The sequence below is a fragment of the Podarcis filfolensis genome, assembly GCF_964270895.1.
Source record: "Podarcis filfolensis genome assembly, chromosome: 6".
Taxonomy (NCBI): Eukaryota; Metazoa; Chordata; class Lepidosauria; order Squamata; family Lacertidae; genus Podarcis; species Podarcis filfolensis.
In genome coordinates this window covers 30,958,118-31,244,569 of record NC_139609.1, presented here as the reverse complement: position 1 = coordinate 31,244,569, position 286,452 = coordinate 30,958,118, and the positions used below count along the sequence as shown (strand labels likewise).

The 286,452-nt window shown below is 42.6% G+C and overlaps 11 protein-coding genes and 5 long non-coding RNA genes across 36 annotated transcripts in view; 8 read left to right on the top strand and 8 right to left on the bottom strand.

The window, feature by feature from the left end:
• Positions 1-22,788, top strand: part of PRKACB (protein kinase cAMP-activated catalytic subunit beta) — a 57,802-nt gene extending 35,014 nt beyond the window's left edge. For 2 of the 3 annotated variants that reach the window (XM_083620821.1, XM_083620820.1), the window contains exons 2-10: positions 6,376-6,437; positions 7,903-8,031; positions 11,719-11,817; positions 12,398-12,480; positions 13,086-13,212; positions 13,704-13,799; positions 14,735-14,857; positions 17,114-17,278; positions 19,750-22,788. In XM_083620821.1, the coding sequence (XP_083476947.1) occupies positions 6,376-6,437; positions 7,903-8,031; positions 11,719-11,817; positions 12,398-12,480; positions 13,086-13,212; positions 13,704-13,799; positions 14,735-14,857; positions 17,114-17,278; positions 19,750-19,875 (1,010 nt within the window). In that variant the 3' untranslated portion in view covers positions 19,876-22,788. Of the gene's footprint in view, positions 1-6,375; positions 6,438-7,902; positions 8,032-11,718; positions 11,818-12,397; positions 12,481-13,085; positions 13,213-13,703; positions 13,800-14,734; positions 14,858-17,113; positions 19,369-19,538 lie in introns of all 3 variants that reach the window. The other variant, XR_014549691.1, reaches the window with a different exon arrangement.
• An 8,863-nt stretch (positions 22,789-31,651) lies between these two features.
• SAMD13 (sterile alpha motif domain containing 13) lies at positions 31,652-61,782 on the top strand. Of its 10 annotated transcripts, XM_083620835.1 has the most exons (5): positions 31,652-31,808; positions 37,090-37,177; positions 43,600-43,684; positions 52,832-52,943; positions 61,579-61,782. In XM_083620835.1, exons 2-5 carry the CDS (start codon positions 37,159-37,161, stop codon positions 61,720-61,722), a joined length of 360 nt encoding a protein of 119 aa, XP_083476961.1. In that variant the 5' UTR covers positions 31,652-31,808; positions 37,090-37,158; the 3' UTR covers positions 61,723-61,782. The 10 variants fall into 10 exon arrangements, with proteins under 10 accessions (XP_083476961.1, XP_083476962.1, XP_083476963.1 ...); XM_083620836.1 differs by lacking the exon at positions 37,090-37,177 and having other exon boundaries at positions 31,655-31,808; XM_083620837.1 differs by lacking the exons at positions 31,652-31,808; positions 37,090-37,177 and adding an exon at positions 32,534-32,649.
• Positions 61,783-61,811: 29 nt separating this feature from the next.
• Positions 61,812-67,390, bottom strand: LOC310765645. Its single transcript, XR_014549700.1, has 2 exons — positions 66,538-67,390; positions 61,812-65,108 (listed from the first exon to the last, which is right to left on the bottom strand). It is a non-coding gene; the product is annotated as an uncharacterized lncRNA (long non-coding RNA).
• A 2,050-nt stretch (positions 67,391-69,440) lies between these two features.
• Positions 69,441-107,327, bottom strand: LOC310765636 (uricase-like). Its single transcript, XM_083620832.1, has 8 exons — positions 106,847-107,327; positions 77,713-77,931; positions 76,595-76,711; positions 76,262-76,340; positions 75,710-75,899; positions 74,347-74,470; positions 72,827-72,910; positions 69,441-71,147 (listed from the first exon to the last, which is right to left on the bottom strand). The coding sequence occupies exons 1-8, from the start codon at positions 106,892-106,894 to the stop codon at positions 71,001-71,003; spliced, it is 1,008 nt and encodes a 335-aa protein (XP_083476958.1). The 5' UTR covers positions 106,895-107,327; the 3' UTR covers positions 69,441-71,000.
• Positions 85,473-101,962, top strand: DNASE2B (deoxyribonuclease 2 beta). The gene is made up of 6 exons (XM_083620831.1): positions 85,473-85,615; positions 89,231-89,408; positions 94,487-94,568; positions 95,804-95,965; positions 98,474-98,674; positions 99,390-101,962. Exons 1-6 carry the CDS (start codon positions 85,506-85,508, stop codon positions 99,767-99,769), a joined length of 1,113 nt encoding a protein of 370 aa, XP_083476957.1. The 5' UTR covers positions 85,473-85,505; the 3' UTR covers positions 99,770-101,962.
• Positions 107,328-149,011: 41,684 nt separating the features above from the next.
• On the top strand, positions 149,012-156,811 carry RPF1 (ribosome production factor 1 homolog). Its single transcript, XM_083620829.1, has 9 exons — positions 149,012-149,666; positions 150,287-150,343; positions 152,279-152,359; positions 153,064-153,159; positions 153,772-153,925; positions 154,275-154,357; positions 154,436-154,617; positions 154,699-154,825; positions 155,989-156,811. Exons 1-9 carry the CDS (start codon positions 149,346-149,348, stop codon positions 156,028-156,030), a joined length of 1,143 nt encoding a protein of 380 aa, XP_083476955.1. The 5' UTR covers positions 149,012-149,345; the 3' UTR covers positions 156,031-156,811.
• Positions 156,812-157,378: 567 nt separating this feature from the next.
• GNG5 (G protein subunit gamma 5) lies at positions 157,379-161,640 on the bottom strand. The gene is made up of 3 exons (XM_083620843.1): positions 161,035-161,640; positions 158,615-158,770; positions 157,379-157,605 (listed from the first exon to the last, which is right to left on the bottom strand). Exons 1-2 carry the CDS (start codon positions 161,113-161,115, stop codon positions 158,645-158,647), a joined length of 207 nt encoding a protein of 68 aa, XP_083476969.1. The 5' UTR covers positions 161,116-161,640; the 3' UTR covers positions 157,379-157,605; positions 158,615-158,644.
• A 217-nt stretch (positions 161,641-161,857) lies between these two features.
• Positions 161,858-164,251, bottom strand: LOC310765642. Its single transcript, XR_014549696.1, has 2 exons — positions 164,188-164,251; positions 161,858-162,450 (listed from the first exon to the last, which is right to left on the bottom strand). It is a non-coding gene; the product is annotated as an uncharacterized lncRNA (long non-coding RNA).
• Positions 164,252-164,254: 3 nt separating this feature from the next.
• Positions 164,255-190,110, top strand: SPATA1 (spermatogenesis associated 1). Of its 4 annotated transcripts, none has more exons than XM_083620819.1 (15): positions 164,255-164,414; positions 165,605-165,740; positions 167,530-167,760; positions 170,431-170,537; positions 172,374-172,491; positions 177,002-177,055; positions 177,151-177,493; positions 178,484-178,699; positions 180,061-180,205; positions 180,707-180,767; positions 181,845-181,968; positions 184,455-184,580; positions 185,484-185,662; positions 188,164-188,262; positions 189,810-190,110. In XM_083620819.1, the coding sequence occupies exons 3-15, from the start codon at positions 167,725-167,727 to the stop codon at positions 189,912-189,914; spliced, it is 1,713 nt and encodes a 570-aa protein (XP_083476945.1). In that variant the 5' UTR covers positions 164,255-164,414; positions 165,605-165,740; positions 167,530-167,724; the 3' UTR covers positions 189,915-190,110. The 4 variants fall into 4 exon arrangements, with proteins under 4 accessions (XP_083476945.1, XP_083476943.1, XP_083476942.1 ...); XM_083620817.1 differs by having other exon boundaries at positions 164,256-164,414; positions 178,424-178,699; XM_083620816.1 differs by having other exon boundaries at positions 164,256-164,430; positions 178,424-178,699.
• A 1,270-nt stretch (positions 190,111-191,380) lies between these two features.
• On the top strand, positions 191,381-193,756 carry LOC310765641. The gene is made up of 2 exons (XR_014549695.1): positions 191,381-193,031; positions 193,513-193,756. It is a non-coding gene; the product is annotated as an uncharacterized lncRNA (long non-coding RNA).
• Positions 193,757-194,543: 787 nt separating this feature from the next.
• Positions 194,544-204,930, bottom strand: LOC310765632 (di-N-acetylchitobiase-like). 7 transcript variants are annotated; one of them, XM_083620827.1, is made up of 7 exons: positions 204,821-204,930; positions 201,824-201,962; positions 200,007-200,215; positions 197,936-198,107; positions 197,341-197,438; positions 196,830-196,994; positions 194,544-195,023 (listed from the first exon to the last, which is right to left on the bottom strand). In XM_083620827.1, exons 2-7 carry the CDS (start codon positions 201,864-201,866, stop codon positions 194,835-194,837), a joined length of 876 nt encoding a protein of 291 aa, XP_083476953.1. In that variant the 5' UTR covers positions 201,867-201,962; positions 204,821-204,930; the 3' UTR covers positions 194,544-194,834. The 7 variants fall into 7 exon arrangements, with proteins under 7 accessions (XP_083476953.1, XP_083476954.1, XP_083476951.1 ...); XM_083620828.1 differs by lacking the exon at positions 204,821-204,930 and adding an exon at positions 204,525-204,544; XM_083620825.1 differs by lacking the exon at positions 204,821-204,930 and adding an exon at positions 203,297-203,493 and having other exon boundaries at positions 197,936-197,996.
• On the top strand, positions 195,558-196,105 carry LOC310765643. Its single transcript, XR_014549697.1, has 2 exons — positions 195,558-195,625; positions 195,684-196,105. It is a non-coding gene; the product is annotated as an uncharacterized lncRNA (long non-coding RNA).
• Positions 204,931-208,377: 3,447 nt separating the features above from the next.
• Positions 208,378-215,932, bottom strand: LOC310765634 (di-N-acetylchitobiase-like). The gene is made up of 7 exons (XM_083620830.1): positions 215,681-215,932; positions 213,928-214,066; positions 212,128-212,336; positions 211,250-211,421; positions 210,918-211,015; positions 210,322-210,483; positions 208,378-208,760 (listed from the first exon to the last, which is right to left on the bottom strand). The coding sequence occupies exons 1-7, from the start codon at positions 215,825-215,827 to the stop codon at positions 208,572-208,574; spliced, it is 1,116 nt and encodes a 371-aa protein (XP_083476956.1). The 5' UTR covers positions 215,828-215,932; the 3' UTR covers positions 208,378-208,571.
• LOC310765640 lies at positions 215,704-217,893 on the top strand. Its single transcript, XR_014549694.1, has 2 exons — positions 215,704-215,840; positions 217,489-217,893. It is a non-coding gene; the product is annotated as an uncharacterized lncRNA (long non-coding RNA).
• LOC310765628 (vitellogenin-2-like) lies at positions 217,053-247,067 on the bottom strand. Its single transcript, XM_083620810.1, has 30 exons — positions 246,981-247,067; positions 246,189-246,340; positions 244,570-244,821; positions 242,758-242,919; positions 242,490-242,638; positions 241,340-241,490; positions 241,077-241,234; positions 240,561-240,726; positions 239,132-239,257; positions 238,558-238,776; positions 237,360-237,577; positions 235,878-235,975; positions 234,233-234,354; positions 232,929-233,030; positions 231,164-231,283; positions 230,900-231,071; positions 230,194-230,287; positions 229,375-229,560; positions 228,653-228,785; positions 228,038-228,266; positions 226,967-227,175; positions 226,143-226,355; positions 225,198-225,340; positions 224,790-224,928; positions 223,092-223,227; positions 222,636-222,822; positions 220,243-220,340; positions 219,339-219,433; positions 219,085-219,244; positions 217,053-217,590 (listed from the first exon to the last, which is right to left on the bottom strand). The coding sequence occupies exons 3-30, from the start codon at positions 244,786-244,788 to the stop codon at positions 217,550-217,552; spliced, it is 4,245 nt and encodes a 1,414-aa protein (XP_083476936.1). The 5' UTR covers positions 244,789-244,821; positions 246,189-246,340; positions 246,981-247,067; the 3' UTR covers positions 217,053-217,549.
• Positions 247,068-260,625: 13,558 nt separating this feature from the next.
• LOC310765263 (vitellogenin-2-like) lies at positions 260,626-285,801 on the bottom strand (the record flags this gene model as incomplete). Its single annotated transcript, XM_083620038.1, has 36 exons — positions 260,626-260,938; positions 261,725-261,886; positions 262,484-262,634; positions 263,189-263,283; positions 263,632-263,723; positions 264,586-264,772; positions 265,465-265,576; positions 266,205-266,343; positions 267,493-267,635; positions 267,733-267,909; positions 269,003-269,086; positions 270,120-270,170; positions 270,802-271,548; positions 271,917-272,008; positions 272,101-272,266; positions 273,015-273,135; positions 273,644-273,832; positions 273,939-274,008; positions 274,663-274,849; positions 274,939-275,052; positions 275,408-275,509; positions 275,664-275,788; positions 276,230-276,315; positions 276,699-276,916; positions 277,237-277,440; positions 277,979-278,104; positions 278,265-278,442; positions 278,695-278,849; positions 278,973-279,111; positions 280,089-280,243; positions 280,335-280,496; positions 281,816-282,067; positions 283,366-283,514; positions 284,312-284,332; positions 284,986-285,006; positions 285,705-285,801. 36 exons carry the CDS (start codon positions 285,799-285,801, stop codon positions 260,826-260,828), a joined length of 5,382 nt encoding a protein of 1,793 aa, XP_083476164.1. The 3' UTR covers positions 260,626-260,825.
• Between the last annotated feature and the right edge of the window lie 651 nt (positions 285,802-286,452).

Sequence of the window (286,452 nt, the reverse complement as noted above, 5' to 3'; positions counted from 1 at the left end):
ATGGTGATAAACAAGAGTGGGGGGCACCATTTCCCTGGAAAAGGGAAGACTATAATATTTTATTGCAGTCTCTCTACATAATAAATCCTTTTGATGTTTCTTAATACCTGATACATGGCAACCGAATTAATCACTTGACTTTCTATCCCCTGGATCTATACTGACAGTCATATTTGCACACTGTGGGTCTTTATTTATTCGGAAATGACTACATTGGATCTTTGATTCCAACCTGATACCCTTCAGCTGTTTTGTTCTGCAACTCCTGCCATTCCCGTTATGGTCGAAAACAGCTGGGCAGTAGCAGGTTGGTGAAGACTGTCCTATGCAGTTTACTGTGGAACTTCCCTCTAGACAGGTGTTTTCAGCTCTTAAAGGAATAGCAGAGCAGTCTAAAACATCCAGGTACTGTGTTTCAAAGAGAGTTGCTTCAAAAATACAATTATTTTGGGTTTCTACAGGGTATGTAGAACTAGCACAAACCAAATAGTTTTTTTCATATACTTTTACTATAGAATTCCCTCCTAAGGGGTTATAAACCCTACCAAGGCATATTTGAATGTGATATGCAATCCTTGGGATTGAGGGGATAATTTGTCTCTCCTCTGCCCCGTCACTTTTCACCCTGCTCTCTTGCCTTTAACCCAGAGGCACCCAGAGCCAAGGTAACGCACCAGCAGCACTCAATCACTATGTGGGCTGGTGAACACAAGGACCAATTTCCTGTCACTGCTGTTTTCCTCATTCCTGTTTCATAGAAACCAGCCGTGTGATTACCAGTTCCTGTGCATTCTGCAACACACTCTGGTGGTGAGGAGGTGGGTGGGGGGAGTGGTAATCTCCGCAGCTGCCTCAAAAACACAACAGAATATCATGGGCAGCTCTGTCTCTGCTTAGGTCCACTCACTGAGTAGTGGGCCCCACCGGTCATGGTTGCTGGAAGGAATTGCTGTTCACCACCACAGAGAATCTAAACTGTAAGGCTAGCTTCAGATTGAGAGCAGGAACAAGGTGCAACAAAGGGGAAATTACGGTAGTTTGCCTGCCCAGAGCTGTATGTAGATGGAATCTTAAAGCGTTTTCATTAAACTCTTCCAGAGTGTGAACAAATTGTTAGGAGGCTGATAACTTTGAGGTATTTCATAAGGCGGTTTTAAAGCACGCTTCTGACATACAGAAACTGAAAACATGTCTGCCGGGTTTTAACCTGAAGCTGCCCGCTTCCTCCACCCCTCATCTCGAGTCTGACTCATTTATTTCCATGGTAGTAAAGTTTGTACATTGTAAATATACTCTAATGTTCACATAAGATGCTTTTGTCTACAATATCCCTCTTGAAAAGAAGTTCCAGAATTGGCACGCTGGAGAAATGTGCTCATGAGCAAGTATTCTGGCCATATTGTTAATCTGACCTGTAAACTGCTAGCTTCTCAGTTATACTCAACTGTATCATTTGTTATGATGATCCCAAATTTCCTTTTAATCTCTTGAGCCCTGTTGACTGCATTCTAGCTGTGAAATATATGTGCTGTAAATGAAAGGTGGGGTGGGGGGAGGTTGCTGTTAAATGAAGGCTTACTATAAAAAGACGCACAGCCCTAGTTAGAAGCAAATAGCAAGATCCAAAATGTGTTATGGAAACGTAGCTCTAGGTGTGGACACTGCCACACCTTTAGTAAAATTTTGATGGCTGTATTGTGTTTGTGTATAAATAAACTGAAGTAGACAGGGTGTCCTCTGTTCAGAAATGACCTCTGTTTAGGTAGGATTGCTATCTGTTTTGTGCCCAGGCTTGTTTCAATGACTTCCTGATTGTTATCCCTTTTACAGTAATGTGGTTACTGTGGAAACGCTTGCTTTGGAAAAATAGAATATTTGTGATAACATAAAAGGTTGGTTTCTCGCTCTCCCCCCCCCCCAAATAATAATGTGTGAGGGTTGTAAAAGCTGCTGGAGAATAAGCATTTCTCATGGATGTTTGACAGTAGCTGTTAATCCTGCAGCTGCAATGTGTTAAGCCCATAGGTCTTTATTGCTCTCGATTCTACTTGCTGCTAACCAGTCTGACCAGGCCAGATACTGTTGGGCTTTCCTGTCCTGCAGCAGTCCTGTAGGGCTTGGGGTCTGTTGCCCATGAGGTCACTGGAATTTTTGGAGTCTCAAGTCTCAAAATAACTTCTGAGCCTAAATAGCATCCGAGCCAAAGACAGAATGAAGGCACGTTCACAAACTGCAAGATGTCTGCCCTTTACTTCTGTGACTTTTGGGGGATTATTCTCATACACCACAGTGCATGTTTTGCTAGCACACATTAGGGTCATGCGTAAGGTGGAAAGCAAAGTCCATTGCTCCAGAACACATGTTCTCTCTTGTGTTCTCACACATGCAGCAGCCTGCAATTGTTGAAGTAGCTTTATTCCCAGGGGGAAGGAAGGGGGGAAGGGAAAGGGATCCTTTTGTATTACAATATGTTTTCAGACCCATGAAGGTTTCGTATTGCTGGTTTGCCACAGGAGAAGCTGGGAGAGGACAGTTTCATTAAGCTCACATACTTAGTTATCTTAGACTTTGAAAATGCAAGGGCAGGTGTGTGTGTGTGTGTGTGTGTGTGTGTGTGTGTGTGTGTAAAACAAGTAAGAAAACAAGAAGCAAGGTTTCTGTCCTCACCATCTGCCCAGGTAGCATGAGTGAGGGAAGTCAGCAACATAAATACCTAAAACAATATAGGTGCTTTCATTGCTATTAAATTTGAGTCCAGCTGTGTTTTTCATGTCGTCTGTGTTGGGTATTCAGCTTCTAGTGGAGACAGAGGTGCCCACCATGTGTGGACTCCAGGAGCTGGCATGCTGATATGGTCCTTAAGGACTTTTGCATAAAACTCTGAATTCTGTGTGTACATGAGAACCAAAAGGAGGAAGAGTCCTGGTAATTACTTCATGGCTCTTACCTCGGGCTTGTGCAAATATGGGTGTGTCTTTTTCTCATGCATTTTTTTTACTTCTCTATTGCCTTATTGGGGCTGACTCTTCAGTATGAAATTATTTTCACAGTAACAAGGGAGTATGTCAAACCACTGCCAGTATATGATTAGCTGGTGCATGTTTCTATATTTAAAATTACAGAAATCTAAATTATTGTCATATACTTTCAGAATTTAGAAAATATGTCCCAGATATGTCTAAACTTAGTTGTTGTTTTTAAAGTAAAATGCTCTTCCAAGTTTTACATATTTGTATAGCTAAAGGTTTTATTTCCATTATGATCAAATTATTCACTCATTTGAGTTGGGCTAAATTCACCATACATAATAAGCATAAAGAGGGCAGTTGTGGAATGATTTTACCTATAACTTGAAAGGAAACATTAAGAAGCTCTTTCCATAAATCTTTAAGACATATCTACTATCTAGGAATTACATCCACGTTATGAGTTCACATGTCAAATATTCACCAGTGCAGTACTTGCCGAATTCTTTAAAATTCTAATTGAAATAAGTTAACTGTACAGATTTTTCTTAAAAAGCTTTTCACAGGAGAATTATTTAGAACCCTGCTAAAAAACTTGTTTTCATTATTTATTTGAATATTGCACATTTCCCATGTACTTACTTTCTTATGCCACTTGGACTTGCAATCTGCTCTTAGACTTTGCAACTGGAGGATAGAAACTATATTAAATTAGCCCTTTCCCACATATACAGTTATCTGATATGATTAATAAACAACAAACAATACGATTACAATGAGAGTTCCCAAATATATATATAGGAACTAGCTTCTTTTTTATCCCAAATTTTTACATGGGGGAAAAAGTGTGATTCATAGAGGATGAAGGAGATATGCACCCAAAAATATTTGTTCCTATCTTGTGATTTTTTTTTTTACAAAACGGTGCTATCTCATAATTGAGTAATGTGGCAAAGCAAATTATATCTTCCATCCTATCCCACTATGATCCTGTTCAGACCATCATATTATTTGGATTACTGTATAGCAAACAAGCTGTAGCAAGCATCCTCTTCCTTCCCATGCAAAAGGAGGAGTGTGAATACTTCTACTTTCACTTTTGACTGAAACACTTTCCACTTTCACATGAACTGAAGGAGCTATAGTTACTAGACAGTTATCAAACCAGGATATCGAATTGTGGTTTAGGTAGTCATCTGAATCAAGACCAAAAACAATGGGTTCATTATATTTTGGCTGCGGGTGTTGTATTCTAAATTTATTGAGTTGAATGTTTTGAAGTGTGTTATGGACTGTGGACAAATAGAAGTGTTGGAAAAGGAAGTAGCTACTTTGAAATCATCCAAGAAGACTGTATTACAGTTTCAGACACTCCAGAAAACTGCAATTGGAATTGGAATCTTGAGCAGCTAGTGTTATTTTCCATTATCATTCTGTGTAAAGATGTCTCTGATTTTTGGATAGGTTTAACATTTGTGGGTGTGCTAACCAAGTGATGGAATGTGGGTGTGAAGTTCAAGGCCATGATGTAGTCTGGTTATAAGTGTGTGTGGGGGGGGGGCCGGCGGACACAACTGCACATATAGCTTTTTTGTGTATTTCCTCTTCCGGCACTTAAGTTGCTGAACAAGCAAGTTGCTTTTCTGTTCAGAATATGGCATGACAGCTCAAAAGTGTGCTTGGTTGCTGTGGAGATGTCAAATCTTGGGCTGCACATGCAAGTCCCCCCCCCACACGTTACATATATCTTTGTTGGTTTGCAGCCGATGAAATTTCATCTTAATATGCATGACTAAATATGCAGTTTGGGGGGCAAGTGGTAAGTCTTTTCAATCAGCACAACTGCTATATAAATGGCATACTTGGTTTCTTCTAAGATTTTAGCATATAATATATTTATATATATATTGGTATCCCTGGGCACCTGTTGCTTTAAATTATTACTGAAGTCCTCTTCCCAAGATAACTTATGTACCCTTTTTTTTCAGTGTACAGTACAATACTTTACAATTCTTACCTGTTGGTTCTTTAAGTGAAATTGTGTGTGTTCATTTGGTTGCTTTTTATACAGTAAAAATTGTGGTGTAGTCTGCTTTGACAACATGGGAGGTATGATGTATACTGACGCCCATTTCCTAGGGAAGAGAAGGGTGGGAAGGGAGCTGGGGTGGAATGAATTTGATTTCATGTGCCTCATATGGAAAATACGTAAACCCTTTTTCTCTTTCTTTCTTTCTTTCTTTCTTTCTTTCTTTTCATCACATCTATGCGGGTGAATGTTCCTACAAATCCTTGGTGAAACCTTTAGAAACCTTTGGTATGCTCATTCTTTCATTAGAGCCCAAAGTCATTGACTGTACTATAAAATTAGGAAAAGGAGGACAATCCAATTATAAACTAAGATATTGCTAAAATGTGCACTTGGGGTGGACGGCTAGTGGTAGGTCATCTTCACATTTGAAAAGTCTTCATGTATTTTACACAATTTTCTTCTTTTCACACACACAAACTCATTTAGATCCCTAATACTATGCCACATTTAACTTCAAAGGAAGCAATTTCCTTAAATTGTGATGTAGGCCAGGATCTAATGAATTGCACAACTAGTTCATTAATCTCCTTTCCCCACCAGTGCCACACTACAATGTGTCCACTGCAGATGGATCTAACCAGGCAATAATTTTCCAAAACATAGGATGAGGTTACTCCTGTTCTGGCCACCTCAGACCAGGATTCCCTAACTGTTCTGCCCTGAGATAAGTAACCCTCACTTAGGAATACAGAATTTTTACAGAATAGCCTGCTGTGGTTTGGCTAATAATAATGTTCAAATGCTTAAAATGTAGAAGTAATTGACTTTTTATTTTTGTGCACATTTTACATGGGGTGTACAGAATATCACCTGAAATGCAAAATTAGTACTTTAAGATAGTCTCTGACTGTGGGCATCTCTAATGTGCAATTTTGTAACCCTATGTTTTGCCTTTGCTTGCAGTAATGCTGTGCACTTGATTCTTCAGCTTGCAAACAGCCTTTAAGCAAAAGTGATGCATTCTATTAAGGAGAACAGTTTGCTCTCCAAATACCAACAGGGCACTTTTGTTAACTTTACAATCTGCCGCCAGTTCATCTAAGAGGGATCTGCATCACCTTAAAGCCTGCTCGCGTGTCCAGTGGTGTGGCCTGTTAGATTTTAAACTAGTTAAGCAAACTTGTGCTGAAATTGTAATTCATAAGCTTTAGAGAGCTGTTAGATCTACTGTAGAAACCTTGCTTCTTATTTAGTGTGTGAGTTGAAGAGTTATGAGTTTTCATTGGCACTTCGTAAAGCAGCCTTAAAATAATTTCAGATCGCTTTCGATACTTTAGTGAATTGTTCTAAGCATCACATTTTCGTTTTTGCTTACAGTGAAAGAGTTCCTAGCCAAAGCCAAAGAAGACTTTTTAAGAAAATGGGAAAGCCCCCCTCAGGTAACAAAACCCAATTTAACTACCATTTTCTTGCAATTTAGTCTTTCATGTTTGGGAATAAAGGAAGGCACTCTTATATGTGATACAGTTGTGATAATTCCTGGAAAATGTGCAGGAAACTTTTAATGATGTCTTCATCCCATGCACCTGTTTTTGTGTGTACTTAAAAGTGGCAAACAGTTGTTCAGTAGTGAATGTGGAGAGTGACTGTTTAACCAAATAAATGGTCTTCATTGGTTACTTAGTTTCCTCACAGAGACCTTACTAGCTATGTTTTCATGTGACAATAAGCTGGGCTTTCTGATTCATCACAATTTATGCTAAACACTGGTTGGTTATTTCCTAACAACAACGAAACATGGCTTATGACGTCAGAACATGGCCACAGGTAACCTAGTGCTGATATTTGAGCTTTCTTGCGGAGCTCTGTTTGTTGCATTGTCATAGATGGAACAGGAGGCCTGTTCAGATTGGGGCCTAATACTAATAAACCCTCTATCACCATAGCTCATAACTTCTGTTCAACTGTATTGCTTGGACTTCAATCCCACACGACTCTTGTCTACCACTTGTTATAGGCTGCATGAGAGTTTTTGTGTCTCCTAGATCCATCAGCTCTTTGAGAAAAGTTTAATATATTAAAACTCTGTTAACCGTGATTGGGGAAGTGTCAAGATGTCTTTCAACTGTAACAGGCTCCAGATTCTAGCCCCTTAAATGTCTTAAGTCAGTGGGAGGTATTTAATTCTGTGCGAGAAGAAAACGTATCAGGTCAGAACTGAGGTGGAGGGAAGCCAGCTCATCTCTGTACACTCCATTCCTCCCCAGTCATACTGGAACTGTAGTGTGTACTTGTCCCTAACAGGAAATAAGGGTGCTTGCCTTCAGAAACATGGTTGTGACCGAGAAAAAGGCCAAGTTGGTGCATTTTTTAAAAATAGTTAAATACTTACTTGTGTGCAACCAGCCTCTGCTGCTGCCTAGTAAGAATTAATATTCCTATTTTGTAAAGGGTATTTTATACTTTACAAAATACATTGTATTTTTTCCCCTCTAGTACTAATACTGTTAACAAATATATGGTGAATTACATGAAATCCAGCCAGTAGCTATTTCACATTTTTCATTTATGATTACAACAGAAGATGGTTGACATCCTTCTTGATGAATTAACACACTTTGTGTCCAGAGGGTGTATGAGCAGAAGGTGGCTTCCACAATGATCTTTATTTTCTCCTCCTGTAGCCTCCTTCCACTGGGGGTGGGTGGGGGGGGGGCTACAGGGCTTCCTGACTTTTTGGATAATATTTCTCAAGAAGGGAGAAAGGAGATAATAGGAGAGAGATGGAGAACAGAAAGATCATATGACCTTTTATGGCTGCTGTTATATTTATAATTGAAGTTACAAAAACGTTTATCTTTTTATACTTGGAATATCTCAGTATCTTGTTTTGTGTTCATGTAGAATACTGCTGGTTTAGATGACTTTGAGAGGCTAAAAACACTTGGAACCGGATCATTTGGCAGAGTCATGCTGGTGAAACACAAATCCACAGAGCAGTATTATGCCATGAAGATACTGGATAAACAAAAAGTTGGTATATTTTTTATTATAATAATCTACTGTGTTTGTTGAACACTAATATTTGTTTTCTGTTTCATTAGGGTGGAGCAACATCTATTTTTCCTGAAGTTTGCCTTACGGAAGTGGAAGCCAATTTGGGCACTTTACCTTTTGTTTTGTTTTGAAATACTTAATGGATATCATAGCTGCAAACTGCCTGTGAAGTTTTTTATTGGCAATTATTTTTAAAGAACACTATTTCTAACTTAAGATTTTTGCACTCAAAGTGGATACTAAAAGTGATACAAAAATAGAACGCAGTATTTTAGTGTCCTTAATCTTAGCATGCATATCCTGTTATGCATATGATTTTTTTGCTCATGCAGATTACTCAATTTCAACTGGATATATTCTACTATCTTTTGTACTCTCACAGTAAATAGCTTGATCCTTCATTCTCTCCCAGGAATAAAGATTATGCAAATGTATATATATTCTACCTTTCTGTAATATTGGGCAGTGAAGTCGTCTTCCTACTTACTAAATATGAAGGGGGGATATATATATATATATATATATATATATATATATATATATATATATATATATATTCATTCTTGCTTTTTGCTGCTTAATATTTGCATGGGCCTACCTAAAATCTTTTAAAAGAAGTAAGCAATTCTCTTAAATGAGCATTGGAAAATAGCTGGCTGATACAGCGTGATCCCCTTTTTAAGCTAGCCATTGCTACTCATTTGACCACATTGATAGCTTACGTTCTATTCACAAGCATCTTGCATTTCTCCAGTTATCTTGTATCAGGGAGCAGTACTAGATAAGAAGGGAGTATTTTTAGTTTGGTGTTTTAATATAGTCTAGCAGCTGCAAATTTGGAAGGGAGTTGGCATGTGGCAAATCAACACCCCACAGGCTAGTTTCAATAATATAGACAGACATTAATACACAAATTATGAATACCAGCATGAAATCTCAAGCAATGTACATGTTTTCCGTACCAGATTGTTATTTTTATTGTACTTTTATGATTCAAAAATAGACCCATCTGTTTTGAGTTTCATTTTGCCCAAAGTTAAGAACTGGGTTCTCAAAATTAAAAACCTCAGCTAACATTCACATTTCCATATGTAGTGGAATAATTATTCATCAGAGCTATACTTTTGTAATCCATGTTGGAGGCAGCTTGCCCAGCCTTTGGGGAGATCCAGGTCCTTTCAGACATTTTGGGTGCCCGTTTGGGCTTACAGTAGTGGTTTTCAACCAGTATGCCATGGCACCCTGGGGTGTCTTGAATGATGGTCAAGGGTGCCGTAGGCAACAATGGCCCCTGTCCCTCTTTCCTTCCCTCCCTCCTCTGATGTCCTTTTGGGTCTCTGCCTCCCAAAGGCTTGCACAGCTGTTTGTTGCAGCAGCCCTGACTACAAGCTCCCCAGGTGAATGGTGCCTCAGGAGCTGGCAAGGGGGTGCTTCCCAGGCCCCCATGGGGCAATGTAAGGAGACACCTCTCTTTGGGGATGTGGGGGTGGGGCAGCTCAGAGACCAGGGGCGGAAGCTGCAGCTGCCCAGAGGACTCCCGAGGAGGCTGAAGGGGTGACATAACTGGGTTCCTGAGCCCCCCAGGGGGTGCTGCAGAAAGAATGTAGTTGGTCAAGGGAGCCGTGGACTCAAAAAGCACGAAAACCTCTGGCTTACAGTGATTTCAGATCAATGCCCAAACCTCTGCACTTCTAACAGTGGCATGTGTAAAGTGAATGCACAACTGTGTGTGTCCCATGTTCTTCTGCTAAGGCGCCTGATAACAGTAGACCCTTGCTGGTATCTCCTGTGCTATGCTTGCCTCTCCTCCTTTCCCCCATGGCCCCTCCTCTTTTCCATTGCTGCCTGCTTGCCATGGATCAAGTTAATCTTTAATTGGAAAGCGATTTTATGTGCAAGCAAGTCATGTCCTTACTTTTTCAGGCACAGTTCTCTTGAGCCCCTTGCCGGTGGTTAATATTAGTGCTGAGTAACACACAGTGTTTACGGTCTGCGCTAAGCTCCATCGCCGCCACCCGTCACTTTTCCTTTTGCCCCCAAGGAGCTGCAAAATGCTCCTTGTGAAGCAGGGAAACTGCTGCTCTTGTGGAAGCTGCCTGGGCATTTTAGAATCCTGGTTTCCTATGGAAGATTGGCCTCTAGCTTGCAGATGGCATTCCGAATGGTGACAAGAGGCTGTTATCCCACACCTACTCCTTGCATATTGACATTGATTTTGAGCAGCTGGAGAAGGAAGGCTACGTAAGGGGAGGAATGAGGCAGCCTGTGGGCCCTTTCTCCACACAGTTGTGATACTTCTCACTACGTCCTTGCTGCCCGTCCTTTGCTGCAGTTTACAGATCTGTCATGAAAATTACTATGTGCCAGTTTGCCACAAGTTTGAATTTCTATCAGTTATCTTATGCACACGTAAGACTTTGCTCCAGGACCATCATTTGTAGCCATGCATGTGCAAGAAAATGTTTCCCAAAATTTATAGACGTTGGACATTATTCAGTAATGTGCAGAGAGATGACATCTGAGTATATAAAAGCTTGCATTAGGCTGTTTGTGTTAGGGCTTGGCTTGGATGTTCTCCGAGCCTGTGGCAGCTGCTTATCCATGAGGAGATCTTGTACATCTGCGAGGAAAAAAGGCATTCCTTCGGAAAGACACAGATCAGGCGCTAGCCACTTAGCCATTTCAACCAGCTGCATGGGAACTGCTCGCTCAGCTGGAAAACATCTAAAGGGTGCTGTGGCTTCTGAAGTTTTTAAGCAGTTGTATTCTTCGTCAGTTGGTTATTCTGCTACCCATAGTAACGAAAAGAGAGTGAGTCTCCTTTTCCTGGTTCCTGGGGAAATGTTTGAACTTCCTGACATCTCACCAGTTGCCAGTTTGCTGCTTTCACTCTCTCCTTCTGTAGCTCTCAAAATGCAGTCAGAATAGGGAAGTAAGGAAATTATGGTGGTCTGTGGCTGTTCAGAACAGGTGGAATATTGGGTATTAGCAGACTTCTGACAGGCTCTGTTGAGCACAAGCATTATTATTATTTAAAAAAAACTAGCTTACTATGCAAACAGACAAAAGTAGGAGAGCTACTTTTTTTGTTTTGCCATGATTAAGCAGTTTTCACAGAAGGAAATCATGCCTAGTCAGGAAGGAAGCTACAGAGTATATGAGAACGCTTCTAAGCAGCAAACGTTTTTAATAGGCTATATGAAAGTAAAAAAAATGGACCCCCAGATATCTGTGTGTAGATAAGCTTTATGCCCTGAAAACCCCACTTTGTGTGCCAAGTGAACTGAGCTTCTAGACTCTTGTAGTATTTGAACTGCATGTGCACACAGACCATATTTGTTAGAATTCCTCTTAATACTCCTTTGACAGTGTCAGCAGAAAGGCCAGAGTTGAAAAGGGTATAGTGTGCCATGCCATTCTTCTTCAGATGTAGCATCTTCTAAAAGGTAAAAAAGGATAACTGCCTTCCTACCTAAATTTGCTGTATTAACGTGGGTGTAGCAATCCGTGCTTTGAGAGCTATATGTAGCACTCGCCACCATCTTTTAGATGCGCTGTTCTTAAGTTGTTATTTTTTCCTCTTTCCACTAAGAAGACCTTGACTTGTTTGAATTCTCTTAATGTTTAGACTCAAGCGTTTAATAAAAAATGCTTTGTTCCTAGGTGGTTAAGCTGAAGCAAATAGAACACACACTTAATGAAAAGAGAATATTACAAGCAGTGAACTTCCCTTTCCTTGTAAGACTGGAGTATTCTTTTAAGGTAAATACCAAGCGAGAAGGTAAACTGTTATTACATTTTTCTTGCACAGCTTTCTGTCTTTTTAGAGTCTAGTGATTCCTGACCCACAGGTCAAAACAAAGGTGATTTTAGACTCTCCAACTGTAAAATTTTTTTTAAAAAATGAAGCTAAATGCTTGGCCGTCATCCTGATCACAGTCTGATCAAAAGGAGATATGCATGCAGCTCCATGATAAGCTTTAAGGACTTGAATGATTGATCCTAACAAAGCAAAAAGCCCAAAGGAAAAATTTCAAATTGCCTCATCACCCTGGGTTTGTTTAAGTTGCCAAGTCCCCCCCCCCCCCCCGCAGCAACTTGCTGTACTGACTTTAAGGGAGCCTCTTAAACACTGAGAAAAATTGAAAAGTATTGTCAGTTTGAATTCATGGGCCACTTGAATGTTTCCTGTCTTATTTTATGTTCAGTCTTCAATAATAAAAGTACTTAAAATGTATTATTAGTATTATTTTATGTTTGCTTGTCAGAAAAAAAATGCAATTTACTTGGGTTGTCCTAAGTACCCCAGGTTTACAACTGAACATACTTCACTTTCCCCTAGGACAATTCTAATTTATACATGGTTATGGAATATGTTCCTGGGGGTGAAATGTTCTCACATCTAAGAAGAATTGGAAGATTCAGGTAAGATAATAAATGAATTACAATTTATGAAAAATGATGTGAGGAAGGGAATGAGAAAGAGGTGATAGCTCTTAGCTTTCAGATGTTTAGGAAATATCTGCAAGGGGATCCTTACTTTATTCTTATCCATTATGAACATTAAGGCTTTCAGAAGTGCCTTTGAAAAACAGTTTCTCCTTCAAATAGCCAGTAGAGAATGATAGATAAGAACATAGCAATAATATTAGGTTGTGCAGTCCCTTTATAAGATAAAAATAGATATTTCATTATTTAAAATTAAATTATTTTTAAAAAACTATTCTGCTTGTACAACAGGACATCCTTTTCTTCTCCTTTCCCTTCGTACACCCAAGATTTGCTCCAAAGGGTCCCCCAACCCTGTGGAGCAACTTTTAAAGGCACGCAGGGGGCTGGAGATGAGAGCAGAGTTCCATTGGGCAAGTGGGAGTCTCTTGCTTAAGTGGAACAGCAGTGTTGGATACAACCCATTTGTAGTTCTCTTTATTTCCTTAGAGTTCAAACATTTTTGTTATCAAATATGAGTATGCTATGTCTGCAAATGTTGACTGTGGTTTAATAGCCTGATTATTTTCATTTGTTTACAGTGAACCACATGCACGATTTTATGCAGCTCAGATAGTGCTAACATTTGAGTACCTCCATTCACTAGACCTCATCTACAGAGATCTGAAACCCGAAAATCTTTTAATTGACCAGCAAGGATATATCCAGGTATGATGAAGACAAACGTTTTCAAGCTCAGCTTCATTCCATAGCAAGAAATACAGAACGCTTAAATGTTTGCATTGTAAGGAAACGGGTGGTGATAAATTAAATACCTTGATTGGTTGGTTTTGCAGGTTATCAACCAAAGGGAATTCTGAAACTTGATCCAAGATGTATCATATCTGCAAGTGATACTAACGAAATGTTTAATGTTAATTGAGAAAAACTTTTAATGAATATTGCCTAATGTTACATATAGCATGTCTAAAGCTTGTGCTTCCTGGTAATTCTTCTTTTGGCATTTTGTATAGCTTCGAATCAAAAGCAAAACATATGTCATGTCTTGATTTGAAAATATCTGAATTTTGAATCAACCATAGGACATGGAACCACTTCTGTGGTTGAATGCTTTTGAAAGCTATATGTAACATTCAGGTTATTACTAAGAAAAAACTAAAGCTTGGATAATGTGGTAACTCTTTTTTCTGTGCTACTAGGTCACAGATTTTGGGTTTGCAAAAAGAGTAAAAGGCAGAACCTGGACGTTATGTGGGACTCCAGAATACTTGGCGCCAGAAATAATTCTCAGCAAGGTATTTCATAATGCTTCACGGTGTTAACTAGTTAAAAGAGGAAGATGACAGTCTTAAACAGGCACATTTGGAAGAAGTTTTAACTGAATTTGAATGGAGCTTAACTTCCAAGTCAGTATGGCGATAGGATTTGTCAGAGATATTGAGTCTTGTGGAATCTGTCTTAGTAAGTTGAGTAGGCTGTTAAAGGCTATTATTTACTAAGATTAACACATTGAATTTGACCCTATTAACAAATTGGCAGCCTGTGCAGGTCTCTCTGCACAAGTTTAATATATTGGCAGGGCCTTATCTCTGTGAGCAATTGTGCTGCAGCGTTCTGCACAAACTAGTTTTTAGACCCAAAAGCAAAGTAAGCCCCATTTCATACAGGTAAAGGGACCCCTGACCATTAGGTCCAGTCGTGGCCGACTCTGGGGTTGCGGCGCTCATCTCGCTTTATTGGCCGAGGGAGCCAGCGTACAGCTTCCGGGTCATATGGCCAGCATGACTAAGCCGCTTCTGGCGAACCAGAGCAGCGCATGGAAACGCCGTTTACCTTCCCGCCGGAGCGGTACCTATTTATCTACTTGCACTTTGACATGCTTTTGAACTGCTAGGTTGGCAGGAGCAGGGACCGAGCAATGGGAGCTCACCCCGTCACGGGGATTCGAACCGCCGACCTTCTGATCGGCAAGCCCTAGGCTCTGTGGTTTAACCCACAGCACCACCCGCGTCCCTAAAAGCACCACATCATACATTGCAGTAATCCAACCCTGAAGATATTAGTGCCTGGATTACTGTGATCAAGCTGTCCTGGTCCAGGAATCACTGCAGCTGTTGGATGAGCTGAAGCTGGTAAAAGTTTTAGAATACCACCTAAAACTTAAGTGCGTTTATATTAGTATATTATATTTGGTTGGATATCACTAACTACTATAATTTTGTTTTCCCAGGGCTACAACAAAGCAGTGGATTGGTGGGCCTTAGGAGTTTTAATTTATGAAATGGCAGCTGGATATCCTCCGTTCTTTGCAGATCAACCAATCCAGATTTATGAAAAAATTGTTTCTGGAAAGGTTAGTGAGGGCTGCTGGGATCCTGCAAATGATCTGTGTTATGTCCATTAACTTTTCTGTTACTTGTGTGTTCTTATTTTAATTTTCATGAACAGGATTGCTCATGTTACAGATAGGTAGCCGTGTTGGTCTGCCATAGTCAAAACAAAAAAATTTTTTCCCTTCCAGTAGCACCTTAGTTGGTCTTGGTTGGTCTTAAGACTTAGTTGGTCTTTAAGGTGCTACTGGAAGGAAAATTTTTTTTTGTTTTGAGGATTGCTCATGTTTCTGTTTACAAGGCGTTTTTCCTGCTTCTAGGAGCTTTTGTTTTGTTTTGATTACTTCAATATTTGTTTTGTAACAAAGAGATAGGGAGGAGAGGAGAGCAGTCAATGAAGAAACACTGGACACTGTGTGAATAACCTATCTTTATTTTTTTCCTTAGTCATTTTGCATTTTTGTGTGCATGTGAATTGAATTGGGAAGCAAAGTGGTGGATGGCTTGCAACAAACTATTAACTGCGCTCACTTATTAAAATCTGCAGCAGCTACTGGGTGGAGCAGGGCATGTTGGTCTAAGCCACAGGCAATTCCAGAATATTTCCAGAAAAAAATGTCTGGATCCACCAAAGTTCTAAGTTCAGAATACTTTGAATGCAGAAAAGAAGAAAATGTTTTTTGCTCTTATTGCAGTCTTTCTTTTTTTTGTGAGTATGTGAGTGAATTTCTAAAATGAAAAGTTTGGGCTCTTTGCCTAGCTGGATATGACTCCCCATCCTTCCCTAAACCTGGAAGATCTCATCCCTAGTCTCAGACATAAGAGACTGATCATAGTCACTCTGGTGTGATGTACTCTGCACATGAGCAGAAACTATTACTTCACATTTTCAGGATGGAGTCATGCACTGCAAATATGTACTGCTGTGCTCTGATGTGCCCTGGATCAAATTCAGTATTATTATTATTATTATTATTATTATTTAGTGGTTGGAATATTTTGTTCTTTTAATTTGAAGAAAAAGGAGTTTTGGATAATGAAAAGTTAGATCGTTTATATATGGTTTGCACCAGGTGCATTTGTGGTTAGTTAACAGCACTACTGGTTTGTAATCTACAGCTGGGATGCCCCGTTATTCAACCCCACAATTGAATTACCCTCTCCACAACTACTGGCGTCTGTATTCCTTGTGAACCCACCCAAAATGAAGTCAAAAACAGAAATGTTGTCTTAGACACTTTCAGGTGCTCCCTGCCAAGCCCCCCTGACTAGCCAACATAAGGCAAAATAGCAGAATGAGCTTCAGAAACAAGGGAATGAGAGAAGGAAATGAGTTTTAGCTAAAGTTAAAGCAGGAGAGAGAGCAGCCCGCAGGAGCGGATTTGTCGTTGTGCAAGCGGTGTGCATGCACTGGGCGCTGAGTGAAGGAGGCACCCAGTAAGCAAGGTTCTGGGCTTTGGGAAGGAGGCGTTAAGGGCACTGACAAGGTCCCAGAGCCTTCCCACCTCCTTTCCAAAGCCTAGGGAGTGCGCTTCCAGCTTTGGGAAGGAGGTAGGGCAGCTCTAGGACCCTGCCAGAGCCCTCGCGCCTTCTTCCCATAGGTGAGTGCCTCCTTACCTGCCTTTGGGAAGGCAGTGTGAGGGCAGGGTGTCATTGGTCTTGCACATGGTACCCAAGTCCACCACTGCAGCCAGTTCTTGTAACTTTTCACAGCCATAGAATGGGAAGAGTAGTGGCAACAAGTATTGTCTGTGGTTTCTCGTGATTCTTTATTTTGAGTAAAAACAGGATTTGTGATGTTCAATTATTTTCTTATACTTTATATGTAATAATAATAATAATGGTGACTTATACATGATGCAGGAGCTGGCTGTTGCAGCACATGGCTGGCTGCTGTTGAAGACAGCAATCCCACATCTCTCTCATCCTATAAATCATATGATGGGATCATGTTTAAACTTTTCCCATCCCACCCCCCTTCTGCTCATTGGCTGCCACTCGTTTTGCAAGTTTCTCATCCCTACAATTAACATTACACCAGTTGTTCTGTATGTTAGTTGCTGCTGCAGAAGAGAGGAGAATGAGGCATGATCTGGTGCTTCAAGCAACAGCCAGGCATATATATTAATGTATAGCTCCAATGCAATTTTGTATTTAGGTTTGGTCTTCTTTATACTACCAAAATATTAATTCATAACCTTGTTCCTCGTTTCTTTCCAGAAGAAGGGAAAAAGGTGTCTATATAGCAATATTAAATATATATCTGGTGTGTTTTGCAGGTACGATTCCCATCACACTTCAGTTCAGACCTTAAGGATCTACTAAGGAATTTACTCCAGGTAGATTTGACCAAACGATACGGAAATCTCAAGAATGGGGTGAATGATATTAAAAACCACAAATGGTTTGCCACTACAGATTGGATTGCCATTTATCAAAGAAAGGTAATCATTCTTTCTCTTAGGATAAATTCTGTATTAGTGCACGCACACAAAAAGTTCCTGATCTTTTCCCATTCTTTGAGGCTAGCACATGGGGTGGCATTACATTTTTTAAATGAAAGACTTTTTGGATGTACAGTCTTGGGGGTAATGGAAAGTATTCCTCAAAGAAAAACATTTTCTTGAAACCTTACTGTCCTGTGTGCTGGTTTCTGAATTGTTTCCCTTTTTTGTCTTCAGATTGTCTCCTTTGCCTTTTCTTTCCCTTCCTGTCTAAACATTTGAACTCTCTAGCTGCCTATTCTTGGTAGACAACTTGATTTTCAGCACAGATGTATTTAACTATTCTCTCTCTCGCTTGGTGATCACTCGTGGCCGAGTAAGATTTGTTTTCCATGTCTTAGGGGCGTGTCCATAAATGACTGTGCAGGCCAATTCTGGATCCGCACATCCTTCCACAGTGGGTACATAGATTTCTAAGCAGGAGTTGATCACAATGAGGATTTGCCAGACATGCCTTCCTTTTTACTCATTTCTCCCTTTTGTCATGAATTGGCGCTTCTTCAAAATCCATGATGCCAGAGGCTATTCTCCAATTGGAGCGCTCACAAGCCAGGGTTTCCCAATTGTTGGTGCTTATAATACATTTGTTTTTAGATTTGCTTTGGGAGTATCTTTTAACCTCTTTTGTTGTCCGTCAGTATTGCGCTTTCCATTCTTAAGTTGAGAATAGAGTATCTGCTTTGGAAAATGATAATCAGACATCTGAACAATGTGGCCAGTCCAATTTGACTGGACTTAACCATCCAGGGGTGCTTTACCTTACCTTTAACTATTATAATTATTATCATCACCATTGCTGAGATACAGTTCCAAGTAAGTGACCACGGTGTAATTTTCCGTGCACAAAGAGCAACCAAGCAAGAAATGTGTATAGGCATGTTCCTAAACTGTTGCTAACTCCCACTGGAGCCCTTGTGAGAGACCCATCTGTATTTTCTGTGATTAATGATGCCTAAAAATTATGATCCCTAACTTCTTCAACTTTTACCATGACACTTAAGTGTAATTGCCTCAAAGATTTGAACATTTGTATTTTAATAGGTTTCTGCTTGGGACTCAGTCAGTCCTTTGTGGTACTATGATGTGTTCTCTTTATTTAAAAAAGTCTGTTTTGGAGTAACGGAGGCATATTCCCATACAAAAACATTTTAAAAAGCCAGATCTGAAACCCAGCAATAGTTTATAAAAAGAAACTAGCTGTTTAGCTACACGATGTGACAGTACAGTAGTAGTTAATAATCAGTAAAGTATTAATTATCACAAGACAGGACGTGATTAACACCTCAGCATAGTCTTTTATTTTGAAGCAAGACCTCTTCAGCAAATGTTCGCCGCAGAATGGTAATCTTCTCATCTGCACTCTAAAATATACCATTTAGCATGCAGTTTGTGTGAAGTGAGATTTTCTGCCTTTTTGTAATTCTTCACTTCTAAATAAATATTTCAGTTTTTATTGGAGGTGTTCTAATTCTTCACTATTCTGCTCTAGGCTCTTATTTAAAATTTCTTGGAGTGATGATAATGAATAAGAGCTTATTTTCTTCAAGATCAGTTGGATTTTATGTATGTTGGTACAGTATTTGGGGAGAACTAATAGGGCCCACCTTTTTACAGCAGCCCACAAAGCAGAGGCTACTGGGTTTTGCCACCTTTCTGATTTTTAGGATACAGGAAGCGTTTGAACCACAATGTGGCTGCGTTCAGACATAATACTAAAGCACAAATTAGCATTATGAGGTTGCCCTTTCTCCTTTCCTCTTCCAGAGGAGATAGGAGGTTCCCACACCACAGATTAGGTCGAAAGCCTAAACCGTGGTTTCAACAAACCATAGTTAAAATTAACTTCAGCTTGTGCAGGTTTGGCTGTCCTGACAAGCTGGAATTAATCTAAAAGGGAAGAAAAAGCTTCTGAACTCCTTGTGCCGGCATACATGAGCCAAAGGCTCACTGACGCTTGTGCTTACAACACTAGACCATCATTAGCATTACATGTGGTCTATGTGCAGCAACACTTATGTGGTCAGCCTCTTGTGCTTAGGGATTGTTTGTTTTGTAAAATCTCCTTCTCAGGAATTGCATTTTATGTAGATCTGAGTTTGCCTTTAAAATGGCACTATAAGTCTTCTTGTGTTGAGGCAGTGCCACAGGTGAGGTTGTATTTGTTATAGCTAACTTAAAGGGATACTTCACCAAAAAATAGCAATATCATATCTCTCCTGAATGCATCCATTCCATAATGGAGAATAGTTAACCTTTTTAGATCATGCTTGGAATATATAAGTGAATTATTATTGTTGTTATTAATATCAGCATTATCATTGTTATTCTCTGTCTTTTGTTGTCTTATTTTTACTGGTTAATTCTTACAGATTGGCAAATGCAATAATCTGTGCTTTTACTTCCCCACGCAGGTAGAAGCTCCATTCATACCAAAATGTAGAGGCCCTGGAGATACCAGCAACTTTGATGACTATGAAGAAGAAGATATCCGTGTGTCTCTAACAGAGAAATGTGCAAAGGAATTTGCTGATTTTTAGTACTTGCTGGATGATCAGAGGACATCAGGGCTTACATTGGGATCTTTGCACTCTGTTAACTCATGAGGGTGGAGCGGAGACCATCATATGTCAAAACAATTACCTAGTTACTTCATTCCACAAAGTTGACTGAGGTCTTTATTGCCATCTTCCATGTGTGCAGTTTGCACCAACCCATATAACTAGGCACAATTAAGCAAAGCACTGTTTGTGCTGTAACACAGAATATAGACCACTTTTTCCTAATTACCTTTTTGGTTTCTGTCGTTTTCCTTTGGTTTCTGTGTATTGTTCATTTCCCCCTTCCTCTTTCTCTTTCTCCCTCTTCCCCTCCCCTTTTAAAATGAAGTAGCCTTTTACCCAACAACGCTCCGTTTTATTTTGAATAATGCATTTGTGCGAATGAAACTGAAGGTGTTTCTGGCTAGTGTGACTTAGACCGAAGTGAAAGATAAGTGTTGCTTCTAGTCTGTGCCAGCCAATCCTTCCGTATCTGTCTTTGTGTCTGAGGCTACAGTTCATAGGTTTGTATTCCCCCCCTCCCAAGTAGCTCAGACTAAATCTAGCCAACACCACTAGCATTTTTGAAGATAGTATTTATCGCCATACGAGTGTATGCTAATTGACTTAAAACACATCTTCCTGGAGACTGACCAAATTGAGTATCAAAATTGGACAGTTTGTGTAGGGTTCAGTAGCTAGACCCCGTGCCTTGGTTTTCTACATGCTGGCAGTCCTTCTCCCTGCCTCATTCCCCCCCCCCCCTTTCCTAGGCAGTAGGTAAATATGCCATAAGCATCCTGTGCCATGAGAAGCACAGTCTCAATAAGCAGGAACAATTCCATCCAGCCTGGGCTTTGGACCATATTTAACCATGCTTAAGTAGCTATTTAAATGGGGTTTTGTTTTAACACCTTAAAACCCAAAACATTTAAAAGATTTGGTCAGTATTGTCAGAGACTTAAGACTGATTTTTTTTTTAAAGTAATGTCAAGGTTGGGGCTCCTGAAGTATTTCACATTTCAACCCTTTTTTATCAAAGGGGGGAAAGCATCTTTTTTTTTTAAGAAAAAGAAAAAAAAACCTTTAGATTATGAGAATGAATGGTTTAGCAAATTGAAAAATTAGTGTTACAATATTGATGCGTTGCTAGATAAACCTGGTATTTCTGTTAGCTGTGAAGAATAAAAGAAGTAAATGCCAAGTTTTTATTCTGGTATACTATATTAGTAAATCACGGGTGGAGTGCTGCTCCAATCATGGTTCCTACCAGCGGCTCTTCATTCGCATGGAAAAGAGGCAAAAAAGTTTTCAAAGTGCCACCATCTGTGATGTGGTGTCTTCATTTCTAACATCCTTTTTTTCTTTCAGTGAAATGGAATGTACGGTCACACGGAGAATTGTTTGAGTTGCGTTAAGTTTTTATAATCTCACCAACTGACTTAAAAAAGGGTATCGCCGCCATGTGCTAGCTCCCAGCACTTTTACACGCACTTGTTTCAGTGTTTGTTAACAATCAGTGGCTCAGCACAACCTTCTTTGTGCTTTTAAATTTGTCCATATACAACTTTTTAAGTCAGGCGCTCAATGTCTCAGTGGCCTGTCTGAAGATGATGATGGCACATCAGTTATGTTTAAAATAAACTTAGGCTCATGTTTTATGATCAATTTACATGCATACGAGGATGAAGTGTTTTTATTAAACTGATCTAGATCGCTTACGTAGTCACGGTGTTCTGTAGAATGCCAGGGCAGATGAGACCATTGGCATTGCTTCCTTTTAATCTTTATGACACTCCTTTAAGAAAATAAAAGTCTCCGTAGACATTTTTGCGAAATAAAATGTACCATGCAACGTTATGTACGTCTCTTTAAGTTGTCAAGCAGTTTTGCACATATTCATCGTTAGGAGTCTGTTTGCCATCTTTGTCCACCCCCCACCCAACCCCCCCGTCTATGTATGTGCAAGACAAGGATACGATACTTTGCGGTAGCAAATTTTATGTAATAACTATATTGTCACATTAATAAATTAAAAGAAATTATTTGTATGAAAAAACAATCTTTTGTATTTCATCTAGGCTGAGGACATGCTGTTGTATGCTAGCTGTATGCGATAAATTCTACAGTGACTTTGTTGTTTATGGACTTTGAAAATTTTAATAAATGCTGGAGATCACCTTTTCAATTCTGTTGTGAATTTTAGCCAGTAGCATAATCGGATAACACACGAGACACGTGTCTTCTCTAACGTAGGTAGCGAGACTTCACTCTGGCTGTCTCTTAAGGAATGCAAGGGACCGATTCCAGCATGTCCAAAAAATCAACTCTAGGTGGACATATTTTTGAAGTACCCTCTTAATTTCTTTGATTTAAGCTTATTTAACTATCTAACATGTGTCAGAAACAAACAGTAAAAATAAATCCTAAAGCAGAATAATAGACTGGAAATAAAAGGGGTTAGGACAAAAGATAAGGAGGAGGTCCTTTACAAAGAGTACAAACTTGGCAATATGTTACATGGCCCTGTCATTTTAAAAAACACAAAATGAGAGCCACAAGATCATGATGCCTGTATTTAATTTCAAAAATCCTTTCCATCACTCAAATGCTGTATATTTGACAGTAGAGATTTGTTAATTTTACACAATTTGAGGAATTTAAGTGTTGGACTGTATGGTATCTTTTAACTGTACTCTAGTTGTATGTAACTCTCATTTTCAACATAAAGGATTGTATCTCATTAAGTAAATTGCTTCTTTTATTTTCTTGTCAGCTGCATTAAAACCCTTATTTTTAAATCCTGTAAGTATTTTATTGATTTCTTTGCAAATAGTTTGCTACAATAGTGTGCAATACAGTAAAAGTTTATATACAAAACTGCAAATTAAATTATGTACAACACTGCATAAAGACTGTGCTGCTTTTTTCTGACCCAGGAGGTTCCCATGCAATTCTGCTTTGACACAGGACCCAGATACATGCTCGATGTAGACGGAAGGTTTTGAAGAGCGACCCGTACAAGCCCTATAATAGGCTGGTTTAGGCCTGATTCCTCATTATATCACTAGTGATGGTAAACTGAAAATCCAGTGGTGTGGTGTGTTTGGTGTTTAAGTAACTTTCCAATTCAGTCAGTGCAATCACCACTCTAAAACAAAAGCTTGTACTGGAATGAAAAAATGCACCCCAAATTGTGCAAGATGCTTCCTGTGAACTCTGAAATTCTCCACAGTCACAATTCTGTTTTGTTACAGAACCTCTACACTAACAAAACACAATAAAATTTGCATCGCACTTAAAGCTTGGAGTGCCATGTGCATTTTTGGAAGGGAGGGCATTTGACATGGAGAGAGACCACTAGTAAGCAACAACTGTGGTCCCAAAGACTATATAGCAAAGTAATTTTGTGCAATGGGCCATTTCAGGCTGTAAATTAGGCTAGATTGTGCCCATCTTCCTGACTATAAAGTTTCTATTTGCATCTTTAAAAATGCAACCTCAAGTGATAATAGTACAGACCGAGGTTTACCACTTCTGATATTTGTGAGAATTGGGTCTTTGTAGACATAGAGTGGGTGGGTGTGTAGTTATGTAAAAGAAACTGGCACCTTCCAAAAGATTAGCCTTGATATATATAAAGTTGGTCACTTTAGGCTACAATCCTAACCACTGTGGGATTAAGCCCCATTGAATTCAACAGATTTTTTATTTATTTAAGTAGACATGTTTAGGACTGCATTTTTAGTTTCTCCCTAAGTGGAAGATACAGCTAGCAGGGGGGTGGGGTAAGTCCCTCCTCTGAGGCTGGGAAAGCAGTTTGCTGATACTATTTGCAGATGGTGAAGGGCCCTTTCTTGTCTTTATTGCGGGCACCAGCAGAGCTCCTGTAGGCAAGAGAGAGCAAGCAAAGACCTTTCTCAAGAGGGAGAGTAGAGAAGAGGTATTTCTCCCTCATCCTCTCAATCACTTCTCCCTGGCACTAGGGGACAGTGAAGCTCACATCACCATATCGCAGAGCATGTGGCCACCCAGCCATTCCAGAAACGTGATGATACAAAGGGTGCAATAAGCATTCTTCCTTTAGAAAGGGAGTAGAAGCAGGTGTACCAGATACTGCAAAGGGGGACAGTCTTCACCTTGGATTTTGCCAGGTGGGTTAAACTACCTTTGATCACAAGCTGAATCATTGTCACCACATGTTTTTGCCACGAAGAAAGTAGGATTCCTAATGAGATTTACTGCCACAGGACAGAAGCAGGTTTTCCTCCTGTAGCTATTCCTATGGATCAGCATAGCTCTAGGAGAGAGCTGTTGAGCTACCTTCCTTCTCCTGCTCCACTACGGCCATAGAAAGCCAGACAATAATGCCCCTCAGGCCATTGTAGCTTGCGAGCTCCTAGGTACACATCATTTCAACGTTTCTCCAGTGAAAATAAGGACGTCCTAAGGAAAAGTGGGACATTCCAGGATCAAATCGGAAACCGGGATGGCTTCTGTAAATCTTGGACTCTCCCTGGAAAATAGGGGCACTTGGAGGGTTTGAACTTGGAAGGTTATAACCACCTTCAAAGGAATAGGTTCCATTGAACACAGAGGTATTTACATCTAAGTAAGTATGCACAAGACTGGAGTGTGACAGTGCTTCAATTTTAAGTTAGAAGTATCAGTGGGTTCATGATCCTGGCCTTGTCCCTCAATCCTATGCAAATTTGCTTGGCAAGGAACTTACACTGAGGTCACTAGGGCTTTGTTGTTTAGTCGTGTCTGACCCCATGTGACCAGAGCACGCCAGGCACTCCTGTCTTCCACTGCCTCCTGCAGTTTGGTCAGACTCATGTTGGTAGCTTCGAGAACACTGTCCAACCATCTCGTCCTCTGTCATCCCCTTCTCCTTGTACCCTCCATCTTTCCCAACATCAGGGTCTTTTCCAGGGAGTCTTCTCATGAGGTGGCCAAAGTATTGGAGCTTCAGCTTCAGGATCTGTCCTTCCAGTGAGCTCTCAGGGCTGATTTCCTTAAGAATGGATAGGTTTGATCTTGCAGTCCATGGGACTCTCAAGTGTCTCCTCCAGCACCATAATTCAAAAGCATCAATTCTTCGACAATCAGCCTTCTTTATGGTCCAGCTCTCACTTCCATACATCACTACTGGGAAAACCATAGCTTTAACTATACAGGCCTTTGTTGGCAAGGTGATGTGTCTGTTATTTAAGATGCTGTCTAGGTTTATCATCACTTTTCTCCCAAGAAGCAGGCGTCTTTTAATTTCGTGACTGCTGTCACCATCTGCAGTGATCATGGAGCCCAAGAAAGTAAAATCTCTCTCACTGCCTCCATTTCTTCCCCTTCTTTTTGCCAGGAGGTGATGGGACCAGTGGCCATGATCTTAGTTTATTTGATGTTGAGCTTCAGACCATATTTTGCGCTCTCCTCTTTCACCCTCATTAAAAGGTTATTTAATTCCTCCTCACTTTCTGCCATCAAGGTTGTGTCATCTGCATATCTGAGGTTTACTAGGGCTTACTCCCTAGTAAAACTGAGTAGAACTGCAGCCGTAACCCATGATTCCAAGCCAAAATATTTATTGCTCCACTAACTTTTTTTTTTGAGATTCAGAATGGAATTCTGTTTTGTTTTTGCTTTATGCTTGAACCTTGCCCTTAAGCTTCTCTGCCTTTAAACTCTTACCTTTGTCTGCCATGCTGTTGTTCAACATTATTTGTAATTATGGTCTGAACATCTGATGTATGGAAGGAACCCAGGCTTGTAGTTCCACCTTGTGGCTGTTGTACAGCATTAAGCAAAAACATCAAGGACGCTTCTGTCTTCCTCTGGTGCTTTGATCCGAAGCTGTTTTTCAGAAGCACTTTAGACGCTGGTTGTTATATTAAAACTACACACTGCAATGAAAGTCCTTCTAATGTGCTGATTGAGGAGGTAGGGGAGGTTTTCCCGCAATTATATGAGAGGTTACTCCAGCACATTCCCTGACTTCCATGTCAGTTTGTCAGGTACAATAGCCTGGAAGTGGATGGAAGGGAGAGAGGAAGCTCATGCTTCGACCAGGCACACAGAACTTCTGTGCATAGCGCATCTCTTTGTCATAAGAAGATTCTACTGAAGCTTTTCCATAAAATGATACAATAAAAAAAACTAATCCAGAGGAAAACAATAACAAAGGAAAGGAAAAAAGAAAATGCAAAGTCCTCTCTCAAAGGTAGATCTTAAACCCTTTGTCTCACACAGAAAGGAATGGCGCCATCATCACCTTCATGTCTGTATAATCCCAACAGTGATCCAGAGTAAAGGAGACACACACATAAGCAAAGAAAGATAAAAATAATAAGAGAATTAAAGAAGAGATAAAAAAAGAGCGAGAGAAATAAAAGGGACTTCTGATTCTCCATCAGTTACACTTAAAAAAAGATTGTTCAAAGTATTCACTCCAAATTTTCCTCCTCCTGCTAAGCAATATTTTCCCCAAACTTCAGACCCAAATGTCTCCAAATTCATTCATTTTCCCTTCCACACAAAAAGTCCAAAAGGGGTTCTCCAATTATCATTATCAAGAAATGTCTGCAATAATCTTCCTCCAGTCCAACATAACAACTTTACCTCCAATAACTTCAACAACCATTCCTCCATGTTGAAGAATATTAAATCCTTTAATCTTTGTTCAGACAAGAGTCTCTCTACTGCAGTCATATATTATAAAACAATATTCTGTAGTTATTTGCTTATTATGTAGTCCTTCATTCACAATCCAGTTCCGTATCTTCCGGTTCCATTTCCTGTTGGCTGTGATTTCCCATTTCTTTAGATTCTGCCTAGGGTTAAGGCATTGCATTGGATAACAATTACCTACTATCATTAGGAATATGAAAGACGTAGGATCGTCACCAATACTTTTGCTTAGGGTGGAATTTTCAAAGGGTAAGGAGCTTGCATAGAAAACCACTGGTTGCTTCTCCCAACCCATGAACAGTACAGTGGTACCTCCGGTTAAGTACTTAATTCGTTCCGGAGGTCCGTTCTTAATCTGAAACTGTTCTTAACCTGAAGCACCACTTTCGCTAATGGGGCCTCCTGCTGCCACTGCGCTGCTGGAGCACAATTTCTATTCTCATCCTGAAGCAAAGTTCTTAACCTGAAGCACTATTTCTGGGTTAGCGGAGTCTGTAACCTGAAGCGTATGTAACCTGAAGCATATGTAACTTGAGGTACCACTGTATACTATTAGCACTTTCTAACCATGGACGGCAACAGGGCTGGGGGGCCTTTTCTGGCATGGCAGTCCAGATCTAACATTGAAATGATGTTGTGTCCCACTCCCCTGTCAAAGTTGACCTGTGGGGGTACAGCAAGTGGGGATTGAACTCTCCAACCATCAGCTGATGAGCAGAGAATTCAATCCTGCTCTCTGGAGAGGCCTGAGCAGGACCATGCGCATCAGCTGAAAAGTGGGAGTTAAACCGCATCGCTTTGGCAGCATGCACCAGTTCCCTGCAGAATCGAACCCCATGCCCATCAGCTGATGAAACCCAACAGAGCGATACCAGCAGATTGACAGGTAGTTGTGGTTTGGGGGGAAATGGTCTCATAAGCCAAACTGAACCCCCTTGGACAACACAGAAAGAACAAGTGGAGGTTTCTCATTTATTACATGAACACGATGCTATTAGTAGTGGGCCCTGGGTCTGAATCTGATTGGCCATCTATTTGGGTTTTGGAAAGAATCCTTACTGAAGTCAGTAGCGCCTGGGGTTCCATAGCAGCCTTTTCTCACTTCCGTGAGACATTTGGAACTAATCTGCAGAGACTCTGGCTGAATACCAATGACCAATTTTATCACTGGGGAAGTGTTAGGAAGCCTTACTATTTGATAAGACTCCTGTTTTTGCCACGACACATTAGAATCTGTGGCAGGGAGAAAGAAATAATGCCATGACTGCAATAATGAAGACCACCAAGGAACCACAGGATAGGAAACCTTGACATGGGGCAAGATTTCTTGCCTGTACTCACTCTTTGAAATACAAACAGCTTTCCAATTATGACACTCATTCTGATCTAGACTGCATAGGTGTATGCATAGGTGCATAAGTGTATCTTTTTTAAAAAACTGATTTAATTAAAGATTTTCTTTGGTTACAAACATACATACAGTACACTTTGTTTTCAGATAATAAAGTCCTTTCAACAGGTCAGTTACATTCAACATGAGACATTAATGCTGTAGACAGACAGTATAAGCTTGGGGGAGAAGGGAGCTGGGGAGAGAGATATCTGTGGGCATTGCAGTCCTTCCTTTGGGCAAAGAAAACCTCTGTGATACAGTTGATAGCAGGGTGTCTAGTGCTCATTGGGACTGGTAGGGCAGAAAGCAGGGAGGCCAACAGTAAGTGGCGCCACAACCAATGACGGTCTAATTCTAGTTTTGCCGCTTCCATAGGAGCCAACTCCTAGGGGCCAAGGGGTCTTCTCCCCCCCCCACTAAAATATTTGAGGGGGGGCAAAGTTGATGGGCATTGCCATTCAAATGGGGTGTGTGCACCGCATCATGTAATTGATTACACAGGGCAGGGCTTACCTGGGCACCCTAGGCTAGGGTTACCATATTTCAAAAAGTAAAAACCAGGACACCCCAAAATTGTTGTTGAATTTTTTGTTTTTGCTTTTTTTAAAAAAAGCAAAAAAAAAAAGCCACAATTTTTTTATTGACTTGCCTAAGATCCAGGACAAAGCACCGCCTTTCGAAATTCCCTCCAGACGTCAATTCTGCCTTTGAAATCCCAAAGAAAAATCTGGATGTATGGCAGCCCTACTCTAGGGCCCTTCCTTGATGAGTTCTACAAAGGCAACGCTGAGACTTAAGCTATGTACAGTTTTGTGGAAAGCTCTCCCCAGGGAGGTGCCAAAACTTTTTTCAAAGAGGGCCAGATTTGATGAACATGCATGAGGGCCAACCGAAGTGGTTGAGCTTTTTTCAGGTTTGGAGTTGCTGAGTTGCTAAGCATTTTTAGGATTTTACCCAAAGACATATATAGTCATACCTCAGGTTGAAGTAGCTTCGGGTTGAGCGTTTTCGGGTTGCACTCCACGGCGATCCAGAAGTAACGGAATGCGTTACTTCCAGGTTTCGCCGCTCACGCATGCACAGATGCTCAAAATGACATCACACGCATGCGCGGAAACAGCAAATCACGACCCGTGCACGCGCAGACGCGGGTTGCGTTCACTTCAGGATGTGAACGGGGCTCCGGAACAGATCCCGTTTGCATCCAGCGGTACTTCTGTACTGCCGCGGGGGCTGAATTAAATCGATCAGCAGGCAAAATTATGCCCCCATAACGGACTTTGTACATGCCTGGGCTAGTGCCTTCATTATGCACCTTTAGGCACCAGACAAAAACATTCTTCTTTAGCTAGGCCTTTGGCTGATTGACAGCTGATGCCCTTTTAAAATGTGTTGGGGGATTATTGGGTGGTTCTTGTTTTTATTTTTGTTATGTATCTTGTGATTTTATCTTGTGAACTGCCCTGAGACCTGCCGGTCTAGGGCAGTATACAGTGTTAAATAGTAGCAGCAGCAGCAGCAACAACAACAACAACAGTTAGCAGTATAGGGCTGCCATACATCCAGATCCCATTACTCGGATTTCAAAGGCAGAATTGAAATATAGCAACCCTAACTAACACATGAGGTTCCTCCTGCTGTGTTTCAAGTCACATTTTTACGTTTCCGGTGTACACAGTAGAAGAAATAGGGATGTCTTTACTCAGTGCACATTACCCGATTCTCTGCCCCCACCTATGCTGCTCCCTTGAACTACAATCCAATGAAGTTGTCATCTGCACATGTGCAATGGCTGTCTCATATGTACACACCTCAGCTTGGCAGCGGCTTACATTTTCAAATGGGATGGAAGCTGGTTTGAGAGAAAACGCCCCAAACAGCAGTATTTCTCAAGAAACTGCAGGATGCAGATGAATTGTGGCAAGCCAGTGGTGGAAGCGCACTGAAACTGGAGTAAGAAGAAACTAAGGAGGAGAACTCTGACAGCCCCGGGGAATGGTTCTAAATAAAAAGGCAACTGGGTCAGGGGAGGCTGAGGCTGGTGAGGCAGTGTCCCATTTGCCCTAATGGAGCAGTCTCCTTTGGATAATAGTGTTATGATTCAGCTAAAGATACCTGGACCAAATCCCCATTTAGAAATACAATGGTACCTCGGTTTTCAAACACTTTAGTTCCCGAACAGCTTGGAACTTGAACGCTGCAAACCCAGAAGTCAGTGTTCCGGTTTGCAAACTTTGCTTCGAAAGCAGAACATGCTCCATTTTGAGTCCTGAGCTTCCATTTTTTAGTGTTGTGCTGCTAACCTGTGTCCCCACATTGTAATTCAAGCCTTCCATTTCTGATTGCAGTGCTCTGAGATGATATTTGGAGCTTATATTTGGTGCTTTTGTTTTTGCTATTTATTTTGTGTTTTTTGTTTTTGAGGCTTTTTTGCTTAATTTGTTTTTGTGACTGTGTGGAACCTAGTTCAGCTACTGAGTGAGTGAGTGAGTGAGTGAGTGAGTGACTGTGGAAATGGATAAATGCCCCCCTATCCAAACAATGACTATCATAAGTGCAGGTTAAGAAAAAATAATAATTTTAATTTTTATAATCTACAATACTGTTTTATTTATTTTATAGTACAGTATATTTATTATTGCTTTCATTTTATGGATCAATGGTCTCGTTATAGTAAAATCCATGTTAGATTGCTGTTTTAGGGGTTGTTTTTAAAAATCTGGAACGGATTAATCCATTTTGTATTACTTTCTATGGAAAAGCACACCTTGGTTTTGGAATGCACTTCTGGAACGGATTAAGTTTGAGAACCAAGTTACCATTGTAAAGATAACTTTATTGTTTGAATCCATGAGTTGGATGTTTGCCGGGTTAGTTGCACTTCGTTCCTATTGAAGTCAATAGGTCTAAAGTTCATCACTACAAACATTCTGAACTTATTTCAGTGCGATTCAAGTACAAATTCATATGGACCCAATGCACTAGCTCAGCATTTTAGGCCTAGAGATTCTATAAAACAGCAATAAACACTGATATATAATGGTAGCATACCTTGGGGGGGCAGGGGGGGTAGGCAGACTCATGCAGACTTGTGCCAGCTCAGTAACCTACCATAAATTATTAGAATTGGTTGATACCACCCTTCAAGTCATGTGTTAACCTGGAGTTGGAAAATTCCTGCCCCAATTTGCAAAAGAACAAAGCTGGATATTTACATCTGATTAAAAAAAAACACAAAAGGTGCTCTTGTGGCTCAAAAAATCATTTCAAACCAAGAGGAAATATGTGACTCTTCTCTGATGGGTGGTGGACATAATAAAGGTTTGTAAGATTATTAACGGTGGAGCCAAATGAGTTTTTCTTTCTCTGATAATATGAGAAACCCAGCTCACCCAGTTAAATTGATTGGCTCAAGGCAAATCAGTTTAATCAAGGTATATAAAATACAGATTTTACTAACACACCTTTTCAAAATGGCCAAATTAGGTAGGGAAGTTAGTGTTTTTTTCAGTCAGGGTAGCCCAACAGACCATCCTAATAAAATATCGTAGTGGGGGCTGCACCCAGTGGGCAAGATCTGTAATTTCTACTTTTTGGCTCCCAGACATGAGGCAATTAATTGGCTGGCGACTGTTGTGGCACAATGCTAGGCGAGACACAGCCATCAGGCATCTCCTTCGATTCTTATGACCCCTCTTGGCCACTCTAGGAAGAGCAGCTCTGATTTTGGGGCAGAAGGACAGCGGCCTACCTGGTTTGAGAGAGGCAGGTGGCTGATTGTAATTCCGGGCGACGAAATTCCTTGTGTCTTGAGCTGCTTTAAACTGAAGCTTCGTGTAATCCATGGAGCCAGGTAAGGAGCAGGCTTGTGCCGGCCTTAGGAGGCAGATGGACAAGGAGAAAACGCCTTCTCCAGTTTGGGTTTGGTTTGTCAGGACTTCTCCCGGGTTTCCCTGGGATTTGCCTTCCATGGAGACATTAGAGGTAAAGGGCGAGTACTTTATTTCTCACTCCTCTTTCAATGAGCTTTGAGCGCCCCCACCCCATTGCAGCAAAAGCAAAGCCTCTTTTTAAGACATTTGCAATGTTTTGTCCTCCAATTCAGTAGGTCATTAAAATCATGTTTTCAGACGTCCTAATAAGCAGGCTGGCAATGTTAAGAGTAGGAAAAGTTGTTTCAGGATAAATACTTTTTAAGTTCCTTGCTCAGGCCCAAACTTGCTTTCATTCAGCGCCCCCACCCCACCCATTTCACTTTTTCCACCCACCCGCCCTCATTCCAGCGTTTAGCGCATTTATAAATGCGTGGTTTGTATATGTTGGATCACAAGCAATGGGTTTGCAGACTTTTTCTTTTCTTTTTAACGTCCTCGCTCTCAGCACGTTTATTTGGAAGCCGCTTCCACTGATTTCAGTGGAGCTTACTCCCGAGGAAGCGTGCTCAGCAGCTCCAAGGGCTCCCTCTCCTTATATAGCTCAAGAACCTTCGCATCGGGTCTATAAATACGATTCATTCCCCCAAAGCGGCAGGTTTCTGGAGTTCTGAACTACGGTTCCCAGCATGCCTCCCTCCATGACAGCTTCTTTCTGATTGGTTGCCCCGTATTCTAGTTGGAACTCTGCATGTGGCTGCCGCTGTGCTGGGAGGAAGGCAGCCTTTTGCTGGCTATGTATGCATGTATAAATGAAAAAAGGTAAGTGAGCTCTGCTGTGTGCTCCGTTTGCAATGGGGTGTTGTTGTTGTTGTTTGGCCCACTCCTTTTAATTATTGCCTCCCCCTCTATCCCCAGTTCTTTGTTCCTGACCCAGTTAATGGTGAGCGCTTCCCTAAAAGCAGCTGCTTTTCAAAAAGGCATGTTTGATATTGGAATGTGTGTTTAGGAAGATTTAGCCAATCGAAAACTGGAAAAGCAAGACTTGGGGATGCACCGAGTATGATCCCGAAGGGATAAAGAAAATATGTTCAGGGAGGATTACTACAGACTCGAGAGCTGTGAAAACACAAGTACTGTAGTGATTTCTACCCTCTCCCGTTTTATGGAAACACCAGCTATTTCTGTGCCTCCTTGAGAAGCTTTGATGTAGTCGAGCAGAAAAGTGGAGGAGCCCTGATGTGCGATATATATATATATATAATTTTACTTACAATCTTTCATTAAATGTTTCCTTTCAGGCAACTGATCCCCTCCAAAATCATTGCAGAGAGAAAGAAAGAAAATGTTAGCATTTGGTTTATTCCAAATCCCTTTTGAATTCTAGTTGCATTGCTGCATTATTTTTAAAGTTTGTTTTGCATGGTGTGTGGGAAGCTTCTTTTTCTTCCTCTCATCATAACATGGTGTTGGCACTTTGAAGGATGTTAAAAGCTTTGTAGCTTCTTGGTTAAAAGCTGTTTAGGGATTTAGGACTACACATGTGAAATATACTCAGAGTCGCAAAGTGATTTCATGCTCTTTATTCAGCTCATAGTGGTGAGGAGGAATGAATGAAAGTCCCCTCTAAGTATCTGCTTTATATACATTATTTACACAATGGGCTGCACATGATTGGCTAATTCCGGAATTCTACTGTAAGCCAATCAGGTTGTGGATTCACTTTTATCTGGAGCATGATTGGGTGGTTCCTGCCAACCAATCATACTGCTGCATTGTTCTAGGACCAATCAGACTGCTGCATTCTGAATCCTATTGTTCTAGGACCAATCAGACTGCTGCCTTTTGGATCCTATTGTTCTAGGACCAATCAGACTGCTGCAGTTTGGATCCTATTCAACTCAGTACATAACACCCCTCCCCTCTAAGTTCCAGTCCTGCCCGGGAGGTCGCATTCATAGTCCTCAAGGTACACCAGCGGCCTACGTGTGCGTTGCGGCCTGGGGTGTTCCCAGGTCCGGGGTTCAGGTTCTGGCTCGTGTTCCAAGGATGCTGGCTGTGATGGGGCTGCTTGGTCTGGTGCAACCGGCTCGCTCAGTCGTGGTTCTGGTTCCGGTGTCCTTTTGGCCTCACGGGTCCTCTCTGTATTTACTGATTCTGCCTCTCCTGCTTGCCCCTGCTGCTCTATGGGCCTCACTGCCCCACTGTTCCCTTGGGACTCCTCTGACCTGTCCTCCTCCTCCTGGTTTTCTCCCGGGAATCGTCGCCGTATCTGGTTGCAGTGGCGGCGCCAGCATTGCCCCCCATCTGTTAGCACCTCGTACGACACGGGGCCAGTGACCCTGGTGACTGTGGCGGGTACCCATGCAGGGCCTGCCCCAAAATTCTTTGCGTACACTGGGTCCTGGGCCTCGAAGGTCCACACCCAAGGGGCCCGCTTGTCCAGGAGTCTGTGTAGGGGCTCCGCTACCGCCGCCTTGTGGGGAAGGAAGGAATGGTAAAAGTTCAATAGTCCCAAGAAGGCCTGAAGTTCAGTCTTGTTCTTGGGCGCTGGGGCATCACAAATGGCCCGTACCTTGTCCCCAGTCGGGTGGACCCCTTCTGCGTCCACCATAAATCCCAGAAAGTCCACCTGAGGCACTCCTAGTAGACATTTTTCCCGCTTCACCTTGAGACCCGCCGTCTGGAAACGGTGCAGAACGGTGCGGAGGCGGTCCTCAAACTCCTCGGGTGTGGGCCCGGCAATCAACACATCATCGAAGAAGGGGGTCACACCAGGAATCCCTTTAAGGAGAGAGTCCATTAGATTCTGGAATATGCCTGGTGCCACGCTGACACCGAATTGCAGCCGCTTTACCCTGAACGCTCCTCTGTGCGTCACAATCGTCTGTGACTCTGCTGTGGCCTCATCTACTGGCAGCTGTTGATATGCTTGGGCCAGGTCCAGCTTGCCAAAAATTTTCGACCCAGCCAGGGTAGCAAGGACATGGCTGACCACTGGCACTGGGTATGCATGGGCCGTGAGGGCCTTGTTTATGGTACAGTTGTAGTCTGCGCAGATGCGGACCGAACCATTAGGCTTGATGGGTGTGACGATTGGGGTTTCCCAGGGGGCATTAGGCACTGGCTCCAGCACTCCTTGCTCCACGAGTCGGTCCAATTCCTCGTCTATACGGGGTTTCAGGGCGAACGGGACCTGGCGGGCCTTGAGCCTGACTGGTCGTACTGCGGGGTCAAGCTGTAGAGCAATGGGGGGGCCCGTATACTGTCCCAATTTCCCATCGAAAACCCCTGGAAATTCCTTGCATATGGCATCCACGTCCACTTGTAAGGTAGTGTGGTTCACCCCGGTGACGGCTAGCCCCAGTGGTCCAAACCATGCCAATCCCAGTAAGCTAATGTAGGGGCCCTTGACCACAAGCAAGTCCAGTTGCCGCGTCCGCCCTCGGTACTGCACCCTGAAGGTCCCCACCCCCATTGTGGGGACCTTACGTTTCTGGAAGTCCCGGAGGGTAAATGGGGCCGGCCTGAGTTTGGGACCCCCAGTAGGACACAGTTTCCTTAAGGTCCTTGCCGAGATTATGGATAGAGTTGAACCCGTGTCAAGCTCCATGCGGCATGGGGCCCCCTCTATCTGTACCTCTACATAAATTTTCTCTACGTTGGGGTGGGGCAACTGGTATACCTGGAAGTCCGTGAGCTCCGTCGAGTTGCCTTGGTGTGTTGGGCCCCGGGACCTGGGGCTCTTGGATTGGTCATCTGATGCCTGGCGTCGGGTGGGCCGAGCCCGACACACCCGGACGATGTGTCCCAATTTTCTGCACTGCCTGCACTCTGCGTTGCGGAAATGGCAGGTCCTCCTCTTGTGACTTTCTCCACAGCTTGCGCAGTTCCCTCCTTCTCGTCGAGGCAGCTGTGGTATGTGGGCTGCTTGAGTGCGCTGCTGTACCCGGTGCACCTCCTCCCTGTTGGATCCTGAGTCGTCGGTGAGGTCTTCGTGGTGGACCCTCGGTTGGGACGGCTGGCTCGGCCATGCCTCTTGCGTCGACCTCTCGGCAGCTTCCGTTGCCAGGGCCTCCTCCAGAGCGACCTGGAACGTTAGGTTCTTCTTAGCGTAGAGGCGTCGTTGCAGCTTCTCATCCTTCAGGCCACCGACGAGGCGGTCACGAAGCATGTTCTCCTGCTCTGAGAAGTTGCAGAACCGGGCAGCTTGGCGGAGAGAGGTCACAAACCCAGTTATGGTTTCCCCAGGGGCTTGCCGCTTTGCGTAGAAGGCATTTCGACGAGCCACCACTGAGGGCTGTGGCGAAAAGTGCCCCTTCAGCTGTTCCATTATTGTTTTGTATGGAACAGTAGCAACGTCTTCAGGCGCAAGGAGAGCCCGGGCGATTTCAAACGTCTCCTCTCCGCAGACGCTGAAGAATATTGCCCTCTTCTTGGCGTCTTCTTCATCGGTGACCCCTTTGGCTTCTAGGAGGAAGGTGAAACGGGAGGCGTACGCTTCCCAGTCTCCAGATGCTGGGTTGAACGGCGAGAAGCTGCTGTCGGTTGCCATTCTGAGTTCCTTGTGTCCCGGAGCTGAAGCCTGGATACACGGTGCAAGGCAGCGGTGCGGCAGGTGGTGGTGCTGCGGTGCTGTGTGTGGCAGTCAGCTCAGCGGGATCCCATCCTCGTCGCCAGTGAAATATACTCAGAGTCGCAAAGTGATTTCATGCTCTTTATTCAGCTCATAGTGGTGAGGAGGAATGAATGAAAGTCCCCTCAAAGTATCTGCTTTATATACATTATTTACACAATGGGCTGCACATGATTGGCTAATTCCGGAATTCTACTGTAAGCCAATCAGGTTGTGGATTCACTTTTATCTGGAGCATGATTGGGTGGTTCCTGCCAACCAATCATACTGCTGCCTTGTTCTAGGACCAATCAGACTGCTGCATTCTGAATCCTATTGTTCTAGGACCAATCAGACTGCTGCAGTTTGGATCCTATTCAACTCAGTACATAACAACATGAATGACTTCTTAGCAGGCTGGCTTCTCTATCTGTGTGGGGTGTTTGTTTTTTTAAAGAATAAAATAAAAACATTGTTTTGCTTGATTTCACTTCCAATTCTCACAACATTTCTGAGGATAGACTAGAGACAGAAAGCTTTTTGCACAATATAAAACAAGGAAATTGACACTGAATTCTCCCTGTGCCTACTACATACATTCATATTGCTGCTTTTAAGCAGGTGGTGGTGTTGTTGTTGCTTTAAAGGTAGAACACCCAGGCAGTCAGGGAACTTACTGGAAGGAAATTCACGGAGGATAATTGAGCAGCTTCAGAATGGAAAGAATGAGGGGGTGTGAGTAAAAAAGATGAGTTCTCTTTCTATCCAAAACAAACACATTAGATGCACCTAATATGGAAAACGTCTGAGATCCTGTTTTAAAACTCTGAACTCTTCTGTGTGGCAGTTGAGAATGAGGATTGTGTTAAGCTTGCTTGAGGTTATGACCACTTTGGAACGCGGGTCATGGTATTTCAGTGTTCTTTCTATACTAAAAAAAGTTTATTTTTTAAAAAAATACTGTTTAGGAAGTGTCCTGTGAATTCCAGTAAAGTGTAGTTAGGTTAAGAGCTTGAAGCCAATAGTTGTGTTCACTGACCATTATCTTACTGTAGGTATCTTCTGTTGCTCTTAAGTAAATATGTGTTTCTTTAGCTACCTGTTTAGAAGGGTTATAGCCCACTATTTGATTCAATGAACCTCAAGGTGGCTTACAACATATTGTAATAACATGCACACAGGCACACACCCCCCAACCAACCAACCCTGGGACTCCAGAGCTGAAAGCCTTTGACCAGGACACCAAGATTTCACTTAATGCCTCTCAGGAAGAATGCCATGGCAAGGGGGAAACCATCCTATCCAGTGCTTTTTTCCCTAGAAAAATAGGTGCTCACTATGAAGTTGTTACTATAAGTGCCACACCTTTTAACATCAACAAAAGAGGTGCTGGTACTGCGTATCCTTGAATACCTCTTGGGGGGGAAGCACTGATCCACCAGCTAGAGAAGGAGCAGCTGCACACAGTTTGCTCCCCACTCAGTGATGTAGGGCAAAAAGTTTTCCAGTGCTAATTTATTATTTGTGTGGAAAATGTTATGTTTAAGAAGAATGAATGGGTGCCAATTGCAAATACAGTATCAGGAAAACTTGGCAGTTTCAAGATTTTTAAGATACCGTAAGTGTGCTAAATCAGATTGTTCTCTGGGGCACCACAGTTCCCCCTCTCCCCATCACTCTGGCCAGCAAGACTCTGGACTGCAGGGAAGCGCAAACTGGCCCCATCCATTGACCAGGGGACTTAAGGCTGCTGGGCTGTCTGGTTTTTAGGTGTATGCATGGGATCACACCCAAAGACAAGAGCCAGAATGGTGTAGTGGTTAGAATCTCAGACCAGGACTTGGGAGAACAAAGGTTCAAATCCCTACTCAGTCACAAACTCTAGGTGACCTTAGGCATGTCACCATCTGTCAATCCTAACATAACAGCCAGGGTTGTTGTGAAGATGAGATGGAGGTGTTTGTGTGGAGAACCACATGTGCCTCCTTGGAACTCCTCGGAGGAACGCTGTGATATCTTGCCAGTTCCCTTGAGGATATAAAACCTATTAGTATATAAAGCCCTTAAGAAGTCAGGATCAGTTTACCTACATGATCACAGCATTGGAAGGGGACCATAAGAGTCATCTAGTCCAGCCCTCTACAGTGCAGGAATCTTTTGCCTAACCACCTTGCCCCACATGTGTCCACTTGACTGTGGCAATTGACGGAATTGGCGCTGCTTACAGGTGCTGCATTATACCCATTCCACATTTGTGAGAATTTGATCATTTTATTTTGGTAGCACTTACACTTAGGAACCCCCTTCCTATTGAGATCGAGCAGGTGCATTCGCCGCACTCTTTTTGGCACCTTCTTAAACGCTAATGTTTAGACAAGCCTGCCCAGATGCCGAGAAAGCCGAGGTAATTTTAATCTGTTTTAATATTTTCACTTTTGTATGTTTTAAAGTACTGTTGTAATTTTGGTTTTCTTGTTTTATCATTTCGTAAACTGCCTTGAAGGTTGTTTTTCCCCTCATTCAAGTGGTGTATACATTTTATGAAATAAAAATAAATCTGTGCTTCAAGATGCTGGCAAAATGAATTTCTCAGACAGAAGTAGACTTGGGGTCTTCTCCCATTTCATCATAATATGCATGTGTTCCTTGTCTCCCATTTTCTAAATGCATAGTCCTTTCCGTTCCTCAGCCTTTTGAACCCTCTTTTCCATATTACTCTGTTAAAAAGAAACCTGAAAAACCCAGTGCTTACCTCTCTAAATTTAACATAGTACAGCCAGAATTGACCCTGGGATTGCTCTCAAGAACAAATCACAACTGTTGGTGCATGGGAGCAAGGGGAAATGTGGTGTGTGTGTGTGTGTGTGTGTGTGTGTGTGTGGAGGTGAGCAGTTTGGGCAAATGCAGTGTTACCTACCTGCTTATTTATAAAGCTGAAGTTGAGAGATTTCTCAGGATGGCTCCTGCTAATCAAAACAAATAACAAGAAGCAGACACTGAAAAAATACAGGCATACCTCAGGTTACGAATGCTGTGGGTTGGGCATTTTCAGGCTGTGGTCCGTGCCAAACCCGGAAGTCCCAGAACGGGTTACTTCCGGGTTTCAGCGCATGTGCAGAAGCGCAAAATGACGTCACGTGCGTGCACAGACACAGCGCTTCAGGCTGCGAATGCTGCGGGTTGCGAACGTGCCTCCCACACGGATCACGTTCGTAATCTGAGGTACAACTGCACATTGATAACCAGCAGGAAAGCAGTTTAAAAAAGAAAAGACCCCTTAGAAAACTCCAAGCAGCATCAAATTTACTAAGGCAAAAAGGCTTGGGCAAATTAAAAACCATTTTTAACCCTGCACCTTAAACCAGTGTTAAATTTGGTGCCCAGTGGGGAGCTCTGGGCAGAACATTCCAGAGTTTGGGTGTTACCATGGCGAAGATCTGGTTACCTCTAATGGTGAGATTACCTGCAAGAAGGACCTCTGATGAATGATCCTAACAAATCGACAGTCCCCTGCAGGAGCAGACAGCACTTTCAAAGCTTTGGAATCGCCACCAAGAAACCTCTGCTTTTCAATTCACACACCCGCCATAACAGGCTGCGCTTCAATAAAGTCGCAAGTGGCATTTAAACAGGTGTCGGTCATGCTAAGCCATGTTTTGAACAAGCTAAAAATGTTACCTTTCCCTAGGCTACAGCTACATAAATCTGCAAAACTATAAAAAAGGGCTGGCCAGGATTCTTGCTAATTTGGGGCCCTATGTCCAGTAATGTGTTTGAGCATACAGAGAGCTGGGTAAAACCTCATATAGAGTCTCATGCATCCTGTAAATACAAACATATCCTGACCAGCTGTGGTGAGTTGGGTGGGTGGCAAATAACATCTCATAAGTACCCAAAGCACTGTCTGACCTGGTTGTTTAGGCATGCTTATGTTACAGAGTGTGACCTGGGTCGGTCAGTAGTGACCTGCTTCCCTGGCCGGACACCTCACTACTTCTTAGCTCGGGGCTCATTCTTAACATGTAATTTTGGTGCAATAAATGAATAAGAGAAAAGAAACATTTGATGTTAAACCATATGAGGAATGTGTATACAGTCATGGCTAACGGTCCATAGGGATGCCTGGACATGACTGGATTTCAAATCTTTTGGCAGGGATGCAGATCTGTACCAAGGGACAATTACCGCGTACCTCTATATAAACTAACAATTCATAATTGCCTTTTTTATTATTTTGCATCTGGCCATGGCTGGATGGATGGGAGTACTAATGGAATTCTGCACTGCCTTCATGAGGGAAAAGTAATCATTTGGTTTTATTTCATGCCCACAACAGCAAACATTTGGCTATATCCTTAAATGAGAGATCTATCCAAATAAGCTGGTTTGGGATTAGACGTCTCTCCTGAGTTGCATAAAGATATGCAAATCTTAAATACCTGGGGCTCCGTGCCTACTTTGAAAATACAGATGTAGAGAACCATGAAAAATGGTACCTTGAGTTTTCTCACTTCTATGAAAACCTTTTATTCTGTTCACAAGGGTGGTAGTAGTAGTAGTAGTAGTAGTAATATGGTCACAGCAAATATTTTTAAATGTTGTTTTCAAGATAAATCCGTCGCCACCTCTCTCTCCAAAGAGACTTAAAGGCATTCAAGAAACAACAAATAATCCTTAAGAAAAACCCAACATACACTCACATTAATAAGTTAACAATATCCCTAACTAATATTTCTGCCTTTGTCATAAAATCAGCGACTCAAAACAAACTCGCAGGTTTGAATTTCTCTCTCTGCTTTTTCAGTCAGGTTAACGATGGATAGCATTACTTGACCTCCCCACTTGCCAGGAAAAAGTTTCCTTTTGCCTGTTTTTTTTTTTTTTTTTTTTTACATCACAGGAGTGGAGTAGCTATTTCTTCTTTCCTCAGCTGCCTTGTCTTGCCTTTTTGCTGACCTTCCACCTAGAAAGGCTAGAAACCCAGCTGCAAAACTTGCAAATCAGCCTTGCTTTGCTACAGCTCTGAGCAAGCTAGAAGGTCCCCCTTACCCTGACTTTTCCAGGCTTGCTAAAATGGCGGGAAAAGTGTCTTGTTTCTGCAGAGCCGCCAAGAAGCAGTCCATGTATACGCTTCTCCCTCACCCTTAGAACTAATTGCCCCGATACCATCATGAGGACAAATCATCATGAAAGCTCAATGAAAAAAGACGTTTGAAGGAGCCCTGAGTGAATAAAGGATAGCAATTTCTGGCAAGGCAGCCAGTGTTGAAGGAATTGATTCCCTGATGAAATTGCCACAGCTTCACTTCCCCCTCAGATGAGCCCCTCACTACTGCTGCCTTGAGGCAAAGAAGTCAGCTGTGAATCTCCATTTTTGTGTCTGTTTCAACTTAATGTCCTTCCCTACCAGCCGTTTCCTCCTCTGGCATGGCCACAAAGAGGAACTGGAAGTGATTGCTTATATTTTTCATTAACCACAGCTTACTGTTCTGTCTGAACCCAAGAAACTGTGGATAACCTTAAGTATTGTTAATGTAAACATACCAAATTCAAACCACATTTTTTAAAAAAAGTAAAAGGCAGTTATACCAGAGGCCATAAATGAAGTCAGTTCTTAAGTCCACCCCCTGCTTTTTTAAAATTTAGCAAGGATGGCGTTCAGTGACACAAAAGGTCTTCTAGCTTGCAATCATTGCTACCAAAATCATTTTGGCAGGAATGGGCAGAGAACATCTTTAAAAAGTCAGCTATAGCCCTGAAGACAGTTGCTGCAGCTTGTATGTGTATTTCTTTTCCACAAATGTTGACATGGATAGAAATATACACATGGATAAATTAAAATTACCTCACTAACTGGAGCCCAAGAGAAATAACTTAATTGATATTCTATTCATTGCTGATTTTTAAAAAAATTGCCCTAGAACTCCGGGAGATCCCAAAGAGTGTTTATGGAAAAGGTATTGGTCCCGGTTCAGTTGTACGTAATAACATCACTGTGTGGAGGTGAAATGAATATTCTCATGCAAACCCAGCCCATTTCGTGGGGCCCGGATGAGTATCGCCATACTGTGAGAAACCTACTGTATTTTTCCGTGTATAAGACTAGGTTTCCCCCCTAAAAAATAATGTCATAAATTAGGGGGCGTTTTATACACGGATATATCTCCCCCCCATTTCCTTAAATCTGAGTCCCCAAAAATAGGGGGCGTCTTATACATGGGGGCGTTTTAGAGACGGAAAAATGTGGTACTTTTCTCACAAGAGTTACCCAGCTGGGTTGAGGCAATTGAAATTGGACTCAGTACACTATATTGATGCTTCACTTGTTGCATAAAGAACTCTATGATGTTTGGGAGTCAGGTTATTTGTGCTTCACCTGTGGAATGAGAAAAATACAGAGGATACTGATGTTACACTTTTTTTTAATGTGAGGGTGGCAAGTAACTTGACTGGTGTTGGGGAGAAGAAATAGTGTAGCTGAGTATCATTTTTACTCTAGCAATTTGGTAGATTGTATCACACATTTCATTCTTCTCTGCACAACAATGATATTGTTTGTATTTCCACATTATTTATTACTGCATTTATATCCCACCTTCCCCCCACCCCCAGGAGCTCAAGGTGGTGTACGTGATTCTCCCCCTCATTTAATCCCAACGACCCTATGAGGTACATTAGGCTGAGAGGCATCAACTGGCCCAAGATCACCCAATGAGCCAAATGGGAATTTGAACTCTGGTCTCCCAGGTCCTATTCCGATGCTCTAACCACTATACCGTACTGAGTCTTTGTAGATGGGGAACTGTGTCTGAGGGGAAACATCTTACTCCTAGGCTGCCAAGTGCCCTTCTGAGCAAGGGGACCTACACTGAAAAGTCTTAGTGCACAGTCCATGGCCAGAGGAACACACTTCATGCCGATTGACAATATGGCTATCTCATTTGTTGAAGCTCCAAACAGAATTTACCAAGTTTTCTTTTGGAGGTAATGTAATTTGAAGACTCATGGGTGGGTGGTGCTTCCCCACCACTTTTATCTGATTTTATCCGATTTTTTTCAAGGGAAAAATCAAGGTTTGATCTCCTCTGTTGAGGTACTCTTTAGCTATAGCTTCCAAGTCAGTGTAGCTTTCTTCTTTCTCATCTTTATTAATCTAGCTCCTGACATAAAAGACACTCCCGGCCTCCCCATGCTGTCCATTGACATGGAGAACAAGGAAAATGGATCTCTCGACACAGAAAAGTAAGTGGTTCCCTTGGAACAGTCATTTTGAGAACAGTCAGTGCCATTTTTTTCAAGAAAAGAGGTGCCGGAATTCACCACAAACACCTCCTTCGTTCTCTTATAGTGGCAATGGTGCCTACCTGAGAGGTGCCAGAACCTACCTGAAAGGTGCCCTGGTTAGAAAAAACAGCTACCAATATAGCATCCCTGTTTTGTCGGGATTGAGGTCAGTGTATTGGCCCCTCATCTAGTCTGTCAGTAATCTCCAGGCACTTGATTCAGTATTTCTACCCACCACATAGCTGTCAAGCGTCCCTTATTTGGAGGGACAGTTCCTTATCCCAGTGCCGTGTCCCGCTGCTGTCCCTTATTGATGGATGTCCCTTAAATTTCCTGGGTTTCAAAGGAAGCAGCTCCTCTCCCTCCCTGCCGGCCAGGGAGGAGGGAGGCTCCAACTGTGTTGCTTGGCTGCCTGGCCCGCCCCCCTTTGACCTCCTCTCACCAGCCTCGGCCCCCGGGAACCCCTCCCCGCCGGGACTGGTAGGAGCCTCGGGCCCTTCTGCCACCATCCTCCTCGCAGCCGCCAAACTGAGCGTCTCTGCCTGGGGCCTCCCCTCTGCCCGTCACCGCCGCTCCCGCTAGGCCGTACTGCGGCTGTGCCGCCGAAGGACCCAGATGAGATGGGCAGCCTGGCATCGTCTATGAATTGATGAGGAGCCTTGAGAGGAGAGCGAGGGCAACCATAGAGAAAGCAGTTCAGAGAGAGGAGGAAGAGGAGGAGGCAGAGGCGCAGGCAGGTGTTCCAAGGGCTACAAGGGAAGGACCGCAAGCATTTCTCCCATAGATTTGTAGTGGTAGACTAGCATAGATGGTCTGATCTGCGGGTTTACTTCGGGCACTATTTCCCCCCCCCTTCCACCCACCTGATGGAATTGAGAGCTGCAGATGGAGCACGAGAGAAAAGATACAGAACTGCAGCAGCATCTTCGTAGCTTGGACTTCGTTTTGCGCGAAAAGTGGTTGCTGCTTGTAGTTATTTAATTGCAGCGTTTCGTCAGCTGGTGTCTTGAGCAGCAACCTCTGGAAACGAAGGGCTAAAAACTGGTGCTGCTCTACAAAATTATCAGGTCCCTTTTAACTGGTTGACTAAAATCCCTTATTTTGGCTGTTGGTCCCTTATTTTCAAGGCTGCTGGTCCCTTATTTTCAAATCTGTAAGTTGACAGCTATGACCCACCACCAGCTGAACTGGATGAAAATAAGAAGTATAGTTTGGTGTAATCTGTGCAACTGACGGCATCTCACGCCAAATTACCTGGATGACCACATTAAGTGGCTTCATGTAGATGTTTAGATAGCATGGGGTAGGAAATATGACCCCTGCAGAAATGCATAGCCCACCAGCTGTGGGACTGCAGGAATCAACTCTCCTGGCAGGAGCAGAGCCACCTCAATCAGGTGTCTGAAAGGACACCATGTTTGTGATTATTGAAAGTCACAGAGGAGAATTAATAGGGACACACACACGGTTTCTCAGTTCATGAACCTGGTCCAAAATTGCGCCTAGCAACCCAGTTGGCATTAAAATGCCAGTATTTGTCCTCTGTGGTTTGTGTGTTGTGTCGTTTATCCATATCTTACTAGCAAAGCACAGTAAGCATTTCCTTTGATGTCTTAAATGCTTCAATGCAATAGTCTTGTTGTTATTTTAAGGCATTCTGTGGTGCAGATCAACAGTAATTCATAGTGTTAACTGTGGAAGACACGGAATATATCAAGAGGATTGTGGGAATTCATTTATTCCTCTTCTCTTCGCCATCTTCCTTGGTTTCAGAAGCCATTGGAGGATGAAATTTCGAATAAGAAATTGGCTCCTTTGAGTGCATTTGGAACTGCCTGCCAGTAGGTGGCACTATAACAACAGTCTCAGGGTAGAAGTCCCATCTGCAGCTGCATGTTCCTGAAAGGGACATCGGATTGCATTTTGTAATCCTTGTTGGTAGTTTATCCGGATGCCACTTCTGTTGATAAATGAGAAGTTTCTTTTGCACCGTGGACCTAGAACCAATAGGTTCATACTGGACAAAGACAAAATATTTTTGTCCTATAGTAAACACTTGAGAGTTCGTCAACAAGGATACAGTAGATGGTATTCCTTTGCTGACTCCCACAGCCTTCTGATATTAAGACCACTGAGCTGTAGTCCTGATATTAAGACCACTGAGCTGTAGTTCTGATATTAAGACCACTGAGCTGTAGTTCATTGGTGGAGTCCATATCTTGAAATAATCCAATCGGTTGCACTTGCTGCTAAAGGGTTGATATATAATATTTCCTAAGTGTTCTAATGTTCTTTGAAAGTGGCAGCTGAAGCTTTTCACAATCTCTGGCATAGCCAGGAGGAGGAGTTTGCAAGCTACTTACTGGGTAGCCATGCTGCACACACACTCCCAGCAGAATTACACTGGCTACTAATTAGCTGTCAAACCAGGTTTTTTGGATCTGACCTATAAAACCCTGAAAAGCTTAGGAGCAGGTTACTTGAAAGAGCACCTCTCCTTTACTGCTCTGCTCACCCATTGCAATTAGCTGAGGAGGCTGTCCTAGTGGTGTTGCATTTTGGGGCAACCAGAAAAAAAGAGCCTTCTCTGTGGTGGCACCCTCTCAGTCAAAACATCTCCACCTTGAGCTCAGATAGGTGCCAACATTATTAGTATTTCAGCACCTGTTGAAGACATACTTACATACCGAGACTTTGGCCAGTGCTTAGTTCCAGAATTCGACGTCAGTGTTTTGCATTGTCTTGATCATTGCTGCCTTATGTCCTCTATTGTTGTAGAGGCTATTGATATTTTAACGTTTTTTTTTTCTTTTGTATTTTGCACTGCCTTTTGCTGCCATATGAAAGGTGGTGTGAAAATGCTTAATTCAATTAAACACTGTTTGAGGTTGCATCCAAAATTAATCTTAACTATGGTTTGTTGAAAGAAGCTGGCTCCCTAAACCGCAACTTGCAAAGTTGCTTTGTATCAAACCAACTATAGTTACGATTAACAGTTTGTGAGGTCCAGGTGCCTGAATAAGCTGTGGTTAATAAAAAACAGAAGGCAAACTTCCAAACTCTTTACAGCCACATCGGAGAAACAAGGGGGGGGGCATGACACTTTGGGGGAGCTGGTCTTATTCTTATCTGAACACACCTCGCATTTGCACATCAACATGATTTCTATTTGCCAGACTAATTATTTTAGATATTAGTTTATAATACGATAGCATAGGTGGAAATTACATGTTGCATAATTTATGCATCCATCAACCTTGGGGAAGGGGAACCTGTGGCAATCCATATGTTCTTGGACTACAACTCCCATAATCCTTGACCACTGGCCTGGGGCTGAATGGAATTGTAGTTCAACAGCTCAGCTGGTTAGAGCATAGTGCTGAAATAATGCCAAGGTTGCAGGTTCGATCCCCGCATGGGACAGCTGCATATTCCTGCATTGCAGCGGGTTGGACAAGATGATCCTCAGGGTCCCTTCTAACTCTACAATCCTATGATTCTAAGTTTGGGACCCACCCCTGAAGGTTGATAAATGCATAACAATGTATGGGTATAACCCTTGTTGGCTGTGATCCTGATGCTTAGGTTGCCAGTTTAGATGCACATATTTTTCTGTCTCACCTCTCTAGGCATTATGTTGATGAAGCTATGTTGTAATACCTAAGTACATAACTTATCTACATAGACTTCATGTAGTTACCACAAGATGGTGAAAGAGCATGTTCTCATTCCACCACGTTGTTTCGTAGGCTCCAGTCTTGGCAAGCATCTTCCATTAATTTTTAACTCCTGCTTGGAGATAACCAATGCAATCTGCTAATATGTAACAAATATCCATGTATTACAATTCTAAGCACCCTCTTGTAAATCCCTTTCAATTAGTAGCCTTGTATCAGGTTCCCAGCAGAGGAAATCAAAACCAGACCAGCTTAGATTAAATCCTTTGCCCTTCGGCTCTTACGATTAGGAGTTGGATGCTAATGGAGTCATTCCTTTATTTTTATTTTTAAAAAAGAAACTATGGGGAAGCATAATTGTGCAGAAACTGAGTTTTAGATGCCTACATGTGATGTATGTCTTCCTCTATTAAGTATTTGTCAGTTTGCGGCAGTGATTACAAGTAGGATTTTAAACTGTTGTCAGTCCATGGTGGGGCGGATTGGGCTGGGAATGAACTCTGCATTCACATCACAGCTTATTCTATTTCTCTCCCCGCCCCCTTTGTTAAGCTCTGCATTATATTTGAGCTTTCACGTGGCATAGAAGCCACTTCTGGAACTAGAGTGCCAAGTTCAGTTCTCATCTATGTGTTATTTGCTTCTGTGGGGGGCGGAGAATCCATGTGGAATCGACTGCTAAACTTGTGCTATACAGTGGTACCTCGGGTTACATACACTTCAGGTTACATATGCTTCAGGTTACAGACTCCGCTAACCCAGAAATAGTACCTCGGGTTAAGAACTTTGCTTCAGGTTGAGAACAGAAATCGTGCTCCGGTGGCAGCGGGAGGCCCCATGAGCTAAAGCGGTGCTTCAGGTTAAGAACAGTTTCAGGTTAAGTACAGACTTCTGGAACGAATTAAGTACTTAACCCGAGGTACCACTGTATTCCACTGTAGTTCCGGAAGTGGCTTTTTACATCCCGTGAAAGCTCAAATATAATGTGAAACTTGAATAAACTGTCATGTGAATGCAGCCTAAGCAAGACTGTTTACTACTGCAACATGATGGCAATAGAAGAGATGGAAGGAGAAGAAACTAGCAGGGTTCCCCCCGCCTAATGATTGCAGTTCTAACCAGCATAACAGCAGCATTGCATAAAGTTAATGTACTTGAACCGCCCCTTGCCAGGGTTTTGCTGAGGTGGCTGCTGCTGCTTCTGAAGCAACGAATCCCACCAGTGATTGCAAACCTATTCAAAAGAACAGGCATAAAGCCCTGAGGAGAAGTCAGCAGTTCAGGGTTCCCTTCTCAGTCCCGTGGCTGGTGCTCAGAGTGCCTTTTGGAAAGATTGGGCTGTGGCTTTCAACTGTGCTAGAACAGAGGTTTTCAACGGCTCCCATGACCAACTACATTCTTTCTGCGGCACCCCTGTGGGGCTCAGGAGCCCAGTTATGCCACCCCTTGCTTGCAGAGCTGGCAGCTTCTCACCCTTTTTCGAACACCCTCCTTTGTGGGGTGTTCCCTCAGCCTCCTCTCCTCTCCCCTCGGGAGTCCTGCAGGCAGCCGCTGCTGCCACCCCTGGTCTCTGACCTGCCCCAAAGAGAAGTGCCTCCTCACACTGCCCCACAGGGGCCTGGAAAGAGGATGCCCCCAGTCTGAATGGCCAAATGGAGACTGGCCAAAGGTGAAGGTGAGGCTAGCACCTTACTCATCTTGGGTGGCAGCAGCGGGCGCTGCAGGGCCTGCATGGATAGGCTCCCCTTCCGCACTGGGCCCTCGGCTCCCCAGCAGACATTGCACAACTAGAACAAAAAAGGCCAGTGCAGTGCCTGCCTGCCTGGCCTCCCATTTGTCTGTCCATTCCCAACAGCAAGGGTTGGTAGACTGGCCTGCTGTGCTCCCTTGCCCGCTTGCTTGCTTGCTTACTCCAAGGCTGCCTCAGCTCCTGGCATTCAGCACCCCTGGCCAGCCCAGAGGCACCATTCACTTGCAGAGCTTGTACCAGGGCTGCTGCAAGAAACAGCTGTGCAAGCCTTTGTGAGGCAGAGACGTGAGAGGGCATCAGAGGGAATGGAGGGAAGGAAAGAGGGACAGAGGCCAATGTTGGCCCGCGGCATCCCTGACCATCATTCAAGGCACCCCAGGGTGCCACAGCACATTGGTTGAAAACCACTGAGCTGGAACAAAGTCCCTCTCTTGGGCGTAATGGTTGTGGGCTGCTGCTACTGTTTTCCCAGGCAGTTTTGACTGGGTAGTTTGATCTCTCTCTGGGCTGATTCTCGGCTTTGTGAGCGCTCTCACAGCTACCACAAGTATAGCCTATACTGGGGGTGTGAACAACGTGTGTGTCTGTCCCCAAGTGTCCAATTTGCTGCATGTGTGAAAAGTTTCCAGTTTCCCTCAAGCTTCGCCTTCTTTGGTTTGTTTTATTTTATTTAAATGCCTCTGCAAACCATTTAATGGTTTAGAAATCCCCCTAAGTGCTGCACAACATAAAAACAACAATTCCATTAAAACAAAAAAAATGCAATATAAAACCAGTAAAACGGTCGTATAAAAGCAGGATATTTTATGAAAAAGCCTTTATAAACTGCCCTGCATCCACATAAGCATGAATGTGTGGGCCAGTTTAGCACATCAGGAAATTGATATTTAGCTCGCCCGTTCCATCTGCAGGGACCAGTACAGTATTGATAGTCTACTGTATTTAATATGCAACCATGGAGCATGGAATGGTGCAGCCACCAACCCCATGATTATGCTAGGCTGGCATCTATTTAGGATTGCAGTCGCTCCATGGGATTGACACATTCCTGCTTTCATGGGTGCGCTTTTGAGCTCTTCCCCCCAGGTCCCTGCAGCAGGAAAAGAAGATACTGTACAGCTTGCCAGTTTATGAGGAGAATGGTTCGGGTTCTGTTTGTTTCCTTTTGCATGCCATTCCCAGTGCAAAATGACAAGGCTGAGGATGGGTAACTCAGCAGACCAGCCTTATTGCATTCCTGTAGCAGCTGGCTCATGTACATAAAGGACTGCATTTCAGATATAAGCATATACACAATAGCGGAGTCAACGGGTTTGTGTAGTAATCTTTGTTACGCTTTTCCAAATTGCACTGAACATGCTACACTTGCGTAGCCAGAACGTCCAGAACTCTGTCATGCCCTTCTGTTCATCTAGGTCAAGGGAGCAGGCCGGTAATATTGCCTTTCCTTAACAGTGCCTGCGACTGAGGTCATGTACGCCAAGTGTTTTTAATACTGAAAAGTGCTATAGAAATTCTAATGTACTAATACTTCACGGAGTGCCAGTGTGGCGTAGTCATTAAACTAAGGCCCGGGGGCCGGATCCGGCTCAATCGCCTTCTAAATCCGGCCCACAGATGGTCCAGGAATCAGCGTATTTTTACATGAGTAGAATGTGCCCTTTTATTTAAAATGCATCTCTGGGTTATTTGTGGGGCATAGGAATTCGTTCATTATTTTTTTTCAAAATATAGTCTGGCCCCCCACAAGGTCTGAGCGACAGTGGACCGGCCCCCTGCTGAAAAAGTTTGCTGACCCCTGGATTAGAGTCTTGCCTTAAAAGAAACAAATGGGTTTCTAGTCCTTATGACTGTGACAATACTTGAAAGGGTGTGGTGAATCTCGGAGGCCAAAGGAATGATGGATTAAAATTTCCAAGGGGCAGGAGCTCATTGATCCACACATCTCCTTAGTGAAGCAGATTAAATTATGCAGAATAATAAACATTGTACAACAAAGCATGCAAATTAACTCACACACAAATATTTGGTTGGGTATATAATTCAGCTTTTTGAGGTGCACAGTGTGGGTTAGCTTGGCATAAAACATCCATCTTAAAAAAAGAAACAAAAAATACCACTGTAAGCGACACTGTTTCTGCGATTGCAAGAGCCGTGCACAGAAAATGGTTATTTTCTTCATGAAGTTATGCAGGAAATGCCTTAGTTAAGCCCCTGGAGCCGCTTACTTGGGAAAAACACTAAGAAGCCCCATATTTTGCCCAGCTGATATTCTCCCTAGAACCTCAGGATGGCTCCTGGATAATGTAAACAAGCCCAAGGTTGATGCATGTTCAGGGACAGCTGCCCCAAGATAAGATCCCGCGTACACAAGCTTGTTTATTGTTTATTTAAACAATTATATAATTCATTATACAGCTTTAGGCGCCAGGCACAAACGTCATTTTTAACTAGGCCTTTGGTTGATTTGATTGACATCCTATGCCCTTTTAAAATGTGGGTTCTTGGGGGAGGGGGTTATTGGGTTGTTGTTTTTATTTTGGTTACGTATTTTGTGGTTTTATATTTTGATTTTATTCTGTGAACCGCCCTGAGATCTCCAGGTATAGGGCGGTATATAAATTCAATAAATAAGAAATAATAATAATAATTTATATACCACTTCACTACAATGAGTCTAAGTGGTTTAACAAAGATACTGTGTGTGTGTGTGTGTGTGTGTGTGTGTGTGTGTGTGTGTCATTTAAAACTATAACATCAGGCATCAATTGAAATAGCTGCTGGATTATTATTTTTTTAAAGTCTTCATTAGGGGCTGGAAGTTCAACAGGATGAAAGTGTCTGTCTGACCTTAACTGGAATAGAGTTCCACAAATTCCACAAGCTTTTAACTGTTATTGTAAGCCGTTCTTGAAAGAAGACCAAGGCGCCATGCCTGCATTCTGCAAGGTGGCTGCAGGGACAGCTACGTAGCGAGAACGAATCTTCACAGGAAATTTGACCACATGTCTCCCATACTACTTCTGAATGCAGTTTACACATGCTGGGTGTGGCAGCTCTGTAGTGGGAAACCTGCGGCCCATGTGGTCCTGGGCCTAATTTCATGCAGCCCAAATTTCATGTGGCTTGCAGAGATGGGTTGGCATAGCAGGCATGGCCAAACTTGGCCCTCCAGCTGTTTTGGGACAACAACCCCCATCATCCCTAGCTAACAGGACCAGTGGTCAGGGATGATGGGAATGGTGGTCCCAAAACAGCTGGAGGGCCAAATTTGCCTATGCCTGGTCAACAGTGTGTTTGCTTTTGTTTGTGGAGGGGCAAGCAGTTGATTTTTTCACATGGATCTCCTTCTCAAAGAGAAATACTCTCTACCCAACTTATAAAGTAAGCCCAGCTGACTTTGGGTCTTTGGTGGAAAATCCCCTGACTTTGGGCCTTGGAAGCACAAGAAAGAAATCAGTTTGTTGGTTTAACCCAAGAAGAGCTCAGGCTTAAAATCAGACTGGGTCTCTTGACTCAGCAAGGCAGTTGTGAGGGTTAGAACTCAGGTGAGCTTGCCTTTCCTTCCTTAAGGTGAGTTTCCCTTCTCTCTTAGGGAGCAATAAGTTACTCAGCACCTGGTACATGTGTGCGATGCACAAATATTAACATTTGCTTGCATTTTTTAAAATTTCGTAGCTTGGTAGAGAATGGAAGACCACCTGATCCTGCTGACTGGGCGGTTACAGATGTGGTGAATTATTTCAGAACAGTGGGCTTTGAAGAACAGGCTCATGCTTTTCAAGAGCAGGTAAATCTGTTTGGACAATCCACCTTGTATCTGTTTGCCTATGCGCTTGGGGACACTCCTAAGAAGCAGTGTAGGCAATTGTCACAGAAGGATTAATTAGTTGAATTCTTTGCTTCTGTTCTAGAAGACCAATATGGCATAGTTGGAGGGGAGGGGTGTGTTTGTTTGATTACGCCTGTAAGGCTATGCACACTGTTTCTAAGAGTAAGCCCCAGTAAACTTAGCTGGACTTAACTTCTGAGCAGGCATGTCTAGGATTGCTTATTGGCAAAACTGCCTGGCTCTACCACATTTGTGAACTTGGGCATAGCGCTTAAGGCTGCAATTCCGCCCAATTTAACAGTCTCAAACTTGTTGGCAGATCAAAACACAGTTCCCAATCTGATTACTCACTTTGCAATGCAGTTTAGGTGCACAAAAGTATTGGGTGCAGAAAAATATGTGTTTTACCGTCTGGATGCTCATAAAATGCACGGAAAAGCAAGGGGGGAATGTGTATTTTGAGGGAAATGCATACAATATAAATGCAAACATTTTGGGCGTTCTTTTTTTAGAAGAAAAAATTACACCAAATGGGATGGAACAGAGTGCCAACAAAAATGAAATGGATGCATTTACAGTATAATCCATACCCAAGATCCACCCGCATGGATATTACTAAGCAAGTTAGTAATAGGTGGGTCGTGAGCTGTCCCAGCTGAGCTGGTCTAGTTCCCTCCTTCTGGTTCAGCCAGGGATTTGCTAGCATAAGTCTTTCATCCTGGCTGAGGTGAGGCTATGCTGGCCAGGGCTCAGGTATGATGATGATGATAGGGCTCAGGTATGATGATGATGATGATGATGATGATAATAATAATTATTATTTATACCCCACCCATCTGGCTGGGTTTCCCCAGCCACTCTTGGTGGCTTCCAACAAAACACTAAAATACAATAACCTATTAAACATTAAAAACTTCCCTAAACAGGGCTGCCTTCAGATGTCTTCTAAAAGTTTAGTTATTTTTCTCTTTGACGTCTGGTGGGAGGGCGTTCAACAGGGCGGGTGCCACTACCAAGAAGGCCCTCTGCCTGGTTCCCTGTAACTTGGCTTCTCGCAGCAAGGGAACCGCTAGAAGGCCCTCGGCGCTGGACCTCAGTGATCGGGCAGAACGATGGAGGTGAAGACGCTCCTTCAGGTATACTGGACCAAGGTAGCAAATCTTTCACTGGTATAACTCCCCAAGGATGACTGTGTTTCAGTTCGTGTACTGTTTTGTCAAGCAAGCACAAATTACGTAGGCTTACCTTTAAATGTGAGCTGAATCACATTATTATTATTATTATTACTATTACTATTACTATTACTATTATTATTACTACTACTACTATTTATTTTGTGCAATCTTTGCATTTGCCAAATCCAACCCATGTGTGACTTCTGGTTTGTGGAAGAAACCCAGCAAGCTTCTTTTGCTGCACTGCCGCTCTGTTCAACCTCTGCACATCCTTTTCATCTTCACTCTCAGTTGTAGTATGGATTTGGAGTTGTTCATGTGTTTGTTTCTGTGTGGAAGAAAACGATGGGCGGCTGGATTTCTCCAGCACCCAGTTGTGGGTAGGCGAGAGTGCTGAGGCTTTTACCTGAAATGGAGATTTGGAAAGGAATGAAGATCTTCTTGTAGACTGGAGACCAGCCTTTCCCAACAAAGTGACCCCCAGCCAAGCTGGCGGGGCTGATGTGAATTGTGGTTGTTCGAAAACAAGTGGAGGATACCTGGTTAGGGGAAGCTGCATCAGAACAACCATTCTCCTCCCTCCTGTGCTCTGGCCCAAAAGGAGATTGCTTCAAGCTGTAGCTGGGGACATCAGAAAGCCTGGCTGCCTGGGATGGGGTGTTGATTTGAAATCACATCCTCCAACCCCTGATGCTGGATGGATGAGGATGTTGTTACCTGAAATGTGTTCTGCCCACACTCAGCAGTGCACTTGGAATCTCCTGGGGCTTAAGTCCTGGTACCCAAAAATTGTTTGGGGCTGTCCTAAACCCTGCTGCCAGCATGACGGCTGGTGTCAATCCACAGACCTGCTTTCAGACTGACTCTGTGATGCAGCTAACATTAAGAAATAACTTGGGGCGGGCGCTGCCAATAGGTTTTGCATAACCGCAGTACTACAGTTGTAAGTTGGTTAATTGCCATGTTTGGATTAGCTGCCGTGGCCAGGTGATGAAAACCCTGCTTACCCAGCAGGGTTTATTTACTCATCCGGACCTCTTATGTAAGGCATCCTCCAGGTTCTTCGGCCAAGGAAGCCTGGCTGGGAAGGCACAGCAGGACCAGCAATTAGACTGGCATCAACTGCTAGCCTCGAAATCGCAGAGACCCTGGAGGGAGCTAGTGCTTGATTGGTGGTGTGTGCAGTTCCTTGAGAGAGCACTGCCTTGGCATGGGAGGATGTTCTGGCAGCAGCGATGATGAAGGTGACCTGAGGATGCCACAGTGACGAGGCCAGAGAGAGCGTTGGGGCCCATCCCTGTTTAGATCCATGTCCTCTGCCCTGAAGCCCATTAACTTCCTCTGCGCCAAATGTGCACAGCTACCTAGAGGGAGAGGGGGCAAGCAATGGGAAAGGCAGTGCTTTGCCTCCTTGCTGCTTGCATGTTCCAAGAGGACAGGGGGAACGGGCAATTGGAGCACAGCAAGGAGCAGGAGCCCAAGAGGCGAGGGGGTTGGGGGGGGAGGGCCCTAGCAGAATTTTGAGCTTTGGCAAGGTGCCCAGAAAGTCCTCCCTCTGGTGCATAGGTGGGGAAAATATGGCATCTTCAGAAATTGCTGGTAGGAAGGCAGCTTTTAGCAATCCAGAACTCCCAGTTAAGGTTGCCAGCCTGTAACAGCAGCCTTACAAAGACAAAACGTAACCCGCACCATTCTAGCCACACACCCTTTGCTGACTCTCTCAGGGCATACCTGTACTCCTGCCTTTTCCTTCAGGGGCCCTTCATTCATTACTGCAACCGTGTAGGAGTCGCTTTTCTACAACTTCATCTTACTTTGCTGCAGTAATATCTTTACAAGACTGGCACAAACATGGCTGGGTTGACTGTGTTGGCTCATTCCGCCCAGTTGCTTCCCTCCCTTTCCGGCTGGGCACTAATTAGATGGGAAGGTCTGTTCTTTTATTAAATTTATTTGCTGACCTTTTGTTTACCAATCGCTTTGCCTTATTGCCATCACTGCAACCTAGCAACCCTGGTGAGTCAGTCAATGAACTTTCTGGATCCTCGTGACCTCGCTGGCAAGGAGGTCAAACATAGGGAAATCAGCTGCAAGACTATACATGAGAGCAATTTACCATGATCCTTAGCTTTAGCCAAACTTACCCTTGCTTCACTCCTGAAAATGAAATGGAGGTGAAAACCTCGCAACCAGGGGTTTGAACCTGGGTCTCCCTACTCTTAGTCCTACAAAACTTAGTCCTACAAAACTTTGCAGCTGTTTAATTAGCCAGTCACTTTAATGGTTACTTGCATTTTCACTTGTCTTCACCCCACCGCCCTGATATTTTTATGATACAGCTGTACAAAAATATTCTTAATAAGTAAACAAAACTGAAACAACACAGCACAGTTTAATAGTGAATTAATTTCAAAACGGCAAAATATCAACAAGGTGGTTTTTTTTTTTAAAGGCTAGAGGTGATATATACAACACCAAGAGCAAAAGCAACGAGCCCAGCTATCAAGGAACACTTGGTGATACATAATGATTTTTAACATCTGTCTGAAGGAGTAAACAGAAATCGGCTACTCCCACAATGCTCGTGGGGTGTGGAGTCTTCTCCCTATATATGGCTGGTTTGCGAGCAGTGTATAGTCACCGCGGCCGTAGAAAAACCGTGGGTGGAAGATTGCACCTTCCACTAGTAGTTGGTGAACATATTCGGTGGGAGTGGAATCCATGTTGCTAAAGGGAGGTCCTGTAGGGAGGAGAATAAAGAGGAACGCAATTCAGGATGCTTGTTTATTGTGGATTAGTAGAAGCACTTCTAACCCTGAGTTGTCTGCTAAATCTCAAGATGCTGTTGGGATTCTGAATATGCAGGCGAGAAAAGTTCCCTGTTAATAACCAAAGTGAAAATCAGCAAACCAGAAGATGTCAAAACTTTACTAAACAGGAGCAGAAGCCAGCCAGATACAAATGCAGGAGCCATTCATACTTGAAACATTCCTTTCAGATACCATCTGCTCTGCATGCTTCTAAAAACACCCCGACAACCTCAAAGGAAATTATACAGTTTTAATTTTCATTATCTGAAGATAGTTCTTTCATTAAAATTATCCCAACAAGTTGCTAGCATGCTGTGTCTACAGCTTTGCTATTATGTCTGCCTATGAAAAACATATATCTTGGCAATGCAGCTGGCTACGTGGGTATATGAATAAATGCAGATCTTTTCATATCTTGTACTTTAGCAGAAAGTATAATCCCCCTGGCCACTTTCCAAAATCAAAGTGCCTTACATCTGTGCTCATCCTTATACTTCTGTTATTCTCTGATTTCATCGAATTCTGAAGGGCGAGCATCCCACCCTCATAGCCAATGAAATTGCCGTATGCAAATGAAAATGGCTGAAACCTAGCAGTTGGCTGATGTCATAGCGATGTCACAATTTCTCCCTGACAGCGGACTGTTTGAACCATTTGAAATCAGTCGTTGGATGTTGAAACAGCTTTCCCCCCGCCCCCAACCTGTTTGTCAGTGCCCCAGGTATCGCTGTTAAAACCCTAAGCAACGGTGGTGCACACAAAGACATGTAGCGCTTCATGTTATTTCAGGCCTGCCTTTTGGAAAATGTACTAATAACCTTTCAACTGTGAGACTGACCAGGTGCCAGGACGTAATCGGGATATTGTTCAGATATTTGCCAGGAACAGAGGAAGCAGATATTTATGCTTAAGACCGTTGGAAGAAGATGGTGAATTATTACGAGGTTCTGGGAGTGCAAAAAACCGCGTCTGCGGATAACATTAAGAAAGCCTACCGGCAGTTGGCCTTAAAAGTGCACCCAGATAAAAACCCAGGGAACAGGGAAGCAGCAGAAAAGAAATTCATAGAGCTCTCTAAAGCGTACGAGGTCTTGTCTGACACTAAAAAGAGGGATGCCTATGACCGATCCCGCAAAGGAGATGGACGTGAGAGAGGGTGGCATGAAAGAGGCAGAGGTACATGCAGACATGGTGGGTCTGGAGACAAGGAGAGAGACAAAGGGCATCTCGATGCTGAACCGAGTTTCCACAGATCCCCCCTGGATGTGCGCAAGGGGGTGGACACCTTTTCCCTGAATATCCTTGACGACCTGCTTGACGACATTTCCAGTGACCAGCGAGGCCACCACGGAAGAAGAAGAACCAGAAGCGACAGCAGCTTTTCCGTCTCTATCAGTGGGGTGTCCCCCATTGCAGGAACCGGCTTCACTTCCTTTGGCTCCGAGATCACCGGCAGCTGTTCCTGCACCGCTCTCCACAGTGGCAGGAAAGGAAGGTTCAAGTCCATCATTACCACCAGCAAAGTTGTGGATGGCAAAAAGGTTGTAACCAAGAGAATTGTGGTGGACGGCAAGGAACGCGTTGAAGTTGAGGAGCAGCCCATCTGTTACTGAAGGGCTCCCGGCTGTAAATTGGTAAGGGGCAGCTGGTACTGAGCCTATTAGGAACTTGTACTGTGTTTCGCATTGTGTGATGGGCTGGTAGAAATGCTTTGTGGTGCTTGGCGGTTCGGGCAAACCTTTGGGCGGGCAATAGCTTATTAGAAAAGCTTCCCCCAGTCTCATCATGAGCTTTATTTAGGCATGCGTGAGGAGACTTCAGCCGACAAGTCACACTTGGCCTGCAAAGCTCTTTTTCTCTAGCCATGCCCATTGGCCCCGCTCATGACATCATATGAACCCCTACAGTTGCAGAAGTACCAAAAATAAAATTCAGGGTTGGGGGATCCCTACTACGCAATGAGAACTGAGCGTTTTCAGTGGCAATAGAATGCTGACTGACTGTTGGGGAGGGAACTGAAAACTGGAGAGGGAGGAGGAAGTGGAACGGAGTTGGCTGGAATCCTGAACGGTACTACATTTTGTTGTAGCCTCACAACAATGCATGTCTACAGCCCCTTTTTGTTGAATGCAATCTGAGGCCTGAGAATCTCACCCAATGAAAGCTCAGGTTTCCAAGTGGAGAGGTGAAGGTGTCTATAGAGTGCAATGGTGCCCACCTGAGAGGTGCTGGAACTGCGCTCTGACACACTCTGGCAGAGGGGAAAAAAACAAAGCACTGAGGATTAGTAACGATGTCTCCTGGTGAATACACCACCCGGTTCCCTAAGTCTGCATCCTTTCACTTTTGTGACATCAAACACAGGCACCTGCATTTGATCAGGCTTATGATGTTGACACAGCATCATAAAATGGCACATCACTCTGTTGTGTCGCTTCTGCCCAAACCAAAAGGGTATGTATGAGGATTAGCTTATGCTAAAAGTTGAAAGTTGTGTGCTGCTTGTGGACTAGCCAGCAGGGTCAAAAGCGAGAGACACATTGCGGGTGTCTGTCCACTAAGCGCTGGGAAGTTGAAGTGCTGCTTCCCAGCTCAGAAGTGGTACCTCATATTATGTTCAGTCAGCATTTTCCCCTGAATAAGTATTTGGGCAGCAGCTTCTGTGGCAGTAAGTTGTTAAAGGACCTGCATTCTCCGCAGAAACAAATTGTGAATACCTATTCTTCCTAGAATGTTTTTGCATCTCCAGTCAACAAGCATTGATTGAATGGACCAGAGATTTTTCATTCTCATTGGGTGGCAGCGTTTGTGACCTCTACAGCTAAAAGCCATACATATTTATAATTGAAAAGGGTTCTGCATATGGAATTTTTGTGGGTTATTGTAATTACAAATGTGGACATGCTTGTGGCTTTACTAATACTGGTTACATCTTCATGTATTTTGTTTGTAATGGCCTGAGAGCTTGAACAATAAATTTTATTCAGTCGCAAGAATCTGACCACAGCAGAACAGGCAGGGGCGGGGTCCTAATTGGCATGTTAGACTCATAAAATACTGAATTCACAGATGCAAGTTTAGCTTGTCAACATCATTTTTGCCATGTGTGATTTATGCAAAGCATAGTCTATTAAAGTTAATTGAAAATATAGTCAGGTATGTTTCATTAGTTACATTTTGAATGCTAAACTCTTATCAAGATTAAGTTTTATTTTAATATTAGCTGATGCCACACTTTCAGTTGCAGGGGTTGGGGATTGGGAACAAATAACAGCACGGCCTTTTAATTAGCAGGCCAATATAAGATGTAAATCACAAGTATAAGAAATCTGATTGGTACAAATTGGCCAGTCAGTATACTGCAACTCCACACAGATTTCCGTGGTGTGCCTTCCTCAAGCAAGCTATACACACCTTTTTGGTGTGACAGCACTCACTGGTATCCAGTACCCTCACTGGTTTTTGACTGCCCACGGCAGCCATTTTGTGCTTGCACAGAGACCACACTTTCACCAAGATATGAGTACTGCAACCTCATAAAAAAAAGCACTTATATATGATTCTTGCTCATGACAGTGCCACTATACTTATACACGATCACCAGGGGTAAGTGTTGTAAGTAAAGACACCGTAGCAGTTTGAGGTTTGAGGCAGCTAAGAAAACTATACCCGAGCCAATAACTGCCCTTAACGGTCACGTGTTTTGCTGCTTTCTGACAGCTGCTGTACCATAAGAGTAAATTTGGGTCAATCCAGGTTTCCTGTATGTGGCATCACCTGCTCCCAGTTCACTAGAGCTGCTTCTACACCAACTGGAGGTGCACAAGAGACAAGATTTTTTTTTATTAGAAAAGATACCAGAAAGGAGCATTCAAGAAAGGGGCATATAAGAATGGGGGTGGCGAGGACTTTGGGGGAGTTGTGTGGAATGTGAGGGAGGATGGTGGTTGGAGACCAGTGGAAGGTTCTGTGTTTTCTTGGCATTCCCATCCACTAAGGCAGACTATACCAAAAAAAAAAAAAAAGAAGCTGGCAGGTGAAAGACCAGAAACTACTGTAAAACATGAGTTGCCCACTCACAGGAAGCTCTTCCTTTATTTGATTTCTCCCTTACTTTACACTTTCTGGTCCTCTCTGAGAACCACCAGACCCATGATGGTTCCTCAGTGTGATGTAAGCCCAGGAAGTGGAACTGTTTCTCAGGGACCACTCATTCTCACATAATTCCTCTGGCTGGCATGGAACCTTAGTCTTGGTTTAGACCTAGCCCAGGCTTCCTCAAACTCGGCCCTCCAGGTGTTTTTGGCCTACAACTCCCATGATCCCTAGCTAGCAGGACCAGTGGTCAGGGATGATGGGAACTGTAGTCTCAAAACATCTAGAGGGCCGAGTTTGAGGAAGCCTGACCTAGCCTGTTCAGAGGAAGGGGAAGTAGCATTTTCTGGATCTGAAGACCATGCTGGCCCCTTTGGCCACAGTACAGACCTGGGCACCTGGTGATGGCTCTGCAAGCTGTTTCCACTCCCTGGGTTCATTACTTTCTTGAGGTTTTTGACACCCTCTTGCTTTCATAAATTGTCTGACCTATTTATTGATTTCCACCCTTAGGAAATTGATGGGAAATCTTTACTGTTGATGACGAGGAATGATGTGCTGACTGGACTTTCATTAAAACTGGGACCTGCACTGAAGATCTATGAATATCACGTAAAGCCTCTACAGACACAGCATCTCAAGAACACTTCCCTATAGTGGACTGTCAGATGGGGACAATGTTGTGTCTCTGGTATTCAGAATAAATAAGCAACTTTGGTTTCTTGTTGATGGAACTTTGTAAAAAAAAAGAGAGAGAGAGACTGTATGTGTACATAAAGAGTTTAAACCAAAATGGCACTGATATAAATATATATAAATATATATTTATAGATATATCCTATTGGATAGCTTTAGCAATATGCTGTATGGTGGTTATTGAACTGATGGGAGGGATGAGTTTCTCACTGTTCCATCAAGTATATGACCAGCTCAATAGTTTTTCTTCAGTGAGATAAAAGGTAAGTAAAAACGGAAAGCTAGACAAAAAACACTGATTCTTAGAATTACTGTTTGAGAGGTAAGGATGCTATTCACCATAAATATCTCTTGCACATGACTCATTGGGCATAGCTTAGAGGGATGGAGCAATCCTAGGTGAACCTCGAGCTTCTACGCTTCCTTCTTCTCTAGTGCACCCACAAGAAGAAGCTGGGAATCTTCTACCTTTGCTTTAACCACGGCCTGTTCTGTTTTCCCAGCTGACAAACTTTGGTTAATGTTGACTGTGGTTTGTGCCAGCTTGATCCAACCATAGTTAAGATTAACCACAGTTTCTCAGGAGTATGCAATAGGCTGCTGTGAAAAAAATGGAAGAAGAAGCTTTCCAACGCCTTGTGGCTGCACCAGAACAGGAGAGGGTTGGAGAAAGTTTGCTGCTTGGGCTCCTGTTAAGCTCTAGTTTGCTGTGGCATCAAAACATAGCCACTGAACCTCAGTAGTGCTGTTGCACAATTCCCTCTTGCTTGAGTGGTGCTTGCACAAAATTATTTCACAATGGATTGTGCTCGGATTTGAAAGTGGATCGGGAGGGTGTGGATCAGCGGAAGTTGACATTTCTTTTTAGAGTCACAGCTCCTTTGTAACACTAGCAAGAGGTTCCAAATTTGCCAAAATCACCCTTTTTTTGCAGAGGGGTCCTATTTCTGACCTTATTAAGGTTTGTTCATAGCATATTGTAATGTTTAACGCTGTGCATACCAGTAGCCTAGCACCTTTTGAGAGCAGAAGCAGCTGCACAGAGGTGAAACTGGGTTGTAAAATTTCCTCTGTTGTTTCTCGTTTGTGCTAATGTTCTTTGAATTTTAAAAGATGTTTTGTGAAAAGCAGGGGGTTTTTTTCAAAAGAAATAACAACAGTTTGTGTTGCTCTGTAAGACATATTTTGTTTTGTTCTTGTTCTAATTTATAACTTATTAACAGTTCTGCTGGGAAAGTGTTAAAAGCGACATCTCTTTCATATTTTTAAATATTGTATTCTGATGGTGCTGTAAAAAAATAATAATTTGGCAACATGACTGGATTTACGAGCTGAACACCTCTATTTCCAAAAAGCAAAAGGATGCTGTCTTATTATTGTGAATTTCTGTTGAAGGACAACACTGTAGTTCAATCTGTTTTGATCAGTTCCTTATTTTAACTGCAGACTTGTTAAGTCAACAAAGATGTTGCTTGTGTTTTGATTCAGTTTGGTGTTGAGCTTTCTTTTATTTCAAAGTGTTTATCTCTCATTGTGAACCACCACAATCCCTGGCTCCATATTGAAAGAAACCTTAATACTGCAACTTTCAGAACTGCAACCAACCTCACTTCAGCAAATGAAGATTTTCTATCTGCTGTTCTTCTATGTTGGAAGAAACTTCCGCTTCTGTGAAATCCATATTGAGATTTCTTCTACTTAGCATAGGAACTCCCGATAACAACAAAAAAGTGGAAGTGCTGCATCTTGATCCATCATGCAGATTTCCCAAAAAGTTTGATCAATGAATCATTGAGGACCTTCAGAGTATTACCTGAAGCCCCAACTGCTTACAGTTGCCAGCATTCAAATTGCGCAGAGCTATGAACTGTGGGTGGCACTGTGGGTTAAACCACAGAGCCTAGGGCTTGCTGATCAGAAGGTTGGCAGTTCGAATCCCCGCGATGGGGTGAGCTCCTGTTGCTCGGTCCCTGCTCCTGCCAACCTAGCAGTTCGAAAACACGTCAAAGTGCAAGTAGCTAAATAGGTACCGCTCCGGCGGGAAGGTAAACGGTGTTTCCGTGCACTGCTCTGGTTCGCCAGAAGTGGCTTAGTCATGCTGGCCACATGACCCGGAAGCTGTATGCCGGCTCTCTCAGCCAGTAAAGCAAGATGAGCGCCGCAACCCCAGAGTCGGCCATGACTGGACCTAATGGTCAGGGGTCCCTTTACCTTTTTTTATGAACTGAGGAGGGCAATGGATTTCTGGTTTTGTTTTTGTGTAGTGGGGGGCGGAATCTATCCATTGGTTCTAGTCTAGTACTGCCTATGAGACAATGGCTCTCAAACAACTCTGCTGCTTGAGGTAACTGAAGGGATTCACCCAACCTGCCCCACCAGCAGAAGCCCTATAGATGAATTTCTCCTTGCCCAACAGGGCCTTCCTCCTTCCTTCCATGCCTGCCCTGGAAATTGGCAGGGTGTGTGTGTCAAAAAAACTCCCAGAACAGTGTGTAGGGGAGGGGAAGGGGGTATCATTCTGTCTAGCAAGCTGAAATGCACAGATGCAATGATTGGAAGATCAGATTCCACTCAGCCTAAGACTTTGTAATCAGCTGAGCAAAATTGCATCATTCCGAAATGTATTCAAATTCATTCACAAGGGAGGTGAATAGATTTCTAATTGCAGCACCATATCAGTAATTTATCTATTCCTGTTTCTTCAGGAGTGTCCATACAACATAAAGGAAGGAGGGCGGTTGACATTTGGATGTCTACCGTACTTTGATGAATTGCAGAAACGTGCCTGGCTGAGATGGAGCAATTCAGATATGACATGTTCCTCGCTGATTGATTAAGGGTGTTGCTGCATCTTTTATAAATTAATTAATCGGTTGCCACATGCTACATAGCAGCACTGCATCACATTTCCAGAATTTAAAAGGTTCCCTTTGGAACGAGCAAACCACATTTCAAGAATGGGATTGAATTTCCTTAATAGAGAGATACTGATTTAACTACGCTTGTTGTGATGTTTAAATGGGCAATTAACCAGCTTCTAAGTAACACAGTAGTTACCCAAAGGCAGCAGCCTTTATGGGCTGCAGATCCATTTTGGGGTTGCACATTTCCGGCCCTGTCAATCTAGGATTGTCCACCAAAGCTGAGGGTGTCTGTGTGGAGGAGCCATGTTGCAGAGGAATATGCTGCAAGACCATCTTCCTGAAAAGCTGGATGTTTGGCAACCAAATGGTTTGGCATGTTATTTCTTAAAGGGACCCAGTCTCTGCACAGAGCCTAAATTTTATTGATGTTCAGCTCCAGCCCTGTGCCCCATCCAGCTGCGCTCATTCCGTTGCAGGAGGGGGCTGTGGATTTCAAGGAGGAAGACAGAAAATGCGGAAGTTTTTTTCTCCCCCAAACTGCAGCAGGGTTTTATGAGTAACCTCCACCCCTGGCGGAGGAGACCCACCGGCTTTCCCATCGCAGGACCCTGACACCGCAAAGCAGTCGCTGCCAAGCACATCTGGATGGTGACTGCCCAACTCAGACAGCATTTTAGGCATCCGATTTCCATACATGTCCAGAATTTTCCGTACATATGGCAAGCCTACTCCATTATAGATTTGTGTTTGCATAACACCAGTACAGAGAGAGCAAGTACCATGTGCCTGGAGTTTCCCCTTAGATAGCAGCAGGTTCTCGTGTTGATATATTCCACAGATACCTTCATTGTACAGTTTTTGATGCCTACTCCAGGCAAACCTGCCCAGACATGTGATTTTATTATGTACCACCTTCTGTTTTTTCCTGTTGATTTTTGTCCATATGCTTACTGTTTTAAAGTTGGTTTTCATTGCTATTTTTAAAACGAATTTACCATTTTGTGTAAACCGCATAGAGATTTATTTATTTTTGATTAACCGGAATATAAGCTAAGGGTTAGGATACATAAGTGGGACTGCAACAAAATGCCGCAGCGTGGAGCACGGTCGATGAAACAAGGGAATGAAAAAGAGGGTATTGAGATGGTATGATGTGTGGGTTTTTTTTGAATTGTTTTGGCTTTCGTTTTGTTTAATGTGTTAATGTTGTGTTGTGTATTGTTTATATATTGTACTGTATTGTTTTTTCTGTCTTTTGCTTTTGCTTTTTTTCTTCTCTTTTCTCCTTTTTGTAAGGTTTAAAAGTAATAAATATTTTTTTTTAAAAAAAAGGATACATAAGTGGGACTGCAACAAAATGCCGCAGCGTGGAGCACGGGCCTGTTCCAGGATGCTGGTAACCCTAACCTGGTTTTTCTCCCCATCTGCAATTATCAGGCAGCGTTTTGTACCCACTGAGCCTATTTGGTCCTCATTGGGATGTTTGGGGAGGAAGTTCCCTTTATGGCTCTTAATTTTGGGTCGTTCTGCAAACCTTGGGGTTTCCCTAAACCTGCTAATGCCTTCCTCTTGTGTGCAAAGTCCGCTTACCCCCTTTTAGGGGTGCGGTGGCTTTGCAAGACAGCCAGCGCCTCCCCTCCTGCCAACGATGCAGGGCTGGGTGTCAGGGTCTGATCCTTGCCAGAGCACGAGCTTCAGCTTGAAATCCTGCTCTGTGTCAGCCTGCCAAATTGGCCAATGGCAGGCTGGCACGGAGAGCTGGGCTTGAGGGAACAATCAGGCTTCCCTCAAGTCAGCCCAGAAATAAATGGTTCCCCAATGCCTACGCCAAACCACTTCATCTGTAGCCAATAAAGTTGTGGCCTGATTCGATCCCATTCAACTGTGTTGGTCTCCTTTATTGGTAGCTCACCTGAGCCTGGCCCTGCAACCGTACTGCTTTGAGTACATAAGGACGCACGCTTGGATAACGACTTTGCTATTAGCATAGAGAGTAAGGGTGATAGGAGCACCAGGGCTGTGTCTTGGCTGCCACAGATTCAGTTCAACGGGAAGTGTTCTTAGGTGCACACGGACTTCAAAAACCACATGTGCAGTTCTTGGGTCAGCATACAATGTTGGGGGCCTTGGACTGGTTCAAGCTCTTGGTGACCCCAGAGACTGAAGTGAGATGTTGTAGGCTTTTGCCCCTCATAGACGTGTAACCCAGACTGCAGCTCAGTTCACTCAAGGCCACACGATTTAATGGGTGTCACTGAGAACCAAGCCTGTGCCTATCTTGGATTCCATTTGCTGGTCACGTAAGAGTCGGATGACAAATTTGGAATCGGAATGCTATTATGACTCGTAAAATGCACAACACGATGATAGGAGCTGATGCAGCACAGGGCCTAAGATCAGAGAGCCCCTGGCTTGATTCTCACCTCAGCCCTGGCCTTAAGCAAGCTACTTTCTATCAGCCTCAGCACCTGCCCACCTACTGACATCTGTAAAATGGGGGATAATTATACTGACTTACAGGGTTGTTGCAAGGATTGCAATAATACAGGGCATGTGAACTTCTTTGATCATTTAAGAACACTACACAGTGATTAAGTAATGCCCTCATTATTATTAATAGTATCTGTGTGTGAGAGTATGTGCGTAGAGGGCTTTCATTTGAGGCTGGAGTTGGGGTGTGTGCCTCTCAAAAGGGCAGAGTTCAAAGGAATGAATGGCACCAGCTTAACTTGTATTAAGTTGAATCCCATCGCCTCACTTTGTCATCGGTAAATATAATGCCTACCACCCTGTATTCCATTAAGTGCACTTCCTTCCGTTGAAGTAAATGGTCTCAAACTCATATTATTGGATTGATGTCGTGACTTGTACTAATAACACCGTCTTGCCCTTCAGAGTTAGTGGGACGCGGGTGGTGCTGTGGTCTAAACCACAGAGCCTAGGGCTTGCTGATCAGAAGGTTGGCGGTTCGAATCCCTGTGACGGTGAGCTCCCGTTGCTTGGTCCCTGCTCCAGCCAACCCAGCAGTTCAAAAACACGTCAAAGTGCAAGTAGATAAATAGGTACCGCTCCAGTGGGAAGGTAAACTGCATTTCCGTGCGTTGCTCTGGTTCGCCAGAAGCAGCTTAGCCATGCTGGCCACATGACCCGGAAGCTGTATGCCGGCTCCCTCGGCCAGTAAAGCGAGATGAACGCTGCAACCCAAGAGTCATCTGCAACTGGACCTAACGGTCAGGGTCCCTTTACCCTTTACCCTTCAGAGTTATATTTACATACAGCACCAGCATAAGGAAAGGGTGTGGCAAAACCATCGCCAGCTGCAGTCAGTCAGGGGTGGGGAACCACTGGCGTTCCAGTTATTATAGAAATATGGAATTGTAGAGTTGGAAGGGACCGCAGGGGTCACCTAATCCAATCCCCTGCAATGTAGGAATCTTTCATCCAAAGCGGGGCTCGAACTCATGACCATGAAATTAAGAGTCTCAGGCTCTACCAACTGAGCTAACCACCTTTCCTGACATTGGTCATGATTGGCTTGGGCTGGTGGGAGTTGGACATCCACCAGCACTTGCAGGACCACAGGCTAGTCACCTCTGAAGTAAACTCCCTAAGTAGAAGGGACTGGTCCAAAGATACTGGGGCCAGGCTAGACTGTAGTACCTCTAGGACTAGAGACATGGGTGATGCTGTGGTCTAACCACTGAGCCTCTTGGGCTTGCCAATCAGAAGGTTGGCGGTTCGAATCCCTGCGATGGGATGAGTTACCGTTGCTCTGTCCCAGCTCCTGCCAACCTAGCAGTTCAAAAGCACACCAGTGTGAGTAAATAGGTACTGCTGCGGCGGGAAGGTAAATGGCATTTCCGCGTGCTCTGGTTTCCATCATGGTGTTCTGTTGTGCCAGAAGCGGTTTAGTCATGCTGGCCACACGACCCAGAAAGCTGTCTGTGGACAAATGCCAGCTCTCTCGGCCTTTCACTGGACTTAACCGTCCAGATGACCTTTACCTTTTACCTCTCTAGACCACAGCTGGAACTTCAGTACAGGCCCAGATGTCCCACTGCTTCCCTCCAAATGTGCACTACAACTCCCATAATCCCTGACAATTGACCATGCTGGTGTAGCTGAAGGGAGTTGCAGTCCACAACGTCTAGAAGTGTCCCAGCATGGCCCCTTTCCCTGGGTACTTCATGCCTTCTCTCATTTGTCCCTCCCTACTTTTTGACTTTTTGGGACACGGGTGGTGCTGTGAGTTAAACCACAGAGCCTAGGGCTTGCTGATCAGAAGGTCGGCGGTTTGAATCCCTGTGACAGGGAGAGCTCCTGTTGCTCAGTCCCTGCTCCTGCCAATCTAGCAGTTCGAAAGCACGTCAAAGTGCAAGTAGATAAATAGGTACCACTCCGGCGGGAAGGTAAACGGCCTTTCCGTGCGCTGCTCTGGTGCACCAGAAGTGGCTTAGTCATGCTGGCCACATGACCTGGAAGCTGTACGACGGCTCCCTCGGCCAATAAAGCGAGATGAGCGCCGCAACCCCAGAGTCGGTCACGACTGGACCTAATGGTCAGGGGTCCCTTTACCTTTACTACTTTTTGACTGAGGATCCCTCAAACCTTTGAGCTGACATTAAATGCTTGCAGCTCAGATGAATTGGGCACTACCAATTCAGTGCATCAGCTCAACCCCCGTTGGTTGTTGTTTTCACCTTTACAACACACGTAATGAAATACACAGGTCCAAAGTGGGGTATAATAATATAAGTTTTTATATTTTGACACCAACAAGGTTTCATGTTTCGTTCAATAAACAGATTCAAACTGTTTTGTCGTTGCTCTTTATTCACCCATAATACAGATACATATCGAAACCTTGCAACCCATGAAGGCATAATAATTAAAGAAACAGGAAATCTACAACTCCCTCAAGTGTTAGCAAGCAGCTTTCTGCATGGAAGACAGGATGGGACAAAGAATAAAAAAATGCTGAAGTCCAAATTACTTAGTCAACTTTTGACTAACATAAAGGTAAGTAACACCAGGTGATGTGAAGAAATCCATCTCTAGGTATAGTATTTCCAAGGCAGGGCAAGCGTAGAGTCCCACTATACTTTTTTGCGGGTGGGAGCCAAGGCTGTTTTCAAACTTTTTGCACCAGTATGTCAAATTTCCCCGCACATCGGAAATGTCCAAGGCTGCAGAGCAACCATCAAGTTTTTCATAAAGCTTGACTTGTAGCAAAATCAGGAGACACGTGCCTCCCTGAAGGACCACAACGATGGCTGCTGAGGTAGTAACATCAGGGCAGCACCAGATTTAGGGTGGTGCATCCGGTCCCCCCCCCCACAGGGTGCCAAGCCAAGAGGGCACAAAATAATAATAATAATAATAATAATAATAATAATAATAATAATAATGTTTTAAAAGCAATTTTTATAAGGGCAAATACATGGGTAAACTGAACCAGAAGGAATTATTGTGAAATAATAAATATGGGGGGGGGGGAGCAAATTTGGTCCTCTCTTAGGGTACCACATTGCCAAAGTCTGCCCCTGATCAAGGTAAGCATTCTTCAATTCCTCCTTTCCCCATGCGTGCAATCTGCTTGCCCAGAAATCAAAGCACTATTAGGAGAAGAAACCCAAAGATTGAGGATTATTAAAGATCTACATAACTCTATAAAGGTAGCTCAAGCATGTCTTACGATTATATAAATAGACATAGTTATTTTCCTACTCACACATGTCCCAGGCTTTGTGTATCAGAGGAGCAAAATAAAGCGGTAGGGGACTCAGCATGTTACTTGACTATCAATTATTCAATACTGACATTGATACTTCTATGGCCAAACTAAACAATATATGTCAGATGCAGCTTTTTTGCTTTATTTGCCGCGTTTATGGGCTAAATTTATATGGCAAATGCAAACTTTGCTAAGCTGGGGGAAAGAGGTCCAAATCTTTGGTTAGTGCAGCTTAGTGTCGTGTGGCACCATTGGAAGTCAAGGGATCTGGCATGTAAGCTTGCACTTGTCTTGTTAATATAAAGAAAAAAAGAATATCTTAATAGTTACTGCTTTGAAGTATCTACCGGCAGGCTTCCCACCTGTGAAATAAGCCCAGATTGTCTAATTCATATGGGAGGCCTGAAAATTCCTTGAACTCTAGGGGGCTGCTTTGAAAATTTTTGTTTTGATTTGATTTGATTTTCAAAAGAAGCAAAAAAGAAAATCATGGTGGTGTCAGCATTCAGTTTCCTTTAGGCCACCTTGAAAATGTCGATCGCGTGTACACACACAAAGCTATGGAAAGTGTGGAGTAAATTAAGCAAGCTGATAGGAGATCAATTTTGCCAGATGTGATGATCTAGGAAGCCGCTGGCTGCTTAGTTCATCCCAATGCAGGACTTAAATCCAACGGAGTAACGAGGTTTACATGCGACGGGGCGTTGCTGGTATGTCCCTGGGCAGTCCTTCTTCCTGCGCAGCGTAGATGCACAAGCCCCAAAGGGTGTATCCTGAGGTGTCAAGATCTGTACATGGAAGACACATGTGTTAATGGGTTTACCTCCAGCAGGAGTACCTACTACTCGCTTGAGAGTCTATACACCGCATGTTCATAGGAGTTTTCAGCAAAGAAATTACTTCTACAGTGGTACCTCGGGTTAAGAACTTAATTCGTTCCGGAGGTCTGTTCTTAACCTGAAACTGTTCTTAACCTGAAGCACCACTTTAGCTAATTGGGCCTCCTGCTGCCGCTGCCGCGCCGCTGCCTGATTTCTGTTCTCATCCTGAAGCAAACTTCTTAACCTGAGGTAATATTTCTGGGTTAGTGGAGTCTGTAACCTGAAGCGTATGTAACCCAAGGTACCACTGTACTAATAACAACCATTAGTGGTTGGTGGGGTGGTGTCAGGGACTGGACTGAAGAGGAGGAGGGGTAAAGATTGCCTCCCCTTCTCCTGTAGCTTCCAGAGAAGGGGGACACAGTATTGAATTACAGCCGAACTTGGAAGGAGATAGCAGATCAGAGACAGGTGAACAGATGAGTTATGAGGTGTTTGAAGAGGAACGAGGGGAGGCAGAGCAGCCAGCTGAAACGTCACTGGACAGCATAGGTGAACCACCACCATCCCTAAAATTCGGCATTCGTTAAGAGTGCAAGAGCAATGGGAAGAAGAAGAAGAAGAAGAGTTTGGATTTGATATCCCGCTTTATCACTACCCAAAGGAGTCTCAAAGCGGCTAACAATCTCCTTTCCCTTCCTCCCCCACAACAAACACTCTGTGAGGTGAGTGGGGCTGAGAGACTTCAAAGAAGTGTGACTAGCCCAAGGTCACCCAGCAGCTGCATGTGGAGGAGCAGAGACGCGAACCCGGTTCCCCAGATTATGAGTCTACTGCTCTTAACCACTACACCACACTGGCTCTCAACGCAGGGACGCAGAGGCATTTGTTCATGGGGGACCACCATAGAGTCGGATGCTGTTGCTAAGAGAGGGGAGGGGGAGGAGCCCAAAGCGAGCAACTCCATCCTTGAGGGATGTCTGGATTCTTTGTCTCTCACCGTGAGGACTAAATAAAAGCATAAGCAAAACCTTTCATGTTTCCTCCCTGCTCCTTGAAACCATCAAGGGAGGGAGAGAATTCCTCAAGCCTGACAGGTGGAGGTGCTCACCTGACCAGCTACTGGTGTTGCTTTTGCTGACTAGGAGGAAGAGGGGGTGGGGATGGGGAGCTTGGTGTGGTGCAAACACAAGCAGGACCACTGCTGGAGATACGTTTGTACACCACCTTGCCCCTTCCTCTTCCAGTAAGTCACAGCTATCATGCCATAGCTCAGGGGTAGAGCATCTGCCTTATGTACAGAGGGTCCCAGGTTCAATTCTCAGCATCTCCAGGTAGGATGGGGAATGTTCCCCTTCTGAAAACCCAGGAGAGCAGCTGCCAATCACTGAGGACAATACTAAGCTAGTTGGACCAATGATCTGACTTCTTATAAGGCAACTTTCTAAGTTTCTAAGAATCCTCTGTTGGAGAGCCGCAAGCCCAGCCTTTCCTCTCTGTGGAGAGGGAATGTCTTTGTAAATGGCTTCAATCTCCAGGGCGGATATGCTCAAAGACTCTGTCAAATTATCCTTCCTTGCCCCACCTCACTCCCATTCAGCTCCACAGCAATTTATCCTGAAAAGAAGAAAAACACATTTCCTCACCTCCTTGTCGTTGCACAGTCCCAGTTTTTCTAGATCCGCCACAGAATAGTGGATGTTGGACATGATCACTTCCACTTCCTCAATCTGAAAGCATAAAAACATACGCATATTAGACCACAGGATGACCCTGTGCACTACAACTGCATTCACTCAAGTCTCCTTCCCCTGTTCTTGGCAGTGAGAGCAGAAGTCCGAGGTAAGGGAGCCAGGTATGTCATGGCCAGCCTGCCAATACTGTGAGAGGGGCTGAAGTCATTGGTAGACGGAGCCAGAGCTTTCTTCCTGACACGCCCTTCTCTCTCCTCCTGTCTCACTCACCCTTTTCCTCCCTGCCCAGCTGGCTGCAAGAGGAACAAATTGCTTTTGCCGGAAATCTGAACAGATTGATTACACAAACGGGATTTGAATTGAGGTGGTTGGCCACAGGCATTCCTGGTCTTGTAAACAATGCCTAACAGCTACGTCTCCCTGTCTAAACTATGCATCTGCATGGGACACGGGTAGCACTGTGGTTTAAACCACTGAGCCTCTGTGGCCTGCTGATCAGAAGTTCAGCAGTTTGAATCCCCGTGACAGGATGAGCTCCCATTGCTCTGTCCCAGCTCCTGCCAACCTAGCAATTTGAAAGCATGCCAGTGCAAGTAGATAAATAGGTACCGCTGCAGCGGGAAAGTAAACGGTGTTTCTGTGCACTCTGGTTTCCATCACGGTGTTCCATTGCACCAGAAGCGGTTTAGTCATGCTGGCCACATGACCTGGAAACCGCCTGTGGACAAACGCCGGCTCCCTCGGCCTGAAAGCGAGATGAGCGCCGAAACCCCATAGTCGCCTTTGACTGGACTTAACTGTCCAGGGGTCCTTTACTATGCATCATGGCCCTTGGCTACAAGAACAGAGCAAGGCACTGCATGGACATGTCACATCATGTGTTGGGTTTACAAGTACCAAAAAAAGGTACTGTTTTCACATGGAGAACCATACATTTGTTTCGTCCTTCCCTAACAGCGGAAATATGGAGAAGGGCTATTGCTGAGCGGTAGAAAGCCCTGTGCATTCCATATAGAAGACAAACACACACACACACACACACACACACACACACACAGTTTACATCTAGGGCAGTTCCAGTCATACAGGATCTGAAGTAGCAGGGCTAGAAAACACATCTCCCTGAAGCCAGAATTCCCAGATTCCATCCTTGGCAACTGCAGGTAAAGCCAAGAGAAAATGCTATCTGAAATCCTAGACGGCTACCCTGCCTTGTAGACAATACTGGCTTGGTGTAAGGCAACTTCCTATGCTTTTAATTTCTTCATCTATCCACCCTCTATTTATAATAGCCCGAGAGAAAGCAAAATATAAGGTTACATGATGATCCGTACACTGCCCCTCAAGTCTGAGTCACGGGAGTCCGAATTGGATTGGATTTGTGTTTTTGATGTAAACCTCAGTTTTGTAAGACTACGGTTATTTGAAGCATATCGCATGTCGTGAGGACAAAGAGATACGATGAGACTGACCTGGGGGAGTCTATCCAGGATGTAGGTCTGGATGCAGTTGACCGTCTTCTGGTAAGATGGCGAGTAGTGGCCTGTGTCAGGTGGCCCGGCAAAGGCATCAAGGGTACACTCGTGGGCAGTTCTCCTTCAAAGCAACGTGTAGCCATTAGAATCAAATCTGTACTCTCTCTATAATTCAGCTCATGTGTGAACTTGCAAGGCCAATGTCCTGTGTTCAGCTTGCTTAGCTCTGTCCCTTGTTAGGGGTCAGGTCATGAATTTTAACAGCGCAGTCAGGAAAAGAAGAGAGAGAGAGAGAGAGTTCCAATGTGGGGCATGTGTCTAGGAATGAAGGGCTTTCCATGTGGTCGCATTAAGCCTGGCACAGATGATGCCCAGAGAATGGTCTGGGACTGTGTGATGCTGCGACACTGCTAAAGGGACACATGGGTGCATCTGATCAATTCCTTGGATCAGTGGAATAAGAGTGAGACAGAAGCAAAATAAATATCCCCCCCCAATTAATAATAATAATACCCCATCCATCTGGCTGCACTTACCCAGCCACTGTAGGTGGCTTCAAGCATATACAGAAACATAATAAAACTTCGAACATTAAAAACTTCCCTATACAGTCAAAAGAGAAGATAGACAGGGACTGGAAGGTGTTTAAAGGATACTTGTAAAACCATATTAAAAAATCAGAACTCCTATTAGAATAAACAAGTTCCATTTTAAATACTGAAATACTAAATAAGATGGATAACAATGTGTAATAGAAAAAGAAGCATGAAATTAGGTTAAGGTGTGTGAAAGAAAGTAATAGAAATGGAAAGAAATTGCAATTGAGTAGATTAGAAGTCTAACACAAAGGGTGAGGGGTGGTGGATGGTGATGGGAAAAGGAATTATCTGTGGGGTTGAGTGTAGGTATGTTTGAACATTTTTAAGGATTGTATAAAATGTATGTTTGTATGCTTGTATATTTGCAATATGTGTGTATTAATGCTGAATTATTTTAACAATAAAAACTTAAAAAAAACAAAAACTTCCCTATACAGGGCTGCCTTCCGGTGTCTTCTAAAGGTTATATAGTTCCTTATCTCCTTGACATCTGGTGGGAGGGCATCACTACTGAGAAGGCCCTCTACCTGGTTCCCTGTAACTTCACTTCTCACTGTGAGGAAACAGGAGCTTGTTTCCACTGTAAAATGACAATGCACACACCCTTCCCCAATTCGGATATTTCCGATTGAAATATTTCCTTTTTTTCATCCATCACAGGGCTGTAATCATACTCAATATCAGCCATCTCTTCTACTGTGGACAAATTTCATGTGCCGTTAGACAAAAATGGGGTTGGTTTGGTTTGTTTTTTACAGTACCATATGCAGTCGTAGTCAAGACAGTCTGCGCCTTCTCCATAACACCACTTGATGAGTGTTTCTATTGACAGTACTCGATCTCTTCTTTCTGGAAGTGTGGTGTATTTATCCTTGAAGAAGCCTTGAAATCCAGACTGGGTTGTTTTCATAAGCTTCAGATCCTTAATGCCAGAAAAAACAATCGGACTACCTGCAAGAGAGAGAGAGAGAGAGAGAGAGAGAGAGAGAGAGAGAGAGAGAGAGATGGAATGGAAGAGAGAAAAAGTCAGTTCTTTTTACAATGAAATAATTTAAAATGAGAAAATTGATATATGCGGATAAATTAAAAAGCGCTTTTTAACAGGGCAATTGAGTGGGGGCTCGGTATGAATACTGTATTTCTCTTGCCTTCCAGGGCAAGGTAAACAGAAACACAAGAAATCCCACCTCTCTTTCTAACACCCACAAACGCTTCAATGGCCTTGACTGCTCCTACTTCTCTCCAACAGAGAATAATAAAAGGTGTTACGTTTCTAAGGATTTCTGTCAAAAGAATGAAATTTCGTGTCTTACCTTCCAGAGTCCGTTCCACTTCACAAAACCGAACCCCTTCTGAGCTATAGAGAAAAGCATGGACGTGGGGGACACCATCCTAGAGATTGAAGAATATGGAAAATGTGCAAATAAGTGTAGGTGATTTTAAAACAATTGGGGAAGTAATAGAGCTGGTTTTGGGGGGCAGCGGCGAAGTCTTATAAATGTTAAGGTGATTCAGTGCCCTATGAACCCCACCCACATTTGGTCCCCCCTCCCTCCCTCCTTCTGACAACCCCACTTTTCAGTTGTTCCCACCTGTGTGCAGGGAGCAACCTAGTCAGATGGGTGGGGTGTATAAGCCCAGTATACCTTTTCTAGGCGTTGCCATGGTACTTCTTGGATGAAGGCATTGCAGTATATCACGTGGCAAAACGATGTAAGGAAGTGTTCACAGATGTCAAGGCCAAACTCCTCTATTGTTCTGATCTAGTAAGACAAACAGGGTCGTCAAACACCATCAGGTTCTGCCCTTAGATAAATACCGAGACATGACACTGTATTTTATTTTATTTTATTGCAATACGTTCATGTCATTGCAAACCTCTTGATTAAATGGGTGAAGCAGTCAAGCAAGCATTATGAAATGTATAGTTTATAAAATAAATGCCTTTATTGAGCCAATTGCCCATAATACTCTGGAATAAGGAGACCTGTGATTCTTCCAACTGCTAGCAAAAATTAAAGACAAAGCAAATCCCTGGGTTAGCTCATGACATTTGGCAGAATATTCCTGCATTGATGACCTTCATGTTCCCTTCCATCTCTACAATTCTGAGAGTCTATGATTCTGTGAAATAGATCTCTTCTGGTTTGTGCAAGATGCTTCCACTCAGTGGAATCTGTTGGACTACAGTTCCCATCATCCCTGACCATGGACCATGCTGGCTGCGGCTGATGGGATTTGGAGCCAACAAATCTGGACGGCCAGAGCTTCGCTATCCCTGCTGTACATGAATAATTACTGTGCTAAGCTTCATCGACTGAAAGGCTTGTAAGACTGCACACTTCCCACAATTATACTAGCAATCTTATGTTTCCTCTTTGGAGAAAGCTTTTCTTACGAATTTTGTTGTTGTTTTCCTTTGGAAAGGTGTTTACATTTACCTTTGCATCCAGATAAATCTGCCAGTCGTTTTTGGCTGACACTCCTAGCTCTCTGTAAGAGTTATAATACCAAAAAGGAAAGGAAAGAGAAAGAGATTTGGCCACAGATGGGTCTGTATCACATGATACAATCCATCTGTGGCCAAATCTCTCTCTCTCTGTTCCTTGCTCTTTGAATTGTCACAGACTCTCATTATTATTTCTGCCCGAGGACTGATTTTGCAATAGGAATGCAATTCATAAAAATGCAATTCATTAAGACAATATCTAGCTACACAAAGATTAAATAAAAAAAGGGTGGAAGAGTGCTTTGCAAAACATACCCCTCGGCATTTGGCCAAAGCTTGGATTGTATTCTTTATGGTGTCTGTGGGGATCACTTGACTGTTGTCAGAATTCAAGAATTCGTTGACGGTGTTCAGCCTTATATGCACAGAGACTTCCAGTTCTTTGATGCAGTGAGTCGTGCCCTCTCGTCTAATGTACAGCAGTCTCACTGCGTTCTTCCCATACTCAGAATTCACATATTCCACATCCTTATTCTGTAACGGGAGGAGAAAAGCAATTTTGCACAGAATAAGTCAGGGCTAGAAGACTGAGGATGTGTTGGTTGGTACAAATGCCTTCGTGTGTATCCAAACCTGGTTAGAATTATCATATTGCTTTAACATGAATGTTTGCATGGGATGCGGGTGGCGCTGTGGGTTAAACCACAGAGCCTAGGACTCGCCGATCAGAAGGTCGGGGGTTCAAATCCCCACAACAGGGTGAGCTCCCGTTGCTCGGTCCCTGCTCCTGCCAACCTAGCAGTTCGAAAGCACGTCAAAAGTGCAAGTAGATAAATAGATACCACTCTGGCGGGAAGGTAAACGGCGTTTCCGTGCGCTGCTCTGGTTCACCAGAAGTGGCTTAGTCATGCTGGCCACATGAGCCAGAAGCTGTACACCAGCTCCCTCGGCCAGTAAAGCGAGATGAGCGCCGCAACCCCAGAGTCCATCACGACTGGACCTAATGGTCAGGGGTCCCTTTACCTTTACCTTGCATGCAAAATGCACCAGATCTATAGACATCTATCGCATAGTGTTCTGTATGTCATCACCTTGAGTGCACTTTACCTACACATTCAGAATTTACGCTCATCTGTCTCACACCTTGAGTTAGGCATATGGCACTGCAGGAAAACTACTCAATGCATACAGGTTTCCTGAATATTCTTAGTAGGTCAGCTCCCTGGGAAACAGTGGCTCACAGTGTTTATAGCACCTCACTGAACTTGTTTCTTGGTGAGACAACCTACCCCCCCAAAAAAACCACACGAAAGCTACATCCAGATGGAACTGATATAGTAACTTTTACTAAATCAAATGCCCAGGAAGGAGTGGAACATCTATCAGTGATAAGAATCAAATTTCCATAAGTCATTTTTCCACTGTCCGTCATCGCTATTAATGCTTTTCTTTCAGTTGTTAATTGTTTTTCAGCTGCAGTGCTCAAAGAGATAAGCATCAGACACAACAACAACACAGTTAATGCATTAATGATCTATGCACAAAGGTAGCTTGCCTCCTAATACATTTTTGCGCAATTGGATGTTGCCTGGCCTCCAGGCAGAATCATAGTTTTTTTAAAAAAACAACCCGAAGCATCAAATGTTGAGGAGTGACATGAAGCTTCAACCTCATGCAGAAACGGAGCCCTTTCTTCCTTTTCAACAACTCTTTAAAATGTCAGATCTTGTTTGACAGGAACATTTCAAAGGGAGATTTTCATTACTCATCGTTTTTGCATCTATTGACAAAGAGAATGCTTGGAAAGTTCAATGGGGATTTTGGGGGATCTTTTTTTTTTCCTTGATGAGAAATTCCTGAGGTAAATTTATTTTTCCACAAACCTCCATAATATAAAATTTCTTTTGAAGCCTTGAATGAATTTACCTTCACCCAGAGGAAATATTTGATTTAGTTTGTTTGTAGTCCAAGCAAACAACTAAAGTGTACCGATTAGAGATTACCCTGAGTCTCTAGGGTAGGATTAAAAATCAAATGAATGGATCAAATTAAATAACCCAAGAAGTTTAGATGAAATATATTGTTATTATCTTCTGATTACCAAGAATAAACAATGGACCACTTGGAGATTCTTTACTGATGTGAATTTAGGCTTGTTTTGAAAAACACTTCTGCTTTATTAGAACAATTATTTTTTTTGTCACTTGAGAAGTTACTTCATCCTCATGAGCACTGGAGTTATCTTACTCTAGTGAATGGCTTTAGAGGCAAATTAATGGACGACAAGGCCATCAATGGCTACTTGCCAATATAGCTATATTCTACCTCCACTGTTCGAGGAATTCGGACAGGAGAGGATGGGTGGATGGCATCAGAACTACAACTGGAGACCCCTTGAATAGTTGGTAGCAAAGCTGCCAGGAAATCTTTTGTCAGGGAGATTTCTGGCTGGACCTCCCTTAAGTCTTCTGAAGGGCACAAACCTCCTCTCCGCCCCTCAGCTAAGGACAATGCACTCTATGGCTACCTGCAAAAGGAAATGAATGACCAGATAGGCCACTATTTTTGAGTGGGAAGCAGAAGAAGAGGTAGAGATTTGTGTTTGGGCTCTGTAAACATTGTTGGGAGGGAACTGTAGTTTACACCCTCACAGAACTACAATTCCCAGAACCCTTAAAGTACAGTTCCCAGGGTGCTTGAGGGGAAGCCATGTACGGGTTGTGACCTTTGCCTCCAGTGATCTCCTTCCAAAAGAAAGATGGATCTCCCCTCTGCTGAGAGAAACAGGGTGTAATTTGTGCCTATTTATAACCTGAAATATAAAGCGATGCTATTACTAAGATAACCAGCTAGGGAAAAATAAAATAAAAGTCTGCTTTATGTTTTACAGATGCCTTCCTTTCCCGTTGTGTATACACACCAATAAAATCAGAAACCCTGCGCATCATTATTGAACACTTCTGCCCAACTTAATTTAATTACCCATCTTAGTGAAGTTTTACACAATACAGTGGATGCTTGGGTTGCGAACATGATCCGTGCAGGAGGCACGTTCACAACCCACAGTGTTCGCAACCTGCAGCGCCGCATCTGCGCACGTGTGGGTCGCGATTTGGCGCTTCTGCGCATGCACAAAGTGTGATTTAGTGTATTTGTGCATGCGCAAGCGCCAAAACCCAGAAGTAACCCGTTCCGGTACTTTCGGGTTCGGCGCGGTGCGCAATCCAAAAACGCACAACCTGAAGCATCTGTAACCCGACGTATGACTCTACAGTGGTACCTCTGGATGCGAACGGGATCCATTCCGGAGCCCCGTTCGTATCCTGAGCAGAACGCAACCTGTGTCTCCGTGTGCGCGGGTCGCGATTCGCCGCTTCTGCGCATGCGTGTGACATCATTTTGAGCATCTGCACATGCGCAAGCGGCAAAATCCAGAAGTAACCCATTCCGTTACTTCTGGGTTGCCACGGAGCTCAACCTGAAAACGCTCAACCTGAAGCATATTTAACCTGAGGTATGACTGTATGTGTAAATGTGTGTTTTGTTTACATGAGCAGCTGCATTTGTCAGTGGCACACTCTGAAGGGGTTATACGAGAGCTCCTTTTAGCTTTGTCGTTAAGTCCTATATATGTCAGCTCAGTTTCTTATAAAGGGCTGACGATGCGCATAAAGGTCTCCAGGCAAGAATCATCATCTCTTGTACTACAGGTTTCTCTTTGAAAATTACATCGCGCCTCACCTGCCGGTTTAGCAGCTTCCCAAAGGCGACTTACCTCCTGAGGAGCCTGGACAGGGCTGACACCTCACCTTCAAGTAAGCTGGATTTCTTGGGATGCAGCCTCTGACGTGACATTAAATTTTACAAATCTCTTGTGACAGCAGCCAAATTCTCATGGAGGTTGTAATTCAGGGATGAGGAACCTTTTTCATCCTGGGGGCCAACATTCCTTTCTGGGTAAGTTTCCAGGGCCACATGCCAGTGGCAGGCAAAGTAGGCACAGCGACTAAGGTGAATGTTATTTTTGTACAGTAATCTAGTTTCCACACACTCGTCCATCCCTCTCTATCCCGCATCCAGGCCAGCAAGAAACACAATTGGTATACAAAATATATGCCACACTTTCCAGTTCATCATCTGGGTTCAAGGACATGTTCCAGCAGAACAAAAACAGTCTAGGAGGGTGCAAAGCATGGCCGTTTGAAGGGTGTGATGGAAGGGGGTGTGGCCTGCGGAAGACTCCTGAGGGCCAGTTGCAGGAACCTGGAGAGTCACCTGGAGAGTCTGGGTCTGAGGTTCCCCGTTCTTGTTGTAAATCTATGATTGGGCTGTACCACTTAAAACTGAAGGAGGTGGGGTTCATGGAAGTCAACTGGGGAAATTCTACTTGTAGCACCACACCCTACAGAATGTCAAAGGGCACTCAGCCAACAATGGTCTCTTGCCCGTTTACTATGGAATGCCCTTCTCTCTGCCTTTGCGAAGCTGCAACCATCAATTGCTTCAGACATCTTGTAAAGACATATCCCTGGCCCATATTTTCTCCAGTCCCCGCTTTATGTATTTGAATCCCCCTAATTCCTGTTTTAATCAATTTTTATATGTGCCTATACTTTACCGCCTTTATATTGTGTTTTCATTTTTTTATTTGTTTTTAGTGAAAGATTTACATGGACAACAAGGGCACCTACAACATCTCTGCTTTCAGTTCATAGAGCCTTTTCTACAGGTCAGCAACATTTGGTATGATGATATTGTCTTTTTATGTTGTGCACCGCTTACAGATTATGCAGTTTATAAATGCTTTTATATAAGGAAGGAAGGAAGAGGAAGGAAAGCATATCCTGTATTTATAACAACCAACAAAAATGGTGGTTTGATTCCTTGCTAGCCTTCACTAAGCTCAAAATCATATTTGGATTAATTATCCTTTAGCATGAAATACCATATTTACCATCAGGGTGTATGTAAAGTGTGGGTGAAGAGCCTTTTCCACAGTTGGGTCTACCTATAAAACTCACTGGGAATAGAAATCCATTGGGCTGCTTCTCAGCCTTCTTCTGAGCACCTGAGATGCTTCATTCATTCATTCACTTATTTCTCAAAGCTTCTCAGAGCTATTTTCAGAACTAGCACACGATAGCCTTATGCAGAATAGGATCTTCCCATAATAGCAGGTGCAAAACCTGCCGACACATCACCTCCATAATAACTATTAAAATGCACATATAGCAACCATTTGAAATGCATGAAACTGAGACGTGGCCATCATACCATATAATCAAGCCTGCCAAATGCATTACAACAAAGACTAAAAAGCAGGTGTGAAGAAAAATTAGCCTGAAACAGAATGACCTCTCACTTCTCTCCAGATGAATCGCCTACCATTTGTCTGTTGGTAGATCAGCAGGTCCTACAAGGGACTTAGTACAATACCATTACAATATGTGGTTGAGATCTCGAATATAAAACCATATAAAACTTTTTCACTGCAAAAGTAGGGGTTGAAACAGAGCCCACATTCGCATATGGTGGTCAGCCAAAAATCCTGGCTGCGGCTCCATTGTAGCCACTTTGCTTCTCGATTTGTCTGAGCAGCTGAACAAGCCAGGATTCAGCACATAGCTTCTCATTACATGCAGACTGGAAAGTCTTCTTCTTCAGAGATCACTCATAGCCTAGTAAGATTGTCTTACATGAATATGGTCTTAACAGTGAGTCCGTAAATGACTGTGGAGGCCAATTCTGGATCCACACATCCTTCCACAGTGGGAACACACCGGTAGGTTTCTGGGCAGGAGTTGATCACGGGACGGTTTGCCAAACATCCCTTTCTCTTAGCTCGTTTCTCCCTTTCGTTCTGAGTTTGTGCTGGTAGTACAATAGCTTTGTAAACAAGCATTTTGGTTTCCCTGCAAATGTCCCAGTCCTCAAACACTCTACACTTCAATTGGGAGAAAGCTGCACTCAACTGGAAAGTATGGTCAATGTCTTCCAACCAAGCCAGGACATTAAGCAGCCTCTAAACCATATGGCTTTGTATCCTGGCTTTTTGGAAGACAGGAACCATAGTTTCTGGCTTTGCATGTAGTGGGAAGCTAAGGTTACGGGCTTCATCCTGGTTCTCCCAAAAAGGGAAGAATGAAGTGTCTGCAAAAGGGGTTGCATACCTTATGCATCCAGGCTTCTTCATCCAAGATCTTTGGCTCAGTGTTGCTTGCAATCATGGCTGAAAACTCTAGGCTGATTCACGCACCCAAATCCATCACTCAACGCTAAGTGGTAGCAAGCACTTGTGATCCAACGCAGAAGTCACATATTACCTCACCCCCCCAAAAATACAGTGCCTTCTGGTAGAATGAGTTTGCACATTCAAATACGAGTCATTGAGCATTGAATATCGAAATAATGAGATATCAAAGGGTGGACTGGGCTCTCCAGGAACACCATGAGGTCCTGTCACCCATGCTATGTGCGCTATTGTCAGCAGTGATGCCTTGATATGCTAATGTTTGTTTTTCTTTCCAGGAGTCTCAGACTGAAGAGATTGCCTACTTCCTAGCACAGTCAGTCACGCTTTGTTCTGTATGCAAGCATAGAATTAACTCTACTGGAAGGTGAGCTCTAGGAATTTCAAAAGCAAACATGCTTTTTAAAAATAAAATAAAATAAGGTGGTCTAATAAAAAGTGTCACATTGCCTACTTTGTGAGCACAAAAAGGGTAAAAAGGTAAAGGACCCCTGGACAGTTAGGTCCAGTTGAATCTGACTATGGGGTGTGATGCTCATCCCTGCTTTCAGGCCAAGGGAGCCAGCGTTTGTCTTCAGACAGCTTTCCAGGTCATCTGGCCAGCATGACTAAACAGCTTCTGGAGCAACCGGACACTGTGACGAAAGCCAGAGTGCACAGAAATGCTGTTTACCTTCCCGCCGCAGCAGTACCTATTTATCTACTCATGCTGGTATGCTTTTGAACTGCTAGGTTAGCAGGAGCTGGGACAAAGCAACGGGAGCTCACTCCGTCACAGGGATTCAAACTTCTGACCTTATGATCAGCAAGCTCAGGAGGCTCAGTGGTTTAGACCACAGCGCCACCCGCATCCCTCTGTCAGCTACAAAGCTTTTTGAGTGACCTTGGAGGGTAGTCACTATCTCTCAGCCAAGCCTTCCTCACAGGGCTTTTGCAAGGATAAACAGATGTGGCTAAGATTTCCAGCTCCTAGGGTGAAAGTCAGGTTATTAATGGAAATAAATAAAATAATTTTCAATGCATTTTTGCTTTTCCCTTTCTGCTTCTATGCTCTAAATCAGGGATAAGGAAACGGGTTTGCCCAGTTGATCTCAGAATGACTTGCGGTGGATCAACAAGACTACCTCTCTTCCAACTCTTTAACATTAGTTACAACTCAGATAATTGGTTAACCAGCTATAAGTGGCATTGGCTTGTTTATTTAAAGTACTGTATTCAGTTTGACCTGCTTGGCCAATGTTGAATGTTAAATTTGTCACAGGTCTCACTATATTATATTATTATTATTATTATTATTATTATTATTATTATTATTATTATTATTACTATTATTATTAAACAGTTCCTGGGATTACGTGGGGGACATCATGTACTGTAAACATGTGTTGGGTATGCATTAAATGGATGGTTTGAGTGTGCCCTACATCTCTCTCTTTTTTTTCCAGAAGAAAACTCGGGGATTGGAAAACGGGGATTAGAGTTTTGTGTGAAAAGGCTGAGAGCACTCATTTCTGGTAATGGGGGGCGGGGAAATCCTGGACGAAGCATGACCCTTTTTTAATTCTAAGTGTATATCTCTATACTGTATAAAAACACTTGGTCCCATTGGGTGGATCTTAGTGATCTAGGTAAAAAACAAACGAAAAGGTAGATCATTCTCACAAGCCTGCCGCCTGCCCGCTCATACTGTATACTATACCGTGAGTGACAGCGTGCCAATTTTTGCTGTGGTAGTTTCACTGCTCTGACGGCTGACTGTAAAACGAAACTGAATTGAATGGAAGGAGACCAGCGAGCTTCAGATAAGCTTAAATCGTCTTGCCAGCTTCCCCTTTTGCGATCTGCTGATGGAGCCAAGATGACTGTCAGAATTTTATGGAGCATATCTTTGCTGTTCTTTGGTACTGCCCTGCCCCTGTGGGCATCTCAAATTTCCTGCATAAATGATGACGGCAAGCCAGTGGACTGGTAGGTAAAACAGCTGGGTTTGAAGGAAGCCGAGGCAAGTCTATATATATATATATATATATATATATATATATATATATATATGGGACAACATGAAGCTCCAACACTCAACTCTAAGAGAAAATAATTAGCAAATTAATATCAGAGGCTGTTAAAGTTGCCTTTGAACTATACCTCCAGAAAATGAAATGTAAGCTACTGAAATCTGATTAGTTTTCTGCGCAATTTATGCACATCATCGCATTATGACTAATTGCAAAACAGCCATTGATTCACAGAGGGCTTGTTTCTTTTGATCAAGAGAGAAAATGATTATGCATTACAATTCCAAGCCTCAGGGAAACAAGAGCAGTAAAAATAGCACGTATGCCAAACTTGCATCTCATCGTGGAAGTGTTTCCCTTCCTTCTCCCTCCCTCTCTTATCCGGCAGTACAGGGCTGACTAGGGAGGAGGCAGCAGGCAGCTATTTCATAATGTCTCCATTTCAATCTTGTTCTTCAGAAATATCTCTCGCATACCTATCTTGGGGAGTGAGCTGTCTCCTCGTATGACAGCCTTAGCACAGTGACACAATCTGGATCCCTGAAGCACATCATCTGCTTTGTTAATCAAGGCTCATTTTGCAGCTAGGCATATCAGTATGTGAAAGCTGACAGATAGGAGAAACGAGTTGCTTGTTCTACACCTGTGGAGACACTACTGTCAACTGTTGCAGAAAGTCTTTCGGCAGTGATTGCATGTGCTATTGAAATTCAGTCTCCAACCTTCATTTAAATCTGCTGACTCTAGGTCCACATTTGCAGCTCCTTTTTTTTTTTATAAAAAAAGACATCATGTTGTTACCCATACAGAGCCCAACTGGCAATGGGGGGATTTTCCTAACACAGTGGTACCTTGGTTCTCAAACTCCTTGGTACTCAAACAACTTGGAACCCAAACACTGCAAACCCGGAAGTAAGTGTTTGCAAACTTTTTTTGGAAGCCGAACATGCTCCATTTTGAGTGTTACACTTGCAATTGAAGTGCCACACTTCTGTTTTGAGTGTTACGCTGAGGTCTGTTCTGTTTTTGCTATTTATTTTGCGTTTTTGCTTTTGCTGCTCTTTTTGTTTTGTTTTTGTGACTGTGTGGAACCCAGTTCAGCTACTTATTGATTGATTGTGTGACTGCAGTACATTGCTTATTGCTTTCATTTTATGGATCAATGGTCTCGTTAGATAGTAAAATTCATGTTAAATGGCTGTTTTATGGGTTGTTTTTAAAAGTCTGGAACGGATTAATCCATTTTGCATTACTTTCTATGGGAAAGCGTGCCTTGGTTTTGGAACACTTTGGTTTTGGAACTGACTTCCGGAACCGATTAATTTTGAGAACCAAGGTACCACTGCACTAATTGAAATATGCAGGGGGTGGGAGTACCAGGTCTGCTGCTGGGGAGGGAAGGCTTAACACTATGCTCCCTGCACACCGCAGTGCCCCCCCCAGCCTAATATTTAATATTTTAGAGCTCACAGTCTCATTGCTAACCAGGCACTGTAGTTAGGTTTTCAGCTAAGCTCCATTGACTTTGTGTACATCTATGCAAAGTAGGAGGAAGAAACGGCCAAATTTTCTTTCAGTGTGACATTTAAGTTTTGTAAAAACAAGAACAACCCACCACCACCATCTTGCAAAACAAAACGCAATTAAAAATCCCAAGCCAGCTGTTTTAAACTGACAGTATTTATGGCTTCCACATTTGTGTGGTTTGAAGTAACGAGGGGCAGAGCAGAAGTGAAACTGTTGCATGAAAAACTACTGCTCCTTGCAGAAAAGCAAAGGGTGCATTCATTTCTAATGACAACTCTTAGCAGAAAGGTGAAATAAGTTTCAGCAGGTGCATTTCATAACTGCACTAATTATTCATCTGCTTGCACCCTCATTTAAAGCACGAACTATTGTGATGGGGCATTGTTGTGATCTGGTAGGGTAGATTAAAAAAGAATGCTTCTCTGAGACCCATGAAAATTCCAAGGTGAATTGACATGAACTCATTTTTATATACTGTATAGGAAATGGGTTCTTTAAAAATCTCAGAAATATTTAATGCACAATGTGATGTTGGTGGGTTTTAGTTTGCATTCACGAAACAGCCTTGCAAATAAGTATACTATATACTAGCCCACACAAAAGTTTAACTCTCCTAACATGCCTAAATGCCCGTGGTATACAATTTTTTTAAAAAACAGCTACTGTAAAGAGTTTCTCTCTGGTCAACTTGGAGATGACACTTACTTTCCACAGAACAAAGAAGCTGCTATATATAGGCCAGTTCTGGCCTAGAAAAGGTTTGTTCATACGCATCTGCATTAGGTATTTCTGATGTAGCCTTTAAAAGAAGGTATCTCTGCTTTACAAAAGCAACCTGGTAGCTTGGATGAATTTCTCATTTTCCATAGGTGACCAGTCTAGTGAATATTATGAAGGAGCTGACATAGCTTACTTGTACTCATAGGAGCCAACTCCTAGGGGCTCAGGTCTCTTCAGCCCCCCCAATATTTAAGGGGACCAGGCTCCCACAAAGTTGATGGGCATTGCCATTCAAATGGTGTGTGCCATGTCTTGTGATGGATTATGTTGGGTGGGGCTTACCTGCCCCACCCCAATATTTTATTAAAGTTGGCTTGTACTTCATATTATATAGAAACAAAGACAACTTTTATTTAGTCAAGTATTAAGTTTGGAAAGATGGGGTGCTTGCTGCCAGTCCTCTCCACTGCTCCCCACTCCCCCCATACGTAGCTGGAGAGACAGCAGCACATGGTGCGGAGATGTTTAACAAAGACCACACCTTTTCAGCACCAAGCGTTCCCTGATTCTTCTAAGAATGTTCAGGTGTTTGGGTTGTATTCAGCTAATGCAATTTATTTGTCATGGCTGAATTAGTCATGTTGGTTCATTTCAAAGGGTCTACTTTGAGTAGAATTTGCATCGAATTCCACCCACAGGGTAATGTTATTCCCAGTGGATCCCAGGTCATTTAATTAAGCAGAGGGGCATTTGGAACTGCATTTCCCTTGCTTTCTGGTGGCAGCCGGCACTTCTGACCTTTCTTGGAGTAATTCAGGAGTGTCTGAGACTTCTGCCACAGTTAAAGCATCCCACACAAGCCCTCTGTGGTCCCTTCAAGGTCATAATTGGAATCAACTATATATAATAGCATGTAATGAAGGCACAACATAGCTATAATGGCCAGAGCACAATGCAATTTTAATGTAACAGCATGCAAACCAGGATGTCAAAATATAAGTCCAAACTTCCAGGGAAAATATAATTAATCGAAAAATAGGAAATATTGTAAGAACTGGCTGTACAACAGGCATTCATACCATTAACTTGTCATCTGAATTTTAGCCATTCCCTTTCAAATGCAGTGATATACCTGAAGTTCAAGCGAGGTGTATCTGAAAAACTCATTTCAAGGTGGCGCGTTTACATAATTAGCTACTGACAATTTCCAAAGCTGACCATGTTTGCATCATTAGCTACAATTTGTTTTTAAGGTATAATTTTGATGCATAACAAACCTTTTCTTAAAGCACTCCCAATTTAACCCTACACATTTTTTCCCTAGGTATGTTCTTTACAAATTCCCTAAGCACATGAGTCACGATGTGGCTGGAACTGGGCTGGAATACATGTTTATGGATTCTTTGGCTCCGATTTGGAAACCAAGCAAATATTTCGTCAACATGACAGAAAGTGCTCTGGGGCAAACGTTGCAGCAGCTCTACCAAACGTACAAGTCCGAGGCAAGTGATAACTACAAAAGCAAATGAAGCAGACAGAAAGGCCCTTAAAAAAAGTACTGAGGGAAATCTCAGTAAGAGTATTTAGGGCAGGGGTGTGGACCACAAGCAATATACCGTATTTTTCGCTCTATAAGACGCACCAGACCACAAGACGCACCTAGTTTTTGGAGGAGGAAAACAAGAAAAAAAATCTTCTGAATCTCAGAAGCCAGAACAGCAAGAGGGATCGCTGCGCAGCAAAAGCAGCGATCCCTCTTGCTGTTCTGGCTTCTGGGATAGCTGTGCAGCCTGCATTCGCTCCATAAGACACACACACATTTCCCCTTACTTTTTAGGAGGGAAAAAGTGAGTCTTAAAGAGCAAAAAATATGGTATTTACTATAACCATTCTACAACCAACGAGAACTGAGCAAATAAGTTACAAAACAGGAAACACGCATAAAAAATATCCATAATACATACTGCAACATTAAAATACACCAGTTAAAATTAACTTGAATCTTCATAATCCGCATAGATTCTAGATAAACAGCCAGTAACTTTATTAGCACTTCCTTTTATATGAATTATGTCAAAATCAAAATCCTGAAGAGTGAGACTCCACCTTAAAAGCTCTTGGTTAGAATTTTTTACTCTGTCGAACCAATATAACGGGGAATGATCTGTTTCGATCGTAAACCATTGACCCCAGAGGTAAGAGCATAATTTATCAAGGGCCCATACTACAGCCAAACACTCCTTCTCAACCGCAGCGTAATTGCGTTCTCTGGGCAATAACTTCTTACTGGTAAATACAACAGGACGTAGTTCACCTTCAACATCTTGTTGAAGCAGGATGGCACCAAGACCAACTTCTGAAGTGTCAGTCTGAACTACGAAAGGCTTCTTTTGATCAGGTGCCGTTAACAACTGAGACTGCAGCAAAGCTTGTTTTAAGGCATTAAAAGCATTTTGACAGCTATCGTTCCATACAATTGTCAGGTTGATATTTTTAACACAAATCAGCAAGTGGTATTGCAAAGTCAGGAATGACTCACCTATAAAACCCAATTAAGCCTAGGAAAGACAGTATTTGACGTTTGGCCTTAGGTACTGGCCAGTCCTGAATACTTTGAGCTTTAGCCTCTAAAGGCTTGATATGACCTCTCCCCACGAGGTGTCCAAGATATCCCACCTCTCCTCAGGCAGATTGGCACTTCGAAACATTCGAAATTAGACTGGCATGTTGAATCTTGACCAAAACACTCTGTGCATGCTTCAAATGATCATCCCAGGAGTTACTAAAGACTGCAATATCATCTAAATAGGCACAAGCAAAGTTAGACATGCCATTGAGCAGAGAATTAATCAAGTCCCAGGAGCATTCCATAATCCAAAAGGCATGTTAATGAACTCATAGAAGCCCATATGTGTAATAAATGCTGATTCAATAGGTGTATCTTGATCCATATTAATTTGCCAATATCCTTGCTGTAGTCTGTGGCACTATCGACTGTCTTCTTGGCTCACACTCTGGGGCAGATTTCTTTGGAAAGAATTGTCTACAAAGCAACTCTTTCTCCCGCACTTCTACATACTTCCAAAGTTGGGTCCTTTCTTAAAGTCACGATCATGAAGGGGTGAAGGAGAAGGAGAACTCATGGTATTCTCACCAGACTTTGCCAAAGAAATTTCTGTTGACTCACAACCTTCATCAAACTGATTTGCATTTCCAGTGACAGTCTCCTCAACACATTGGCTAGCCAGCCTTTCTCAACCTGTGGGTCTCCAGACGTTGTTGAACTACAACTCCCATCAGCCCTAGCTAGCAACAACATCAGGTTGAGAACCACAGGTTGAGAACCACTGGGCTAGACGATTCACTAGCCTGCTGAGCTAAATGCTGTCTAAAATGAGATTGTTGTCTATAAGGCAAGGTGTAAACATACCATTTTCATGTACTAAAACTGGTAAGGACACTTCAAAATCTTTGTATTCACAATCCACCTGGGCTAGACTGGTTTTTACTGCTTGGCCCCCATAGGGAGTTACAATCAACTCTTTACCTCTTTACCTGAAGGAGCAGGAGCACAGCTTGGGAGTCATTTTGGACTCACAGCTCTCCATGGAGGCACAGATCAATTCTATGTCCAGGGCAGCTGTCCACCAGCTCCATCTGGTACGCAGGCTGAGACCCTATCTGCCCGCGGACTGTCTCGCCAGAGTGGTGCATGCTCTAGTTATCTCCTGCTTGGATTACTGCAATGCGCTCTACGTGGGGCTACCTTCGAAGGTGACCTGGAAACCACAACTAATCCAGAATGGCCTTGGCCCAGTATACCTGAAGGAGCGTCTCCACCCCCATTGTTCAACCCGGACACTGAGATCCAGCACCAAGGGCCTTCTGGGGGTTCCCTCACTGCGAGAAGTGAAGTTACAGGGAACCAAGCAGAGGGCCTTCTCAGTAGTGGCGCCCGGCCTGTGGAACACCCTCCCATCAAATGCCAAGGAAATAAACAACTATCTGACTTTTAGAAGACATCTGAAGGCAGTCCTGTTTAGGGAAGTTTTTAATGACTGATGTTTTAATGTATTTTTAATCTTTTGTTAGAAGTCACCCAGAGTGGCTGGGGAATCCCAGCCAGATGGGTGCGGTATAAATATATTATTATTATTATTATTATTATTATTATTATTATTAACCTTCTAAAATTTGGCCAGGTTGTAATAGCTTCTTGGATACTGAGGTAATATCAGCACCTGTGTCCCATAACCCAACTAATAAGAGGTTATTAATTTTAATTTCCTCACTGAATTGCACCTTAGCCCATCTAGATTCACACAGGTCAATTAATGCCATTCTCACAGTCTGTTGAGCCCCATTCGACGCCTCTTCTTATGAACCTTTTTCTGTTGAAGCACCTCTCCCCCAAAATGGAAATGTGACACACCCACACACGGTCAAAAGAGGACATATTTTTGCATAAGATGTTCACATGCTAAGTTACAGGTTATAGGTGCTAATTTAGAAATGATTGTAAAATAGAAATAGAAACGCAATATCTCACTGTAGTAGAGAAGAGTGTCCTTAAGTGACCTATGTGCCTGCTCAGTCCACTCCATCCTTGAAGTTCATTGCTGGACAACCAGACGGTCATTCAGTAGATGATGACCAAACAGAGGGTTGTCCTCTGAAAGTGGGGCATATGGCTACCCTAGGTAAAAGGGTGACTTGAGCGGCCATAGAAAAGAAACACCACACAGGTGAGTCCTCATTAAGGATTGGCAAATTTGTCCATTTTAGTTTCTCATCTTAAATCCTTCATTCATCATGTTTTTCAGTTCTCGGGATTTCTGCAGCAATTTGCACACATGGAGGGAGAGGAATTAAACCCTCGTGAAAATTTGTCAAATTTTTTTGGTACAGATTTCTCCTAATAAACTTATTTTTGTATGCCGTTTTGACAAATATGCACATTTTTTGCAAACAGTTCCCCCAAATATTTTTTTGTATGTATGCATCTAATGAACATTCTCCCATGATATGTATGCATTGTTTGGTTGGAGAACTGCACTGGAAAAATTGTAGAAGTGCGAATTTTGAAGAATAACTCTGTTTTGGTTTGTGCATTGGTTCGAGAAGTGCAAATTAGTTAGTGTTACATTAAAACACAAGCAAAACTGAATCCCCCCCATTAGTCTTCATATTTTTTAGATTCTTTAGGAGACCTTTTGCTATGAAAGAGCACTGAGAAGGCTAGGTTTGTGGTTGTCCTCCCAGAGACCTGTGTCTACAGGCATTTAGCTATACTATACCAGGTTTCTTTTTAATAATTAACAGGAAGGATTAGCATCACACCTAATTTCCACATTGTTTGGTCCCAAATCTGTGGGTGCTACTAAACCATGAAACACACAGATGCACACGCAAATATCCATGTGTCAAAAAGAAGCTTTTCCCCTGATGTATTGGGTGTGAGACAGAGAATTCGCTCATCTTGGGGAGAATGTTGTCTGAAATGTTTAATGCAAGTATGCTTGTTTCTCTAGCCTGGTAACTTTCTCAAAGAGCCAGGTGCAAGCTCTCTTTTGATTATCATAGGCAAGGGTTCTGCAAAATGTAAAGTCGGACAGACTACTAACTTGGTCTTTTGATGGGCACCTTGTTGAATGAGTTAATTTTCTTATCTGTTCTGATTTCGAGAACCGAATCTATGATTTTTTTTAAAGTGACCAACAAGCTATTCAATTTGCATTCTCTTAGGAGCTGTTTTCCAAATAGTGTGTATATTTAAACACATAGTTAATGATTGATTGTTAGTATTCATTACAAATAACATTTTTTACTAGGAGTTATTAATTATGTTGAAATAAGTAGGCATTAATATATATTTTAAAAAGTTGGCCAGACTGCCAAGATTGTATTAACTTCTTGCCATCTTTCCAGCAGCTACATTTAAATACAATTAAGTTTTTTTAAAACTAGAGCTATGCATCCACTTATAACACACAGGAGAAAATGCAATGCGAAAAGTTCACTCTGTACAAAGGGTAATTTTGTAGGAGGGTAATTTTAATAGCATAGGCTATGGGCCAATGTGACTGCTCGCTAGGGATGTAAGAATTTCTGCTTCAATTTCTGTTTTCTTTGATATTTCCCAGCATTGAGAGCCAGTGTGGTGCAGTGGTTAAGAGCGGTGGACTCGTAATCTGGTGAACCAGGTTCGTGTCTCCGCTCCTCCACATGCAGCTGCTGGGTGACCTTGGGCTAGTCACACTTCTCTGAAGTCTCTCAGCCTCACTCACCTCACAGAGTGTTTGTTGTGGGGGAGGAAGGGAAAGGAGAATGTTAGCCGCTTTGAGACTCCTTAGGGTAGTGATAAAGTGTGATATCAAAGCCAAACTCTTCTTCTTCTTCATCCCTACTTTTTACAGCACTAGAGGTGATTTAAAGCTGTGTATCTAGAGTATGCCTTTGGTTTCAGACCAGTGGTGAAGGACCCTCTTGTGTCAATGATAAGGAGAGTGTTGCTTTTTAGAATCATGTTTCCTTAAATAACATATTTAATAGACTGCTGTCTGTCTGTCTGTCTGTTTAGGAAAACAGCACGGCCTATGTGATATATAATGATGGACCACCTAACAAAATGAATTACAGCTGGACACATGGACATTCTAAAGGTATTATCAAGTGGCTTTTGGCCTGTTTCCACCTGCTACAGATGAGTATGGGTCCAGAAAACTACACAATGCCCTGCACAACCTTCCTTGCTATGTGAAGGAGTTGAAGTGGGAAATCAGTGCAATGGCCATTCTGAATGGGAAAGCACTTTCGAGGATGAAAACCTTCATCTCTGCCACCCAAAAAATTATAAAAGGAAAGAAATGTATTCAACCTCCTGAACAAAATAGAAGTATATAAGCAAATGATTTGGTCATACTAAATGGATAGGTGATCGATATCGCCCGAATATGAAATATGAATTCCTGGGCAGAGAGTGACTTCTGCACCCTCCTATCTGGGTGACGCCAGAGCAGAACTTGCCACCCATATGCCATTCTGGTGCTGAACTCTTTTGGGAATCTGTTTGGCGGTAGCAGAAAGTTAAGTGTGCAGAATTTGGCAATCTGAACCTACACTGAAGAAATGGCTATTTCCCCACAGATTTAGTCTTGATGGCTCCACGTCTAATTGCTCTATATCTAGCAATCCACATTTCTCCACATTTAAAAGGTCATGCAATTCCTCCCCTTAAGGCACATGCTGAAATACTTTCTGCAGTGAGGAAAGAAGATTTTTAAAAAACTATTCTAGAGAGGGATAATCAACTTCTGCAAAGTCATACGCTGGATCTTGGCACCTGAAGGCCAAACTAGTCATAAAATGTGGAGAAATCCATGATTACAATGGCCAGTAGGCTGTTGCGGGTAGATTTTGAACTAATTAGTAGCTTCAACTATCAGGAAAGTGGCCCTTGGGAAGAAGGTGTTTAATGCATTTCTCTTTGAAGTTTTCTTGCTATTAGCTTTGCCCAGAAGTACAGGAGGAAAGGGTTAAGCACCCCTTTCCCCATTGGCCACTTCCCCAGTTAGGGAACTTTCACATCATGTCTAGTTTGACCCCAGAACTTTCAGGATCCGCTGAGAAAATGAGTGAGTTGCTGGTCGTGTCCCAATTTTCTAGGCAGGCACTGTCACCGTTGACTGTGTGGAAGACATGTGTGAGACTGTGCTGGGTGAATAGAAGGATCCCGTGCTGGGAAAAGTGATTCCAAGCCACATTCCTGTGTATTAGTCAGATCATTAAATTATTTAACTGGGATAATGCAAATGGAGAGAGGCTTTTGACTTTTATGTTCACTGAAATTCCCACGATGACACAATTCCTTGCATTTTTCTTCCTTTATTAATGACAGGGTTTTTGCTCTTGGACCAGTCCCAAGGTTTCTGGGTTATACACAGTATTCCCGAATTCCCTCCATTTCCCGAGGACGGCTATGGATATCCACGCACGGGAAAGTACAATGGACAGATAGCAATCTGCATAACATTCCGATATGAGCAGTTTGCGGAAATAGGTAATGATAGCTTACTGTCTAGAAAGTGAGCGGAAACATGTCTAGATGAGTTTCTGGCTGCCAGTGTTTGTTACCTTAGATGTGCCTTATGTATGGCTTGTTTTGAAACTTACAGGACGGTCATCTTAAATCGTAATTGGTAGCACTTCAAGTTTTGAATCAAGAATGTGAAAGTTGCTAAGTGCCAAGGCTCATGTGCCGACACACATTGACCGCAGGCCTCAACGAATTTGGCATACCATTTAGATGCATGTGGCAAATTATAATCGTTAGCTGGGCATGCTGACTTGGAAGTAAGTCCCATTATATCAAATGGGCCTTGTCTCCTAGGAAGAGCTTTTGGAATGGCAGTCTTAATCTCAGCTTCAATGAAAAGAGTTACAAAATGGTTGTTCTAGGGCTAATCGCTGAAGAATTGATGCTTTTGAATTATGGCGCTGGAGGAGATTCTTGAGAGTCCCATGGACTGCAAGAAGATCAAACCTATCCATTCTGAAGGAAATCAGCCTTGAGTGCTCACTGGAAGGACAGATCGTGAAGCTGAGGCTCCAATACTTTGGCCACCTCATGAGAAGAGAAGACTCCCTGGAAAAGCCCCTGATGTTGGGAAAGATGGAGGGCACAAGGAGAAGGGGATGACAGAGGGTGAGATGGTTGGACAGTGTTCTGGAAGCTACCAACATGAGTTTGACCAAGCTGCAGGAGGCAGTGCAAGACAGGAGTGCCTGGCGTGTTCTGGTCCATGGGGTCATGAAGAGTCGGACATGACTAAACGACTAAACAACAACAAGAGCTGGAAAAAGTTTACAAAGGCTTAACGCTAAGAGCAGTAAGTGCTATATGTCCAGAAACACAGATCTATTCAATGGTTGTGATTCATAGAATTGTACAGCTGGAAGGTGAGCATCATCTAGTCCAATCCGCTGCAAAACAAGAATACGCAGTTGTCCCATACGGGGGATCGAACCTGCAACCTTGGCATTATCAGCACCACGTTCTAACCAACTGAGCTATCCAGGCATAAGAACAAAGGGACACCCGGATATAAGGATGTAAGTCGAAGCACACATATTAAGTGTCCCAAAAATGGAATGTTTTGCAACTGAATGTGTTTAGAGTTCAGAGATAAGCCATTACCTTGATTTTTGAAGGACTAATGTGACTAATACACATCTGAACTGTAAGTGTGAGATTAAGGCTGCAATCCTAAAAGTTCAAGTATTGCCTTTTCTCTCAACTCGAAAACATATTCCGCTACAAAGAAACAGATTTCAGCAACGTAGCAACACTTAATATATTTGCTCAGGATTACAACCTTTATCACAAACATTGAAATCATATGGGTTTCTGTTACATTGTTTTTGGTTTTAGTGACATAGACTTATTGCTCTTAGGGTTTTCAAACTAGCCTTGGCAGCCATGAAAGCTAGAACCTTTTTCAAGTCCCAGAGCAGCCATTGCAACACCTTTTTCTTATTTCCAGCATGCATGCATGTGTGCAATTACTTTAAAAGGTGACTTTTTGAAAAAAAGGAAACTTTTTCAGTGTTTTATATTTGCTGCTTCTCAATTCCACATGGAATAAGCTGCATTTCAAATCTAAGGTGTCTGTCTCAAACTGTTAACAGTTTCCCACTCAGATTCCAAAGTATGGAGATGCTATGTTGTTGTTGTTGTTGTTGTTATCATATAGATACCTACTGAGAAGTGAATTAAATGAGACTTACTCCCAGGTCAGTGTGTATGGAATTGCAGCTCAAAATTTGGTCTACATCTTGTCCAAGTTTATTCTGAATGAACATGCCTATAATTGGGTAACATAATCACCTGATCCTGGGTGAAGCACAGACCAGAAGCAGGATCTATGGCTAAAGATGAACCATATCTGCTCAAAAACTCTCAAGAGCATCAACTTTCACACAAGCACTAAGCAGGGGATGAGGAGAAATTTCCTTGATGTACCTGGGACAGTGTCAGGGGAGAGGTCCTTGTTGACATTTCTGCTAGGAGAGGTATAAGACTATGCTAGCTGTATGGGTTGCATGAACACACGAATCTGCTGTGCGCAGGAACAAGGAATCAGTGGGCTGAAACTAGTGTTCACCCATGGAATATGATAGGTATTGGCTGTTGTTTCTATAAGTCTGTAAAGAACACATGATTGATTATACCCTTCTCTCAATTTGCACCATGTTTTCGGTGCATTGAAGTGTATAGAGTGGAATAAAGTAATGACAAGGGAACAACAAGACAAATAACACAGTTTTTGGCAGAGGACGAACTGCAGCAGTGTGGAAACAGCGCTGCATGCAAAAGTGTAAAGCAGAAAACAATTCCTTCTAGAAACTCAGGAATCAGATGGGTGTGTAATAGATCCTGCCTACCTCCTCTCACAAAAATTGCTTGTACCAATGCTGCTTACATACATTCTTCAAAACTAGGACAGCATTTAGCACTTTCCCTGGTTTTTTCTTTTAAACATAGCTTCTGTTTTTCCATTTTCTTCAGATAAGCAATTGTTATTCTACAACCCAAATGTCTACAACTGTTCCATCCCAAAGCCCTTTCAAGCAGAGCTCCTCAACCTGCAAACAATGTGTGCAGGAGCACAGCTGCCTTCAGTTCCTTCAAATCAAAGCCTTATCAAGCTTCAGTCAGCCCAGGGAGAAATTCTTTTCAACTTTGCTAAAACACGGTATGATCACGAAGGTAAGAATATCTATCATGAAGTTATTACTTTTGTGGAAACGGGGGAAGAGGAGGCTTTGAGGGGATTCGTGATAGGAAACCTGATGCATCAACTACTGGAGGTCTTAGAAACATTTAGAGGTATATCTATATATTTGCATATCCGTAATAACAAAGGGATGGATAATAATTCACCTCCCGCTGAGGGCAGAAAAATTGTGATAATGGCAGTGAGGATGCAACCCAAACTCTGAACACTGAAACACCTTAATCAAAACTGAACACCCGGGGCCTTAATCATTACAAACATCTAGGGGTCCTTCAAAAAATGTAAGTCCCTCTAACAGGAAACTCCAGGGTCCCCTTGTGGACAAGACTGGAGCCACTGAGAATGAAACGAAATAAATCAAAATGAAATTGAAACCAAAGTGGGGTGGGGGTGACCTTCCTTCAAACTAGCCTAATGACTACTGAGCATGCCCAGTTCTCACAGAAAGCCATAAGATACTGAATGTCAGCTGAATAAGAAAAAGAGACAGAGAAGCAGGGAGAGTTTATTTGCCACTTAAAAACTTCAAAGCCATGCTGGATCAGACCAAGGGCCTGCCTAGTCCAGCATTCTCTTCCCTCAGTGGCAAACTGAAATGAATTATACAAACATTAGCCCTAATGGAGTCAATTTAAGAAGCAAAGCCAGTGATAATTTCTCATTTGCCCCCAACCCCTGATTTGCCAGATATCTACATAGCCTGGATGGCTCAGAAACTGCAAACAAACTTCCTGGTGGAATCCTGGCAGCGCAAGGGACACCGACTGTTCTCCAATTGCTCCCTTCCTTACCACGTCTACAATGTAAACCTTGTTGGCACACCATGGAACTCCTCATTCTCATCCTATTACGACCATTCTAAGTGGTGCGTTTCTTCGCGCCTTGAAGACCAATGGACATGCGTCGGAGACCTAAATTATTCCCCTCAACAGGCTAAGAGAAGTGGTGGCTTCGTTTGCACCCAGAATCAGCATATTTACATGGCTTTCAGGGCATTGGTTCTCCATTATTATGATTGCCGTGAGTTTCAGGAATTTACACATGCAGCACAGACCTCTGGCCTCTAGGTCCTTCCTGAAAAGTGCAATTTTTCCTTCTTTCTTAAAAAAGAAATGTTTCTGGTCCTCATGGCTTTGGAGAAACAAAAAGAGGCTTGGGCATGATTTCAGGAAACAAGATGGTTCATCGTGCCTGTCCTGGAAGATCATATCTATTTTATTTTATTTTTACTCCTACATTCTCTAGTCTTTTCTAAGGACTTTGTATTCTGTAAAATACCCTAATATCAGAATTGGATATTATGTAACTGCAAGCAGGCCTGCATGATTTAGATAATTGCTTCTCAGAGCAAAATTGGAGAGATAATGTTAGTGAAGCATGTGGTCTTCCTTGGTATATAATTTGGGTTTGTTTTTAAGCTTGAAGTGACTAAAAACACAGGTTGGGTTTATGAACCTAGCATGCCTACCAGTTATGTAAAAGAAGGAGGACAGCGTTGTTTTAAGTGCAGTTTCAGAACTGCTTCTCACAAATACTCCTGAAAGAGAAAACCTGCTGAATTGGAAAGGGGGATAAAATTTGATTCAGTTTGCATTTAAAGGACAAACTACCACATCCACACTTCCTGAAACAATACGAAAACTGAAACACAGCCATCTTTTGCAATTAGTAAGCGCCTGGATTTTACAACACAGTTTCCCAGCCATATACTAGTGGGGGTGGGACGTACATGAATGCTTTATATTTGGCAAAATTACTTTGCAAAAATGTATGTATTTGGAGAAATCTACACTGAAGTGCTGATGAATTTTCAGGGTTTATATATATACGTATATCACAAACCGATGTGGAGATGTAGAAAACTGAATTTATATTGGAAAAATAAGAAACAGAGAGTGCTCAGAATTAACAGATTCTCCCACCCCTAAAGTGTATTTTAAAGGGGAATGTGGCCTAACCCCTATACTTAATAGTTCTTTTGTACCTGGGTCTTAGTACCCATCTTCTCAAGATGACTGAGGGGACCAAACGCAATGTCTTGAGGTAACATGCGTAACGTCGCGTGGAGCCAGGGGAGCGGGGCCAAACACCTTCTGAACACTGAGGGGGCCCAGACCCCTAAAGAACCAGGGGTGTGAAAGTACCTCAGCCCCTAAGAGCTGGTGTATGGTACCCCATATGATTTAGCAAAATGTTTTATCAGTCAGGATGTTTGTCACCAATCAGAAGCAGGGCTTTTTCAGTGGTTTCCCCCGCAAATGATGGAATTCTCTCCTCCTACAGGTCAAATTGGCACATTCTGGCCCTCTTCTGCTTTCTCTTCTGCTGTTTCCCCTTCTGCTTTCTCTTGTTGTGTAATGTTAGTTGTAGCTTTCGAAGTAATTGTTGTTTTGACTGATATTACAAGTGCTTTGTTATGATTATTGCGAGACACCTTATGAGCCACAAGGGTTGAAAAGCGATTTTTAAAAATCCAAACCAATAACGAAGACTGTAAGCCTATCTATACCTACTTAGCTGGGAGTAAGACTCATTAAACTTCTGATCAGGTGTGTAAAGGATTGCACTGAAAGAATCAGCACTGAGAAGATCTAGGTTCAACCAAGTCAACAGTTTGGGCCTCTGCTTCTAATATTGCAAATCACAAAATATTAAGATGCCTGTAAATTTAGGTTAGCATATCCTCTGCAGCTGTGTCATGGATAAACTTGGGTTCCAATAGTTGCGCTTTACAGTATGTGCATGAATTCATTTCCTCTTGACAATGTCTCTACGTGGCGGGGGCAGGGGTGATGTCAGGGTGGGAGAGAGGGAATTACAACAAAGTTGCACTCAGCGACTGCAAGGATTGAGCAAAGGTTTCCTCTTTCACTTTCAGAAATATTAAAGCAAGAGTAGAAAAGCATATAAGGAAGTTTTTGAGCTGAAGGTCTTCTTTGCATTGAGAAGTGGGATATCAGGGCTTATAACCACGTCCCTGCATAATGTCCATATCCCTATATAATGGGAAAGTATGGGTGGTTACCCTTGCTTCCCGATTAGTGATGAGGAAGATGATTCAATTCAGTTTGCATTGAAAGGCGATCCTGTCATTATTACACTTTCAGAAACATCCACTCTTTCTGAAATGCGAGAACTTAAAGCAGCCTGATCTTTGCACTGGAAGTTGGTTTTGATAAACCGCTCAGAAGCTTTCTTATAATCAAGTGGCATATATACGTTTTGTTGAATAAATTTTAAAAAAGATTGATCCTTTGGCATTTTGGTTGCATTTGTGTCTTACTGGTTTCAAACTTGTGAACTGCTAAGAGGACAAGCTTCAGTATGTGACGGTGATTGCTCTTTGCTTGGAGAAGCTGGTGGATGACTAATTGCAACCATGATTAAGGTCCAGATCGTAGCTCCAAATTGGCTTCCGCAAAGAACAAAGCTTGGAGAGACAAGGTGAAAGGGATGAAAGATTTGTTCCTAGAGTCAAGCAGCACATACAAACAGCTAACTTGAAGATTCGGTCAAAAACTTGGATGGAAATAAGCACTTTAGATAGGTTACGTTGACTCAAGCTAAGGTCACCAGGAGGCAACCCAGAGAATATTTGCCCTGTTGCAGGGAGGGCAGACAAGAACACAGGGGGAAGAACAGCAGCCTCACCTTCTGTTTGATCTGCATCTTTAAAGGTGGCTTCACGTTTTCCAATTGCAACGTGGCAGCCCCCACCCCAACTGAATCAGAGCAATGAACAAAGTAGACCATTGCAATAAAACGAAGGCTAGTAATTAGTAAAGATCTGAAGGCAGCGCTCTTGTTTGTTGCACAATGTGTTTCAGAATAAATGCATCCTTGCCATAACTGTAAGTGGCAGGGAAGGAGGAATCTGGCAGAATTCCTGCTTCCTCATTCACGCCAGACTAATCTTGGCAAATTTTGAATAGGACGTGTAGCAAAAAGGCACAACTGAAGAGAACTTCTTGCCACTGCAAGCAGGCAGGTTATTTTGACCACCTGTTTGGTTCCCTCTCCGGCAGTAGGCATTTAAGCAGTGTCTTTCAGGAAAACAAAAAAGCAGCATCTGCACCCCTAATCCAACACACCAGCAGATGTTGGGCTTTTTGCTGTCTGTGATATATCCTCCTCTACAAACCAAAGAACATCTGCTTAAGGGTCTAGTGCTGCCACACTGGGTTAAGTGTAGAATATTGCAAAACAATGTCAACCATTCTCAAAATGACGACCACAAACAAGCATACGAAGCTAGATTTCCAAGGAAAAACTAATACCATATGCACAGCATGCACAGTTTAAGAAGCTGGATCCTCCTAACAGAGGCTCCGTGTTGTGCTCGGCCCTGAAACTCTTCCCTAACTGGCTTGTGGACGGGGCTTGCCAATGGTCTTCAGCCAATCAGCAGCGTGGCAAGGTTGGGGGTTGGGGGTATCTATTTGGCAGCGTGAAGTAGGGACCTCCTTTTGCTTCACGCTGCCGAACACCTGCCCACCCAGCCGTTAATTAGGTTGTGTTTGGCCTTGCTTTGGACTTTGGTTGGTCGCCTGTTTTAGAATGGAGGCCAGGTAGGAATTTTTTCCAGTGTGGCAGATTGGCTGTGGCCACTTGGTTTTTGCCTACCTCTTAGCAATCGTCACAACTTTGTAAGGTTTGGCGGTTAGGCATTCGTTTAGGGGAATGTGGGGAGGGGAGGTGCGGCCATCACCTGCCCCTCCAATGAATAGGGTATTCCGTTAAAAGAATCCGGGGGTCTGGATCTTGTCCGAAGCCCAGAGAGGGGCTAGGGCCATGCCAGGACCCCCAGGAACCCCAGGGGTGAGCACCAGTCAATATACACTGATGGAGATCCCCCTGCTGGTTGTTTACCCTTCCAGGCATCCTGCAGGGTGGGGCAGGAGTCAGATATAGTTTGATACTAATGCCTAAGCCAATACCAGTCACATTTGTGTATTTTAATAAAGTTGTGGCCAAAATTTGCCCATTAACATTTAAACTAACTTCTGTCTCCACTGTGTCTTTATTTCCATTCGGGATGGGTTTTGGGACTCGAAGCAAAACTAGATTTCTGGTTAAGGTTGCAATTTTCAGGAAATGTTCCTTGCAGTAGATCCCCCTGGCATGAGGACTAGGCTGTTAGGAGCTATAAATGACAATTGTGTGGTGTAATAAATTATTAGATTTACTTCTGGGATAATCCCTTTCCTGCCTCTCTTGACAATCCCTGCTTCAGCCATAAACTCAGTGCATGATCTTGGACTATAGTCACTTACTGAGTCTGGACATCGTGATAAACAATGGTTTATCATGATGGAAATGAATCTAGTCTCTCTAGGACTCAGACACCCTCCTCCTCTGATGAGGCCGTACAGAATTTAGGAGCATTTGTTTCCATTTTTTATTAGCCACAGTTTGTCATATTGTTCAGCCTTGACAAACTGTGTTGTTGTTGTTTTCTTATCTTGAAACAAGTCAGCTTCAAACCATCGTTTATGCAGCTGGGTTTAAATTAACCACAGTATAGGGTTTGGAAGTGGCAGCGCACAAAACAGCTGTTCTAATTTACTCGGTCAATCTGTCTATCTTTTAAAATAAAAGTTGTAATACATGTTTCTTACAACTGATAACTTACCACTTTTACTGAACTGCAGCTTATACCTCCACTTTTAAAACCAACATGCAGGTGAAAGTTCTATCAACATTTTATGCTGTAAAATTTGGAAGGCTTACTGGAATTTCAAACAGCAAAAGGGGTGAGGAATTGGGCTTCAGCAAAGATTCCCCACATTTGGAAACTGTATTTACACAGAGGCCTTTCTCTCGCAGAGACCAGGTGAGACCAATGACTGAATATGGTTCTACAAGTTTAGAAAATTACTAGATATTTCACAGGCACGCCCTACATTCCAAAATCCATTTCATTTGAGGGCAACTCTTTTCCGTGCATCCTTACCATCTTCCATAACAACGAATCTTGAGTCATATGTTAAACACCAGTTCCATTTTACACAGCTAAAATGTGATAGCTTATAGTCTCGTAGCACATCTGACTTGGAGATTTGGAAATAAAACAGGGAATGGAGGATCAACACACATTGATACACAAAGCCTTCAACAAAATCTTGAAAAAAAGAGGGAGATTCTTGAACAGAAGCAGACAAAGATGTCTAAGAGGCAATGCCACATGTTTTTTGCTGTGTATTCAATGGAAAAGCACACATTTTTTTATCTCTTCCAATCTCTGGGAAATGTCCGTGACATTCGCCTTTACTTATGCTTACCACTTGAGATCAACAGGACAATTACTGCTGAGTAAATGTGCTGAGGACGGCAGCCTTAGAGAGTGAAGAAATAACTCGGATAGCATATGATGATTGGAATTTTTTCCTGGTAGACTTGCATAACAGGAGTTGTACCGGATCAGATAATCTTACTACAGAAAGTTCCCCCAGTTGCTGCCCAGGTTCTCCCAAGAAGCCTTTACAAGCTTTCCCATTGTATGCACCCATCCTCTGATTTTCAGAATTACACCGCCTCTGCTTTTGTACATAATAGTCATGGACAGACTTCTCCTCTGTGAAATAATTTAACCTGTTTTAAAGTCAATCTAGTGTGGTGGCCAGCACCAAAAGTTAATTATACACTGAATGATACAGTACCCCTATTTGTCCTTTCTGAATCTACTCCCAATCCACTTCATTGGGTGACCCTGAGTTCTAGTACTAAGAGAAAGGGAGAAAAATATATCTGGCCACTCAATCCATTGAATGCATAATTCTATTAACCATGTTGTCTTTTCCTCCCGAACATCATACACTGATAAAAATTTCACCATAGCTCAAACACTTAAATCTGTTCCAGAGAGCATTAGAGATAAAACACCCTGAAACTCATCCACCACAGTCCCTATTGCTCTTCTGACATTTATTATGTCTACAAAACACATCCTCCTTGCTGTGGATTACAATATAAAGTGAAAATTTCCCTCTGTCATGCACATCAGAATGATGAGGTAGTTGCCTAGTTCTCCGAACACAATTTTACTCCAAAAACGGAAATCAAAATATGCTCCCTGTCTGACTCCAAGCTTTCTCTTTTGACTGCATTTGATAATAAAAAGAAGGATCTCTTATATCAAGTGCGTACTAATTCATAACCGCTTGCAATTAACTAGACCACCAGCGGAAATTACCAGAATCAGTGCAGTCTTAGCACCTAACAATTAATGTTGTTAGAAAAGAGAACACGGCAAATGTTCCTATCCTATAGATCTGGTCAGAGCAGAGTCCTCTCTGTCACATTTCACAGGGCAGTAAAGATTCTTTCCATACACATATTATCTAGCTAGTATGTTCAATATGCTTCAAACAAGTCTTAAAAACTCCTGCTGTGATTCTAACTCACTATCTTTCATCGAGATCTTTCAGTTGGTTACAGTTTTGTTTACACCATCTTTGTAAACATGCTAAAAACGTTCAATAGAAACATTTTTAAGAAATATATCCGAAACTCCAGTGCGTAGAAGCCAAACATTATGAACACAGAACATGAAACTGAAACTGATTTCATTAATTATCATGGTGTAAAAATACACTAGGTAAGAGATTGACAGGCTAGATAATCCATTAAAACCTCTGTAGTGTGAATTTAATTTCACAGGCATCTGCGGAACTTGAATGGAGAGTGTTCCAGTATAAGCAGTTTGGCATGATTAAAAAAGTACTACTCAAAACACTCTGCCTATGAAAGGCTCGGTCACTTGAAGACTAGGAAATAGAATTTTAGATGTCAAGGGAAAAGGATTGTGTGTGTTTGGTGCCATATCCTTTTTTCAAGCTGATGGCTACATTCACACATCTTTCATTTAGAACTTTCCTCAGTGCCATAAACAGAATTTCCCTTTTATTTAGAACTCCCCATTATCCCCAGTGCTTTCCCCAAAGACGTTTACATCCACACACACACACACACACACATCCACAAACACCACACCACACACCACACACCACACACACCCTGTGATTCAAACACTGACTGCAAAATCTGCCTACAATGGCATGTTCATCTATGTTCATCTGAGATGCCTGTCCTTAGCAATGTGCTAAGGCACAAAGCTTTATTTTTAAGAACGAGATCCGACTTACAGTAAGGTGGCACGAAGCAGGTCTCTGACACACTGTAGGTCTCTGCATTTTCGACTCTTGGAGATGGCTCAGGAAAGTAATAGCAACTCAAATTATGTTCTGGCTGCGGCAGCTGCTGCCGGTGCTTTATAAAAAGTGTCATCTTCATAATATGTAAGGTGGAGCGATGATTGAGGGGTTGGCTTGACAGATGTAAATATTGCAGCACTTATTCACTAGCGCTGCATTTCTTTTTTTTTCTGCCTCGGGCAGGAATTTTAATGAAGGAATCTATCCGTGACAACAAAGGGAGCAGAGAGGCAAAGGGTTGGATCCTGCCGCTCGTAGTTAAAACAATGGGAGTTTACCTTCAAACTTAGTGGTAACAGGACTTCAAAGACTGAGCAATTCCGGATTGAAATAAATAAATAAATCCGAGGGCAAAATGCTAATTTAAAATCAATTGGCACTATACAACATAGCTAAAAGAAGGCCAATTTCCATATTATCGAGTCTAGGGTTGCCATGTTTTCTCAACAGTGGGTTTGCTACAGAAATTACATTTAAAAAAAGTTGGTGCCAAGTAGCAGTGAGGGGTATATGGGTATGGAGCACAAGCAGTCTAACCATCATTATTCATCAGTGTGTATGCAGACCCTTCAAGTGTCCCTATTTTCCAGGGACAGTCCCAGATCTACAGAAGCTGTCCTGGTTTCTGATTTGATCACAGAATGTCCCTATTTTCATCAGATAAATGTTGGAGGGTATGGAGTTATGTGTGACACACACACACGCACACACACACACAAGCCAAGGAGATAAGTAACTACGCAACCTTTAGAAGACACCTGAAGGCAACCCTGTTTAGGGAAGTTTTTAAATGTTTAATGTTTTATTATGTTTTTATTTATGTTGGAAACTGCCAGTCAGATGGGTGGGGTATAAAAAAAAAGTTATTATTATTATGGAACAGAACGTCCCTATTTTCACCAGAGAAATGTTGGGGGGTATGGCTTGACACTTTACAAAATACTAGAGGAGAAGTCTGTGCTCTGAGATGCAGTATGACAGGATTAAGGCAGGATAAAAACCATCCTATATACTAATTCTTTCTTTCGGTAATGTGGCTTTAATTCATTTTCATATTTAAACTGTTTAACATAGTTGCATTGAGATATATCTTTGTTTACATTATAGCATATGGCATGCAAAAATTACATAAAAATTAAACAACAATAAACACTCAGATAAATGTCTCTGAATATATTCACAAAGTTGTGTCAAATTATATATACCCAAATGATTAGAGTCATTACAGATAGGAAATGATGTAAGTTGCATGTGTATTGCTCAGATTGGTGATCATAAGTAAAATGTATTTTGTGTTAATAACAATTAGAACATACAGGAATTTATAGGATGTGGGGAAGGAGGGGGGAGGAAAAAAATTATCACCTGTACTTCATGCACACCAGATTGTGCTGTAAACTATGAGTTCTGTTCTACTATATGACTCAATATTTGTGTAATCACTAAAGTCACACCAGTCTGCACAAAAAGTGTCGTGTTTCTTTTGACCTCTTGCAACTTTTAATTTATGTGTCAGTTTTTACAATTACGCTGTTTGCCATTACATCATTATGCCATTGCTCCATAGTTAATAAATGCAGTGATTTCCATGCCCTGTAATAGTTGCACTTGCAGCTGTTAATAGATGTGATATGATGCAAATTAGAAACAAAGAACTCATAACACGACTATACAAGTTAAGTAGAGACAGTGCTGGGGGTCATGGGCACTGTCTGCCTTGTAATCAAAGATATATTTTTTGTAAATACATTTCCCCAGAACCTTTCTATTTTTGGACACTCCCACCACAGATGCTGATATTTCCCTATATACGAATTCTGAGTGTGGTTCCTTGTACAGTCAAAACAACAGCCCAAACACAAGAGGGAGGTATCAGTAGGCTTGAGGGAACCCAAAGTTTCGTCCACCTCCCGAACAAAATATTGGGAAGGGGACTAAGGGAATTTGGGGGCGGGGAGCCCAATGCAGAAATGAGATTCCGACTAAACATTAGGAAGAACTTACTGACAGTAAGAGCTGTCTCTGTTATCAGAGCTTTTTAAACAGAGGGTGGATGGCCATCTGTCAGGGATTCTTTAGTTGTGATTCCTGTATTGCAGGGGATTGAATTATATGATCTTTAATGTCTCTTCCACCTGTCCAATTCTATGATTCTACAATCATGCACCTCAGTGTAGGAGGAAATGTGGGCTAAGCGAGTGATTAACGGGAAGTCATGTAAACAGCCCACAATATCAGGATGAATGCTCATCACCTTGTAAGTAAATTAGAATGCATGTTCAGTAAAGACCAGACATAGCCCAACCATGGCGTAAGCTTTGTGTATGCAGATCAGGATGAATGCTGAATAAACAGCTCACCTGGAGGAACCCATATACTAATATCGCCCACACACAAGAGGAGCGTATCAGCAGACTCAGGGAAATCTTGAGGGTGGGTTTTTTTAGATAGTTCTGAGGTTTGCAGAAGTACAGTGGTACCTCAGGTTAAGTACTTAATTCGTTCCGGAGGTCCGTTCTTAACCTGAAACTGTTCTTAACCTGAAGCACCACTTTAGCTAATAGGGCCTCCCGCTGCCGCTGCACTGCCGGAGCACGATTTCTGTTCTCATCCTGAAGCAAAGTTCTTAACCCGAGGTAATATTTCTGGGTTAGCGAAGTCTGTAGCCTGAGGCGTATGTAACCTGAAGCGTATGTAACCCGAGGTACCACTGTACTCAAAAAATGCAACTTTCCCACAGGGCATTTGCAGAATGAGAGATCCAATTGCTGCTGCTATTAGTAACTGTTATTTAGTGATTTGCTGTTCTGTGTTTTAATGCAGTGTTTCCCAGCCTTGTGTCTTCAGCTGTTTTTGCACTACAGATCCCACCACCCCTAGCTAGCAAGACTAGTGGTCAGGAATGATAGGAGTTGTAGTTCCAAAAACAGCTGGAGACCCGAGGTTGGGAAACACTATTTTAATGGATTGTGCTTTTAATGGATTTAATGGATTCTTATTTGCATGTTTTAATCATACACCGCCCAATGGTTTGTGTAAAGGGCAGTACAGAAATCATCAAGATAATAGATAAATAGAAAACAGCTAAAAGTAGCCAAGTGAGGACTACCAGCCTCAATGCGGACATGGAATGCTTCCAGACTGTTCAGGAATATACAATGGAAAACTGAGTGAAAAGAGGAATTAGAGGAGTCACTCCTGGACGAAGGCATGGCTCTGATTCAGTATAAAGCAGTATCCTCTGTCCCAAGCATTTTGTTGCAAGTTCCACTTGTGGATTAGTTATGTTTGTGAAGCTGTTTTCTAGATTTCCTTTGTCCATAGTAAACAATGATAAAATGGCAGCGCGCTCTACTTTTTCAGGAGGGCAGTGATCACAACCTGCAAAAGATTTAGGCACAAATTTAAAGCCATTGGTTTTTTAATGAACTTAAGTATGCCCAGTTCTGTGCCAGAAGATGTTTCTACAAGTTCTTCTTATCAAGCAAATTTTGTTTTATTAGATTACAAAGCTGTGTATCTCCAGAATACTGAAATTGCTAGGCAGTGGAGCCAGCCCTACCATTAGGCAGAATGAAGTGGCCACCTCAGGTAGCAGATGCAGATGGCAGAGGGGGGCAGCAAGCAATTGGTAGGCTGAACTGTGTGTACCTCACAGCCAGTGTTGTGCCCCCAAGTTAGCCATCTGCCTTCAGGTAAGGATGTTGCTCTGAAGTAAGATTCAGCTGATCAGCATCTGTACGTGGAATGTGAGGAGGCACCTTTTTGTCATTCACTTCAGGCAGTAAAATACCTTGAGCCAGTTCTGCTCAGAAGAGCCTCATTCTGAATTCCATCTTCTGGAAAAATTAAAACTGTTCCTGGTGGCAGAACAAGATTATTCAAGTCACATTTATATGTGCAGGCTTTGGCAGTGAAGGGAACAGTCAGGTTTGCCATGTGGTTTTTCTGTTTTCTCACTTTTTTAATGGTTTTGTGGACTTTTCGGTGCATACTGCTTCTTATCATATTTTAGGTGTAAAGTGTGTGTGTGTGTGTGTGTCTATGTGTGTTCGTGTGTGTACACACACACACACGCATACACACGGTTTTCAAAGCAGATAGACATAAAGAAATAAATCCTAAGGAAGAATGGATTCATACTATAAGGCAGGTCCACCAGCTTGGCCCCGGGACCATGGGTGCCCAGGGCAGTGCATACCACGGGAAAGCAGGTGTCTGACATCAACACGTCTACGGTGTGCGCTGATGTCACATGCCCAGGCACATTTTGGGTGCCCCCCCCCCCGGGCTCCCTCACTGGGAGTGGCGGATTTGCTCTTGGGTCAGGTCTGGCCTGGGGGCGGAGTGGAGGAGAGGAAGTGGCGGCAATGTTGCTACCCCTCTCCTGCACTGGGCTAGCTCATGATGAAGCAGCCAGCCCCCCCCCCCAGCCCCAGCTCTGTTTGGGTGGAGAGTTGCCGCAGCACCCCCCCCCCTTGCACTGGACAGAGAAGAGGAGGAGAGGTGACTTCCTTCCTCCTCTTTCTGTGGCTCCTTAAATTTATTTATCATTTCCTGTGTATTCTAAATTAACCTACCTTATTCTTTAATTATATACTCTTATGGAACTGCAGGTTATTACAATAATCCAATGTCCTTATCTGTTTACAATTTGTTTCTAAATATTCTACAAACCATTTCAATTCTTTTATAAAAAGTTTGTTATCTTGATTTCTTATTTTTCCAGTAAGTTTCACCACTTCTGCATAGTCCATAAGTCTTAGTATCCATTCTTCTTTCTCCAGAACTACTTCTTCTTTCCATTTTTGGGCAAATAACATTCTTGCCACTGTAGTCACGTACATGAATAAATTTCTATACTGTTTAAGTAGTTCTACCCCTATAATTCCCGAAAGGAAAGCTTCTGCTTTTTTATTTTTACAAATATTACTTTAAACATCTTTTTCAATTAATTATATATCATTTCCCAGTAAGCTTTAATCTTACCTCAAGTCCACCACCTTCTTTCTCTTTGCATTTCCAGCACTTATTCAATTTTGATTTATACATTTTTGCCAATTTACTTGATGTTAAATACCATCCATATAACATTTTCATGTAGTTTTCTCTTAAACCATAGCATGCTGTAAATTTTATATCCGTATTATATCCCTCCTTGGTGTGCATGAACCAGGCACAAAAAATTGTGGGGGCCTGGCCCCTTTATGGGAAATGTTGTGTGGGCTGGAGCACCCAGGCCCCCCCTGCACCCAGTGCCTATGCTAGAAGTTTCCTTCAAAATTGTTGTTTAGTCGTGTCCGACCCTTAGTGACACCATGGACCAGAGCACGCCAGGCACTCCTGTCTTTCACTGCCTCCTGTGAGCACTCAGGGCTGATTTCCTTAAGAATGTATAGGTTTGATCTTCTTGCAGTCCATGGGACTCTCAACAACAATAATTGTCCCTATTTTCATCAGAGAAATGTTGGAAGATATGGCTCTGCCTTTTCTGCAGAACCAGCAGGGGTGGGGTTCAGATTGCACTCTAAATCAGACTTTTGTTTTCCTCCCCCACCAAAAAAAAGATGGCATTGCTGTCGTGTCAACCAACTTTAGATCAGGCTGTGACACAGTAGTGTATTCCGGCCTAACATTTGAAAGCCGGTGCAATAAATGATAAAGCATAAGAAACGATAAGGCAACAGGTAAAACTGGGTCTCCTTGAAGGGGTTGGGTGGCAGAAGATATTACTTAATCCATTATTCTTTTGATTTTGAGGGCTTATTCACACTTAACTTTTGCCCTGCTCTTGCCAAACACAGGGCCACGCTTAAAAGTTCCGTGTTCAAGCGGTTTGTTTGTTTGTTTGTTTGTTTTTGCCCTGGAGCTTTCCCTGCTCAAATTGCCATTTGCTCTGATTGTGCTTTAAAGAGCAGGTTTTCACGGGGAAAGCTCTGGAGCAAGCAAAGGGGGAGCACTCAGACACAGAACTTTAAAGCAACAGACCATGCCTGGAAAGAGTGGGAGAAAGGTCAGTGTAGATAAGCCCTGAAATTGAAAGATCCCGTATTCGACTCATCCCAAGGCAGGATGCTATACATACAGACAGACATACATACCTGCATAATAGAGATCAGCCTTTACCAGCATTCCTGAGAGGCCCATCTTTACTATTCTGACAGCACCTGCCTCATTATGCCAGCTAATGCTACGCTGCAAAAACTGTTTGCTAACACACAATCTGATAAGAGATCAGTTTCAGCAATAAATATTCAGCACAAAATTCTGCAGCACTATAGGTATCAACCTACACACAATGCAAATCAGTTTCCAGAGAAATGCTTACATCCTGTCCTTTACTTCCTCCCAGAAGATCTTTTCTGCACATAATAACCACAAGCATAGGAGCCAACTCCTAGGGGCCAAGGGGACTTTGGGTTCCCCCATGAAATATTTAAGGATGGGGGCAGGTCCCTCCAAAGTTGATGGGCATTACCAATCAAATGGTGTGCATACACCATGTCATGTGATTGATTATATGGGCGTGGCTTACCTGCCCCCCCCCCGATATTTTATTCAAGTTACCACCCCTGACCACAAGTCAGTCACACAGCCAATCCACCTGCCTCTCTACCTGCCCCGCACTTGATGTCATCCATGCAGCACCAAATATGGCCCTCCTTGCTGCTATATAGGATTGCGCTGTTAGTAAACATGCCGTATCTGTTCTCCCCGTAACCATGTATCACCTCATGTGAACTTCTAATGTTGAGGGGAAACCTGTACATGCCTCTGCCATAAAAAAAAGACCATATCTGTACTCCCTTCCCCCAGCTTATGAAATCTGGACTTGCACTCCCTTGGAAAAAAAATGGGCTTAACTGTCAAAGCAATGCAGGAATCTCTGGTTTAGTCAGATATTCTTTGTGTTTTGTTTCCCACTTCATGTATACACTATCATTTAAAGAATGATTACTTAAGCTTTCGCAAGAGCCCGAAGGTAGAAATCAGGGTCATGGAGTACATTAAGAATCATGAATGGGCCAAAGATGAGGACATATTACCAGGCTGACATTTTGATTAAGTGCATTTTCTGGCAATGTCTTGTGCTGTCATCATGAAGATGAGACTTTGTGAGGGTGAAAGAGGAGACCGCAAAATATGGTCTGAAGCTCAACATCAAAAAAACTAAGATCATGGCCACTGGTCCTATCACCTCCTGGCAAACAGAAGGGGAAGAAATGGAGGCAGTGAGAGATTTTACTTTTGTGGACTCCATGATTACTGCAGATGGTGACAGCAGTCATGAAATTAAAAGACGCCTGATTCTTGGGAGAAAAGCAATGACAAGCCTAGACAGCATCTTAAAAAGCAGAGACATCACCTTGCCAACAAAGGTCCATATAGTTAAAGCTATGGTTTTCCCATTAGTGGTGTATGGAAGTGAGAGCTGGACCATAAAGAAGGCTGATCGCCGAAGAATTGATGCTTTTGAATTATGGTGCTGGAGGAGACTCTTGAGAGTCCCAAGGACTGCAAGAAGATCAAACCTATCCATTCTGAAGGAAATCAGCCCTGAGTGCTCACTGGAAGGACAGTTCCTGAAGCTGAGGCTCCAATACTTTGGCCACCTCATGAGAAGAGAAGACTCCCTGGAAAAGACCCTGATGCTGGGAAAGATGGAAGGCACAAGGAGAAGGGGAGGACAGAGGACGAGATGGTTGGACAGTGTTCTCGAAGCTACTAACATGAGTTTGACCAAACTGCGGGAGGCAGTGGAAGACAGAAGTGCCTGGGGTGCTCTGGTCCATGGGGTCACAAAGAGTCGGACACGACTAAATGACTAAACAACAACAATTGTTGCTGCTGCTGCTGTTATTGTTATTATTATTGTTGTTGTTATATATACACCTCCCATCTGACTGGGTTGCCCCAACCACTCTGTGCGGCTTCCAATATATATAAAAACATAAGAAAACGTTAAACTTTTAAAACAACAACAACAACTTCCCTATAGAGGGCTGCCTTGAGATGTCTTCTAAAGGTTGTATACTTACTTATCTCCTTGGCTCGGGGGTCGCATCACTCCATACCCTCCAATGTTTCTTCAGTGAAAATAGGGGTGTCCTAAGGATCAAATGAGCTTCACTGAATGCCCATGACATTTTGTGTTATGAGGCAGCAAAAAAAAAAGGTTTATCTGTCCACTTTCTCTATAATGTGCATAATTTTTTACACTCTGGCAACCTTAGTTGCAGAAGATGCAGCTTCCAAGTAGAAAAGGCTTGGCACTTTTTAGCCTCCCACTCCACAGCAACAGTTGGAGAAAGATGGCCAGGGGTTTTTTTTGGGGGGGGGGTGGAAGATGAGGAGAAAATATAGTTCTGTCCCCTGCCTGTCCCCTGTCCTTTGCTGCCTTTGAGCATTTGCAGGAGCAGCAGCTTGAAGCGTCCCAAACTTCCTAAAACAGTAATGTGGGGGTGGTAGGGAGATGACAGCTACCTGCTCTCAGGTAATGCTTCCATCTCATATTCCCACAGCCAAGCTCCCAGACATCCCAGGGAGTGGACATGGTTTAGGGGGTGGGGGTGAGAGAGTTTATATTTCTCACCTGTACAGGATAATTACCCACAAGCTTCTTCTGTCCTGATGTGATCCACCTGTATTTTAGATGAATGATGAATGAATCTGGAGATGCGATTTGAACAATCACACCTGAGGAGAACTTCTCCCCTTCCTTTCCAGCTCCAAACCCTCCCCCAAACTGCTGCTTTCCATAACATTTAAGATAATTATTTCTAGTCATTTTCAGCTTTGCGGTCCAAGATCCCAGCTGACTAGTTTTTGCCCCGTGTGCCTGGTTGACCCTCTTGGGTGGACTCTGGGTGGATTCCTCGTTGCTTGAAAAGAGAAAAAAAACGAGTGGATTTCCCACTCCCATGAATTTAGTATTTAAGAATTAAATAATTTAAGAATTAATCTTTGTTTTCCACAAGAAGGGAGTGTGTTGTGTGTGTGTGCTGCCGTTACCACCCAGAGAGACTCGCCACCCCACTTCCCTGGCTGGGCTGCTGAGGAAAATGGCCGCCACACCAGATTACATCCATTTCCCTGACTAGCGCAGCAAAGAGGAGCCCGGTTGGCAGCCCAGCTTCCTTAGCACATTCAATGAAACAACCTATTCTATTTCCCGCCCATATACATTTCACACATTGTCAGTCATAAGTCAAAGCCTGCATCAATCTGGATTTTTTTTTTTAATACACGAAAATTCACATTTCCCCTCACAAAATACATAACTGTGTACACATTTCATCCTAAAATATGCATTTTTAATACGTTTTAACCGTATATACATTTTTGTATGCACTTTTTTCCCAGCTGAGGACTATATCACAGTATTTGGATGTGTGCAAAAAAACAACAAAAAAAACCGTGCATTAGATTGGGAAGTATGAATCAGGAAGTAGTGCCAACTTCTCTGCTACTTTGATCCTCTTCCTCTCTTTCCCTGTAAGCAGTGGAGACTTAGCTGCCGGGAGATAAATTGAGCACTGGCTTCCTATCATGCCATCCGCTACTGGAATCAGGCCAGTTTGCTTTAAAATGTGGTCTGAATGAACTCTCTGAGAGTCAGAGATTTCCTGGATGGCAGCAATGTTCCCACAGCAATGGTGGTCCATGACAAGTAGTGAGCAATGCTGCTGCTGCAGTCATGGTGCAGTCTTGGCAGCATGGCCAAGAAAAGGATGGGTAGACAGAGATAAGGAGCTATGTCAACTACTTGGGCCACTGCATTTGCCTGCAGTTGTGAAACCCAGGATGGTGGCAAGGTGAAGCTGTCACTCTGTTGGCCCATTCCAGCTGCCCACCAATGCCAGGACAGCCCAATGTCTACCTGCCAGCTCAGTTGGCTTGCCCATCTTGGAACAGCACCCTCCAGGAATCAGGAAAGTGAGTGGTTTGCAGAGGTGGGTTTACCACAAACAGCAGCAAGACCATAGAATCATAGATTCATAGAATTGTAGAGTTGAAGGGACCCTGAGAGTCATCCAGACCAAGCCCTTGCAATGCAGGAATCTAAACTCAAGCATCCATGACAGATGACCATCCAACTGCTGCTTCAAAGCCTCCGAGGAAGGAGAGTCCACAACTTCCCAAGGGAGACTATTCCACTGTCGAACAGCTCTTGCTGCCAGAAAGTTCTTCCTGATGTTGGACCAACTAGTAGAAGCCACTAGGTTAAGGTCTGTTTTCTGTGTTTGTACAATGCGGGTCCAATATATTTTGCTGCCTGAGGTAAAGGTCAAGATTCCCCCCCTGCCCCAACAGAGGTTGACTGGATTTGGCTGTTGAAACTAACTTCTTCGCTGGTAGTGAGACATCTTTTTCCACTGTACCAGAGGAAAGCAGATTACCTCAGAGGGCAAAAGCAAAAGCTGTTTTATATACATAGCTCTATCTCTCAGCACCTCACTGACACGCCTTGTCACTTCCACAGCAGCTGCCACTTGAGGCAGCTACTTCACTTTGCCCAGTGGCAGGGCTGCTCCTATCACTGGAAAATGAGAGGCATAATTGTGAGTATGCAATGTCACCAAGATGTTTTGCCACAGCATTGGTTAAATTAAGGGCAACTGGTTGTTGCTGGCTTCCATCAGTCTCAGGAGACAATGGAAGAGTGCGTCTTTGGGAGTGAACTCAAAGCGACAGAGAGTTACAGTGCCTGCTGTGGCTGGAGAGACCGATATGGGAGAGACATGTTCTGTTGCAGCTGGACAGAGATGGTTTAGGGCAGCGCGACTGGTTACCCTACACTGGGCACCGAGCAGAGATGCGTCCCAAAAAGCACTTGCACAGCAATGGGAAGGAGGCATGAGGGCTCTGACATGCTCCCAGAGTCCTCCCACCTCCTTCCCAAAGTCTAATTAGCGCTTGCCCAGCTTTGGGAAGGAGGTGAGAGGATTTTAGGTTATACCAGATATACCATGGTGTTTCTTCTTCCTGCACACCTCCCAGTGCTCATGCCTCCTCAGGTCACATTTGCAGACATCTTCGTAACACAGAGTTGGTCTGCCAACGGGCCTGGTGCCGGAAGCCAGCACATCCTTGGGGATCCTGCCATCTTCCATTCTGTGGGCATGGCCAAGCCAGCGTAGACGTCGCTGAGAGAGAAGTGTGAACGTGCTGGGAATGTGGGTTTGGGAGAGCACATCTTTTTTCGAAACTCTGTCCTGCCACGTGATGCCCAAAATCTTCTTGGCACAGCACATGTGGAGCGCATTGAGGCATCGTTCCTGGTGGCTGAAGCTTGCCCGTGACTCGCCACCATAAGGCAGTGTGCTGAACATGCAAACCTGGTAGACCTTCATCTTGGATGTTAGCATCACATTCTCTCTCTCCCTTCTGGGGAGAATAAAGTACAACTGATCAGAAATAAACATGACAGCCTTTTGCATCCGGACTGGGTTATTAGTAAGGCGAGTGAAGGTGGAATGTGGCCAAGGGCCTGAAAAAAAGAGAGAGGGAGGAAGAAATCATGCAAAAATGTGCTCTGCCAAATGAATGCATATTTGTACCATCCTGTCATGAGAAGAACATTGCTTCCTTTTACATGGTAGGCGTAGCGAGAAACGCCTATTGGATAGATTAACAAAAAAACACAACACAAAACAAAAAAACCTTACTGATGCTGTTCTGTGGTTCTCTTTAAATGAATAATTAGGAGTCTGGCGTCAATTTCGGATGATAACTACTGCTTTCTTAGTACAGCTTTCCGAAACCTGTGAGACCAGTTTGCTGAGAGAAAGAGAGAGGGAGACTCTCCAGCGAAGTTATTGTGCTACAAGCGTTACATCACCAGAAGGAACTTTTCATGGCTAATCAGGGATCTTGAGGGCATCCCGCAGCTTCCTGGTACACATACACACAGATTGAACTCGACAAATTAATGCAGCGCATTTCAAGAGTTGCTTCTCAGATTAAGAAGAGGGGCAGAGGCACACAATTTTTGTTTGTTTGTTTTTGCTGCTGTTGTTGCTGAGGTTCTGTAGAGCAGAAGAACCATCGCCACATCCACAGGCTAGCCACTTGCAGCAGCAGAAGCAGGGGGAGCAGCAGGTGGATTGGGCCCGGTGGCACTGGCTGTGAGAGCAATTTAGGATCTAGTAGACCTTGGGCCAGCTGAGCCCCACCTTCAGGATGTTCCATTTCGGGGTTTTCCACCAAGCTGTGCTGGCAGGGAAACTGCCAGCGAGCCTTTCAGCTGCCCACAGACTCATTCTGTCAGCAGCAATTTGCAGGAAGCTGGCTGAGCCAGCAGAAGTAGAGAGACACTTCTGCTCTATCTGACACTCCCCTCTCCACAGCCCCACATAAGGGGGTTTGGCCAGCAGCCCTAATCTGGAAAAAAGTTATCTAATATGAATGTTATTTCCAAATGAATGTGCTTGGGATGGGAGCCTTAAAGCCCCTGCCCTCTTTATTGTTATGAGATTGTGGGTGACAGACACCCATAATCCCTGGATTTAGTAAGTGTTAGAATTTAATCCTGCTGGAGGAGACTCTTGAGAGTCCCATGGACTGCAAGAAGATCAAACCTCTCCATTCTGAAGGAAATCAGCCCTGAGGGACAGATTGTGAAGCTGAGACTCTAGTACTTTGGCCACCTCATGAGAAGAGAAGACTCCCTGGAAAAGACCCTGATGTTGGGAAAGATAGAGGGCACAAGGAGAAGGGGACGACAGAGGACGAGATGGTTGGATAGTGTTTTTGAAGATACAAACATGAGTTTGACCAAACTGCGGGAGGCGGTGGAAGACAGGAGGGCCTGGCGTGCTCTGGTCCATGGGGTCATGCAGAGTCAGACACGACTAAACGACTAAACAACAACAACAAAGAATTTAACCCATGCTTGGAGAGTTAAACTGGAAGTCAGACTCTTAATAGCGGGACTCGGCTTCTAGGGTTCAGGAATTGCCTGAGAGATGGGCCATTAACAATGGCTTCAGTGGCTGAATCTATCTTAATGTACCACCTCTGTTCTAGAGCCTTATGCAAACATAGGAGATCGAAAGGCAAGCAGGGGAACACCAGGACAGGTGAACTCCACCTAGATGAAATAATCATAGAGTAGCAGCAGCTATGATAGGAATGTTAGTGTCATATTCAGAACGTCAGTTATTTGAATACTGCAAATTCTTCATTTTAAGGTGTATTGAAAGCTTCCTAGGCTTAATTCCTTCACAGCAAAATGTTTGTCATGAGCATGGGTAGTGTTTATACATCTGCCCATTAATCCTTTATTCATCCCACACTTTTCAGTGTGTTCCCCTCCCACTTTCCAAACTGCAAAATGTCCATTTTTAAAAATAAAAGAGTGGGTTTGTTGTGCTACGCTGGCAAGAGAAATTCAATACAGGCAGGTGAGTCGGAGAACGAGAGAGGGGGTTTGCACGGACGTGGTCTGGTGGAGTCATGGGAGAGAGAGTTTGAAGTCATTTCTGCACCAGGTAAAGTAATGTTTAGCCCACCCTCCCCCCAATTCCCCTCTGACCTGTCCTGTATTCTCCCTGACCTGTCCTTTATTTTGCCCGACCAAAGGCGTCAACCCTAGAGTTGACCTATGTTTCCTCAGAGACAATGAAATTTGCAAAGAGCACATAGAACTCCAAGTTGAGATCTTCTCTTTGAGATGTTGTAGTTTGTGGGCTTGGGTGTCAACACTTACAAAATCCGTGAGGATCTGCTGTTAATCCGCACCCTCTCTCTTTGTTCAAGAAACAAGTGAAGCCATTCTGAAATAGGGTAATTGTGGATGTTCTTTCATGTCAAAAGTAATCCTGGCTCTTGAGCATAATCTGATAACACATGAACAAAAGGCTCTTCATAATGGTAGAAGACACAGATAAACTAGGCCTGAGTACAGAACAGTAAATAGGTTGGGTAACCTATTTAATAGGGAATTAAATGAAATTAGATTTAAATGAAAGCTGCATAAAGGACTGGTAATAATCCTACAGAGGAGTGCTCAATCTTTGAAGTTGGGGATCAGAGTGGAAAAATTGAACAAAAAAGAAAAAACCCAGCACTATAGTCAAACTTTAAGATTGTTCTTTGCTTCAGCTGCACATTTACGTGAACATTTAGTTTGGCTCAAAATCCGAACCTGTCCAGGTAGTACGGATGGGGAAGGCATTTCATTCAGCAAGGGCGAATAGACCTCATTCGCACTTTCTGAAACAATACATGAACTGAAACATAGCCCTGCTTTGAAATCCACATTCCTCCTGCATTTGATGTTGCAGTGCTCCATCCAGAGTAAATCATGCGCAAAGATGCATATATGGGTGGCTATCTGTCATAGATGCTTTATCTGAGATTCCTGCATTGCAGGGGCTTGGGTCCCTTCCAACTCTATAATTCTATGATTAGTGAAAATTGGGGAGCAGTGCTTTGCAGGAATGTGCATATTAGGCGAAATTGCATCTGTATACGTAACAGAAAGTTGCATTGAAATACTGATGAATTTTAAAAAATAAGATAAAATAAAACTGCATGCTGATGTGGAAATGTGGAGAACTTGAATTTAAGATTGGGAAAAAAAAAAGCAATGAAACCCAAACTGACAAATTCACTCATCCCTACTAGGTGTAAGAAGGAAATGTTCTCGGTCATCAGGAGCCCAGAAAACTCTGATAACACTTGAATAACCACGGATAACCTGGTTTCCTTTATTTAGTACATGACATCTAAGTAATGTCAACCATATACTAAATAGAACAGAACAGAACAGAAATGTTAGTCTTTATGGTACCATATTGTTTTTGCAGTCATATAGAAACCCAGTTCATCTGCTCCACTTCCCAGTGGGGAGGAGTTGCAGTGGACTGCGTGGCCACCCACTCCCCACCGGGGGCGGGGGACTTTGTCCCCCGTTGCCTGGGGGATCCTGGCCACATCAGAGCCCGGCCAGCCAACCCGCTGGCTGGGGGGGGGGCGTGGCCAGGGCCGTTTAAACGAAGGAGCGAGCCAGAGGACTTCCTCTTTGGCTTGCTTCCCAATCGCATTCTGCAATTTTAATAAAGTTGTGGCCAAAATGTGCCCAATAACATAAACCTAATATCCGTGTCCTTGTGTGAGTTATTTCCAACGAGGGGGTGGCTGCAGGGTCTCGACACGCAATTCATTTTGTCTGTCCCTAATCTTGTTGTATACACATGCCAGCAAAAAGATTATGGATCCATTGACTGTTTGGGTTCCTAACATAAATTCCAGTATTAATGTTTATCCTGCACCATTTATCCTGGTTCCCAGTTAGGGGGTCTGGGGACTTAGCTTGTTAATTGCACAATGAAAGCTACAATGATGATCCACTGATCACCCAGTCTCTGCTTGCTGGCAGGAGAAAACTTGTAAAAGAGTTGCTGGATGGCAAGGGAGTTGGAATTGGGCAAAAAACCTCTGACACAGTTCCTTGGGGCTCTTGCGATTGGAGGGGGCAGAGAGAGAGTGCAAATGGCTTGCTCCACAAGGTGGGTTCACATGCTTATCGTTTAAAAAATGTAAGAGGTCCCTTACCCTTGCTCTCTACTTTTTAACTGAAAAGAACTTCTAATTGAAGAAGAAGAAGAGTTTGGATTTGATACCCCGCCTTTCACTCCCTTTAAGGACTCTCAAGGCAGCTAACATTCTCCTTTCCCTTCCTCCCCCACAACAAACACTCTGTGAGGTGAGTGGGGCTGAGAGACTTCAAGGAAGTGTGACTGGCCCAAGGTCACCCAGCAGCTGCATGTGGAGGAGCGGAGACGCGAACCCGGTTCCCCAGACTACCGCTCTTAACCACTACACCACACTGGCTCTCCCCCCCCCCCGTCAAAAAAAGTTGTGATCATTCAAGGGCTTTCAAGGGCTATCAAGTTGAGATGACTCCTGCACTGCTTGTTGGTAGGGTTTTCAGTGAATCTTGCCTTATAAGGTTGGTATTCGTGTCTCATCTTGGAAGTCCAACAGGGGAAATAGCTAAGCAAATTGCCACTATGGTTAACACCACTCACCTTCTAATGATTTAGTTTAGTGCTAGGGCTGGGCGATACTTCATTTTTTAAAATCACAGTGTATCGGCAGCCAAATACAGTACTGATATATCATGATGACTGGAATTTATCTCGGCTGCTTCTTTCGAGATACATGGGCCTACATGATGCCTCTCAAGGTCAAGTCCAAGCTGAGGAGCATCGGGGCTTCGCTGAACTGCTCAGCTGAGGGGTGGAAGAGGCCTCCCACCCACCAGCTGAACTGCTCCAATGCCTCAGAAGGCATCCTAACCCCCAGCTGAGAGAGCCCCGATGCGTCTCCAGCTTGCATGCAAACAGGAGAAGCACCAGGACTCCCTGTAGCTGAGGTGGGAGGATTTTAAGGAGCCCACACCCCACAAGCCAGCAGCCGTCTGGGGGCTCTGTTAACTGCTCAATGGAGGGGAGCAGCAACTGCTCACCCTTCAAGTGGAGCAGTTTCAGGGAGCCCCCATCCCACCGCTGGCTCGTGCAAGCTGTTGGCAGGACAGGGACTCCATACTGGCTGACTGAGGCAACGGCAACCATGCGTTCCTCAGCTGAAAAGTTTAAATAAGCAGGTAAAGGTAAAGGGACGCCTGGCCATTAGGTCCAGTCGTGACCGACTCTGGGGTTGCGGCGCTCATCTCACTTTACTGGTTGAGGGAGCCGGCGTACAGCTTCCGGGTCATGTGGCCAGCATGACTAAGCTGCTTCTGGAGAACCAGAGCAGTGCACGGAAAGGCCATTTACCTTCCCGCCGGAGTGGTACCTATTTATCTACTTGCACTTTGACTTGCTTTCAAACTGCTAGCTTGGCAGGAGCAGGGACCGAGCAACGGGAGCTCACCCTGTTGCGGGGATTCGAACTGCTGACCTTCTGATCAGCAAGCCCTAGGCTCTGTGGTTTAACCCACAGGAGCAAATTGTATTAGCACCTTGCCAATGCAGCTTGTTTCTCCCCCTGTGGTGGTAATGAGGGCAGAGCAGACTGCTGCTCCTGAGTCCCTCTGTTACCAGCGCCAGCTGGAGAGAGTCAAGTGCAGCAGCTGTTTCACTCGTGATATACTGCCGAGTGAAGCAGCCATCGCACTCTGCCCCTCATTCCAGTCCAGTCCTCATTCCCAGGCAGAGGTGAAGCAACCTGCTCCTGTTATGTATTGAAGTTCTCACCCTGGCCACCAGGGGTATTGTGTATATAGTTTTCACTCAGGCCCACGTCAGTTAATTTAGGCGGGAAACCTTGGGTTGTTGTTGTTACAATGTTGACAGACGGCTGCGTATAAAAGCAGGCCGGCTGAGCTGTTTGCTGTTCAGTTCAGTTCCAGCTTACTTATAAAGAACTACTTGGAGAAATCTCTGTGTCGTCTGCTATGTCCACCCACTATTTAATAGCTCTGGTATCCGGAGCGGGGCTCGTCCCAGGGGGCGTGGTGCGCTGCCCTCAGGCGCGCTCTGGTTACCGGAGCAGGTTGCTTTGCCTCTGGCGTGTGGCGCGCTTCTTGGGGGGTGCCACTGATCGGAGGTCGGCATTTTGTCACCCCCCCCCTTTGGAATGGCACCTGGGGCGGACCACCCCCCCATCACCACCTCAGAACGCCCCTATGCCCAGGCCTATTTAGTGCAAAAGGCAGACTGTGTGGTTTTGCTTCCCCCCCTCCCATGCATGAAAAGAGCATAACCAACCAGGAGTTAAGTGCACTTGCTCAGAGTATTTTCCTTTTGCTTATCAAGGTTGGCAAAAAAATAATAAGGATAATTGCAGTTTGCTGAGAGTTGTGAAACCACATACACTCAGGAGGTTTTGTGTGTGTGTGTTTAGTAATCCATCAATGTTTATGCCCTTATAAATGTTTTTAAAAGAAGACGAAGAGGACCCCAGTGCCATTAAGATAGGGCCATCCCAGCCGTGAGATGCCGCAGTGACCTGGTGAGCTGTGCTAAACTCACCTTTATCCGTCCTTGACAGTGTGTGCACTGTTCCATACAAGCGACTGCTTCAAGGTGAGGAGAACGGGCAGAGAGATCAACAGGACTGGGGAGTTTTGAGGTATAAAAGCAGCCTTTCCACTCAGCGTAGCAAGCTGGAGAGGCTGTTCCTGAAAGCGTGAGAGAAAGCGGCAAAGCCTGCCCAAGACATTTTGCTGCCTGAGGTGGAACAGCAAAATAGTGACTCTCTGAAGTCAAGATACCAATGCCACCCAGGTTGTTTTTTTTCCTGTATGTACCTCACCTGCTCCCATGCCAACACCAGAAACAAAGCGGTAAGAAAATTAAATAACTAACCATTTGAAGCCTGAGCCTCCCTCTCTGCCTAACAGTAAGCCAGCTCTGCAGGGGGGCGGGGGGAGGCATATATTCTTCACAGAATGGAAATGTCAGCCATCACTTCCAAATTACTTGTTTATTAAACATCCATCTTTATTTGTTTGTGGAGTGGTTATATGATGCTGTGTAAATAATAATAATAATAATAATAATAATAATAATAATAATAATAATCACTTTCCTTACCACAAAGGGGGAAGCAGGTTTGGTTCCCTAGAGCGGCAAAAGCTTTTAATTGCCCAACCTAAATTTTCCAGTACTCAACTGAATCCCACCTCAGTCTAGATGTACCCAATGTATTTTATTCTTCTTTTTTTTTAAAAAAAGGATGATCTTCCACAGGATTATCAGGAGATCTTGAAAGGGAGCAAACACAAATGGACTCACAGTTACCTTTGTTTGCATTGGAACCTAGAAAGGATCATAGGCTTTTTTTTAAAAAAGGTTATCAGTGCTATCAGCCTTATCAAGAATCTGTTCTGTATTTCTTGGTACATGCAGAAGAAAAGGATATCATTAGCATTTGCAGTTTTGTAATAAGCAATTTTTGTACAGGCTCCAGGGTGCTTTAGGAAAACCTTCAACCTCTTCCTCATCCCTTTGTCACTCTATGACCTGAGATCAATAATGTAATTTCTGCAAGTTGTGTAATCTAATAATGACATATTCCGGAGGCTATTAGGTGGTGGTGGTTGGTGGATTGTATAGGTATGTGTGTCAATCCTACCACCTACACACGGGTGAAAGAAAATAAGTAGGTTTCTGTGATGGTACAAACTGTCAATGCAACAAGACGATTTTGTTTTAAGCAGTCTTAGTTAGCAACACAGCCCCTTATTTAAACAGAGTCAGCTGCTGAAGGAGGACTGTCTCTGCTTGTTGATTGCAGGTTAAGGATGAACTCTTTGAAGATCGTCATTCAGTTTCGAAAAAGTTTCTATACCAGAGCAACAATTCAGCACAGAGTTAAATATGTTTAAGCTCCTTGAAAGCATGAGGCTTAAGTGCAATTAACATTCTTAAATCCACCGGCCTAACACCTTTTAGCGTTATTCATTGAATACAGAAAGCGGAAACGATCCATTCGAAAATCAGTTGCATATTCTAATCTATGCCTTTGTAAAATGTATAATTATAGGAAATTACAAGGTATCTTTCTAGGGTTCCTTATAAAACCACACTCTTCCTCAAGGAACATTTCCTCTTCCCAACCAGGGAAAACTAAACACAGTTTATTGGTAATGAGTTGTTTTGGTGCGGCCAGCTAAATGCGATTTTCTAAAGGACAATTCATACTTTATGCTGCTGCAGGTATATCATTTGCATGTACGCAGGCCTCTATCATTGCAAGCAGGACTGAGCTGGGATATTTTTTTGCCTGAGGTTAAGGACAAGATGGCACCCCTCCTACCCACCCCGTCCACCCCATGCATTTAAAGCACAAGGCTTTAAGAATCTTGGGGAACTGTTATTTATTATGGGTGCTGTGAACTGTAGTTCGGTGAGGAGTAAATTACAGCTCCCAATATTCTTTGAGGGAAAATCATGTGCTTTAAATGTGCTTTGAATGTATGGTGACGATAATCAGATGAGACTTGCGGTCAAATCTAATTTCAGCATAGGCAAAGGGACAATATTTTCCGTTGTGGCTGTGGGGAACAGGATAGCTTAGGAGGAGCAGAGCAGATGAGCTCGTGGGACTCTGAGTGGAGACTTCTTGTTTCCTGACATCTGCCACCCGAGGTAGCTGCCTCACTCGGCCTAACAGTAGGGCCAGTCCTAATAGTGGACACCATAAATTACAAAGGGGGAGTGCAGCTATAAGTTTCAATTGACAGTTGCACACCAGTGAGGTAATTATGATCTTAGTAATGTCTTTTGAGAACAACAGGCTACATACAGGTGGTGTTAATTCTCTTTTTTCACAGAAGACCTGCTTGGGAAAATGAGGTTCGGTCAGATTTTGACTGTAGGTTACATTATGCCATATTCTGGCTGTTATGTACTGAAGTTCTCACCCTGGGCCAGCAGGGGGATACTGTAGATAGTTATGCAAATAAGGGATCGAAAGTGACGTTCAGTGATTGGATAGTTTTAGAAAATTGTTACAGTTACGTTGTACTGGAGCTCTATATAAGCAGGCTGACTGAACCCTTCAGTTCAGTTCTGTCCTGGCCTGTGAATAAACAAGAGCTGTTGAAGAATTGCTGTGTTGTCTGATATGTTCACCCACAACTTAACACTGGCATTAATCACATGTAGGGGCAACAAAGGGAATGTGGGGCCTCTAAATGGTGGCATTATGTAGGGCATTATGTAGGGTGGAGGCTTGAGAGCAGTGCCTTTACTGGAAGGATGCGGAACGAGCTGTAAATTACATACTTAAATGGTTTGCTTTAGAAGATCAAATGCTTCAGAGAAAGTGTCTCTCTGAACAGACGGGACAACCTGCCCTCAAGACTCCTGGTTTACAGTAAAGAATAGCTTCCTGGAATAGTTCAGCCTGTCTACATGGTGCTGGTCATGTTGTTTGGTGTGGCATAGGTAATTTTAAAAAGAGCTAAATGGCTGGCGTGGGATTGGTGCTGTTGCATGGGGCAGAAAGGAAGAGGACTTTAAGTTTGCCCATGCCATCAGAATTGGGCTCCCCGCATACTGCAGACTCTCCAAGTGCCCCCATGTTCCAGGGACAGTCCTGGATTTACAGAAGCCATTCCGACTTCTGACTGGATCCCGGAATGTCCTGCTTTTCCTTAGGACGACCCTATTTTTTCATTGGATAAATGTTGAGTGGGGGTATGGAGTTATGCGACTCCTGAGCCAAGGGAATAAGTGACTATAACAACCTTTAGAAGACATCTGAAGGCAGTCCTGTATGGGGAAGTTTTTTAAAAAAATGTTTAATGTTTTATTATGTTTATATATATGTTGGAAAGTGTTCAGAGTGGCTGCGGCAACCCAGTCAGATGGGTGGGGTGTAAATAAATAATAAATAATATTTTTTTTATTTATACCCCGCCCTTCCCGGTTCAGAAAACCAGGCTTGGGGCGGCTAACAACAAATTTAAAACACTTAACTGATGCAACAAAAAACAACGTGAATAACAATAAATTCAGAATTCAAAAATCAATTTAGGGGGGGGAATCCATCCAATAAACATTAGGTGATCACCAGGACTAGTTGGCTAAATTAGTCCTATTTGGGCCAGCGAGGAGACCAGGGAAGAATCAGCTGTGGGATCCCAGAGCAGGTAATCTTCATAAAAAGGGGAAGGGGAGGGAAGGAAGGGGAATAGATCAGGTTAAGTTCAAATTGAAAGCCAGGCGGAATAGCTCTGTCTTAAAGGCCCTGTGGAAGGAAGTTAAATCCTGCATGATGCTGGTCTCATGGGAACAGAGCATTCCACCAGATTGGAGCCATCACTGAGAAGGCCATGGCCCTGGTGGAGGATAATCTGACTTCCTTAGGGCCTGGGACCTCTAAACTATGATTATTCATGGACCTTAAGGTCCTCTGCGGGGCATACCAGGAGAGGCGGATAAAATTACCATTATTAATAATATTATTATGGAATAGGACATGCTTATTTTCATCGGAGAAATGTTGGAGGGTATGATACTGTAGCTGCCATGGGCGTAGCCAGGGGGGGCAGGGAGGGGCAGCTGCCCACACTAAATCCATAAAAATACATAGCAAACTGAGGTTCTGCCCCCCCGCCCTAACAAAAGCCATGCCCTTCCTAACAAAAATCCTGGCTACCTCCATGGACTGGCTGCTATTCACAATGAGAGGAGAGCAGTGAGGAGAGGGATTTTGAGCAGGGAAATGGTCTAAAGGAGAGCGTGAAGCCTTCTTTCCCCACTGCTGTTCGAATACCATTGACCGCGGTTCCAGTGCACCACACCCCCCACTGGTCTTCAAAACCAACTACACATGTAGTTAGCCATAATCCATAGACTTCTTGAGAAATACTCCTTTTTGATGGGTTTTCTCTCAAATCAGCTTCCATCCCATTTGAAAACAGAAGCCACAGTTAAACTGAGGTGCGTACAGTTCAGGCGGCCATTGTGCATGCACAAATGGTGGGCACACATTGGAGTTTGGGGCTGGAGATTCAAGTCCAGGGAAACAAATCAGGTAATCGGCACCCGATGCTAGTACTCACCACTCTCTGGTGTGTACATTAAGTGCAAACGTGACTTGAAACACAGCAGTGGGCGCAAGAAAACCCTGCTGCGTTTTAAACTGCTAATCCTTACACAACCATAAAGAGAACTCTGAAGGTTTTGGGAGCGGAGAATTACAGTTGCCCGAAAACACTATAAAACAGAAGCAAAGCTTCCCGGAAGAATACGAGAGCGATTCCTCAGGGAGTTTCCTGGGTTCGCTGGAAGGCAGGTGCGGTTTTGTATGTTGAAGGTAAATGCCAACCTTTCTGCTAGTGGCAATTAGATATGGCTTAAACATCATTAATAAAATATACATTTTATTAATGCTTATCAGGTGCTGGCAGTACTGCAAACAGCAAGCTTTACAGGGAACCGATTAGGTTCACTTTTGCCCTTTGCAATCTGTGCTTCTCCCACCCTGTCTACTTTTGCTAATGCTGTTACTCACATATGTTGAGTAACAGTGGCTGGATTCCAACAAGCTGCTCCCCATGGAGAATATCCCCATGGAGGCTTTTTCTTCTTCTCTTTTGTGGGGAGGAGAATCTGGGACACTTTGACATGCTGTGAGATTTGACTTTAGGAGTGGCAGCATAAAATGTTGAATGAACATCCTCCTCAGCCTCCAAAGAAATTTCACTAGCCTTATCAACGTCTCTCACTCTTCCCCCCCGCCCAATCGAAATTCTTCAGATATTTCCAGCAAATGTCACTTTTGCTTAATTGCAGAGGGACATCCTGGGCACCTCCAGATCCTCGCTGTTCAAGCACATACAGTGGTACCTCAGGTTAAGTACTTAATTCGTTCCGGAGGTCCGTTCTTAACCTGAAACTGTTCTTAACCTGAAGCACCACTTTAGCTAATGGGGCCTCCTGCTGCCGCTGCGCCGCCGGAGCCCGATTTCTGTTCATATCCTGAAGCAAAGTTCTTAACCTGAAGCACTATTTCTGGGTTAGCAGAGTGTGTAACCTGAAGCATATGTAACCTGAAGCGTATGTAACCGAGGTACCACTGTAGTCAATTTTTAGTGACTTGCCCACATTAATCTGCATTTTTGTGATTTGACTTAAACCTCTGCAAATCTGAGGATCAGAAAAAACCTACAGTGGCACCTCAGTTTTTTAACATAATCCGTTCTGGAAGACCGTTCAAGTTCTGAAACGTTCGAAAACCGAGACACAAAGGGTGGTCTGAGACACAAAGGGCGGTCTGCAAATTTAATAGAGAAATTGAGAAAAATACAGTGGTACCTCAGTGGAAGCCATTCAACTTCTGAGGCGCATTCAAAAATGGAAATATTTACTTCCAGGTTTATGGCGTTCGAGTTCCAAAACATTCGTCAACAGAGACGTTCGAAAACCGAGGTACCACCGTATATGGAAATGGATGCTAGATTTCCATTTCTCAGTCTCCGATATGCTTCCAGAAGTGTACAGATGGTAGAATGCTCTGATGAAGAGCTGCCACATAAAAATCATGCCCCACAATCCCAGATGAGAGGCTAGTTGTCAAGCAGTGAGTGTCTGAATTTGGGCCTCTGCATTTCTACACTTCAAATTGCTATTGGGATTATGTCAATGTAAATTTCATGGCTCTTACTCCAAAGAATCCTGGAAACTGTAGTTTAGTAAGAATGCTGGCAATTCTCTGTTAGAAATCCTCTTCCTTCCCCTCAGTGCCTACAGGAAAATACTATTTTTTTAATAATAATTTTTATTAGTTTTCATTTACAGTCCAATAATAGCCTCATTATAACAATGCCAGTTTATAATACAATTATTAATACCAATCGTTCAAATACCGAATTATATAATTTAGATAAAGTGCCCCCACCCCGCATGCTAGATTTGGTGATTTGATTATTTTCTTTATTTCTGCGTTCCAAAATCTTATTAATTTCCATTACATTCAGATCATAAAAACAATCCCTTATACAACAACTGCAATATGAATAACTTCTATTCATGTTGACACATTAAATGATTTATAAAACTACAAGTGAGGAACTCAAACTATATCCTTGTTCTTCCTGTGTGTGGCAATTATTCTGTCCGTGGTGGAAATTACTATTAAACCAGTGTAAGTTTTTGGTCCTCTATCAACCAACTTGGAGTAAGTTTTGTTGAACTTAATGGGGAAATATTTCTGAGCAGACATGTTAGGGCTGTACTATAATTGCTTGGAAGATTAAAAAAAACACAATCAAGCTATCTCTCTATCTATATCATGAAATAAATAAATCTGTTGCACAGATAAATTGTAGAGTACCCTTCCAAACTTAACATTTACTGTCTGAACACATACTGAACCATCAAAAGGCTTGAATACATATGGAACACTGCTTTGAGATCCCTGAGAAACAGCACATTTTGGAAGGTTGTTTGGAAACCCAGCAACTTAGATGCTCAGAATTTGGTTGTAGTTTCTAAATGCAAGTGTGGGAAGGACACTCTGCATCTGCCTTTGAGTGTTCTCTGCTTTATTACTACTGATGTTTCTGGTCTGAGAACTTGCATTAAGGTTGACAGCCCTTGTTCAGATTGAGACCTAACTGTATGCTTTAGAAGTTCTCTGTTTTCCGTGGCGCTGTGGGTTAAACCACAAAGCCTACGACTTGCCGATCAGAAGGTTGGCGGTTCGAATCCCCGTGACGGGGTGAGCTCCCGTTGCTCGGTCCCTGCTCCTGCCAACCTAGCAGTTCGAAAGCACGTCAAAGTGCAAGTAGATAAATAGGTACCACCCCGTCGGGAAGGTAAACGGCGTTCCCGTGTGCTGCTCTGGTTCGCCAGAAGCGGCTTAGTCCTGCTGGCCACATGACCTGGAAGCTATGCGCTGGCTCCCTCGGCCAATAAAGCGAGATGAGCGCCGCAACCCCAGAGTCGGCCATGACTGGACCTAATGGTCAGGGGTCCCTTTTCCTTTACCTAACCAACAGACGCATAGCTGGAAGTCCCTTTTTATCTACAGGTATTTCCTTCTTTTCTATCTCTCCTTCTTTTGGTAGTTTATTACTTTTATCATTCTCTCTTATTGTATTTGGGTAAGAACTGCATGCAGGTGAAGGTGCATGATACTTTGAAGGGCCCTTTGTGAGAGGAGGGGAAGAGAGGATTTCACAGGCTATGAGAAGAGAGGGATGCTTACAGGTGAGAGCTGGGAAAGCTCAACTTTTTCTGTATGGGATAAACGTTAAGATATAGCGGGGAGAGAGGATTTTGTAGTTTTCTATTTCTTTTCATCACTTCTAGTTTCTCTCTTGTTAGTATTCTTTGTAGATTAGCTCTTTCTTCTTGTTGTATCATTAAAAAATTCAATAAAGCTTTTCGGGGGGAAAGAAGTTCTCCATCTTGCAAAGCAATGTACAATTAACAGCATGATCTTGTTGCCAAGGTCATCTTTTTCTCCCAGGAGATGTGAGAACCTGCTTATCTCACATGCCAATCTGTGCAGACAATCAGCTGTCTGATAGGATGCCAGGATTGAATTGATTCCTGGGATAACGTAGGAAAACGCTGATTCCGGCAGATGAGGAACAAGAAGATCCTTATTTGTGGTAGCCTTTTCCCATAGTTTGACTACGGCAATTAAATTAAAACATTTTACTGCTCTCAAACCAGCCTCCTGTCTGGGGCAGTTGGTTTTGATGTGGGTATGATTTTCACAAGGTAGCACATTCCAGCTAGCGCCTCCTTATCTGCAGAGTGAAGTGCTACAGTCCATGAGATGACTCTACCACCTAAAACAGTGGCCATCTCCCAACAGCTCATAATCAGGGAATTATGCCCCCTGTACACTTGTGAAAAGTGCATTATTTTTCTCTATTTGTAAGCCACCCTCAGAGCTTTTGCAGCTGATTAGCAGAGTATAAACACTTCAAATGACTGTTCATGCTGCTGAAGGTTCAGTATAACCTTAGCATTATGCCAGCTCCTTGAGATTCACAGTGCTTCTTTTGCAAATTTGGATATATAACAACCAGGAACCAGGTGCAAAGTAAGACTGAAGATGACAGTATCTCTGTGTCTGTTAAGAATGCTCTTCTCTCACCACAGGCCCACACATTTGGGTTTAAAGCGAAAGGCTTTCAGGACTCATAATTTGTCAAAGTGACCTCCCCAACATAGTAATCTCAGGAACAAAGTTCTGAATCCATGTTTAAAATAACTACCTAGACTTATGCTTGGGGGCATGGGCTAATCCAGTGGAATCTTCATGGGGGGGGGGTATGGAAAATGGCATGATCAAGTTTTTCAGAAGATAAGAGCCAAAGCAGTCAAAAAACTTAAGATTTAGAAGCAAACGGCTTGCTCCTGAATGGTGGGAGTATGTGGGGACTTTCTGCATTGGTGCAATAATAGTGTATTAGTGGTGTATTTACACAGGACTGCCCACACAAGAATCCATTTCATTAGTTGTTCTGCAATGCCTCCCCTGTTGCACTATTTCCATTTAGGGAAGTTTTTAATGTTTGATGTTTTATTGTGTAGTTAATATTCTATTGGGAGCCGCCCAGAGTGGCTGGGGAAACCCAGTCAGATGGGCAGGGAATAAATAAATAAATAAATAAATAAATAAATAAATAAATAGGGTGCTTTTGTACTACAGTGTAACAAAAAGTAGGCCAAAGAAACAAACTGGAACATTTGTGGTATCAAAAAGAATAGGATTTGAGCAGGAAATTATGGGCAATGTCTTCTGAAATAAGAGAGGCCCCATCAGTGTTGGCATTCCGCCGGCTCCTAAAGACACACCTGTTTCTCTGACCAGTTTCATCTGATTTTATTGTCTCAGCTCTTTTTAAACTGATTTAATTGTCGTGCTTTTTAAATTGCTCATTAAATTGTATTTTTTAATTAAGGATGTTTTAACGTCCCAATGGAACGGTTATTGTGTATTTTATTTACAGTATGCATTGACTGTAAACTGCTTCAAAGCAATTTTGGCATAAAAGCGGTATATAAGCAAATAAATAAACAATTCTCTCCAGGCTCCCAGGGAGAGGCCTTTTCTCATAATCTGTTACCTGGTCCTTTCAGCGGAAGATTCCAGGAACTGAACTTGGGACGTTTTGTGTGTGAAACACATTCAGCTGTGGTCTGTCCCCAAATTTATCTACTTTGCTGGCACAATGCATTTCTGAAATGGTGAATAATAAGATCTAGGCAATGAGCTAATTTAATACAGTAATCCCAGTTTCCTGGAAAACAGGTGTGCCTCTCCATGATGCGTAGGAGGTAAACACCAATGATTTTATTTTGCTAGTTGGAATTACGCTATTGAAACCTACCGATCTTTTTTGAACAATGGAAAGAGCCTATCTAACACAGAGAACATTATTGTTTCTTTTGCGTTCGTAAGTAGAGGTACCACTGTACACAGAATGCATTGCTTTCTATCTTTCTATTTCTTTATGCTGCACTCCCATCATGCATGTAGAGCTAATGACTCCCCCTTCCTCCCCCCCCCGCCCGAATCCTGAAAACTGTAGTTTGTTAAGGGGGCTTGGAATTGTACCTCTGTGTAGGGCATGGGTAGGCAAACAAAGGCCCTGGGGCTGGATCCGGCCCAATTGCCTTCTAGACTGGTGACTGGGGGCGGCCACCGAGACCACATAACACCGTCTTGAAAGACCTACATTGGCTCCCAGTACGTTTCCGAGCACAATTCAAAGTGCTGGCGCTGACCTTTAAAGCCCTAAACGGCCTCGGCCCAGTATACCTTAAGGAGCGTCTCCACCCCCATCGTTCTGCCCGGACACTGAGGTCCAGCGCCGAGGGCCTTCTGGCGGTTCCCTCATTGCGAGAAGCAAAGCTACAGGGAACCAGGCAGAGGGCCTTCTCGGTAGTGGCGCCCGCCCTGTGGAACGCCCTCCCAACAGATGTCAAAGTGATAAACAACCACCTGACACTCAGAAGACATCTTAAGGCAGCCCTGTTCAGGGAAGTTTTTGTGTGATATTTTAGTGTATTTTGGTTTCTGTGGAAGCCGCCCAGAGTGGCTGGGGAAACCCAGCCAGATGGGCAGGGTACAAATAATAAATTATTATTATTATTATTATTATTATTATTATTATTATTATTATTAAATCCAGCTCGTGGACGGTCCGGGAATCAGCATGTTTTTACACGAGTAGAATGTGTCCTTTTATTTAAAATGCATCTCTGGGTTATTTGTGGGGCATAGGAATTCGTTCATTCCCCCCCAAAAAAATATAGTCCAGCCCCCCACAAGGTCTGAGGGACAGTGGACCAGCCCCCTGCTGAAAAGATTTGCTGACCCCTGGTGTAGGGCTTCTCTGCCTTTGCTGCATGACAAACAGAAATTGAAAGTTACAGGTAGGTAGGTCTGCCGTAGTCAAAACAAAATAAAAAATATCCTTCCAGTATGTTATGTACTGAGTTGAACTAAGTTTGTTATTGGTCTGAGCTTTCGTGTGCATGCACACTTCTTCAGATTGAAGGGTTATGTGATGGTGGAAGCTGGGCCCTGAGGATGCGTTGCTGTGTGAGGCAGCTCTTAAAGGCACAGGAACCTTCCAGAATAAAGGAGGCACCCGCACCCTTTGTTGAATGTGTAACAGGGCAAATGTGCTCGCGCAAAGTAGGCACCTATAGTCCACTGAGATCTTAGCCAACTTTGCAAGAAATGGTTGGGTCTCTTTTGAGGAAGCCAACATTTTCTCTGTCTCACTTCCTCTAAGCATGGAAACACCCATGCCCATGTTACGTGAGGACAAATAAAAAGCTGGCGGTGATACACTTTGCATATTAAAAGACATTATGGAACTGGTTATTGCTATTTAACATCCATATTGTGCCAGCTGTGGGTACAGGCACAGGGAAGTGAGGAAGTCCTTGCTCAATGGGTTGTAACCTACATTAGTGCCAAGAGGCAAATTCCTCAATGACTGCCCAAGGTTATTCACCAGAAGCAGTCAAAAAAGAAGAAGAGTTTGAACTTGATATCCCACTGTATCACTACCCTGAGGAGTCTCAAAGCGGCTAACAATCTCCTTTTCCCTTCCTCCCCCACAACAAACACTCTATGAGGTGAGTGAGACTGAGAGACTTCAGAGAAGTGTGACTAGCCCAAGGTCACCCAGCAGCTGCATGTGGAGGAGCAGGGAATCGAACCCGGTTCACCAGATTACAAGTCCACCGCTCTTATAATAATAATAATATCTTTATTGTCATTGCCCCCTCTCAGGGACAACGAAATTACTTGACTGCTCCATAAAAACACTAATTAAAACAATACAGTATAGTACAGCAAGGAAGATTAGATGACTTTCAAAGTCCAGGCTTCCCATTCAGGGCCGAGATCGCTCTGGAGAAGAAGCTGTTCTTAAGACGGCTCGTTCTTGTCTTCATCGTCCTGTATCTCCGTCCCGACGGCAGGAGCTCGAAGAGACAGTGACCAGGATGCGATGGATCTTTTACTATGTCCAGTGCCTTCCTATGGCACCTTGTGGCATAAATCTGCTCTAAGGTGGAGAGTGGGCAGCCAACAATGCTCTCTGCTGCCTTAACAACTCTGCACAACCCCATCCTGTCCTGGGTAGTACAGCTTCCGTACCACACACATAAGCCATAAGTGAGCACGCTCTCAATGGCACAGTGATAGAAGGCAAGCAGCAGTTTCTGCGGAAGATGGTTTTTCCTTAGAATTCTCAAAAAGTACAGTCTCTGCTGCGCCTTCTTCACAAGCCCCCTTGTGTTGACACTCCAGGACAGATCCTCTTGTAATTCAATCCCCACTACACCACTACACCACGCTGGCTGCCTTTTACTGAGTCGGATCATGGGGTGTCTCCAGCTCAGTATTCCATACTCTGATGGGCAGTGACTCTCAAGGATCTCAGACAGGAGTTTCTCCCAGGTCTACCAAGTGACACGAGGGATTGGACCTGGGATTTTCTGCATGAAAAGGATGCAGTCAACAACAGAGATGAGGTCTATCCTAAAGACTGCTTGTGGATGCCATGCTGAAAATTTAAGTATGGGGGCTTTGACGACTTCCTGGGGGTGCCAGGAAGTGGTTCCTCAACTGGCCTCTGAATAAGAGCCAGTTCACACCGGTTCACACTGGAACAATTCTGAACTAGGAGGCACATTAATTACATATCAGTACACTAAGGTAAGGGACGCGGGTGGCACTGTGGTCTAAACCACAGAGCCTAGGGCTTGCCGATCAGAAGGTTGGCGGTTTGAATCCCCGTGACGAGGTGAGCTCCCATTGCTTAGTCCCTGCTCCTGCCAACCTAGCAGTTCGAAAGCACGTCAAAGTGCAAGTAGATAAATAAGTACCACTGCAGCGGGAAGGTAAATGGTGTTTCCGTGCGCTGCTCTGGTTCGCCAGAAGCGGCTTAGTCATGCTGGCCACATGACCCGGAAGCTGTACGCCAGTTTCCTCAACCAATAAAGTGAGATGAGCGCTGCAACGCCAGAGTCGTTCGCGACTGGACCAAACGGTCAGGGGTCCCTTTACCTTTACACTAAGGTGAGGTAAAAGGTAAAGGACCCCGGGTAGTTAAGTCCAGTCAAAGGCAACTATGGGGTTGCAGCACTCATCTCGCTTTCAGGCTGAGGGAGCCGGCGCTTGTCCACAGACAGCTTTCCGGGTCATGTGACTAAACCGCTTCTGGGGCAACAGAACACCATGATGGAATCCAGAGCGCAAGGAATTGCTGTTTACCTTCCCGTCGCAGCAGTACCTATTTATCTGCTTGCACTGGTGTGCTTTTGAACTGCTGCGTTGGCAGGAGCTGGGACGGAGCAATGGGAGCTCACCCTGTTGCGGGGGTACGAACCGCCTACTTTCTGATGGGCAAGCCCAAGAGGCTTAGTGACTTAGATCACAGCGCCACCCGCATCCCTATATCAGTACACTAGCCACATTTGGATAGCTGTTATGCCTAGTAACCACCAGTAGACCTTTCTGTCCAGTTAATGCTGGGAATTTGTTCTTGGAATGCTTCTTCATTCTCTGTAGAAAACCACCTCTGCAGTGTTCCTTCATTAAATATCTGCACATTCTCAGTCTGAGGGATTCCTCATTGCTTGATTTGGAGATCAGAAACACTCAAACCCTCTCAGCAATAAGAGTTATCCAATGTTCCTTGTGTACTGCATATACCTTGGGTAGTCTGTGACCTTAGTTTACTTATAAGTAAGGGATGTCCCTTAGTTTAGACACCACACTTGCCATGACTTTTGATGCCAACGCCTTCCTGTTGAAACAACTCGCCTTGGTTAATTCGCCTGCAACCACAATGCCATAGGTTTTGTTGCTTCCCAGTTGATGGGAAGTTACCACACAGGGAAAAATGAGGCTTATGCATAGGGCTACCACCCAGCCTTAATTTTACCAGCCTGTGCAGAATTGGATCGTCTTGGCCAGGTGCCCAAATTGGAAGATGCAATGCAAGCCAGGGGGAAAAAATATCAGCTGAATCATTTTTGCAATTTCCCCCCAGGAAAACCAGCTCTTTGCCGCTGAATCGGAGCAAACATCAATCAGTTTTTCAGCAGATGTTGGCTCTGATTCAGTGCTAGCAAGTAGGTTTACTAGGGGACAGCGGCATGGCGAACAGAAAACCACACAGACATCTGCCTAAAATGCACAGGACAAGTGGAAATCTGCTCGGATCTGTGCTTTCAAGGCTTGGGGCAAGCAGAAGAGTTAATGCCCATAGTCTAACCACCCTGTAAGATTTGTACAAGCAAATCAGGACGAGGGCCAAAGAAACAGGTCTTCTGGGGGAGCCTGGAAACTGGAAGCAAAGAAGTCAAGGACTAGAGGAGGAGCTCCAATGGGCTGGATCTTTCTGAGCTTAGGAGAACTCTAAAGCAAAACCAAGAATCATGCAAGTTTCTTCCAATAACACTTGCAAAGACTGAACCTTTTGCAGGGGGTTCCAGTCATGGCCGCTCATCGATAACCTATAGAAAGGCGAGGAAGTATTACCTTTGCAAAGAAAAGTCATTTTATGTATTTTTGCTTAGGATTTTTTTTTTAAAAAAAGCAATAAGTGGCTTAAATATCAGATGCGGCTGTCACCTAACTCTTCAACATTTTCATTGGAAGTAACTCCTATTCATTTTGTGGCGGGGAGGTTAATGTGCTTAGGGTTGGTTTGTATGTCAGTGGTTCCACTAAAAATATCCATTAGGGGACATGTGACTTAACTCTGAACTTCCCTTTGATTTAATTATTGTCCCCCAGCAGTACCCATAGACATTGTTTCCAACACCCATTACAGTTTATCTGTAAAGCACTTTCCAGACACAGTGCTCTGTTTGCAAATTACCGAGCTAGTCTAGATGTCATCTGAGGGGGTCTCTTACAGCACTGCGATTCTTAGTTGCAAGACAGAGATTTGGAGAAGGTTAATGGAACCAAGACTGCCTTGGTTTTCTTAAGGCATGTCATTTGATTGATGGACTATATGGGAAGAAGAGAGCCATTTGGGAATCAGGGTCTAATTCCCACCCTCCCCTGGGTGGAGTTGGCATCACAGGCTATGTACACACTATCCCAGACCTTCCAAGTGTGCCAATTTTCCAGGGACAGTCCTGGATTTACAAAAGCCATCCTGGTTTCTGATTTGATCCCATAATGTCCCACTTTTCCTTGTTGTTGTTGTTTAGTTGTTTAGTCGTGTCCGACTCTTCATGACCCCCTGGACCAGAGCACGCCAGGTACTTCTGTCTTCCACTGCCTCCCGCAGTTTAGTCAAACTCATGCTGGTAGCTTCGAGAACACTGTCCAACCATCTCGTCCTCTGTTGTCTCCTTCTCCTTGTGCCCTCCATCTTTCCCAACATCAGGGTCTTTTCCAGGGAGTCTTCTCTTCTCATGAGGTGGCCAAAGTATTGGAGTCTCAGCTTCAGGATCTGTTCTTCCAGTGAGCACTCAGGGCTGATTTCCTTAAGAATGGATAGGTTTGACACTTTTCCTTAGGGCATCCTTATTTTCATCGGGAATCTGCTGAAGGGTATGGTTTCCCTTTAAAGCACACCCTTCCCCCCAAGAATCCTAGGAACTGCAGATTGTTAAGAGTGCTGAGAATTATTGCTTGTAAACTACAATTCCCAGGAATCTTTGGGGGTTTTAAATATATCATTTGTACACAGACATGTCTCTGTGTGAAACCGATCACATATCCACGCCATACATTTAAAGTGCATTTAACACACTTAAATCCTGGGAACTGTACTCTGTCAAGGATGCTGAGAATTGTATCTCTGTGAGGGGTCAACTACAGCTCCCAGCATCCTTTGGGGGAAGTCTTGTGCTTTAAATGTATGGTGTAGATGCTCTGTCTGAAAAAGACCCAGAAGCCTGACTTGCTCTCTGTTAAGAAAGCTCCCCTAAAAATGTGACATGGAGCAATATCTGCTGAAGTTGATTCTGAGAACCCGCATCTTAAGTTCAGCTGGTATATATGCATAAATAAAACTGTACATCACACAAATGCTGAAGTCTCAGGTGACCCTATTCAAAGGAAACCAAGCCTGGGATACGTGCAGGAACCCCTGCAAATTCACTTACAGATTTGGGTGTGTTGCACATTATTATGCTAAATTATAATTGAATGTGCTCTTTGGAGATCAAAATGTGTGTGTTTGTTTTCATCCAACGGGCGTTTAGCTTTATATTAACAGCAACAATCACCTTAGCCAGCACATTTAGCCTGGCATAAACTGTCTGCCATAAAAAAATTGTTTCAAGTACAGTACTGCAAGACACTTTGTTGTTTTTGCTGCAACATGGCTCTTTCTCAGGGAATTTGTTTATATTGGCAAACTTGCTGGTTTTGGCAGTACTGATTCCCACAGCTTCATAGAGGGGAACCCCAGTCACCACCATGGAGCTCTCCCATGTCTGTACAGTATAGGACAAGCCTTGTGCCTAAGACCTGCTTCTCGGTATCCTGTAATAGACAAACAATGAGTTTCATTATTATGAAAGCAAGTGTTGTCTAATAGGGGTAATTAGAGACTTCAAGCCAGGACTCCAAAAGCTGCTAGTTCTCTGTGTGGCCATAGGCAATGCGCTTACGTCCCAGTGCCTCAGTATGCTCACCTGTAAAATGGGGATATTAACACTGTGCACGTTGTAAATAACATGAGATCATCACGATCAAAGGCTTTTAACGAGCACAAAGTATCGTTATTAATACTGAAGCTGCCCTGCCTACTTGGATTCACAGACATGCTCTGCATATTAATTTACCTTTACAATATTTAGAGTGTGCTGCCTGAAAGAGTCCACAGGACCTATTCAAATGCCGCTTAGATTAGAAGGAAGTTCTTTGAATATGCAAAGCGGCCACTCCAGAAACATTCCCCAGTACGTGCTCAACATTTTTTAATTTTTTTATTGTTAGCTTCTTACAAAGCATCTTGCCCTGCCTGCAGGTTTTTAAAGAGATTTGTTTTAATGTATCAGAGTCATGTAACCTCTCCTGCATGATTGAAATAATTTACATCTTGTCTCGCAAGGCTTCTTCCTGCATGAATAAACATATGAGAAATTTACAATTTTTTTTAAAAGTTCACATTTTATATTGTAACTTTGGTTGCTTCTGGAAGGGTAGAGTGCCTGGCTCTATCCAATCATTGATCTTTCATGGCAAGATTATTGCAGCAGACCTTCACTGTGAATTTTATGGCTGTGTACACACTATGGCTTTAAACCATATCTGAAGCATATTTCCCCCCTCAAAGAATTCTGGGCACTGTAGTTTGTGAAGGGCCGCTGGGAATTGTAACTCTGTGAGGGGTAAACTACAGTGCCCAGGATTCTCTGAGGAAAACGAATGTGCTTTGAATGTGCTTTCAAGGTGTGGTTTGCTTTCAAGGTGTCCTGTTCGCTGGGAGGCTGCTGTAGAAGCAAGAGGGAGGTCTGGCCTCCAAGAAGTGTGTGCTGCAGCCATTGCTGCCACCATACCAGTAGCAGCAGCAGGCGATGAATTTATTGGAGGCCGGATCTGCTGCCCTTGTGGATCCTGCCCCCCGAGGCAATTGCCTCAGCTTGCCTCATGGGTGGACTGGCCTTTAATGAAATCGAATCTCACTGAAGCCTGTTGGGAGTGATGGACATGCAGCTACTACAGCTACCAAGAGCACAATCTACCATGTGCCACAGATGTGCAAGAGTCTCAGTAGGACTCACTTGCCAACTGCTAAACCCTAAACCTAACTGCATTATGTGAAGTGGGAGGTTGGGGCAAGGGTTTGAGACAATAAACCTACTGTGTACCTTTCTGATTCCATTGCCTTTCCCATCGCTTTTTTCTCTCTTAGAGATGCTAAGGGTTGAATCTCAAGACTTCTACATACATGCATTGAGCTGTGATACGTGCCTTCTTCACATGTAGGCCTTTGCTTGTGACCAGATTTGTATGCATAACTAAAGTGTTATGTATGACGGAAGACAGAACATGGAAGATGGAGCAAGCTTGTTTTCTCTTGCTCTGGAAGGTAGGACTCAAACCAATGGCTTCAAGTTACAATAAAGGACATTCCGATTGAACATCAGGAAGAAATTTCTGTTAGTAAGAGCTGTTCGACAGAGGAATGGACTCCCTCTGGAGGTTGTGGACTCTTCTTCCTTGGAGGTTTTTAAGCAGAGCTTGGATGGCCATCTGCCAGGGATGCGTTAGCCGAGATTCCTGCACTGCAGGGGGTTGGACTAGGTGACTCTTGGGGTCCCTTCCAACTCTACAACTCTATGATTCTATATCAGGTTTGGGACAGGTGGGCATGGTTTGGGGAAAATGGCTTCACGGAACGAAATGAAATCCATTTGGCTTGAGGACCAAATGCAGAGCTCCGCCCCCCCTGCCCCCAATATAGAAGAACACATCTTTTGCATAGAAGAGCTTCTTCAACCATAGTTGTACTTGGCCAGAAGTGGCTAAAAACATTTTGGCACCTGATGGAGAAAATTTCAGCCTCTGGTGAAAGAAAAGACCACCTGACCTTCCAAAACAATAGTAATGCCTACAAATCCATGTTTCATAACCCAATACAGTGGTACCTCGGGTTAAGTATTTAATTCGTTCTGGAGGTCCGATCTTAACCTGAAACTGTTCTTAACCTGAAGGCCCACTGTAGTTAATGGGGCCTCCTGCTGCCGCCGCGCCGCCGAAGCACGATTTCTGTTCTCATCCTGAAGCAAAGTTCTCAACCCGAGGTACTATTTCTGGGTTAGCGGAGTCTGTAACCTGAAGCGTATGTAACCTGAAGCGTATGTAACCCGAGGTGCCACTGTATTAATACGGTATGTCACACACACAATATTATTTATCACACAATCAACCCATTCCTTTTTCCGAGACAGGCATCTGTAAGAACATTGATACCTGTCAGGTTTCTCACTCCTAACTCTGCATAGAATAGGGCTGGTGCATTAAAAAGAAAAAGAAAACCTTCATAAATTAATAAAAAATAATTTGCTTCCCCAAATCTACCTTCAGGGAACTGCTCACATAATAGGGCCGGCCCTGCACGTAGCATTTTTATTTGCAAAGCATGTCAGCACTAATTGTTTTAATTTTTTTCTAGTAGTGGGTGGGTGTGATCCAAATGTAACAAGCAGATCCTGGGAAGATTAAGAACCAGGCCCAGGGGAGGAAATCCAGCCCAAATCCACCCATCTTTTCCTGCATGAAGTTCATGCATATAGGAAAGGCACAAAGTACTCAGCTCAAAGAAGCAGACAATGAACAGTGAGATCGTCACCTTAGGAACTATCACCATAAGGATCTGAGAGAGATGATTTAGTGTTGTAGTTGCAAATGACAACATCCTTATATAAAGAGGTGGTATGAAATCACTGAATCTTGCATATTTAAGTAATTTTTCTTTTCTTTTGCAAAGGCCATAAAAGGGAACCCTCAACACTAGCTGAGAAAGGGTTCTGCACACAATAACCCTTTGTGTATTTTCAGTTATTTTCTCCCAGTAAATAGTAAAAGTATTTGCACTTGCCCTAAATGACTAGAAACTTTGAATTATCTCAGCTAATTTGCCTCCATAAACTGGACCAGTTAGAAATCATATCTGAGCCCCAGATGCTGCAACCATTCCTCACAGGGTGTTGCCCCATCCCCTTGATCATTTTTGTTGCCTTTTTCTGAACTTTTTCCAACTCTACACTAGCCTTTTTGAGGTGAGGCTGCCAGAACTTTACACGGTATTCCAAGTGCAGTTGAACCATGGATTTGTGTAACAGTATTATGACCCTATAGAGTGAGATGAGCGCACAACCCTAGAGTCTGGCAAGACTGGCCCGAATGGGCAGGGGTACCTTTACCCTTATTATGGCCCTGGCCCTTTTATTTCATACCCTTCAACATTTCTTCGATGAGAATAGGGGTGTCCTATATAACAACAACAATAATACCCGGTTCATCTGACTGGGTTGCACTAGCCACTCTGGGTGGCTTCCAACGTATATAAAAAACATAATAAAACATTAAACATTAAAAAGCTTCCCTGTACAGGGCTGCCTTCAGATGTCTTCTAAAGGTTGTGTAGTTACTTATTTCCTTAGCTCAAGGTCTCATAACTCCATACCCTCCAACATTTATCCAATGAAAAGTGGGACATCCCGGAATCAAGTCAGAAGCTTCTGTAAATCTAGAACTGTCCCTGGAACACAGGGATGCTTGGAAGTTCTGCATTTTCAGTCCCTCTCCTGATGATTCCTTCCATAGAATTCACCTTTTTCACAGCTGCCACAAATGAGGTGGACATCTTCATTTACCTATCCACTATGACCCCAAGGTCTCATTTCTGGCCAGTCACCAGGGACACTTGGAGGGTGTGCAAGAATGCTCTTTTTGTGAGTATATTAGACTTTAACATTTTTTCCCCATTGTATTATTTTCTCTCAAAAGAAGTGCTTGTGCTCTAAAGTCACGTCTAAGTGTGCTAGAAGCTTCATGTTGCCAGATCCTTTCTGCATTTACTCAGGAATCCCACTGAAATCTCCGTCAAATAGGATCGCAGTCAAAATCTACGCACGGCACTTTTTGAATGTAACTTTTGCTTAGTAAACAACCAGATGCAGATTTGGGGCATTGCATCTGTAAAGCCTTTTAAGTATAAGTAGCTATTTGCTATGTGCATGCTTGGTGCATATAGATATATACATAATCAGTACAACATCCTGAAGGAGACATCCTGTCTCTATTAAGAAATACTCTATGCTTCCCACAGTTTGAGTTATGATTTAATTCAGTAGTTATGCCTTTTATTAAAGTGTTATTTAAATCACAACTTCATTCATGATTGTATCACATTCTTTTCAGGTCAATGAGTCTAATTTTCCTGTGTTTACAGTGCATTTCACTTGTCACTCCTTGGCTCCAGGAAGTTGTGTGTGTGTGTGTGTGTGTGTGTGTACGTGTGTTTGTATTCCCTAGATTTTCTTGGAAATAAGCCTAGGGAAAACAGTAGCAGTTCACCCGGGGGATAAAGACAATCAATCTGTCATAGTGGCAATGTGAATTTCAACAGTATAAGTATTATAAGGCAATATTTCAGGTAATGCAGGTTCAAAGAATAGGAACAAGGAGAACAATGATGTGATTACATGTGTGTGAATGTGATGTGGCAAGAGCAGACCCTCCAAGTTTTCCTATTTTCCAGGGACAGTCCTGGATTTACAGAAGCCATCCTGGTTTCCGATTCCATACCAGAATGTCCTTCTTTTCCTTAGGATGTCCCTATTTTCACCGGAGAAATGTTAGAGGATGTGCAAGTGATCTCTCACTGCTAGCACCAGATTTGAGCAAGCCCTGGGCAAAATGGCCGGTGCTGCCACAGGAGGAGGATAAGGGGCAGGCAAGACGAATACTGCTGGACTGATGCAAATTTAGTCAGAGGATTTTGCTGTTGTTTAGTCATCGGGGCCACGCTTTCCTGGCTGCAGCAAAAAATAATGTGCCGCTTCTCCTCATTCCATGTAGTACGGATTGGTGATGGGCTGTTTTGCTACACCTGATGTAGAAAGCCAGGTTGTGAGGCCCAGGTGAGGCTGTGTGCCCATTACAAAAGGGGTGTGCGTGTTGAGGAGCTCAGGAGGGAAAGGTACCTCCTGTGGTAGTTGCTTCATTCTTTAGCATTTGTTTTTATTTATTCAGACAATTTATGTATATACCACGTACATTTTTATCAATTTTGAATTTTGAAATCTGGAATTTTGAATTTTGAAATCTGTTGCTTTAAATCACACAAGGTCTATGTGTAATTCTTATAAATACTAGTATGTGTGAGAGAGCTGCTTTACATACACAGAAGGAAATGTAGACACCTCAAGGAATTTACCGTTTAATATTTTTAATTAAATACTTAGCACGAATTTAGAGCCTATCCTGTCTGGGGGATGATAAGCTTCATAAACTACATAATACGTAGACACCTGCCCTGGTGCTAAGCAGCACCAGTAGCACTTTTAAGATTCAGGCAGTGTGACGGTGCTGTATGGCAAATAAAAAACAGGTCTTGTGCTCCTACTTGCCCAAATCTATGCTCAGGTTTTTCAAGTTCATCAACTTTTGTAATCCACCAAAATGCAAAACTACTGTGAGGAAAGAACTTTACAGCTACATAAGTATAAAAGGAAAGTAGCTGAAAATGAAAATATTATACATTTCCTCTTTTATGAAGATACTTCCAGTAAAACAAGCAGTAAATTCAACTGCAGCAGCAGATCACAGGAAAGGACACTGATCATTTGTTGCCTGAAATTACTGACTCTTCTGTCTATTCTCTGTAAGTACACTTTTCCAGACAGCCCAGTAACTTTTAATTAAAGGTAAGGTAACTCAAGTGTCCTTGTAGTCTACTGGGACCCTAGACAGATCAATTGTTCCCCTGCTTTTATAGATTTGGGGGGGGGGATGTGTCTCCATGCTTTGCGTATCCACTGAACTAAACATGTCTATAATTACAGTACTGGTAAATGCAGGTTGAGTTCTGGCAGTGTAGATTTAGCTCTACACACTCCTTTACTTCCAGTCTCAAGCGCCCATGCAAAAGTGTAGTAAGGACCACTTTTAGTCGTACAGCCGTGTTCTGTCTAAACACTGCCAAAAAAGAGGAAATGCTTCCCCCCCCCCCCCCCGCAAAAAGGACACGTTAGCATGTGCTAATTTATATGTGTAGATGCAAATTCAGAAACCCATTACTGTCATTTAAACAGAAGCACAACACAGCTCACTTTATTGGGGAAGTATATGACCACATAACTGGATCAGTCTGCTATTCTGGTTCTGTTTATGGAAAACATCAAGCCCCCTGCTCTTCCTTCTTATGGTTCCTTTTCTTGAAATTGGCCTTGGGCTGGATTGCTCTTCAAATCACTAGCACTTTCAAATAAAGGGCTGTCTTTTGTAAAGTTCAGAGCACATATTCTGGTGTTGATCTCTGTTCAGCCTGTATCTCATCACTAACCCAAAATTGCTTGAAGTTTGTTGAGAGGTACTTGTATCAGGTAACAATACTAATTAATTACTGAATTGGTAAATAATGTGTATTGTATGGCACCCTAGGAGTGTATTACTTATTTATTTATTAAGTGCACATTGTTGCAAGTTTCATGAGGTGGGGTGGGCCAGATAGCAACTTGACAGGTCCCTGGCGGACTCAAGGATGAATGGGTAGAAAACTGTGGCCTTCATTGATTTTAATGAGACTTGTATGTGTGGAACTGTGCACACACACATTAGGGTTGCTGCCCGCTTCTAAATATAATATCATCAAATGTTGGGTAAAATGTCCCCATGGTAGGATTTTGTCCCAACAGGAATAATTGAATTTCACCCTAATTGCCACTTTAATCTAACAACATATTTTAAATGTTGTGAGGGGTTTTTTTGGAGTGGGGGATAGGCTGTTTGCCTGAGTCCCTTCTCATTCCCAGATCCAGCAAGGATTTCAATTATTGCAGGCTTCCTCAACTTCGGCCCTCCAGATGTTTTTGAGACTACAATTCCCATAATCCCTGACTACTGGTCCTGCTAGCTAGGGATCATGGGAGCTGTAGGCCAAAAAACATCTGGAGGGCCGAGGCTGAGGAAGCCTGAATTATTGGAAAAACCAGGCCAGCTTCTTGGTAACAGCATAAGCTTGGGTCCTTAAGGGAACAAAAGGTAGTGGCTCCGTGCCAAAGGGCTCCCTCAACTGGTTGGTAGCTAGAAGGACAAAAATCAGAGTGAGTTGTGTATGTGAGCAGAGGGCTGAAGCCTCTGATGGACATAGAATCATAGAATTGTTGAGTTGGAAGGGACACCAAGGGTCATCTAGTCGAACCCGCTGCAATGCAGAAATTTCAACTGAAAGCATCCATTATTTCTGCTGGAATCTAAGGCTGTGCCTATGGGAGAAGCAAGACTTTCTTAGGGTGTTCATAGTGTGAGGCCCTCCCATTGTAAGCTCAGGTTGTATAAATGTGCAAATAAACCATACATCCTCAAGATACGTTCTACATCTTTTCTATCTCTAAGGATTCCCTTCGGCGTCATTTCGCGCTTGCGCAAAGTGTCTTCCACGCCTAACTCGTCCGCTGACGGGCGAGGCTTGACGGCTCTGAGCATGCGCCTAGTGAGCTCGACCTTACCCTTTTACTTCCCCACAGCCCTGAAAGTTTTAAATGTAACGATTTCGGCACGTTGCAGTAAAGTACACACAGTCCTCCTGATAATCTCCCATTTTAGTCACGCTCCCTCACTAAAAACAGCTTTGCCTTAGCCTTCTCGTAATGCGCAGGCGCAGAATTCGCCCCCGCCTCGTCCTCCTGTTATAGCAGAGATGAGGGCGTCGCGGGGGGGAGTCGCGCGCATAGAACGCTGTGCCTCAGGTACGTTAAAAATTCGAAAATAGATGCGGCCGTTGCCCGCTCGCGCACGCGCACTCACCCGAGCCTGTCGCGGGGTGAGCCCGGAAGAGGAAGTGGAAGAGCGGGGTGAAAGGTCAGTGGCTGAGGGAGACAGCATGGCCGGCATCCCGGGGAAAGGGAAGAAGCGGCAGAAGGAGCAGCACGATGCTGAGAGAACGAGCGAAGGGCTTGGCCCTGAGGGGGGACAAGGCAGCGCCCCCGAGCAGGGCCAGGTCCTGTTCCCGCCGTCTTTCAGCGTCTCGGAAATCAAGAACAAGCAGCGGCGCCATTTCATGTTTCTGCGCTGGAAGCAGAAGCAAAGGAAGGTGCGAGTTGTGAGAGGGAGGGAGGTTGGGAAGAGTGGCCGCTGGCAGATGATACGTCGCAGCTGTCCGGAACTTGGGGAGCCTGAAATGAGGAGGAGGGAGAGGGATGGTTGGAAGCTGTTGGGGCGTTTAAAGGCGCACACGTGGGGGTGGCGGTGAAGTATTAACAAAATAGCGAGACTGGGACAGGGAGATGCTTCGTCTTTCGGATCGTAAGAGGGGCCACGAGGTACTGTAGGCATTTTCGTTTGATTTCGGCTGGTCAGACCCGATTTCATGTGCCCACTCAGAGGCAAAAACTGAAATTGATGGGCTGGACAAGTCAGTTCCCTCAGATTGAGCCATAGGGTGACTGGGGGGAAGAAAATGGGATAACACTACTGTGCACATCTTGGAAGAGAGGTAGGGAAGAAATGTGGCACGTTCTTCTGCCTTTAAAACTTAATGTTGAGAGCAGTGTATTGAGTTTTTATCTCATCTATGTGATCAGTACCTGAATTTCTATATATACTAGCTTTGCTATCGTTCGTGAGAAGGATGTGCCTGTCTGTTCATGCATTCTTAGTGGCCAAGTTTATCAAAACGTTTTGTTTTCTTTCTTTCCTCCCTGCATGGTCCAGGAGAAATTAGCCATTAAGAAAAAGAGAAAAAAGGAGCGAGAAGCACTTGGAGACAAGGTAAAGGGGAAGAAGTAGGAATTTAATGTGTCTTAATATGTAAAAAGGCCATTCACGGATGACTCTGGGGTTGTGGCGCTCATCTCGTTTTATTGGCCGAGGGAGCCGGCGTACAGCTTCCGGGTCATGTGGCCAGCATGACTAAGCCGCTTCTGGCGAACCAGAGCAGAGCACGGAAACACTGTTTACCTTCCCGCCAGAACGGTACCTATTTATCTACTTGCACTTTTGGCGTGCTTTCGAACTGCTAGGTGGGCAGGAGCTGGGACCGAGCAACGGGAGCTAACCCCGTCACGGGGATTCGAACTGCTGACCTTCTGATCGGCAAGCCCTAGGCTCTGTGGTTTAGACCAAAGCGCCACCTGTGTCCTGTCTTAATATGTACTTTTTTATTAATAAAAGTAAATGTTCATTGACTTGCAACTGACTTTGTAGAGTTCATTTTCTCTTGTACAGTGAATTCCTGATATGTGTACATTTGTTATAGCAAGTGGTCTTAGAAAACATTCTCGCCATTGGGTGCAATACCATTGGATAGATAGGTTATGTGACTGTGGGGACTCAATAAAATACTAGACCTGCAGGGGCCTTCATAGCCTATGTAGTCCAACCTCCTACTCAGTGCAGGAAATTAGAACTAGAGCATCCCCAACAGATGGCTGCCCTGTCTCAGCTTGAAAGTGGAGAGCCCAGTACTGCTCTAGATAACTGATTTCATCATCAAACTGCCCTCTACCCAGTTAACCAAACTTTACCCCCCTGTAACACACACACACACACAATGTTTTCACATTATGGAATCACACCATCCGTAACAGAGAGGTGATAATACTATTCTGCCTTACATGGATATTATTGCAAATAAGAACATCTTCCAGGCTTGAGGGAACCTCCAATGAAAAATTGCTGAATGGGAGCTCCTTGGTATGTTTATGAATGGTGAAGGGTAGCAGCAGTTCCATTATTTGCAATATGTGACTGTAAGCACCCACAATTTGACCACAAAGCCCTGGCATAGTATTGCTCCTGGGTGTTGTGGGGAATTGAAAATGGTTGACAGCAGTTGTCTCCTGCTAGATAAAAACTGAATGGGAAAATGTGGGTGTGGGTCGAAGACCCAAAGCATGAGAGTCTTCAACCCTGGTAAGACCCTTGGCAACTGAAAGTGAAAGGCACTGACAGTGGGTTTGAGTACTGATCGGCAGCTGCAGGACTTTGAAAAGATGCAATGCGATAACCAAATACTAAGGTGGTGTTGCCATTTTGGTAGCCTTTTCATGCATTACAGAAGTATTAGTGAATTTTATTCTGTTGTAAGAAAAACAGTTTTGGAGCACAACCACTGCTTGCTTGTATGCAAATGTAATACACTTTAGTAACTGCAGAATTTTGATAATTAGTTATAATTCTGTTTCGAACCTTTAAACATTCAGAAATTATTAAAATTGATTACACTTGATGCGAGCACCTTGTTTTGAGTAGCTAATAGAAACTTAGCTACTTTGCGGTACTGTTTTAGAAAACAGTTACTTTTTGGTGTGAGTACATTTTGGCTAAAGGAGGTCCTACTGCCAGACTTAATCAACACACTTAACACAGTCTGTGGAATGCTCTTCCCAGGGAGCTTCATTATACATCTTTAGGCGAAAGAAGTTCCTTTTTAACCAGGCCTTTGGCTGATTTGATTGACATCCTATGTCCTTTTAAAATGTGGGGGTTTGGGGGGGGGGGTTATTGGGTTTTTATTTTGATTATATATTTTTTTGTTTTATATTTTGATTTTGTTCTGTGAACCGCCCTGAGACCTCCGGGTATAGGGCAGTATATAAATTAAATAAATAATAATATTTTTACTTTTAAAAACTACTGGAGCAGTTGTTGGAAAAAGAGATGACATGAATATTTATTATTTTATATTATTTTTATTTCTTACAGGCACCACCAAAGCCGGTACCAAAGACAATTGAAAACCAGCGTGTATATGATGAAACCACAGTTGATCCAAACGATGAAGAGGTAGCACTATTTGAGAAAACTATAGTTTCCCTTAAAATGTGCCAATGTCGAATAACATTTCCCTTTTGTATATTCTGAATAGTTTTTGCATGATTACATTTAATAAATAATCAAAGTAGATGGATGTGGATAAAAGTATTTAATTCCTTTTTTCTGTTTTGTAATAGGTCATTAATAGCCTTAGGTTACTGATCAAATGTTAAGTTTTCAAGCTGGTAGAGCCTATTTCTCAATAAAATATTAAACACTGGATTTTTATTTTGCAAGATAAAGCAAGTTTCCCTAAGATTTTTCTCAGAAGGTCCCAGGTTCAATCCCTGAAATCTTAAGTGATCAGATAGCAGAAGGTGTGAAAGATTGGAGCACTGCTGCAAGTTAGATAATAATGATTTAGATGGGCACACACAGTCTGGCCTGTCTTAAGGCAGCCTTTTATGGTCCTGTCTTGAAAATATACCTGAAGCATCTGCCTGACGGTAGATAAAAAGAAGTGCCTCTGAGCCTTATGTTACAGTCTTATTTTAAAAGGCCTCATATGTGTGGCTTAATATTTAAAGATTGTTATCCAAATGTCTACAAGTATATGTATGGTTCTGGTATGAAGTGATTACTGGCTGCTAAAGGTTTCGATTTTTAGCATCATCATCAACAACAAAAATACTCTTGTGTGATTTCATGCAATATTTATCATTTTATATTTCCAGGTTACTTTGGATGAAGCTACAGATGAATTTGCACCCTATTTCAACAGGCAGACGGTTCCAAAGATTCTTATCACGACATCTGACAGACCCCGTGGGGTAAAAAAATACTTTTAAATAAAATACAGTGGTACCTCGGGTTACATATGCTTCAGGTTACAGACTCCGCTAACCCAGAAATATTACCTCAGGTTAAGAACTTTGCTTCAGGATGAGAACAGAAATCATGCAGCAGCAGCGGGAGGCCCCATTAGCTAAAGTGGTGCTTCAGGTTAAGAACAGACCTCCATAACGAATTAAGTTCTTAACCCAAGGTACCACTGTAAAAAGAAAGATGGTAAAAGCTTGTTATACCTAGCTTATACGTAAGGTCAGGAGGCATAACATTGCGGGATTGTTTATTTGCTCCAGATTTCTTATCCGTTTGTAAATTATAATGTGTATGATCTACTGCCAGTTTCTTCTTTTTAAAAAAGAACGATGCACAATAATCTTCATATAACCTTAAAAATTGAAGTGCAGTGACCCATTCACAAAAATCACATGTTTGAAGAAAAACTCACTTAAAATATTTGGTGGCTATAATGGAAGAATAACTTGATACATATATTTTTTTTAGCCAAGATATCAGAATTAATTGGTTATCTGCTATATTTTCCCCAGAATTATCTCACCCAACCAAGTCTTTTGCATAAACTTTTTTTTTTGCAGAGAACTGTGAGATTCTGTGAACAGTTATCAACTTGTATTCCGAATTCACATGTTTACTATCGAAGAGGACTGGCTCTAAAAAGAATTATTCCACAGTGTATCTCAAGGGACTTCACAGATCTGATTGTTATTAATGAAGATCGTAAAGTACCAAGTATCCTTCACATATGAGACTCTCTTTTATACAGTAGTTATTAATGTTACTGTTGGTAATTGCTGTCCTTGGCTCTTTGGGGGGTGGGAGGGCAAGATAGATAAATAAAGATAGCACAATTAGATTATAAGCAAAAACAGCATTTTAGTGGTACTTAAGGATGTGCATGTATGATATGTAATGTGGAAACTGCAGTTTTGCATAAAGTATAGAATGGTAAGTGCAATAATTATTACTCTTGCGCTGGATAGTCTGTCACTATTTTAAGTTTCTACAGAAGCTGCCTTTGCACCGGGTGCTTTTATGTGAAAATTATTTAATTACGTTTGTCTTAACTCTGTTGGAATAGATGGGCTTGTGTTAAGTCACTTGCCTGAAGGTCCAACTGCTCATTTTAGGATGAGTAGTGTTCGTCTGCGTAAAGAAATAAAGGTGAGTTTATTTTCACAAGCAGAGCCTTCCAACTTGTGTGACTGTGTGCTCAGTGTAATACTCTGTTATTTGTTCTAGCGAAAAGGAAAAGCTCCCTCAGAACATCAGCCTGAAATAATCCTGAACAACTTTACAACACGATTGGGCCATTCCATTGGGCGGATGTTTGCTTCTTTATTCCCTCACAATCCTCAGTTTGTCGGTAGACAAGTAGCTACATTTCACAATCAGCGTGACTATATATTTTTCAGATTCCATAGGTGAGTGGAAACTTCTGTTGCAAGGTATGAGAACTTGCTGCGCCTGACATTTTTGCTAATGTTTCCCATCATCTTTTAAAGATACATCTTCAAAAATGAGAAAAGGGTGGCAATTCAAGAACTGGGCCCACGTTTTACCCTGAAACTAAGGTCTCTTCAAAAGGGAACGTTTGATTCTAAATTTGGCGAATATGAATGGATTCACAAGGTATTATATTTCAACCATCTCTTAGCAATGAAGAATTCTGTATATGTAAGAAACGTCAAGAGGCTAGACAACATTTACAGGGTGCAAGTAGTAGTGCACTTAATTGGGTATGCAACATCTTTCTTCTACAAAATATTTAAAAATTGCCTTGAAATTGCAATTCCCATATTGGTTTTCCTGAATATGGAGTGACAGTTTTATATATTTAGCTTGGACAGCAGCCAGAATGCAAAGAGCCATACATCTAGTTCATGTGTACTCTTTGTTCCATGGCAAAACCATATTTTTGGGTAGTTTCAAGGTTGTTGTTTTTTTAAGGCATTGGATCAGCTGTTGAGATAACTCCATCTTCCTCTGTGCAGTTCCTGAAGTCAAGCATCTACAGATTTGGGCTGGCTTTCATTACCAAGCCAGAAGTTTGCCTGTGAGGGCCTTATCCCCATCATTCACTGTACTTGCCAGCACCTTGTCCATTTGAGGCAATCCTGTTTTCAGTTATGCTTGTTCCTAGGTACATCTATCTATTTTAATGTATTAATGGGCTTGTCTACAACAAAGCTACCAGGGCAATTTGCCACGCAAAAATAAATTTACCTGGGAGTAAGGTCCATTGAACACGGCAAGCATGCACAGTTTCAGGCTGTTGGTCCCTAGTCCTGTGCCTTTTCCATTACTGTGGTTGTGGACAATCCCAGCTTTCTTTCTGTAGTTCCATGTTTAGAGCTGAAGGGGCAAGCAGGCAGTTCCTGCAGTTGCGTTTCATATTAGGTGGTCACAGAAGCCCAGTACAATTGTAGGGATTGTCCCTTCCACTTTTCAGTGCCAAACCGGGAGCAGGGACTCATTTGCGCATGTGCCAAAACAAGTCCCTTTTTTGCCTACCAGTGTCAAAGTATGATTTAGCTGCCAGCCCAAGCGGCATCATCTTGCCATCTGCCTCGGGCAGCGAAAGTCTTGGGCTAGCCCAGCCAGGAAGCACAAGCCAAATTATTTGATGACCTAAAGTGAGGCCGACTTTTAGCTTTTGAAGTGCTTATCCCCTACCTAAACCCCTTGTGAAACCATGCCTGGTATTTAGCATTCCTAACATGCAAAAAAAACCCTATTAAAATTGTTTAATATTTAATAATTTGTCTCTTACTCATGACTGCTTTATCTTTTAGCGCCGTGAAATGGACACAAGTCGAAGAAAATTCCACCTGTAACACACTAAAAATGTGAAACTGCTGTTTCATTTGCCCCTGAGCTTTCAGGAACATAGGGATTGCTAAGGAGTTGCTTCAAGTCTATTCTTGGTCTACACGGAAAACTTCCAAATGACTATTTACACCAGACTTTACGTAAGCATCAGTCGAACTACCCATCTTCTTCAGTGCCTTGAGTACGTTCCTCACATCACTGCTACTTTGAAGTGGAAGATTTCATGTTACAATAGCATGAAAATGAATCATCTGACGATCACTTGTATTTAAGATATGAACTCTCTTAATCCTGTTCTTTGCAGAGGGTGTTTTGTTTCTAAAGTCGGCTCTGTTTTAGGAGTAGAATCCTGATACTCGGATAACAGCACACATGCTAATTCAGTTGTTTTATCAAGATTAGTTGTCAAAAGTAAAGATTGTCAAACACCATTTTCAATAATTTGCAAGGGTTGTCTTGTATCTTAAATTACTGCGGCTGTTAACTTGTATGGTCACATATTCAGTGATGATTAAGGTATGGAAATACAAGTCAAGTATTGCATAAATCTGTAAGACTGAAGGGGGGTGGGAATCCAAGTCTATTTAACTCTGAAAATACAAGAGACAGGAGACAGTGACTAACACTGCATTCTGGCTTCATGGAAGGCAGTTTACCCCAAATTTCTCCCTTCTTCACACAGAAAAATCTTCAATAAGGGTTAAATTCATATAAAAAAAGGTTTCATTAAAAACCAGTCTTCATATATTGATTTAAATAAAAATACAAGAAAAAAACCTTGCTAATGTTAAATCTGAGTATTACCTTGCAGTTATTATTGTTTATATGCAAAGCAGCTCATTTAAGTCCTGGTTTAATGGTTGTTAAATGTATGGCCTACCACCCATACACAGCCACAAGGAGAAAGGAATTTGTTGTTTTCAATTAGCTGTGGCTTGTTTGTCTTAACTGCCAGAAACTGATGAGTTTAAACTGTTTGGTCAACATAAACTTTAAAACAGAGGTAATAACCCTGAGCAGCTTCCATCTCAGAATAATGCCAAACTGGTTGCTGTCCTCAGTTGTAGAATCCTTTAACCCCAAGGTACTTGATGCAGTCCCCTCTAAATATTGAGTACAACTCACATCAGCCTGATAATTAACTGTACCAGCAGGGGCTGATGGGAAGTTGGGAGCCCAACATCTGTGGGGCAACAAGTTGACAACCCTTGCTCTAGCCATTGTAATAAGAAAAAGAAGTGGCAGGCTGCTGCTGCAAGCAGTTTGATGGTGTCTTGCTTGTGCCATTTTAGAAAGCTACGTTTTGACAATGCCCTGTGTTTATCTAATGTGTAAAGCATTATACCAGCAAAGTTATTAAATGAACTCTTTATTGCTTGAATATAAAATTGATTCCATTCATGATAACAGAAGTTATTGCAACTAGCATACAAGTTTAGAGAGGTAGATTGTAAGAAGTTTGACAACAGTAGCAGTATTACTAGTTCTAAGTTGGCACATTTAACACAAAGTTTCTGTACAGGTCTGTACAGGTCACTCTCTTTCACTTCCATATTCACCAGACCCACAACAGATTAGATCTGAAAAACACAAAAGAAAAACTCATTGCGGGAAAACTATTTGCTGATATGTGTGAATTCTGAAAACTACTAACTCCTTCAACTCAGCTCTTCTGTCTGCAATTCCAAATACATAGAGCTAAACAAAATTGCTAAGATGCAAAAAACAACAACAAAAAAGCAATTTTCCTCCCATGTGGCCACTAAATGTTTTTTAAGTTACAAAGTAAGTTTGCTAGTCAGGCTTATTTTACTTAGGAGTTGCAGGGAGATGGGTGCTCTAGGAAGGCTGAAGGCTAGCTAGCCCTCATCTGTGTATCTGGCTGAGAGAACATACAGCAGGTTCCCCCCCAAAGATCATATGGCACATTGAATTATCTGCTCATTCATATATCCTACATAGATCAGCTTCACCAACCTGGTGCCTTCCAGCTGTTTTGGCCTACATTTCCCATCACGTTGGCTGAGGTCAATCGGCGCTAGACTGCAGCAGCAGGTTAGGAAAGGATGACTGCCCCAGCCCACAGGCAGCCAAGAGATTTAACATTAGTCTATCAAAAGTCAGTAAGAAGTTTTTAATGTGAAACGGTAAACAGAGCCCTGTATCTCCACAAAATTTAATTATTTTAAAATTACAGTATGTTAGTGGATATGCACAATCAGTTCTCATTTATGATTCACAATAACAAGTTCTTAGCCTAGAAACTGGTGCAACTTAAGCTGCACTACTATAAACTTGCCTAGGAGAAAGTCCTATAGAACACAGTGGGACTTGCTTTCTAGAAAGCATATCTAGCATTCAACTCAAGTGGGTAAGTGTTAGTTTAACTCTATGTAGCGTAAGGAATGGAACCATAATTTGGGTAGAGTGAGGAATATGTTCCTGGGCTACAACTTCCAGCATCCCTAACCGTTGGGACATGCTAGCTGGAGATGATGGGAGCTGAAGTCCAACAGCATCTAGAGGGCTATAGACTCCCCATCCCTTTTATAAAGACACCAAAGCCATACAATTCACTTAAAAACTTACCACTAAAAGAGTCCACGTAGGTCACACAAGTTAGAGAAATGAACACACTTTCTGCGGCCTAAATGGATTTGTACTTGAAGAAACTCCTGTTAGTAGGGGGTCATGATGTGCATTCTGCAGGCAAAACTGCTTCAAGTCAGCTGCAGCTTGTGAAACCTAGAACAAATCCACATGATTCAGTAATATACTTAATAGAATGTTAATATGCATATACTAATCAGAAATCAAAATGGATTCCTCACCCCACCCCCCAAGGTACCAGTTGGGCTGATCTGGCCCAAGCCTAATTGTTTTCCTTCACTGGCAGCAGATCTCCAAGAAGCAGCACAGCTAGGTAATTTTTGATCCTAGACTTCATGGACTAATGTTCTGACAGCTGCGTGTATTATTTGAGTCATCAAGTACACAGTATGTCTTCACCCACTCTACATGCTTTAGAACAAAAGCTAACAAAGAACATCAAATCAGAGCCCCCATCATGCAATCTTGGGAGTAAGCATAATTTGGTATACAAATACTGTACATTTAGGGATGCGGGTGGCGCTGTGGGTTAAACCACAGAGCCTAGGACTTGCCGATCAGAAGGTCCGCGGTTCAAATCCCCGTGATGGGGTGAGCTCCCATTGCTCAGTCCCTGCTCCTGCCAACCTAGCAGTTTGAAAGCACGTCGAAGTACAAGTAGATAAATAGGTACCACTCCGGTGGGAAGGTAAACGGCGTTTCCGTGCGCTGCCCTGGTTTGCCAGAAGTGGTGTAGTCATGCTGGCCACATGACGCGCAAGCTGTCTGCAGACAAACGCCAGCTGCCTCAACCAGTAAAGCGAGATGAGTGCCGCAACCAGAGTCGGTCACGACTGGACCTGATGGTCAGAGGTCCCTTTACTTTTACCTTACTATACATTTGGTAAAGCAAAATTAATAAAGTGAGCACCTGTATTTGTGTACACACTCAGTTGACTATACTACTTTTTAAAACCAGGAAGGATGCGGTGATCTGCATCAGGCCCCCATGAGGCCACACATCAGTCCTACTTAGCACCACTGCCTTTAAGACCAGCCATCTGAACTCTTATTAATGGGAGATGTTACAGAATGAATCTGGCACATCTGGCACTAAACCTCTAACTTGGGGGGGGGGGTAAGATCTGTGGCTCCCCACATGCTGCCCTCCACCTCTCATCAGTCACAGCCAGTACAACCAATTGGCAACAGTGGTGGGAGCTGAAAGTCCAACAAGATCTGGAAGGCCACAGGTTGCCCCCACTCCAGTGCAGAACTGTAAGGGATTCTCACAAGAACACCACAAATATAAGCTGTCTGGATGTTGATATCCTGGGGGCTGAGTCTCTTGCTCTGAAAGAGCCACGTTTCCCCAAGGAGACATGGTGGCACCAGAGGAATAATATTTGTGAGTTCCTTGCTTGCACAACAAATTGCCCTTGCTGGAACTGAAGGCGAAAACGCAACAAGTGTATTAACATTTAACGAAACAGTAAGCAAACGAAGCGACGCTGAGCATAAGGTTGCCAGGTCCTCACTTCAAGAAGCAAGCATTCTCAAAAGATCTTACTCGTGGGTCCTGTATGCAAAGGTTAACTCCGCTTCTCGATGCGAAGTGCTTTGAGCGCTTGAGGGGGGAAAGCGACCAAAGTTCGCCATTCTTAAATCGGCCTGGATTGCTCGGAACGCCCGAGGCCAAAGGCTCAAAAGTGCTTGTTTTTAAAGCCGGGGATTCCCCCGCCCCGCCGCGATCTTTCTTCCTCCGCCTGCCCGGGGCCTCGCACACTTCCCCATTTTGCGGCTTGGGCGGACTCAGGCTCAGCTCGCCAGATCGCTCGTTGCGCCTCCCCTTCCTTCCTTCCCTCCCTCCGAGGAACAAAAAGGCTTCCAAGGGAGAGAAAGCCGAGATGACAAAGCACCCGCTTCACGATTTCTGAAGCGCTCCCAAGCCAACCCCTCCTCCTCCAACTGATCCCAGGAAAGACAACAGATCCCAGGGAAAAATGGGGGAATAACGAGATCCAAGTATGGGTGGGGACTGGGCGGCGGCGACCAGCCGCTTTTCCGGGAACAAGCGCCTAACGGGCTAAGCTAGAGAGAGATCAAGCCAGTTTTAACCTGGGAAGGTCGGGTTGGGGTGTCTCCTGCGCCCCGCTTTTGGCGAGTGCGTTGGATTTTACGCACAGGGTTTTTACGCGCGTTCTGCCATTGATAAGGCGCTGCGTACCAACTTTTCCTGTGCCTAGCGAAGGGAAGTGCAAACGAAATGTATGAAGCAATTGTGTGAGCGGGAGTAATAGCTCCCCTGTCTCAGATTAACGCCCCGGGGAGCAGCCATGAGTAGGCGCTCCCCCGAGGCGCAGTAATGGCGGCAGTGGTAATGGCACCCTCTCCACCCGCGGCTTCCCCCCGGCTCTCACCTTCACGCGGCTCACGCTGGCCTCGAGGCGCAGCTGCTGCACGACCTTCTTCATGGCCGCCACGTTGGAGGAGCCGGACATGGTCCCCTCGCTCGAGGATCCCGCTCGTTTTATGTGGCAAGCCGAGCCGAAGAGGCGCCTTCGCAACTTTCCCAACTAAGTTTCCGGCGCTCGGCAAACTCTCCCGCCCGCAGACTCGCGGCGGCTTGCAGACTCACGCGCAGCGCTCGCTGCCGGGCTCCTTTTTGGAAGAGGGAAAAAAGACTGCCTCCCGGATCTCACCCCACCCCACCGCCCCAAGGGGCGGAAGAGGGAGCTGCCCAGAGGGAAATGAAGGGAAGGGTTTTAAAAGGGAAGAAACGAGATTTTAAGGTTCTTCCCAACCTCGTGTGGTGGCGGGGCGAGGTTTAGGAACACTTAAGAAGCGCGGTGCATTGCATTGCAAGGGGTTTTGGCTACACGACCCTGGGGAATCCCTTCCAACTCTACTGTTCTACGCAGGTGACACCCACACTTTGCATAGTAAACGTTGGGAAGATTCTTGACAGTGAGACCTGTTCCAGTCCCATGAGAGAGTCCTTCCTTGGAGTTTTTAAAGCAAAGATTTGATGGCCGTTTGTCATCTTACCTGGAAATAGTTCTGAGTTCACGTAGGATAGCCGTGTCAAAACTGCTGAACTCAGCCTACACTAGCCGCAGTTTTAGCCGTGGAAGGTTCGTAATCAGCCTCCACCCATCAACCACTTGCAATATGTCGTGGGAATAAATAAGGATGGGTGGGTTATCTAGATCTTAAGGGTAATTTTTTATTTTAAAAAATTGGAAGGATTAGGGGTAATGCTTGGATTTGCTTCTTGGCACTTGATTACAGTTACATGCAGTTCCTATTATTATTATTATTATTATTATTATTATTATTATCCATGTGTTAATACCCTGCCTTTCTCCCTGACAGGGACTCAAGGCAGCTTACAGATAATAACAAAGCTGGGTGGAGAGGCAATAAATTAACAAACACATTTAAACATTAGCAGAATTAAAAATGTATAAACTTCTACAATATGTTATGTTATCGTAGAATTGTTGAGTTGGAAGGGACAGCAAGGGACAGCAAGGGTCATCGAGCCCAACCTGGAATGAAGGAATCTTTTGCCCAACGTGGGGCTCGAACCCATGATTCTTCTTGGAGGGGGGTCCAGAAAAAGCCTCAGCCACCACTGAAAGGGAGAATGGACATTGGGCAGAACTCCAACCCTGACAAGCCTTTGGCGATTGTGGATGCCACCCTGACCAATTCCATTGATGGGAAGAAAATGCCTCACCCTTTGCTGTGTCAGCAGACACACTTGCTTCCTGTGAGACTTCCACATCTAGTGGAGCAGAACTGACACCTGCCCCCCAAGGCATCCAAACGTGCTAAAGTTAAATCAACAGCACCCTGGTTAGGCTTTTTCTTCGTTTGCTGCTGCCAGCTGACAGGCACTTCCCACTGCAGCTGCTGAATTGGAAGCCGCAGCTGAGGCAGGGGCTGATTTCTGCCCCTCCAAGGCCTCAAGGCATGTCAGTATAGCGCCCCCCCCCCAATCTGGCTTTTCCACCTCCTCAGGTGAGGGGGGGTGTTGGCTGCTCACACTTCCTCTGGGGTGCAGGTGGTGCCGTTCCTTTACCCTTAGGGCCTCCCCTGCCTCCCCTTGCCTTCACCTGGAGCCATGCTAAGAAAATGCAGGTTGGGAAAGGATGTGAAACTATAAAAAAATTCTCCCTTGCCCAGCCCATAGGAAAGAGAAGCACAGTTGCAAAATGCAACCCTTGGGAGCCAACTGCTAAATGAGACTCGGCATGAGCTTGTAGTTAAACCTGATCTCTCAGCTCCTTGGGCTTAGTGCGCTAGCCACTATACCGCACTACCTACTGAGAAAATAACAAGACCACAGCAAATGAGTACCGAGATCCAGAAGAAACTCCCTTCACTCTTCCCTATACAACTGCTCAAGCCCAGGCCTTGAAGGAAGGGAGGGAATGAAGGAAGGTGAGGACAGGTGACCCCGCCTAGGCCCGAAGTCACCCCCCCAACCAGGCCTCAAAACTGTCCAAAATTCCTTTTGTCTTCTAAAAATCCAAAACAGCTTTTCTCTGCTCTTCTCTGCTTTTCTCACAAGATGCAAGGAAAAATGTTATTCTTTTATCAGCACGAGAAGGCTTCAAAAAGCTAATGAATAGGCTCTGTTCAATGCAGGCCTGAGAACTGACTTTTATCTCATTCAGTTGCAACATCTTTGGACATGCTGAACCACCAGGGCTCCTCGACCCCTTGGCTTCTCACTCCCCTTTCCCAAAGACAGGAGCTTTCTGTTCATGCTCAGAGGAACTCAGAGGGAGGAGAAAGGGGAGGGAACTAGAAGAGGAATATATGGTCTGTGCAAATGACTGTGAACTTGTGCTTGTTTGTGAACTATCACACTTGCTCCTTCTACCAGTTCATGGATGGTAGAAATAAAGCTTTTTCTCCGAAACTATTCCTTGAGTGTCTGTTGACTCCCATTTTCCCTTTCCCGGGTGCAGTATTTTTTCCCACCCGAGGGCAAAGCCTCATAAGGCTACAGCCTCACAACAGCAAGGGCAATATTCTAACCCCAGCCGCTGCTAACTGCCTAAATCCCCCTGGGGGGATTTTCCCACAAAGGAGACTTCCCCCCCCCCCAAAAAAAAGGTCTGGCTGTAATGCTGTCCCCCTGCTCTCACCCCCCAGGTTTATTTTGTTATTATTTTTCAAAAAAAAAATACTGGTTTTCCAAATTTACAACAAACAAATAAAACAAGAACATCAAAAACAAACAAACAAACAAAAACATTTATATTAACTATAATAATTCCACTTTTGTTAACATTGTTAAGTGACTTCCTTGAATCCCCCTGGCTGAGTTTCCATATCAATCATTGTAGCAGTTTTCCAAAACTTAATTTCACATAAAATTTACATAGTCCTATTAACATCTTTCTTTCTTTTCATATTGACTTTTATCCATGATGTTCTACAACATCACATGTTTAGATCCTAGGCCTATATGGTACTCACAAATAATTCCATTTATCTTAACATATTTAACTAAATATTCTTTTAAATTTCACCCATTCTTTTTGGTGCTCCTCCACCTTCTGGGCGCGGACTCTTCCGGTCAGGTTGGCTAGCTCACCCCCCCAGGTTTAGTAGGTCTCCTTGGAGGGCCCTGCTGCAACCAGTACTGCAGTCCATGTTTTGCTCAGCCGGCAAGGCCTTCAGCAACTGCCAAGTCCTCTGCAGCCAGCAGGCTCCAGCCTATAGGTTGCTCAGGATCCTCCTCCAGAAGCCACTGGGTCCTGCCTCGCCAACTGGCCTTCCTGTGAGTAAGGGAGCGGGTAAGGAGAACCAACTCTCCTCTCTAGGCTCACGCCTACGCTTCCCCGCTCCACTGTGTTCAGGCTGAGCTGCCGGCCTGAGCCCAGATTGAGGCCTCCTCCTGGCGCTGCTGCTGCAAACGGAGAGGCTGGAAGGGAAGTCAGCTCGTTTCCCTTAGATTGGCATCAAGCCCTGCACCACCCCCTCGTATGGGTGCCAAGGATTTCCTCCACTCTGCTCTGTTTGACAATGCGCCCAGCCATCAGGGCACCATCTAGGCCAGGGGTCAGCAAACCTTTTCAGCAGGGGGCCGGTCCCCTGTCCCTCAAACCTTGTGGTGGGCCGGACTATATTTTTGGAGGGGAAATGAACAAATTCCTATGCCCCACAAATAACCTAGAGATGCATTTTAAATAAAAGCACACATTCTACTCATGTAAAAATACCAGGCAGGGCCCACAAATAACCCAGAGATTAGCACACATTCTACTCATGCTGATTCCCGGACCGTCCGCGGGCCGGATTTAGAAGGCGATTGGGCTGGATCCGGCCTTAGTTTGCCTACCCATGGCTGAACGTTCTCTGTTTCGCCCTGGGGAAACCGAGGGAGCGGGACCGCTTCTAAACACTCCCGTCCAGCCTTGTATATAAGTTTGGGGGTAGAGTTTAGTCCCTACAGAGAAGGCTGATGCCATGCGCAGGCCTCTCTCCTCCTTAGACCTTCATGCCTAGCTGCCCTTTCTCCCCTCTGCTGCCAGTAAGGGGGCGAGGGGGACACAGCAGAAATGAGAATTTTGCCCTATTTGTGCACCGACCAACCAGAGGAGCAAACGGGACTCTGCCCTAGCAAGTGAAATGGCCTGCAGTTTTATTTATATTTATATATATAAAGTAAAACACACCCAACCACCCTTTCCTCGCCTAGTGAGCTCTCTCCTTTGTTTTTGTTATTCTTCAAGGGTTTAACTTCTGAACTCATTTTATAGCTACACCAGGAGAAAAGTAACAAATGCGAGATGATTGCCCAGGCCAGGCTTTTTTAAAATAAATAAATAAATAAATCACAGTTAATTTCATTTTGGTTTTGTTTGTTTAACTCTGCATGCTTATTTGGAAGTAAATTCCACTTATTTCAGTGGGGTTTGCTCTCCAGCTCAGTGTGCATTCTTCATCTTGCATTTTCCTTACATACAGGGTTGCTGTCTTTCGTAGGTTTGCCCTCCACCCTTAAAATAAAAACAAAAAACAACAACAGGTTGAATCAAGACTGAATCATTAATTTCTGAATCAATACAGGGATCAAGCAATCCAAATCATTTATCCCTGCCAGGTAAAACTATAGTCTTCTATATTTTCAAGTGAGAAGGCTGTTAAAACGCACAGGAGCATGTCCAGGAAAACACAACCGGTGGCAAATGGCCTACATCTGGAAAGTATTGGCATGATTTTTCTCAACAGAACTTCATGTCATTAGATAATATCCCTTGATGTAGTATGCTGAGTAAATGCGTGGAGAGGGAGGGACGGGTGCGGCAGGATGATAAAAATGCCCGGTTCAGAAATTAGTGAGTGTTGCTAGGCGTACAATTGCAACAGTGGAAATTCCCCAATCTGTTTACTTGTTTGTCTTTTGAGGGAAGATGCCCACAAGGGCAGCAGGGCAGCAACCAGGAGGAAGACATCATAAAATATCTGTTTTATGACCTAACCACAACTCGCAAGTTTTGTGATCTAACCGAGGTAGCAAAGGTGACAGGAAGATTAGTATATCTTTAATGAAATACAGACTCACTCTCACAAGATAGGATCGGGAAACCAAACTTAATAAAGGCAACTCAGAAACTTCAACTGGTCCAAAAAGCAGCAGCCAGATGACAGGTTGTGGTTCCTTTTAGAGCTCGTGTAACCCCTGTTTTCAGTTTGTTTCCAGGCCTGATTCAAAGGCGCTCACACTAGTGTTTAAAGCCCTAGACAACTTAGTTGCCAAGTATTCCCTATAAACTTTCTACTTCCCTACAGAGCCTCTTGGGTGTTAAGACTGACCAGAGTAGTAGTTGGTAGTTCCATCACCCTCAGAGGTTCTGGAGATGGTAGCCTGGGCAATTATATTCTCTGGCAGCTCCTAGGTTGTAGAATTCCCACAGAGTTGCATCGGACACCTTCATTACATAGTTTTTGGTGTATTCTGAAGACTCACATCTTTACTCTAACCTTTACCCTAACACCTGAGATAAATGTTTTCAGAACCCATCCTGTTCCCGTGACGCTCATTTGCTTTAATTGTTTTTAATATGGGATTTTAAATTGTTATAAGCTGCCTTGGGACTTGCTGGTGAAGGGCGGGTAATAAATTGAAGAATAATTTAAAAATTATAATAATAATATAGGGGTTGTCCCTTGCGAGGCTGGCCTTCATCTGCTGGGTTGCCTGCAGGACATGCACTGAGCACCCCGACAATGTCTTTCTTATGATCCTCATGCTCTGTTTGACATGCATAATCCTTCAACTCCCAAAAGGGGTCTGAATATCACAGATCAACCGGCTTCGAGTGCTCATCATTTGTATGATCCTCAGGTTCAGCCCTAGTTCCCCAAAGATCATAAAACTACACATTTTGACAATATGATCTACAAAACACCTAAGTCAATATCAGTGGTGCATACTGTGTTTCCCAAGCTCTGTTTATGTGTGAGTGTTGCTCATTCCTTCTAGTTATGCGTGTTTTTAGACATAAGTTCCATTTTGGTTACTGCCAAAATATAGGATAATTGTGTTGTTGTTATGAATGAGGAAAGGAGCAAGCAGATTCAGGTACTAATTATTCATATTTCTGAGTGTAGAGTTACAGTTAGGATTATCTGGCCAGTGCCTTTTTACAGCACAAACTGCATTGTCCAACCGATGGCATTCATGTTATTGTTTTTATTCTACATGGCAATTATCCCCATGTAAGCAATGTGCGTAGAGCAGACCTTTGATTACTGAAATAAATCTCAGTTACATGGCCCTGGTTGTGCAATTCACTGGGTTACTAAGGTGATATTTACTTGTATAGAAGGAGTGTTCACATCAAAGCGTGATGTTAGCCAACGTTTGAATCCTTTCATTTTGTTTTCAGATTAGCTAGAAACAAAGTCTTCTGTCCTCCTAAGTAGTCCCATTTTTAAATACAGCAATGTTTTTGACATGGAAATACATATGAAATGAGTGGAATGTTACCTCCGAGAAACCAATATCCTCTGTTAAATTATGTTTGTGGGATTTTTTTAAAAAATGATCTGGAATTCGCTGTGAACGAGGCTAAACAGGAACTATGCCATCCAGCCACATCAGACCTCCCACATCAGAGGTGAGAAATAATGGATCTTAGAAAGCGTGTCTATCCGATCTTAAATGTACATAATCTTGCAACATTTTCTGCTGTAGATTGATGAGGTAAAAGGAACGTATATAAATTGCTTTTTCCTATAAACAAAGCACATTATTATCTTCATTTTTTGTGCGATCAAATCTCACCGCCTGTGAAAGGTGTTTACAAGTAGGCTGGTTTTAAGCATTACCTGAATAATGTTTTAAATTTGCTTTATGAGGATTAAATACATATAGGCATTGGGTGTGATTTAGTAAAGGTTTTCCTTTGTTGCCAGTGGGAGTTCATCTCCATCAGGAACAGCGCTGGTGGTAACTGAAGTCTCCTCAGCATTCTCTCTTGTCTGTTACACTTTTTATCTTTAAGCTCGGGGTCATATTACCCTACGTGGTGCTTCAGTTTAGAAGGTTGCGACAGCTGCTAGTTACGCACATGAGTGCTCAGTGTTCATGTTCTGTGACTAATAGACCTGAAATGCTATTAGCAACAGTTGATACTTTTTTTAAATAAGAAGTTCAAAGCAAAGGAGTGTTAGGCTACCTTAATACAGCAAAGGGAGCACCTCCTCCCTGCTATCATGTCGCTAATAGCTTAACTGTACAGATCTAATGGAGGGAGGAGCAGGGGTAACAAAGCCCTGTTTCGCTAATTACGCTGCTTTCCTAATTTCTAATTAAAACCAACCTCCCCGCAAATCCACCTAGTTTTGAAAATAAAATCTAGACTGACCAGATCGAAAGCCGGTTCTGGCCTAATCAGTTTAACCTAGAAAATAAATGACACATTTTGAAAGGATCGCATGAATGGAGATATAGAGTTTTCGTCAATGCCCCCCCCCCCCGCCATGTCATCTTTTGAGCATCTGCAAAAGCTTTTAATTTATTGTCTCTGCGCCATCCTTATTCCTTTAATTTCTTGATTACATCTTTTTATTTGCACCCAAACTTCTAAAACTGTTATAAACAATAAATGTGACAGTGGGCAGCCTTGTCTGGTTCCTTTAGTTATTTTACAATTCTCAGTCAGTATTTACTTGCAGTTTTGCTGATTGATCAATATATATTGCCTTAACTCCTTTTATAAAAATGTCTCCACGACCCATATATTCCAGAATGCTCAAACAGTATTTTAAACTGGGAATGTAGTTATCCCATGGCACTTTTAGATTATATCAGACACAGCTCTCCATTCAGCTTCCATAAATTTAAATGGCTGTGTTGCCATTTTTACCCAGTGATCTGCCACAGTTCTTTTATGTTCCGAGCAGGGTTAGAAACTGAGATATGAAAGCTGGGAGCTAAACAGCACCTTAAACCTAGGTTATGGGTGCAACAACTGAATGTCTGTAGGCACACTTTTTTATAACAAGAATACAAAGCTGAAAATAAATGAACTGTGGCTAAAATATTATGTTCATTTTTCACATGGTCTAGTCCTTCCCCTGCTCACCCCCCCCTAATATTCTTAAGAGGATCTCTTCTCCAGTCTTTGAAGAGTAGCTTGAAGTGGGGAGGCAGAGAAAGGTCCTCCTTCTACTCCGCAGTTTTAATCTGAAATCTTAGGCTGTGCCCAGAGCTCAGAAACTGCTCACTCTAATGAAATTCCCTGTCGCAAATTGTACCTAGAACAACGGGAGTTTCCAACACTGGTTCTGAGGTGACATTACTTTTCTTTTTTGAGTGCTGTTACTTAGTAGTCAAGGGACACGGGTGGCACTGTGGTCTAAACCACAGAGCCTAGGGCTTGCCGATCAGAAGGTCGGCGGTTTGAATCCCCGCGACAGGGTGAGCTCCCATTGCTTGGTCCCTTCTGTCAACCTAGCAGTTCGAAAGCACAAAGTGCAAGTAGATAAATAGGTACCGCTCCAGCGGGAAGGTAAACGGCATTTCTATGTGCTGCTCTGGTTCGCCAGAAGCGGCTTAGTCATGCTGACCACATGACCCGGAAGCTGCACGTCAGCTCCCTCGGCCAATAAAGCGAGATGAGCGCCACAACCCCAGAGTCGGTCACGACTGGACCTAATGGTCAGGGGTCCCTTTACCTTTACCTTTACTTAGTAGTCAGTCAAACATGGATAACAGTGCTCGATATTGGGGACGGGGAAGCTCTTGTCTCAGTTCAAGAGCGAAACTAGCACAGCTTCATCCTACCAGAAGCCACTTTTGATCACCACAATGTGTTAAGCTTGCTGCATTTCCCTGAGCAGTGTGGAAGCGTATAGCATACATGTGGAAGCATGCAGCTTAAACATTCCAACAGCACATTCCACTGCCCCAACAACCTTAGTTTAGCATTAAGTGCCAAGCAGGCCAGTTGCAGAAATCTGATAGCCAAACCTTTAACAGTAGTATTCTGTTTCATTGTGTCTTGTTACCATGTCATAGTTTCTGTCATCCCGGCAGACATAGTGTTTGACTAAACAAACAAACAAGCAAACAAACAAACAAACAAACACCATTAATAGTTCCCTCCTGTTACAATATGTATAAGAAATCAAAGATATCTCATTTGGCGTCAGTCCAAACCTCCACCCCATCTAAAGCCCCTCCAGAGTGGTGGATTGGGGGTTTGGGTTGCCCCTTTGCATATTTAGTTTGTCCATACTAATTGCTTATAAGATTTTTAAAAAATATTTTTTAATGCATTTAGCTTTTAGAGCTTCACGTTTTTTACGTTCCGGAAGATGTGTGGAATTTCAAGTTGAATACAGTTCCAGTAGATGTTGCCAGCAAATTTTTTTCGGCGGGATTTATAAGGTGAGTTGGAATAATAAACGTCGGGTCTGCCTTTGAGTGTAGCAGTTCTAGTAGCAGTTTATCCATTATATAAGCCGTATAGTTTTCTAAAAGCCAAATGTCGTATGTTGGGAAGCTTCCATGATTCTGCCATCAATTCTTTTGTAAAATGGAAAGCAGCTAAATTACTCAAGGGGAGGGGAGGGGTTTTTTCAATCATTCGTCCTCTCAAAACCACCCTCAAGCTGCTTTTCTCCCTGAGGGGAAAAGATTCGGGTTTCTTGTATCTTATCTTTCATTAATGGGAAATGAGCTTCTGGGAAGACAAGGTTTGGACTGGACAAGTAACAGGAAGGGGCAGAGTCCCTTCAGCCTGGTCCTTTGCTCCTCATTTCAGCATGCCACATAGGAGATTATGATAAAATGTGTGTTATATTCATTGTATTGGAAAGTTTTATCGTTAAGGTTTTAGAAACGAGAGTTCAGGTTCAAACAAGAGGAGCAACTTGCCCCAACCATTTAAGTCAGACAGTATTTTAAAATAAATGCACTTGTCTATAGCACACTTATGTCAATTTATATCATGTTAACTCTCGGGCTCCTGCCGCCAAGAATCCTGAGAATTTCACTTTATGAGCTTCTGCTTATTTTCTGTTAGTGATCGCTACTCTCCCTCTTCTCAGCAACCTACAATCAGGGATGCAAAGATCTCAGTTTTGGTTCTCTCGGTTTCTCATTTTCCCAGTCTGAAATTCAGTTCTCCACATTTTTCAGCAATTTGTTATTGTTTTTTAAAAGTCCTCATGAAAATTCACCAGCATTTTAGTGTTAATTTCTCCTAATAAACACCTTTTTACATGCAGTTTATACACATTTTTGCAAGTATTTCCCTAAATAGAATGCATTTCTGAATGCTATTTTCACTAATTACATTTTTATGCACACTTTCCCTATATATATACATTTTTGTAAACACTGATTGAAGAACTGGATTGCAATATTCAGATAAGTATGAATTTTGAAGGACAGTTGTGTTTTGGTTTGCATTGTTTCAGAAAGAGCCAATTTGATAGATTTGGCTTTAAATGAGTACCGAGTCAGATTTCTCTTCCATCCCTGATTACAATTCCTAGATTTTACTGGAAATAAGTAATGGTTGTTCAGGTCTATTGTTCAGAAGTGTTTAGTGTTCTTCTGTGTAAAGTGCACTCCTTCAATACCAGACATATTGGTGGGAAAGGATGTTGGCAATCACTGTAGAAAATGTTAACAACTCTAAATTAGGCAAGAGTCTTATTATCTTCAGGTTAATCACCTTACTAAGTTCAGAAACTTGTACCCACCTAGTTACATTTCCAAGATCATAGGGAATTTTAATAGTTACTTATCTATAGATCACAGAAACTATTAATGTCCTATTAGTGTTATTCATTCCTAGCATTATGAATTACAATACAATGCTATCTTATAATGAAGAAAATTCCTGCCTTAATTATCTGAGAAACTGCTTAGAACATCGGTCTTGCTAACTAAGATCTTACGCATGAAATTAGAAGTTTCGGCTACGGTGTTAAGAGCTTGACATGGATGAATCACGCGAATAAAGAGATTTCTGGCACCTTGGAGATTCTATTTGTTATCACAAAATAAATGTTTCATTGTTTGTGCACAAGAAAACCCACCTTGGCACCAGAGGGCTCTAAAAGTTCATGTTCAAGGATTAAGCCATCAGTGTGAGCTTTCGGAGGTAAAATTAGATCTTTGTGGCATGTAATTAATGTACATTGCCTTTATACACCCACTTCCAAAACAAATATATCAATCATGTCTCTGCAGTAATGTAATCTGGTCTTCTAGGGTGCCACCTTATATGACATTGAGAACATTAAGAGAGCAGCTCGGAGACTACCTGGGTGAAGATGCAGTTGTGGATAAGTATATCTTCCTAAAATGTATAGGGAAGAAACTTGCAGTGGTAAGTTTCTTCTGTGTTTCTGTGAGTGGGTTATCAAGAAGAGCTGTATGCTTATTTTCAAATGTTCCCATTTAACATTTCACGTTCATGTAGTGGCAGTCGGGGGGGAAATGTGGTTTTTTTCCTCCCTGGAAGCTACCGTTTCAAAATAAAGAGTTATAAAACCAAGATTATTTTTTTTAAATTATGCATTTTTTGGTCACAGTCCAGTAGGCTTCTTTGCTCATGGGCTGTAGATGCCAAAAGGAGTTTTGGCTTTATCTTTCCGCATGGCTGCCCTTACACTATACACCACAAGTTTAATATGAAGTCATGAGTTGGTGAATATTTGGGGAAATCCACATTATATGGGTCTCTCCTGTCACGTGCAATTTTGATCATGGCTTACATTTCTAAAATTCTGTAACTGCCATAGCTGCCACTCATGAGCAGGGAGCTTGTAAGAATATGAACCATAGAGTTGGATGGGACCATGAGGGACATCTAGTCCAGGGGTCGGCAACCTAAGGCCCGTGGGCCAGTAGCGGCCCACGAGGCTTGTCTAACCGGCCCATGGCAACCCCTGCCACCCCCTGCTGCCTGCTCTTACCGGCACGGCGGAGGGGACCAACTTCTGGGTTGAGGGCACCTGTACACATGCGCACGGGTGCTCCTCCGACCCGGATGTGCACTGGAAATAGCATGTGCACATGCGTGCAGGACGGAGAAGCGCCCATGCGCATGCACACACGCTATTTCCGGCGCACTTCCGGGTTGAAGGAGCGCCGGAAATAGCGTGTGTCCATGCGCTCCTCCAACCCGGAAGAGCGCATGTTCGCACACGCTCTGGCCCATCCTCCGATGGACAGAGTGTCTACCAGCCCATCCTCGGATCAGGTTGCCTACCTCTGATTCTAGTCCAACCAATGCAGAAATCTTTTGACAAACATGGGGCTTGAACCCACAACCTTAAATATAACAATAGTGGGGTTGTTGTTGTTGTTTAGTCGTTTAGTCGTGTCCGACTCTTTGTGACCCCATGGACCGAGCACGCCAGGCACTCCTGTCTTCCACTGCCTCCCGAAGTTTGGTCAAACTCATGCTGGTAGCTTCGAGAACACTGTCCAACCATCTCGTCCTCTGTCTCCCCCTTCTCCTTGTGCCCTCCATCTTTCCCAACACCAGGGTCTTTTCCAGGGAGTGTTCTCTTCTCATGAGGTGGCCAAAGTATTGGAGCCTCAGCATCAGGATCTGTCCTTCCAGTGAGCACTCAGGGCTGATTTCCTTCAGAATGGATAGGTTTGACCTAGTGGGGTAGGAGAGCTTAAAAAAAAAAAAACATCTGGCAACCAATGCGCCCCTTTGGTTTCAGATAATACATGGGTAGATGGATCCAAAAAGCCTGGGACACAAATTTTCACAGCCTTCTAGCAGCGATAGTGGCTCATTTACCAGAAGTAATGTATTTAGCGTTAACCCTGAAAGTGAGTACTCGATTCTGACCAAACTAAGCCCCCTAGACATCAGGTTATGCAGTTAGAGCCAATTTGGAGCTCTTGCAAAGCAAACCTGCTTTCCCAAAACTTTGTTTCTTTTTGTGATAAAGAAATAATAGGAAAATGCACTGGAAAGTGTGAGATAACGTTTGGTTGATGCAACACCTGCGTAATCTCCCCAAGAGCAAATCAAGACGAACACTCATAAAGTAGCTGGCGACATCTGCAATCAAATCCAAATGACTGCTTATTAAATAGGTTGTATTGCAGCACCCTGAGTGTAACTTAGTTGAGTGGAACCTTATGGGTGTTAGGTTCTCTAAGAGAGTCCTGCTGTTAACTGGCCTACAAAGCAAACTTTGAACCTACGTTGTCCACCATGTTTGTTCTCTGCAAAAATGCCTCTCGCTTTCACTTTCATTTCACCTTTAACAACGTAAATTCCCACGAATGCAATGAGATAGACCTCCCATGTAAAAACACTCGGCAATTTTAAAAGCACTCTTAATGTTTTGATCTTAATAGCTGACATAGCGGAGAGTAGTAATTCCGAGGAAAATTAATGGTCTAATTGCAAGTTTTAATCATTTATTTCCCTTTGAGCTGCTGGAAGCCTTTCTGACAAAGAGGTTTGGAATTTGTTTTGCTTTCCCTTTTTTTTTTACTGCCCCAATTCTTTTCCGAGCCAAGACTAATAAAAGACGCAACCATGAAGAAAATGAGATGGTTCTTTCAAGTGCACGATCTGCCTGTGTGCAGAGTGCGTAGCTTGGAAAGCTACTCTAGATGGTTGTCACAGACGCCCTGGGAAGAACTGACAAGCTCTTCTCTTGTCCAAACATATTTCTCTTTACTGCAAATCTCTCAGTTGTATTTACAGAATCAAATCAAGTTTTAACTGCTCTGCTAAGGACAAAGAAAAGCTTAGTGCCATAATATTTAAATAACTACAGAAGTTACCCACACAGTCATTGGTACAGTGGTACCTCGGGTTAAGTACTTAATTCATTCCGGAGGTCCATTCTTAACCTGAAACTGTTCTTAACCTGAAGCACCACTTTAGCTAATGGGGCCTCCTGCTGCTGCTGCGCCGCCGGAGCCCGATTTCTGTTCTTATCCTGAAGCAGAGTTCTTAACCTGAAGCACTATTTCTGGGTTAGCGGAGTCTGTAACCTGAAGCGTATGTAACCTGAAGCCTATGTAACCCGAGTACCACTGTATTCCCAACAAACGTGATGAAGGCACTAGGTTTTATCAAGAGAAAGCGATTCATACGTTGTCCCAGTGAAATAGCTGGAATATAAGCTAGTCATGATCTACTTGTCCCATTGATTTCCATAAGAAATGTGACCCATTTTCTTTGGATACGGGTCACTGTATTCCTGAAAACTATGGTTTGCTGACTGGGAGCTGACCTCAGGAACATGTACTTCCTTCCCTTCCTCCTGGCCCCTTCAGTTTAAGTCCTCCTTCACTTGCCAGCTGTCTTTTCATATTGTAGTGCCACATCTGCTGTGATGTTAACCAAGGCTAACACTATTCTGGTTCCATCTTAACCAAGATTTCCAAAGCTGCTTCAACCCTTGCTTTCAAATCCAGATCAGTATCGGAATTGGTTAGTTTCACTGCAGGCATTATAATCAAACCATGATTAAGACCAACAAGAACATGCAGTGGGGGATTCTAGCAAGGTGTGGGGAGGAATAAGGGAGCAGGGAGTGCATATTCTCAAGCCCTGCTCTCAATTTACAAACTATAGTTTGTAAGGAGCCCATGCTATATCTTTAGCAAATCACTATATATATTGTTTTGGTCTTTCCCCACTTTTTTGTACGTTTCAAAAAGCCCTTGTACAAATGGTATAAAACACCCTTTTGATTTACTTGATAGGAAAGGCTGAAGTTGTTTTATAATATTTGAGCGGTCAGAGCAATTATATGTAATTATACGCATGTGAACAAACATTTGCTGAATTTCCCAGTTCTGCCGTTGCCCAACAGCGCCTTAATCTCTTCCCAGAGATACTTCTTTCTAATAAGAGAAGAGATACTTGAACTCTGTAAAGACATGTTGCTTTTATTTTAGGGGAATCAGCAGCCTTATTTTTTTGTAGCCATTAAAGTTAAGTGACATTCAAATTAAGCAACATGCTTTTATTTTAATGAACCGCAACCCTTCACGGTAAAAATCTGGTGTGGTTTTAAACAAGCATTTTTTTATATTGTTATGTACTTCCAACTCCCCTGTGAGAAGTCCAGAGGTAGCACAAGAATGAGAGATTTTATAACAGTTTATTATTTCTAAGGAGAAAGTAATAAAGACAGACTTCTAAAGCAAAACCACCAATTCTCTATTAGCTCTCAAAAGAAAAATTGCACCCCAAATATACTTCTGTTTTAGTCAGCTTATCTATAAAACTCTGTTGAGTGTGACTTTCTGAAGATTGGAACCATTATGGACCATTTAGTACTTTTGATAAACCTCTGATCATATAAATTTAGAGTAATAATAAGGGCAGCCAAATTTATAGCAGCATTTCTATGTTACTTCTAAGGCGTTCACACAACTGAAGAAACCTTAGGTGATTAATGAGATTTAATTAATTGATTTATCAGTTGATTAATGGATCAATCCTAAGGGAGCAGTGATCTAAGATGGTTCAGACACTTCTGCTGAATCGCATTCCCTTCCAGAAATGGAATGAGCCATTTGCAGAAGGGCATCTCTGAGTCTAACACTTATAAAAAAAATTATTAGAAATTATCTAAAAACAGACAGATGCAATAAAACAATAAAAATAAAACTGCCAAAGTGAAAAAGAATTTATAAGCCTTTGTAAATAAAAAATGGCATAACTATCTAGCAGAATTCCCAAGATAGATATTCTGTGTTTTCCATTATTCACAAAAGTTTTGAGTATAGCATTTTTAAAAAATGTTATATTCTGGCTTTCAGGAATGTAAGATGCTATACAAATTGAATGGTATGGCAACTATCGTGTTTTGATAATGTTGTTTCTGTTGTTACCTTCCAAGGTGAAAGCAAAGCAAGAAACAGAACTGAAGCTCAAATCGTTTGCTCCTCCCTATGTACGTATATTGTTACATCAATTTTCGTGTAAAAGCAAAGCTATGTTATTTAAAAATATATTATTTATTTCAGATTAACTTGCTGTACATTTCAGGCATTTCATCCAGAACTTTATTTGTTGCCTGGAGTAGAAAGTATTTATTCATCTTCATCGTCAACTCCAGAAAGACATCACAGTAATGCAGACTATATACGTGCATATACATCATATCATAGACCACCTGACGTATCAGCTCCAGATCGTGAAGCTGGTCAGAACCCCAATGTTTTGGAGAGTTCCTTGAAACATCATCTCAGCCCAACTCAGGATAAAAATAATTTAATAGGATGGGACGAAACTGAAAAAGGAAGGGCTCAAGATCTCCCGGCAGCACAGATCTCTAAGCAAGAACAGAACGAAAGGATTAAAGAGAAATATAATTCACAAAGAAGGGAAGGTGAGATATATCAAAGCTGCTTAATTGCTATAACAACCAAGTTCAGGTCAAATTGCAAGGACAGCACAAATATTTCTTTTCCTCTGATTTTTTTAAAAAATAGTTTTCAATTATTTCTCCTCCAGCAAGAGCTGCACTTCATATTAAGATCAGACAAGTTATACCTTGTTTGAAACCATGAGAAGTTTTCAACATGAGGAGGAAAGCATAGTTTTAATTTCTTTCTGCGCAATCGAGGCTTGGAGCACGTTGTGTCAGGAGAGGGCAAATGATCTCCCCTCCTGCCCCACCATACCTTATTTGAGAGGGAGATTAAGCATCTTTAACCTGGCCATTATTTCATTGTCTGTATTGATGCAGTAGGATTCCCATCTACTAATCTGGTTTTGTGCCTTTTTGGTGTTAACAGTTTTGCTAGAGTTTGGGTCCCATCAGGTTTTTCTTCCCTGAAACTTCATTTGCCACATTGCCATTACCTTGTTCAATTAATCATATGTCCGGACTGGTTTCATTCAAAATTAAGGTTTCAGGGGTGGGGAGGAAATCAAATCAGAATGACTTGTTTGCAATACGAGTTCCTGATCTTTAATTGTATTTTGGTCCTACCTAGACTGTGGCATATGTAACATTTGCTTTTTTTAATGTAACAAAGGTTCCAACAATATCACTTGTTACCAAAAAAAAACCCTTAACTTTTATTTACTTGGGTATATATTTCTTTAAAAATTTATACCCAGCCTTCTTAGAAATAAAATAAACTTAAAGTGGCTTACCAAAAAAAAGTTCAAAATGTGCATAAAGCAGTTCACGTTACTTGCGTTAACATGACTATTACATATGATTATTTATAATAATATATGATAAATCTACAACTTAACACAACTCTCATAAGTATATATAGCCTAATATATAATTATGTCCTGCCTCCAGGAGAAATTAGTTGTAACAGAGAGCTAAATGAATCCATTAAATCTGCCTATACATTCCAAGATAAAATTTCTGCGAGACAAAACCCCGTAAGGAAATCCACATCAGTGAAAATTCCTCAGCGAAAGTCTTTCAGCCAAGCTCAAGAACGACAGCAAAATACTCCTAGAAAGGTCAAGAAATACAAAGATTCTGTTGCACCTTTGCGTATGAATCAGAACCGAGAGCAAGAGGGAAACAAGCAGATTCAAGTCAATCACATCACACAGAAGATAAAAGGTATGCATTGCTCCACTAAGCACTCCATTTAAAGTTTATTTGTATTTTGCATTAGCATTGCTCTGGAGATTTGGGGAGCTACCTGGAAAAGTATGAGCGACACCTTGCAGGATTCCAGGGGGCAGAGGAATAAGCAAAGATTGCCTCCCACCTTCCTCTACTTGGGGAACTACCACAGGATCTGAGAGCTTTCCATCAACAGAAGGAGGCCTTCCATTTATGGAATAGCCAATCTGAATCCCAACCCTTTGGTTTGCATGAAAGCATTTAAGAAATAATGCACTTAACCATATTTTTATGTGTATAAAACGAGGTTTTTTAATTAGAAAATAATGTCAAACATTTGGGGTCATCTTATCCACGGATAGTGCAGACGGGGGAGGGGCAATTGGTAGCAGCTGCGAGCAGGCGATTGTCAGCGGCGGTTGGGTGTGAGATTGGTGGCTGCAGCAAGGGCTGTTACTGATTGGCTGCTGCTGTGGCAATTGGGCGGGTGATAAGTGGCGAGCAGGCAGACGATTGGTGGCTCTGGCAACGTGTGGGACTGGCAGTGTCAATCAGGCAGCTGAGCAATATTTGGCACACACACCCCAAAGTAAACCTTAACAACTCTTGGCAATCTCCCCCCATTTTCTGAATTTGGAGTCCCAAAAACAGGGGCGTCTTATACACGGGGGTGTGTTATACACGGAAAAATACAGTATTTTGCATTAAACTATTTAATAAAGCTCAGTGATCTGTGGAACTGGTCCAGAAGCCACACAAGGACAGCTTTTTGGTAGTAAACATTGGTGGTTCTTTAGGTGATAAGATCCGCTTGCTTGCATCAGGCCTAATTAGAAGCCAGGAGTGACACCAATCCTAACCTAGATGAAAAAAATAGAAACTTGAAATGGTTGGACATTGCAAACTACAGCAGTTTAAGAAAGGGGAAATGTATTCTGCCTGTCGGTTGATACGCACTTTTGTCCAGATTGCCTCCCATTTTCTACATTTTACAATCTCCTGTGTGATAGGGCTGGACACATTTTTATTAAAACACACTGGCAGTTGCCCTTAGATTTTTCTTTCATCTCAGGGTCTTCCTTCTACATCCTGCCTGTGAGCCAACTGGCATTCTTGACTTTGCGTTGATAATTTCCATTTTTGCTTCAGGCGGATATGCCCATTTTTTCGCCAAGCCATTGCTTCTGGCGGTGGATGGCAGAAGTAAAAACATGTATATAGAAACAGAAATATTATTTAATATTAGGTATTATTTATTATCCGCCCTACACCCTAACATCCCAGGGCAGGTTACAGCATTAAAACACACCATTAAAAACAGCTAAACATTATTATTTTTTTGGCCTCTGATGTAGAAGAAGCTCCTATTGCGCTGGATGCAAATACAGAAAACGAAGGTAACCTGACAGGAATTGGAATGGGAAGACACACCACAGGGGATTCTGGAATCCCAGAATCTTTGGAGGAGAGAGACATGGACTATTCACACAGAATGAGGAGGTAACGAAACGGAGAAATTTCTTTATATATCTTTGTGATAAAGGCTAAAAACACTTGAAATAAACAAGCCGTCATGCTGACAGTATTAGCTGCCCTTCATTAAAGTTGCATTAAGGGCTCCCAACATGTTGGATAATGGGGGGAAAAGCAAACACTTTAATTAGTTTTCAGACAAATATAATTAAACCTGTGAACCTGTTCTCTTCAGCTCATTTCCTGTGTGTGAGGTTAGCGCTTCCATGGAATGTTTGCTACCGGTCCAGTTGGCTACCAGCAAGCTGCCGCACCCTAATTTCAGCACCCCGTTTTCAGATTGGTAATCTGCCACCCCAGCACTCTATATTTGTTAGATCCCACCAGCCTTTTAAACAAATTTAATTAAGGTGGTTTGTTTCTAATGTAATTACTACACTGCACTTGGATTTCATCTTTAGCCAACAGCATCCTAGAATTATTTATTGTTTCTAATGTAATTGCACTGTGCTTTAATTTCATTTTTAGCCAACAGCATCCTGGAATTGCCAAGTCTGTTGCTGACACCGGTAGCATGCAAGATAGCCAGGTATGTTTCCAAACGTCTAGCAAAATAAATAAATTAGGTAGTTGAAATTGGTTGCAATTGTTTCAGTAACTTGAGCTCGTTTTTCTTTTCTTTTGGATTGTTGATTGCAATAAGATTTCGTGTTGAAGCAGAATAACTTTTACCCACTCTTGGACAAATGCTCATGAAACAAGCACTTTTGCCATACATTTGCAGTAGCACATATGCTACAAGCAATTGGAGATGCATGTGGGTTTATAATGTTTGCATATGTATGTATATGTACACATACACAGAGATATATTCAGTACCAAAGTACCAAGGAGTAGACCAAGTCTATGCATATTTAGTTGGAAACAGGAACAGAAGGCTATGTAAATGTTGGTTCTCTCAGATTTTCATTTTTTAAAATATTAAATTCAGTTTTCGACGTTTCTGCAGCAATTCGCATTTTTGGGGACATAAATCCTCATGAAAATCCTTAAACATTTGAGGGTGAAATATCCTGTTTTGGCTAATGTACATATTTTTGCAAATAATCTACCCCAATATAATGCATTTTTGGGTTGTATTTTAAAAAATAATCCTAGGATGTTTAGTTTGGTTAGTATACACTAAATTCCAGGTAAAGGTAACACTAAATACATTAGTCCTGGTAACCGAGCCACCATAGCTGCTAGAGGGATGTGAAACTTTGTGGCCCTGGCTTTTAGACTCGTGTACTCATGTGCTATCTGAAACCAAAGCAGCTCATGGATTGGCAGATGTGAAATATATTGGCATTATTTTTGGCTCTCCTATCCCACTATCTGGGGCAATGCTGAAGTTCAGCTTGCTTGTCCATCAGAACACTTGGGCCAGATGTGTGCCATGAAATATGCCCTCGATACTCTGCAATGTTCAGAGGTCGGTGGCGGAGGCATATGAATTCCCAGCCAGACAGGTTGCGGACAGGGTTCCCTGAAGGTAACTATTGTTTTCCACTGAAAGGGCACTTGGGTTAGCCTTCCCTTTAAGACTGATATAAATAGAATCTCCAGTTTCATGTACTGTAGGGAAAGCAGCAAATGCTGACATGCTTTTTCATTTGGTCCCTAGACTGATGAAAATAACCTAAATGACTTTGCACATCTGAGCCAGTATATTTCACCTCCTACTCCACCTCTTCTGGCTCTGTCTGTAAACAGAGCTGAAGCTCCCAGCGGAATCTTTCCAACAGAGGGTGAGCAAATCGTTCTAAGAGATCTTATGGGGTTAAAGTCTTCCCCCACAATGCCTGACTGTGAAAGGGAACAAAGATTGACAGCAAGAGATCTACACATCCACACCGCACATTGAAAGCACACCTTTCCCCAAAGGTTCCTGGGCACCATAGTTAATGGTAGGGATGTCAAAGAATTCTGCTGGAAATGGAAACAACAGCAGAAGTCACTCCTAATTCACAGGTTCATCTGAGATCAGGCACAGAAATCTCGCAAGCGAATGCGAGCAGTTTTTGCTGCTGCTTTTCAGTCCATAAGCGTCACATAAAAGATACACTGTTTTCTGCATTGTTTTTGCCGTTTCTCTTGCACTGAAATGTACTGGAATTAATTATGTAATTAGTTTCAGTCATAGTGGATAGTGAGATGAACAAATGTTGGTTTTAGCAGAAGCCAAACTGCAGCAGAATGGAAACGGGTTGCGACAAAGCTAGGTCAGGACTGAAATCACTGTCTTACATTCATAGTTAAGAGTGCTGGGAACTGAAGCTCTGTGAGGGGTAATAATAATAATAATAATAATAATAATAATAATAATAATAATAATAATTTATTATTTGTACCCCGCCCATCTGGCTGGGTTTCCCCAGCCACTCTGGGCGGCTTCCATAGAAAACCAAAAATACACTAAAATATCACAGATTAAAAACTTCCCTGAACAGGGCTGCCTTAAGATGTCTTCTGAATGTCAGGTAGTTATTTATCGCTTTGACATCCGATGGGAGGGCGTTCCACAGGGCAGGCGCCACTACCGAGAAGGCCCTCTGCCTGGTTCCCTGTAGCTATGTGTCCCAGCATTCTTTGGCATTCTTTGGGGGGAAGCCATGTTCTTTAAACGTATAGTGTTAATATGACTTGACAGAAATCAAAGCCTCTGGAAACCTAATGGGAAAAGCAGGAAAAGCCTTGAATCTCATGCTCTGCTTGTATGTGTGTGTAGATAAACCTTATAACACATACACAAAAACGACAATTCTCTAGGGACCTTCATTCCAAGGAAACCAAGTACAAAGTATGTGCTAGGACCCCTCTCACCACTCTCATTTTTGAGGGTGTGCAACAACTCGGTAGTTAAAAATGGCATAACTTAACAGCAGCAGGCTTTTCCTGGCTCTCTTACAAAGTAGGAGGCAGAGTTTGCTTAAACGTAAGTGACCCCAGTGCATGCATTGTCTAAGCAAACACCGTTGTCGGGGAGCCTCTAAGGAGTCACTTGTCATTGCTGGCATGTTCCAAAGACACTAATCTCAACCCTGGTGCTTGCCTTTCCTTTGACCGAGTGCCCCTGAGGGAGGATAATTTGGCTTAATTCAGTTTTTACTTCATTAAAATTAATCCAGCTGTCTGTGTCACATCACAGACTAAGTGTTTTGTTACACAATTAGCACAATCCCCATAGAACTTATATTTGTTATTTCACATACAGTATATATACCGTACTTTTCCATGTATAAGACTAGGGTTTTTTATTTAAAAATTATGTTCAGAATTGTGAGTCATCTTATACACGGATACAATCTTCCCGCTCCCCCATTTTCTCAAGTTGGAGTCCCCAAAAACAAGGGGTGTCTTATACATGGGGGTATGTTATAAATGGAAAAATATGGTATATAGAGCACCATTTGTCCAAGGAGCTCAACCATGTCAATACATGGTTCTCCCCTTCCTCCTTTCAACCTCACAACAATCCTCTGAGGTAGGTAGGTTACCCTGAAAGGTCATGATTGGCCCAAGGCCACCTAGTAAACTTTGTGGCTGAGAGGTGATTTGAACCCAGGTCTCCCTGGTCCTAGTCCAACTCCAGCCACAGCACCTCTCTGGAGTAGTGCAGACTTTTTGTAATTGCTCATATGTTGTTTCTGCTTTTGATAGGAGCTATGCAGTGGCAGGTTCCCAGTAGACATGCCTGGTCTCATTAATCTCTAGGCGTTTAGGCATCGTTTTGTTTATTTAAAAGCATTTCTAAAATGCTGAATATTCAAAATCTCTATGCAAAACTACAAGCATTAAAACATTACCGTCCTGGCGGAAATGTATTGATCGGGGAAAGCCTGGGCAACACAATATGTGTTTGCAAGTTTTAAAATTCCCACAAGAGGAATTGTTGCAGTGACACCTTCAGATGGTATGTCTGAGGTACGTGAAGGGAAAAGTCACAGAGAAAGATTTGTTTCATACGGTGTGGAGTTTTGTGCACTAGCATCTCGTACAGGACAGATACAGGCAGAATGTTAGTGTGGGCTGTGTGCCTGGATCTTAGGAGGCAGGCGGGGATCTGATGCTCCAAATTGCCACACCAAAGACCCCTAAAATACTGCAGATCTTTCTGTAGACCTGGGCTTCTTTTCTTCTCGGAGGCACTCCTGTCTCAGATTTATTTATCCCGGGCTTTCCGCATTTTTTTAACCAGCACAAGTATACTAATTTTGAGGTTTCTTTTCCTCAGGTAGTGAGTTGATCAGACAGCTGCAACACATCAAGGCAGAACGAAAGCACCTGGAGAGGGCTAGAGAAGAACTGGTTAAAAAAGTGAGGAGCTTACTGGAACAGAACAAACTCAGGAGATACCAGGGTATGTGTTATTAGGCTGAGATATCTGGTGAGGTTGTTATCGACACACCCACACCCACCTCCCTCCTTAGTTTTTGTTTTGTTTCGTTTTAGGCCAGTTGCCAGAAAAAGAACGAATGGCAAAGTCTCCCCCCTCCACCCCACCTTCTGCTTTATAAAAGTTGTACTTAGGTAAACAGGCAGCTTTTGCATTGGCCTCCATTGTCTCAGGAGTCACCAAAGCAGTATCTTGGAAAAAGGGAACCCCAAGAGATACATTGACAAATCGTAGCTGCTTTATGTATATAAAAACCAAGGTAGCTTTTGGCTCGTTGCGGGTGTGGTTTAGTGGGTTTTGACAGGTCAAGGGACAGAGCCCAGGGAATAAAGAAGGTGAAGGAAGAATAACTTTATTTCTGCTTGAGTGGAGGTGGTGGAGGACTGAGGAGCTAGCAAAGCTAGAAGATAGCATCATTGTTGGAGGTGGGTTTGCTTTTGCTTCCCCCTCCATGGCAGTGTGTCATTTAGCACCCTGGTTTCCATCAGAATTGGACCATTTCTTAGATGTCTCTCAGTTTATACCCCTTCTTTACCTTTGTTAAAGCGAAGCCTCATACCTGCCTGCAAATCACACATTCGAGAGTTTGGGTTTCCACATGCTAGTGTCCAGCTATTCTTTTTTAAGTACTGTATGAAAGCCATGGCACTTGACCTAGCATGTTAAAATTTATACAATGTTTTCAACTCTTAATATTTTTGGTTTATGTTCGAACAGAGCAATATTGCTTACTATTCTGATTCTTAAGTTACAATCCTGTATTTTCCTAGGACTAAGCCTCACTGAACTGAACAGGGTCTGAAAACCTGAATAGACTTGCGCCATTGAGAATATCGTTTTGATCTGTGCTTTGGTTTCCCCGTACAGCTCGCGATTCCTGGAAAAAGAAATATTTTGAAGCTAAAAAAGTCACAGCTTCCTTGGAGGAAGTTTCAAATAAGCTGCGGGAAGATTTAGAACATCACTACCAGAAATTGTTGATGCAGCTAGAAGCTAGGGATATAAGGAAAAAACGAAATAATTTAACACAAGTTGCTAATTCAAAGGTAATGCTGTTTGTTCAGTCTTTAGCTCCCCTTTCCATAAAATCTAAGCTCCTTCATGCCATTTAGACATAGGTATAATAACCCTAGAAGAGAGTTTAATAATTTCCTTCACTAATCTGACATAATCCCTGCCTGTATAATTTAATTTGAGCTACTTTTTATATCTCAAAGGCTCAATTCCGTAACTGAACATGCTCATCAGGAATATTTGTATCAGACTGTTTTTCTTTTGCACAGGAAAATTATATCCATGCAGATTAACTTTCAAGCCATGATCCTAAACATACACTTACCTGGGTAGTCAGTTCCTTTGCTACAGGGATGGGCAAGCTGTGGATTTTCAGATGTTGTCATACTACAGCTCTCTGCCTTCATCCTTGACCACTGACCATGCCAGCTGGGGTTGATGGAAATCCAACAACTTCAGAAGGACCACAGGTTGCCCATGCAAGCTTTTCTGTATCAAGGCATTGTGTTTAGAATGTGAAAATAATGGAAATTGATAGTGACCTGCACTAGAAGACAAATACTCAGTGGCGTAGCGTGGGTTGTCAGCACCCGGGGCAAGGCAAGTAATTTGCGCCCCCTAACCCGTGGATTTGCGCCCCCTAACCCATGGATTTGCCCTAACCCCAGATGTTGCGCCCGGTGCGGCCGGCCCCCCCTGCACCCCCCACGCTACGCCACTGCAAATACTATAATGGCAAGAGAGAGAGAGAGAGAGAGAGAAGTCCCTCAAACTAGATGAAATGTAAATTAATACATAGCATTGTAACAATGTGGCCTTGCCAAAAATCATAGCTTACAAACAGGAAAGATGGAAATTTCTCTGCAGGCTCTTTCCCCCCCAATTTGAATTGGCATAACACACTGCTTACCTGATTCAACTCCGATATGTAATTAAATTGTTTTGTGTGTGTAAAATAGCTTTCTCGCTGGCTCGACAATGAAACTCGTGAGAATACAGTTTTAAGTTAATTAAATCCTTCCCATATGAATCATGCCCTTGAGACACAGTTCTGCTAATTACTCTGAGAACCAAAGGATTTGCTTGTGTCTCAGCCTTTTCTCATGTAGCAAACTTCCCCGTTTACATCTTTCAAGTTATCTTCCTGTTAAACCAAGATTTGATATATCCCAGTTATAAGGCATGAATGATTCCGCCCCCCTTGAGATTACCTTCTGTTTACAGCAGTGACAGGGTCCCTGTGGTCTGCCAGATGCTGTTGGACTCCTACCAGCCTCGGCCATCATTGCCAGTAGTCAGGGATGATGGGAATCGGAATACAACATCTGGAATGCCACAGGTTCTCCATTCCTGGTTTCGATCATGCGTTAAGACAACATCTTTGTCAGCCCTGTTCATTCCCACAACTGAGTTCTGCATTTGCACAGAGCAACTCTGGAACTCTCTAGAATGTTAATCGAGGAGCTGGTGTCGTTCTGGTAGAGAAAGTTGTGATTATTTGAGCACACTCCGAGTGGGTAAAGGAAACACATTCTTGACCATTTTCACTACTGCACGGATGGTAGCACCAGGAACTTCCTCATTTAGTTTCTCACAGCTTTCTATCTTCATTTTCAACCATTTCAGCTACCACTTGTTGTGTTAGTTTTCCTTTGTGGCAATGGTGCTGCCATTTTCCTTTACAAAGCTGTGAGGCCAGGTGACATCTATGACAATGGTCTCTTCCATTTGGGTGAAGGAAAGCCATCCAATAGATAGATGCAATCATTGCCTGAAATAATAGCTGTAAGGAGAAGTTAATACTCAATTTTATTATATAGTCACACATTCAAACTCAAAACTATGTGATATCAAAAGGGGAGATGGGAGAGTCTAAAACTGGCAGTACAATCAAAATACAAACCACAAGATTCCTTGCCCATTTTCCTTCATTTGCCGGAGAAATATTAGACAAAACTGGATCCCTTGATTCCAGAAAATAGCCTCTTGTCTATCCCAATCCCCAAAATGGAGTCCAGCACACGCCCTCTCACAATAAAGAGGTGTGGAGAGACAGGAAGATAACTCACGTTGGAAGCACCCATATCTGCACATGAACTCTCTCTCTCTTTGAAATTCACCTGTGCCTTTTAATAGATAGAAGTCTCATGGGGAGAAGGGAAGGACAAATTTATTTTGGGCTTGGGTCAGTCTAGGGTAGCTATAGCAAGGTCTACCAGGTGTGTACCAACTAAGCATGGAAGTAAATTCACATGCAGAACTGCATTATTTTATGTTAATACAGTGAGGCCATGGCCTCACCTGCCAAGTGACCAATCAGTCCACCATTTGAGTAACTGTATGAGACATCGCCCTGATGTTCTGCACTATGTATGTTTCTGGGAGGAAGGTGATGCAACAGGAGCCGAGGGACTAAATCATATAATTTTAAGGAGAGATGCAGATTTGGACCATTTGCACAGACAGTGATATTAATAAGTGCAGGATGTATGTTAACTCTGATCTGTACGAAACCTTTCTTTGTTTCTTCTAGAATAATACAATAATCCAGATCACCACTCTGCAGCATGAAATTGAACAACTAAGGAGAAAGGTTGATAATGCAAAAATGAAGCTTGTCATAGAAATTAAGGTATTACACACTAACTTGCCTAGTTCGTTTTATATCCAAGTGAAGAACGTAAACATTATATTTAGATTTTTATCTCAAGCATACCCTTTAGTGTTTTTCTTTTTTTAAAAAAACAACAACATTTAAGTCACACTTTTGCTTTCAGGAGTTTAAAGTGGCATACATCCCAATCCCCCATTTTATCCTCAGAATACCTCTTACAAAGCTTAAGCTGAGAAAAAGTAACTATGGGATAGCTTCATAGCTTCTTGAGAGCTTCATAGCTAAGTGAGGAATCAAACCTGGACCTCCCTAGTCATAGTCAAACACATCACCCACTACACCACACTTGGCTCTTCAGTAGCTTAAGACTGGAGAGCTGGAGGTCAAGGGGAATAACTTCTGCTTTTCAATTGCTTTTGTTCTGTAGGCGTATTCTGAGTTCATTGCACTATGGAGCTGAGGACTAAAGGGTGTTCACCCTGGAGTTAAGCACATGGTCATATTTGAGATCTGATTCACCAAAACATTGAACTTTAACTTTGCTTCCATAGCAGCGGTGTTTCTGTAAGCAGCCACTACTCCACTAAGGAGGAAAGAGAGGCTATTTTTCAAAAAGCAAATATGCAACCCTTGTTCTTTGAATAGGGACCTAAAAGTCTGTGATGCTGCACCAGAGAATGTCCTACACCACATAGAAAAGCAATATAGCTTTTTACTTTTTGGTCCCATGTCTGGAACCAGCAAATACAACTGGTGTCCACTGTGGTGGTTGCTGTTTTCAGTTGGCAAAGGGCACGTAACTGATTAACAAACCACTCGTCTTGCCTTTCATTTGCACTGAAATGATGGGTGGAATAGCATACGGGCAGCGTAATTGCATAGGATACACAAATAATTTTGCCGCAGCGGACAGCAAGACGAATAGCGTAGATTTCAGCAGAAGATGAATTGCAGTGGAACAGAAAACAGTGCTGCATGCAGCTGACACAGGGTGGGACAGAACATGATGTTTTCTCACATCCGCTGTGCCTGTACCACTTTTTCAAAATTCCAAATGTGCCTGGGATCCAAACATGTTTAGCATCTCTGCTTTAAGCATTGTACCTGCCAACATGGAGTACCAAGATGGCGTGTGCTTTTCAGTAGTCTAAATGTAGCTCAGGGACCTCTTTTGCTTATACTACCCTCTAAAATGTGTTGTACATTTATGGTATTGTACTTATAATACAACAACAACAATTGGCAATATGTGGTCAGAAAAATCACAGGAACAGAAACACACCACTTTGAGATCTGCAGTACAATCTGCGGTATTTCTTCACCTCATTTCCCACTCTCATTAATGGAAATATGATGTAATATGTACACTAGGGTTTGCCATTACTAGTGACCTTAATATGCCAGAAACAAACAAAAATGGTTCATCCTTTAACTCATTGGGCTTGAAAGATGAAAGAACAAGGAAATGGTTATTAATTCACATAATGGTTGAACGGTATCTATAAAATAATACGAAGGTTCTAATTTCATTCTTCCTTTTGCAATCTCGGAATCTTTTTTTCTAGATGAGGAAGCAGGCAGCTTCTGATTTGCGAGCACTGAAGGCAGAACTGGCCCACAAGAAAGTTCAGTCTTCTTTAAGACTCCACCCTGAAGGACAAGTCTATTAGCTGCCTCCCGTTTGTGAGATTCTTCTCTGCATATTTGTATAGCTACTCCCAGAACCTATTTCTACCTAGCTTTAAATTTGTTCAGCTATAGAAGAGATGTTGTGTGTGTTGAAAATGAATGTTGAACAACAGTAATTCATCACAACACCGATCTGTAATAATTCTACTGCTGGCGTTAAATGGCATTATCACCTCATTCCAGTAACGAATATCCATGCGCAGGGACAAAATGTCAGTTGGAAGCGGGAACATAGGAAGAGCCCACTGGATCAGGGCTACGACCCATCTAACATCCTGTCTTCACAACAGAAAGACCACACACCTGTTTTCCAGGTGGTGGTAGCAATAGCAGCCTGGTCGCTAGATAGCTGGGGTAGGTGGGTGAGGGGGACCTGCCCTCACAACCAGCTGACGCCACAGTCGCCCTCAGCCGGCCGTGGGAGCTAGTGAGATTGCCTGCTGAAAATGAAAATTTAAAATGGGTCAGTGATGGCTCTAGTTGGCCGGGGGTTGCTTCAGCGATGGACCTGACAGAGCCAGTGTTCAGTCGGGTCCACCGCCAGGACATAAAAGCTGGCTGCATCGCAAGCAGTCTGTTCAGTCAGGAATTGGCCCATAACCGTCATGGCTAGTAGCTGTTGATTTGTTGAACCATGAATTTATCTCGTCCTCTTTTAAAGACATCTGAGTAGGTGGCCAGAACTGTCTTCTGTGGGAGCAAGCTCCATAATTCAAATATGCAGTTGCTTGAAGAAGTACCTCCATATCACCTGAATCTTCCCACATCCAGCTTCATTGATGTCCATGAATTCTTGTGTTATGAGAAAGTGGAGGGAAGCTTTCCTCTATCCATTTTCTCCATTCCATGCATAATTTTATAAACGTCTGTCATGTCACCTCTTACTTGTTTTTACTCTAAACTGAAAAGTCCCCAATGCTGGAACCTTTCCTCACAGGGGGAGGTGGAAAATCCTTCTGGTGTGTATTGCAATGGAAGCCTGACTCCAAAACCACTGCAGCTCCAGTAGTTGGCTTCTTCTTAATGGCAAAGAGCTGCCTCAGTTGACTCCTGAATTCTTCCCAACATCCTCTGGTGATTAGGATGCTGTCTGAAGCTTCTCCCGGATGCTGCCCGTTTCCTGTTAAGCAGGGCTGGTTCTGCGTGTGCCACAGTGTGTGTGGACAGTTATCTACTACAGATTGGGGAAAACCAACATTTATAAGAAATTTAAAGACAAAAGACAAAAAAACCCTATAAGTAAACGTCTCCACTTTTTGTATTTATTTCAAATCTAAGTGTTTTGAAAATCAAAAACTGATTATAAACTTAAACACACTTGTAAGTTGCATCTCAATAGACACGTTACACTTTAAGCCATATCCTTTTTTCCAAAGAATTATGAGTACTGTAGTTTGTTAATGGGTTTTTTTGGGGGGGGGTTGAAACTGTGAGGGGGGGTTTGAAACTGTGAGGGGTAAAACTACAGTGTCCAGAATTCTTTGATGAGAGGAACGGGCTTCAAATATATAGCAATTACACAGCCCTAGTCTTGCTTCCATGTAGAGTGAGATAGGAGGAAGCAGCCAGTATCTAGTATTATTACTATATTCATTCTCATTTATGGAAACCACATTTGACTCCTTTTTCCTCTTCTGCAGTTGCAATTCTGGTGTAAAAGAAAGGTATCTGCTTCTGAGTAAGCTGCTACGTTCCTTCTTGCTTTCCACTCTCAAGCCCCAAGTTTTTAATTGTTAGCAAGATCAACAATGTAGTAGAGGAAGACTGCTATTGGGTTTACATTTGCTTGTGGCTAGTTGAAGTCCCTTGGCGGCTTAGTGGGGAGCTGAGATGGGTGAACGATGCACGAAGCAGATAATGGAGATCTATCTAAACCTTACGCCTTAGGCCCCACACTGGTGTTGGTTCATCTTGTAAACAAGCTTCCGTTTTCTGTAGAAGTTGAGAAACAACTTGCCCTTCACAAGATCACAATGCATCTAAATAATGGCAGCTGATGGATTTACTTTTAACAAAAATTGATTTGGTTAAAAAAGGTAAACGCATCAAAGTAAATCCATCAGCCACCATATTCCGATCAGATCTTAGACCTGTTATCATCCTCAGAGAATGAGTTTCTGGAATGTAAATGCCTCATCTGTGGTAAATTTCGGCAAGCCCTGCCCGTGAGCTCTTCCTGCCTGAAAACCGTGTCATACGTCTAGTCAAGGAGCCAAATAGGAGGCATTAACATGGTAACAGCTGGAAAGCTGACAAGGAAGTGCTAATTACTATGAGTAATAGACGATATGAAATATGAAAGAGGATATTAAAATCCTGCAACGCTTTTGGGAAGAGAAACTCTGCATACATTGAGCAATCCCTAGCACTAGTATTATTCAGAAAAACCTTTATCGGGGTGCCCAAACTTTTTTCAAAGAGGGCCAGATTTGATGAAGTGAACATGCATGAGGACCGACCAAAGTTGTTGAGCTTTTTTTTTAGGATTTGACCCTCACTCTATTTTGCTCCGTGCTTAATTTTAGATGCCAGATTTGTTTGCTTTTAATTAAGAAAACAGAAGTTGCGAATTCATTCCTTGTGAAAGGCTTAAAATTAAGCACTGGTTCAAATCAGTGCTGTTTTTCTAGGAAAAAAGGTGCCGGAACTCACCACGAACCTCTCCCTTGTTCTCTTAGAATGGCCTGAGAGGTGCCACAACAGAGTTCCAGCGAGTTCTGGCGGAAAAAAAGCCCTGGTTCAAGTGTGTTTTGAAGCCTTGGGGACATCAGCTTTATTTACAAGGAGGGAGCAATATTCGTGCAGGAGGCAAAAGTTCATGTTTTTTGCCTCTCTGTTTAAACAGGGGAGATCTGTTGTCCATCACTGGGCAAAAGCAATGCACCATTTTCAAATCTTTTAGCAAAGTGGGGGGACCCACAAAAGATTTTTTTTAAAAAGTGATGCAGAAGAATGCAAAATAAAGCTGCTAAACGTCAAAAATGGCACACAGGTGTTACTAGCCATCAGAGATGTACCTAAGAGACCAGAGTTATTGGGGTGAGATCGCAGCACCCAAAATGGCTGCCATGCTCTCGCACAAAGAATAGGATGAAGAGGTATGCCATTGCTTGTTAGCTAATAATGACTAATAAATCAGAATGGTTTACTGCAGCAAAGTAATAGGGCTTGTTTACTGCAGCAAAGTAATAGGGCTTGTGCCAGGGGATAAAATGAAGCAGAACTTGCCTTCAGTTTCAGCCGCCGAAGGAGAGGGGAAGCAGCGAGGCTCAGCTGTGCTGAGACAGTTGGTTTTCCAGAGAGAGAGAGATTCGAGCCGCTGTAAATCAGAGCAGCTTCTGCTGTAAAATCAGGAAGCTCGGCGTCTACCCACAATAGGGCGTCTGATCTCCACTCCTGCTGCGCCAGAGCTAATTAGGGCCTTCTCCGGCGCTTTCCAGACTTTCTGTAACTCAGGCCCTTGACCTAGGCTTTGTAAATTAATAGCTGCCAACTAACAAAGATAATACTGAGGCTGATAAAAGCTAATAAAAACTGATAAAAATAATAAAAACAGCATCAACTGATGCGGAGCTCAAGTCCCTGTTAGCAATGTACATATCTGTTCCGGAGTTGGGTCTGTTTGACAAAGTTTGGAGGATTTTCAATTATTTTAACTATTTCTTTATTGAGTTAATATTCCTTGTAAACCACTTAGAAATTTTATTACAATCTCTCTCTCTCTCTCTCTCTCTGCGTGTGTGTGTGTGTACTATGCAAGTTAAACACCCGTGTATGTCGTGATCTGTGCACAAATATTCTAAATAAATGGGTGGCATCGTCACTTGACAGCCAGTCAACTTCGAAGGGACGGCAGAGAATAAAAGTCTCAGTGCAGACCATCTGACTTTCTCACTTCCTTGACCAGGTGATTGATTAAAGTAGATTAGTGCCAGGACTGAGCAAGCTACTTTGGCTCATGCAAGAGGCTTGTGCTAGCCCAATGGAAAAATTTGCTTCCCATTTCACCCACCCAGGGCACTTCTGAACAGACTCCCAAATGCCACTTAGGCTACAGTCCTGTACACAGGACTATAGATGGCGTCTTTCACTGCAGATAATAGCAGTGTGTGTGTGTGTGTGTGTGTGTGTGTGTGTGTGTTACATATATTTAGGGATCAACAGGCTTCCTCTTTCAATACTAAAATGGTGCATGACAAAAATCATGTTACGTCATATGAATGGTTTTAAAGATAATTTGAAATGAATGTATGAAATTATTTTTTGGAAAGAAGTTTAGAACTTTTTTTTTTAAAGTAACTCTTCAACTGATCTGATAAAAACAAGCCTAAATGTAATACAACTGTTAACAATGTTTTGTTATATAGTTTTTAAAAGTGAAGGCCTGAAGACGCAACCAAGCAGTCCTACTGAATTACTCATCTTGAACTAGGCTATGGAAACCACAAATAATTCATCAATGCGATATTTCTTACTCCTCATCCAAATGATTGACTGTTCATTTTTCAGTTTGTGTATGGCTTTCATTTTTGCAGCGTGATGCTTGTTTTAACTGCAGCAGTATATCATGCATGTTCTAAGTCAAGTAGTGAGGTCCAACGGCAGCTATAGAAGGTTTTCGATTGGTGACTCATTTATTACATTTTTATGTTGCCTTTCTTCCAGGGAACTCAAGGTAACATACACAGGGTCATTGCTGTAACATTTTCCCCTCTTCTTATACAGAAATAAATAAATGACAGTAAGAATCTATTGGTACAATAGTACACAGTATGCCTTTTTACTGTAGTGAGGAAAAGGTGAGGTACATTTCAAAGGATTCTCCCCTCTTTGCATTCTATGCCCATGAAGGAAATTAGCCATTCACAGCTGTCCAAATTTTAGCCCATATTTTCATAAAGTCACTTTGGTTTCAAGGCCTCCCACATTGCTGCTGTCTGCCCTTGTGCTGCCGAGTCTCCGGAGTAGCTGAGACAATCCGCATGCCACATGCCAATACCTCGCAAGCCGCGTTTTTTCACATAGGCTGCCTTCAGAGAAATGCTCCTGGGATCATCAAACCACACTTGGTGGAAAGCGCCCCATGGGTCCTGCAAAAGTCAAACGGAGAAGTGATGTTAACATGCTTTACCTGTGTTCTTTCCAAACCCAGCCTTGCAGCTTTAGGTGTTCATGAGCATAGGAGAAATCCAAGGAACTAGGGCAGGCTTCTTCAGCCTTGGCCTTCCAGATGCTTTTGGCCTACAACACCCATGATCCCTAGCTAGCAGGACCAGTGGTCAGGGATGCTGGGAATTGTAGTCTTAAAACATCTGGAGGGCTGAGGTTGAGGAAGCCTGAACTAGGGCTATACAGTCATACCTCATGTTACGTTTGCTTCAGGTAGCGCGTTTTCAGGTTGTGTCCCGCGGCAACCCGGGAAGTACCGGAAAGGGTTACTTCCAGGTTTCGCCACTCGCGCATGTGCAGACATGCAAAATGACATCACGCGCATGTGCAGAAGCGGTGAATTGCGACGTGCACAGACGCGCAGATGTGGGTTGTGTTCTCTTCAGGTTGCGAACGGGCCTCCAGAACAAATCCCGTTCGCAACCAGAGGTACCACTGTACACACATTGGCCAGTTAGATTTGATATCTTCTATAAATTATTCTGCAGAAAGCTGATGGGAAAGAGTAGGCAAGTTTTCTTCTGTCATTACAATTTTTGGCTCCTTGCCAGATGTATGGGGCTCTGAAAGCCTCCTCTGAGGGCCTTCTGGCGGTTCCCTTACTGTGAGAAGTCATGTTACAGGCAACCAGGCAGAAGGTCTTCTCAGCAGTGGCGCCCGCCCTGTGGAACGCCCTTCCTTCAGATGTCAAGGAGATAAAGTATCACACAACTTTTAGAAGACATCTGAAGGCAGCCCTGTATTGGGAGGTTTCAAATGCTTGATATGTGCTCTTTATTATGTTTTTTAGATATGCTGCAATCCGCCTGGGGAAACCCAGCCAGACGGGCGAGGTATAAATAGGAACATTATCATTATCATTATTATTAAACTTGCTTGACAGTAAAAGTAAAATCAATATGGTGCTACTGGGAAGCTAGGCCCCTTCAATACAGACTTGGTTACAGGGACTGATGCAACTAGCTAAAAGAGAAATTTTAAAGAAATAATTGCTAAAAACTGGGGGGAAAGAAACTGTGCCAACAAAAAAAGGAATGGCAAGTTAAACTGTTAGAGTATATTGAACTGGCTAGATTAACAGAGGCAGTTAGAGATCACACTAGACAAGAGTTTCAAAAAGCATGGGGAAAATGCAGAGAATACTTCACAAAACAGTGCCCTAAAATACATACCTGGATTTGTTTCTATTAATGTCTTCAGGAGACTTTGTGGATATTTATATAATTAGGAAATTCTTAATAATTATTCATAAAGGAAACAGTTTATAAGAAGTAAATAAAGAGGCCAGATACAGGATAAAGGAAGCCTTTTATTTGGTTGTTTGTATTGTTGAATGTTATGCTCACTGTATGTTAAGTTCATGTTTAATAAGGGTGGATTTGTGTATTGGGGGTTTGTGTTATGTTGTAAATAAAATCCCAATAAAAATTAAATAAAAAAATAAACAGATTACTTTCCGTCCACTTTTCCTCCTCCTTTGGTTAAATTATTGCTGTTGTGCATTTATCATTTTCTCTCTTCTCCAATTATTACAGAAAGCTGATAGACCACCATGAGATTACCAGAATTTTGTGTGTTGGAACTAGGAATGTACGAGGTGGCTTCTTGCCAGGAGGGATTAAATCCTGAATGAACAGATGCACTGCTGTAACTTTCTTTTTTATATATAGAATAATAAATAAATGTTTTTTTTAAAAAAACATATAAAGGATTTTTTTACAACTTGCCTTGTATTCCACATATGGAGCTTTCTGTTCCTTATCCCACAGGATCCCAGACAGTGATCTGGGAACTATCTGCTTCATTATTGCTTTGTAGGGCACTTGGTGTCCCGCAGGATCACTGCATGGAGCCCCTCGGAAGGGGATTTTTGCAACGGAACAAACATGGTCCTGGAGAAACACAGCTTGTGTCATGCAAATGTACTAAAGCACAAGAAGCGCTATGTAGATCATGTGCATATATTTTAATTCCTCGTCCACACAAGAGTCTACTACCCCATTAAAATCTCTCAGAAATAAGATATCTCCTGTTTAACAAGCTTTCCATTTTCTTAACAAAATTCTGCTTAAGTACACCACGCACCAACCACCGTGTGCAAATTTATAGAACTGGGCGGAGGTAAAACGCAGGCTGTTACAACAGTTTTGAATCAGTGTAGAATCCGTGCCCACAAAAACAAACTTTATAAACCACAGTGAGCAAAACATAGTTAGAAATTAGCAGTCTTTCTCTTACCTTAGATAAACCTCGGCAGGTATAATCATAGCCATACCATGGAACACCCATCACAAGCTTTTTGGGATTAATGCCGATGCGAATATAATTGTCATAGCCTAATTTAATATAAAATTTAACATTTACCTGTCTGCTTTTTTATTCTTACTTCCACGCCTGCAGCTACGTTTGTAGCATTAACAAATCAAAAGCTGTTGAGAAACATTCAAGATACGACTAGCCCTCCAAGTCTTTTTCACATGCAGCCAGCTACCTTTGAAGAGTGCTGTGTGATTCCATTTTCCATGTGATTTATGTCTTACTCTTATCAAGAAGGCACCTTAATATGAGAACAGATGTTGACAGATTTTAAGGTGGCTACATTTCCTTTAGAACCAAGATCCACAACTGGGATTTCTACTACTGTAGCTGCTTAAAGATGTGCATCACAACTCTCTCAAACATGGTTTTAATATATCGCTTCCAAGCAATATACAGATTTATTCGAAGTTCCACAATTTACATAATTTATTCTAATTAAGGTTCTTAGGGTTGCTAAGCCTACTGCCAATGTCCAGTGGATTTTCATAGCCCATAAACTGAGGCTAACTCTTACCAGCTAAGGTTTGGTTGTATGGAGCGTTAGCTCCTAGTATGCAGCGTGACCACATCTGACTCTGTTCATCATAAGACATCACAAACACGAAATCACAGGAATTAGCTATCCCAGTATAGTTGTATACTCTTTTGTATATGCATTCTGGACACCAGGGTACATCAAAAGTTACCTGGGGAGGAAAGAGAACTGCACATTTGTCACTAAACAGGCATTATTTGTAGAAACAATTGTCAATGTTATTGCAGTAACAACACACACACACAAGCATACCCTATAACATGGGTAGGCAAACTAAGGCCCGGGGGCCAGATCCAGCCCAATTGCCTTCTAAATCCGGCCTGCAGACAGTCCCGGAATCAGTGTGTTTTTACATGAGTAGAATGTGTGCTTTTATTTAAAATGCACCTCTGGGTTATTTGTGGGGCCTGCCTGGTGTTTTTACATGAGTAGAATGTGTGCTTTTATTTAAAATGCATCACTGGGTTAGTTGTGGGGCATAGGAATCCGTTCATCCCTCCGCCAAATATAGTCTGGCCCCCCACAAGGTCTGAGGGACAGTGGACCGGCCCCCTGCTCAAAAAGTTTGTTGACCCCTGTCCAATAACATTGCATTAAAAATTACAATTGAAAAAATGTTTCCACCTCAACTGCAGCATTATCAGAACCATATATATATATATATATATATGCCCATTATTTTTTCCAAATTATAACAAGGGAGTGTCATTAGAGCTGAATTCTATACATGTTTCCTCAGGTGTATGTCCTACTGTATGCAATGGGGCACACACCCAGATAAGTGTGGGATTCCAGCCTAAATTTCAAGACTAGCTTGCCAATTTTCTCCATTAGTGCAGCCACCCACAATTTGAGCAGCCAGCTCTTCACACTTTGCATATATTTGGGTTTTCCCACAGCCTAGCTGAACACATATATGTTGTGAATTCAGTGCTTTTTTCTGGGGGGTACGCATACCCCTAAACATTTTGTGAATCTAAGTTTGGCCTCACTGAGGGGCAGTATTTCAATATGAGTAGGAAAATGAGAGTACCCCTAAACATTTTTTTTAAAAGGAAAAAAAGCACTGGCTATCCGTTACAGAAAAGGTGTTCACAGAAGGCCAGAAAGCTGGCACAGATACACTAAAAGAACGCAACAGTGCTCTCAGATGGGATTGTGGCTTAAGTTGATAAAGAGTTGGTTAGTTGGTTTTAGGTTATAGTGGTACCTCGGGTTAAGAACTTAATTCATTCTGGAGGTCCGTTCTTAACCTGAAACTGTTCTTAACCTGAGGTACCACTTTAGCTAATGGGGCCTCCTGCTGCTGCCACCACACCACCGCTGCGCGATTTCTGTTCTCATCCTGAAGCAAAGTTCTTAACCTGAGGTACTATTTCTGGGTTAGCAGAGTCTGTAACCTGAAGCATCTGTAACCTGAAGCGTCTGTAACCTGAGGTACCACTGTATTTGTTTTTCACAAACAGTGAACCTGTGGGGGGAAATGTATTTTTAGGACCCAGACTATTCTTGGGGCTGTAATTAGTTTTAAAATGTTTTTACTATTATTAAGATCCCAGGATGGGTTACAACAATTTAAAATACCTTATAGTGAAGAAGAGTGAGTAATAAATTGAAATGCCAACCATCATAATCATCTGCTACTATAGGAACATAAGAAGAGACTATGAAGGACTTGCTCACAAATTTATTGGCAGCTGCACAAACTATAGCTAGGAAGTGGAAGGGGCAAGCAGAATATAAAATGGAAGAATGGTATAAAGTGGTGTGGGATATAGCTATTAATGATAAATTAACATGTGCCATTAAGGTAAGACAGGGAATATGCAGGAGAAATGACTTTGAGGAGATTTGGAAGGTATTTGTAGAATTTGTACTGTAGAATTTTGCAGTTCTTCATAGTTTTAGAGTTCTACACTTATATTCAGCACCAAATTTTTTGCTCACAATGGGAAATGCCAGCAGGAGCCTTGAATCCCATCCATTGGAGTGACACACTTCATCATGTGATATGTAAACAACCTGTAAGAGGAATCTGCTTTATTTTTACCTGTGATCCTGGAATTTCTTTGTGAAATGCTTCTGTCATTTCTTCAACCAAAGCTGTCAATGCATAATATTTGGCCGAATACTTTTTAACCTGTTGCTCAATGTCTATATTGATTCCATCCATGTACTGCCTTTTGGCCAGGGCCACCTGATGGTTTATCCAGGCTGTCCTGGCAGCAGGGTTAACAATTTTCTTCAGAGGTATGTCTCCTAAAGAACAAATGACAATTAGTTGTCAAAGTTTTGTATCACTAGATGATATATAGATATTTGGCCTATTGTTTTTATTGATTTTCCATTTTTTTAAAAAAACAAATTTTCACCAAATTAATACAAATGTAAATACAAATTTCACTAGATAAGATGTTTATATAAACAGTTGCATTCTGGGTCATTGCACACATCAGCGGGACACGAACTCCCGTTACGCCATCTTCCAGGTCTAAAAATGGCGCATGGTTGCATGTGCTTTGAACACATGCAAAATGGTTGTTCCCTGTATATAAAAATACCACCGGCATCTTAAATATGTTTACTCAGAAGTCTACCACATGACTTTAGGATTAGAGTTTGAACCACTTATTTCATTACTGTCTATACCTATAGACTTTGAATCTCCTTTTGGGGGCGGGGAGATAAGATTTTAAAAATGGTTGGAAATAAAGTAAACACATTGGTCTTGTTATAGCTCTAATGAAGGCAGTTAGTCAGTCGCAATAATTAGTGGCCCCAAATGGGGATGCAGAGGCCACAGCTGCATACAGCCAACTCAATAAAGTCAATTTGTGATACAGATGCAGATGGATTGCCAGGTGTGTATTATTATTTTTTTACAATAATTTTTATTAGTTTTCAATTACAGCTATGCAATGATAGTCTCATTATAACAATGCCAAATTATAATACAATTACTAATCCCATTCATTATATAATTTAGGTGGCCTCCTGCATGCTAGAATTGATGGTTTGATGACTTACTTTGTTTCTGTGTTCCAAAATCATATTCATCTCAATTACCTTTCGGTAAAAAAAAAATCCCTTATACAACAACTGCAATATTAATTATATCCATTCATCTTCACACATTTAAAGGTTGTATAAAACTATAGGTGAAACATTCAAACTACATCCTTATTCCTCCTGTGTGTGACAATTATTCAGTCCGTGGTGTTCCTTCCTGTCCTTGTAAAATGTTATGTTTATCTTTTTCCAGCCATTGCCGCTCTCCATCATGCCTTGGGCGAAGCTGATGCCAGATGTGTATCTGCTGCTGCAGTGGCTGAATACACAATCTGATTTTGTTGAATCAGGGAGAGGATGTTTTGCCATATGCCTTTGGGAATTTCCACAGCAAGGTGGGTGGCGGCAGTTGAACAGCATTCCTGGGAAAGGCTACCTGAAAAACCTCTATGAAATCAGTGGAACTTGTTTAGGTGGGTGAGCAAAGAACCCAGCAGATTCTACATGCATCTAAAGCTGTGAACCTTCAAAAGAGAGATTCCCCAAAAGTAATGCAATGCAGACTATTTTCTTTCTTTTATAGCAGAGGCATCTTAACGTAGACTGGAGATTATTAGCCAGTTCTAGGCCTTTCGGGTAGTACCAGCTGGTGGAACAACTCACTTTCACACACTACAGAGAAACTGTGATGAGAATCACAGTTGTTATGTGATTCTCATATAGGGTCATATTAAGGTCTGCCGTCATACGTGCACTTAATGGAAGTAAACTTCATTGACCTACAAGGGACATATACTTCAGAAAGCATTAATTCCAAGTCTGCACAAAAATGTTCTTATTACCCTGCTCAGAAGATACCTTTTAAAACTACTCTGGATCCTTTCGAATGAGCGTAGCACATGAGCTCAGGGTCATATTTTCCAAAAGTCGCCACTGTCGTAATTTGCGACCAGTCATAGAGTTTCCAAGTCTTCCCGCCGACATCAAATACAAAGACCTGCAGAGGCACAGCAAAGTAGATAGCTCTTTCTCTCTCCTTCAACAGCTGGAGATGTTAACTCTCTTCATCAGCTCTATTATTTGTTTAATGTCTCAAATGCTAAGCACACTGTCGCAGTTGACCAATAAAGTGTTGCGTTGCAAATTCAAAAAAAGTAGGATGCCCAACAGATTGTGGATCCAGCAGTACACTGCCACCCAAAAATATATGTTCAATTTGTCTCCTTTGGTCGCTACTCTGCACCCACGTCTTCTACTAAAAGGCAACTCTTTGTCTAGTGTTTTGATACAGAATGCACTGTCACCCAGTTTTGTACAAGGGGAAACTCCGACTTACACATAAGCCCTCCTGAGTCCTAGAGGATGTCACTCGACATCCCAGGAAAGGATTTCTATGTTTGTGCTTCTGGGTCTTTGTTACGTGTTGGGGGGGGGGGATAACAGAGGAAGCTTCTCTTGATATGGAGGTGCGAAAGTTGGTATTTACCACGATAAGTTCCTTCTCTGTAGGGAGGAAGGGGAGTCTGTGTGGGATGTTACCCCTCCCCATTGGCAGGGAGTGAAAATTTTTAGAGGGTCCATCTGGTGGGCAGGGCACGCCCCACACCAGTTCAATTCGTGCTTATGCAAGTAAGTAAAAAAATAAACAACAGAACAGGAAGGGAAAAACATAACTTGTTAAGGGAAAGATCCCACAGTGTCTCCCTTCTCCTCTTCCCCTTCCACCTCATCTGAGGAAAGCTTGCCTTCTTTCCTTTCTGAACAGATGGAGGCATTGGTGTGGTGTGGGAGGTGGCCACAGTGGGAGTTGAAAATGGCTTCTCCATGTGAACCAGGGAGTGACCTCTCTAGACAACAGAACAACTCCTCTTTCTCTGGCGGCTGCAATCTCCTGGATGACGTGGACACCGTGAGGCCATTGAATGTGTGCATGCGTACTCCAACCGTTTCCCTCCCTCCCATGCGGGCCCCATGCACTGGCAACCCACGATACACCACTGGATGGAGGAAGTGGGTGCAGGCCTGGAAATCGAGAATGGAGTGGTGGTGACAGCTTAAGGCACTCTCTGAGCTGGCTACCTTCGGAGGGGAGAGTGTCCTATTTTCCCGGGAAGCCCCTCTGCCAGAGCTCCTTCCTCCCCTGCTCAATAAAACCAGGGTTACCCTTTGAGGAAGAAAACATAGCAGGCCGAGTAGGAGGGGAACCAGGGCAGGAGGTGACTTTGCAACCGTCTGTTAGATTTCTCCATTTTGTTGTTAGGTATTGGCTGGTCCACATGATGTGCCCTTTAATCCTATTCATTGCAAAATAACAATAATAATAAATTTTACCCCTACATGGTTCCCATAAGGGACCTTGTTCCTGCGCACCTCGAACTCTCTGCTTTCAGAGATAGGATTGCAGAGCACGGGGTTTTCGCAGGGGCACGTGCCTGAGCCCAACCACAGGCGAAGGAGAAGGGCGGCCAGCAGGTGTGTGTCTCTACCGCCTAGCAACCTCCCCATGCCACAATCTCACTTCCACAACCCCTCCCCCCACCGGAATCAAGATTCTTTGTTGGTGTGTACAGAACTCCCCTCCCCCCTCCTCATGGGACAAGTCAAATCATTCTGTCTCAGGTGCCAGAGTCAACGTAGACTTCCAAAGGATGAGAGTGATAATTCCATAGTCCTTTAGACAATATTTCCCATCATATTTATTTAAATAATTTAAAAAACAACCACCATTTTAAGGCTCCGATCCTCTGCATACTATATTCAGCTGAACTAATAGGGACTTATTTCTATTTTCAAAGGATCAGGCTGAAAGAGAATTTGGGGCTGTTAACCGTTTTTTGCAAGGGAGTTTGAGTTTTCATCTGCAGCACACATTTAAAACACTTAAATAGTCATGAAGTGGTTTTGGGGGGGAGGGGAGGGGGTTTCATTGGTACCTATAGACTATGCCTGCAATATCCATCCAACCCCTCTATAAAGGAACAGGGTCAAGGAAGCACGTAAAACCAACAAGGACCCACACGGCCACCTAGTACCCACCGCTTCCCTGGTCAGCAGGTCCCCTTATAAGGGAAAGGAGGCAAACCTAGACTAGCCATCCTTGTGGTCTGGTAAATGCTGCTTGAAAATGCAGCAGTTGAAATGCACCAACTGGTCACTTTCAGTCTGCAGCTGGTTTGAATGGGATTTCAGCAAAAGAATCACCCCACAGAAAACACGCTGTGTGGCTCAGTCCTAGCAAACGGCACTATGTCCCGTGAGTTAAACGGGCCCAGGATTGCAGCCTAAATTTTCATCAACAATAAATTTAGTAACATTGCTCCACTGGTTCCTTTTCTAACCCAAAGCCCAACCCTATCGAATCAAGACACTTCGTGCTGTCACCCTTGAGCCCTCAGATGAAAATTCCTGGTCCAACTGGGGACTAGGCCTTGCACATGGCTATCGGATCTGTCGCTGTGGGAACACTTCCTCGGCTGATTCTGAACAGGGAAGGAAGTTCTAGGCCAAGGGGTGTCCAGAAAAAGGGGTTTGCATGCTGGGGTTACTCAGTGATGGCCACCTTAAGTCTGTGGGCTCCCCCTAGTGCCAGTCAGTGCCTCAGACCGGGTTTGTAGATGGAGACAGTCACCATTTCCCTCAGTCAGCTGCCCCTGCCAGTGTCTGCAGACTGGGGGGGGGGGGTGGCAGAAGGAAGAAGGCAGTATTTTACAGTATTAGTGAAGGGGGGACTTTTTCAACAAAGAGGAAGCAGCCTAATTTCGCAAGGTTTGAGAGAGCTGCACCTGCTAGCCCTCTGTATTTGGTATCCCTAAATACATCAACCAACAGACCCCCCCCCATCCATTTCCTTTTTACCTTTTGTTAAGGAAGCATTTGACATCTAAGATTGAAAGTGAGACTCCAGTTCTTAATTTTGCAGCTGCAAAGCATCAATTCTGCCTGCTCCTTGGCGTGCAAGTTTGAAAAGCCAGCTCTATCGAAAAAAATTATTTTAAAAAACAGATCTGCCTCCACTATGGAAATGTAATATACTATTTCATAAAACAAAATACAAAATAAGGGGTGGCTATGTTGCAGTCAATCTGTTCTTGAAATACAGTGGTACCTTGGGTTTAATTTAATTTAATTAAATTTGTTCCGGAGGTCTGTACTTAACCTGAAACTGTTCTTAACCTGAAGCACCACTTTAGCTAATGGGGCCTCCTGCTGCTGCCGCGCCGCCGGAGCACAATTTCTGTTCTCATCCTGAAGCAAAGTTCTTAACCTGAAGCACTATTTCTGGGTTAGTGGAGTCTGTAACCTGAAGCGTATGTAACCTGAAGCGTATGTAACCCGAGGTACCACTGTATAGTGTTTTATTAAATGTCGCAACAGGTAGAAAATTATTATTATTAAGGAGAACTGTGTGACAAAAGCCCCCTTGGGCTCATGTAACCTGTTTCATGGTTCTTAAGACCCTTGGCCCATATTTTGTTCCATTCAGTAGAGTATCTTACCCTCAAACACTTTTTTCCTCTGGACAGATGGCCTTTTCCACTGTTGATGATAACAAAGCTGAGATATATATCTACCTTATCAACAGGTTATAAAGTTACATGTAGCTAGCGACTGACATCCCGTCTCTCCATATTATGTAGTCCCAAGGGGAACTAGATAAGCCTGGAGGGCTGTATTTTGACCCTGGGCCAGAGGTCCCCTCACCGCTGCTTTAAGGGATCATAAGACTTTTCATTGTTTTTGCTACAGTACACTAATAGGCTACCCCCTCTGGCAAGATGTACAGTGGTGCCTCACAAGACGAAAAGAATCCGTTCTGCGAGTCTCTTCGTCTAGCGGTTTTGTCGTCTTGCGAAGCAAGCCCATTGACGGATTAGCGGATTAGCGCTATTAGCGGCTTTTAGCGGCTTATCGGCTTAGCGGATAAGCGGCTTAGCGGCTTAGGAAAAGGGGGGGAGGGAAAAAACCCGCAGGAACTCGCAAGACATTTTCGTCTTGCGAAGCAAGCCCATAGGAGATTCGTTTTGCGAAGCACCTCCAAAACGGAAAACTCTTTCGTCTAGCGAGTTTTCCGTCTTGCGAGGTATTCGTCTTGCGGGGCACCACTGTAAATATCGCTGGGGAAGGGCTGTTCATTCTGTAGTACACTGGCCTTGCATCAAAGGGCCCCAGCTCCGATCCTGTCTCCAGGATTGGGAAATGCTTCTCTCTAAAAATCTGGAGGGCTATTGCTAGATGGAGCAATGGTCTGAGTGGCTCGGTGTAATACACCCAGTGCCGGATTTACATATAAGCTAAACAAGCTATAGCTTAGGGCCCCACTCTCTTGGGGGCCCCCCAAAAAATTAAAGGGGAAAAAACTGGATGTACATTTCCAAAATATAAGATAAAAAAATAAAAATAAAACCTACATACAGCAACAGTGTTTTGTGTTGTGTAGGCTCCTATGATGCAAGTAACGGGCCCCGCCTGCTAGCCTGTCACTGGTTTGCTCATTTCTATATCAATTACTTTGATAAAATACATATTTTGTTACGTGCAAACGGCTTTTGATACCTCTTAGGTCCATAGATTACCATACTGTATAGCATATATTCAACACAAAAAACAGCGACAATTTGTTGTTGACAAAGGACAGCTGGACATATAAAGGGCCCCATTACCTTCAGTAGCTTAGGGCCTCATCGAACCTAAATCCGGCCCTGAATACACCACCTTATCTTCCTAAGCAATTTCTTGATTTGTTCTTCAGCTTAGTTGATAAATAGAAACTGAAATGTTACACAAAAGGTAAAATAAAACTTGGCTGATTTTCCAGAGTTAATATAATTTGTATAGGTAAAGGCCTTACATATATAAGGCCAGTCCCTGTGTGATGAAAAAAGCTAAGCGTTATCAACTATGCACTTTGACCTAAGCTGTGGACATGGGTAGTCAGTTATTAACCAGAACAGTCTCTTGCCCCTCTCCCATGTCAAATCATTGATCTGGCAGTTCTCTCGATGTTGGCAGCTCAGGATATGGCTCATGGTTTTATGTGCATCTTCCCCTTTCATTTTATTTACACTGACCAACAGTTTTCTGTCCATTGCTTTCTTAGGGTACGTATTTTCAAAAGAGAGAAGTTTTTCCTGCAGCTATGCAAAGGAACAGCAGTCAGAATACTTTAGTCAGAGTTGATTGTGCACAGTATATTCTCGAGTAAAAATGGTACATTGAGAGAAAGGCACAGTGTACTTTGCTACGTCCCAATATGTTTGTACGTTCAGATAGCTCTGCCTATGCCTATAAAGAAAACGGGTAACTTAACCCCATAGGAGTGGTGTTTCCAACTGTCCCCCACTTGTCCTTGGAAGCCTTGCAGGACCATGAGCAACTTCATGTAAAGGGTGTTTCTAGGACCAATGTGAAATTATAAAGCGCCTTTATTTTTGTTATTGGATGCTGGAATATTGTTTATGTAATCTTGTTATATTTAGAGTTCTGGAATGCTGTTTTTTTGTTTATTATATTTGCTATTGTGTTGCTTTGCTGCGTTACTAGGAAATGCTTTTTGTATTGTTTGGTGTTGAAATGTATTGTTTCTCTTTGCCCTTAGCCACTTTGAGCAGGCTTATTTTTATGGGAAAGCGGCATACACATAGAATGAAGGCACGAGCTGCGGAATGATCACCAGGATTATAGGAGTCTTTGGACTTCCATCTTTGCTTGGGGGAGCGAGGTTTTCGAGATCTAACTGAAAAAGAAAGCAGAGCAGCAACAGCACATCTCCTTGAAGAGCGACTTTAATGTCATGCTATCCTACTTCTTGAGACGGCTGTTGGAAGGAGGAGCTGGTGGTGGCATTTTGAGCCCATGCAGAAACTTCACCCCCAGGGTGCTTTCTGAAGTGGCTGGTCAGGGAGAGGTTGTCCTGAGGCCAGCTTGTGTATTGTGTCACAAGAGTGAGGGTGCTCTGCCTTTTGACCTTGTTTGGGTCATCTCTTAGTGGTGAAATCAGGCCAGGCAGTTGGAGGGTTGGTGAGCAGAGGAAATTTGTGTGATATTTTTTTTCTTGCTGTATTGATTTTTTTCTTTCTGCCATGGGCTTAGGTTGGCTCTTGTTATAGGGCACTGCTGGCCCCCTGTTGTAGTCAGAAAGGGATGGGTACATTGGAATTAGATTATGTATTTCCATAGGCCAGAGGTGTCATGAGAATTAGAATTGCTATCATGAGGATGGAGAACAGAGGAACACATGATGGGTTGAAAAGGATGGGCCTTTACAGGGGAAGGGAGGTTAGAAATGTTAGGGATATTCCCCTCGCTTTCTGCTTCTTCCCCCATTCTATGGGCTCTTCCTAGCGCCCATGGTACTATTGAAAGGTTTTGCTAAATAATCAATCAGTTACAGGATAAAAGAAACACATGTGATATAAGGTACTTAAAACATTATTTATTAATGCTGAACAAAATATAAAGCAGGTATTTAATTTTATTTGTTGATAATGATGTATTAGAATTGAAAAAATAAAAACCAGATAATTAAAACTAATTATATCTGTATGCAAAAATGCATTAAAATTGAAAATAATGACAGCTAACAGGCAAACTAAACACTCTCCTTTAGTCACTTTGGTATCAAGGCTGCCCACATTGCTGCTGTTTGCTCTTGTGCTAAGGAGCCACCGGAGTAGTTAAGGCAATCCGCGTTCCACATGCCAATACCCCTTAAGCCAAGTTTTTTCACATAGGCTGCCTTCAGAGAAATGCTCCTGGGATTGTCAAACCACACTTGATGAAAAGCGCCATGTTCATCCTACAAAACAATAAAACAAAGAGAATGTGTTAATATGCCTCCTGCAAAGTAAGCTTGATGATGAGAGGTTTTTGCACTTGGATCCAAGAGAGCTGAACTCAAGTCTCTGCCAAATGCTCCTTTGCATATACTCAGACAAAACAACTTCTCTCGGCCTTTGAAAAATGGAGCTAATGGGCACATGCCTCAAAGTGTTACCGTGAGGCAAAGCAAGAGGAAGCCCGTTGCAAATTTTAAACGCTATATAAAATGATTGGTTATTGACAACATGTTACACAGAGTACTGGTTAATAATATGTCTGCTTACTGTTTATGTTTCCAATAATTATTTGCAAAATCTGCAAGTCTACTTTTCCCATATATGAAGCCTTCAGCCAAGACATGACAGGTACCCATTTCATCAGGAATATCCATGCTTGATTAACGCAACACGTTATAGCTTCTGCTTTTAGAAAAAAATCAGAAACCAGTTGGTGCAGAATACAGCAACTAGGTTGTTGAGAGATGCTGGTTGGTATTAGCATTTTCATCCCTATACTTAAAGAGCTTCACTAGATCCAAGTTTGCTTCTGGGCGCAATTTTAAAAAGTCATAAATGGTCTGAGATCAGGGTCCCTGAAAGACTGCATCTTTCCAGCAGTGTTTGCCCAGCAGCTGAAATCATCATTAGAGGCAACTGCTTTCACTTTAGATGGGTGGTGAGCAATTAGAGGAAAATTTATCTAGTTATGCCTCAATTATAAAACTCCTTCCAACAGAGATCCGCTTGGTGCCTCCCCTGTTATATTTCGTTTTCTAGGCAACATATGTCCTGTTGTTTTATTTTTTTTACTATATGGGCTCCGCCCCCATCTTTAGAAGATGAAAACCATGATAACTTCTGTTAAATAGTGGGTAGACATAGCAGACGACGCAGCGATTTCTTCAAACAGCTCTTGTTTATTCACAGGCCAGAACAGAACTGAACTGAACAGCAAACAGCTCAGCCGGCCTGCTTTTATAGGCAGCCGGCTATCAACATTGTAGCAACAACAACCCAGGGTTTCCCGCCTAAAACAACTGACGTGGACCTGAGTGAAAACTATCTACACAATACTCCTGGTGGCCAGGGTGAGAACTTCAATACATAACAAGTTTGCCCAAGTTTCGTTTTGTATATCCATGCACATCCAAGTGGAGAGTTTGTGGGGTGAAGTGGCCAGGGAGAGGAATTTTTAAAAATGCATCTTGTAATCTGTCTTGCATTCAAATGTGGCTATTCCAGCTATGTCTTCATGATGCCTGCTACTCACTCTATCTTAATCATAGATATGAGGGACAAAACAACCATCACCTACTTTTTCTCTTTCTCCAACTCACTCCCACCCCAGCTTTTAATTTGTTCAGCTCGTTGCTCCCTGAAGAGTTCCAGCAAACTCAAAAGCATGTTCATCACTTTGTGACACTGGGGTTTTTTTCCTTAATGGATCAACACGCCTACTATCTGATTCTGGTGTACTTGTACAATTTATATTCTTATAAAAGAAATACATTTCAGGAAGCAAGTCTTTTAACAACTCACCTTGTATTCTAAATATGGGGCTTCCTGTTCCTCATCCCACAGGATCCCAGAAATAGAACTGTTTACCAGATCCATGATTACTTTATATGGGCGCTGACGTCCTGCTGCGTCACTGCATGGAGCCCCTCGGAAAGGAACTTTTGCGATTGAACAAACATGGGCCTAAACAAAAGCAACTTCTGTTACACAGATGTGTTAAAAAAAAGGGAACAGTCTATAATCTATGCCCCTGAATTAAACTTCAGAGACAACAGCGAACAAAACATAGTTAGATGTTAGCTACTCCCTTATTGCAAGAGCACTGCATCTCCAGTCTCAAAATGGGTTTGAAAATATTTGGGACATTGTAACATTATCAGAACTTGTATTAGAAGAGAAAATAACATGCAAATAAGCAGGTTTTTATAAAGAACATTTGGCATTGCTATAGTTTTGAATAATGATTCTAAGGAAAACATATATCTGTATAATTTATTTATGTTATTGTAATATGAAAGTTATAATGTTATATATTATGTATCTCTGTGAGCATTTTAAATAATAAATAGAAGTTGTTTTAAATAATATATATAATAAAGCAGCTATCTTTCTCTTACCTTAATTAAGCCTAGACAGGTATAATCATAGCCATACCATGGAACACCCATCACAATCTTCTTTGGATTAATGCCCATGTGAATGTATTTTTCATATTCTAATTAAATAACAAAAAAAATAATATTATATCCAACCATCTGAAATTCAACCGAAACAATCATATATCAAATGTTACAATTCTTAAATCCTCTCGCCTTCCTCAGATCTCCATTATTCAACCCCCTCTCCCCCAATTTTTTTTTTTACTTGTTTTCTTCCCTGGGTGTGGGGGAGTGGGAACAAATTTCCATGGCTTCAACGTTTTTGGAAATATTATATATTTGGTTCTTACCCATTATGGTGTGGTTATATGGAGCATTGGCTCTGGCTATGCATTCTGACCACACCTGACTCTGTTCATCGTAAGACATAACAAATACGAAATCACAAGACTCTGCAATCCCGGTGTAGTTGTAACATCGTTTGTCTATGCAATCTGGAGACCAGGCTACATCAAAAGTCACCTGTGGGGGGAAATAAAAACACACATGTATCTCTGAATGGATATTCTTAGTACATTATACACAATTTGCAATTCATTTCAACACTGCATATAGTGTGTTCTTCAACTTCGCTTTACTCAGGGTGAACCTATTAAAATTAAGGCCCTAACTGACTCATGTTTATTAATTTCACAGGGTCTACTCTAAGTAAAACTCAGCTGAATACCATCCATTCCTGTTAATTTCTTGGAATGTTTGGGGACACAACCACAGCATCATCTGTGTATATTTGGCAACAAGGTATAAGATTCTAAATTTGTTTATTTAAAAGTTATTGTGACGTTTTACATTGGATCAGATTGTTATCATTAATGTTTGATGTTTTATTATGTTTTTATATGTGTTGGAAGCCGTCTAGAGTGGCTGGGGCAACCCAGCCAGATGGGCGGGGTATAAATAAAATAATAATAATAATAATTGTTGTTGTTGTTGTTGTTGTTGTTGTTGTTATTCCTGGCCTATTACTGTTTTTTTGTTGCTGGGCTGACACTTAATGGAATATCTGTGCCTGCTATCAATATCCAGTACCAAAATTTGTGCTCATAACAGTAAATGGTGTCAAAAAAAAGAGTGTTTAATGTCATGCACTGAGATGAATCAATGGAATTTGGCTGATGTGGAATTGAATTCATATTTGTGTAAGAGTAATCTCTGCTTTATTTTTTACCTGTGATCCTGGAATTTCTCTATGAAAAGCTTCTGTTGTTTCTTTAACCAAATGTGTTAACGCATAGTACTCAGGTGAAGACTTTGCAACCTCCTGTTCAATGTCTATATTGATTCCATCCAGATGCTGTCTTTTGGCCAGATCCACTTTTTCTTTTATCCAGGCTGCTCTGACAGCAGGGTCAACAATTGACTTCACAGATATGTCTCCTAAATAAGAAAATCTGATTAAGTGCCAGGCTTGAATTGTTAGAAGGGACAAGAAACATTTTAGACTACCATGATATTAAATATCACTCAATATATAGCAGTATATCCCACTTAACTCAAGGGGGCTTACTTTGTGATAGGCTATGTTTAGGATTGGAGCCCTAATCGCTTACTTCATAACTATCCCAATCTATCCACCCAGAGCTCTCTGTACACATCCTGCGGCAAAAAGCCTTCAACAGATGATCAGGGTTTGTATGAACACCTGCTGAAGTGGATTATGTGATTAGCAGTGGGCTATGGATATTAGCAAGAAGTGAGGGTCTGAACACCAATGTTCATAAAGGAAAGGAGAAGAGAAAAAGAAATTAAAAAAGCATTTAGAAACTGCTTCAGAAGCTGCTTAAGAACTAAATCTAGTCACATGATATATTGCTGAACTTTTGTGAACGCACATATATTGTTGTGCTAAACTTATTATACTGTTGTTGACACCACTGGATTGGTTTGTTGATTTACTGCTGAATAAAACTGAGTTGTATCCTCCTCCTTTTGTGATCCAGATTCTTGTTCCCAATTACTTGATCTAGTTAACCCCAATGTGTGCCAGAGCTTAGACTAACAATTTGCACTATGTAATGGGGCCCAAGGAGTAAGCTACATGTTACATAAACTACATGTTACACCCACCACACTTTTTTTAAAAAAAGTGTGCTTAATGCTACCACTTTTATTTTGAAGGAAAAGCAGTTGTATGGGGCCCTAGTCTCCTGGCTGGCATGTGCCTCTGAAGATGCTATTTGCAGTAAACAGCACCTCTAGAGCTGGCGACAAATAGCAGCCACAGGAGATTTCTTGGCAGGAGATCTATATGGGATCCTGATCTAGACTGGGAGTACGCTATCAGTTTGAAGATGCATATCTTCAAGTGTGCTTCTTTCTCAAAATAAATGCAACACTGTTTTTTGGTGTGTGTTTTTTTAAAAAAAGCACGTTCAGTGTAAATGGAAACACCATAGCTTCCAGACTTTACATCCAGACCATGGTTTTCTGGAGCAACACATTTGGCCTGGCAGCATGTGCTCAAGCAGTTACATCCCCTTTTATCCTTGGCTGTCCACAGTATGACAACAGTACAGGATATTACATGAAGTCTCATGATCAATTACACAACCATTTAACAGAGCTTACATAGAAGTTCTCCTGAAACAATCGGAACTTTATCTTCTGTGTAAATGTGTCTAGAACTAGGGATGATGGGAGGAGAATCATGCATGCTTTACACTTCTTAGTATGCATGAATCTAAAGCCAGCAAATTTCAAAAGAGAGCTCCCCCAAAGACAAACTGATCGGTCCATCATCCCTTTGTGCTTGAAGCAGCTTAACATAATGGAGATTGCTAGTGTGTCCTGAGACTGGTGGTGCAAGTTGACAGTGCAAGCTTACTTTCACACAATCACAATATTCTCATATAATTATTAAGGTTGCGCTCCTGTGCACACTTAACAGGAGTAACTCAGTGGAGATTACGTATGAGAAAACACATACAAGATGCTGACGATACACCAAAATGTTCTCTGCAGAACGTACCTTTTAAAACAACTCTGGCTCCTCTTGAATGGGCGTAACACATAAGCTCAGGGTCGTATTTTCCGAAAATTGCCACTGTAGTAATATGTGACCAGTCATAAAATTTCCAGGCCTTCCCACCAATGTCAAATATAAAGACCTGCAGAGGCATAGAAAAAGAAAAACAGTAAAAGTCTCTCTCTCCCCCTACAATGGCCAGATGTGCTAACTCTTGTTATTGGTGTCATTTAAATCGTTTATTTGTTCATTTGGTTATTACTTATTCAATATAGTTCTATCAGTTGTTCAACAGAAATCCTCAAGGGGGCTTACAACACTATAAGCACAAAAATTGTCTGTATTTAAGCCCACCAACACTTAAGTTACATGATAATCAAAAATTAAAAGCCAGTGGCAACAGCAGTGACACAACTCAGCTAAACCTACTGAACACCATTAAATGTACAGGTAAATAAAATAGTTTGCACCCAGTGCCTTAAAACTCTAAAGGCAGGTGCAACACAAAGAGATAAGGACCAGAAAAAAACACGAAAGCCCTCATAGGTCATCAGTGTAGCTCCCATAATACGCTCTCATAGTCAAATGCTAGTAGTGTTCCTAATTCATGAAGTAGATTGTCAAAAAACGATGGCTCTAAAGAGACTTAATCTTTGTATGGATCAAATAAGATAGTTCGCTAAATTATGGGATCTCATGATAAACTTTTATCCTTTCAAATAAGTATTATCTTTAAAGAGATCAGCTAAAATTCAAGGTTTACTGACTAATGTGAAGCACAAAGATGGGTATCGTTAATTAAACCACTTCTAGGCAGCAACCCACAAAACATCTTGTAATATAAGTTGGTGAGGATTTTCCAGGGCTCAACCAATTATCCCTGGGAAGCAGGAGACAATACATTTGGGAGTTAACTTTCAGATAAGTAGGTGAGATGCACTTCCCATCTAATTTGAGCATTTTAACAATTAGAAGCATGCCTGAAGGGGCAGGGCACATTGGTTTCATTTCCTCAGATACATATCTGCCTCAGACAAATTTTCTCAGTAAAAGGGACTATTACGGTTCAGCAGTGTTGTGGTAAAAACAGAGGATGTTCAAATGAAAAATAAATAAAACAGTTCTGTATACATTTCAACGGAGGACAAGATACACCTAAGCCCCTTGAAATCTATGGATCCAAACAGGTCTAACTATGCACAGGATTGCAATCTATACATTGCAACTTGGGACTCAGCTTATACGGCTGAAAATAAAATGTTTCAAATGTGTTGTAAAGTGCAATATACAGATGTGGCACTAGGTGGCGGCAGTGAGCTATGCCAAATTCAATGTATTTTTCAAAACGTTTTTTTAAAAAAGCACTTTCACAGCATTTTTAAAATATGTGTGCAGATTCCACCTTGGACACCTTAAAATGGGAGATGAGACAAATTCATGAAGGACCCAAGTTCGGGAAACCCTGGTCCAGGTGTTGCTGAACAACCACCTCCCGTACTCCCTAGCCGTTGGCTACGCTTGCTGGGGCTGGGACGGGAGTTTGTAGTTCAGCAACGTCTGGAGAGGCTTCCTCACCACCCCTGACAGGAACAACCTTCCAAGTTACCACCACCTCCCGATCTCTCTCCCCACCCTCACCAACACCGTCGAGGATTGGCTGAGAGGAGCGTCACGTGCTCTCACCAGGCAACCGCGCCCTCCTCTCCTCTCCGCTCCCCCTCCCCGACGCCTAAGAGGTTGTTTGGCGCCTGCGCACCTCGAAGTCCCTGGCTCCCTGGATGGGGTTGCAGAGCGCGGGGTCCTCGCACGGGCACGCGCCGGAGCTCAGCCGCAGGTGGGAGATGAGGAGGAGGAGGAGCGCGGCCGGGAGGCGCGCGCAGGCGCCGCTTAGCAACCCCTCCATGTCTTCGTATCAGGTGCTTAAGCTGGGCGTGCTGCGTGCGTGAGTGCGTGCGCGCCGCGGCTGCTGCTCCTTTTCGCCTCTGCCTCTTCCAGAATATATAATCCCTGGTTGAGGGCTGGCGTGGGGGAAGGTGGGAAGCCGACTCCGCCCATAAATGGAGGGGGAGACGCTGAGGGAACGGTTCCATGAGCGCCCCTTATCGTCACCCGTCATGTTTCACCCTCAGGGTTTGGCTGTGCTTTAACAGTTCAGAGACAAAACTCAAGTGGAATAATAATACAAATAATAAAATAATAAATCCCTCAGGAGCTGCCTAATTTGGACACTTTAAAGACAGCAGTACCTGATCCTCTGCGCTCTGTATACACTGTGCAAACTTTCCCAAACTTTGAGTGGGGTGGTCGCGCCACAACTCCTTGGCTCCATAAAAATAATAATTATTTATTGCATTTATATACCGACCTATACCCAGAGGTCTCATGGGCGGTTCACAGAACAAAATAAATAAACAAAACCACAATTTATCGATGGATTGAATTTATATACTATCTTATACCCGGGGGTCTCAGGGTTGTTCACAGAATAAAATCAAGATGTAAAGCCACAAAGATACCTAATAAAAAATAAAAACAACAACCCAATAGCCTCCCCCCCTCCACAGAAAAAAACACATTTTAAAAGGGCATAGGATGTAAATCAGATCAACCAATGGTCTGGTTAAAAAGGAACGTTTTTGCCTGGCACCCAAAGGTGCACAATGAAGGCGCCAGGTGAACTTGCCTGGGGAGAGCATTGCACAGATGGGGAGCCACTGCAGATAGTCATGTTGCCACCCTCTGGGTTTCCCCAGCCAATTGGGGTGGCTTCCAACCCATATAAAAACATAATAAAACGTCAAACATAGACTCATCCCTGGTACCCACCAACCCTATAAAAACTGTTATTCGGAATGGCAGGTTGCACAACCTGCTAAGGAAGATAGCAGCACCATAACATTTGAGGCAGTAACGATTGCTTACGTTTATTGAGAATTCGATTTAAACTGTTCAGTTTGAATAATTGAAATTGCTGAGGATGATCCAGTGATAGCAGCTTTTCAAAGTTTGGTCGCCATTTACACCTCCGGCAGCCCCCTAGGTAATCCCACCAGCCCCCAGGTGGTGGTACCACCCACTTTGGGAACCACTGTCATAGAGATCCCAGGGCTTTGGTTGTTTTTTTAAAAAAAGCATCATTTGGATGCCTAAAAGCCAAGTCACCTTGCTCCCAATTCTGAAATTGCTCTGCAATAACGCCTGGCTGCTTATTTCTGGTATCGGTTGCAAGAGCCAATACTGAAAGTGTGTTTTGTGAATGTGTGTCATGGAATCTGGACTTGATGCAACATGGTATTTCAAAAGACACAGAACAAGTGCAGCTGTGCTCTTTGAATCATGATGTTTTATTAAATGATTTAACACAAATATATTTTTTAAAAATTATTATTGAAAATTACTGATAGTATTATGGTAGAAATGCATTGTTCTTCAAAGGAGAAAGTGATGCTACTTTTCCTGTTTGAAATAATTCCATTGCTCTGTCCATTAAATATATTGGCCTTGGAATGGAAACCATTTGAAGCTCTAATCTTCTGCCAAATAACATCAAGCTGTGCATTGCAGGTATTCACAGGAACATGCTGCCTGAATCGCAGTTACAATTTTGATATCCTTGAGCTTCTGATCAATGCCTATTTGCTCTTCCCCGTGGAATGGTAGCAGATTCTGGAACAAAAATGGGATGTGATACAGTTTTGCTATTTGAATTTCAATTTCACCATGTGACTGTTTAAAAAGACTATGCATTTAGAATTCTACTTATTGAGCAGAACACTGATAAAGATTTCTCTCAAAGATTTATTACTGGATTGACAACAAACTGGAGTACAATGGACATAGCTTGCAGCCAAAGTAATGAACGATAAATTTCAGGATTTCAAGAGCAAAGTAACTTCAGTGAGACTTCACTTGATCAACCCCAGTGGATTGCATTCTGTACTGTAATACATAGCTCTCTGTTTTAATATGCTTTAGTGTGAGAGGGTGGTTTTTATTTACTTATTTATTTCAGCTTTCAAACCCACATATATATTCATTTAACTGGGAAGAAAAAAATGGTTCTTGAAGAAATCTATCCTGTCATCCTTAGTCCTGACCCAGGTGCCTCTTCCTATTTCCTTAGTCCTCTGATGTAAGGGAAATGAGGAGCTTACCTGCCCAGGACTAATCAACAGTAGCTATAGACTTTTACCTATCCCCTCCAAATATCTGGAATAGGAAAGGGTGCAACCTGTTTCTGAGACTCCCAGGAATAGAATCATGTCAGTCCTCACAGACTCATCAAATAAGGTAGTCAAACTAAAGCCCAAGCAAACTGTATCTTAAAGACGACATATTCTGGATAATATTGATGGATACTATTTCTCCCTCCCTTCCCATAGAATAAGGATTAAAATACTGCTTCGCATACTTATGCTGTGTCAGGAGGTCATGTTCAGCTGCAAGTTGCTTTCTCATATCTTGAAACATTTGTACATGAACATTTAGGCGAGCCACACTGAGAAAACACATGGAGTTTAAACTATATCTAAATTATAGCCTGGACTGTTTTCAGAAACCTGATTTTTGCTAAAGCTTCCAAACTGCAGCTGGAAATCTCACATTACAAAATAAATTATGAAAACATGGGGAATTGATAACTTGCCTGTGTGGGTGGGTTATTCTGTTTTGTTTGTGCAAAATGTGTTACAGCCTGACATGAAGACAGAATAGGGAAAGGTGTCTGCTTAAATTGAGCAGGGATTATGAGCTATACTAGAGAGTGGGACTCAACCAGTGTTCTGCAATGGGAAGCCCAACTACCTGACTACATCAATGCAATGCATGAGAGAATGCCATAATGTGTGAAGTATACAATTGTGTTTTAGAAGACACATACTTCCCAGAGCTGAAGGTGGTTCATATTTTTCTGCTGCTACTATATATCTTTAAAAACACATGTTGGCTTTGGTGATTAGTAAAGTGGTCATCCCGAGTTCCTAAAAATTTAGTGAAGGGGTGGATGGAACCATGATTTGGAAATTAGTCACAGTCATGGAAATTTCTGGTTCCCTTTTTGGTGTCATCCCCCCGCCCCCCGCAAACTGTTAAAAGGTTGTGAAGAAGAAAATATGTGCATCACTGCCCAGATATTCACATATTAATAGATAATTGCCTAACCTTTGGTACAGGATTCTGATGGAAGAATCCAAGACTGAGCAAAGCTCACAGCATTTTTGGCTTCATATCCACTGGGCATCTTATATTCCTGTTCATATTCAGCATCGTATCTTCCACACATTCCACAGGTTTTCCCAATCATTGATAAAGGTACTTGAATCTGCACAGGAACGTGGTAAAAGTCAATGCACTTCTGGCTGCATATGTGTTTGTAAAAATCCAAGACATTGGTAGGATAGCAAATAAAAGTATACCATAAGCATGCGTCCATCATAGAAGAGATTTTCAATGCCAACTTCTGGAGCTTTTAGTGATAAGCCATTCTTCTCACGAGTGATAAGGATATCACCTGTAACCAGAAAACAGAATTACTTCCCCCTAAAAACTGTGGTGTAACATCTCAGTGCAAATTGTCACCATTACTGATTTCTCTCTGTTTCAGTCAAAGCATCAGATATGTGGAGCTGAAATCTTGCTGCTGCTTATGTGAAATTACTCTATACTGCGTTTGCAATATAAAAGGTTACCGGAATACAGTGGTACCTCGCAAGACGAAATTAACTCGTTCCGCGAGTCTTTTCGTCTTGCGAGGTTTTTCGTCTTGCGAAGCACGGTCAGTCGCAACCGCACCTCTTCAAGCGGTTTTAAGAAAAAGGAAAAAAACTCGCAAGACGTTTTCGTCTTGCGAAGCAAGCCCATAGGGAAATTCGTCTTGTGAAGCAACTCAAAAAACGAAAAACTCTTTCGTCTTGCGAGTTTTTCGTCTTCCGAGGCATTCGTCTTGCGAGGTACCACTGTAAATAAAATATTTGAATAATGTTTAGGCCTAATTCCACGATCAATTGGTCCCAAAGGAAAAATCAGATATATACCAGACCATAGATATTGGAGATCAACACCTGCCAAAGTAGGGGCCCAGTCTGGCTCCTTGAGAGAAACCATCTGCTCTCCTCCAAGTTGCCAATGGGAAGGACAGATTAAAAATGTGTGACGGATTGTGTGGGCATGTGACATTTTAGCTGTGGTAAGCCTTGGTACATGACTCTAAGGTCATCCTTTCAGTTGCTAACCACTGGGATACATAAGCCCCTTTACAATTTGCTATAGATAGTTCAAGTGAGTCAGGCAATTCAGGAGAAGTCAGAAAAGGTATGCTACCTTTGGAATTGGAAGTGAATGGGAGATTCTCTGGTGGAAATTCAGTACCGTTAATCCTCAGCTTTGCAAGTCCATTTGAAGAATACATGTCAACCTCCCTTCAAACAGAAAAATTCTGGTTTAATTAAGGCAATGATACATTTATGTCATACATACCAAGTGCATACCTTTTTTGACAACTTGTTCACATTGGACTAATGAACATTCTACCTTGTTATCAATCACTAGTGGTTAAGAATATTTTGTATGACAAATTCAAATATTTGTTGGGGAAAGTGTATCAATCTAGTGTGATTACCAGTATAACTAGTCTTTCTACTAGTCATATTACCAATATTCATTAACTATTTGGCTTCTCATATTTTGATCAGGTTGACTTTTGTTTTTTTTTTTTTTTTTTTGAAAATGATATTTATTGAAGTTTTACAGACAGAAAAGAGTTACAGAATAAAAAAATAAAAAAATAAAAAATAAAAATAAGAAAAAGAAAAAGAGAAAAAAAATACAAAAATACAGAGAAAAAATACATGAAAAGTAAAAAACAATTAAAAACAGATCGATATTTTCATGTCTTATATTTCATTTACTTGTTTCCTGACCTCCTCACACCTCCCTTTTTTGTATTCCAGTTCACATGGTTAATTCAGCAAATCCTTTCCCTCTTTGTTTTTATCTTAATTCTATATCTTAACATATTATAACTTCGTATTTTCATCCAATTATCAATCCATTTTTACATATTCTTTTTAACCTTGTTGCTAAAGCCATTTCATTTCAATCCAACATCATTTTAACATTCATTAATTTTACAATGTTTCTGCAAATAGTCTTTAAAATCTTCCAATTTTCTTCCACCAACTCTTCTCCCTGGTCTCGGATTCTGCCAGTCATTTCCGCCAGTTCCATATAGACTATCACTTTCATCTGCCGTTCTTCCAGGGTGGGTAAATCTTGTGTCTTCCAATACTTTGCGATGAGTATTCTTGCTGCTGTTGTAGCGTACATAAAGAAAGTTCTATCCTTCTTTGGCACCAATTGGCCGACCATGCCCAGGAGAAAGACCTCTGGTTTCTTCAGGAAGGTATACTTAAATACCTTTTTCATTTCATTATATATCATCTCCCAGAAAGCCTTAATCCTTGGGCACGTCCACCAAAGGTGAAAGAATGTACCTTCATTTTCTTTATATTTCCAACACTTATTATCGGGCAAATGATATACTTTTGCAAGCTTGACTGGTGTCATGTACCACCTGTATATCATTTTCATAATATTCTCTCTTAAGGCATTACATGCCGTAAATTTCATACCTGTGGTCCACAACTGTTCCCAGTCAGCAAACATTATATTATGTCCAACATCTTGTGCCCATTTAATCATAGCAGATTTAACCGTTTCATCCTGAGTATTCCATTTCAACAGCAAGTTATACATTCTTGCTAATATCTTAGTTTTGGGATCTAACAGTTCTATTTCCAATTTTGATTTTTCCACCTGGAAACCAATTTTTTTAATCCAAATTGTAAGCCTCCCTTATTTGATAATAATGAAGCCAATCTCGCACTTTGTCTTTTAATTTCTCAAAACTCTGCAATTTCAGTTTGTCACCCTCCTGTTCCAAAATCTTCCAATATTTTGGCCATTTGGCCTCCATATTGAGCTTTTTCTGAGCCTTCGCCTCCATCGGTGATAGCCACCTTGGGGTTTTATTTTCAAGTAAGTCTTTATATCTTGTCCAAACATTAAACAATGCTCTTCTGACAATATGGTTTTTAAATGCTTTATGTGCTTTAACCTTGTCGTACCACAAATATGCATGCCACCCAAAAACGTTATTAAAACCTTCTAAATCCAAAATGTCTGTTTTCTCAAGAAGCAGCCATTCTTTCAACCAGCAAAATGCTGCTGATTCATAATAAAGTTTAAGGTCTGGCAGGGCAAATCCACCTCTGTCCTTTGCATCAGTTAATATTTTAAATTTTATTCTGGGCTTCTTGCCCTGCCAGACAAATCTAGAAATGTCTCTCTGCCACTTCTTGAAACAGTCCATGATCAGGTTGACTTTTGTAGGGCAGCCATACATCTGGAAAATCCTGGACATCGCCAGGATTTTGATCCCTAAATTGGTGTCCGGGCGGAATTTGTTATGTCCATTCTAAATGTCCAGGGAAACCTGGACGTAAGGCAACCCATGTTGTAAGTGGGTCTTCTTACCAATTTTCTTATAAGTAGATGAAAAACTTATTTATTTTCTGGTGGTTTTGCGCAAAAAAAAAAAAAAAAGCTAAACAACCTTCCCCCCTAAAATAAATAAATAAATAGGTCAACAAATTTTTTGTCCAGATTTTCACTTTCTGAAATATGGCAACCCTAACTTATAATGCTTTACTTACAGATTGGCAAAGTCGATACGGGCCATTATCAGATCAGTTGACTGTTCTGCTTTCATTACCCTCACCAGGAATTTCAGTTCCGGGCTACAGTCATAGACCAAGACATGGTAGCAGTTTGCAGGCATTATATAGCGAAAGCTAACATTGTTGAAAGTTGTGATAGTGTCTTGTGATACTGAACAACGACCTAAAAAGCAAACGCTATCAGTAAGCATCTTCAAATGGTTAGAAATAATATTCTGATAAGAGATATTCTTCTGGCATATTTTATTATTGAGTTTTCAACCCAGAAAGTGAATCAGTAACTGGCATGGAGTCTGGAAGGTGTGCTGAGGACCAACTGAGATCTCTCAACCACCTGATAAGATGCTTCCAGGATTTGTGGTTTGTAGCCCTGGTGTAAACCAACTTTTGCTGGAACCAGGAGAGAAAAACGACGCTGGCTAACCTACTAACCTTTCAGATTTTCCACAAATGAGGATGGCAGATTAGAGATGAAACTCCAGGCATGGGGCTGCTTTGCTAAATCTTCTGCATGTTGGGCTACAGGGAGTGGAAGTGGTAGCCAGATGTTTGTGTCATAAAGTGTGACCTAATAAAAAGGTAAGATAACATCAGTGCTATTTTTCTAGAAAAAGAGGTGCCGGATCCCACCACCAACGCCTCCCTTGTTGTCTTATAATGGCGATGGCGCCCACTTGAGAAGTGCCAGAACTCAGTTCTGCTGATTTCTGGCTGAAAGGAAGGCCCTGCATAATATTTCTATTGCAAGGGGAAGCAACACAGGTTATTGCAAGGGGAAGCAACACAGCAACACAGAAATGGTTAGAAAGTCATACTGAAGAAGAAGAAGAAGAAGAAGAAGAAGAAGAAGAAGAAGAAGAAGAAGGGTAGTAGTAGTAGTTTGGATTTGATATCCCGCTTTATCACTACCCTAAGGAGTCTCAAAGCGGCTAACATTCTCCTTTCCCTTCCTCCCCCACAACAAACACTCTGTGAGGTGAGTGGGGCTGAGAGACTTCAGAGAAGTGTGACTAGCCCAAGGTCACCCAGCAGCTGCATGTGGAGGAGCAGAGACGTGAACCTGGTTCACCAGATTACGAGTCCACCGCTCTTACAATTGCACTCAGTTAATGGGCAGTGTCTGTTCCAGGTTTGAGAGACCTCTGGGCTATCTGCTCTCTGGAAGGTCCTCTCCTGCTGGTGCTTCATGGTGGCTCTATCTGGTGACAGGGGTCGGCGGCAGCACTCTGAGCAGTGCAAAGTAGTTGGATCCAGCCACCATTTAAATTTCCCAGAATGCCACAACACTCCAGGGCATGGTGAGAAATTTAAATAGCAGCTAGACCCAGCTGCCTGGTGCCAGCTGGAAAGTGCCAGCTGGAAATGGATTTTGTTTTTTAAGGGCTCCAAGGCAGATTGGAGCCTTCTGAATGCAAATTGGAGCCTTCTGAATGCAAAGCAGATGCTCTACCATTGAGACACTGGCTAATGAAAATCACCTCCTACTTGGTTTTGGCTCAGCCCTAGTGCCAAGCATATAGCCCAATCCTAGGTATGTCTTGTTAGGTTCAAGGGGACTTTCTCCCAAGTAAGCAAGTATAGGATTTTAGCCTTCTTCTGTATTTGCTTTCCTCTTTTCATTTGCTTAGTTCTTGACAAAGCCTTACACGCTCTTTGGAAAATGGAACAGATTAACGGAAAATAAACACATTTGCTTCATTTGCACAGTCTTATCGCAATAGCTCTTTCTTTCCTATGGTACAATATGAACGGTTGGCACACGCAGCCTTCTTTCCATCTGCAGATTTGTGGAGGAATTTATCTTGAGAGCAGCATGATTCCATAACTCTCTCTGTGCGAAGCTTGGTTTTATTTGCTGATCTGTCATTTATTAATTGGAGCGATATAAATGACTATTTAAACAATTGTTTTAGGGTGGTGGGATTCAGAACAGCAAAGATTTGCCAGGAACAATGATACAAAAGCCACCCCTCACCTCCTGCCCTGGCCATTGTGAGCTCACAGGGTTCTGGATGTTGTGGCGATTCCACGACAGATATTCTCTCCCTTCCCCCCATCCCCACACGTACACTTTGGATTGCTGCGCTAAGATTATTAAGGAATGTGAAAACCCCAAAGCAAATAATTTACATTATGTAGCTTCAGAACAAGAGCACAGCTTCTCGGAGATGTGAGAGCCACGACTACAGAAGTCTGCTGTGAAGGATTCTTCTGTTCTCTTTGGGACAATCCAAGCCTACAGGCCATATCAGGAACAAATGTGGATAGCCTAAAGGGAAAAGGAGTGAAAGGATTAAATCTCCATGTTTGGAAGAATGCCTTAAAATTCTGTCCGTTTCAGACCAGAAACAACCTTGTGGGTTGTCTGGAAGGAGAAGAGGAAGAGTACTAATGTTTTAATGCAACTCATTTTGTTGGGGCAAGAAACACAAACATAATGGCATCCCTTGCTGGTAGTTCTCTGCAGATGTAGCTCAGCTCGATTTCCACATATAAATCTAAACATATATTTGAAGTTGTGAATTACTTAATTCTCACCCACTTGCAGCCGCTTCTAGTCTTGAAGGAACTCTGAGCCAGTCCACATTAATTTGCATAGCTGGATAACCAGCAAACCATCCATATTCAACCTTCATTGCAATATTGTAGTCTCGACAATCCCAGCCCCATTTTAGATAACCCTGAGAAGAAACAGGTAGTGGATTTTATGCCTCTAATATAAAAATCAAAGTAGCTACATCGCTGCAGTTACTACACTGATTTTTCAGATCATTGCACTCTTCTATTTCCTTAACCATTACTGGGAAATTCAGTTCTAGGTTACAGGCTTTTTTTTGGGGGGGGGGTCTTTTTTTGAAAAAGCATCTTAACCAAATACCATAATGGCCTCTGAAAGTCAAGTAGCACTTTCCATCCATTGCAGCCCAAGGTCACAACTGAGATGGCATTTCTGCCACCATTTGCAATGAATCTTTTCAGGCAGAACTTCCAAACATCTGCCTGAAATAAAAGCGACCAGCAAAATGGCAACCCAAGAAAAAGTGTTAAGAAGCAGGCCACAACTGAAATAAACTTCTTTCTTGCTTTGACTCCTTTACACCTGTGGCAGCCCTGTTTAGGGAAGTTTTTAATGTTTGATCTTTTATCGCTTTATCTTCTTCTTCTTCTTCTTCTTCTTCTTCTTCTTATTATTATTATTCTGCTGGGATCTGCCCAGAGTGGCTGGGGAAACCCAGCCAGATGGGTGGGGTATAAATTATAAATTATTAATAATAATTACTACTACTACGACTACTACATCCCGTGGCCCTGACTTTGCCACCACCTCTCCCCAGCCCTGTCCACATAAGCAGCAGATACACTGGTGCCAGGAGTAAGGTGGTTCTGCAGATCTGCCCCACTACTACTGATAAATATTGTAATGGTTGCTGAATGACTTGGTTAGGGAAATACAGTATTTTTGGTCATATAGTTGTTTCTTACCTCAGCCTTCTGAGGATCAAGAATGGAAATACCAGCACAGAGCTTGGGTCTTTTGGATTCTTTTAAGTCTGACACAAAGACTTGTACTGTAGGCCTGGAAGTGTGTAACTCATTGTGGAGCTCAAGGTGAAATATGGTGACCTTCTTCTCATTCTGGATAGCACGGAGATCAGCAACCAGCACCGATGATTTATTGTCTCTCAAGAATTTGGGCTAAAGTCAGAAGTAAATTGGGGGGGGGGGACTTCCTTCAGAAACATTACCACAAACATTATCACACCGTTCAAGCAAAACTGAACAGCACACTGGAATTTAATTGCATCTTCCTGGTATAATATGCCATTTTACAAAACATTTCCAATGAAATTCTATTGTGCGAGATCAGATATTTAATGTGGTTATATCATTTAAAATGTCCTAATTTTATCAGCACAAGGGCTGCAAAAACAAAGCAGTATTAAGTAGTAGGCTGGATATTAGTCAATAAGCCAAAAACATTTTGAAATAGGTTCATAATCTATGAAAGCTTTAGTACACTAACTAGTAAGTGTATTTAATAATGCAGCGATTTTAACTTTCATATATATGAACTATATAGCCTAACTACAACTGAGCAGACTACAGGGTAGGTGCTGAAAAAGTTTCCCCATTCATTGTGATAGCCCATTTTCACATGCAAGTTATGAATATGTATGAGTGGCCCAGCACTTAGTTGTAAGACTGGGTGCTTTCCCTCTGAGAGTCTCACCCACCCACCTCTTTTCCATTCATTCCCTCTCTCCTCCACACGCCTTGGTTTCATTTTCATTTCAAGCCATACAAACCAGTTCGGTTCCTTTACTCTTCTTGGTTTTAGCATCCTCTTTCTTCCCTTTAGTCTTCCACTTCTTTCTCTTAGCCTTTTGGTCTTCATAAGAAGAGGATTCATTATCTACATGATCTTCATCTTCATTGGTGTGCCTCAGGTGGATTGTGTTTGAATGCGATTTAGAGTCTGCTTGAACCTCTAGCTGTATTTTGGTTCTAGCCGCTTCTGTCGAAAAAACCCGTGCATGAGTTAGAACAATAACTATTGAAAGGTAGACAATCATCAGTTGTGGGGAGCATCAGGTAGCGTGTCAAGCGTTGACATTACTGGCCCACAACTGTGCAGGGTGCCGGGGGGGGGGACGACTGCTGCCCTCCAGAGCTTCCAGGCCTTCTCCTCCTAACATGCAGCTGCTGCTTGTTCCTCCCTCCAGACATGCAAAGAATGACCAGAGTCAAGAGATTCTCCCCTTCTTCTGAATAACTGTGCACTGGGCCCAGAGAAGGAGGGCAAGCAAATGGATAGCAGTGATGGAGATGGGTCCATTCGTGGAGGGAAGGACCAATGGAGAGCATCTTGCCCAAGGGCTCTTCAAAGTTTACACTAGTGAGCATTGCGGGTGTGGATTACTGTTAATGAACCTATTGACCTACCGCATGGAAACTGCAATGAAACCTTTCTCCAGACCTAAATACATTTGCCTGGAAATATTTCCCATTGATTCATAGGGTGCACACTGCCCAAACAGATCAAAGCTGGTGAGATTTCCCCCTTTTAGTGGGGCTTCTTGGTCACTTTTAAGATGACAGATAATTCCTCAGCACTTTATTCTTCAATGATAAGGAGAAACTGCATTTATGAAAGTATTTTTCTAATCAAATGTTTGATGCTCTCCTTTTTGCAGAGAATTGACTGCCGTGGGGTGATGGGATGGGGCTTATGCAGAGTATGGAGGGAGACCCCCAAGAAAGGCAAAGTATTATTGTATAGGAATTGTTTACAATTCAGTATAAGGGTTGAGAACCACAAAATTAGTGTGCGTATTCAAGTTTGATTAGTAATGATAAATTTCTAATAGAAACTGTACCTGGTTTCACAGCTAGTTTGAGTTCACATTGCCCAAAATACTTGTGTAGGTATGCATCTTTGAAGAACGCAGTGCTGCACTCTTTCATGGTGAAACATGTTTGATACCCTAAGCTAGATAGTTTGATATATGAACTGGGTGAACACATTGCGTTTCTTTGACTGTGGTGAAACTCTTCTTTCAAGCCATAAATGAATGCCCGTGATGCAATATCAAAGACACTTCTTTGCTGCATTAAAAAGAACAACAACCGATAAAATATTGGACAGGAAAAAAGTAGTAAATAAATTCTGAGGCAATTATATGAAACTGTATTTACCTCACCAGAATACAGTAGTTAAAGCTTAATGCCTGGATATGCATAGATAGGTAAACTGGGTGCCCCAACGCGTTTCCACAAAGTAGATTCGGTGAAGTTTTATTATATAGATAGGCTACAATTGTGAATTACTAAAACAGTATATATTTACTTCGTAATATTTCAGTGGATAAACAAATATTTTGATTCTTTAATTGAGCATATTGGATAAGTATGGAAATTTAGAAATGAACTGGAATCAGCAGCAAGACCTGGATCATCCGCTGTGTGTATATTTACAATGTACTATCCATTACCTTTTTGGTCCTAACTTTTGATGATCCAAAGCATTGTTCTAGAACATCAAATCCAATCATGTCTGGCGGAACCGGGGTCCTCAAAGGTGAATTTGGTTCATCCACATTCCTTGACACAGCATAAAATTTAGTCCTGAAAGCACAGGTGTAAAACACTCAATATGTAAGTGGAATAAGCCAAATATACATAATATAAGGTCGCTGTAATTTTCAGTCCAGTCATTCTCATGTTTGTCATGACTTGAATGAATGACAGAGATGATACTGAGAACAACTGAGACACAAATGAGGCGTGTGATTCAGGAATCTGCGGGTGGAGAGAGTTGGCCAACCTTTCCAAAGCACACTCCAGACATCGTTGTGTCGCACATCCTTTGTTGCTCTTGGAATTCCACAGTAGTGAGAATTGCATTTTGATCTGTAGTAGCCACTTTAGTGTCTATTGAGGCTGACCCTGAAGTCCTTACTTAGGCAAAATTCTCATCTACTTTATTGCCTTGGTAAGGACTGCAAGATCAGGGCCACCAAATACCGGTAATAGAAATTGCCTGTAAAGGTAAATAGATGTTTAGAAATCACCGAGAACATGACAAATTAAAAAGAAAAAGCAACCCTGTATACTTCCAGAAGTATTACTGCATTAAGAAACCAACATATATTTATAATTTTTGCAGCAGCAGAATTCACTGCTATTTGCCACAATTAAGTTATAGCTACTGTACCTCACAGCCAATAATTCTGTTTGCTGTTGGACTGGGGTCATTTCAAACTTAAATATTTCCTCTTTCATGTCTATCTTGGCATCACATTTAACCGGCATGCTTGCATGGAATTTAGCGTGGAATTCAAGACCAGATTGGAAATGTGGTGTGTTGATTGCCATCACTCCTACCAGATGCGTTGATACACTGAAAAAAGATGGAAATACCAACTTAGATAATAATGTAAACTATTCCCTCACACTCACTGTACACACATTTAGAATCTCATTTAATATGCAACATACAGAATGAGAATCTGTCAGTAAATATAACCACAAGGGACTGTTAGTGATTCAAACATAGGAGCCGTGTCAATATTTTTGTTAGATCATGCAGATTATGAATTTTAGTGGTAGGGGACTTTCTTTCTTGGTGGAGTGGACTTGTATAGTTACAAATAAACTCAGATATTAAAGAATTTTTTAAAAGTCTTTTGTCACCTTTCCTTTGAATGGAAGCCAAACCTGGTTAAGCACTGCCTCTGTAATTTCTCACAGACTGAGGTAACGGAAGCACAAAGCAATATTCTTCTTTGATATAGGTATAGTGCTGTCAGCTACACCTGCAATCTGACATTCCCAGGTGCCAGGTGGCCCCACTTGAAAAACTTGCAATAGTGTGACTCATGTCTCCCATCTTTGGAACAGAGGACAGAAGGCCAATGCTAGTCAGTTGGGCACCACCAAACCCCAGTTTGGACTATGTAAACAATTCCTTCCTAATTTCGCCATTCATCAGAAAATTAAGCAATCCTAATTTCATATCAGCAATCATGCCTACCTTGAGTTAACGTCAGCACTAAGAAGCAGGCTGGCTTTAAGCAACTGTTCTGGTCCAGAGTCATTAGTCAAAGAAGGAAATATCTTCCCATCGACTGTAGGAAGTAAAAAAAGAGTGATTAAATGTCAAAAGCATGAAGCGAAAAAGGAACTCAAGACATGGATTTACTGTTATCAGCTAGCATATTTTCATTTTCACAAATGTATAAGCAATTCACTAAGTTCTAGGGATGGGTGAATCTGTCAATATTGGTTTCTCTGAAGTTTCTAATTTTCCAGCAGCTCACTATGTTTTTGCATCAGTTTGCATGAGTATGAGTGTGTGTGTGTGTGTGTTTGTGTGTGTATAATCACAAAAAGTTGTTGGTATTTTAGTGCATATTTTCCCAGGATCTGCATTTCTGCAAGCAATTTCCCATATACATATTTTGCTAAAATAGCATTTTGCATGTTATTTTCATGAATATGTGCATTTTTAGGCACACTTTCCTCTAATATGCACATCTGTGTGCACATTTTCTGGATGGGGAACTACACTACAAAATCAGGAGAAGTGCAGTTTTTTTGAAGGATAGCTGTTTTTTGCTTCACATACTGTTTCCGAGAGTGAAAATTAGATAGGTTCGTGCAAGCTGAACTGAATCTCTCCACCATCCCCAATGATCACTAACAAAGCTAAGGTGGTATGGGGCTGTACCAGTGCTCACCTTTTGCTGAAACATCTGCCACGTTGGCGCCATATAAGCCAAGTTCCAGTGGGAGGCCTACACAGGTAGGTACAATGTGTCGAAGTTCTCCTGCCAGTATGGGCTGGGTCCACCTGCCTGTTATGCCATTTTGGAACAGGGGGGTCAGCATCTCTGCTGGTTGGGTCACGAGCTAAGCAAAAGTAAAGATGCAAGTGTGTTTAATCAGCAATCGGAGATGGAGAGAGAGTATTTCCACACCCAGAATGACAAAAGTTGACGTACCTTCACAGCCTTTTCAATGAGTTCTTTGTCAACCAGAACAAAGGCAATATCATGACTAAATAATTTCAGAGAGCTGAACAGCTGAGGCTTTTCTGAAGGGAGTTCCTTCCATCCCTTTAGCTGGCAAGAGAGAAATGATTGTTTTTTTTTGAGGTTGCTTATAGTCATGTTGGGTTTCACATAGTGTCAGTTTACCTTTAATTATTGCAGAAATTATATAGTTGCTAATTGAAACATACCCATTTGGTTTTCTTTGGACAAGGGGTGGACAACTCAAGCCTAGGGGCCTCTGGGCATCTCTATATCTGGTCTTTGGGACTCTCTCCAGGCCATAACCCTTCTTTGATCCATACCCCTCACTGCCCCTGCTCCACACCCTCCTTTATTTATTTTGCCTGGCAGGAATTTATCATTGACCTATAATGCCTTCTGCGTGCCTGGATGCAACAATGTATTTATAGACACCTCCAACTTTGGGGTGACTGAACCAAACCACTCTGTGAAGCACCTGTCCCCCTCCATTAAACAGCTTGCCTAGCCACCTGCCACCCATGCTGCTCGCTCGTCTCCCTATCTGCTATCACACCAAAATTGGCGTAGTCTCCAATAGATGGTCGCACGAATCACAGCGTGATGACACCCTTGCATTTTATTTATATAGGAGGAGATCTACAGATTGTGTATGCATGCACATGGTTGTCACTGATTGACTGACTGATTGATTGATTAACTGACTCTCATTGTTAAGATGTACTGTAAACCCACCATGGGAAAGTCTGAAAATGTGTTGTTTGCAACTCCTCTAAAATGGGAGACTTGAATTGTACTCTTCACAGGGGGTATAGTTAAATGGTGGGATTCACTCCCAGAAGCAGCTTTACAAGAGGATTAGACGAATTCACAGAGGAAAAAGTTATCCATGGTTACTAGTCACGATGACTATGTTCTGTCTTCACTGGCTGAGGCAGTATGCCTCTATATATACCATTTGCTGGGGAAAATGCTGTGAGGAGCATGCTTTTGTATTCAGGTCCTGCTGACAGGTTTGCCATAGGCATTTGGTTGGCCACTGTGATAACAGAATGCAGGACTTGGTGGAACTTTGGGCTGAGCCAACAGTGCTCTTTTTATGTTCCTATGCTAGCTAAACACCTATTATTTGCTACAAATGTTCTCTGAAACTTCTTGAAACAAACAACTGAAAAGGATGATAAATGGGACGTTTTGGCAACAAATGGTGAGAACATGGGGTAGTGGAGATCAAGCCAAGATACACATGGTATGCAGTGTTTGGCTCTGGGAATAAGCTTTTGACTTCTCTTAGGAGGGTTCAGGCTAGATGGGGGATTGTTGTCCTTTCAGCTACTTATCAGGTGTGGTCGGAGGAAGAGTGGTTTGCGGCAACATCCAGAAACATGTATATTCATGCATGCAAAATGCAGTGGCTACTAGCCACAATGGCTATGTCCTATGGCCACTGTCAAAGGCAGTACGGCTCTGGATACCAGTTGCCAGGGAATTGCAAGTAGACAGGGTGCTGTTGTGCTCAGGTCCAGTTTATGGGTTTCCCACTGGCATCTGGATGACAAGTGTGACAACAGGATGCTGGAATGGATGGACCATTGGCCTGATCCATTGGGGCAATAGTAACCCCCTTCAGCAGGAATGAAGTTAGGCTAAAAAAGCAAACGAAGTGGCAGGCCACATTTCCAATTAAAAATCTACTGCGATTCAAACTAACAACAACAAAAAGGCACACACATACCAGTTTCCCAAGCGCCCTAATTTTTTTGTACATTGAAGATTCAGCAAATGGAATATCTTGTGTTTTGAAGATATCAGCGAGCCCTTCCAGGTCGAAACGAACCTATGTAAAACAAATAAGCTTTATATGCGCAAAAATATGAAGCACGGAATCACTGAAGAACAGAAAATGAAGAAAGGTTGTTTAGTAAATCCTTGTAAAGAAAAGGCCTGGAGGAAACTAAACAGAGCAGAGAAGATATTGGAGGAATTCCATTGGCAGTATGATTTCATCTCAGGTAACTTCTTTTCAATACCTTCCTTACACTGAAGCATTGAAACACAAACTGAAATGACTATTTGGAATAGGAGGAAGTCCAGATAGGAAGAAACCAGTGATGTTGGAACCTTCAAATGAGGGGTGGACGAAAAATTTGATTCAGTTCATATTTAAAGCTGAATCTATCAAATTTGCACTTTTCAAAACAAATGAGAACCAAAACACAGCTATCTTTGGAAATTCATGCAGATCTGAATTTTGCAGTGCAGTTTTCCAACCTTACAATGCTCACAGAAATGCATATGTTAACGGAAAGTATGGATAAAAATTGAGATGTCAGTGAACATAACACAAAAATGCATTGTATTAGGGGAAATTGTTCCAAAAATGTGTAAACTGCATACAAAAAGCTGTTTGTTAGGAGAAATTCACACTAAAATGCTGGTGAATTTCCATGGGGGTTTAAAAAAACAATAATCTGCAAATTGCTGCTAAATGTGGAAAATTGAATATAAGATTTAAAAATTTCAGATACTGAGAGAACTGGAATTGATAAATCCTTCGCTCCCTACTTCACACACAGTATTTTCCTCGGCAGTGTTCCTTTGTTTATGATAAACTACCATTCTTGCCCCTGGCAAGCAACATAGCAGGTTGCTAGGGACAAGAGGAATATTAGCATGCAACGGAAACAAAGCATATTTGGCCCTGAGCATTATAGCTTAGATCGCTCCTGATGTAGCTGGACTACCATCACATCTGTACCATACATTTAAAGTACTCTTACACCACTTTGGCAGTCATGGCTCCCCTCCTCCTAGCCTGGGAACTGTAGTTTGTTAAGGGTGCTGAGTGTGGTTGGAAAATCCCTTGGAGAGCTCCAATTCCCAGCACCACTGACAAAACAGAGCCCTTAATTTTAAGCTTCATGCCTTCAAATAATAATAATAATAATGTTGGATCTAATGAAAAAGCTAATATTTTCCTCTAAAATTGTAGCTTTAGAAGAAGGAATTACATACCATTTTCCATTGATATGTACTTACCTCTGCAATATCCATTGCTGAAGTGGCGTAGTAGCCTCTCATCTTTGCAAGGACTGATGGAAACAGAGTCTTTGGACTATTCATTAGGTAGACTCTTCCAATTGCACCAGCTCTGTAATTTCCTATGATAGGAATTTACAAAATAAATAAAAACTGTTTGCTGCTCGTTGTAGGATTTGTTCCACACAGACAATTAGATGTGATTCGATATACTCGCAAATTACACAGCAAGTGGAATCATAGCGAGACAGCCTATTGGTCCATTTAGCTTAGTAGTGTCTACACTGATTGGCAGCAGCTCTCCAGGGTTGCAGGCAGGGGTCTCTCCCAGTACGTATGGTGCTCTCAGCAGTGCCTCATCCAAGGAGTGCAGTTCCCAGGCAGGGATACAGGGAGTCAAGTGATCCCTTATACATCCTGATCCCAAGTTGTTTAGGGCTTTAGATGTGAAGACGTTTTGCCCTGCCACATCCCAAGTATACTCATCCCTTTTGAGGATAGCTGCAGAATTTTGTGGGGGCTTAGCTCCCTTCTTGAAAATGGCCCCCATGGCCCCACATAGATGGTGCCCCTGGTACGGGGAGATATATTGCATGACAAGGCCCTGGGCCCTCCCCCGCCTCTTGGAAAATAAAACACACGGACACCAATATGTTAGGTTAATGGGATAATTAAGGCCACAAGTTTATTGGTTACAGATGTGAGCAGTATTGGCTTAGGCATTGGAACTGAACTGACTATTTCTGACTCCTGCCCACCATGCAGATAGTCTCATAAGGGTTAACCACCAGTAGGGGGAGCCCTGTTGATGATCAAGTGCGAGCTCCCCCAGGGTCACCGATGGGATCGTGGCATGGCCCTAGCCCATACCTGGGCTTCGGACAGGATCCACACCCCTGGATCCCTTTAACGGAATACCCTTCAAGAGGAGGGGCAGGTGAAGGCCACTGCTTCCCCTCCCATAAGCCAGGTTTTACCAGTGCCTAACCACCAAACCTTACAAAGTTGTGACGATTGCTACGAGGCAGGCGAAAACCACATGGCTGGTGCCAATTTGCCAAGTGGGAAAATTCCTGCCTGGCCCCCTAAACAGGTGACCAATCGTGGTCCATAGCGAGGCCAAAGGCAAACGCATGGAACTAGGGCGGGACGGAGGGCGATCCAACACAGGAGGAGGCAAGAAGGAACAGCCCCCTGGCCACGCAGTAGTTTAAATAGCGTAAGCCATGCCCCCCCGGTTGACCAGATAGGTCAGCTAGGGACCATGACGCAGCCGGGTCCCCCAGTGATGTGGGAGGAAGGGGAGCGGCTTTACAGAAGGGTTTTGTAGGTAAAGATAAGGAGTTTGTGCTGGATTTGACGATGGGGAGGAAACCTGTTTGAGGAATGAGTGCTGGTGTGAAGTCAAAAGATCCCTCACCACTTCACCATCTAAAGTCCGCGACATTGACATGGGAACTTGGAACATGAGTCTCCCTTCATCATAAGTTCCTCTTTTAATATATTACCAAACCACAGCATGGGATGATGCAGCCATAATCTTTTGAAATATAAAGATGGAGCTTCGTACAGCAGCAACATCTTGCAGGACAAGTAATCCAGTTTAAAAAGAAAAAAAAATCATGCAGCCGAACCAGTTACTTACGGTAGAAGCCATCGATGTGGATGACGCTGCTGTAGCGAATGCTCAACTTCTCTAGTTTGGGAGAGAGCAGCATGATGGCAACTCTGCAAGCTGCAGACCTAAGGGACAGCAGTGGAACAATATCATAATCCTATTTAAGCAGTGCTTTTTTTCTTAAAAATGTTTAGGGGTACTCTCATTTTCCTACTCATATTGAAATACTGCCCTTCAATGAGGCCAAACTTAGATTCACAAAATGTCTAGGGGTATGCGTACCCCTCCGAAAAAAAGCACTGTATTTAAGGCACTGCAATAGACTTAGCTCCTCGTGGGATGCGGTTGGTGCTGTGGGTTAAACCACAGAGCCTAGGACTTGTTGATCAGAAGGTTAGCAGTTCGAATCCCCGCGACGGGGTAAGCTCCCGTTGCTTGGTCTCTGCTCCTGCCAACCTAGCAGTTTGAAAGCACGCCAATGTGCAAGTAGATAAATAGGTACTGCTCTGGCGGGAAGGTAAACGGCGCTTCCGTGCGCTGCTCTGATTCGCCAGAAGCGGCTTAGTCATGCTGGCCACATGACCTTGGAAGCTGTACACTGGCTCCCTCGGCCAATAAAGCGAGATGAGCGCCGTAACCCCAGAGTCGGTCACGACTGAACCTAATAGTCAGGGGTCCCTTTACCTTTACCTTTAATAGACTTAGCAACTTTCAGGAAGATGTTTACTTATTATGAAGAGGGGAATCAAAACCCTCCACGTTGTTTTTTGTTTGTTTGTAAAGACCCAACTGGAGTTTAAAGGTTCTCCTAGTCACATGGGGCCTGCTCAGGGGCGGACCTTGGCCACATGCTGCCCTGTGCAAGGCCACATGACGCCCTCCCCCCAGACCTTGTGGCGCTGGCCTAAGCCAGGCTTTGGGAAGGACATGTGAGGTTCTGGCAGGGTCCTAGAGCACTCTCACTTCTTTTCCAAAGGCCTGTAAGTGCTTGCCCATCTTTGGGAAGGAGGAAGGAGGGCTCTAGGGCCCTGTCTGAGCCCTCATGCCTCCTTCCCAAAGCTGGGCAACTGCTCACTAGACTTTGAGAAGGTGCCTTTCTTGGCTATGCATTCAGTGCGACTCCCTGGCCTGCTTTTTGGTGAGTGGATGCTGTGCAGGTGGGAAATCAATTCAGGATCCAACCATATAGGGTGGGCTGACTGTGTCAGTTAAGGATGTAGAACCTTATTTCTGTTGAAGGCCGCTTTCCCTTGGGGTGTAACATTTGGGGGGCTGCGTGCTGGTGGTGGGACCAGAGTAAAAAAAAAGTGAATGACCACCAATCGTCTCTCTCCTACCCTATTTCTCTCTCTCTCTTTCTGAAAGACCCTTCCCTTCAAAACATCCAGAGGTGTGAACCAATTGCTTGCACGGGGCTTTTGCAACCAGGCCAATGGATCTCCAGTAAACTCTTGATTTACTGGTGCTGGTTTACCAGGCTCCCTTGTTTGTAGTTCTCCGTCTACTTACAGGTCATAGAGCTGTGGAATCTTGCCCATGGCCAAGACCTTCATGTGCGAATAGGCAAAGCTGGCAACCTGCAGATTTCTCTCCCTTTGCACGACATTGGCCAAAGCTGTCACTAGAGGGACAGCAGGTTTGGTTTCAAAGAAAACAACACAGGCCACCATCCGGACTTTAGAAGGAAGAGAGTTGTTTGCAAAGATCTGAAAGAGAATTTCCCGTACCTGGAGAGAAAAAGGACAATGCCACAAGTTAAACGATAATTTATGTACCAGTACAGGAAGCTGCCTTATGACTAGAAATGGGTGAATTTGTCAATTTCACGTTTTTTTCCAATCTTGACAATTTCCACATCATGTTGTGAAAATCCACCAGCATTTTAGTGCAAATTTCTCCTAATATGCATGTTTGTCTGGCATTTTGCTTGATATACAAGTTTTGCAGAGCAATTTTCCCTAAATGAATGCATTTTTGCATGTGATTTTCATGAATTTATGCATTTTTATGCACACTTTATCCCCATAATAATCATTTTTGTACACATGACTTGGCTGGAGAACTGCTTTGCAAACTTTGGAGAATATACACACATATATACAGTGGTTTTTTCCTGGGGGGACGCAGGGGATGCATACCGCTAAACATTTTGTGAATCTTTGTACTTTTGTCCATTTATGGTATTTATTTTTCCTGATTTGAACTATAAAATAGTGCTTTTCTTGAGTCAAAATGAGAGTACCCCTAAACATTTTTTTTAGAAAAAAGCACTGCATATATATAATAGTTATAGGACCCTCCTACATCTGAGCTGCGGTGTTTTCTATAAATTGGTACTGTTGTACCAGCCCATGATTTGACACTTCGGATGCAATTCAGAGATTAAAAATTCGCCTGTGACACAAGCAGTTAAATGCCTTTTTGCAATGGCTTGCCGCTATGTTACCCTTCTGTGAGAGAGGGTAGGAAAGGGTCTCTCAGAAGGCCACGTAATCATCCCAGTGAACGCCTCTCATGTGCCCTTGGGAGGATCCTTTGCTAAGCAAATACACTTTTAGCAAAATTATTTGCACCGCACGGCATCCATTTGCTGATAACCCAGGTTCAGTGCCCTACATTAATGTGCATGCTTCCTGGCCCCTATCTTAGATTACACCTGACATTTGCTCTGCGTCCCATTTATTTGGTTAAGAATGACTTTGCTTACTTCTGGGGCTTGCTTCCTTGCTATTTTCCTCAAGGCTAGTACTGCCTCGGTCTGGACATTCTCTGGCAAAGCATCAGCCGTAGATGAAAACCCTGGCAAGAACTTCTTGATGTAATTAATGCTGGCTGGTTCTCCTGCGTTGCCCATGGCCTTCAAGGCCAGCACCATGTCTTCCTCGTGTCCTTCGCTGACTGCACCAGCTGCAAGATCATGGAGAGGCTGGAAACAGAACAAGGGTCTCGTGTTAATCGTTCAGTTGCTGATCTTTCCTATGAAGCTCAGGGGTGATGTTTGCCTATGTGGAATGCACAGGAACTCAAGAACAGCAAAACAACTAGCAGTTCATCCACACAAAAATCACAACTTGAATCCCTATTAGAAAATACATATATTTTTAAACACATTTTCTCTCAGAATGCACATGTGCATTTGTAGATGAGAGCTGCTTTGGGACGTTTAGGATGTGCGAAAGTCAGGGAATAACTGAGTCCCAATCAAATTCCCACAACCCAAGGCGCCAATCTGCAGGCAGATTTTTGCACACTTTTAGGAAATGTGAACACTGATTTGTTACCTGAAGAATTTCAGCAGGGCAGGGGCGGAAGTCAGTGCAGTGCCTGTTTACCATGGCGCCGTATCCTAAGTCAACGATGATGCGAAGCGCTGAGGATTTCTGAACTCCAGGAGAGGTAATCAGATCCTGCAGAAGCCAAAACAAAGACAATGTAATGTGGATATTTGCTGGAACCATTGGTTTGTTTGAAATATATCTGAGCCACTTTTCCCAGAGCTCAAGGAGGCTTACATAAATCATTACACTAATAACTCCGGTACAGAGAACTACAGCTTGAAACCAAAAATAATGACCCACTATAAAGATTTTTCAGCCCTTCCTACAATTTTCTCAGACCCCCAAATCACCTGAAGCACCACCACTTTCCCTACAGATGCCCTGCTGTAAGTAGTTCTACAGCCCTCAGTAGCTTAGATAGTGGTGACCTGGGAGAGGACATTTTCCGTGGCAGCTCCTAAGTTTTGAAATTCTCTCTCCATAGAGGTGCAACCAGGAAATGTTTTTGGCAAATGCTGAAGACACACCTCCTTTACCCTGGCCATTGACACCTGAGATGTGTGTTTTCAGAACCACCTTATTTCTTCTGATTGCTTTTTTTTTTGTAATTGTAAGCTTCTAAAATAATTTTTAATTTAGTTTTTTTAATTGTTGTAACTTTGACTGAAGGATGAAGGACAGGTAATGATGATGATGATGATAAAACCAATCATCTTGCTATCTATAAGCCTTACTACACAGACGGGCCTTGTGCAATAGTTTAAATCTCAACTTCTGGTCCCATTACATATTTATTCCTGAGAATGTCAAAAGCACACCCTATTCTGACACCCAACGAAAACATATATTGCTTTGACGCTGTCCATTTCAGCACCACTTTACATCTTCTGCTTGCCTTCACTGATTTGTTTCCCTATGCAACTTGAAGCAAGATCACATGGGGCGTAACAACCAATGACGTCACACCACCATGATGACATCATGGACCCCATAAACAAAATCATCTGGGTCAACACCACTACCAATTGTATCAAATGGTAGTGTCAGCAAATAAGGACAGCAAGTGCAAAAAAACAAGCTAGAAAATGATACTGTGAAGAAACACTAGCTATATGAGAGCAAAAGGATTACACACAGCATTGAAACAATGTCATTATTTTCAGTAATTTGTTTAGGGCTGCTGAGCATATTAATTCTGAGGTAAATCTCAATATCTGAGGCTCAAGATTATTCAAACGCTTTAACCACCTCGAAAAAGTGGAGAGATTACAAACTGATTAAAACTGATTGCATATAATTTATTCAAAAGAAAGGGAAGCTTTGTACTCTTGTGATCTTTTTCACTGAAGGCAGAAGAAAAACTGAGACTAAAATGCTGCTCTGAAGCTCCCTACTGCTTAGGGAAGTGGGTAACATTAAACAGTATACTTACTGCTGCCGCTTGTAAGGTAAGGCTACTGGTTTTTGTTAAATGGAAGGCCAAAGTAAGACTGAGAGCAGACTCCAAGGAATTGAGAGACTCTTCTTCAATTCTTTGCTTCAGGAACGTAAACGTATTGGTGGTTCCTGCTACAGCAAGTGCACTCAAGAGCCAGCGCCTGTAAAGCAAGGTGAGAGATCGTCATCTTCTGTTTCCCCTGACTGGTAGGACCAGCATAATCACCTGGCATCCTTGGACAACTTCCAGTGCCCCACGGAGCCCACTTTTGATGGCTGCCTTGGTCCCCTCTTTTTTCAGCACTCTGCTGACTAGTAAGCCACCATTTCAGTTGCTTAAAATTGCAGAGAGCACCCATGATGACCTCCAACCACCCATTCGAGTCAAGTAAGAAGTACCAGTGCACAGAGGAAGGGACCCACTAGAGGGCACTACACTGAGGCCCCACTCACACCTAGAGCTGGCCGTGCCAACTAAAAACACGGGTTGCACATTAACAGCATCAAATACCTATATAGCTGTCTATCTGCAAATTGTTTCCAGAGAGATTCAAGATCTTCAGGGGTGGCTGCTCGGGAAAGTTCAATAAGTTCTAAGAACTTGGCTGGCGTTTCTGGATGGAGTTGTAGCTGGCTCTCCTGAATTAGCAACTCCAGCATTTTCACCATCTATAAGGTAAACAGAGGGCGAAAGGAACTGGTTATATTCCCTCCTTGACTATTCAGAATCATTTTCTAGGCCTTCCGTTCATTTTCTGTTGCGAAACGTCTCACCCGTGGCTCAGGGTTATCGGTCTTTATTAGGTGCAGAGCCATCTGGGGGAGGTCTTCTGGAAACTGATAATGAATATTTCCATAGTTTTGCAGCAAGTTCCCTGGCATTTTGTCTTGGTTGGTTGTTGTTTCAATCAAAGTCAAGTTTTGTCTAGATGGGGTAAGAAATAAATTCATGTATTAACGCTGAGAAGAAGGATTAAGGTTGAAGTCTATAGATTCTGACAGAAAGGAAATGCCTTCACTTTGACGGAGAGAAACCCATGTTCAACATCACTATGGTGCCCAGTCTGAGGGCTCAAAGCATTGGTCAGTTTAGGATTCTACAACCTGTACATGCAGCTCAATGGTAGATCTCATGCTTCACATGAAGAAAGTCCTGGGTTCAGACTCTTGTTTCAAACCCTATAAGAGCTGCTTCAAGGCAGCATTCTTCATCCAGCATTGCATCAAACACTGATTATATATATTACTGCCCTTCATCAAAAGATCTCAGGACGGTTCACAGAATAAAATACAAGGTAAAACACAAGTAAATAGTTTAACCAAAACAGCAAAACAATAACCCCTCTTTTCCACAAACACAATTAAAAGGATATAAATATTAATCAGCCCAAGGCCTGGTTGAAGAGGAATGTTTTTGCCTGGCACCTAAAAATATATAATGATGGTGAGCAGGCCACAAATGGGGAGCCACTGCAGAAAAGGCCCATTCTCATGCTATCACCCTCTGGACCTCACATGGAGGAGCCACACGCAGAAAGGAATGATAAACTCAGAGTGTGGGACGGTTTATACGGAGATAGGCTGTCCTTGACCTTGAGAGTTCTCTCACTTCAAGAGAAAATCAGCTAACCATTTGGAGAGCTGCCATATCTTTAATGTTGTCGTCACTTGTTGACCACAGAATGAAGTGATATTTTCATGGGATGCTGCAGCCATCACAGATCAAACACTCCAAACACTTGCATCTCCCCTGACATCACCTTAGACACAACGCTTTTGAAGGGTTTCCCATTCTCAGCTACCAGTCAGCAAGCACAGCCTAATCATGTGCCAATAGAGTGATGTGCATGCATGTGCAAACCAATCCACAATTCTGGTGACATGCTTCTCCCTTGCTCTGATTGTACCACCATGTCAGACATACCTTGCGTCCATAACAGCAGTACTACCAACTTCATTGAATGGGGAGATAGTATACACCTGCCGGGAGTCAACGTGTGTGATCAGGGCTCCGGTATCCATGTATTTTAGTCGGTAGTTGAAGGCCACAGCCCCTCTTGTGTTTGTGATGTTCTAAGAAGGACAAATAAACTGCTTATATCAAGTTCTTTTAAAATTAACTTGGTTTATACTATTTGAAGCAACCTCCGTTGTGAATATTTACATCAATGGCTGCTGTTAAGGCTCCTTACCAAAGGACATGTAGGACAAGGCCGGACATAGGCCATTCCAATGTTCTTCACAACTTTGTTTGTGCAGTTGCTGAGGTCTTTGGTTCGGGAAATGGTGCTTACATTATTGGCCTTGTCCTCTTGGACAATGTACTTGGTGAGGCAAGTTCCTCCAACTCCATCCTGCAAAGAGCAATGGACAACAATGAAATCACAAAATCTTAGGTCCTAGGAAGATCGGAAAGTCTTGTGCACCATAGCAATGCAGTGCCCTACATAACCGTCTCCCTCACTTCCTATTAACCCACATAATTCAGGTTACAGTTTGTTAAAAGGAGAAATCAGGAATGAACAAGGCACACTAAGCTCATCAGAGTGAAGTGAGTAAAGTCATATGTTTTCAGGATGGGAATAGGTAAGCATGGGCAATGCAGGGCAATAGATATTTAGATAGGCTGAGTGGGAAGGAATTTATTTCATTTTTGATGTTCTTCTTCACCCATGGTTCTCTTGAGGTACCAGAGATGGGTGCAACTTGGGGAAAGTGATATTGATCCCATTCTGGAGAAAGTTTTCATTTGAAATCAATTTATCTGCAATGAGATCATTGTGGACAAGGCATAATTTATGCGACAAACCTACCGGTATGTTGAATTCTCCCCCACCCCCAGATGTAACTCACTAGGAAGATTTTGCTTTCATTTTCAAGGTCTGAAAGTTCATTGGTCAATGTGAAAGCCACTCATCATATGTGATCACTACATATATGTTTATTTCACTGCTTCTATATAGCTGGAATTCCTTCATGGATCCCTGCCTTGTCGTGGTGAAGGGGCTTGAATATCTCCAAGAAGCTATGAGCTATGCCGTGCAGGGCCACCCAAGATGGACAGGTCATAGCCAAGAGTTTAGACTAAATGTGATCCACCTGGAGAAGGAACTGGCAAACCACTCCAGTATTTTGCCAAGAAAACTCCATGGACATGAAAAAGGAGAAGCTTTGAGAAGTGAGAGTTTCCAAGACACACTCTGGTTCATGAGGTCATGGAGAGTTGAACACGACTAAGACAACTAAACAACATATAGCTAGAAACCTGAGGTGTGTAGTAGCTTCTTGATCAAACTTGCATGTAATGCAATAATCTCACATCATAAGCTACACAGATGTTTTGCGCTACTCAGACAATGAAGTTCCTTAATTTAGAAAATGTGTGGAGTAGCACATTACTTTTGGCACTCTCTAATATAGTTGGCATGGCAGATTGCGAAAGGGATGTTGGTTAAGGCCATTGTCTGGGACAATCTTCCCTAACCTGGTGCCCTCCAGATATTTTGGACTACAACTCCCATCATCCCTGATCACTGGCCATCCTGGTTGCAGCTAACGGCAGTTCTCCAAAACACCTGAATTATACCAGATAAAGGAAGGCTGGCCTAGGAAGTTTGGCAGGATGTCCTTTGCATCTCTTCCAACCCTATAGTTCTGCATGCTGATTCATGTTCATCACTAGATCATTACAGCATCACATTTAATGTATGAATAAGCCATGATAAATCAAACATGACAGAAAGAGCTTTTGCAGCACCACTCATAATTTTGGACACAATGCTCATAACGGAGTTAGCTCACTTCTGTTCAAATGCAAGTCATTAATTGCTAAGTAATCAAGTGATTAAAAAGCAATTAAGTGGTTCACAGGAACAAGCCCTGGGGGACACTTTCCCATGTAAAAACAACAACACATGATTCTAATACTCTAATGTTTGTTCTTAAAATGAGTCATTTTAGAATCTGAAAAGACCAAAAAAAAAAAAATCAAAAAAATCCCATACCTCTTGCAACTCGTACACACTCTCCATCTCATTTACAGATATCTGCAGCAAGTTCAGGATGCCCCTTATTATATTTATGCACTCGAATGAGACATTTTTAAGGGCATAAATATTTCCAATGCAACCTCTTCTGTACTCAAACTTAAATGGTTCAGGAAAACATAGATCCAGTTTCTGAGTGAGAGTGGGTGTTTTGAAGGTCGGATCTCTGGGCCACATTCCATTGTATTCTTCCACTTGTGGAGAAAGGACCTAAGAGCAAAAGCACCAGAAGAGTGAAGATTTGAGCCAAATTAAAATATTTACATGCAAGCAACAGAAGAGTCATATAAGGAGGAGAGAAAGATTTACCTAAATTTGAATGTGGCACCAAAACTGAGAACATGTATCTCCTGAGTGGGCCCTTACTCCCAAGTAACTATGGAAAACATGCCTGAGTAACCTTATTTCTTCCTTCTAGCTGGGACCAGAATAGTACGCTGAGTAGGGTTCATCATGACCTCAGCACTATTCCTTGTGTTATGACACAAGACTTGAAATTGTTGTATGCTGGCAAACACTTCATTGTGCTCTGGTACAAGAGTCCTCCATTTTGGTTAACCTTGCAACTTATTCTCTTCTGCTGCCTTTCACACACCCTCCCCCTTATCTGTTTGGGGTTGCTCTTTCCACCCCCTCTCTTAATAGAGGCTTACCCTCACAAGCTCTGTTCAATTTTACAAGGCCTATCAGAATGACAAACAGCTCCTACATTTCTAAAGCATTTGATGAGGTTACTGTCATGTCCACTCCCCACCCCTTTTATCAGTTTCCCAGATGTACAAATCACTTGTCCACCCCAGTATAAAAAATTGTGTTAAGCTACCAAACTTCTGTATTTGTGTTCAAGTTTGCCCATCTAATTCTTTAGGAGTTGCCGACATTGGTAGGCTGGTCCACATCTTTTTCACTAGCTTAGCAGAAATCTCCTAGAAGATCCCACGTAGCTACACTGATGCTTATGTCTTTCTGAGCTATTCTGAATAAACGGACCTCATTAGTCTAGCCATGTTTTGTTTCTGTGCGAGTTGTAATAAGCCATTCTCCTTCAGTTCCCTCACGGATGAAAATGTATTGATAACATCTGTATATTTTGGCTGAAAAAGTTAACCAAAAAGTATTGGGTGATATCTAATGTTAGTCATCTTCAGAGTGGAACCACTGAAATCAATAGCCTTAAGTGTTGATATCACCTTACATACCAATACGCATAACAAAAGCATCAATGGCATTTTTGTTCTAAAGAAAAGAGCTTTGGATGGGGACCCTTCAACCTGTTTCCACCTGCTTCTCATGAGATTCTAGACACTTGCTTCCATGCTTCAGCTGCCCACCCCTTCTCCACTTAAAAAGGGCCCCTATCAAACCAGCTATCTAAAAAACCAGTCTCTCCTGTATTGGTTTCTACAGCCACAGCAGGCTCTGCAACCCTCCAATGGTTTTACTTCACCCCTGAAAGCACACTCCCCGAGACAGATGGATGCCAGCCAACCAAAGCCACACGATTCCAGGTGAAGAAAGAAAGAGAGCTTGGCAGGTAAGTTTAGTCACTAAAATTAAAAATTGATATCATAATCTACCTTAAGAATGTGGTCTTCCTGGAATACTCTGCTGATCTTTACTTGGCAAGACAGTTTTAAGACAGATTTTTCTAAATCCCCATCTTCCAATCCAATCTGAATGAGTCCGGTATAGTTGTAAAGGTAGGATTTGAGATTGCTAAAACCAGGTTCTGTTAAAAAGGAGGGGGAGAGATAATTCTGAGTACCTATAGCACCCTACGCAAATAAGAACACAACAGTAACAGTAGTATCTGTGGTGCTTGGGAATTGAGCACATTCCCAAAGTACTATAAATTATACAAAATAAACTATGCAAAATATGGGAATGAATTATAATATTTCTAGTATATGTCAGGATGCTGAATTCAGCTTGAAACCAACAGGTTAATTGTCTCTCAAAAGCAGATTTACATGTAAATAACAATTTCTGTGATTCCTAAACACAGCTGAATGCAAAAACAATCCTTGCACAATTCAGTCCTATATATGTTTACCTGGAAGTGTCTCCTACTGAGTTCAGTAGGCTTACACACTAGTAGGCTATACAGTTGGACATACAGTATCTAAGAGCAGGCCTATAACTCGTGCTGTGAATCTTGACCCTCCCATAAATTTATCCTTCTCGCTCCCCCTCCACGCCACAAAAATGAAAACAACCCTTACATGGTCCCTTGTGGTGTGTTGTGCCCTTTGAGGGGGGGGGAATGGCAAAATGTAAATTACTGTAACACAAATCCACAGGGAACCTTTCTACACTTTAGCCAGTAACTACCAAAAAGATAGCATGTTAACAATGAGAACTTGACTTACCGATTCCATTTTTCTGGCTCCCTGTGTGGGGAAGAAATACATTTGTAAGTGGAAAGAATTGTAATTTAATATGATAGATAATCTATGATAGACAGATGATAGACAGAGATTTCACTTGGGATAGGGTGAGGTGTGACTTCCAATTCCACCTTGCCCCCCCCCCCCAGAGATCACCATCCCTACCTAGTGGCAGAGGGAGTAGGGAGCTTACCCACAAGAGTGATGAGCAGCACAAAAACAACCCCCCTCATGTTCAAGGTGAATGAAGATGTCAGGGAACAACACCAGCTTTTATACACAAAGAATGATTAACAGGCATCTGGGGCTGGGGGAGGAGTTATTGAGTTATCAACTTGGTTACTCAAGTTCCTCAAACATTCTGTTGGCAACCATATTGGCTTTTTTTGCTTTATAAAGAGAACGAAAAATATGGATGCGCCGCCTCAAACTATTCACTGCTGCGATGCAAGCGCAGGGTGGAGGAGGGCAGGAAACAGGGGCAACTTCAATGGAATTGTGAAGTGCTGCTGCTCATGATCTGAGCCAGCCAGCAAGCTATGGTTGCTTTTGGCATACTAAAGGTTGTTCTCCCATTCATTCCACCAGGCAGGGCAGATCTTTCAATTTTGGTGCTGTTGGTTTCTCGTTTTTCCAGACTTAAATTCAGTCCTCCATATTTCTGCAACGTTTTCCATGAAAAATCAGCATTTTTGTGCAAATTTCTCATAGTAAACATTTTTGTGCCCATTTATTGCAAGCGGATTCCTTTCATGATGTGTGTGTGTGTGTGTAAAATCTCACTAATATTTGCATTTTTATGCTCACCTTCCCCCAGTATATGAATTTTTGTACTCTTTACTGGGTTGGTGAAGTGCAGTGTGAAATTTGGAGAATTCTCACTGGGCTATTTTGGGATGTTTCCTCCTCCTTGCCCTTTAGGCCTTTTCTGTCTTTCCTAAATATGTTTTTATCTGTACTTCTGCAAACTTTGGGACCAGCCCTTCCTCCCACACGTTGATACCTTCTCTTATTTCTCAATTTTAGCTACATCGCTGTCATGGCTCAGCTTCCTCAATTTGCTAAGAGTATATATGATGGAGATTTAATTTCTTTTTTTTAAAAAAAACGGCAAACTTAGGATACATGATTATTTAAGAATATATATATATATAGAAATGTTTACTCCAGAAGGAGAATCGTGGATGGCCATGATGAGCTGGAAGGTTTCGAAACATTTGTATTTAGACATAAGGTTGGCAAGGTCATTTTGACCTGACACACATGGCCCAAGCTCTTATCTGTGTTCTTTCACTGCAGGACAGAGACATCAGCAATCATATAAAACTATCTGAAAGGCATCCCAGCTTACGTGCATGGCTTCATTGGTATATGTAAACTGCCTCATAAAACTGAAGAGTTGGAAGGGACCCTGAGTGTCAACTTTTCCAGTGCCTTGCAATTCAGGAATCTCAACTAAAGCCACCCAAGCTCTGCTTAAAAACCTCTGACAAAGGAGAGTCCACAGCCTCCACTGTAGAACTGCTCTTACCCTCAGAAAGTTCTTTCTGATGTTTAGTCAGAATCAACATTCTTGTAACTTGAATCCAGTGGTTTGGGTCCTAGCCTCCAGAGCAGGAGTAAACATGCTCCGTGCATGCTCTGGTGATCTCCTGCTTTGACTACTGCAATGCTCTCTACGTGGGGCTACCTTTGAAGGTGACCCGGAAACTACAACTAATCCAGAATGCGGCAGCTAGACTGGTGACTGGGAGTTACACTAGCTCCCAGTACGTTTCCAAGCACAATTCAAAGTGTTGGTGCTGACCTTTAAAGCCCTAAATGGCCTCGGTCCAGTATATCTGAAGGAGCGTCTCCACCCCCATAGTTCTACCTGGACACTGAGGTCCAGTGCCAAGGGCCTTCTGGCAGTTCCCTCACTGCGAGAAGCCAAGTTACAGGGAACCAGGCAGAAGGCCTTTGCGGTAGTGGCGTCCGCCCTGTGGAACGCCCTCCCATCAGATGTTAAAGAGAACAACAACTACCAAGCTTTTAGAAGACATCTGAAGGCAGCGCTGTTTAGGGAACCTTTTAATGTTTGAGGTATTACTGTATTTTAATATTCGGTTGGAAGCCGCCCAGAGTGGCTGGGGAAGCCCAGCCAGATAGATATTTGAAGATGGCTGTCATAGCTCCTCTCAGTCTCCTCTTCTCCAGGCTAAAAATACCTAACTCCCTCAACTGTTCCTCATAAGTCGTGGTTTCCAGACCCTTGATAATCTTGGTCGCCCTCCTCTGCACATGTTCCAGCTTGTCAAGATCCTTCACGTCCTGCTACGTTGCAGCAGCAACATCAGCAACAGCTAAGCTTGGAGGGTCCTCTTTCCCATCCATTCCTGTAGCTTCTTTGGAAGTAGGGGACCTTTTTTGGCCTGAAGGCCACATTCCCTCAGGGGTATCCTTCCAGGGGCCACTGCTGCCCATAGTGGGCATGGTCAGGGGCAAAAGTAGGCAGAGTAGCTGATAAGCCTCTTATCTACATTCCAGCCATGCAAAAGTTCAAAGTTTCTCACACCGCACACCCTTCTCTTCCTCTCTCTTGTTAGGCATGCAAAAGGACTTATTATACTTCATGAACACATTCCAGCCAAGTAAAAGAACTCAAGGTAGGTACAGAGCAGGAACTGTGAAGGTGTGGTCTGGGGAAATGAGTGTGGCTTGAGGGGGATCCCATGGGTTGGGCTGAGAGGCCAGGAGGACTACTGTTGCCACCAGACCTGAGGTCCCCCAGCCCTGGTACAGCTCTTGGAATCTTGTTGAAAAGTCCCCCAAGATTCTGTTGCATTGCCACTCTAGGTGTGGTTGTCTCTTTCTGTCTTATGAACCCCTCACCCTGTCTCCTTCTTTTTTTATATAAGATATAGCAGCCACCTGGGTGAGAGAGGCATCCAAATCAGGGCCACAGTTCTGAAAGAGGCCTGATGTTCACAACATACACCCCCAACATTCCTCAGAGGAAAGTTGGGGTGCATGGTTTGGGGGCTGCACTCTTGAGCGAACCAGGTGACTTGTGAGAGAGTGTGCCCCCCAAAAGGGGCATCTTTTGGGGCCATACTCTTGCGGGAGCCAAAATGGGCCAACATCCCAGGAGCCAATCAGAAGCCGGGATAGCTTCTGTAATTCCAGCTCAAATCAGGACAGTTGAGGGGTATGTCATAACCTATCATATAGCCATGCCTTCCGATAGTTCTAAATAAAATACTGTTTTTAAAGGCCTTTTTGTGAACATGCTTAAGCAGGGGTTGCACATCTGTGGCTCAGTCAATGTCTTTGGACTTCAGTTCCCCTTAGTCTCAGCCATCACAGCCACAGGTAAGGAATGAATGTCCAAGACCACCTGGAGGTTTGCAGGTTTCCCACCCAGGATGTACACAACACACATTGCCCTTTCTCAAGACAGAGCAACGGAGTGAACAGTAGGGGTAGGAAAGCTGCATATTGAGACGTGACTGTCCTGGGACAATTTGGTCTCACAGCCGAAGTGTGCTCCTTTTTAGTTTAACTCGTCATACTGTCGTTGGGTGCCTGATCTGGCCCAGCAGTGTTCTTACAAACTCCCCTTCTGTCCTAGCAGGACTGCAGATAATGTTGTGCTATGTAAAGTCCCTTCAGTCATGGGGAATGTGTGGACTGCAGCCTAAAACATATGTGAAGATCACTTGTGGAGCAACGAATCATTTCGCCCATGCCTGCAATTCAGTTAGGGATGAGGGAGATTTATTTATTTATACATGCATACATACATACATACATACATACATACATACCCCGCCCATCTGGCTGGGTTTCCCCAGCCACTCTGGGCGGCTTCAAACAAAAGATTAAAAATACACTAAAACATCAGTCATTAAAAACTTCCCTAAACAGGGCTGCCTTCAGATGTCTTCTAAATATCAGATAGCCAATTCCATCCCCACAGAAAGGTGGATTACCTAATTCACACTCTGCAAAACAATATGCAAACTGAAACACAACTATCCTTTGAAATCCTGCATTCCCCTATCAGTTTCAGTTTTCCTCGATTTCTCATTTTCTCTTTTTTAAAAATAATTGTTATTAACAGGCCAATCACATCACATTAATTCCAAATCACAATAATTCCAAATTACACAGCCAAATTTTTAAATTTTTTGTTGGGGGTACCCATGCTTCGAGCTCTGAAAGGGATCCGATCATCTCTCTTGCTGCTGCTTTAATTACACAGTTCTGTCAAAATAATATTCACAGTTCTGTTCAATCTTCTCTTTGTTTTCCTCATCTTCTTGTTGTTATCTCCTTTCTTTGTGATCTCTGATAATCTCCACAAGCGGGTTGAAGACAGACGTTGTTATATCCTGTGTGGATTTTACACTCATCCAAGAGCCATAAAAGTAGACAGACGCCATTTCAACACCTCCGTACAAAACATTCCCACAGTCTGTCCTGATCTCCCCAGGCCCGCCGCTCCCTCATAAATTTTCTCATCGGGCCCTGCTAAGCCGAACCCACACTCCAACATAGTAACAGCCATAGTCCTCCTCCCCCTGAATTCCTGCGGGCGGGCCTGCCATGATAAATCTCTTTTTATGACTGCGTCACAAAGGACTTACTTTCGTTTCCCGATGCTCCCATAAGCCACGTCCTTGCATAGTAATTAATTTCCACACAGTTCTTATTCCTCCTGCTTGTGATCAGTAATTGCAACAATTCTTTTTTGGGGAGGGGGATTATTGGGTACTCACATAAGACAAAAAAAGAAAAGTTTTTCTCCCCCCCCCTTTTCAGTCTCGCTCCGACATACCAATCCTTTGATGAATCTTCTTCTTGATTTATTCTTCTTCTTGATTTATTGTTAAGTCCAGCCCATCGCTCCTCTTCCCAGAGATCCCTTTAGTTAGCAGTCCTTACTCCCAATCATCGCTTGAAGTATGTGCGTTTCCTTCTGTTCTGATTGTTTATTTTGAGCTCCCGCAACTAGCTGCGCAGATCAGAGACAGCGTCCAGGAGAGCCGACCCACACGAGGGCTTTTGTGCCTAGTGCCCTCACCCCCTTTCGAATCTGGGGGTGAATTATGGGCACAGCAGGCAAGGCAGCGTTCCCCATTCCTTGGGGTAACGAGGGAGGCTGCATACTCCCATAACAGCCTCTTAATTACCTTGTGTGAGCCGGAGAGATGGTATTGTCGGCCATCTTCCGATGCGCCCCCTAGCGGCCCCCCGATTTCTCATTTTCTCAATCTTAAATTCAGTTCTCCACATTTTCACATCGATTGGTGATTTTGTAAAAGCGTCATCAAAGTTTACCAGCATTTTAGTGTCCATTTCTACACATGTTTTTATGAGATTTTGCCTTAAATACTTCTCCCTTTTTTTGCAGAGCAGTTTCCCCTAATATAATGCAATTTTGTATGCAATTTTTCACTAATATATGCATTTTTATGCGCACACTACCCTAATATATGTGTTTTTGTTAACATAACTTGGCTGAAAAAACAGCAATGCAAAATTCAGAGAATTGCAGACATCAAAGGGTGGATGTGTTCATTGGGGATCTGAGGTGAGATACCCACGCAGTGGAATTGTCTCTAGTTCCAGTCACCACACAAGGGCAGCTTAAGATCCAAAATAGTTTACTACTGTAGAATATTAGGCTTCAGTAATACAGTTCCGGATGCTGATATACACATACAGCTGGTATACTTTGCAGATATACATACAGATATATACAAACAAAAAGTATCTCTGTTGTTCCAGCAATTCTAGATGTTACACAGACTCCAACTCACTACTCAAGACTGACCCCAGCACACAGACAGACTCATTGACTGACTAATGAGCTGACATGTCTCAGTCACTTAGATAGATGGCACTGGGCCATTGCCATAGCAGCTGTCTTGGCTGACCTTTGGCCTGTTGGCTTATCTCATACATGGGATGATTTACACTCATGAAGGAAATTAATCTCTTCCTTCTTGTCCATTTCCTCCAACAGTGTTTTGGTCCTTGTACAGTGGTACCTCGGGTTACAGACGCTTCAGGTTACCAATGCTTCAGGTTACAGACTCCGCTAACCCAGAAATAGTACCTCAGGTTAAGAACTTTGCTTCAGGATGAGAACAGAAATCGTGCTCCTGCGGCGCAGTGGCAGCGGGAGGCCCCATTAGCTAAAGTGGTCTCTTCAGGTTAAGAACAGTTTCAGGTTAAGAATGGACCTCCAGAACGAATTAAGTTCTTAACCCAAGGTACCACTGTATTGTTATGGAAAGTGCAAATTAGGCAGGTTCACCTTTCAATGTGAACTGGATCGAATATTCTGATACGTCAACGTTCCCTTGTGTGCATGCATCCTTATTTGGTGTGTTGATTTTATACCCGCATTCTGACATTTCACTGAAGTATTGGTAGCTTTATGACCTCCCAAAATAATACAACATTAGAAACCAGTGTAGACAGTAGTAAGCTGGATGGACCCATGGTCTGACTTGGTACAAAGCAGCTTCCCATGCAAAACACAAACTGTTTCTGTCATCCACCAGGGGGAGCACCACTGGTGGCAGAAGAACGCTTCCTAATGTGAAACAGGCAGCAGTTGGGGGTGGAGGTGCGCTGAGGCAACAACTTTGATGTGTGTTTTTTTGACACACACACATACACACAATTTGGACCCAAAGTTCTCCACAAAGAACTTTCAGTTTAGCCTTCAATCTGTTTACTTTGGCCGTTTCCCAGGATTCTGTCATGTACTGGGGCTGCCTCATATATTCTTGCTTATTGCTTTGTGCTGGCAGTTTCGTGTGGTGTCTTGCTGGTTTGAATGACCACCACAGATCAACTGAAATCATAGAACTGTAGAGTTGGAAGGGACCGTGAGCATCATCTAGTCCACCTCCCTGCGATGCAGGAATCTTTTGCCCAACATGGGGCTTGAACTCATAACCTTGAGATTAAGAGTCTCATGCTCTACTGACTGAGCTATCCCAGCTGTATGTTCATGTCACATCAAACACACTGCTGTTCCAGCAGTCGGTTCACATGTTCAGAGGCCGGTCATTTAATTTGTATCCTGCTTTTCCACCCAAAAAGAAATTGTGCTCAAAGCACCTCATAATACTTTTTTTTAAAGTTACCAATGAAGGGGGGGGGAGATGTTTTACTGGACTGCTGCTATCAAGATGCTACTTGTGTTGCTGAGGAAACCCAACACCCTGCCGTATCATTGGCTCATCCATGACAGCAGGACCTTTGTTACTTAACTGTCATGGTCTGACAGAGTAGGGTTGGGAGGTACCAGCTGGGGAATCTGCCCCCCCAAGCGAAGAAGACTCAGAGCCAGGGGACTGGTGGTGGGATGACCATGAATGGTCAGAGAGAGAAGAGGGAGCAGTCTGGGAGGAGGAGGCATTGGAAGCTGAAGTGGTTATAGGACTTTAGTGAGCAGGAAGAGGCAGAAGTAGAGGCTGGAGAGGAGCGAAGAGGCAGAGATTAGGCAGGCTGGAGAGATAGCCAAGAGGTCCCTCTGACGGCTGCGACCAGCTCCCCTCTCCTCCGGTCTCCCGGAACCAGAAAAGGTATGAAAAGGGCAGAGCAAAAACAGGCAAAATGATGGAGCCTCAGATTGCTTGGGAAGGAACCGGAGGAGGAGACTTAGGGAGCTGTGGGAAAGTGGCAATCCTCAGTCTCCACAACTTCCTCAAGAGTTAGCTATATTCTCTAGCCTTTATGCTGGAGAGGATGTAAGCTTAAAGGCACAGTCCTCCATGTGTGGTGTGACTGTCATCTGCCATAATGGGACAATGTCTTGTACCTGATTCCATGTAAGTCCTTTTGTCCTACTGTCAATGGAAAATGATATCAATCCAAAGGTCAAGCATAAAAAATTGGTCTTCTTTCTTATGACAGTAGTGAGACAAATAGTTGCTTCCAATTGGGGGAAAAGCCCTCCCACCACAGAAACATAGGTCCAATATGTATGGACTTTAAAAATATAATGATAATAATAATATTTAATATTTGTACCCCACTCATCTGACTGGGTTGCCCTAGCCACTTTGGGTGGCTTCCAAAAAACATAAAAGCATAATAAAAACATCAAACATTAAAAACTTGACGTGGCGTTTGCCCGTTCATTTGAAAATGTTTGTACAGGGGGAGAGAAAGGGTTAAAATGTATACCAATAGGAAGGGAGAGGGGAGCAACATTGTAATCAGAAAGAAGTGAATCTAGCCCCTTCATTAACCCAGTCACAGTGGGAGGAGGTAGGAAGTACCTTACAAAAATACAAAGCCGTCTTTAGTAATGTTCCAGGAATAGCAAAGGGAGTGGTCCATCGCATAGACACTGGGGGTGCTAAACCCATTGCAGTGACCCCTTATCGGATAACTGGGACATACATGCATAAAGTCCGCAATGAGGTGCAGGAGATGCTGAAGGCAGGGATCATAACCCCCTCAGAGAGTCTCTGGGTAGCACTGGTAGTGCTGGTAGACAAACCTGATGGCTCTATAAGATTTTGTGTTGACTATTGAAAGTTAAATCACGTCACTAAGGCACATTCCTATCCAGTGCCCCGCTTAGATGACCTAATTGAGACCATAGTCAGGTGCCATTTCATTACCTGTCTAGACCTGACAAAAGGCTATTATCAAGTAAAAATGTATCCTGGGTTCCAGGAAAAAACTGCCTTTAGAAGTCCCCTAGGATTATATGAGTTTAAAGTGATGGCCTTTGGGCTAAAAAATGCACCAGCAACCTTTCAAAGGCTAGTGGATAAGATCCTGCATGGATTAAGAGTGTTTACAGTAGCTTACCTGGATGATATTGCAATTTTTAGTCAAACCTGGTCCAAACACATAGAGCACCTAGAGTTAGTGCTACAAAGAATTAAAGAGGCGGGCTTGACCATTAAGGCTAGTAAATGTCAGGTTGGGGACTCAGAAATCAAGTACAGTGGTACCTCTGGATGTGAATGGGATCCGTTCCGGACCCCCGTTCGCATCCTGAGTAGAACGTAAGATGCGTCTGCGCGTGCACGGGTCACGTTTTGCCGCTTCTGCGCATGCGCGTGACATCATTTTGAGCGTCTGCGCATGCGCAAGCAGTGAAACCCGAAAGTAACATGCTCCGTTACTTCTGGGTTGCTGTGGAGCATAACTTGAAAACGCTCAACCTGAAGCACATTTAATCCGAGGTATGACTGTACTTTGGACATATGGTAGGTGGAGGAATAATGAAGCCTTTAGAGACCAAGGTGGAGGCAGTTACGAACTGGCCTACTCCTATGTCAAAAAAGAAAGTGAGAGCATTCTTAGGTTTGGCAGGGTATTATTGAAGATTTATCCCTAAGTTCAGTGAACTAGCTGCACCACTGACCGACTTGACTCGTAAGAAAGAACTGGAGCATGTGGAGTGGACATCAGCATGCCAGCAGTCATTTGATGCGCTAAAGAATGCCTTGACTACCGGACCAGTCCTCGTCACACCAAACTACGGCCTAGAGTTCACCATCTTTACAGATGCGTCAAATGCTGGGATCGGAGCCGTGCTGTGTCAACTGGGAGAGGAAGACAACCTGCATCCGATCACGTATGTCAGCAAGAAATTGCTACCCAGAGAGAAATACCTTTCCATGATAGAAAAAGAATGTTTTGCTATCATCTGGTCCCTACAGAAGTTAAAACCTTACATCTGGGGCCAGAAATTTATACTGTGCACCGATCATTCACCCTTGCTTTGGCTAAGGACGATGAGAACTAATAGCAAACTGCTGAGGTGGGCCCTGTTGCTGCAGGACTTCAATTTCACCATAAGAAGCATGAAAGGGTTCCTGAACATTGTGGCCAATGCTTTATCAAGAAGACCTGATGATGAAGGTTAACCATGGACAGTTAATAATATTTCCTGTAGATAACTGAGTTGCTTTAAATGTTTAATGCAGTTTGTTGGAAGAAATTTAAAGACTATTTGCAGAAACATTGTAAAATTAATGAATGTTAAAATGATGTAGGATTGAAATGAGATGGCTTTAGCAACAAAGTTAAAAGAATATGTAAAAAAGGATTGATAATTAGATGAAAATATAAAGTAATAATATGTTAAGATATATAATTAAGATACAAACAAAAAGGGTAAGGATTTGCTGAATTAACTATGTGAATTGGAATACAAAAAAGGGAGGTGTGAGGAGGTCAGGAAACAAGTAATTGAAATATAAGATGTGAAAAGATTGATTTGTTTTTAATTCTTTTTTATTTTTTCATGTATTTTGTATTTTTCTTTGTATTTTTGTATTTTTTTTCTTTTTCTTTTTCTTTTTTTTATTCTGTAATTTTCTATTGTTTGTAAAATTTTAATAAATATCTTTTTTAAAAAAATGTTTAATGCAGTTTGATCAGGAGTGTAACTCTGTTGTTATCTCTCCTGATCAAACTTCTTTAAGGGGGGAGGGATGTGGCGTTTGCCCGTTCATTTGAAAATGTTTGTACAGGGGGAGAGAAAGGGTTAAAAGGTATACCAATAGGAAAGCCAGAGGCAGAGTCTACCTGTTTATAAAAGGGCTTAGCCCAAGGTTTGAGGTAGTTGTTGGTGGGTAGTTGGTTGGTTTTAGTGGGTTGGTTGGTTGGGAAAGGCAGTTAGAAAAGCAGTTGGCAGGCAGTTGGAAATAGACAGTTAGTGCAGTGGGTTCTTGTGTGAGGGGAGGTAGAAGAGACAGAGACAGGATAAACTAAGACTAAGAAGGTAAAGAGTAACAACGTTTGGAATGCAGTTAAAGTTTGTTTGTGTCTGCAATAAACTACACTCTTCTTTGTTAATTTGAGAACCTGACTGAGACTAAGTGATTTACCAGGGAGGACCTGGTTGGTGGCAGCAGATTAGTGGTGTACAGGTCAATAGTCCATGAGATGACCAGGGGCTCTGTACAAACGCCACACTTCCCTATACAGAGCTGCCTTCAAGCGTCCTTTAAAGTTGTATAGTTATTTATCTCCTTGAAATCTGCTGGGAGGCCATTCTGCAGGGAGAGCGCCACTACCAAGAAGGCCCTCAGTCTGGTTCCCTGGAACTTCATTTCCCACAGTGAGGGAACTGCCAGAACGCCCTTGGAGCTGGACCTCAGTGTCCAGGCTGAATGATGCGGGTACCTTTCAGGTATAGCACATATGGAGAGCTTATCTCAACATCAGAGGCTGATAAAAGGAATAACAAAGAAAGGTGGTTTTGACTCTGTACAGTCTTTATTTACATTGTTTATTAAAAATAAGCTTGTCTTTCCATCTTTTACACATGATGAATAGGTTTGGCACTTTAATTTGGCCTAGTGGGACTATCCAGTGATGCAGCAATGGAGACCTGTGGCCAACCAGATGTTGCTGATTTGCAACTGCCATCATCCCACATCGTTAGCTGTTCTGGATGGGGCTCCTGGGAGCTAGAGACCAGCAATACATGGAGGGCAACAGGTCCCCCATTTCTACTTTAATGGCTAAAATGGAAATCTATTAAAATTGAACTCTCCTGCCTCAATCATGCACAGAGAGACACCAGCGTAGATGCTTTCACCAGCCTTTGAGAATAGTAGTGATGATCAGCAGTGTTACCCTTCCACCTACAGCAATAGCCCAGTGATTTATAAAAACATTTCAGTATAGTTTTCTCATTCATGTGTGTATGTGTAGATGAGATAGATGATAGATAATAGATAGATAGATAGATAGATAGATAGATAGATGATAGATAGATAGATGATAGATAGATAGATAGATAGATAGATAGATATAGATGATAGATAGATAGATGATAGATGTAAAAAATTAGGATGCATATGCATCTGTTCTCCCATTAAACAAAGAGCAATAAGCATCAGTACAGCTTGCTCACCTCATTGGAAGGACATCTCACTTCCACTTTCATGATATAGGGACTAGATATTGTGCTATTATAGATCATTTTGATCTTAGGGAACTATTCCTACACATATGAGTTTCCCATAGGCATCTGTTTGTCCACCATCAGAACAAGATGCTGGGTTGGACAGGCCTCTGGTCTGATCCAGCATGTTTCTTCTGAAGTTCTTATTCATGTTTTCACTGAGCATCTGTAGAAACCACCACTGATTAGTTCTATCCCTGCTGCAGCAGTATTTCTTAGCTGATTACTTGTAGTCCTCCCCCTTTCCTCTCTTTGGAGTCAAGTCCTCTTCTCCTTATCCATTCTCTAATCAAGTCTAAGGAAATAATGATCTTCAATGTAGCACGTGTCACTCTAATCCCACCCACCCACCCCCTAAGCCTGGAAATCTGGGGCTACAGCTTCGGGCACCACTATGCCTGAGTAAATGTGTTCCATAACTATGCTGCTATCTGTAGAAGGAGTCTTTGGATTGTGGAGACTGACTATGGGTGTGGGTTAGCTTGTGTGGCAAAGAAGAAGAAAAATACAACTCTGCTCCCTCTTCCAGACCACAGACTGGAGAATAGTATTCTGGGGCAGCTGAGTATCTCTGAATTAAATATGTGATCTTGGTGGGATCCAGTCACCTGTTAAAAATCTAGAATGCAGACCTCACTGTGGTTTTCTGCACTGACTTCAGTCAAGCTATCAACTTGTTGACTCAGTTTCTAAACCATCTAATGGGTGTCATGCAGCACAGTTCTTATAGATGTGTGTGTAAGTCTCATTGAGGTCTTTGGAACATATTCCATTCATGGAATCATAGAATTGTAGAGTTGGGAGTCCAAACCATGTCAGGATAGGATTGCAGCATTTAGCATCTAGAGATACTTTGAAGCTCACACCTGTGCTTTGTAAATGTGGTGCCAAGTGATGAGGCTTGGTTTAATAATTGCAGTAGTATCACCTGATTTTTCATATTTAAGAGGTTTTCCACACCCAAAAGGGATGAGTAAATATTACTGAACTCAGCAGAAGTCTTTTTTTCTTTTTTTCTTTTTTTTACTTTTTCTTTTTAGCTGGTTCGGGGTAGCATGTCAATGCTTTGCTTTAATTTTGGTGGAATTAGAATAATGTCTTTTGTTGTTCATTGTGTGGTCTTAAAAACATAAGAATGCTTCTAGGGTGAGGTTGGCAGGGTTGGCATTGATTTATATTTTTATGTGAATAAATATACAAAATGTGTAATTGCATCATTACACATGCTTACAGGCCCACAGATAATTTTGGCACAGACAGTTTTGGGTGCTAATCTTACTTCCAGCAAACGAACTCCCAAGAATTCTGATAAGATAATTTTTCAGTCTTGGTTGCATATAATGTTTATAAAAAAGAAAGTATAGTCCTCTCCATGCTTCCTGATGGGACAGAAATTGTTCCTTTTATTTTGATGCATTTAACACTTTTCCTACCATGGAAGAAGGGTGGGAAGTCAACTTTTAAATTATGTATTCAGTTTGATATTAAACTTGATGTTAATTTGGTGTGTTTTTTTAATTGAAATTCAATAAAAATTAATTGGAAAAGAATATTTCCTCCTGCCTCTTTACTATTAAAAAATTAAAACATAGTCACAGTACCCAAATTTCCAATCATTCATTCATGCATACAAACATATCATGTCACCTTTTTGCATAACTAATGAAAGGAAGAAACCACCACTTTATTTTTCTGAATGCAAGTGTTTATTAGAAACTCATCCATTTCATTCATAATTGCCTTTGCTTCTGCAGGGTTATGACTCAACTTCAGATGGCTCAGCAGTGCTTTTTCAATTAACGTCTGTGTGGCTGCCTAGAATTAACATACTGGCCTCCCACAGTAAACGGTATTAAGGGCTTCTAATCTGTTCAGTAGGAAGGTTATGCTTCACATTGTTCTTCAGCACAACTGCATGTTACGTGGGCTTCGACAGAGGAAACCAGGTCTTCTGATTTTGAAGCGAGGGTAACCAGATCAGTTGGCAAGGTTGCCCCTAGAAGAAACAAAAGGAAATAAGTAAAAAAACATGAAAAGGATTAAACTTTTGCAAAATGAATGGTGCTTCTTATACCTACACCTGAAGGTTTAGCTGGAGCTTCCAGCTACAACTTTCAAAAGAAAAAACCTTTGCTCTAGCATTGCTATTTTCAAAAGGCACTGCCATTGAACCCTTGGGAGGGAAGAGAGCATTATTGTCCCCCTGCATCTCCCATGTATAGTTTCACTCACTGATGTGCTTCATATGGGGCAAATTCATTTCAAATCATGTTTCCAGTACAGGCTACAATGCTAGACATACTCCGTGGGACTTATATCTGAGTAAACTTCCTTAGAGATGCTGTTGATGCACTCTAGAGCAATTTTCATTATTATGACCATAGTGAATAAACTTTTATTAATGCAAGCCCATGTTTAACCAGTTATTAATATAAAAGCATATGTTATACACCAATCTGGCAATCCGTGAAAGGATGAAAAGCAAATTTATTTACAGTGCTTACTGATGCCAGAGTGTTTCAGGTGCTTTAAACACGCTACAAGCAAAAGCCTAATCTTTCATAGAAGCAAAAAACCATGAGCCTAGGCTTGCTGTTATAGCACTCTGAACTCCAATAAAATCAGGCTCCTTGCTGCTTCTTTCTTTGATCCCCCTAAAGGAAAGAAGTTTTAAACCCTGGGGACATCCAGAAAGGTAGCAAAATGTCATTCTGCAAAATTAAAGCATGACTAGTGTAATTTTAGTGTGTAGTCCAAACCAGTAGACATTACATGGACTTACCAGCTGAGAGACAGTGGAAGCTAGAAGACACCTGAGTTGTTGTGGTGGGTCTGCACTTCTCCTTACAGCTCAACACGGGCAGAGTAGAAATACATTGCATATCTTCTTCTCCAATCCGGATTGGTTTCTCAAGTCTCCTAGTTGAGTGTTTCAGTTTGCAGGCTGCAACAGATAAAGTACAAACCTTTTAAGACACTGATTTAAAAAAACAAAAACTAAAAAAAGCCAGAGGTTCTACAGCATAATTCCATATTTAACAGTGATAAAGTCCAACAAAACAATGAACTGGGCTTCATAGCCCAACAAGAAAAGCAACGTTTATAGAGTCACCATCTTGATGCTTGTCACTTAGCAGGTATATGGATTCGAGCAATTTAATTCAAAGGTTTAAAGTTTCTATTCATTTTCGATGACTATCTGACTGGCAACCTTGGGCAGCTGTGGACTCCCCACCACAGTTGCCTACCTCATTTATTGCTGCTGTTGTTGTTATCCTAGTGCTTTGAGCAATGATGTGCAGCTGGTTTTAGCCGCATTTAAATTTTCCACATTGTCTCTGATCTGGCATTGCTCTGGGGCATTATGAGAAATTAAAATGGCAACTAGACCCAACTGCCTGTTGCTGCCCTCCACTGCTGCAGCCAGGTTAAGTCCGCCAAAGCTTACTGATGGAGGAAGGGCTAAATTCTGCATGATCCCTTCAAACCCAGACCTAGCTACCTTAGTCATAATTAAAACAAACTGTTAGGCTCTACCTACCTCCACCACATTCATCGGGGACCAGCCAGGACTGAGCAAAGCTCTCTGGATCTTTAGCTGAGTAGCCACTTGGTGTTCGTAATTTTTCTGCATTTCCGCCATATACTTCACAAAGACCACAGGTATATCCAATAGTGGGAGTAACGGTTACCTTTATGAAGAGAGGAAAAAAGAGGGGGGAAGTAGTTGGGATTGAGTTGACAATAAGAATTTGGCTCATTCTGCCAAAGCAAGCAGTGAAAATATAATATACAGCAAAGGGGAACATGTTTCAAATTCAAAGTCTGCTAGATCTTTACAGCTATGTGCCTCAGTCCAGCACCACACAGGGTCCTAATGGGGATTTCTCTACCCTCTCTGTGTTAATTCCATAACTGCATTAGTGACACATTCAGTAGCGAGAGGGAAATAATTCACTTTAAAGTTTAAAGTTATCTTGGAGACTGGAGAGACTTAAAACTGGCGTTGATGATTATAACTTCACACATCTGTTCTTCCAGCCACTGCTTATCAGAAAGGCACTGGGAACATCCCAGTTATGTTTTATTGATTTGAAGAGTAGTGGAGTCTGAGACTGTGAGCATTATCATTATTAGCTGAAGAGGGCAATGCACTTTGATGATCTGATAGGCAAGCACAGGTTTTGTTTTGCTGTTTGCAAATCGTTTTAAAACCTTGAAAGCATTAGCTGCAGAAGGAAAATACCTGAACATTACGTCCATTGTAGATCAGCTCGTGAATCCCAAACAATGAAGAAACTACAATTTCGTTATCTTTGCGGTCTGATTTAATGGTAAACTCTGTAAGTTAAAGAAAAGACAAACTGATGAATCCATTGAGAATTGGGTAAACATATAAAATAAAATATTCTTCGGATTAAACTACTGATTCTGTTCAACTGAAAATTCCTGTTCATCAATGCCTCCGTTATTTATTTCAGTATAGTTTAAAGTGAGAGAGTATACATTATTCTGTTTTTTGTGCATGTTGATCTGTGTAAATACAACATCCTAGCCCTGAATTGCAGGAACAATAAACTCTCATCCAGTATTTATTTCATACTGGTGTTATACTGGTGTTTTATTTCTTTCTTTGCCTGCCACCTTGAGACAACAGATGACTTAACTTCTAAAAATACAATTACATACCTTCATGTCTGACTGGGAGACGTGCCATTGGTATTACAGAACCATCAATTTCTACTATGTTCTTTCCATTGCGATTCTTGAGGGTAATTTCACTTGTTAAAGAAAGGGGGGGCAGAGAAGCAATTAATGAATTCTCTCTCAATGAGTTTCAATTACTTCCAATAAAATAGTTTATATTATGTTTTTCTCTTATCTAAGTACTATTATTAAAGGGACAAAATAATTGAATCCGCTACTGTGCATCCTTTAATGTTTTTTTCTTTCCAGATATTAATTTCACCCAAACCCCAAACCCAATTCTAAGCTCATCAGATTCATTTAAAACTAAAGTTGCATTCTGCTAGCTACTGATTCTTAGTTAGAATATCACTCCCTGTCCTGTCCTGTGATTTGTCATTGTTTTAATTCTTGAAAAGCAAGTAAGCTTATTTGGGAAGCTAGAGAATTGTTTGTTTACAGTGTTAAGAGGAAAACATAGAGAACCAAGGGAGCAATAGATAAAAGGCTTGAACAGACTGCATATATTCCAGAAGTGTTAATACTGCCCAAATTAGCCACTTGGCACCTTCAAGTAAACACGTGAGATTCAGCTTTGGATTCCATCACCAGCTGAAGCACATAAGGAGTGGGATTGGTAATGATACCAGTCTTGTAAAATGCTCTCCCTTTGAAGGCCCACCCAACCCCTACACTGAATGTTTTCAGATGCCCAGTATGATTTAGTTACATGGCTGAAATAAAACAATGTATTATGTATTTGTTTTTGTTTTTTGCTTTAATGTTGATTAATCTTGATGCAAGCTATTCTGGTTTCTTTTGGAAGAAGAGTAGGGTTAAAATATTTTACAACAAACCGTTAAACATGCACTTTTTTCTTTTGGAAGCTGAAACTTTTCCTTTCACCCTGTGACTGGATTGGATTAGTGCAAAGATACTGTGGTTAAGAGTACTTACTTGCCAGCGATGGTTATTTTGAGTAGGATGTTGTTTGCATTATTAGATTCATATTTTATCAGCACCATAAACTTCTTGTCACAGGTACAGTCTTGTAACAAAGTCATGAAACAATCTGGAGGCAATCTTTTGTCAAAGTTTTGTCCAGTGAAGGTTGTGATCTTTTGACCATCGATTTTGCAGACACCTGATAACAGAGAAATAAATATGAGTAAGAGAGAGAGAGGGAAAAACATTTTTTTAATATTATGTACATCATGGAAGCAATCAATAACCAACATATTGGCCAAGGAGATAATGAGCTTGGAGAATAGCGTGGGCATTTTGTTAGGGTTGCCATATTTCAAAAATTCAGAGCTTTTTTTGGCCAAAGTTGTTCAGCTTTTTTGGCAAAATCACAAAAGAAAATTGATGTTTTTTCAGGAAAATCAGCAAAAACAACACTGCCAACATGGGTGGCCATACGTCCAGATTTTCCCATAAATATTGCTGATTTCTCCCCGGAAACCCTACATTTTGTATATAATTTTAGCAAAAAGATTTTGGTTTTTAATCGTTTGAACATCACCCAGGACAAATCTTGTTAAATGATAGATTTGAATTAGCTGGCAGTGGACTGGGTTTTAAGTAAAAGGCCTCTGAAATAGGATTTAAAATTATGGAACTATGGTGAATATGCAAGAAGTCTTGGTACATTTTACCCCAGCTAAGAAATAAATACTGAGAAAACTGGATCTTGCAGTTTTCACTGTTTCTTTTCTGCATTCACAATAATCTGAGATAATTGTAAAGAAAAATACTTAGAGGCATTCAAAAAACTGATTCGCTAAAAAAAAATTATTATTATTTTGATGCTATGGGAATGGTTTAGCTACTGACCATTCTGACTAGCAAGTATCACTGAAGGAACATCCCAGAGTTTTGAAGGTTGGCTGGAGTCGCCGATGGGCAGTGAAAATGGAATCATGCAGTCTTCAGCATAGATGGTCACCTGGAAAGGAATAGGAAAACAAATTAGAAATTGGCTGTGTTGTCTTTCTCTTTGTTCTTCAAACAGGCACAAGGATGTGTTATTTTATTATTAATATTTATTAAATTGTATACCGCCCCTCATCCGTAAATCTCAGGGCAGTTCACACGTCAAACCCTTATGTTGTTCGCACACAGTTCAGCAACATCCTTATACATGAATGATTTCTCACTTCATCCTCAAGTATTCCTTCCTCTTTGTATGATTGGTCAACTAAGATCATACTGGCCCAATAACTTGTATTGCATTGTATCTCAGAAGTTAATAGCTGAACAACTTTAAGTGTACACTTTGGGGACGAATGGATATGTACTAAGTGCACACAGGAAGACTAGTATACAAGGCTTCCTCTTTACACATGACTGTAAAATCAATTCTGGGAACAACAACCAGAGGTCATCTTAAAATGGTCAAGAATTTCACCTCTGGTGACACATTATAAATGCCGCCAGCTATCCCTCTTAATCATGGTCCCAGTTCCAAAAACAAAGGGTCATAAAAATGGTGGACATGTACACCCCTGAATTTCATTTGAAATAATACTTTCACACCTGTCACATCATCTCAAATAATGTCATCTGCAACTCACAGTGGGTGTCCTCATGATCACGGCGTAGCTTCTAGGATCAGTTAGAGCTATAACCAGTGTAACCTCTTGAGAGGGATTTCTTTGAACTTTGTATGAGTAGCCCATCATGTAAGCAGCTCCAGGAATCACTGTAGTTATTCTTTTAAAAAAATAAAAAAGGAAAATCTGTCTTAATTGGCTGTAGTAACATAAAAGGTGTGATTAGCAGTAATACTATGCATGGGGGTACATATATGAAGAAATAATTAACAGTAATAATGGCCGGGCAAAATAAGCAGAAATAAGAATGTAGTGGACATAAAATTTAGGTGTTGTTTAAGAATAAAAAACTGAGAGGTGATGAATCTTGGCCATATAAGACTGTCTTAGATGTGAAAAGAAGCTAAACAACAACAACAACTACAACTATAGCAGTCTCATTCAAACAGCCTTCAGGACTAACATAAAACCATCACAAATGACCCACCACAAGGCAAATTCAGGCTTCAGGGCATGTTGATAAATTTGAAGTTGATTTAGGCAGCAGGGTGGGCAGGCAGGGGTCCTGGAAATTACAAGCCTGATTTACATTTGGTCTGAGGATTGTGTTTTTGTTCTTCAAACGGGGGGGGGGGGACTTTCCCACAGAAATCTTCCAGAAATGTAGGCTCTGGATTGTGACTGACTTGATAGGCAAGGATGGTTTTATCCCAGATTGCTGCACACCACACTAAACGAAATAAGTGTAAGGCAGGCCAAAGAGGCGAGGGACTGAATCTTTGTCACCCCTTCTCTTTGTTTGCCCTTTGCCAATGTACTCAGAGATAGCTGCCTGTCCTGAGATGGAAACTATGGCAACTACTTGGTTGAGCTTTCCAGGGAATGTCTTCATATCAACAGCAACTAGGAGGCTTGCTGGGGCTAAAAGTCTCCCATTTTTCATCTCCAGAAAGACATAAAGGGATGATAAGTAGCAATTGTCCATAGGCCTGATTTGGCTTCTGCCCCAAAAGTGGCAGTTTGTGAAGAAAAGCTAACAGCTTTTTGAAGGCTGTTCCTCTTCAGCAGGTATTCACACCCCACTTTCTATGTCCCAGGCCTTCAAAAAAAAAAGTATAATAATATTTATACCCCATCCATCTGGCTGGGTTTTCCCAGCCACTTTGGGCAGCTTCCAGCAACATGTCTGAGATGGGATTTAGATTAAAACTGGACATCTCCTTTTTGGTCACAGTAAACATATGCTTGGCTGCAATACACTTAGCAGGGATGTCATAAGTGAATCATTTGAAGATGCGCATCTACTCACTGTTCCACAAAGTTCGTCACTACTGCAGGAAGCCTTTTGTGTTTAGCCTTGAACTGAACTGCTGGCCTTTTAGCAAACCAACCCGTCTCGACTTCTGCAGCGACCTGGTAGTCTTTGCAATCCCAGCCTGCTTCTAGAGTGGTCTAAGTGGCAGAGTACAGCACATTTTTTGTTAAAAAGCAGCATTGGCATTTGGATTGAATGCTCTGTGAGGGGTCGACACGCTTTGAAGAGACTCACCCTGAGCTTGTGAGGGGTGACCATTATGCTTTGGAAGCAGACAACTGGCTTGCTTGGCCGTGTGATGTTTCTTATAGTCACTTTCAGCATGGAGGAGCCGTGATAAACGTCGCCGACGATTCCGTATTGTCTCTTATTGCGAGTGAGGCATTTGACAGCAAAGGATGCTACTTTCTCCTGGGACCAAAAAAGGAGGAAAACAAAATTATTTAGATTGTTGGCCTAGTCAAAGAAATTACTCAGACCTATTAGTATCATCTACTAGACAGATGCCAGTGGCTCCAAAACCTCTAGATCGGATTACTGCAAAGGGATAAATGCAGGGTTGCCTCTGAAGACGGTTCAGAAGCTTCAGCTGGTGCTGAATTCAGTGGCCAGGCTGCTCATTGAGACAAGATGGTTTATTACACCAATCGTGGCCCAACTGCACTGGCTGCCAATTAGCAATTATGGACCCAATTCAAAATGCTGGTTCTGACCTATAAAGCCTCAAACACCTCAGGACCGCAATACCTCAAGGACTGCCTCTCCCCACATAAACTGTCCCAGACTCTGCATTCATCATCTGAGGCCCTTCTATGTGTACCTCCTCCACGTAAGGTCTGGGAGGGCCTTCTCTGTAGTGGCTCCCCATTTGTGGACTACTCTCCTCTGAGAGGCTCGCCTGGCACCATTATTACATGCCCTTAGGCTTTCCTCTTTACCCAGGCCTTTGGCCATTAAATAATATATTGGTTGTTAAAGCTGGGGCGGGGTGTGTGTTATTATGATTATTTTATTATTATACTGTTTATTGAGTTTTTATTATCGTGCCCCGTAAAATGTGTTCTTAATGTTGTACACTGCCGTGCCATCTTTCGATGAAGGATGGTATATAATCGAATAAATAAAATGTTGGGGGGAGTCAATTGAGTCTCTTCTGAAACCTTTTGAAGGATGATTAAGTTATTTCTTTGGCCCTTTCAGAAATGGCTCATTGAGGCAGCCTCATCATAACAGATTTCTGTTCTGCTCTAGCCTACTCAGTCTAGATACTAATGTATTACTGGGTGTTTTTTTTTTTGTATTTTAATTTTAATCTAAGACATATTTTATCAAGAACTACTTTGATGTCCCTACTGAGTCAAAAGGCAATGAATACATCAAAAGATAATTAAGTATATAAAAACCCAAATAAGCTATAAGCGATTAATATATTTTCCAATTTATTCCAACTATGCCCAGCTTGTAAATTTCCTTCAGCCTTGCCATTTTCCAAAGGGATACTGACCGAAGAGCCTTTTGTGTATTCTTCATTGCTGGAGCTAGAGGAGCTGCTGGAGCTGGAGGAGGAGCTACTTTGCTGTTGTCTTCTCTAAAAAAATGAAAAGAAAAAGCATCGTCAAGATTTAAAGTTAGTCCCAGATTAAACATTGATGAAGGCAGTTTTCTTTGCAGCGGCAACTGGCAGAGGGAAAGGTGGAGAGGCCAATGATAGGTGGAGACGGACAAGCAGAGCCAACTCATTCTAGTCCCACCCCCTTGCTCCCTGCTGTGTTCTAAAAGGGTGACATTGCAACTAAGAAGGATAAAGTTGGCAGTCAGGGCCTCCTCCTGTACTGGATGCAAGTGAGGCAGTGTGGCAGGGCTCCATTCACCACAATGGACCAGCCTCTACAGTTTCCTTGTGGGTGTTAAACGCTGTAAAAGTATATAGTCGTTATCTCCTGGTCTCCATCACGAAATTGTTTCGGAATATACCACCCTATGCATTTTAACAAAGATGGTGGGAGTGGGAGGGTGGGGGATGAGTATCATTAATGCTGAAAAAGTCACCAAGCACTCCTTCACCCAGAAGATTACACTATCACCTCGCACGGGAAAGGGCAGGATAGCAACTGCAGTGTGATTTAAAAATACTAGTCTTAACAATAATGAGAAATCAGCAATCCAGCAGGCTGATAATTTCGTCATCTGGCTTTTGCAAGAAAATGGCGTGGACAATTTGGGAGAAATGGTGCAATAGGAGTAGAAAGGTGGTGTTATGAATTGGGGGAACCCCCCCAAAAAAACCCCTATAAGTTCTTTACTCCCTCCATGCAGACAGGAGATGTAAATAGGTGAATAAACCACATTTCTTAAAGCTACAACAGTCTCCGCCGTGTCTCAGTTCTCCACAGGAAAGCAGACCCTGGGTGAGTACCTGGACAATAATCTTGCTACCACTCAGCAGAAAGTGGGGATGGCACCCAACTTTTTGCAACAATATTTTTTTTTTAAAAAAACTGTATTGCCGCTAGTACAAACACTCTAGTGGTGCATTTCTGACATCCCTTTCTTTCTGTGTGTGCAATCTGCCTTCTATGTCACCCCATAACTAAAAACGAACAAAAAACCAAAAATCTTACCTGCTGTTTCACTGACAGGAAAGAATATTGAAGAAGTTTGGAATGCCTTCCCTGAGAAAAGAAAAAAGTTTAAGAGTTTTCAAGAAAAGGGATTGCTTTTTTCAATGGCACCAACACAGAATAACAAAACTTAAAAAAGATAACATGACAGATTTAACCCCATGAACAACGTTGGTTTTTAAAAATTCAACAGTGGGTGCTTCTGAGGATCAACCTCTTGCAAATATTGTCAGAGAAAGTGAATATTCATTAACATAATTAGCAAAATCCAAGCCTTTTCTGTTGGAATATTAGCTAGAAACAGCCAGCCCAGCTTGTTTTGTTACCCGAGGCAGAGCCTGTCGGCACCTTCACCCCTGTTGCCACCACAGAAAAGTCACCTCAAGCATCATTAAGCTTCACCAAAGTCTCCTTTCAATCTTTGTGACATCTCAGGAGACTTTGGCGGATTTGGGGGTGACTTGGGAACAGTCTATATGAGACCTCTCCCCATGTGGCTCGGCCTCAGAGTAAGAACAGTGGCTGCTTGGTCTGGTGTGCCAGTTGCTGCCTGCCCTAGCCAGACATGCTGGCGCCCATGAAGCAGTGCTGCTTGCTTTCTCTTTCCTTTCAAATGTGGTGGCTACGGCTGTATTCCAACCACACTCATGCATTCGACTGAGAGCAGTGACAAAATAGTTACCTTTTCCCGGGAAATGTCAGAGCTTTCACTGCTGCTGCTGCTACTGCTGTCGCTGCTGTCGCTGCTGCTGTCACTGCTGTCACTGCTGCTGTCACTGCTGTCACTGCTGTCACTGCTGCTGCTGCTACTGCTGCTGTCACTGCTGTCACTGCTGTCACTGCTGCTGCTGTCACTGCTGTCACTGCTGTCACTGCTGCTGCTGCTGCTGCTGCTGTCACTGCTGCTGTCACTGCTGTCACTGCTGCTGCTGTCGCTGCTGTCGCTGCTGCTGCTGCTGCTGTCACTGCTGTCACTGCTGTCACTGCTGCTGCTGCTGCTGCTGCTACTGTCACTGCTGTCACTGCTGCTGCTGTCACTGCTGTCGCTGCTGCTGCTGTCACTGCTGCCACTGCTGCTGCTGCTGCTGGAAGAACTGTCTCTGGACTTTCTCTGCGGAGAATACTTGGTTTTACGGGGATGTTTATCTTTGATGTCACTGTTGCTGCTATCGCTGCTGCTGCTGCTGCTGTCGCTGCTGCTGGTGTCGCTGCTGTCGCTGCTGCTGCTTCCACTGCTGCTGCTATCACTGCTGCTGCTGCTGTCACTGCTGCTGTCACTGCTGCTGCTGCTGCTGCTACTGCTGCTCTTTTTGCTGGGCCATTTTTTAGTAGAACCGGGTGGTGGAGATGGGAAACGATCTGATTTTCTGTAATGCTCATCATCGTGGCCTTTGGCATCCCTTGCATCCTTCTGCATTTTGTCTCCACGCTGCAGCGTGATTCAGAGGAAAGCAAAGAAACACCTCGGTTAAATATATATACATCATGACATCATTCACTTGCTTTCCTTAACAAGGGGCAAATAATAATTGCTGTTCAACTGGTTGTATTTGTTATAACACATGCATAGCTATGTTAGTCGCTGCAGAGAAGAGGAGGTGGGCAAAACAGAGGTGCTCATTTGTTCAGAAATACATTTCATCTCCAGCACCTCCTACCCCATGATTCTTATGTGGACGGCTTCGACCCTTTAAAATGGCGCAGTCCCAATATAGCCCCCCTCTATAGATTGTTCCACAGAAATATTTAGTTTGGACAGTAGAAGTGACACCTTAAGATCAAGTGTCGTTTACGTACCTTTGCTGCTTCAGAAGCTCTCACATCCCTTTTCGTCCTCAGTGCTCCAGAGCCTAGTTGGAACTCGCCTTGAATCTTCTCCAGAGGAACAACTGTATAGATTAGAAAGCATGCATAAACGTTAGAAGCGGAAGGCAACCTTGTGGGTACTTAGAAACAGAATGTCTTGGTCATATGATAATACCTTGTACATAGAGAAGCTCCACTTGATGTTCTTCACACAGGTAGTGCAACCAAGAAGTCACTTTGGGCATGTCTTTTGTTTTCTTGATGGTCTTCAAACACAACTGAGTCATGCACCAAGGCACCCATATGCAAGTGGGCTTATATTTGTAGGAATCGCTTGATTGCTGAATTGAACAGAGGCTTGTCAGTATTTAGAAATATATCCCAGCACATACTCCAAAACCAGAAATGGGCACCATACAATAATAATTTTAAAAAACCCAACTCTGTGGAATATGAGGTGTGTGTGTGTGTTCTAGGAGGGCTCTGGAAACATTTTATTATTATTATATTACTATTATTATTATTATTATTATTATTATTCCTATAAGCCCATCTCATGAGTGTGGGTAGTACCTTTTATAAAATATCACCTGTGGATATAAATTATGGGAAAGAAAAGCATTTCTTCTTCTTCAGAACTATGGCTTTGATCCATAATTAAATTGATTAATTAATGAGTTAAAATTCATACGATGACTCAAGATTTCTCTGCTAAGGTGACACCTTTAGCCTTTAGCTAATAATTTACATCTTTACCATGGCACGTTAACTTTTGCAAAAGGCATGTCTGTATTAGTTGTAAACTTAGCATGGAGCCACCATCATTTGACTTTTACCTGTGAATATCCACAGTGTCCAAGCACGTTCAAGAAAGAATCTAATTTTGCTAAATACACAAGGACAATTTCCCCCAGATTTCTAAACAATACTAACTAAATAAAAGGAGAGTTATAGAAGAAAAAAAAAGACGACATATCTGAACCACAATCAGCTAAATACAAGGACAGGGTATAATAGCATTTACCACAGAACACATCTGCGCGCGCACACACACACACACACACACACACACACACACACAAAATTTACCTTAATGTTGCCTTTTTCTGAGTCGAAATCTCCATCCAAAATATCGATTTCAGGTCTTTCTGGAAGTACTGAAGCCTTCTTCTCAGAATGTATGTATCTTGCAACAGTATGTGCCTCATGGCTGTGTGGATATGCAATGAAAACTATTCAACATGCAAATATGAAGCTGGGCATATCGAAAAAGAACTCATTTGTGCTATGAACACAGCAAGAGGAGAGAGACCAGAGCTGAGAAGTAAGAGGCTGACTCTGAAGATACAGGATGCCGGGGCTCAATTTTGGATTCTTGACATTGTTAAAAGATGGTTTGGGCTGCACGACTGGGGCACATCTCTGTCTGAAACCTTGAATTGCTAGTCATAGGAAATGACACTGGGCAAGTTAAGCTTATGGCCTGACTCAATTTAGGGCAACTTCATATATTCATACTAATCCTCCCTCAAAATGGAGAATTATATCGCAAAACAGGATTTTGGGGAAGCCAATAACAGAGAAGGATATAAGCCTTGATTTTGCGTCTGGCTCTTACCTAAAAATCCCCTATGGTCAAGTTGTATGTATCCTTACTTATGAAGAAAAACCTTTATGGGCAGTAGCTAACAAGAAAAATGATAAAATAGCCACTCTACCTTGCCATTGCCAACTCAAACTGATCATCACGGGGTGGGGCGATGTCAAATTTGAAGTTCTTGTTTCTGATGTCCACTGTGGCATTCACGTTGAATACGCCTTGTGTACGGATCTGGGCTCTCATTTCCAAACCATGTTGCATGTCGTATGTGTTCACTCCCCAGAAAATCATTCCGTAGCCCTGGAGGCTAAAAGGCAATGAGAATGAGAACATTTTAGTAGGCTGCAATAATCTGTCTGTTTCGTTTCTCTTGTTTCCTTGTTTTTCCAATTGAACAATGTTCATTTACTTACGCAAGTTTGCTGTCAACTTGAACGTGGATATTGGCTTCTCTGAGATCACCATGAGATAACTCTGTTCTTGCTAGAGAGACAAAAGGAAGACAAAAATGCTCAAAAGGAAGACAAAAAATGCTCAAAACAAAGACAAACATCTATGAAGTTTCTCTTAACCATTTAGTAGTGAACCACTTACATTAGTAAATATAGGGCTTTTAAAGATATTTGCTAATGATTTGGTATATCAAAGAAATAGGCCATTAACTGATGAAACATTGTAGAGTGCTCTTCTGCTTACAACTCAGGCAGGGATGTTAGTGTACTCTGGTGCTATTAACTAAGTTGTCATGAGCATGACAGATGATGCTTCGATGCAGCAAAAGACAGACCTTTGTTGTGCTCTCATTACACCTTAGTAAATAGGAAGTAACTTCACTGAAATTAGGCTAGTGTGAAATGCAGTAGATCACATCCACACACCTTAGATTTAAAGCACTTTATACCAGTTCAACAGCCATGGTTTTCCCCAAAGGATCCCAGGAACTGCAATTTGCCCCTCACAGAGGCACAATTCCCAGAACCCTTCTGAAATGACACTTCCGATTATTTTCTGGGGGAAGCAAAGTAATTAAGCCTGCTCCCTAAAACCTGGGTCTCAAATCTGTCATGCTCTGTGATTTTCTCCAACGTATGTGATTTCCAACAAACCATTGTGAAATTTGATTATCTCCAAGCTTACCCTTTAATAAACCGTGTGCCATGATGATGCTATTGGCTCTTGCTTGGAATGGCAGACCGATAACTGTTGGAACCACGTACTGAACATCTAGCATCACAGCTTTCATAATATGTTGGTTGATGTTTTTAAGGCCTTCGATAACCTTATGCAGCATGGGCAGCTGATCTTGTCTTTGCTGCTGCATGTTCTATAGGGCAAAGATGCAATAGGTTAAAAGACAAGGAGACAAAACTGATAAATATGTTGGGGGTGGGGGGGGGACACAAACTTCCATACCTTCATAAATGCCTGCATTTCATCGGTGGTGATAAAGATCATTTCTTGGCCAAACATTTTGACAGAGGCAGATATCACAGGAATCTCACGAGGGAACTCCTTGAATCCCGGCAGCTGAAAATCAAGCCCATGAGGGTTATTCAATACTGGGATTATTCAAGTAAATTTAAGGAAATAAAGAGCAACAGAAATGGTTTTGTTATATAATTCTGCAGCCCTCAGTACATTCCCATTGCAAATGCTCACAGCTTTCCTTGATTTCACAATGCCCTCAGAAACAGCTCAATTTATTTAGCTGTGAATGCGTTATCAGGTTATTCACTGCAGCTTTTGCCACGCTGTGGATTTCCATTTGAAGTGGAGAAATGTGGCACCAAATCCAGGGGTTCACTAGTGTAACCACCCTGACAAGGACCCCCTCCATCATTCCCCTATGGCGAATACACTGAGAATCTGGAAATATGCATACTTTTGCTTCAGTGTCCTTTATCTTCTGATATGCAGGGTATTTGTCGAATTGGTGTGTGTTCCTCCAGAGAAGTTCCTTGAGGCCCTGAGTTCTCACTCTAACCTTTAAAAAAAACAAAAAACAGAGGAAAAGTTTTGAGAGCAGTTTGCTAACGTTCAGCACCTATGGAGCAACATGGTATGATAGCAAAACAAACCTCTCAAGCATCCCCACCTCCCAGCCCTTAGAAATGATCTGAATAAAATGTAACACAAACCTCTAGAGGCTGAATAGTTGAACCTGCAAAGTTTACTTCTGTTTTCCAGATTATAGTCGAAGGGAGCATTGTTTGGGGGCTTTCGATCATAAACCATTTCACGAGGAATCCTGCTCTGTGTGTGCCTGTGGTGGAAAAAGCGACAACAATGAGCCATTGCTGTGTTATTAATCCTTGTGAATCAAAATGGGATCCCTTGGCTACTACTGCTTAGAAAGATTTTCCCTGGCAGAAACTTGCGACCATCCATGGGTATTTTGTTTGTGAAATTCAACAGGATGTTACTGCTGCCAACACAACAGGATATTTGAAATTTCAGTTTCAAATATTCAGTTTATTTCTACTTTTTTATTTTTATTTATTTGCTTGATTTTTTTAGGGGGGGGAACCTTCCACCCCCTGCTACGCCCATGTCCAACATAGTATGTTAAAGGGTCTTTAAAATCATTGAGCCCTTTGGAATAAATGCTTTCAGTTCCAAAGTGCTGAGGAGTGGATTGTGATATCCAAAAGATGGTGGCTAGTTTGGATAAAAGCTGGGAAATGAACAGTTGTCTGCTACTTACTGCTGAAGCCACTGACAAATAAAACCTTGCTCTGGTGGAGGGGTCTGGGGTTCAGAAGTTTAAGAGCCATACTGCATGCAGAAGACCTAAATAAAACAGGTTTGAAATTAGCAGCAGGTAACAGCAAAAGTCTCTACATGCATGTTTGCTTGTCTACTTAATGCATTCATGTTCTGCCCTTTGCGCAACAAATCCCAAGATGGTCTTCAATGAGAATTTGATGATTAAAATACTATGAAAACACATATAAAAATGAAAGCACTTCCCAAATTTGGCAGAACAAACAGCTCAATTACAATGCATTGGATCCAGATTTAGTTATACTTAGAGCAAACCTGCTGCAATAAATCTTACTAACTTGAGTCCCACTGAAATGTTACCAGTTTAGCAGTAGGACCAGAACCAACTATAACGAATAGCAGCAACAGATTTATTGCATGAAAGGTGATCTGATTGTAGATCGACTTACAGGCTGTAGTACAGTGGGATCCTGACATTTGACCAAGCTTTCATGTGAGAGTAGGCGAAATTGACCAGTTGCAAATTGTTCTCTTTGAGCAATACGTTGGCAATAGCTGTCACTGTTGGGATGGCAGGGTTGGTTTCAAAGAGGCCAATGCAAGCCATCATTCGGATGGTCACATTATATGAAGGGTCCGCAAAGATCTGGAGGAGAATGCCTTGGACCTACAGAAAGAGAAACAGACCATGTGGGGGATCAACTAATAGTATTTACCTGGCAGCAGTTGAGCGCATTGAAGGGATGCATCAAATGCTCAGATTTAAATGGATCTGCCTTGGGGATCAACTCACAGACAGGAAAACAATGTATTGGAGAGTTTTAAATAGCTTTGAGAAAGGGGTTGCTGCTGTTGTTTTAAAAAGATCTTTATCAGATGTGACTGTGTAAGTTTGCAGTCCATTGACAGCAGTAAATCTCAGCCGCTTCATAATGCCAAATACTTTGCACTCAATATATCGAGGTGACTTTCCTTTGCTCTTCTTACCTTTGTAGGTTCCTGTTTGCCAATTCGCGCCATAGTCTGAACAGCAGCTGCTTGAATGTATTCTGAATATCTGTTGGAATCAATCACGGTTTTCACTAGCTTCAGGCTGGCTGGCTGAGCTGCATTGCCGATGGCTTTCAGAGCCAGAGTAATTTTGTTTTCATTGTGTTCCCTTGTTGCATCAGTTAGGAAGTCGTGCAGAGGCTGCAGACAAATGAGATGAACACTTTTTAATTCCATTCAGAACTCCATAAATGTTGTACATGTCACTATCCTCGCTCAATGAGGAAAAGATGAAGAGTGAGATTGAGAGGGACCATAGATTACTGGAACCACCTATAAGTGTCTCTATGGTTTCAGAATATGTTAAGTGCTGATTGCAAAAGTATAGGAACGTGGCACTGATGGCACTGAAAAGACTTTAGGGGCCCAGCAGTCCATTCACACAAAGAAAACTCCAAAAAAAGGCAAGAACTATTTGTTGACAAGCTAACCCAAGATCCCAAATGTTTCACAAGCACACAACTGGCCTTCTTGAAAGGCACAGGGCGAAATTCACTCAAGGAAAACTATACATCTTTGTGTGGGAAGCTAAACAAGTCCCTGTGCGGAGCAGGTACGTTTTGGCTATGGTGGGATTTCAAAATTAATAGTTTAAGGTGTGTAATTCTCCCTTCTCTCTGGGAAAGGCATTCTTCTTTTTATTGGGGGGGGGGAATAACTTGGAACAAGGACCATATACCTCAAGCAATTTGCTGGAGCAGGAGCGAGAATGAACACATTGTTTGTAGACGGTGGTACCATATCCCAGGTAGAAAATCTTCACAAGCCAAACTGATCCGGTATTCTTTATTTTGGGGAGCATTTTCTGTGGGTGAGAGAAAGATTTCCAATGAACCAGAATTTGAAGGAAGCTTCTTGTTACTTTGTGATAATTTTTTCTCCTGTAAATTTTATAGCTAATGTGATTTCCTATGTAACACATTTTTCATTCTGATACACTCAATTATAATTTTACATGTACTTACGATTAGCACGTCAGCAATTTCTTCAGCTTTATCTACGTTAGGCTTGACAGAGTGTAAGGCTAGGGAAATTGTCCAGTACAATTCCAAATCGTGCAGTTCATCTTTGACAACTTTTTCTTTGAGGAATGTCAGTGATTCTATAGTGCCAACAGAGGCGACTCCAATCAGGAAGGCATTCCTGTAGTGAGCAGAAAAAGAACATTCTGAAAATTTCATTCTTCATTCTTCACTACGGAGCAAACACTGACTGGTCCAGAGTCCATCCACCCTTGTGGACAACAGGATCTAGAATCAATCTAGATTGAAAGAAGCATGCTGATGGTGAGCACGAACGATTCAGGATAGGGGATGGGGGAAACCTACGTTTTGGTGCTAGTGTGTTTGCAGCCTATGATGCTGCTGTGTCTTATGTGCTGGTCAGCCAACGTACCTGGCGTTAGGTTTGTTCGAAAACTTATTGTAGAGAAGGTGCAAATTTTCCAGATTCAAATAACGGAGCAGCTGGCTAAGCTGTAAGTACTTGTGGGCATTGTCTGCACGGATGTCTTGTGGGAAGCGGTCAAGCTCAACCAAAAGCTCTTCAATCTGTCGTAGAAACAAGAAGGAAACAGTAACTAGAATATATTCACTGTGATGGAGAAGAGCACACTGCTCTCTTATCCGCTTTATGAACAGTAGAACTATTCCATACGCCAACACATTCCCTACCTGTTGCTTAACGTCTCCGGTTCTGACAAGCATTTGGGGAAGAACCTCTGGGAACTCGTAATGAATGTTTACATTCCGAAGCTGAACCTGCGGCAGTTGGGCATGTTCATTTGTCACCTCAGTCAGTGTGAGCCTTTGCCTGGAAGGGAAGAGAAAACCACAGGTACCATTCAGGGGTAAGTGATTTGTGCTGTTGCTCATCCGGGCAATTTCTAGATCGGCCCAGGGAAAATTAGGAGGAGGACAACTGGGAGATATGGGGAAGCTGATGGAAATGTAGCCAAGACTGAGTCAGAATTGTATCTCTAGTGGATGACGGGGAAATATTTGATTGGATTGTTTCTGCTTGCAGGCCTGACTTCCATTCCATGTGCTCATACAACAAACTTCTGTTGTTAATTTACACTCTGTGCAATGCCTCATTTACTCCTGAATGGAAGTCTGATGTATTAAAGTCTGTGGGGATACTGAAATCAAGAGAACGTAGACCACACGAATGACACCTGTCCCCATGTAACGGCAAGCATTTGATTTCGCACCCCAAACCTTTTTTTGTTTTTCCCTTTGCCATTTGTAGTTTGCAAAATACTCAACAGCCTTAATTTGTCTCTTTCCTCCAAATGAGTGGCAAGAAACGCGTCATGCTATGTTAAATGTTTCACCAGCTTCATCATTTCAGTTGGAATTATCTCTCCCTCTCCTCTCCTGCTCAATGTTCTGGGGATACCCTGATACAGGAGAGCATGGGAAGGGCATGGGGTGAGGAACAGAGGTAGGGAAAAACCCATTGCCTAGGTGGAAGTCCTTACACAGGGCTTATGCTGTTAAGACTCATTAGGTTAATTCTGCCCATTGTCTCCAGACCCAGGACTTTAAAACTAATATTTCATTGGTGTAAAGCAGTTAAGTGGACATGAACAGCCTTTACCTACAGACAGATAACAGCAGCTATTATTTGGGAGGATTTTCTTTATTTTATTTTTTATTTTGCAATGCTGCAAATGTTTTTAGTAGCAACCCAGTTGCTACTAAGACCGACTCTTGCATAGCCTAGCTGGAACCATGGCTCACTTGCAGACTCTTTAAAAAGTTATTATTTAAGCTGTGGCTACTTACGTAGCTTTCATAACTCCGGCACCCTCAGCTCCACTGAATGGAGAAAGCTGGTAGACTTGTTCGGCATCGACTTGCATGATCTGAGCGTCAGCTCCAGAGGGATTATATTTCAGTTTGAAGGTGAAAGCTTCAGTCCCTTGAATCATCCTGTTTTGCTATAGAACAGAAGGAAGCGCCTCTAGTTAGCATGGCTTTCAGGCGGACGTTACCCTCGCTTGTAAGCAAATCACGTTCTAACATTCTTACCAGCAGGCAGTTGGGGTTACGGCGGATGAAGAATGTTCCAATGCTGCGCTCCATTTTGTTCCTGCAGTTGTTTGAGTCTTTGGTCCTAGAAACAAGGACTGTGCTGCTCCTCCTGTCATCTCGGATGACGTATCTTGTGTGGCACTCACCTCCAATTCCATCCTGCAAGTATAGATTTAGTCACTCTGTAGAATGGCACATGATAAACTCTAGGGGGTTTTATTGTTTTTATTTTTTAAATGAGAGGAAGAAGGCATGCAAAGGAATTTGTGGGGTGTATCCCAGGACACTGGAACTAATGTTAGGCATGTACAATTTCCACAGCTGAGTGTTTTGTAGAATCATAGAATTGTAGAGTTTGAAGGGACCACAAGGGTCCTTTGGTCCAAATTCCTGCAATACAGGAATCTCAGCTAAAGCATCCATGACAGATAATGAGCCATGAATGGCAAGATGCACATCCATGACAGCATTCATTTAGTGGCTTCATAAGGGGCTGGACTTGAGGGCAGAGATCCAGGGCCCCACTCAATGGAATGATCAGGAAGGCTGGCTTACCACATTATGAAATAAGTGAATTAATACACTTTAATACACTTTACCGTCTAAGTAGACCCCCACCCTGGTTAGACTATTAAGTCTCCAGAGCATAAGATTACCTAACTGCATGACTTATCTCATTTATTCTGTTTTAAAACACCACATGTTATTTATTTATTGATATTTTAGATAGAAGTAGGCCTTGCAGTTATTTGAGCAAGCCCCAAACACTGACATAGGCCTGTGGATTTCATGGTGAGGGAAACCCCAACTGTGGGAGTCAAACCCTACCATCTGAAATCCCTGAAACTCAGTTCCGGCACCTCTCAGGTGGGCGCCATTGCCATTACGAGAGAACAAGGGAGGTGTTCGTGATGAGTTCTGGCACTTCTTTTTCTAGAAAAATAGCATTGTCCAGGAAACCTCAATTGCAAATTCAATTACTCAATGAGAAAGTATCTAACTGAATAGCATTTCTAATTATCTAGGTGGAAATGGGAAATTTGGTGGCTTGGAGTGAGATGGGAAAGGGGTGGCATCGCACATTTTGCTTCCTGAGGTGAACAAAATGTTGCCTCCCTCCTCCTACAACATATAAGTGCTGATCAGGTTGGCTTGTTTCAGCACTGGTGACAGGAGGACGAGTGTCCACCTGAGGCCTGCAGGCTAACTTAAGGGGCAGAGGGCAGGCCATGTGATCCACACAGCTCCACCCTCCGAGGCCTTGCTACTGCTCCCCACCCGCAGCAACTGTTGCCTGAGGCAGCTGCCTCACTCTGCCAAATGGTAGGGCCAGACAGAAAAGCAGAAAACTGCATTCAGGGGAAAAGAAAACAGTGGGGAAAGTAAAAAAAAGTGAGATAATTCAGTACTGAGGTAAACTAAAGCTGCTCGAAAAGATGAGTCCAAATGCATATTAAATGTACATGGAGGAAACGAACCTCTTGTAGCTCATACTCTTTCTGGTTTTTAATTGACATGGAAAATCCGTTCAGGAAGCCTCTGACAAGATTCACACAAGGCAGAGGTGGGTCTCTTGGCACACGGATGTTCTGAACCTTGCCATTGACGTAGCCAAACAGGAAAGAATATTTGGTGCAAGCAATAAGTGATTCAGGTTGCCTGGAGGGTGCTGCAAATGGAGGCTCTCCCGGAAAGATTCCGACAGCATCTTCAACTTTCAGAGATACAATCTGAGGACAAAGATGAGAGAGTAAACAAATTGCTTTTCATTTTGATTCTGAAACGAAGAACAGTGTTCAATCCAACTGAAGTGAAGCACCTGTAAATCCAACTGACTTCAGCGGGAGAGATAAAGAGTGCCATCTAATACACATCTACTCAGAAGTAAGCTCTACTGAAGTGTGTGCAGATTGCAGGGCAACAATTATTAGTTTCGGCTGCATCGTGCCCTTTCATGTTCTACCAAATAACGTGTTTTAAATACAAACAGGATGCCCTAAAAATGATTATACTGTCTTTCTTTTTTTGCATTAGATATACTTTTGCATATAATATCTTCAATATATTCAAGCAATAAACGTATTGTTCTTACTATTATTGCATTTTTACCCCACTTTTCCTAAGAGTAGCTCAAGGTGGTCTACACGGTTGTTCTCCTCACAACTACCCTGTGAGGTAGATTAGGCTAAGGGACTGTGGCTGATCTGAGTTCACCCCGTGAGCATCACACAGTCACCTAACTCCTAGGTCTAACACTTGAGCTACTGCACCATGTTGGTGTAATAATCTAAATAAAGAGCTAACTTAATTCCCCCTTCTTTCCTTGTAACTAAACTGGCTCCCCAGTTATTAGTTATATAATGTAGTAGAGATAAAGCAAACATGTGCATAGGAACTCTTTTATGAACTATAGCCCCAGAAACAATGTTCTGTGAAAAGTTCGCAACTATTTTTTTTAAACAGTTGTGTTGTCAAAGAGTGAAATGAAAGCCAACTTAGCTTTCCCCTTTGCAATCCATGGGTGATTTTAGTCCCATGTGAACATTCAGTCAATATGATTTGCTGCCCTTTCATGACACCCCAAAGCAGCTGCCTCTCTCTCTTCTGCCCAATACTAGGGCTGGTCTAGTTGTCTTCATTTCACCTCTCCTCATTCCTCTGATCGCTGCCTTCTCTGGGCCACCACAATAGAAATTTGAGGAAATCCAAGTTTGGGAAAAAATTAAAATGTTGTTGTTGGTAAACAGCTGCTTCACTTTTTCATGTTTAATCTTTAACTTAAGGTTAATTTAAAGTTCAGCATACATTTACTTTAAGGTTCATCAAGAACATCACCTACCCTCTCCCCTCCCACCCATTCTATTTTGGATACACATTTGATTTTAGGATTGCATGATGGGTGGAGAGCACTGGAGTTTACAGTGAAAGCTAGATGGCACCTCCTTGCTTGCAATGCATCAGGAATTCTAGAAGGGATGCTCTGTAGTCTGATGGCTATTTAAAGGGACTGCATAATGATGATGCTTACCTTGAGAATATTCTCCTGATCGCCTCCATAGATATCTAGCCCTCCAGTCAGTCTCACAACAGATCTTCCCATCTCATATCCTTGCACTGTGGTGACAACGTCGGCGACATACTTGTAGTGGTAGCGTTTCCCATGTTCAAAGCGTGGCTCTACAAAAAATAAGAGAGAGAACAATTTACACCTGCTGTATTCCATATATGCACACCCAGTAGGGTGTCAAGATTTAATCAGCTTAATCTATGTTGTGATTAATTTAACACTTTAATGGATGTTTCGCTCTCAGGGCTGCAATTTAAAATTTTGCCCTGCAATAGGAAACAGGCAAGAAAACGTTTCGTTTAAGCATGAGTGCTGCTTTCGCTTACTACTGTTGCTTTATACTTCCTTCAGCATCTTGAAAATGTCTCCAATCCTGAGTTTTGGGTGAGATGTGGATGCATTTAAATGTCATTAAATGATTAATCTAAAATGTTCAACGTTTAGATAGGACTTGAGCGTTCAAAGCGCTTTAGGTCGTTTATTTTGTAATACTGATTTGGTCAGTATTATTATCCCCATATTGCAGATAGATTCATGGCTGAGGAGCAAATAGGGTGGTGCGCCTAAGGATATACACTGGGAATTTTCAAATTTGTAGCTCAGCTGCACAGTGCAATCCTACGGCTATCTACTCAGAAATACGTAAATTCTCTTGAGTGCAATGGAGCTTACTTCCATTGGTAGGTGTGTATAATAGCAGGGGTGATGCTGGGCTTCAATACACATCAATGGTCAATGGGCAAGATAATGAGCCTGTGGTCTAAGAAGATCTGTAGGGCCACAGTTTCCCCACCTACAGGACTGAAACTGTTGGCAATATACCAGCTCAACTAATTCCCCCCTCGGGTAGTCAACTGCCCTAAAAGTCATGTTAATCAGTGTTATGACATGTTATAGATAGACTTACTGATTTCCGCAGTCTCAGTCCCTGGGAAAAGAAATTGGATAGGTTACAAATTGTGTATAACAGTAGACCATAACCACTTCACTGTGAAATATACAAGTGGGTCCTAAAACAAAATGTTTTGGTGTATCCTCATGTTCTAATAGAAGTGTTCCTGTCTAAGATTCTCGTCAGCCAGCCATGCCCTTCTTTGCCTCACTCCATTCCATTCCCTATGTCGTTTCCCCACCACCACCTCAAATGGCAGCCAACATTCCATAGCTATTCCAAGCCTCATGGGGCTGCTTTAAGGCATGTGTGTTGTTGTTTTTTTGTTTGTTTGTTTGTTTTAAAGAATTTGTACTTCTGGGAACCTCAGGGGTTCACCAAACACACTTAATACCACCCTCTTGTTTCTCTGTTGCCCCATTTTGGTTCCTATTCTGTCACCACACTGGCTGCAGTAATTGATTATCAGTTAAAGAAATTCATGAATTAAAAACATTTAGCATTGTGAATCAATAGTGCGGAGCACTTTATAGTGTTCAGAGCAGTTCACATAAATGATCTTCCTGCAATCCTTACAACAACTATCTAAGGCTGGCCTGCACAATAGTCCCTATATTCCAGATGGAGACACACCCGGGTGGGAATTAAACTGGAGATTTTCAGTTGATTTAAATTCCTCTCACACTTACCAGGTTCTTGCGTCTGGCCCTCTGAGGGAAAGAAATCGGATAGGTTAATGTGAGTATAACTGCACAAACATACAAGAACAAGAAGAGTCTGCTGGATTAGGGCATTGTCCCATCTACTCCAGCATCCTGTTCTCACAGTAGCCAACCAAATGCCTGTGGGAAACTTGCAAGCAAAACCCAAGCAGAAGAGCAGCACTCTCGTCTCCTGTGATTTCCAGCAACTGGTATTCAGAAGCATACAACTGCAAATCGTGGGGGCAGAGCATAGCCATTATGGCTAGCAGTTGCCAATAACCCTCTCCTCCATGAAAGTTTTAAATCCTGTTTTAAAGCCATCGTCACCTCCAGTGGGAGTGAGTTCCAGAGGTTAACTATGTGCTGTGTGAATAATTACTTTCTTCTACTCTGTCTTGAATCTTCCAGCATTCAGTTTCAGTAAAGTACAACATTTTAATCTATCTATCTTTCTGTCTATCTATCTATCTATCTATCTATCTATCTATCTATCTATGCAGTTTATTATCAGAACTCCTGAACTCCTGTTCAGGATTCCAGCCAGCCAGCTCTGCACTTTTTCAGGTTGCTGCAGTCCATATCCCCTCCCTCCTGGTATTCCAGGTTTATTTTCCAACCGACACTTAATACTCTCTGGCATCTGAGCATGCAGTTTGGAGATTTCTTCCTCCCTACCCCCCACTTTAAAACACACTTTAAAATACCTCTGGGTTTTCCTGAGCATGCCGATAACACTCTCACACACACCGCTTTCCCTGAGCATTGCCCTTTTTCATCTCCATTTCTTTTGGCACCTACCATCTGAGTTTGCTATTAGAGTGGCTTAGCTAAAGTGTATGCTGGAAAATGGATTCATTACTGGAAAAGCTTTGTGCTGCTCAAATCTATACCCACAAAGATATATCCACAAAGGTTCATTTACGCCCATTGTGTTTCATAAATGTATTGCCACTAGAACTGCATGCAACAATCAGATTAATTACTCAGTGATGATCACACTAAAACTTCACTTGATTAATAAGGAGAGAAGTTTTAATTAGCAGAGCTGTGATTTATGTATTTGTCAGCCTCTTTGGGCTTTGGTATAACACTGCAATAGGAAACGAAATTTCCTTTGAACAGTGAGTTGTTGCTTCTGCTTATTAATTCGTAAATTACTTCATACTTCCTTCAGTATCTTTAAAACGTACTCATATTGAGCTTTGGGTGAGATGTAAGTGCATTTAAAAATCATTAATGAATGAATTAATAAAGCTTAGAATTTAGACAGCCCTCTATAATTTTCAAGCTCTTCTCATAATTTAATTTTGTAATTCTTACAACAAGCCTGCAGGGTAGGTCATAATTATTGTTCCCCATATTTCAGGGCTGAGGCTCAGAAAGATTTAAGCATTTTGGGTCACTTAACAATACTTAAACAAGGAACTTCCAGATTTTGCAGTTCAGACACTA

Excerpts from the sequence above, each read along its gene's own strand:
- LOC310765632 (XM_083620822.1), bottom strand. The coding sequence starts at position 203,470 with ATGGGGAGGTTGCTAGGCGGTAGAGACACACACCTGCTGGCCGCCCTT. Across the intron at positions 196,995-197,340 it reads CCTGCCGAGGTTTATCTAAG|GACCATGTTTGTTCCGTTGC; the intron begins GTAAGAGAAAGA and ends GTGTTTCTCCAG. Across the intron at positions 195,024-196,829 it reads CTCCATATGTGGAATACAAG|GACCCATGGGGCGCTTTCCA; the intron begins GCAAGTTGTAAA and ends TGACTTTTGCAG.
- SPATA1 (XM_083620817.1), top strand. The coding sequence starts at position 167,725 with ATGCCATCCAGCCACATCAGACCTCCCACATCAGAG. Across the intron at positions 170,538-172,373 it reads TTTTCGGCGGGATTTATAAG|GGTGCCACCTTATATGACAT; the intron begins GTGAGTTGGAAT and ends CTGGTCTTCTAG. Across the intron at positions 177,056-177,150 it reads AATCGTTTGCTCCTCCCTAT|GCATTTCATCCAGAACTTTA; the intron begins GTACGTATATTG and ends TGTACATTTCAG.
- LOC310765636 (XM_083620832.1), bottom strand. The coding sequence starts at position 106,894 with ATGCAGAGACCTACAGTGTGTCAGAGACCTGCTTCGTGCCACCTTACT. Across the intron at positions 75,900-76,261 it reads AGTGGAACGGACTCTGGAAG|GTAGTCCGATTGTTTTTTCT; the intron begins GTAAGACACGAA and ends TCTCTCTTGCAG. Across the intron at positions 71,148-72,826 it reads GACTGTGCAACGACAAGGAG|ATCTTGACACCTCAGGATAC; the intron begins GTGAGGAAATGT and ends TTCCATGTACAG.
- SAMD13 (XM_083620833.1), top strand. The coding sequence starts at position 57,897 with ATGGTGAATTATTACGAGGTTCTGGGAGTGCAAAAAACCGCGTCTGCG.
- LOC310765634 (XM_083620830.1), bottom strand. The coding sequence starts at position 215,827 with ATGGAGGGGTTGCTAAGCGGCGCCTGCGCGCGCCTCCCGGCCGCGCTC. Across the intron at positions 212,337-213,927 it reads AGCCAGAGTTGTTTTAAAAG|GAGACATATCTGTGAAGTCA; the intron begins GTACGTTCTGCA and ends TTTCTTATTTAG. Across the intron at positions 211,422-212,127 it reads GAGAAATTCCAGGATCACAG|GTGACTTTTGATGTAGCCTG; the intron begins GTAAAAAATAAA and ends TTCCCCCCACAG.
- DNASE2B (XM_083620831.1), top strand. The coding sequence starts at position 85,506 with ATGACTGTCAGAATTTTATGGAGCATATCTTTGCTGTTCTTTGGTACT. Across the intron at positions 89,409-94,486 it reads ACCAAACGTACAAGTCCGAG|GAAAACAGCACGGCCTATGT; the intron begins GCAAGTGATAAC and ends CTGTCTGTTTAG. Across the intron at positions 95,966-98,473 it reads TGAGCAGTTTGCGGAAATAG|ATAAGCAATTGTTATTCTAC; the intron begins GTAATGATAGCT and ends CATTTTCTTCAG.
- RPF1 (XM_083620829.1), top strand. The coding sequence starts at position 149,346 with ATGCGGCCGTTGCCCGCTCGCGCACGCGCACTCACCCGAGCCTGTCGC. Across the intron at positions 153,160-153,771 it reads CATCTGACAGACCCCGTGGG|AGAACTGTGAGATTCTGTGA; the intron begins GTAAAAAAATAC and ends TTTTTTTTGCAG. Across the intron at positions 154,826-155,988 it reads AATATGAATGGATTCACAAG|CGCCGTGAAATGGACACAAG; the intron begins GTATTATATTTC and ends TTTATCTTTTAG.
- GNG5 (XM_083620843.1), bottom strand. The coding sequence starts at position 161,115 with ATGTCCGGCTCCTCCAACGTGGCGGCCATGAAGAAGGTCGTGCAGCAG. Across the intron at positions 158,771-161,034 it reads CCAGCGTGAGCCGCGTGAAG|GTTTCACAAGCTGCAGCTGA; the intron begins GTGAGAGCCGGG and ends GATTTGTTCTAG.
- LOC310765628 (XM_083620810.1), bottom strand. The coding sequence starts at position 244,788 with ATGTGGCCCAGAGATCCGACCTTCAAAACACCCACTCTCACTCAGAAA. Across the intron at positions 230,288-230,899 it reads GGCAGATGTTTCAGCAAAAG|TCGATGGGAAGATATTTCCT; the intron begins GTGAGCACTGGT and ends TACTTCCTACAG. Across the intron at positions 227,176-228,037 it reads CAAACTAGCTGTGAAACCAG|AAGCGGCTAGAACCAAAATA; the intron begins GTACAGTTTCTA and ends TTTTTTCGACAG.